The sequence below is a fragment of the Netta rufina genome (assembly GCF_964035555.1).
Source record: "Netta rufina genome assembly, chromosome: 6".
In the NCBI taxonomy this organism is placed as follows: domain Eukaryota; kingdom Metazoa; phylum Chordata; class Aves; order Anseriformes; family Anatidae; genus Netta; species Netta rufina.
The window spans coordinates 14,619,297-14,856,344 of record NC_140129.1 but is presented as its reverse complement, the minus strand read 5'-3'; the positions used below and the strand labels follow the sequence as shown (position 1 = coordinate 14,856,344).

At 41.0% G+C, this 237,048-nt stretch overlaps 3 protein-coding genes across 7 annotated transcripts; 2 read left to right on the top strand and 1 right to left on the bottom strand.

Annotated features, from left to right (window-relative positions):
- Nucleotides 1-4,079: 4,079 nt before the first annotated feature.
- On the top strand, nt 4,080-62,874 carry ABI2 (abl interactor 2). Of its 5 annotated transcripts, XM_084289123.1 has the most exons (11): nt 4,080-4,260; nt 26,734-26,901; nt 34,846-35,022; nt 45,572-45,669; nt 46,218-46,364; nt 47,392-47,516; nt 48,486-48,659; nt 51,348-51,506; nt 55,150-55,236; nt 55,559-55,732; nt 56,685-62,874. In XM_084289123.1, the coding sequence occupies exons 1-11, from the start codon at nt 4,144-4,146 to the stop codon at nt 56,858-56,860; spliced, it is 1,602 nt and encodes a 533-aa protein (XP_084145249.1). In that variant the 5' UTR covers nt 4,080-4,143; the 3' UTR covers nt 56,861-62,874. The 5 variants fall into 5 exon arrangements, with proteins under 5 accessions (XP_084145249.1, XP_084145250.1, XP_084145251.1 ...); XM_084289124.1 differs by lacking the exon at nt 48,486-48,659; XM_084289125.1 differs by lacking the exon at nt 55,150-55,236.
- Nucleotides 62,875-64,121: 1,247 nt separating this feature from the next.
- Nucleotides 64,122-150,473, bottom strand: RAPH1 (Ras association (RalGDS/AF-6) and pleckstrin homology domains 1). The gene is given in 16 exon segments (XM_084288742.1): nt 64,122-72,289; nt 72,291-72,568; nt 76,189-76,331; nt 77,637-77,757; nt 78,436-78,534; nt 82,025-82,135; nt 83,408-83,551; nt 84,935-85,000; nt 86,729-86,850; nt 89,407-89,566; nt 90,925-91,002; nt 100,388-100,462; nt 114,001-114,518; nt 115,328-115,433; nt 119,042-119,161; nt 150,248-150,473. Coding segments are annotated over 15 exon segments (3,840 nt in total). The 5' UTR covers nt 150,248-150,473; the 3' UTR covers nt 64,122-70,590.
- Nucleotides 150,474-202,380: 51,907 nt separating this feature from the next.
- Nucleotides 202,381-213,981, top strand: CD28 (CD28 molecule; the record flags this gene model as incomplete). The annotated part of the gene is made up of 4 exons (XM_084288795.1): nt 202,381-202,456; nt 209,507-209,860; nt 210,133-210,251; nt 213,841-213,981. Exons 1-4 carry the CDS (start codon nt 202,402-202,404, stop codon nt 213,979-213,981), a joined length of 669 nt encoding a protein of 222 aa, XP_084144921.1. The 5' UTR covers nt 202,381-202,401.
- Between the last annotated feature and the right edge of the window lie 23,067 nt (nt 213,982-237,048).

Genomic DNA, 237,048 nt, shown 5'->3' with positions numbered 1-237,048 from the left:
TAAAACATAATTACAAACAGGACAGGATTAAAAAAGCTCCAGCGGCCAAGTTCCTGGAGTTATGTGAGTACCTAAGAATCTGAGCTTTAATTAAAAACAGGAAGAAACCAAAACCTCAGAGAATGGTTCTAACCATTGTAGCTGCAGAGGAAACTTGCAAATGTGAGGAGAGCGTAAGTAGGCCAGTAACATCTGATGGAGTCTGAAGTGAGCCTGCAACAATAGTCGAGGATGATTTTTCCCATGTGCTGCAGTGGAGCATTAGCTCTATAACTGACCCTTTAGGCTCTGTCCCCTCAGCAGTCATATCAGACTTACCTGGGGGATGCCACAAGGGTCAGGGCAGGATGGGAAGGGTCCGACAGTTGGGTTTGGTTGGCATCTTTGGGAAGGAATACTGGCAGGAAAGTAAAACAAATTAGAGCAGTTCTTTCCTCCCCCCCTTCCGACTGCTTTGTTGTTTGAACTCTTGGAAGGGAATCTGATGATGAACTGTGCTTTGTGCTGCCTTCTCTTTGAGACCATTTGTTGCCTGTTTTCTTTTAAAGTCTGAAATGTTAGAAAGAGATCATTATTTTTCCTCTTTAGCTTGACCTCTTCCCCCCTTGGAGAGTTTCTTCCCTTGTACTGGCTCTGTCCTTCTCACACAATGCTATGTTGAAATAATGTTAAAGGGAAAACTTGAATTCCTAGAAAAAAAGCTTGGTATTTAGAATGAGACATGTCCTCGAACAGAAAGACTGAGGCTCTGCAACAATCACGGACTGCCTCTGGCTGAGGTGTTTCCGAAATAGCACTGTTAGGGCAAGCACTTCCATGAGATGTAAACTACCCCATAGGGGACAATTTCTACGCTTTGTGCAGCAAGCACTTTACCCAGCAGCAGTTTATCATAAGCAGAAAGGTTATCTGTGGTTACAATCTTGATTGCCCAGCAAATTGCTGAATGCCCGAGGAAGCAGGAGAATGTGCAGCTGCAGGGTGTGTGGGTTCTTCACTCTGTGTTACAGCAAGGGCTGGAGGTTGAGTGTTTAAGATGCCTTGGGATCCCGACACCATTTGTTGCAGGCACTGGATATGTATGAGCTGCATTCTGTGCCAGGCCACCCTGACGTGCTGGAATAGCCTTGGGAGTTAAATGTGCTGCTGCTATTCCCTTCATGCGCTTTGGATTATAAGGCTAGCAAAGATCTGCCATCCAGCCAGAGGCAGATCCAGACATTATCTAAAGTTAGTAGGATGGCACAACTCTGTTTTTGTTGAGGGAATGAAGGTACTTATTTCAGCTACAGATTTTCTTCAGTCCCCCAACTTTTCCCCCTTCCCCCACCCCTGCAATAAATATTACCTGCAGCTGAAGGGCATGGGCCTGTGTATACGGTCAGTACACATGACCATGTTTGGTGTCAGAGGTTTTGCCCTTTGTCCAGCTGCAAATCTGCCTGGCTTTGTGTGATGCAGCAGGTACAGGGATTTGAGGCTTTTGTTTCTACTGTTTACAAAATACATTTTTTTTGTTGTTGCTTTTAAGGAAAAAATACTGAGAAATGGAAACCTCATAAAACTAGAGCTGAGTTGTTTACACGAGCAAACTGAAAACCTGCAGCCCAGTCTGTCAGAGATCTGACCTGGTCATCTGTTTAAATGGGATTAGGGATCGTGCCATTCAGTCTCCCATACAGCAAAGAAAACAGAAGAGGTTTTTGATCGTGATGTCTTCCCATGGTGCTGAAAATGGTGGCCTTCAAGCTACCCCGTTATTACCTTTCTCCAATTAAGAACTAGTGATTCAAGCAGTGTTATGTAGGACACACAAAGTGCCCAGCTGTGAGATTGCACATGACCAAATGATTTGCTCGTCTGGGCAAGTTTTTGTGTGCAGGGGACTCCCTTGGGAGGTAAATAACTACTGTGCATGAGGGACCTTGAATTCAGACTCCTGCTAGATGCTTGCCTTTCTATTTTCTAGTGACGGTTTTCCCAGTGTGCTTAGGTGGAAAATACACACACTGCCAAGTCTCAAAGCTATTGTACCAAGGGAAAAAATATTGCACAAAAGTATATAAAAAAAAAAGAGTTGGAAAAGTTAAAGTGTGTAATACTGTAATTAGGGCTCAGAGAGTATAAAAACTTAAAATTAGTTTAGCACATCACTTGACAGATGGGCAGTCATTTATGTAAATTTGGGGAAGTGGTAGTTGGATTCAGTTGGGGTAATTTAAACGGTATTTCTAATCATTTTCAGTATGTGTACAGAGAATTATAGGATAACCATTATTCTGACAGGAGGGCTCTTCATATTTAAATTTAAATCCACAAAAGAGTACCCTATTAAAATGTAAACATGCTGTGATAACAAGCACCTAATTATGCAGACAGGTTAGTCCAGCCACTCTGGTGAGCAGCTGTGTGCACATATTTCAGACAAGGCTTTTTCTCCTACCCCACAAATCACTGGCGGGGCCACTGAGAGGTCAAGAGGTGCCTGAGCCACAGGTGGGAGCTCCCTGTAAGCCGGGCTGATGCTGAGCTCAGAGCTGGCAACAGATGAGCCCTCACAGGTTTCCACTGACAGCCAGGCCCTGGTGACCCAGAAGCACAGAGAGATAATGCAATTAAGTTCCCCCTCCCCACAGTCTGGTGCTACCAGTTGAAGTTAAAACTCCAAACAGCATCTTCGGAGAACATTCCTCTTCACATCTTGACAGCTTTCTCAATTTGCCAAGGGAAGGATCATGCAGGTTTATTGGGGAGCTGCCAAATGACAGCTTGACTTGACACCTGAGAAGTAAATGAAGGAAAAGGAAAGCCTCAGCCTGCCTCCAGCTTGGCACACATGCAAAGTCCTGGGAGTGTGGGTGTGAGCAGCCACTAGAACTGCAGCAGTAGATGTGTAGTAAGGGAGTCCAAGCTGAAGCTAGTGTGGAGGAGGGAGATGGGGTCTGTTATCGATATTCATCAGCTACCAGCCTGGCAATGGCCGATTCTTGGAGATGTGAGACAGGGCTGGGAGCATCATGCTACATAGCAGCACTTTGCAGATTCACGTTGGTTGGCTTTTCTTCCTGGAGCCCTTGCAGCAAAGGCTCAGATCTCTCAAAAAAGGTGTGCTAAAAATCAGCAGAGGAACTGACACAGAGGATTTATTCTTTAATTGCAGCAAAACCAGTATTTTTGGATGCATTCCTCACGGTTTATAAACCTGGGGGCAGCAACAGTTGGGCAGTTTTAGGGCAGTGAGTGCTGGGATCCAGGAGGCCGGACACCCCGCTAACCCAGCTGCGTGCTGGAGCGTGGGCACTGCGTCATGGGGTACAAGAGCCCCAAGAGGGGTACAAGTACAGGTACCCCTCTTCTTCCACACACATGGCGGTGACGGTCCCTAGCAGGGTGGTTTGTGGGTCCTGAACTTTTTTGGTTCAATTAAGACTACAACTGTAAAATACGAGTTACCCTTCCTGGCACCTCACCTCCCTGTAGGAAAAAGAGAGCACACAAAAATTAAAATAATCAAGTAGTTGAATGTAAATTTTAACCCACATATTAAAAATGAGAGAAAAACGCTTTGCACATGAGACTTTCCAAAGCAGCGTAACGAACACTGCGCCTGACCCAGCCTTCATTGGGGAAGAACTAAAAAGCTGAGGACGGTGTCTCCGGGCAAGCATCCCAGAGGGGCACGGATTTTTATGTCATTTTTGAGGGAAGAAACCTTTCCGAGAGGCTGCTGGCGGAAAGGAGCGCCTAGCCCCGGCCGCGCAGCCCGCCCGGCCCTCAGGGGGCTCCCGGCCCGGCCAAGCCCCTCAGCGCCGGGAGCCGGAAGTGGGCGCGGAGGGGCCCGGGGGAGGGAGGGAGGGAAGGAGAGAAGGGGGGGGGTGCCTGGCGCATGCGCAGCGGGGTTCGCCCGTCCGCGCCCCGCCCCCGCCGCGGTGGGGGTCCCGCGCGCGCTCCCTGCCCGCGGCGCGAGGCCGGGCCCGTGCGGCGGGTGGCGGCGGGGGCGCGCGCGGAGCGGAGCGGGCAGGGGACGGAGCGGGGTGGGGAGGGGAGGGGGGGGTGGGTGCGAGAGGAGAGGACGGGAGAGGACAGACAGACAGACGGCTGGACGGACGGACAGACGGACGGAGGGGGCGAGAGGATGTGAAGATGGCGGAGCTGCAGATGCTGCTGGAGGAGGAGATCCCGGGGGGGCGCCGGGCCCTGTTCGACAGCTACACGAACCTGGAGCGGGTGGCCGAGTACTGCGAGACCAACTACATCCAGGTGCGGGCCGGGCCGGGCCGGGGCGGGGCGGGGCGCGCGGCGCCTCAGCGGATCAACGGCCGCGTGCCGCCTAACGGTCGCCCAACGGCCGCCGCGCTGAGGGGATAACGGGCGGGCGGCCCGGGCGGGGGGGAGGCCGCTTCGCCTCCAGAATTAAGCGCCCCGGTGTGAAAGGTGTGACTGCTTGCTACGCGAAATCGCCTCCCCTCCGCGGGTGTGCTCGGTATTCGCTGCTGCTCGCCCCTCCGCTGACAGCAGCGCCGTGAGCCAGGGAGCTCCCCGGCTGCCCCCGACCCGGCGTTGTGCTGCACAGCCCCGCGCTGCCCGCGGTCTGCCCGTCCGTGATGTGTCTCCCCTGCCGAGCAGGGCTGCGGAGGTATCCAGAGCTCCCCAGCGGCAGGCGGCGGTGGCACGGAGCTGAGGAGGTGTAAGTTGGTACCGCAGTCTGTGCTTTCTGCCGTGACCGCTGAGGAGCCAGCTGGCCGGCTCCGATTGTTCCTTTCGTGCTGCTTTCACTAGGAAGTGAAATATGTTCCTTTGGTGATCGTGGGGTCAAATGGAAGAGTTTCCCCCCAAACGAAAGAAAACAGCCGTCAGTTGTCAGCCGTTCCCCCGAACGGTCTGAGCGTGTGGGAAGGGGAGAAGGGGGACATGGATTTGTGGTGTCAGTGCCGAGGAAAGCGCAAAGGCTCCTGGTTTTATTTTTGCTTTCAGTCCTCTAAGTGGAGAGTGCTTGTGTGTTTCCTGAGGGCGAGTGGGGCTGAGATCTGTGGCTAGATTGTTTTTGCAGTGACAACGGGAGAGCTTATTTAAACAGGCAAAGAATAATGAAGATTTCTCTGTAAAGAAGCTCAGGCTCTTTCTTTCAAATTGTTGAATGACAAACCATCTCGCAGAGAGAAGACTTTGAATATTTTGGGTCATTTGCCTAACATGACAATGCAATGAAATTCTACAGATGCACCTTGTTATGTAATTAATAACGTTTCATGTGCTGAATTAGTGTGACGTGCATTCTTTAAGGAAAATACAGTGAAATATTTTCTTTTAGCCATAAACTGATACGCTTGTATTTAAATCAATACTTTTTTGAAAACAGGGAAACTGATTTTTTTCTGAGAGAGGAGAGTGTCTTAGAAGGCAGATCTGGTAGGAAGAAGTGGATGTAGCTTTTTTGGTTGTTGTTCTGTGATCTTTTTTGTTTTCTTCCTGTAAATCAAAGAATATAAAATTTGTATTGAACAGCTCCACTTCTATTGTTTCAATAAAAACTACAGAGGAGGCCTCCATGCTGTTTCATACAAATAGAGAACGAAAAAAGAGGGTTATTGCCCCGGTTGGTGTACAGTCTGTAAGATAGCCTAGATAACAGGAGATGGGTACAGACAGATGGTGAGTGAAGGAAGAGAATGAGACACTTTTGGTCAGCCTGATGGGTTCTGGCCACTGCGCATCAATATCACCCCGACTGCTGGCAATTTGTCCAACCATCGTGACAACAGAGAGCTTTGAGAGGGAGGTGAGAGTGAGAGAACGGAATTGTGTTGTGAGTGCTGACTGAAGTGCAGTGTGGAGTCACTGCATGAAAAGGTTTAAATTTTTAAGTAGGGAATGGAGGACCTCGGCCAGGTGGTAGGCTTTGGCCTTTAGATTTGGCTGAGAGACTAGAGGGCAGGATTACTGTAGAGCAGACGTCCAACTGGAAGAGATCCTGGATTAGTAATGTGAGTGTCCTTATAGCAAATCTGCTAGGGAGTTCACCCCATGTTCACAGTGCCAAAACTACATAAACTCCTGGTTAGGATCCATACCCAAAGAGATATATATATATATATATATATATATATATATATATATATATATATATATTTTCCCCCTGCAAGAGTGGGAGTGAGTAATTGGATATAACTAACAGAATTGGGGATTTTGCTTCTAATAATAATTATTCCAAAAATCATTATGCACAATGAAGTCCAAATTATGTTTTAAAAAAATGCTTGGATTTTGTGACAAAGATGTGCTTGTAATTGCTCAGAAATATGTGGCAGAGTAATCTTCTAGAAAGTCAAAAAATATTCCAGAAGATGGACTAATTCTACCGTAATCCTTTAATGTTTCATTGTTGACAGAAGGTTTTATCATGGATATTCCTGAGATCTAGCAGGGGCTCAGTACACGACTGAGATCCGAGTTTGATCTGCTGGATGATAGGCATGACAGCGATAGGGGTGTTGAAGACATTTCATTGCCTTGTATCTGTCAGTCAACAAGCTGTCACCTCATCCCTCCCCCCCCCCCCCCCCCTTGACAGTTGGTGTTTTGAGGTGGTTTTATTGTCAACTACAGAAATTGTTGCAAAAGTCAGTGGAGGCATAGGTCAGTTTAATAGATGCTTAGGAGTTCAGCGAGAAGGTGAATGTTTTTCCTATTTGCAACATCTTTGCAACATCATAGCAGCTTCAAAAAAATTGAGCTCATTCTCTCTTAGGTGTGGGAATTGCTAGGTCATAGTCATAGAGCTGTGGTGGCTGTAGCTCATTAGACTTCTGCTTATGGAATTAAAAACGTTCTTTAAATTTTGACAGGGTTTGATTACCCAAATTACGATTGATATTACTGAGCTCAGTTACTTAACAACAGGGAATGTTAAATAAATCGTTACCCTTCCCCTGAGTCTGTGATACAGCAGTATATCAGAGCACATCAGCTTAAAATTTTGTGATAAATAACTAGGAAATACAGCAAATATATAATAAATGGAACTGAAGCAATGAAAGATGAAAAGCTACTATTTGGACAATAAAAAAAAAAAAAAAAGGCTTTTTCATTCACTGTTTTTCCACAATGGCTGTTCCTTTTAAATTTTCCCACCAGGAAAATTTGGTCTCCCAGCTCTCTAGCCAATCAATTAATCTAGTAAGGTGGTGTATTTTTCAAGAGGCACTACTCTTAAATAGGAAAATAAGTTGCTAGAATAAACATTTAAAAAATGATTTTCACTTGCATAGTACAACAATTAATACTTTTGCTGTGATTATGATTGTACCGTAGATTAGAATATATATATTTTTTTAATTTTAAACATAAGTGCATAAATTACACATTTAAATCTGCTTGTGTTACTACAGAAATCAGATCAGCTTTCTGTTAAGAAGCTGTCTTCTAATAACTTGGAGAAATCATAGAGTTACTGCTATGTATTGACACAATGTCAATCACGGGTTAAATTTTATGCTGCCTTGATATTATACTTGATATTATACAATATCGAGTAATATTATACTATTATATGTTATACTGTATTATACTTGATATTATAAAAACATTTTTGCAGTCCACATTGATTTATCTGAGTCTTTCATAAAAAGCAGAGAAAAGTTTTCTAGTTACAATGGTGTAAATAGAGCATAGAGCTTTCTAGAGTAACTGGATGCTTGTATCTGTTAACTTGCCATTTTCAAAGTGTCAAAAAAAAATATCAGATTGGTGGCTTTTCAGCCCGTACATATCTAGCAGGAACAGATACAGGGTGAAGTCCCTCCAGCAAAGTCAGCTCACACAATTGAGTGAAAAGCCAAGCCTCTGTGTCCTGTCCAGCATTCAGAAAGTGTGTGGGATTTCTGTGTGCTGTGTTCTCCAGATGCTTCTAACGGGCTCTGTATTTCTTGGTCTTTCAAGACTCTTATGCTTTGCTTGCCTTTTCTAGAGACTGAAAAGGAGGATCGAGCTTTTCTTTGGGTTTTCCTGTCTTCATAGTCTTCATGTTGCTGTGATTGTACTGAGTTTTATACACGGAAAAGCCCTTGTATTTGCAAGGGGAAGGGTTTTAGTCATTTAATGTGAAATTTCTGCTGAGTTGCTTGTAACGACTGGTATAAGTAGCTAACTTGCTTATAAACCATTAATTCCTTAGACACACAAGTTTGAGAAAGATCTCTGTTCTCTTTGCTGAAGATGAGATATGTATCACCTTAACAAAAACAACTGATTTATTTTTATTTTATTTTAATGATGAGAAAGTGGTTTTCACGGTTTTCAGTTCTCCTGTTCCTTAAATTTGTTTCCTTTTAAATCCAACTTTGGTGAAGAGTTGGTTAAGCTTAGTGTTGATAGAAGACTCATTTGGCAGGCGTTAAAGTGGGTGTTGATTAGATCCAGAGAATTTTTGTCCAGAATTTCAGGAAGATGCTGTCAGGTTAAAACTCTTTAAAAATACAAAGTAAATGGGTACCCTACTACTTTCTTCAGTGTTTCTGCTCTCATGCTGTCTCATGTTCAGACTGTAGATCACTTACAAGGTTTCCACGTTCCCTTAAAGTGGAGAAGTAACTGGATGGTGGGTAGTGATGCTGCTGTAACAGAACTAGTAATAATACTGATGATCTTCTTGGCTTCCTTTACTTTTTCATGTCCTCCTTCCCTTTTACTTATTGTATCTCCAACTGTCAGAGTTTTAAGGACTCGATAATTTAAAGGGAGGTTGACAGATGCTACTGGAAGTTGGATGGGGAGTTGGATAGCCTCCATATTGCGTTATTAGGGTATACAAATAGAAAAACCCTCTGAAGTGACACCACATGTTTTCAGTATTTATGACAAAATTAGGGGAAAAAAAAAGTGCTAGAAGATGCCATTTATGTTTATGGATCTTTGATTTGAATGTTCTGAAATAAAATCCCATGGCAGTAGTTCAGTCACAGTGTATGCTTCTCTCGGTTGCAACTGTATTAAACGGCTGTACAAATTGTTTCTGCATGGCTCTCTGCTGAAGATTTGCAGAGAGCTTGTTGGTAGGTTGGTGAGTTTTGTGGGGGTAATGGAGATACAGGCTCATCCTGTTTTCTTCAAAGAGAGTCAGAGTAGCTGGTAAAGTTGGTGAAGTATTTATCACTCAACCACTGTACTTCCTCTTGCATTAACTGTGCTGTGTTTTGCCAGGAAAGCAAATTTAATTCATTTAATAGTGTCACAAGTTCAAATGAGGGTTCAGGAAGAGTAGAATTGATTTCTGTTGAGTGGATATGGAAATAACATGAGACATTTTATCAGTGGGAGTTGCTGGTGGTAATACTTTATTTATAAACATGAAAATTGGTAAATACGCACATTGCCATTAGAAAGTAAGTCTTGTAATGCTGTTAGTTAGAAGTGGCATTCTTGTAGTTCCCTTCTATAGGTTATTTTCTGATTGTAGTTACTGAATAAGATGGATCAGGAATTGTAATTCAGTCTAGCAAGCTTCTGCATCTTGCAGTTGATAAGCTCTCTAAAATGTATTGTTTGTTGCCTGTGTTTTACCGGTGTTTGCAGCCATTCATCTTTGTGGCTTAGTGCTGTAGGTTTTAAGGCAGGAAGTGGTGCACCACAGTGGTACACCAAGTAAAACAAGACTTTCTCCAGTCAGTACTTGAACGAGTGAAATCTTACTCTGCTGTGTTCAGCAGAATATTTTATTTGAGAAGAAGACAGATTTGTGTTAACTGCCAAGTTTTGCAACAGATTTTGAGTGGAGTCTACATGCCAATCTTTGGCCTAATTTACTGGATTTTTTTTTTTTAATATACTGTATTTTCAACCTTAATTGTTCATCTGAAATTAATATCTTGCTTTGTAATCAAAATCCTGTAAATTTTGTTGAATACCATTATCTGGAATTTTAGTTATGTGGCTGCTTGCACTTCAACAGAGCAGGTAATGGCAGCACAATGAATTTAGGTGCATTTTCTCTTTCACGTTCTACATATGCTATTCACTTTTCTTATAGCTTATTTCCCAGTAGATGTCATTGTAATATCTGTTCTTAATGGTCTTTCAGCCTGAAATACAAGTAATTGCTTTATTATTATTGGCTTACTGTTACCGTAGTGAAGTTGTTTTACGTTCAGTGAATTGAAGGAGAGGGACAAACATTATTAGGTTTGGGTTTTGTTAGCCTCTATGTCTCAGTTATACACAGAGCCAAAGCTAGTTTTGTGCTGAACTCATAAATAAAGCATATAATATTTTCTTAGAGTTAAAAGCTGTGATACATAGATGTGAATGTTCTTATTAGGGTAATTTGTAACTTTGTTATGAATATATTGCTTGAATTTATATGAACTCTAACAGAATACTTGGGAATAACTTTTGGACTTTTTGTCTGTTTTTGAGCTGGTTGGTAGTTTACTGAAGTTGATTCTTACTACAGATCATACCAGGTTTTTAAAACTATACTTCTAGAAGATCAGATCAAGGCTGTTAGGTTGTGTTTTTTTTTTTCAGCAGATTTAAGGGAAGCCTGAGGTGGTTTTGTTTGAAGATGCTCATTTCAATCTGCATGCCGTGATTATCAAAATTATTTAAGTTTCAAACTGATATTTACATAAATACATAAGCTTCATAAGAACTGTTTCCTGTATTGTGAACTATTGTTCTTTTATATCTGGATGCCATCTGTCTTGTTAGGAGTTTTGTTGAAAGTAGCTGATAAACAAGCTGATGACACATATTTTTTGATGTGTTACAGGAAGAAAATTTTTAGGCAATTTATTTGGAGGTTGGTAAACTTCATTAGAAAGCAAATTTTATTTTCTTTTATTGTTTTTGGTCAATGTGGTCAAGGACTAAGATAAACCTTGCAAAAATTTCTGTAAGGTTTTGTTTTTTGGTGTTAGTATAAATAGGTTCACTGTGTTTGATGGAGAAAGTGGTTCAATTTGGATTTCATATCTGAAGGAAAAACATTCAATCATAGTTACCTAGAATTAAGTAAATTTTGCTTTGGAGTGGCTTATGAGAGGAAGGTTACTTACTTGTCTGCGTGAAATATTAAGTTCCACTGATGGGATTGAGGTTTTCAGGCAGGCTGCCCCAGTCTTTCAGCACTGGAGGGCAGATACTAACTTTCTCTGTCCAGTGCATTGCCAGCGGGTTATGGCTCTAAATTTTGTGCTGGGGGCAGGAACACTAAGAGTCATTGTGGCTGAGATTTATGAAGGCCTGCCCTAGGCATGTCCAGTTTTGAAGCACAGATATTGAATGGGTTGTCTGTTGGACCATCCTGAAAAATACTGTGTTTTGTAGATTTGAAAATTTGCCTTTAAAATAGCTGAGTGCATAAATTCTTCCTGTTACCCACCTAGAAGCCTACAGTAGTTAGAGCAGTGCCTCCCAAAGGATGCAAATCTTAGACTCTGCTGTTGTTTAGGAGCAAGATCCCTGAGTTCATCTAGCATCTTTTTGAATCCAGTTCTTTCTATATCCTAGTGCCAGGTCTGGTCCTTACCTGGTCATTGGTGAGCCTGTCTAGTTAGCATGCCATTATGAAAAGTTTACAGTCATTGTCATTTTTTATAAATACATCCATTAGGGGAACTAGTGAAAACAAAAGCCAACTTCTTATCACACCAGTAACAGCAAAATTGGAGACCGAGGTGGTTGACAGACATCAGATATATCGATTAATGCATGTATGAGTAGGACCTGGAAAATGGGGCAGTAGTTTTTGATAGATAATAAATTAAAGACTGTAATTAAAATAATATGCAAGTAATGTTGTGAAGAGTGTGAACAATGTACACTAGTTTTCCATTTTTCTTTTACCAAGGTACAAGGATTCTCAATTTAGTTTGATAATGCTACTTGAGTTTGGTAATACTTCTTAATGTAATCTTTGGAATTATTGCTATGAGTTCAGGCTCAGTGTTTAATGGGATTCCAAAAAGGCTAAAGAGATGTTTTGAAGAAATGATAAGGATATAAGCAGTTTTATTTTCTGTTTTTGTATGTTTTTGCCTTGCATTTGTTTTGAATTTGTCCATGATGGATTTTTTTGCCCATATATATTAAAGTATTTTGCACTGTCCACTCTAATCCATTCGTATCTGATGGGCATGCGTATAAATCAACAAGTCTGGATAACAGAAAAAGTTACCTGCGGACTGTGGATTTCTGTTACAATTATCTGGTGGTGATAAGTTACTTTAAACCATCTCCAGCTTGAGGACACTTCTGCAGTCACTAAGAGACTTGTTGATATGAGTTAACAGAACTACTTTAAATCCTTACCATATTGTGATTTGCTTAAAATTTAAATTTTGCTTATAGGATATACATATAGGATATTATACATATAGGATATTTACATTGATTTTAGTCATAATTTCAGAGGGACCTTGACAGGCTTGAGAGATGGGCTCATGCAAAGCTCACGAGGTTCAACAAGACCAAGTTCAAGGTCCTGCACGTGGGTTGGGGCAATCCCAAGCCCAAATACAGCCTGAGTAGAGAACAGGTTGAGAGCAACCCTAAGAAGAGAAGGCTGTAGGAAGACCTTACAGCTGCCTTCCAGTACCTAAAGGGAGCCTATGGGGAAAGCTGGAGAAGGGATCCTTTGTCAGCTAGTGGAGTGATAGGACAAGGGGGAATGGCTTTAAACTGGAAGAGGGTAGATTTAGATTAGACATTATGAAGAAATTATTCTCTCAGAGGGTGGTGAGGCGCTGGAACAGGTTGCCCAGAGAAGCTGTGAATGCCCCATTTCTGGAAGCATTCAAGGCCAGGTAGGATGGGGCTTTGAGCACCCATTTCAGATCTGAGGTTCTGGAATCAATTTGGAGGTGTACTGCACAGTTATTATATGTCTTACTGTGGTATTTCTTGAACCAATTTGGCATTAGCTTTAGGGCTTCTTGGCATTATTGCATAATAAATGCTATGTTGAGTGAAACTCCTAGGGCAGCTCTGAAAGGCCAAAATTCTCTAAGTGGCATTTGTCATTTAAGTTCTGCTAGAAATGCAGATGAAAGATAGATAGATTGTTAAGCTGTGGAGATGGAAATATGAGAATTTCTAAATTTTTTTTTTGGTTTGTTATGTATAGTATTAGTCTGTCAAAATGTCGTTCCCACCCCCCCTCCTTTTTTTGACTAAACACAGAGTCCTCCGGGATACCATTCTCTTAACTATGTGCCTCTTCACAAGCCAAATCACAACTTGAGCAGCCATAACTTGAGCAGTCAGCTTTTTTTTTACCTAATTCTTTCATTTTTAAGTAATACAGCTCTGATTAGACGCTTTTCCTCTTTAGACCTTATACTTTACTAATCTGGGTAAGTACCACATTTGTTTACAAACAGAGTGGAAGGAGCTTTTTTCATTTTTTTGGACTGGGTTTTATATGCACGTAAGCCTGTGTTTGGTCATAGTCCTTTAAGAATTGCTTTCATATGTTTCTTCTGGGGAACATAGGGGGGAAAAAGGATGGTATTTCCTGTGTTTTAGGGACAATCTTACAGAGGATTGGAAGATAGCGAGTGTTACAGAAAAGCCAATTGTCAGTGTCTGGGAGGTGCAGAATTAGAGGTTATGCAGTTGGCTGGGCATCCTGCAAAATGAATAAGAGAATTGCTTGACTACAAAGCAGCTTGGAAATTTCCTCTCCCTCTGTGCCTCTCTCTTAAAGTCTCCCTATCAATCATAACATGAAACTCTTCTTTCCAGGGTAGGTTTATTTATTGGCATAACTAGATGGGTAGAGAGATGATATTATTTAAACATATCTTGTCAAATGAAAAGGCCTTTTGTGCAGCAGTTTAATTCATTAGGGTATTGAGAAAAGCTCTTTTTTTTTTTTCTGATGGTCATAGAACTCGCTGAATCTACTGTTGTAACAACCTATTAGGACAACTTGAAAACAAATGAATTAACATCCAAAAAAATGAAAGAATGCAAGGCAAGAGAACCTTTTGTAAAATTAAAAGGTATTCAGCATTTGAAATGTTATTTCTTGTGTGGTTGCACTCCCTGACGTTTCTATTCTTGTGATAAGAGAGAGCTCAGAACTATCAGAACAATAATGTTGTTGAAATGGGTGAGTAAGCAACTTCAGAACTCTTTCTGTATGAGAATGATGGTGAAGGTAAAATCAAAGGTGGGGATTTCTCATTTCCTGTAACAAAACTGCTGAGAGGAGTACTGCGGTCTTTTACTAGTTTGCAGCATCATTTTCTATTTGTGTGCCATAAACTTTAATTTCTATAATTTCAATGTAGCATAACTATGCTAAGCATAATGATGTAACTGGTCACTACATTAAGATACACTGAAAAGAGCTTCACCATTTTGTGTTTTCTTTTAAACTGTGACATTGCTGGAAAACCCTGTATCAGTAATGAACAAAGTGGTGGTGATGCAGAGGACTGGTGTTTGGTATTTGAGCTTGGCTTGTTGCTCATGTCGGACTGGCTATGGCACAGAGCTGTCCAGCTGGGATGAGTACTTGGTTGCCTGGTGGCCATTGGATTTGGCTTGGAGGACATGAGCTATGCTGTCTCCAACATGGTAGCTCACTGTGTGGAGGTTTCCACTGGATTGCCCATGGGCATTTGTAGTGCTGCGGGTTACAGAGTAAAAGGTGTTGAGGGTGAAGACAAGGGGTTTTCCTTAAGCCCAAATTTATCCAAGCACAGAGATATGCTCTCAGTACTGCAGGAAAAAGATTCTGCTGACTGACTAAAAGTCTGTTCCATGTTATTGTGCTTTTGTGTTGAACTTCCTGTGTGTTGTTTCTTTATGTCTCCGGAGGTGTCAGGGCAGTCTAGCTTTTACTGTTTGTATCCTTCCTTTTAATGACTATTATTTCCTTAGTTCTACTGAAGCTAAGGAAACTCTTACGTGGGATTATTACAGGTATCTAAATCTAAGTGTTAACACTTCTGAATGCAATCTCCGAATTGGTTTACCATATTTGTCTTGGCTAGTTCCTGAGCCAGAGATGCTTCTTCGTTGGCTTTCAGCTGTGGGGAAAAAGGTCAAGAGACATGCTTGTAAGTTGCAGGCATGCTGTGGGTGCAGTTCAAGCAGGTTGGCTTCAATACTGCACATAATCCTTAGTGATGTGGTTTATGGTTGAGAGCTCTTGCCATTATGAGAGCTACCAGAATGAATAAAATTATATGGTATTGCTGGTACTGGATATGGTGAAATTTGGCGTATACAGGGAATAGGATAATAATTCTTATCTGTGGGATTAAAGTTGTTCTTTTACTGAAGTATTTGTGACCCGATTTAGATTGTATAGCAGGAAAGAATTGTTTCCCTTATTTGAGGCACCTATAGTCTGTATCTGGCTCTTCTTTGAAACCTGTTTGTAAAAACTGACTTTTAAGACTACTGTACCTGCAAGAATTCATTAGTAGGAATTTTGTTAGATGAGGATAATAAAAGATTGTTTTATTTCGTGGAAGTTCTGAGCTTAAGTTTAATTGGACTATGGATGTGGCTGTTGTAGGGGAAAAATAGCTGTACATTTTTAGCTTCTGCCAAGATGTGTGTGACAGATGGTGTCTTGTCTGTCCAATATGAATTCTTTCTGCTGTATAAATATTGATTGGAGAAAATAAATGGTGTTCCGTAGCTTTAAAAGATATATTCTTGTTGGTACAAGAGTGATTAATGCATATTTAAAAAGGTCTTGGACAGAATAGCACTGGTACATGCAAAACTTAGCACCTGGACAAATCTAAAAGGCCTGGTAGAAGTCTCTTCTCACATGTTTTGAGGAAATAAAATGGTCCCTGTGACTTCTTTTGTGGTAAAAAAAAAAAAAAAAACAAAAACATACTTTATTCAAAGTGGTTGTCTGGAACATAATCAGTAAATGTGCAAAGATGGTCAGCTGCTAATCTTTGGGCAGCGCAGGTGCTTGATGCTGTATTCAGAGGCCTTGTCTGCTCATTCATCTGTCCTTTTCTCAAGTACCCTTCCAATTTTTGGGATGACCAACTCTTTTTGTGACAGACTTGGTGGAACTTCAGGGCTTCAGAACTTTGTGCTGATCTCAAATGAGTTATTTGTCTGATTCTTTGTCAGGAATGTCAGGAACTATATTCTGTAGCTGTTGCCTCTACAAGGTCCTGCACAGAAATTTGCTTCCAGATGTTATCCGGGGTATTGTTGAAATTGTGTTTTTTCAAGGAACCTTATCATGCAATTCTCATGGGGTTAGACATAATAATTTTACTAACCTCCTGTGGTGTTGGTATTTGGTACATAATCAACTCTCTGTGCACATAAGTAAAAACAACCACGTAGAATTCATGGAAGTTCCACTGAGGCATCCATTTCTAGTATTTTGTCTACCAGTTAATACCAATACTGTGCTTTTCTTAAGCACTTTTTTATGTTGCTGTTGTTTTTTATTTTCCTTTGAATACAGGGTTGAATTTTACAACTTGAAGGTATTGTGTGCATCTTGTAACATAGAATTACTATCATCAATTATTGTAATTTAAGTACGAATAGCAGACTATGGAGATACAGAAGAATACCTATCTGGAGCATAAGCAATAGAGCAGTCAAACCTGTACCAATAAAAGCATACACTTCAGTGGCATATTCTTACGAAAAGCGCTAGCTTTAGGTCAGATATTCTTTCCTTCCTCCAAGTTTCTCCTTTTTCTTTCCATAGGTTTTCATTTATAGCTGTGATTTTATACAATTATTTTCTAAATTTCATTCAGAAAATACATCAGAATATTTTTCAGTAATTTTAATAATTACTGAAAATTCTTCAAGTGTGCAGAATTAACGTGACCAGTGAGTCACTTAGCACAGTCGTTCAAACAATAGTTTTGGGGTTCAGCCAAAGTAAACAGTCCTGATAAAGAAAAATTAAACAACTGTGGAGTGTTTAGACAGAACGGTAACTGAATGCTTTCTGTTGAACTAGTAGGTTATGCCAAACTGTTAAGACACAAAAAGCTGGAAAAATGTCCATTTCAGCCCTTTTGCTATACTTAGTCAACTCGCTGATCTGTCATTCACTGTTGTACTCAGAAAGTTTATTATTTCACCAAAATATTTTATCCTATGTTTTATATAATAGAATAAATAATAAAGAAATAAATAGAATAAATAAAGAAAGAAATAATAGAATTACCACAGTAGCAACTACATTGAAGTGTTGATGTGCTTCTTGCCCTTCAGTAGGCTTCCTGAAATCAAACTAACTCCTTGTAGAATTTATATGTCTTCATATTTTTGGTAGAAGTAAATTTGGCTAATGTATTTAATCTTAAAACCAATCTGAAGTGTTTTGTACACTCAAATGTAAGAATAGGTATGTGTGGGTCAGGGGTTTCTGAAGTTCATTAACGCTGAGTAACCATTATTAAATTTACAGCAGTCTTACACATTCACTGTATGAAATCCTTGGTATTGTTCTGAATGAATTTTCAGAAAAAATATTATCTCTTCATGCTCATCCAGAGTTAGCATTCGGAACCATGGTCTTTTATAGCTGAGCAGGAAGACCCTTACTGCTGCTAGGTTTACATCTTTCAAGTTCTAGCTTTTCTTTAGCAGCAAGAAATTTCTACATACATGTATTGCTAGAGAGGAATTCTGAAATGGCTCTGTGACCTGCAAGGGAATCACTGTGTTTTCTGAGCTGGGAAATGTAAAAATTACTGTATGTGGAGAAAAACTTTGCCCAAGCTAGATTTGTTTGTTAGGCATATTGCGTTTTCATACTTCGTTGTGATATTTGTTTATTCCTAAAATAAGTAATTGTGTAATTTGCAGAAGGAACTAGTATTTAAATTGTTTGGAGATGACTGTATTATGGTTTTACTATAGTTAACATGGGAGATTAAATGCACATTCTTTGATTGCATTTAATAGGTCATTATATTGCTTTAAAAAATGGAGTTACCGCTGACATAGAACAGTCTCTGGGCAAGAAGCGCTGTAATTAGTGTGAAAGTAGGTCATGCTTAGGAAAATCTGTGTCTAAAATACAGATTTCGGTGGAAAGAATTACAGAAAACTTGATGCTGTGGGGTTAAGTTATATGCAGCAGGTTGAACAGCACTTTCCGTGCTATTCTGGAGCTACATAGCAATTGACAGAAGGTTTACTTCTAATTTTGAAGTAAATGGACCAAAACTGCTAGTTAAATTGGAAGAAAGAGGATAACTGCTACTTACAGTGCCTGCATTTTTTTGTTCTGTTTTTCTCTGCTAATTTTTTATGATTCTTAAATTGTAGAAACATAGCAAAGTTTGAGTCTGATTAAAATGAAAACTCTACTGCAGCTCTCTGGTTCTTGTGTGCTGGCAACCCTTAAAAACATGAACAAATTGAAGAACTTTTGAAAAATGCTTATTTCTAGCAATTTACCTTTTGGGATTTAAGACTGGGGCTCCTCCTCTCTGGAGGAGATGACTTTCAGATTATCGGTTGTTCAGCAATTCCTCAAGGGCTGCAGAGCAGAGATCTAGAGCTCAGCTAACAAAGGTTGCTGCATAAGAGGCTGGAATCCCACTCTCCGCCAATATTGTGTTTTGTCCAGTGCTATGGTAACAGGAGCAAAAGGTTGGAAAAACATTCCATGCCAGAAAAGTGAGCAGATGCAGCTCTCAGGGCACACAAGAAACAAATCTGTTGAATAGGAAGGCTCCGGTTTTGTTCAGCAGTTCTTAGCGTGAACTTTTCCTGACTTCCTGCCACTTCTTTATGTTGGGAATGGTAGTTTGTGTAATTGGGCGCTCTGTCTGGTTCATTGATGCCTGTTTAGCACCGGGTGTCACCACCACCTTCAGCGGAGCGGTACAGCAGAGGTCACCTTTCAGCAGGCTGACTGTGGGCATCATGAACAAATTGACCTGTGCTCTGTGTGTTCTGCTGAAAGCAAGGGAAAAGGCCTGTGAGCTGTGGGGACTGCTGTGATTTTTCAGTCAGACAAAAGTATTTGTGTCTGGTCATGTAATGAGGTGCGAACGTGCATCTTGGGTGATAAGGCTCTGGCTTACTTGGTGATGTAGCGGTGGAGGAATTGGAGACTTTGGCGTTTAGCTAGTTCTACAGTAGGCAGTAAGGGCTGTCCCCTCTTCTCGAGAGAGAGAGGAGCATGGTTGGAGTGAGGGGAGAGATTGGGGAACCTTTCCTGGGCCGATGCAGGGAAACCTCTTCAGATTTCTCAGTTCCCATGTTTAGTGTTGATCAACTGCCACTGGATCTCTTTGAGGCTCTGCTTGTTTGAGCATAAATCTCTAGGTGTGGGAGGGTCAGTATGCTGCCAGGGGCTCTGTCACCTCACAGAAGTATGTTGTATGCTGCTACTGTTGTGTGAAGGTTTCTTTTTTTGAGGTTTCTTTTCTGATCTCTACGTTCTTATATGAAATAAAATATATATATTTTTTGTTCTGTCAGGTTATGTATCTGAACCTGTTCCTTTCAGTATGTCTGAATTGGCAGCAGCTTTAAAAAGCACCAAATAAGAATCATTTCAGATGATTTTCAAATGATTAACTGATTATTGTGAAGGGGGCTGTGTAAGCCAAGCAGGGTAATTTCCTAGAAAATGAAGATGATTATGCCAATCCCTGGCCCCTGGTTGGTTTAAGGGGCCTTCTTCTCTATCTCTGAATTGGCAGATTCCTGTTACTTGGTAGCTGCATGGCTATCAGTTATCAAAAGTAGCTAATTTAAAATACATTAACTTACAGAATGATAACATAGGGGGGGGCTGCCAGCGTGAGGAGGTTGGGACAGTGGAAGTCCACTGAGGGCCTTGCATTAGTTGTTTTGACAATGCAGGCAGAGTTTGGGGCATGGCACAGCCACGGTTGTTGGGGCAGACAGCAAAGGCTGCCCAGTGGCGTGTGTTCCTGGGGCCACGGGACTCCTTTCTGTGCTGCCCAAAGACATGGGACTGCAGAAAGAATAGGCCAATGGCAGGCTGATATAGCTGTGCTGAGTGATGTGGCTGGCATCTCCACCTGTTTGATTACCTCTCTTTTGGGAGCTGCTGGCTGAACAGGGTGCATATCATCCCCTTACATGCTGTAGTTACTCTTCGGCAATTACAGGCTGTCCTGCCATCGGACTAATTATGTTTGTATATAGGCTGTAAACTATGATGATGGATGATGCGGCTGTGTGTCCTACTTAGCTTTTCTTGCTATGAGGTTGCAGTGTCTGGCAGTGGACACTTGGAAGCAGAACCTTCTTCTATTGCCACAGCTAACTCTGCCTGTGATTTGAAATGAAAGCTGTTAGTTGGCCTCTGTCGTTGCTATGTACTGAAGTGATCTGAGAAGTTATACTTGGATGGAGAAACTGACAAAGTTGAGCAATAACTCAAATGTTGCATTTTGGGGGAGCTGAGATAGACATCCTTCGTAGGGTAGATTTTGTTAGATTTCTTGAGAGAAAAAAATAAATCTGTTCCTCTGATAGTGTTAAGGAGAAAACGGTGTGAATAATACTGTTTGTGTAGTGGAGTGTAATTATTGTATGATTGTAGCTTGTTCTGGCTTCTGAAGGCCACTTGGATTCTGAAAAGTGACTTTTGCAAATGGTGTAATGACGTTTAATTGTTATCAAGTAGCTGTAAAATCAAATATGAGTTGAAGTGCATCAATGATCCTTACTTGCACACTCAGTGAAAAGTAAAGCTTCCTCAGTGAGTGAAGAGCTGTAGAACAGCAGGTGCGTGAAACAGTAGCGATAAGTCTCTGGATCTTTGCTCTTTCTTTCTGAGGTCCTTCATTCAGCACATCTGTATTGGAGTAGTCTCTTATGGCCACAAATTTGATTAGCTTACTGATATTAAAGCTGAAGTTGGCCTTGTTTTTGGAACTCTAATAATTACATTGATGAATGAAATAGAAAATTATCCACTTCTTTCAGCTGCGTTATTGCCAAAGAGCTAACAGTGAGGTGAAGAATCCACTGATTAACAAAATAAACAGTGACAGCCTTAAATACACGTGGAGAATAGATTTCTGTCATTGCTGGTCACTTCTCAAGGAAGAGCTACATTTGATGCTGTAAACCAGTGATGAATTACTATTAATGTAACTTCATGTTAGCTACACTTCAGATGCAGATGTATTTGGATGCTAGCAGGCTGTTCAGTTTCTAGTGATAAATCATTTTAAACTATATTATTTATGTGTTGAACAACCTTTATTATAACCTTGTCTAGGGTGCTGGCTTTTTTTTTTTTTTTTTTTTTTTTTTGCATAAACAGGACTTTGGCTCTGTTTTCAAAGAATAGGAAGTTGCTAGTTTTGATGAGAGCAGGACATTTGCATGTGAAAAACGGTCTTCAGTGCTTGTATCTGTGGGAAAATAAAATCCTAAATTTGATCCTGGTGTTATTTAAGGGAAGCAGATGACAGATTTATTGCAATGATGCTGGCAGCATGAAAACAGTGGTGTAAGTGATTAGATGCTAGTCAGGCAAGTTGTGCTCGACCACTGCTATCATTTGTTACCTTTTTCTTCTGGGTGCAGTAGACTGATAGTCTTGTCATAAATTTCAGACCAGTAGGTTAGTTTTGCCCTTACTGGCAGCCTTGAATGCAGTATGCATTTAAAAAAAAAAAAAAGTTTTTCCATTTCAGAGGCTAGTTAGATTTGTGTATATTTTTTGAAAGGTAGTTTTCCTAGCTACTAATCAAACCTACATTTAGAGGGCCAGCACAGAAATGAAAATACCTAACGATTCAACTGCAGTAAAAAGATAAGACTAATTTAGTGAGAATGACCACCTGATATTGACTGCAAAGGTTTACTGATACTGAGTTTCAGCTGGCTTAAAGTTTCAGAAGTCACACTTATGATCTAGAAATTCCACTAACACTTAGTACATTGTTAGTATTTTAGTAATCTGAAAAACAGAACAGCCTGATGTTTCACAAGTATAAATAGGAGTATGTTCCTCAGCTAGCATGTTTTTTTTTTAATAGTATTCAGATAAGTTAAGCTAAATTGTCATCATAATTTACTCATAAAGGTGGAAATAACCTTATTTATATTTATATTCATATCTGTGGAATACGATGAATGCAAGTAACCTTGCATTTGAAAATGGCTTTTCTTTTTTAAGTTCATTGCTTCCTGTTTAAATTGTAGAATCTAATTATAGGGCTTATGCATTTTTAATTGTAAAACTGGTATCTTCTCTAATGGTTACGTTTAGCCTAAATGCCAAAAGTTCCCTATACAGCTTTTTAAATTGATGTGCTTACATTACTGTGTGATCTGAGCTCAAAAGGTGATGCGTTTGATTACATTTAGGATATTCAAAATTCACAATACTATGAGAGTAGTCCTAATTGCTTTTTTTTTTTTTTTTTTTTTTGACTTGTGGTCAGAAGAGCTGACTGCAGTAACTTCACATTTAAAGGTATTTCAATTGAAAAACGCATTGAATGAGCAGCAAGTTAAATGCTTTTGTTTAGGTGTCGATTAGAGAGGCTCTTCATGCAATTGTAAAGAAATACAGTTTTTGGTTAAACAGTTATTTACAATGTGGGATGGTTTAGATGCCTGCTACCTCTTTCAGTGTGTGGACAGTCCACTCATGGCTCAAGTTTAATTGTAGCATTGATTCTTGCACCGTTTCTTCTGCGAGTAGTTTGCTAATAAAAAAAGCAAATGAGTCGCTAGTAAACTAACATGTTCCATTTTTACTAGGTGGTACAAAGGCTGGTCAAGCAGGTTACTTTAACTAGAGCTATCTATCCATATAAGGGCATGTTAAAATATTGCAAAGTAAATACTGTCTCCAAATTCTGGAGGTCCCATTTCTTGTAAGTTGTATGCCAAGTAATCAGTAGGACTGATTACTTGGCATACAACTTACAAGAAATGGGACCTCCAGAATTATCAGTCCCACTGATTACTTGGCATACAACTTAAAAGAAATGGGACCCACTAGTCCCAGTGCATCTTGGTGCTTGTGGTTGCTGTTGAATACAGAAAGCTGTCAGTGGGTTTTCGGAAGCCTGTGTATGAGAAAGAGATTCCTATTCACATCTGAAATATGGCTTGGTTATGTTTCTTAACATTTGATTAATTCATAATGGTTAGGGTATAGAGTACATGTAAGTGAGTGAGATGACTACTACCTCTCCTTGTTCTTAAAACAAATATATAAACATTTAAATGGGGTCATGAAGAGGTCAAGCTAGGCCTTTTCCCTGCTGATATAATAACACCAATAATTGCACAAATGAGCAATATGTAGAGAAGACTGTTTACATGTAGAGATGAATTATTTAGAGATAACAGTATTCTAATTGACACAGAAGAAAAACTCCCCCCAAATCCAAGTACTTTGGAGCTCTGGTTATACTGAAAAATAGGTGAACTGGATTTCCTCCTGTATTCCTCCAGTATGCAGGATCCTCCTGCACATCTGAAAGGGAGATACTGGAGTTTTCTAATTGTTCTGTGGCATTATTTTTTTCAAGATCTCTGGAATACTAGGAATGAGCAGTTCTAGTAGTGAAGAAAGGAGTAAGGAATATTCTTGAGTAAGTACATATTTAATGAGGTAGTTTGTTTAAAACAAAGCTTTTTTTTTTTTTACTGTCAATTATGTAACTTTTTGGCTTGATTCTTGCATAATTATTAAATTAATGATGCCTAGCATTTTTCTCAATCATTTTTTCTAGCTTACCAAGGGTCCTTGGAAAGCACTTGGATAGGCTAAGCAAATACCATCTGTGCAGTTGAATAAATGTGTATAAAATATTTAATTATGGGTAAGGCACATTTTGTTCTGAATAGCGAAAGCTTGTTGAACTCTGTCATGCCGACCACTGAATTCCACATCCTTTCTACTGCGAGCAATTTGGGTTATACAATCTAGTATAAAAAAAATAGAAATATTTTCAGGTGAACATTTGTATTGAGTTCAATACATTCCTGAGTTTTGTTAGAGTTAGTGCCCCTCTAAGTCCATCTTTGGACTTGCATATAGAAGTGCAATTGTGTGGGGTACCACTTCCTGCTGCAGCAGAGGTGGCCATTCCCAGTAGTAGCAGGAACATCCTTAGCTGGCAGAAGCACCAGGTGAGCTCTTCGTGGTGTTAAGATGATGGTCTTACAGCTGAGAGCAACAGCAAAGCATGCTGCTTCGTGACTCAGTGGGAACCACCTGGTGTGGGCATTGTGTGGAGAAGAACGTTAATGCTGAGCTGCTGAAGAATGTGGGAACAGAAAACATCAATGATCCGAACTCCTTAAGGCTGTGCAGATGATCTACTTGTGATGTTCAACTATCTTCCTAACATTGCTTGAGAAGTCGAAGCTGGGAGTTCAAGAAAAAGCTTTCAAAGTTTGTTTCAGAGAATTTTCAGCTCTGTATAAAGGTATGCAGAGCAAATCATATTTGTTCAGGTTATCAGCCAAATACCCAGACTGGACCTCTCAATCAAAAGGGTTTTTATGCTAATAACAGTTCCCAGTGTGTTTGTAGGATTGCTGTTTTATGAGAAGCCAGTTCCTTGTTGAACTAGTGTAAATGGGGGTAACTTGAATTTAGCTGGTAGGTGAGTACATCAGTGAAAGACTAGCTCTGAATGTAGATTTATGTTTATATTTCTTTAAGCAGTAAAACTGGAGCAGAGGCTCCTAATTTCTAAAATGATAGATTGTCTTCCTTTTGTTCTCCAACTCTTTGGCTATTAATGAAACAAATTGTGCTTGTTGGCTTCTACTCAGCTATTCTGGATGTACAGTGTGCTAATGTAAATCAGCAGTTTCTGCTGCTATAAATAAACTTCAACAGCAGCTGCGGAGCAAAACTGACAAGCTTCTGGTCATTTTTATTATTGCCATTCAGAAAGTGTTTGAATAGCTGTGAAAGTGTCCTGTGGTGTGTATGCTTGCTGTAGCAATGATATTTGGAGACTGAGCTGAGGCTACGAAGAGAGCGAGAGTGCATTTAGATGCCAGTGGTGTGAGAGCTGAGACTGAGAGTTGTGTTCCTCCATTTGGAAGTCCTTAAGCTACGTTTGGAGCTTTTTTCTATAAAATGCATGTTACCCAGCTGGCTGAAAGTCAGGAGTTCTTAGATGGAGTCCGGACTCCATATTTTTCTGATGTCTTTATAGCTAGATATAAGCCTTTATAAGCATCCTTGACTGTGGGACATCAGCATATTGTGGCCTGAGAAGTTGTCCCCTAACATGTTTAGTTTCTTACTCTGCTGAGGCGTTTTCTTTTGTTGCATAGCTGGGCAAGAATGCTTGCCTTCTACAGTATCCTTTTCCTCCTGCACCACCTTAGGAGCTCTTGCATGATGAATAGCAACTGCTGCTATCCTCCCATCTAGGAAGCAGAATGGAAAGTGGCAGCTGCATGGCCTGCAAAAGTGGATGCTAGCAGGCCAATCATTGTTGTGGCTGGACACGGGAGATGCTGCCGGGACAGGAAAAGTACTGAATATTTTTCATATGGGCATTTAATGGAGTCCTATGCTTATGTTTACATGTTGTTGTTTTTTTCTCTTAAAATCCTGCTTTTGAGGATCTTGGTACAAGGTCTCAGGAAATATCTTTAGCTGCAAGAATGATTTTTTTGTAGTAAAGATACACTTAATTTCTGTGCTGCCCTGGAGTGCATGTGGTCAAACAGAAGGTAGAGTCAGCTTATGCTGAAAGAGAGGGAATTGCTTTATTTTCCCTCTCTAGTACAAACATGTTTCTTGAATCTCAATATGCACCCGTGTGAAAAATAGGAAGGTGGGAGCAGAACCTACTTGTCAGCTGTTACTTTAGAAACAGCACCATCAGCCTGTGAGGAGGCTAAAGATGACCTAAGTGACATTCAGAGTGTATTACAATGTCTAGCAAACTGGAAACTAAAGTCTCTTAGCATCTTAGTTGTGTGTTTTACCAGTGGTTTATGCTGTTTTCTTTATACTGAATTAGGCTCTAGTAATGTTTAACTATTTATGGGAGAAACACCTTAACAACTAGCCTCTTAATTTATTAATTCTAATGTTTTTTGAAGTAAACGTATGTTCTTCTAGTGTATATTTGCTGGCTTGGTAGCCTAAGTATTTTAAGTGCTCTACTACTAGAAAAATAGAAGAATACAGACTTGTTCTTTTTAACAGTGATTCTTCTGATCTTTTAATTCAGCAACCACTTTCAGGGAATAATTATAGTTCATTCACTGTGACTGAGTGCTTCCATTTTTAACGACTGTTTGTGGCAATAATGAGGTCTATATAATTGGAGAGGAATATGGTACTTGGCAGACCCTTGCAGGCTCTTTTGAGAGTACACATTGAAGTACAAAGTTTAGAAGGGAGTCTAAATCCTGTAACAGGAATTGGATGAACTACCAAATCATGAATATAAAATCATAAAGAGTATTAAGTATTTTGGAGTGCTTTTAAAGTTCATTGCAAAGGCACAGTATAAGAAGTTGCATTTCCAATATTTCTAGAAAAGATTAGCATGTTGTATACTAGTGTAATTCCTTTTTTAAAATACTGAAACTGTTAAAATACGAAGTTAATATATTTTGTGTAATGAAGAAATGTAAAGGAGGAGAAATGATAACTTATGTAGAATTAGTTGGACTCTATAATTCATTGTCCTTTAAAGACAGGCAAAGTGAGTTCATTCCAAGAATGTTTGTGTGATAGATTTTACTGAATAAACCTTTTATTTCTGCTTTCAGTCAGCAGATAAGCAGCGAGCCCTAGAAGAAACCAAAGCCTACACAACCCAGTCATTAGCAAGTGTAGCCTATCTGATCAACACTTTGGCCAACAATGTTCTCCAAATGCTGGATATCCAAGCATCCCAGCTTCGACGCATGGAATCTTCAATCAATCATATTTCACAAGTGAGACCTTTTTCCTGATTTCTTTTTCTCTATTCATGAAATTATACAGTAGATAAAACTCTCACTGCATGTGACTTACCTGATGTTCTGTGAATAAGAAAAATAGTTGCATTTAAAACAGAAGGATGCATTTCTCCTCATACTAAATCTAGGAATGGGTGTCTGTGTGATTTGGTATTTGTGGTAGTGTGAACACTTTACATAGGATAAGAGATTAAATGTAATCTTCAACAGTTTATTGTTTGGGGATGGGTCCATTTTGTGTATGAAGTAAAAAGCGCAGGTAGATGAAAAAACAAACCAACAGAAAATTATGTTAACAAATTGATTAGACTTTCCAGTTCCTATTTGTGACTTACTGTGTATGGTATTAAATAGCTACAGACACTCAAAATTTAAAAAGAAAAAAAAAAAGAGAGAAAAAAGCATGAAACAGAAGCTGGAAAACACTACTTGTCATCTGTCATCTTTTTACTTTAATTGTTGCTATCATACTGGCCTCTGATGGCAAAAGCATAGGTGTCTTTTCTTAATAAAATTCAATTAGCAATGATGTGAACAGAGTAAAACTAATGTTTCAAGTTTATGTATGGCTAGAGAATGCCTGCGATTGTTTGCATTTTTTTTGAGGAGCTAAAAATAAACTAAGCTACTGTTATAAAGAACCCATGTCCTACTCCTGATGAGGGAGTTTTGACTGCCAGAATAGGCTGAGGATGAAATGATAGATTTATTGGAGGCTTACATGCCCATGATGGGTTAAAAAGAGAAAGTAAGAGCAATGATACAGCACATTCTGTCCTTCTACTATAGGAGAATTGTTAGGTTTCCTGACTGAATATTCTGTCTTATTCAACCAGGACGTTTTGGCTGCTAGTGTTTCTTGATCTCCACATGATAATGTTAAATATGTAAATATATATGTATATATAAAAAAGTGTGTGTGTGTGTGTGTATGTGTGTATATATATTGTGGCATTCAGAAAGACATTTGAAAGTGGGAGCTGTATAAGGTACGAAATAGATAGTTAAACAGTATGTAGATCTGGAAGAGACTCTGGGGATGATGCAGTATTATGACAGAGGAAGCAACACGACAGCAGGACAGACAAGTAGTAAGATATATTTTCAGTTTTCATCAGTGGGTCAATGAGAGTGGATGGATGTATTTTATGATTGTTCAGAAAATGTTTTACCTGGGTGCCATGTTCTTGATGGCTACTTTTTCTTTTCTGTTGTGCGAATGATCATACAGTTCTCCAAAAGTTGAAGTTGTGTCCGCAGAATGGATTGAGATCTGTTAACTTGTTGATGCTGAAAGGGTTGCTAAGCTGGTAGAGATCTGGACCATCAAAAGAAGTGAATAATTTTTTGCTATCTTAATGAGCCAAACTGGCTTACTGAGCGGTAAGAGGAATTCCAAAACAGGTGCAAAGGAAGTGGCCGGGTGGATTTTCCCTTCTGGTGATAGTATGCTATTAGATTGCATCAGTTATCCCATGCAACTGCATCCTCAGAAATAAGCTGAGAAGTTTGATTTCTTCTGCTACATGCTTTTTGTTAATCCATGGACAACTCAGTGGTTTTTGTTTGTTTGTTTGATTTTCTCAGAAAATGTATTATGTTACTCTGTGTGTGTGTGCGTGCTGTATATATGCTGTGTATATGTATATATGCCTCTGTGTGTATGTGTGGTAAATGTGCTTGTGTGTGTATGTGTATGGTTCTTGAGTGGTTTGTACCAGTTGACAAGTATTTCAACTATTTAAGAGTCTAACACAGAATAAGGATATGGGTAGAAATTCTTTCACTCAGGCTTCACTGGATTTTCCATTTTTTACATGCATACAGTTTATTTGGCACACAGTTTTTCTAAAGCATGTTTTGGGGAGACTGTCAAGGCATTTTTAATTTTTTCTTTTGAGAAACTGAGTTTTATACAGACTGAGATGTTAGGCCAGATTATCTTTGGAATTTGAACAAAATGGACTAATACTTAAAGTGGGGTGCTAAATTACCATTACCAAATACATAACAGAGATGGAACAGCCAAAATTCTTAGGCTGCATTTGTACAACCAAGCAAAGTTAGAAGATATTTCTGAATTTGTTTATATTACGGTAAAATTGAAATTGAGGGTATATTTTGGTTGTGGTTTTTGTTACCATCCATATGTCAGATGTTCCCTTAATCTTCATGAAAGAGGTCATGTCAGAAGAGCAGACAGTATTTGAATTTTGGGTGTTACTTACATCAAGTGTACTGATCCAAGGAACTTAATGAAGTTGCATTCAATGCACTCAAAAGTGGGTTCATCCCATGATACTGATGTTCCAGATGATACATTCTCCCTATTAATTTTGGTGGTTACTTCTTAAAAAATCGATTTATTTTGTCACAGTTTATATGTAATGCACAATTTCTGTTCAGTAACTCTGATTGGGATAAGCCTAATCTGCAGAAGATTTCTTCAGTCTTTTTTACTTTGGGTGTCAACTGTAGTGGATTGTCTTTAGCACCACATTAAATACCTCATGGTATAATATCTCATGGCTAAATTAACATTTTGGTCAGTCTGACTTGAAATGATGACTTGACTTGATAACTTTGTATTAATACTTTGTTCAGTGGATATTGATATTTAAATGTAGAAAACACTAATGCAAATTACAGTATATAAATGTATAGCCCTGCTTTGAATTATGATTCAAAATTCCACATACTCTCCAAAGAGGGAAGCAAAATCATTTGGCTCTTAGTAAGAAAACTTTTTTCGAAAGTGCTTGTTTTGCTCAAGTGACATTCAAACTCGAAGACACATGATTAACTTCAGAATATAAAATATTCTAGTTCTCTGTTCATACACAGAATGCCAATTTATGTCACTTTCTGTTTCCTTCTAAATGCCAGATTAATCAAAGAACTGAAAAGGAAGCTGATAATCATTTGTGGGTTTTTAGATTATATTTAGGTCCTGAATAAGGAAATCATTACTATTGAAACTATTTTTATGCAACTGATTAAATCCTATTGGTTTAAAATTTATTATTACTTTGATTTGGTCTGAAGGCTGATGAATGTGTTCTTGCTTGCCTTCTTTATCTTTGTCCAGAAATAGATTGTATGCAGTGTTTCTTATTTGGCTGAAGATTACAACACTAAATACAGATCTTCTGTATAAATATTTATACTTATTTTAAAAAATTGTGTTAAAATTTTTTCAAGTTATGACATGTTGATCGTATCCAAATAGTTTAATCTGGCAGATTTTCAAGTTTTAATATTTGTTTGATGAGAAATATTTTGTCAGATTTAGTTACAAAATGGTCTTAGTGAGCAAGTTCAGCTTTAAAATTCTTCTCTGCTGCTTATTATATAAACAAGTATGCTATCACAAAGAGTTGAAATATAGTAAGAGCCATCAGTTATGTCCAGTGACGCAGTAGGATGGAGAAATCTGCTTCATCCCCTTATGGAATTTGTCTCCTATGAACTTGCCAGTCATAAGTAGTGAATTGACCGCAGACTGGAGCTCTTCTGTAGTCAGCACGTAACACTTAACTGAACTGTTACAGCATGGGTGAGCTTGCTGGTGTCTGCAGGGATGGTCACTCAGACCTTCGTTTGCTATATCAATAAAGGCTCCTAACCATGTTCCGTTGTCTTTTTCTTGCAAGTTAAAAGAATAACCAGACTTATTTAAAATCGGTAATCTAAGTCTAACTCTACACAGTAGATATTACTAGATTATGGAGCAGGTAGCTCTTTAGCATCTTAGTATGATTGTGACCTTTTAATGTATGAAATACGTAAAATTTAAGTTGTGGCAGCTAATATGTTACATTTCTGACATTTCAGTAACTCATTCTTACTATGAGTAACTACTCATTATTTATTATTAAAAGTAACTACTCCATTTTTCAAGGTAATTTGAAATAAGGTTGTTGAAATTCTAGTAAACTAATGTAAATAATAATAAAAAAAAAAGCTCACAACACTGTATTTAAGCAACCTTTTCTCTTAAGATTTTTTTTAAAATGAATTTTAAAAGCCTAAGCTAACAAAGTGACAATACATTGATAAAAGTAAATGGGAATCTTTTGAGCAGAGGAAAAAATGAAGGCTTATGGAGGCTTTTGTTTCTGAAATTTCACTGTAGATTGGACTTTCAAAGTGCTAACTTAATATTCTGAGAAATTTCACTTACAGGTAGAATGTCTTTCAAAACTCTCTGGGTTCAGTGATTTTGATGTGGAGAACAATGTTAATTTTGGAATCCCAGACATAGTTTAATATTTTTTATGCCTTAATCTTTAAAAGCATTGAAGCGTGTTTTTTTTTTTTTTTTTTTTTTTTTTTTTAACTCGATATGGAAACTTGATGATTCAAAATGGCCAGAAAATTTCTAATAGAAACGATGAAGTGTTTTATACGTGTTTCTCTTTAAGCCAGGCCTTGCCTTACTGTAGGCATCTTGGAAGGTGTATTTAACAATGGTACTAAAGAGCCTAACTTCTCACAAACTGTCTGTCACCTAAAAGCTTTTGCCAAAGGAGGTGAAGCAGTAGGGGAAAAAGGTGCATAACAGTACTGTCAGGAGCCTTACATTTCTTATTGGAGAATAGCGTAAGTTCTAGAAGAGCAGAGTGTATCCCCTCTGCTGTTCATGCTAGACTTTACGAGCTCAGTATTCTTTTAGTCCAGCTATATGCCCGAAAACTTAATTATACTTTTTTTGTGGTCTTCTTGGAGATTTTCTGAAGACAGTAATTTAAAAATGACATTTCTCCATAGATGTTTATAAATCACGGAATAAACATTCTGTTGGCATTCTTCTGTCTCACTTAAGGGATTTATGCTAGTTCTTGAGGCAATAATTACCTGTGCATTGAGGATAAATGTTTTCATTTTCTTTAGTAGCAGGTTAATCTTTGTTCCTTTTTCTACTAATCAAATAAGTCAACGTTCCTTTCTGCTATTTTATAAAAATAAAAGATCTTAAGATCTTTTGTCTCTAGTAATCTACTAATCAAGAAAATGAAGTTTTGGAAAAACCTTCCAACAGAGTGCTTTTCAATACAATTTTGAGAGTATTTACCAGAAGTGGGTGCTGTTTCAATACACTTAGTTATTCCATAGCTGTTGAAGATAAAGGAAATGTTCTGAATCATCATGAAAGAGAATTCCCGTTAGATGAGCTTCAGGATTTAATTAGATTTTATGCATTTTATTGTTTGTTACTGTAGTCATGCCTCACTGATCACTGAAGCCCTTAAGGAAACTGGATGTGCTTACAATTCCTTTTAATAATTAATAAAACTCTCTCATCATTCATGGAAACAAGTTTCCACTGTGCCAAGATACCATCACGGCAATAGCATGTGCATTAAATATCTTCACTCATCTTATGTTTGTAGATAGTTGCATAATAAAATACTGAAAGTGCATGGTTAAGTTCACAGAGGTCAAGCACTTCAAATGCAGAGAAAGGAGGAAATAATCTTACCAACACTGGACTAATTAATTTCTTTCTGATCTGTAGATCGAAGTCAAGGCACTGAAGTTGTACTGTGAAAGCCATAAAGCAGTTTTGAAAGTCCAGATTCAGATTCTTAAGATTTTGATGTTGCAGTACATTCAAAACATTGTATAGCACTTGAGATGCTGTTGCAGCTGGGATTGTTTAACAAATAGGATCAGAGGCTTATGAGGCAAAGCACATAAGATAGGCAGTATAATGTTTCTGCAGTTTTCTAGTGTCATGTCTAGACCACAGATAAAGTTTGAGATAGCAGAGATTGAATTCTTCAGTGATATTAAATATGAGAGCAAGTTGTTTCAGTCACATACAGTTATATAAAAAAGTTAAAAATAAAAAAAATGTTTGTGCTTTCTAACTCCCCAGCAGATGAGGTGAGGATTCTGTAGCCAGTCTCTTTGGTATGACAGCTTCTTGTTCCAAATTCCTTCCACTTTTCCTTCCGCTATGCTATAAAACAAAAGTCTGGTAGGGATTATAAAATGTGATGCAAGAGAAAATACTGAATCCTACCCTGACACAGAATGATACGTTTTTGGTAGAGTGGACTGGGACATGTTTATGTGCTGTTTGCACTGGTGTTTCCACAACCTGTATGAGCTGTATATAGACGTGGTCATCTCAGGTAAAATTGAATGAGGAGCAGATTAGTTATTAAACCAGAAGTCATTGAAATATATTTCTTTTTAGCTTGCATGAACTCTGAATTTCTGCAAAGGTATTGGACAAACTTGGCTGGCTTTTCGTGAGGGTGATGGAAAATATATCCCAGATTTTTTAACTACCCCTATTATGTTTCAAATCGTTACTCAACAAACTCAAGCTTTCCAAGGATAGGGTTGCCAACATATTTTTTCTATTTTTTCTGTGGCTTTGTTTTAGAGAGCTATGCAGCTCTGGTAGAATCTACAGTTCTGGGCAGGTGGTATTAGAGGTGGAAATATTAGAAGATATATTGAGTACTTAAGTTTAGCAAAGGTGTAAGATATTGAAAATACGTTTTTGGGAATTACTGGGTAATCTTGATAGGTAGTAATTTAAATTTGCATATAATGCCTCTGATATTTGTTGAAATTCTTCTCTGGAAGTAATGTGAAGAAACAGGTTCTTGGAAATGTTTTGTTTGTTTGTTTTTATATTTAAAAATATTTTAAATGTAATACATATATACAGGATCTTTTTTTACTGGTTTTGCTATCTGTGGCACAAACAAAAGGGTAACCAACCCTACTGCCCCAGTGCCTGCCCTGAGAAAAATAAAATTAAAAAACCTTTGTTTTGAAAATGAGTTCTTATTCGTACCTGTTCCTTGTTGCTACAAAACCTTTGTCTTAAGTATGAAAAGATGAAAAATCTTTCTGGTACCATTCATGGTCACTGAAGCGATGACAAGAAATGTTGTGAATGATTAGAAATCCTAATGATGACAATTCTGGGTGTTTTTTGCCTTTAACCTATAGCTTAAATGTTTGTTCACAACCAGCAAATTTTTTGTAAGGAAAGTTGTTTTGTCAACAAAGAATTATTATTTTTTAATGATGCAAGCAGTGTCATGCACCTTGATTTAAGAGTTGTGTTTTGTTTGTTTGTTTTCCTCCTGCAGGGTTTTTTTTTGGTAATAATTTATTTTTTTCTAGTCTTGCTACCAAACAAGATTCAAGTACATGTTTTCAGACACTGAATTTTCAGTTGGTCTTTGTCTTACACTAGAGATTCTCCTGTGGTACTCATTGTATTATGTGGAGGAATGGTTTTTCCATGCTGGCTTTACCCATTCCAAGTAAAGGCACTGGGCTTAACCACTGGCTTCATAGTGGATAGCTAAATTAGTACTGAGCACCTTCTAAAATCGAATTGTTACTTTGTGATGAGCAATTTGTAGTGACTGAAATACCTGGTCCAATTTGTCTGAGTGAAATTTTATTCTGTTGTATAGCTACCAGTCCTATTTTAGCAAACTGTTTTACACTGTGAGAAAACCACCTTATGGTTTGTTTTTCAGGTTGTAAAAGTTAAACTTTGGGAAAATACCCCTCTGCTTCATCTAGTTGGAGACTATTTCAAAGACCAGTTTAGAGAGCAGTTGTAGAATTAGAAAGAATAAAAGAATCATATAAATGAGTGTCAGTAACAGGAACTAAGAATGGAAAGAAGGTATTTTACTGAATTGTAAAGAATGAAAGTAGTAGAAAACCCAAAGAACCTGTGATTATCAGTGTGGGTTTAGAGGTGACAAGTTCAACAATAAATTTGACAAAGATGATGTAAGCAAGTATATATAGTAATATGTTCAGCACAGTATACAGAGATTTTCAAAACATTGGAACTGATTCAGTGTTTTCTTTTCTGCTGACTCTGTATTCAAATGCATACCACTGTTAGTAAATACACTGCGTCTTTTGTAGACGGTGGACATTCACAAAGAGAAAGTTGCTAGAAGAGAAATTGGTATCTTGACTACAAACAAAAACACCTCAAGAACTCACAAAATCATTGCACCAGCTAACCTGGAGCGACCAGTTCGCTACATCAGGAAACCTATTGATTATACAATTCTAGATGATATTGGACATGGAGTGAAGGTAGGTGATGTTGTTAAAACAGCCAAACTGCAAATACATTGTCTTTGTATATTTTCAAAATAATCTGATGCTTTTCATGATAATATACCAGTTTCTCCTTCCCTGGCCAGTATGTCTATACATGTAAGAGGAGTTCTGCCCAGATTGCAGTTGCTCTTTCCCTTGTCCTTTCCCCCATGTTTCTGAACCTTGCAAGCTCACTGAATCTTATTTCTGAGGATATTTGGGACTGTGGATCTCAGCTTTTAAAATGCTTCTAAACACCTTGTGTGATGCTGCAATTACTTGTCAAGTTAGTTGTTAGGATATACCTGAGTAATGAAAAGCTAATGACCAACTGTCAAATTTCTCTCTGAATTAGCAACACAAAGTATGTTCCAGCTTTAATTGCACTTGGTTTAGTTTGGAGCTCACCTGAAAAAAGGGTTTGCATAAGATTCTTTGTTCTCTTTAATTTCTGTCAGTCTGTTATATCCTGTAATGTGCTTTGCTAAAGTGAGCTCTCTGCAATTTCTGTGCCATACAGAGTTTAAGAATGAGAATATTGCTGCCAAGTTCAAAGCCAGCTGTTCCTCCCTTTTAAAAGTAGGAAAAAAGGAGGGATTTCAGGGCAAATATCAGAAGGAGACACAACTTCTGGCTGTTGTATGCAAGTGGTAGATAAGTGCACACAACGGCAGCAATGTCATGTGTGAGATTAGTTTTTATTTATTTATTTTTTAAAACATGTCCTGAATGTAAACATAGTCTTAGCAGGTGTGAGCTCACTGTTAACTTGTGCTGCCAGGAAAACAAATATGGAAATGAGAACACTGACAGTGTTAAAGTTCCAGGAGAAGAAAGGTAAATAATACAAAGCAGTGTCATTTTTACATGACAAACTAACAAATCAGTAAACCTGCTAAGTAGCAGTAAGGTAAGATGCTTCTTCCAGTCAAAATACACCAGAATTTCTTTTGCTTGACACCTAAATGCATTGAGTCATCAATGATATTCAATTTGAACTATCTACTTGGATAGTCGTAATGACAACAGGTTGTTTGGCCACTCTTCAAATTCTTAATAGTCCTGTTTAGGTATCTCTTCAGAGCAATTATATTTGAGTCTTCTTCACATCCTGTTAGTTAACAGAAAGTCTATTTTCCCCATTTTTTACCAAAAGAGTCAGCCTTAATTTGTAACCTTAAATCAGATTTCAAAACCACTCTTTAAGTTGGAGGGAACAACAGCAGCAACAACAAAAGAACGCACACACGTACACCATCATTAATAGCTACTGTTTTGGCCAGGAAATTGTTATAATTTATATGTTAAAATCTACTGCCAATTCAAAATTTGAACTTATGCACGTCAGCAGAACTCCTTCTGGGTATGGACGGAGCGTATTAACCTGTAGGATTACCATTGCTAATATTTTAATGAGCACTTTTGTTTTAATGAGATTGTTTTAGAACTCATAAAAGAATAGTTTTTAATCGTTCTACAACATGTTATTTAGCACTGGCTCTAAACCATTACAATTGTTATCCCAGTTACCTCAGTGTAGCAGAATCATACCCACTGTGGTGCAGTGAATTATGTTCTACTGAAAGGACGTAATTCATCACATGGCTGATGACTCAAATGTGTGTTTGCATCCATTTGTTATGCTTGTGATATGCTTGAAATAGCATCCAAATGATATTTATAATGTGCTATATTAATCTGGAAAATTAAGAAGCATTGTATACTTAGTGAAACAAGAAGGAGCACTTGTTGTCTTTAATCATGCTATCTTTAATCTATGGAATTTATCTTTGGATCAGTTAATCGGGTTAATCCAGCGTTCAGTGCATAGGAAAGAACCACTCTCTTGCTGATGGGGAGAAAGTGGTCAGTTGTGTTTGACAACCTGTTGTATTCATTCTGATCAAGTAAATACAGAATAATTTTTTAAATCTCTATCTGGAGGACAAAGAGAAAAAAAATAAAAGAAATAGGAACTTTAAATTTGTCTATCTATAGCTGTTTATTGCTTGAGCTGTGGCATTTTTCCCTTTAGATCAGTACTCAGCAAGAGTTATTGGATAAATAGCATTGAAGTTCCAGTTAGTATCACAGTATCTGTCTGCATTCTTAGTTCTCCATCTTCTTTTTTGGCTGTAGGGCTTTCCCTCTAGTACTGGGACACAGCATTGTTTATTGTCAGGGCAATCAAAGAGATAAAGTAGCAAGCGTTCATTGCAATCCCTGAGAAATCCCTGATGAACTGTACAGAGAGTAATATAGGGGAAGCACAGAACATTCTTGGCCATGAAATCCAGTATGCCATGTTGAGGTAAATAGTTTAACCTGCTATGGCCATGGGAAAAGGTGCTTTACAGTATGGTTTCATAATAGGGGAGAGTGAGTGTAAATGCCACTATTATTCTTGCACTCCCTCCTCATCTGCATTCCCTGAAGTCACAATGCTGCAAAAATCCCAAGAACTTATCTGAAAGAGATTTGCTCTTTTTTTTTGTTCTTTAAATATTCATGGGTTACAAAGTCTTCCAATCTACTTTTCCTTCCAAAAGGTTCTCTGGTCAGGAGAATGCGGGGGGAGGGGAGGGGAGAGTTTGATCCATTCGAAGTAGTGTGTAGTTGCATTAAGGTACTGTAATTATCAGGCAGTACTGCTGAGGGAAATGTCTCCCACTCATGGACCCTTTAATGCAGTTGGCCACTTTCTGGCCAGTACAGGGGCACCTGGCTTTGCTGTGTAACTGTGTGAAGCAGAGACCGTTTTGGTTAATATCTCCATGGAACTGAACTTGAAGACAGGATGTTTTCTAGTAAATTGGATTATGTTTTCTTTAATATGTTAGGGTCTCATTATGAGCTGTGTGGATGGACCAGAGTAGTCACTCTGGATGCTCTGCTGTTGAGATTGTGCCATACATAATCTTCAGTGTTACAAGAAGTCTAAGAAATGTAATGTGTTTAGATCAGCTGAGCTGAAAACAGATCAAAAATACTCAAATGGAAGGACTACTTTTTTTTATTATAGGGAAAGAAAATACATACGCTATATATATGCTATTGAGCCAGTAAGATGTCATGTGACTTCATGCCAGACAGCTAGCACTTAAGCTTTAAAATACTTCATTCTTGGCTAAGGTTTTAAAATATAGTTTAGAAAAAGGTTCAAGACGTAATAATTTACTCTTGATCTTTGTGCAAGAGGTTTCTCATCGCACCAGGTTAAGAATTAACTAGCAGCATTGTCTAGGAAAGAGCATGTGTTAGCTTAATATTCTAGAGGATTTTGTTCACCTAATTGTAAATACGCAAACACAATTAACAGAATTTAAATGATCTCAGGGTATTGATAAGTCTGTTCTTTGACAGCTCCAAAAATTAGTCTCTGAAGTTAATCCAACTAGATCTTATATTCCATTCTGAAAATTGGTGACTTTTTGTTAGCACTGTAAGAACTTCAGTAAACTGAGTACAAACATTTGAGCATTAATTTTCAGGTGTTAAATCTAAATCCTTTGTGATCAATGTGTGTTGAAACTTTCAGCCTGAAAATCTTTTACTCATGACACATTCTGCTTTAGCCACTCTTTTTATGATCTACTGATACATTATTTTGTTAATGCTGAATGCTTAACTTTTTTCTTTCTTTTTCCTTTCTCTTCATATCCTGAAGTTCCAACTAACCTTTCAATGCTTTTTTTCCTTACCTCTTTTATTTGCTCCATTTATGCATTAAGTGGTTGCTTAGATTTAAGGTAAGAAACCCCAGGGCTGGATTTCCATTCTTATTCTTCTGAGACTATTACACACGGGGAGATGGTTATGTGAATGTTATAGATTGTTTAACACAACACCTGCTCTCCTTCCTGTGTATCAGATATTCTGTTGAAAGACTTCATTGTGGATAAATGTTTGACGATAGAAATTGATTTATTTATGTAAGGAAACTAACACAATTCATTTTAAAAGCTTTCTGGCAAAATATTGACTAACTTAAGCGTATCTACCAGGTCATTTACAAGGGAGGAATGTTGCGCTTACCATGCCTAGATGAAAAGATATGTGAATACTTAGCAGCTGAATAGGAGCCTCCCCCTGTGTAATATTCTTTTTATCCTATATACGGTGTGAATTATGATTTGATTGGGATTAATGTTTCAGTGTAAGATTGCTCCAATAAGGAGCTCCAAAGGTATGTAAAAAATTCAAATCTGAACATTATTTTTTAAAGTTGCAGTATCCTTATTGTTGTCCAGAAGCTGCTAGCAGTATTTAAATACTGAGAGACACTCATATATGAATTTTTTTTCAAATTTGGTAGTTGTGTAAAATCCTTAATTTCCCATAAATAGCAAGCAAAATGGTTTATGTAGTAGAATATTAAATGAGTAATGCATCAAAAAATCAGACTGAAGTATGGCAAATTCTCATAAATCTTAGAGAAATTAAATCGTTATTAGTGTTAGTGGCTGCAGATGTTACAACAAAAAGCATAAAATCAATTGGACAATAAATTAATGAAGTTACATGATATTACATTGGAATTCATAGTACCTTAAAAAATAAATAGGTTGTACCTTTATTTAGTGTTTTGGTATCATCATCTTCCTGAAGTGCAACTGATTTGGTTATTTGGGGAAGGGGGAAATGAAGTTTTTTCAGTAGCAGCCATGGTTTCAAAGAGGGAACTGTATTTTAGAATGTAGAATACTGATATTTTATATGACAATATTAATTAAACGAAGTTCCAAGTGGATGTGGAGTTCTTTTTAAGTATTTTCCACAACTGGGAAAAGCTAAAATAAAATCCTGCACATTCCTGAAAAGATTGGCTTTTAAATAGCTACTGCTGGAGATATCCTAACAATGTCCCTGTTGAATTGGCCAGCTGGTAATTTTAATAAGGTATTTAAGTGTACGTAGCATATCTGATCGCAGTGAAAATTGTTAAATAAATGGAGATTTCTTGCACGTCATTTTAAATTTACTTTTACGTGAGTGCCTAAGGTACAGTATTTCTAGTCACATGGTGTTTAAATTGGTTATGTTTGAGAATTAAAAAGTTAATCTCCCTGTTTCTGCATAGCCCTATGAAGTGCATAGTTCTAATGCTGAATACCCCTTATTCTGCACACAGTCCATGCTAAGTGGTGCTTTTCACAGTGATTTGAAAAAAGGAATTGGCAATCTGTCAGTTTTCTTTGTTGCTCTCTGCAGTTAGAGTTATGAACCATCCTAATGACTATCCTAAACATGCATAATCTGTAATTGCACAATTTTTATATTTTATTTAACTGCCATATCTGCATCATCTGCAGTGGTGAAAAGAGTCTCTTCATCTTTTCAGAGAAAATTATTTTTCAGTTTATAGGTTTGGAATGAAAAATAACATTATTTGTTATAACAGCAGTTAAAATACATCTCCATTTTTAACTGGAGTGAACCTGGTTTGATTTGGAAGATAAAATATGTCAATCAACTTGTGATTGCCAAAAACATGAGGGTTTAAAAAAATAAGATTTAAAAAAAAAAAAAGGCAAAAACTGTACAGCTTCCCTCTTAGTGGACGTAAGAAGTCTCACCATAGTCACAGTGCATCAATCTGAAAGAAAAGTAAAAAAAAAAAAAAAAAAAAAAAAAAAAAAAAAAAAAAAAAAACAACATAGTTTCATGTGAATACTAATTTTACTTCACTTGAGAGGTTATATATGAAGTTCTTAGCCTGTATTTATTTTTCATGGCTGCAAAGAAACCGTAGCTTGGTGAGCAGTTATAAAATTAAACTGACTGATGGGACTAACTGTACTTGTGTGTAGGTAGCTTAAACTTAAATTTTAAACAAATTGTGAAGAAAATTCCAGCTGCAAGTCAGAGGAGTATCTGTACCACCTTCTGTCAGCAAATCAATTGAAAATTACATTGTTTAAGCCTTTTTCTATTTGCTGGACTTGGTTCTCCAATTATTTTACATAGGTGAGTGTGGTAAAAACAGGTAAACTTGCTTGCTGAAGCTTTTACTTACGGTTATTGGACAAGACAGTGAAATTTAGACATTTCACTTCTATATCAAACAGTTAATCAACTGGTGAAAATATGGTTTAATTAGACTTGCAAAGTAACTATTCAAGTGGCTGAGCACAGCCTGAAAAGGAGTTTACTCTGAGGTAGCAGATGACAGGCAAAAGATCTGTCAGCCTCTCTGTAGCTTTAACAAGATGAAGCAAGGCGTGGGAAGTTAGTTTTCATTCAGCATTGGGTTGTTTTTGCTGGCGTCAGATACAAAATCATTCAAGAAGGCTGGATAGCTGATTGATGTTTCTGAATGTCATCCATGCAACATTACTGCTGGGACGCTCTTTCTTAATAGATTTGCAAAATTGTTTGCTGACCTGAAAGGTCTAGAAAATCAGATTTGACAATAGAACAGCCCTTAAAACATTACTTTAGCTTTAGAAAGTAGTTCTTTGTGAGGTTTGATTGTGTAGAATATATGCTATTGAGGCTTTTTGGGGAAAAAGTTTAACTTGGTAATGAAACTGACAATGAGGTGTTACACTGAAAAGTAAAAATGTTGTAGGTTTAAATCTTTGCTGCTGTTAAGGCCTTAAAGCCGTGTAAATAAACTGTTCAGTGCCTTAAAGCTGTGTAAAAAAACTGCATTTGTGCAAGTACGTTTAGAGGGTCTGGTGACCAACTGTATCTGACCAACTATGTATTTCTGCACTTCAGGGAACAGTGCCTCTCTTAAACAGAATAATATGTAGTGATAACTTCAAGCCTTCTATTTCTTTAAAGTTCAGTTTACTGCTGTTACTGTGGAGGTGGATCCCAGAGCATCCTCTAGGATGTGTTACTTACCCAAGATCTGCTTGGTTTAGGTTGTTTATGCAATTCCTTCTGCAGCAAAGCTTCATATTCCAGCTCCAGCACTGCCAGAGTTATAGGTCTGATCTTTGGACCTTTTATTTTGTAGCCCTGTTGCATGCTACTTAATGTACAAAAAGCCTCTATAAGGTATCCAGTCAAAGAAATGCTTATCTGGGAGTGTCTGTCTTCTCTCTAGAACTATTTAGAACCCACCCCCCCCATGTAATTTCAGTGGGTGATGTTTTCTGCTTTTTTTTTTTTTTTTTTGCTTCAGGGGAAAGAAGCAAAAAAGTTGGAAAAATCTCTCCATCAATTCTGTGTGGACCATGTACAGTGCTTTTCTGGGTTTACTGGGTTGTCTTCTTTCTTGTAGAACACTCAGCTGTTTGTTTGTTTGTTTTTTTTTTCTTCTTCCTCTGAGCTTTGTGCCCAAATTGTTTTTGTCTCTCTTAATTTTTTATTTATTTTTTAGCACAATCGTTAGCTGTTTTGACAGTAGCAAGCAAGGACAGAAGTACTTCTTTGTATTTTTGTTTTGTTTTGTTTTGTTTGTTTTGTTGTTGCAGGCTCTATTTTACCATACAGTTTCCTAAAAAGAATTTGAAATTTCTGTGCTGCAAACTAACCACCGATCTGTGGAGTCCTGCAGCTAAGGAGAAATGTCATCAGAAACAGGGCAATTTCTAGCAAGGTCCAGCTTACTCAGAAATTCCAGCTTAATGAGAAAACTGATTTTTTCAAATTGGTGACAAACCCAAATGTAACCTTGAGTTCTAGTGATTGCTTTGGATTGTAAAAGTTTGTAAGAGGATTGTATATGGATGAGGATTTGGGTATGGAAACTCTTTCCAACTCTATGTCCAAAACAGGAAAAGCAGTAGGCAACAGAATAAAGTTTTGCAAGGGTTGGGGGAGTGTTAATAGCTTCCTTTTTCCTTTTTTTTTTTCCTTTTTTTTTTTCCTTTTTTTTTTCCTTTTTTTTTTTTCCCCTTTTTTTCCTTTTTCTTTTTTCCTTGACAAAAGGAGAAGGAAGTTGGAAATTTTGCAATGTTTGTATCAACTGAAGTTACAACTAGTATAGCTTTAAATTTTATTTTCATTTTCTTTCCTCAAGACAACCTGTAACCCTTTTAGTGTCTTGCATAATATTATTTCTACAGGTCTGTCTGCTTTGATTAGAACTGTTGGAATAAAAGTAAAAGGGGAAGTTATTCAGACAGAATTGTTTAACTTGCACTAGTTAGTCTTAAAGTCCTGTCAGATTTGAAGACAGTCCTGGTAAACTTTACTTGTTCTTTCAACATTTCAGTTTCGGTGTTGAAAAGTTATTTCAAAGAGCCTGAAACTAAGCATTCTGTCAGTGCACTTCCCCATCTTTCAGACTAGTCTTTCTGAACAGCTTCTTTGTGACTGAACTTTCTTGTTTAACAAAGGTTATTTTTATTTCAGCCACATTTTCTAAAGCTGTCTTACCATCCTATGTTGGGATGTTAGTTAGTGTTAATAAAAGAAACTGGCAGTAACTGGAGTTCTGCATTGGTCGGGCAAGTATTGCTTCCACATCTTACTGTATGCTGTGCTATGTCACTTCACCCTCCAGCTGCATTCCTCTCCTTTTCATGTGATTCTAGCACAGTGGAATCCTAAAAAGTCATTTTTCTTCTTGTAATTACTGTATGCACGTAATACCACTCTTGAAAGTAGGGTTAAGTAGGATGCTCTCTTAACTGTAGCACATTCTGTTAACTGTGAAGTGATAGCTAGTGCTGACATCATCTGGGGAGAAACCATAGTGTAGCTAGTTAAAACACCTGCCAGGACTGCTCAGGGACACACAGATTGGTCTAAGTTTGCTGTCCTCTAAAGACATCCAAAACCCCTGTCCTACTAGGCTTAACGGACTGTTTGAAATAACCTGTAGCAAATGTTGCTGTGAGTTTTTAATTAAATGGTGTTGGTTTGTTTTGTTTTGTTTGGGCAACTCAAATAGATGGATGAAACAGACATCTTTAATGAGATAAGAAATACAGGGGATGCTGCAACTTTAAAAAAAATAAAGGGGGGGGATTTTTTGCTATTTCTTGACGTTCCGTGTATAGAATAAAATACGATTCATTTTACATTTTCCCTTTTCCCTTCAAGTAGTTGTAGTTCAGTGCTTACCTCATCCCTCACTTGACTTAACTTTAGAATTATTGCTGCTTAGAGTTGGCTTAAAGGACTTTATAACGCTATTCAAAAGACTTTTCTTAAATTGACATTGCAAAGCACTTTTTGCACAACTGAATCCCAATGTTTGTCTTTGAATCTGACAAAAACAACAACAACAACAAAAACTTACAAGGCTTGGTCTTCTTTTCCTCCCAGGAAATTGAAAATGTTGTAACACGGGTTCTTGAGAGCTAAGGAATCAAGTTTCAGTGTCAGAATACTGAACATATTATGCTTTACACTGTCCTCAGTATTTACAAATTCACAAAAGTAAACATTTCCAGGATTTTAAGCAAGTTGTTATAGACAAATTATAAAGAAGTAATTTGCCTTTAACGATGTTTGCAAATATTATTAATGTGTTGACTACTGTGCCATTTTTTTATATGGGAGGTGGGGTCAGTAGACAAGATTTATACTTTGGAAATAAGAAACACTGAAATACAGCATGACAGGAACAACAGAAAAAGGGATGTAAGCATACTTATTTTGGTTTGTTGAATATTTTTGTGCCTAAGCAAGAATTTGAGCATTCATAAATCAAAAGCTATTTAATGGAGACTTTTAAGAAGACCACATACAGATTCCTGTAATGGTGCACGCATTGAGAGAATTATGCTTGGCTGGCAGTATGCAGGTAAACAAAATGCCTACATCAGTAATAATTGTTTACGATTTCTACATTGATCAGACAGTTAGGAATGCAGGTGACTTCTTGATTTTTAGAGGTTATAGTAAATTCTCTTATATAAAAGTTTCTTTGTAATTTAACCTGAAAGAATGCAAGGGGATGACTGTAGTCACATCACATCACTGCAAATAATTTTTCTCCCCATATGTTTATCAATTCTTAGAGGTCAGTTTGCTACGAATTTGGTGGGGAAAGAAATACATCTCTGTGTTTTTCTATATATAGCTTTATCTGTAATTTTGCATGTGTACTATTGATATTTATAACAAACAGTTTATTAAATTATTTTAATACTGTGAAAATATTAAAACATTAATGGAACATATTTGGACATTATGTTGGCTTCTCTGTATTTGTATTAATTACATTAAGTTGTGGCCTATTATATAAACCTAAATATTTTTAAAGAGTTCTTAAAAATATTCTTTGAAATTTACCATTTGGTAGGGCAATGTGAAATAACTTTTGTCTTAAAAAGTGACTGGGAGGTTTAACCAATTCACATACAATGCCTGCATTGTCACTGATTTAATGTTTGTGATAGCCCAAAGACAAATTCACTCTTTGTATATATAATTTTTGAAAATCCTATGTAATAAAGAGTCCTTTGAGCGCAACTCTTTGAGTTTTAGCAGAGTGGAAATTGCATATAGAATGCATGGCCTCTCAATTTATTTTTTGTTTAAACCTTCCCCTACTTAGAGTTCATTGATAGAGGCATCTCTCTCCTTAGACAGTGAGCTTAGTGAAGGCCATTTCTCTCCCCGTTCTTTCACGCAGGTCAGCACGCAGAATATGAAGATGGGTGGGTTGCCTCGTACAACACCACCCACCCAGAAGCCACCAAGTCCACCAATGTCAGGAAAAGGAACTATTGGGTAAGTGGAGTTACCAAGCATGTAAAGGGTTTAGGTGAACAAGGAGAGGAAAAAAAAAAAAAGATTCTTTCTTTTTGTGTGGTTTGTTTCGGTTGGTTGGTTTTGCTTTAACCATCTACAGGATGAGAAGTTGCATCAGCATCCTCTTATATTGATCATGTCTTATATACTGGATAACACATTTCTGTCACAAGATAAAGGGCATCATCAGCCCTCCTAACAGAAGCATTTTTTATCATTGCAGAACACTTAAAACTACATGCTTTAGCATAGAGAGTCATCAGCTGTGTGGTTTTGACAGGTGGTGCTAAACAACTGGAAAATTAGCATGTGGCGCTGTTGTACATGAAGTACATGAAAAATGCCCTTGACTGTTTTCTCATCCTCTGAAGTAGATATTGCAGACTTACAGGAAAACATTTTTAACTTCTGATGATGCTTAGTATGTAGCAAATGTTTCAAAGAATGAAAAATGTCTTTGTCTATACTATCTTAATTTGCTTCTTTGCTAATTTGCTTATTATCTTAATATGCTTGTCCTTGTGTAGGCGTCACTCTCCTTATCGTACTTTGGAGCCAGTACGTCCTCCGGTGGTACCAAATGACTACGTGCCTAGCCCAACACGCAATATGGCTCCCTCACAGCAGAGCCCTGTTAGAACGGCTTCTGTGAATCAGAGGAATCGCACATACAGGTATTCAGAGTAGTCCCACACAAAGTGTACTTAGTATTTTATAAGTGTATGGACAAAAATGCTATGATAAATGTGAAATCTATCTGCATCTTGACAGTGAAGCTTCAAGCAAGGATAACTGGAGATGGATGCCATTTAGCATGTCAACAATGTGCTGTAATAAAACTGGAATAGTGAATTGTGAATGGTTCGTTTAATCCTATGGTTGCATTAATTTTAGTACTATAACATAGTTATTGCACTTAATGCTGTACTAAAATTTTGTAATCTTCCAAGTGTTTAGACTGTGATATTTTGTGAAATGTTTACAAAACTGGGAAAAGACATTGTACACAACTTAAGTTTTGCATGTTGAAGGACTGCTTGGTGTGCTTACCATTCACATTTTTGTTTGAACCGTCTTTGTTTTTAGATTGAGAAGTTGAAAAAGAGCATTGTATTTTGAGGATATTGAAAACTTCAAACACAGAATAAAGCTGAGTTATATTACTAAAGGTTCTGTAGAGAGCTAGCCTTCTCTCTAGGATAATGAGAAGAGTTTCATGATATGACAGGTCTAAATACTTCCCTTGGAATCTTTACCTTTTAAACTTCATGAGTACTTGATGCTGGCTAAATAGATTGGCTTAATGTGACTTTTACTTGATTATCTTAAAATTTTCCTATTTCAGTAGTCTTACATGAAAGCACGTAAAGCAGAGTTTAAACAGTCGATACCTTTTTTAAGTTACAGCAAAAAGGTCTGTATTTGCTCAGCAGAGATTTTACAATATTGGAATGGCATGCTTTGGCATTAAGTTCAGACGTGTTTCATTTTGGAGGAAGTTCACTAGAACTAGGAGAAAAATTGTAACCAAAATGACAATGACTACTGAGAAAACTAAGCTTTGTATTGGTCTTTATCATTGTTTCTTTTCCCTTGTTCCCTGTTACTCCTCTGAATTAGTTAAGGTGCTGTCTGAGGGATCTTGTGTTTCAGCATGTAGAGCAGCATATTCATTTCCTGGGTTATTTTGGTTTCTTACAGCAGCAGTGGGAGTAGTGGAGGAAGCCACCCAAGTAGTCGGAGCAGCAGTCGAGAGAACAGTGGAAGTGGCAGTGTGGGTGTTCCTATTGCTGTTCCCACGCCATCTCCTCCCAGTGTCTATCCAGGTAAACAGAAACTGGCTTTTCCTCTTTCTGACCCAGCATTAGCTTCAGCATTTGCAGATCTCCTAAAAACCGTGATGAGTAAGCCCCAAGAGGAATCTCCAAATTCATCTTCCAGAAGCATGCAGTCCTTGAAATCGGTCCTAGCTATTGCTAGTATGAATCTGACTAAAGTAAAATGTTTTCTGGGAGTTTCTGATGTTCGTTAGTGTTTATTTTATATATTACTTGATTTATCAGAATTTTTTGCCTGGCTGCATGCATAGGACCAGATAGGACACAATTTTTTTGGTGGGCTGGGGAAACACCTCCCTTGTCCTTCTAAGCAAATTGATGCTTTTTCATTGGCTGTCCACGCAGGTCTATAGAAGCATGCTTTTAGAAAATTAGATTAAAAGAGAGGCAAGCAGAATGTAAATCTTCAGTACATTAATGCAAGCCTAGCTGAGTTGTCATGAAAAGGCATTTGTTCAGTGTAAACCGCCCCAGATTTCCCAGAAACAGGCAGTGTTTCTTTTTCCTTTGCTCAGCACTTTTGGTGAAGAAGAGTGTACAGTTGGCTTACAGTGTAATCTGAAATATATGATGCTTCTGAACCAAAGAATGGGAAAATTTTGGCTTTCCTCTTCTGTATGTTTTCTAATTAGTACAAAAGCTAAAGGCAACTGTGATAAAGATTGCAGTGTAAATAACAAGGAATAAAGACATTTTCCAAAATAATGACTTGCAGTGAAAAGTTCAGGGTTGTTACCTTCAGAGCTGGAAAGAAGCAGTGGATTTGCTTGACTGTCATGAGCTGCCTACATAAGAATGAGCCTTTCTTCAATAGCTTTATTTTTCTCCCATCTCCTTGTGCATTCCAAAATACTATGCATCTAGTAAGGTGCTAACACTGAATAGTCAAAGGCTTTCTCTAATCCTTGCTAACATATCTCCTTATTAACTCCACCTCTTCCTCCTTTCTTCATGTAGCCCCTGCTGGCTCAGCTGGCACTTCTCCCCTTCCTGCTACCTCTGCTCCTGCCCCCACCCCTCCTGCTCCTGCCCCTTCCTCCGCTGCCCCAGATGCTGCTGCAGGAGCCCAGCCCCTTGCTGATGGCTTCACCTCTCCAACTCCCCCTGCTGTTTCTTCCACACCCTCTACAGGTGAGTGTCTGCTCTGATGTGTGGGCAGATGAACCCAGATGTGATCACGGTCCAGGGCTTTTCCTCGAGTTCCTTGAGAAAAAGTTCCTTGAGAAGCACTGATTTTTTTTCCATTGGCTTTTCTTTTATTTTAAATATAGAAGAAGTATCTGCTAATACCCAGCTATAAGGTAATAGTTAGAGCAGACAATTCAAGGTGTGCTAGTTTTATAAACAGCAGCCATTACTTTATTATTTTTACTTTTTTACATTTACATAGCTATTTATTACATTATTATTTTATTGAAGTTTGGATACTGGGACTTTTACTGAGTTCCAGGTCTGATTATTCTCTTCCAGGATCGGATTAAAAATGGTGCAACTAGCAAAGTATAATTTATATGGTTTGTCTCTTCAGTGCTTTCAAATGACAAGTCTCCTTTCAATGAACTGTTAAGGAGAGCATTCTTTTTGTAGAAGTAAAGTAAAACACAAGTTTTTGCTATGGAGAATAGTACTAAAGCATTTTGGTTTGATGCTTTAGAGTCAGTACTTAAGGCATGTAATGCAACTTGCTTTGTTACTGCTTATGAAATTACCCCACATTTTTTATTTTTTCATGTGCTGAAGTTGCAGCATGTAGTACTTACTAACCATAGCACAGTTCTGTTTTAGCTTTTAATGAGGTGTTACACTGCATTGTAAAGCTCTGTCTTAGATAGCCAAATTCATACGTGGCTACATGTTTTCTTACTTTTCATTCTAGTGGAATCTGATTTACAAAGGCATCAGTTGATGTGTGTGTTTATTAGTGTTGGTCTCTCATAGAAAGAATTTCACCAGGTGCCAGAAGCATTCTTGAAATTGTATTTAATTTAAGGTGCAGTGGTTTATATAAAATTAGAAAATACTTATAGTAGAATCCGTGACTGTGACAGAAGTTTCTGAACTGTGATGAATTCTGGTATCCAGATGATACTGAAGTCTAAACTACTTTCGCATCTAGAAGATGAGGTATATGAGCACTTCAGTTTTCCATTTTTTATGCGCCGTCAGTATCCCAGTTCTTAACCATATCGCTTCTGTATTTCGGACAAGTCTAAATCAAGCAGAAATTAATATTTCAATGGCTACTAACTTACAATTTTGTGAGAGAAACTTTTTTTTTTTTTTTTTGCTATTTCATTTCCTTCCTTGTGTTATTAGTGAGGCTGCTTGCATAGCTTCTCTGAAATAATATACATGAAGAGACTGGATAGTTTACCATTTACAAGGTTGTAGTTTTTGGTCCTTAAGGACCTCTTATCCCCATTCCTTCTCTCCCCCTTCTTTGCAATCACCACCAATTTCACAGTCCTTTAAGTAATGGGGAGACATACTGAAAAGGCACGCTAGGAATAATGTGGAAAAGCTTTTTTTACTAGGTGGATTGCTTCTTAACTGCTCTTGTTCCTCACCTGTAAGAAGTGTGCTGTTTGAGACGCACATACCTGTACAAAGCAGGAGGAATGGGAATCTCTAGTTAATGCAATTGCTCTTAGAAGCAAGTAACGCAGAAAGCAACTTGCATTTTCTTTACTGACCTAGTATGCAGTTTTGCAAAGTAATCAAGCATAATGGAGAACCTCCTTACACCTTATGTAAAAGGAGAACAGTGCAGACTTTTAAAAATTGCTCATTCATGTGTTCTGTTTCCCTATTTACTTCACTGCATGCATGCCTCCTCAGCCACAATGGCCATCTGGCTTTCTTCCCTCGTTTTTCTGCAAACCCTGAAATTTACCTCTAGAACAAATGGTGGAAGCAGAATAGTTAGGGAAGTTAATAACCCATATGGGTGTAAGAAGTCTAGTTTACTGTGTGCTGTTGTGTACCATGTATAAGATGGAGAATTCTACGTGAGCACAAAGGCTGCCTTAATAGTCCTACTTCTTGATTAGTATTGGGTGGTGATGAGTGACATGCAAAGTCAATTGCCAGTTTCGTGTTCATATGTTTTATGGAAAGCATATATTGCTTAGTTAGATTCAGAATCAATTATTTTGATATAGGAAGTGATTAGAATGGAGAGCAAGTTTTAAGGAATTATTTCAATTGACAGCTCCTTGAAAATTAGGTCTTTGAGTGTGATTTCATTTATTCCATACTTCAAGCAGTTTCTAATATTCTCTTCTCCCCAGATGATTCTCTATATATTTCTTGAACAGCAATAAGACAGTTAGCATTGGGTTTTTCAGATGTAGAAGGTAACATCTCTGAATCTTAGAAATGGTATACATACAGTTTGTACATGTTGTGTTGCTTGATGGCTGGACTGTGAAGTGTTATGTTTCACAGGTTTATAAATGAGATGACTGAATTTGCAAGTTATTATAATACATTATATAAAATCTGCAACTGGGAATGACTGTCTTTCATTTTGAAACTTTGTAGCATAGATACCTTTGCATTTCCATTTTGGTTTTTGCAATTAGTACTAAGTACAGGCAGTTGGGAGAATTATTATATTGCTATTGAGACATCCAGTATTTGTCATCTGGTAGCTGAACTGGCTGAATGCACCTAGGATGCAGATTGCCTTTAAAGAACAGAAACCTTTCCAAGCCTTTGAATCTTGAATGTAGCTATTAAAAAAGAAAAAAGCAAAAAAGCAAAAAAAAAAAAAAGCTTCATTCTTCCCTTGGTAACACATTTCCCTTTCTAACCCAGGTCACCCAGTTCAGTTCTACAGCATGAACAGGCCTGCATCTCGACACACGCCCCCAACAATAGGGGGATCTTTGCCATATCGGCGTCCTCCTTCAATCACATCACAGACGAGCCTTCAGAACCAGATGAATGGAGGACCTTTTTATAACCAGAACCCAGGTAAGAAAGGTTTTCTGCTGTGCTGAATTCAATGCAGGGGTGAATTGCCTGGACTTCAGGTCTCTGAAATTCTGTCTCCACTGCAGATCTTGTGTTTTGTCTCAGGTTAACTTCCAGTAGAGTGCTGGTAGTTGTGCTGAAGCTGTGGTGCAAGTACAGATCATTCAGCTTGCACTATGGCAAGCAGCCCAGAACAATATGGGCTTTGTTGCCAGATGAATTACTTTCAATCTCACAGAGATCAAAGAGATGTGTGCATTTAACTTGAGAAGGAAGTGGATGGTCCTGCTGGGGACAATGAGGACGGAGGAGCTTATATGAGTAAACTGCAGCTCAGTTGCCTGAAATATGTGGTATTTGTTAAGCACATTACATGCATATTGAAATCTGAAGGAGAACGGACAGGAAGGAAAGGGAAATAGCTATAAGGGAAACCTTTCAATATTACCTTTTGCAGTAAAGAGGATTTTTGGTATATCCAGAGAGTTTCTGACAACTGCTGTGCATTTCTGTATTAGTAAAGGGATAATTCTCTGGAATTTACCACTGCATTGTTAAAGGTAATCATAAAGATGCCAAATAGACTTCAAATAAGTTACATAACCATGATTCAGTCTGTGGACCCAAAAAGAAAGTAATGATTATGGTGATTAGTCGCTTGAGCTGTAAGTCACAAACAAAATACTTCAGTTATACTGACATACATAAACAAGCTGTTGTAGTAAGAGCAGAATACAGAATTTATTAGCTTTGTGGTTAAACTAAACCATTTTTTTTGCACCTTGAGAGGAGAGGATGCTCAAATATGTGTAATTGATGAATATCCTACAAATAGAGGGACTGTTGTCTGTAAGGAACAGGGGTAATAGTGGCAGGATGGAGGCCACGGTTGCTTCTCAGCATTCCCAAAGAGGAGGAGAAAATACAAACTTATGGCTTGTTCTGCTTTGCAGGTTGTTTGGCAATAAAGCAATACTTTTTTTTTTAATTTAATTTTTTTTTTTTTTTAAGTATTGTGGCATAGTCATTTTTGTTTATTCAGTTCAATACTGCTACTAAGATAAGGTAATTTTTCTGCTTCATGGTGAGACCTTTTCAGCAACTGAAAAGAAAATAGTATGGAAATGCAAACCCCTAACTGATCTCGGCATAAATCTGTCCCAAAGACACCCTTGTCAGTTATGTCACCTAACAAGTGGTGCAACTTTGCTACGTTAGTTAAATATCAGTAGGAGTTGAGCTGCCAGCAGTATGGAGCTCAGTATAGGCTGAAAACCCTTGGGAAAAAGTGGGGGCATGTTGGGATGGTGGTATGCACTACACGCTGTTCGTATAGCTGAATTCTTATCAGGCTGAAGCTATCTTGTGAAAGGTGCTCTCAGGCATTTCTTAATGAATCCACAGCAAATGTGTTGATGAAGTTTTTATTCTACCAGTGGTCTATATGAAAGCAAGTTGAGTGGGAATGCTTAAGATGGTGTTTATCTCATCTTTTGAGATAGCAGGAATGCAATAGAGTTCTTCTGATGCACTTTATAAGAAGTCATTATTTTAAAATGTCATTACATGAAAATAAATAAATAAATAAATAACTGTATTGACCAAATACAGTAAAGGCCAAAACTAGAGTCATTATGTATTTTATAGAGACAATATAATGAGAGAGTGCCTGCACTGTGTGTAGACTGAAGTATAAAACTTCACAAAAGGTTAACATAAATAAGGAATGATGTCAGCTAGTGTTAGCCATCACCATTTGATTAAACTGTGCAACCCAAGCTAACAAAGGGATTTTTTTTGTGTTTGTCTAGAGTGCTTGTCTAGAGCGATCTATTTTACTACCTGGAAAGCCTCGTTATCTCCTTCAAAGAATTATATATAGCACACAAACGCAGCGTGCTGAAGGGATGTAGGAAACTGAAGCTAGTCTCATACGATAGATATGGATTGTATGTATTCATGTGACTTGAGTAGAGGAAACATTTTGAAACTAAGTATTTTCATAGCATATATAGTTAAAAAGGGGAGCACTTCATAGCTGAACAGGAATGCTGAATTCCTGAATGTTATTGCATTTGAATAGTACTTCAAGTTCCTTTTTCCCACTTTCATAAATGCAAGACCAAAACTTTTCCCAGCTACTGTGGTTATACTGAAAGAAGGAATATACTCGTTCTGGAGTCACTTCATTCAAGTCAAAGAGGTTGTAATTAGAAAAGTATTTCAAAGTTTCTCAAGAACTATAAGATAAGTGGTAAGATAATGGAGCTTGCTTTGTGTAGAAGTACAAGGTTGTTCTTGCAACAAAAAAAGGATGGTTGTTGCATTGTGCTTTTTATGTTTATTTTGCATGCTTTGTTTGGGGTGTGTGGTTGTGACAGGAAGGTGAACATGAGTGGCAGAAGAAATTGAAAGTGGTGGTTACTAAAATGAGCAAATAGGAAAATTTGAGACATTAATTTTGAATACCTTGGATTTTTTTTTCATTTGATGATGTGAAATAATTCTGAGAAATACTAAGTCATATGTAGCAGCTCTGGAATTAGCTTGAAATTTAATTAGCTCTGTTCTGTAAGCTAAATAAATGTACTGGTACATGAAGTGTAGACCCTTTTCCCTGGTGTTCTTTTGGACGTGATTAAAAGTCTTTGTACGCCACTACTAACAAGAAATAATTTAGTTGTGCTTTTCCTGAGGTGTGCTTTCCGAAAAATAATCCTGGAACTTGCTTAAAAAAAAGAATTGTACTGCATTAGCCTTACAAAGTGGGACTAAAACTAGATAAAATATTAAGTAATTTAGTTAAGTAATTTTTTTTACCCTAACTAGATAACTGAAACTTTCAGTTTCTGTCACTAGCTTAAACCACAGTTTAGTGGTATAACATCTGCAGATGGCTGAAAGCGTATTCTTTAAATGTGAATTCATGTGTATCATACAAAGACAGTTCTCCTGTTACCAGCAAAACAGCTGTTCAGAGTTTGGTGGTTTGCAAAATAAGATAGAAAGATAAGGTAGAAAGGCAGCCCATTTAGAGTAGCCTCTGTTGCTCTGCAGCAGCACAGTGTGCTTTAATCTGCCAACAAGGACCATGGTCAGAAGTCATTTGTTTCTCAAAGGCATCTTTGTCTGGTTCACCTAAAATAAGTTAAATGAGGCTTTTTTTGTTGTTGTTTTTGCCTAGATTTTGGAGAAAACTTGTTATATCCAGCATCAGTACTAAGGAATTATGGATGCTGTTACAGAAAAGGTGTTACCTTTATAATATTAAGTGGATCTAAAAGGTGGAGGATTGTAGGGAAATAAGCCTCTTGGCATATTTGTTTCTTAGGCCTATTCATAAAGTCCAGCAGTAATAGACATGTATTTGAGGGAATCTTGTAGTCAGATCGTACTACTACTTCAGCGTGGATTCTTGATCTTAAGAAAAAGAGCTGAGTTGGAAATACTAAAAATAGATAAATCTCCTTGAAGTAAGGATTGGAAACATAAACACCCTGAACCATTTTTCTTTGAATGCCATCGTTTTTATCGCAGCTTCTTGGCAGACTGCTATGTTGTCTGAGTGGTGATGATGTCTACTTTCCTGTTTGCTGCTTTGTTGTGTTTCTAACTGAATGCCTCTTTTTAATTTCTGTGGCAGCATCCCTTGCTCCTCCTCCCCCCTCCATCCTACAGGTAACTCCACAGTTACCGCTAATGGGATTTGTGGCCAGAGTTCAAGAAAACAGTAAGTTTGCTGCTTCCTTGTGCGATGATTTAGTACTGCATGTGGCTTTTGTTTCGAGTGGATGAAACAACTGTCTGTGTACAGCCAGAATTCTGCTTACTTTACTGTCTCTGCAAGTTTGTCAAAAGTTCCTAAGGGGGGCTAAAAAGGAAAATAATTTAATTGGAGGATCCTGATTCACTGAATTTTATTGTCTCTTGTGTATCTTCACAAGTTCCAAACATTGATGCCAGAGCCAATAATTGGGATAGGGAATCTTATTTAAACCTTTAGCTATAGCTCTCAAAGATACTTTCATGGTTACACTGCTGCTTATTTTCAGTTTCAGATACTCCTCCCCCACCACCGCCTGTGGATGAGCCAGTGTTCGATGAATCCCCCCCACCGCCCCCACCTCCAGAGGACTACGAGGAGGAGGAAGCAGCTGTGGTGGAGTACAGCGATCCTTACGCGGAGGAGGACCCTCCATGGGCACCACGGACCTACTTAGAAAAGGGTAGGTTTAAAGCTGCTAGAGATGGTGGGATTATTTTTGTAATAGTTTCTATATGCTCCTGGTATCCAGCCCTGTGCAAAGTCTCTCTTACAGGTGCACAAATCGTGCCAAGTGTCCCATGGTGTGACTCTAAAACATGGGTGGGTGCTCTTTGCACGCCCATAGGACTCTGTGAGGGCTTCACGTGCCCTTCATGAAGAGGCCGTGTGCCTGCACCTGTAAGACGCTGGGCGTGCTTTGTGCACCGCACCCCTTCTAAGGGGGCCGTGTATGGGGATCCTTGTAAGAGCCTTTTAAGGGATGTGCAAAGCACACCCAGTGTCCTAGAGGCATGTGTGCAGCCCTCTTCTAATGGCCTCATTGTAAGGGGCATGCAAAGCATGCCCAGTCTTAAGAGACTCAGGAGTCTTCCCTCTTAGTGGTGCATATGCTTAAGACACCTTTCTTGCATATTGCATATATATATATGTTATGTAGGTATCTCTGTACATAAATATGTATATTTTATTGTATGTATGTGTCTGTATATATTTCCCTGTAGAAATGCTTTTCTTAACAGCTATACTGTATGATTGTAGAGTTTTTTAAATGTATGTTTTCTAAATGTTATCTGGGTAATGATACATATCTTCTGTTTCATATTTGCCAGTGTTTTGTCATATTTCTTTGAGTTTCTGAAGCAGCTTTCATCTGTTTAGTATTTTCCACTATTATGTGGTTGTAGGAAAAAATCCTGATGATACAGTAGGCATACATTTTGTTTTAGAGAGGCACTGTGTTTCTTTCTCTATTTCTTAAGTGGATTTTATTTACTTTGGTATTATGTATGATGGGAGTGATTTCTTGATAATGGGACTGCACATGTGCATTTTATATATCTACATGTGGAGATAACTGAGGTACATGCTCGTACCTCTCCTAACAGTCCATACTCTGATTCTCTGTTCTTTAGTGGTGGCCATCTATGACTACACGAAGGACAAAGAAGATGAGCTGTCATTTCAGGAAGGTGCCATCATATATGTCATCAAGAAGAATGATGACGGTTGGTACGAAGGGGTCATGAATGGAGTGACGGGGCTCTTCCCAGGGAACTATGTAGAGTCCATCATGCATTACTCGGAGTGAAGACTCGAGGACAGAGCTCTGCATCTCCTGTTGCAGGAGCTGTCAGGGCTTCCCGGATCTCCACCAGCCTCTGGGGCCCCATCCAGAATAGCTGAATGAAGGATAATTGTAACAACCACTCTTTTTTTTTTTTTTTTTTTTTTTTCCTCCCTCATTATAAAACAATAGTGATTTGAGTTGTTTGAACAAATGGCTCTTCCGGCTGCCAGCAGAGAGGCTATCCTGAGCCATATGATGGTGAATTAAGCTGACCCATTCAGATGTAACGAACTCCTTGAGCAGCTGACCCTTCAGTCAAATTCTGACTTCCGACAGGCTCTGGGATCTATCTCAGGAATCCTGTGTGCCCTCATGGTACTACTTTTGGCAGCAGTGCCTGGCACTTGGGATGTCCTGGGATGCGTGTGGTGAAGGGTTGCTGGCCAGTGGACGTCCCTCCTGTTTCTACACTACACTCCTGTGCAGCTGGAAGAACGCTCGTGTGCTAGGGAACACTGGGATTTGTACACAAAGCCGTTCGCGTATCTGACTTCCTTACAGGTGGTTACATCTTAGCATAAACACTTTTGCAGCTGCTCTGCACATGTAGGCTGACACAGGGCACACAGAGCTGGCTTTGAATCACTCACCTTTTAGTTTAGACAATTAGGATGGCTGCAGCCCAGAGGACCCTCACCCACATTGCCTCATCTTTTGAATGCAACAGGTTTGGTTTTTGTTATGCACTGATGTAAATGTGCTGCTCCGCACCGAGCTACCTGCCACGGGTGCTGCTGGATTAAACGGAACTCACAGATGCCATTGATGGTGAAGGTGAAACGAAGTTTACAGGTCCTCCTGGGGTCTGAGGATAAACTCTAGGGGCTGTGATCTCTAAGGTTCAGATCTACTCACGCGTGCTTGCACTAGAGAAACTTACCCCCAACTTTAGTCTTATGCACAATATAATCTTGAAAATCCAATCAGGTATTGTAAATTGGCTTTTTGTACTTGATGACTAGATTTGCATATGTACTGTGAGAGCCCTGTGCAGAGGCAGGACAAACGGTAATCGTCGTCTTCATGTCTGTTGCCAAAATCTCTTCAATGGAAGTAAAAAGGGCTGTTGTGTGTACTGGTTTCCCATGGAAATCCAAGCAGTAACTAGTAGTAGTCCTAGCTCTCTTCCCAGTCCTTTCCATTGCTTATTTTGAAGAAACAGATATTTAGAGCTGTACTGGTGGATCTAGGGTGGAGTAATACCAAGTGAAGGCCCCTGGGTTAATAGTTTGCTTTTTAAGTTTCAGTTAAAATGCTGCTCAGTGTTCTGCTTTGCAGATCAGTGTACAATGATGGCTGTATTAGTCTGCCCTCAGGAAGGACTAAACACTGTCTTTGGGTGAATGTGATGCACTAACAGAATGAACCAATTAAACCTCCAGTTGCAGTCCTGTTGGCCCACAAATGACCCCTGCGTTGTGAGAGCCTCCTGGGCCAGGGCATCTTCCTAAACAACTTTTGACTGTCGCCTGACCAAGTTCCAGCTGGTACCAGCAGTAGCTTGTCAAAGGCAAGGTAACACTGCAGCTTTCTTCTGAGGCCTGTGCGTAAAACAGCAGTGCGGAGAGCAGTGCCAAGGGTGAGTCTGTGATAATATTGGCAGGGGGACTTGACACAATCCCCTTGCTTGGTAGCCAGTGCAGTATCAGGATGGAGGTACAGGTTTCATCCAAACTCGAGTGTGAAGGAGCCACAGCTGCTTAAGGGCGAAGAAAGAGGAAACAAACAGGTGAGGTGTGTGGGGGATACCGGTAAGTTTTATTGGTATCTGCGGTGAGCTTGCAGAAGAGGGCATTAACTCCTGTAACAGTGTGTAAAAGGAACTAGTTTGGTGGAAGCCTGCAAGAGGTACAGTTCTGAAGCAACCAGTGCAAAGATGGAAGTTACTTTCTCCCAGGCTTAGTCTGCAGCTGTGTAGCCAAGACGCTGTTGTCTTCTTTCTAGAAGCTGGCAGCATTAGTATTTGGAATAAACGTTAGCCAGAACAGATACCCTTCTACCTTCCTTCTGTCTTGCAGCAAGAGTAGCAGAAGCAGCCATGGTCAGTTCCCTCAGCCCATTTCTGTGGGACCATACCTAGAAACACTGGTGGTCCCGTACCTGGAATGTCTTTTTCCACTGCCACAGGGCAGGCCTACAGCTTCTGCATAGGGCAGTAGTGCTTGCATGGCTAGAGATCAGGGGGATTGCAGTGCAGTATTACACAGCCACCCCCTATGCACCAAAGAATTGCGTTTTCCAGGACTATTGGAGCTTTCCTGCCTTCTGTTTTGTTTCTGGTTTGTTTTTGGTGAAGACTGAGCACACAGTGCACAAACCTATTGAGTTTGGCAGCTTAAAACATTACTACAGGAGAGTGAATGCTCTCTCCTTGCACACCCATATTCCAGCTGGGAGGTCACGCATTAGTGCTATCATGTCTTTAACTCAGTATGTGTAAGAGCATGCGCTTGAATACTTCTGACTGATGGGTGGTGACTGTGTGTACTTCCATAGTGTGTGATACACACCCATGTCCTTAATTTTCATTCAGCTGGTTGTGTATCTTGTGAGTTTTCTGTTTTGAGAGCTACCAGAGTGGAGCAGTGTGTACTCTGGAAAGTACTGAATGCATGTCAGAGCTCAGGACAGAAGATGAGGCTGAAAAACCTTGAAGATGTGCCAAGCTCCTTCAAAGGCTGGTTTGGCTTAATGGGCCAAAGGTTAGTTGGGTTTCTGCAGATAGCATGTGGTATTGTTTGTCCTATAAGAGCTGCTCTGGATGGAATTTTGGGGTCACCTCCTGCTGGTTTTAAGCTTTATTATGCAGTACTAATGCAAATAAATGTGTTGAGTTTTATGCATACTTTTTATTTTGTATAGATTTTAATTCTGTGGCTTGTTTGGGGATGATGTGATGTTATGGTCATAGACCAGGCCAAGGTAAACAGGCTTTGTGTATTAATGTTACATGCATGCTAGTGAAGTCAGTGAGGGTTGCGTTTCCAGTTTTGTCCCTTGTATGTCTTCTCCAAAACCTTCACCCCATACCTCCTTATTTACATATGTTCCTAAAAGGGGGGTAGGGGAGAAGCGTGGAAAAAACCCTCAGTATTTCACATGGATGCACAACTTCTCTTCACTGAGTTCTGCTGCCATAGTAGGAGGTGTTCAGCATCACAAGCTGTTGATCAGAGCAGCAGGTGTGCATGAGAGGTAGGGGAAGGAGACCCTCCAGGATAGGCCAAAGAGTGCTGTATGGCCAAAATGAACGTTTCTCCCTTCATGAGAGCTGTGTTAGCCCAGCCAGATGTTTTCATTGTGCACGGGAATCTGTAGCTGTGGATTTTGCTTTGGTTTGCTGTAGCAGAGTTCTTCCTTGCTCTTGGCCCCCTTGGGACAAAGCTATTAACTACAGCTCTCCTTCAGCCACATGCCTGGGTGAAAGGAGGTCATACTGTCCCCAGCTAGTGTGGGTGCAAATTATTTTCATGCCTTTGTTCCTGAGTGGCTGGGGTTGCATGTGTCTCATGTTGTTGGTTTTTGCGTGTGTTTTTTTTTTTTCTTCCTTCAGATTGCTTTTCTTTGTTCCCCTCACTGGCTGTTGCAGCAGCTGGTTGAGAGTGGCAAGAAAACCAAGCTGCCTGTTTTATGCCTCTGCATCCTGACCGCACCTCCATGCCCAGTAGCTGGAGCAGGCACTAGAGGGCAGAGGCAGTGCCAGGGGACTTGCTAGCCTGACCTGTGAGAGCTGCACAGACACGGACATTGACAAGCTGCTGCTCTCACTGGAGGGCAAGAGGTGGAGCATGGCCCTTCTCTTGTAAGTGATAACAGGAACTTGAGTTGAGGTTTCCTGGAAGTGGGTGGAAATTGCTGCTGGTTTGCACCACAGCTCCCCCACCGTCCCTCTGGTCTCTGGCTGGGTGTTTTACCAGGGTGGCAGGAAGGCTGAGAACCAGCTAGCCCTTGCTAGAACAGGTTGTTCTCCTTTCACGCCTCCTGGGAACTTTTTCTTTGCCGTTTGAGGGCTCTCGCTGTGCATTGCTTTCTGGAGTAAGAGGATGTGCCTGTCTTCTGCTTATGCCAGCATGCCTGTCTCAGCAGACCCAGCGCCGTGTTTGCAAATGAGCAGAATGCTTGGTCCCCTGCTCTGCGTGATTCTTCAGCGCTCTTCGTGACAGCCAAGAATCAAAGGGTACAATGGCAGCAATGCAGCATCTGCCAAGCAGCACTTCTACCTTGGGCTTTTCAGCTGCCTTTGGGAAGGGAAGCAGCGACAGGACTGATGCTCCTTTTTGGACAGAGGGTGTGCTGCCCGCCTGCCGCGTACTTGTGAGTTGCTGACTGGTGGTGGAGGGTCATGCACTGGTGCAGCCTATTGTGCTTCTGGGGTGTCTCCTACCTGTGTCAGAGGGTGGCGAGTTGCTGCTGTGCTCTGCTCAGCAGCTTCCAGCAGTTCCCAGTGAACGCTGTAGCTGTGCCTCTCTTTACGAGGAATAAGCTCACTTTTAATTATGTCTCTGGCCATCAGGCATAGATCAAATACAAAAGTTTTACATTTTCATGTGGAAAGGACAGGACTTTTCTTTGGTTAGTAATCTGGTGGCATTTACAGGGCAACTTGTTTGAAGCTGCTAGAGGAGGCTGTTGGGGACTGGTGCTGTGGCTTCTGCTGGGTTTATTAGCATTGAGTGTAGTCACTGACTGAGGACTGCAGCATTTCAGTAAATTTTGCAAAACCCATACAGAGTATTTAGTCAGACAAGCCTTTGCTGGCAATAGTGGCAGTGGGAAATGTGCAGAACTGTTGTGGTCACTAAGGCAAATATTTAATCTTGAGAAAAGGCAGTGTTGTAAAACAGTATGAGCAGGTAGATGATGGTTTATAGCTTATAGGGACCCATGTTGAAGAATTTACTGTGCTTACGGATATATTTTCCACCTTCCTCATCCTTTGGCATCACTCAGTATTAGGCACAGCCATAGTTTGTGGCTAAAATGGTATTACACAGAGGTCAGAACAGTGCAAGAGGGGAACAGTTTTTCTTTTCAGTAGCTGAAGTCACGATGGAGCAACAGTCCTTTCAATTTTTTTTTTTTTTTTTGAAAGTACAAGAGTAGCGGGACCTTCTTCTCCTTTCTGTGGGAAGGTTGTTGAATGCTTGATGCGGCCAAGGTTTGCCAACTGCTGTTACAAATAATAATTCACAGACCACGGTGTTCTGCTGCTTTCATTCAAAGAAAAGAACCAATGTGTTTTGTACACCCTCCTGTGAATGCAGGAACTGTTTTTTTCTTTGGTACTCTGAACATACCCATTTTATTAATACCTTTGCTTATTCCAAGATGAGTTACAAAAAGGTAAAGTCAGCAGCCCGTTGGCCAGAGGTAAGCCTAGGCCCAGCATCCTGCTGAATACCTGTGTGGTGACTGCTGAAATACGTGCAGTGTAGTTGTTCCTATTTCTCTTAAAACCTCAGACAAATCCTACCACTATCTACTAATGAGGAAGAGCTTTGTACAAATTCATTTCCATTACAGCGCCTTGCTAAAGTGCTGACGTCTAGATTTTTTTTTTCTGTAAAGCCCAAGTGCTTCTTTTCACATTTGAAAAAGTGTCTTTTGCAACTTGCATGGACAAGTAGTTTCTATGAATTCTCTGGAAATGTTAGTGTCTAACATGGATCTTTTGTCCATGTACTTTTTTTTCTGAAAGCAGAACCCCCCCCACACACCGTTGGTTTGCAGTCAGAGGAGAAGCACCCTGTGCTTTTGATTTTGGCACTGCTGATGCAGTGGATGAGTGCAGAGCCCACTGTAAATGATCAAGCCTGCAGGACTCTGGGGAGCTGTGTGCCGCCGGTAACGTTTTATTGTGTGTGCCATTTGAACCACCTTCCAAGTGAGTGCAAAACCCAATTTTTAAATTTTTTTAATTGTACTTGGAATTAACTGTTGCTGTGTACTAAACCCTCTTGTTACGAGCCCTAAATAAAAAGAACAAAGCACACACCATGTGTTCTGTCACCTTGTGTTCTGTGAGTGTGCCACTGCTGCACCACATTCCTTGTCTTTTGCTACAGACTTTTCAACATGTCGAGGCTGGGATAAGTAGCTTGTGTATGCAGCCCTGTTCCAGAGGAGCTCTGAGGTCAGCACAGGTATGATGACTTGCGTCCAGCCCGCTGCCTTCAGCAGCTGCTCTCTCCACTTCTGTATGACTGCCTTTCCTGCAGTTACCACTACTGGGTAGCCAGCTCTTCTTCCAGCACAGGGCACCCATGCCATGTTCACGGCTCTCAGCTGCCATCCTGTTGTACCAGTTGTAGGCTCGGCTTCGTCTGAGCTGGCTGGAGAGCTGCTCTCCCTTGCTTTTCCCAAGTAACATTCTGCACTAACAGTGTTTAGGCAGAAGTCCCTTCCTCTGGGCCTGCAGGAACACAAGAGCTGTTCTTCTTTCAGCAGTGACATGTCTGCCCTGGGGCCGTGACACTTGCTCTATGTGCTGTGTCCTGGCCAGCTCTGAACTCCTTGTGGTATGCGCACAGCTGTGCTGCTTGTGAATTCCTTTCACTGAGCTGCATTCCCTCTCTGGTAGGTGAGAGCATGCACTGCAGCTGCTGCTTCCCAAGGATGGTGTTCCATCTCCTGGCTCAAGGCAGAGACTAGCTCAGTTACATGCAAGACCAAGTACCTCTGCGCCTCTAAGAATGACTGCCCCACACGAGCAGGAATTCCAGTTGGAGTTCCTATAACCCTGACTTTCAAATCCCTGCAGTAATAGCTCATGACTGCTGCACGGCTAGCCTATGGGCGACCCTGAGGGAGAGATGAACAGAGCTGAATTCCCTGCAGTGGACCCCAGAGAGGGGCTGCACCAGCACTTACCAGCCATCAGCTGTTCTTGGGTGAGCAGAGATGTACAGAGTACTGCCAGGACCCTGCACGTCTGGGGAAGCACGCAGATGGAAAAGGTGAGCCTTCGCTTTGGGTCCTCTTTAGACCTGTAGCTGGTGTGCACCTTGTTACTGGTACAGCCAGGTCTGACCCACTGGAAAGAACTGTGCAAAGGAACAATAAATAGCAATTTTATCAAGTGTGAGCACAGAAACTGTAACCTGTAGGCTGTCAGATATCTGATCTCTAAAGGGGAACCACCGGTGCCCTTAGAACACAATGTGGACTCTGAACTGAAAAAGAAAAAGGGCAAGACAGAGGATTAAAACAAATTATTAAATTTAACTACATCTTTATTGAATTGTGCATATTCCATTGTATAATGATCTATATTGGGTACTCTATAATGTAGTATTTCTTTTGTCCTCTCTCATGCTTAAAAAAGTATATTTATACATATATTTATATATATTTATAATATGGCAAAGCTCCCCCCAACCTGAAGCTATCATTCTAAAAGAGCTTTGATTTTTCTTTTTGGAAAGGGAAGAGGGGAGGCAATCCCACTGAAAGATAAAATGTGCAATTTTCTTTTTAAAGCAGTAAACATGAATGTATTTATAGCACTCAGCACAAGTTTGCTGTACAGAAAAATCATCATTGCAATGACACTTTTTTCTTACATTTGCATCCCCAGTATTATACAGGATATCACCAGTGGCCGCTAACAATTAGTGTAAGCCATAAAACAAACTGCTACTCCAGTTAATTTCTGGTCCACGGCAGTCCACTAGAAGGAGAACTAAGATTTCAGTTACAACTTGTGAAATAATTTAATTTTCCTTTTTTTAAGTACAAGCTTTATAGTGCTGCACTAAATCAGCAGTGAGGGAGCCTCTGGGCACAGGTTCCCTCGCTAAACTGCCCTTTGCCCCCACTCCTTGCAGATCTGTACCCACAGTTACCAAAGGCAAGAGATGCACAAGAGCTGGCAGCAGCAGCCCTGCTCTCTTACCAAACAGCAGCTGCAGCCCCTGTCCACTTGGCTGGTGCAAGAACATCTGTGTACCTGAAATTTAGCTCTGAATGCATCTTTGGCATCTTAGGAAAGGTGAGAGGAAACCATTTTCCACTGTAGGGAACAGTTGGTTCCATTCCTAAGTGTCCTCACAGATGAGTTGCCTTTAAGCGTTAAATAAGGGGGTTTCCAAAATCTCTTCCTCAAGTTCCTTCTCACACATTCCCCTCACAAAATCCCTGCTGTGGGGGACTGTGCATACATATAGCACCAGTTCCTGTTCCTCCAAATTCTTCTCTAGTTCACCTCACCAAGGATGTACAGTTCTCCTGAAAAGAGAGCTCACTGAATCTTTGCCCTACTCAGTGCCTCGGAGCACCAAACAGGCACCAGCCCAAATAACTACTTTTCCTATGTTAGTGGCAATTACTTTACTTACGAAAGCTAGGCATGTGTTGTCACCTCATTTGCAATTTAGTGTCTTAAACTTCTCAAAACTAGACAAAGCCTGTGACTCACGGTATCACAGTATTAGTGAGTGGTAACCCCTGCACTATAATGCTGGTTTTGTCACTCATATATGTATTTAATATATATATATATTAAATTGAAGGAGATAAATAATTCAGAAAGGAAAATTATTCAATTTCAGAGAAATGTATATTTCCAAACAAACTTTTAAATTCACCAGCATATTACAGGTTTTCCATAGATGTTTCTGTAGTATTAAATACTCTCTGGTTTGGAGCCTGTCCCGAGTAACCAAGGGTCTGCAAAGCTAAACACCAGAAGCCAGAAAATGGGGCTTGGGGAAGCTCCTCTCCAACACAGGTAAGAGTCCCCTCACCCCCCAAATTAGGAGCACTGTTTGAACAAGCACAAAATCTAAACCTTAATAAAAGAAAGGCCAAAAAAAAAAAAAAAAACACCACCCACAAAACAACCAAAAAACCCACAACAAACAAGCAAACAGCCCTCATACGTTCTGGCTGCACCGTCACTACCTTCTGTCAGGAGTTTATATTGCTTTTGTGTTTGGTCTGAGGCAAAACTCCAGAAAAGCATCTATGCTGACAAGGTGGAAGTCACATACGCATATACCAAACAGAAAATCCCTTTATAAACTTCTGCTGCTACGTTAAAATAAATGATAAAAACCAGGAAGAGCATCAAGTCTTGGAAATTCTATGTGACAAGTCAAACGGAAATGCCAATACAGCTCTAAGAAGAATTCGACTCTTCGTTAACAAGATTTTCAAACGGTAAATCTAATTCTCTACCACAGTAAGTGTTTCCCAGCTATAGTTAAAGCCAGTGAGCCATACAATGCCCCAGTTAATCAAGGAGATGCAACTGCTTGTAACATGACTCTGTATTAGACATAATACTCGTAATAAGACCCACTTACTTACTATCTTACTTTGAATAAGAAATTATTTTACCTGTAACGGCACCATTGAAGTATAACAATTTAGTTCTATGTGGTTTTCTGTAATAAGCAGAAAATTTCTCGCTTTTGCCCTTCTGTTGTTGAAACGGCACTTTTGGTTCCTTTAACTGTGGAAAAAAATAATTTTAACCCAGAGCAAAACTGGCCACGCTTTCTCTGAGCTGATTTGTGCTACCTGGTTGCTTAAGAGCACAGAGCAAAGGAATTAGAAAAAAACAGCAACAACAAAAAAACCTCTAAATGTGCAACTCCACAACAGTGAATTGTAAAATGCACTTGTTAAAATATTGCTCCCTCTCCCATCAGCCCTGAAACCAAAGTGATTCAGGTACCTTGACTATTTCCCTGATGTGTCTGTCAATCACTCCATGCTGCCCTACAGGAAATCACACAATAAGTTCAGGAGAGGAGCTCTTTGGCTTTGAGGTCATGCACTAAGTTAGAGCAAGCAGTGCTTTGCTGCAGGAGGAAGCAACTGCACAGGGGAAGCAGGAGCTTTCCTCTTCCATGTACAATAACTGTGGGTTTTTTTAAATTTATTTCTTTACTGTGAGACATGTGCCTAACCTTCTCCCCCAAACACAGATTTTGAAAGATAAAACAGAACCACTGGCATGTCTACCTCAACCACGTTACCAATGATTTCTTCAGAATGACGTGCTTAAAAGCTTTTCTTGTTACTAACATTTTCCCTCTACGATTAGTGCTGTTATGAGGGCCTAGTTTTTCCTTCCAAAGCAATTCCACAAGAGCTGAATTAAACTGGAGTGCCTGAGAAGCCCAGGTTCCTGCTTTCTACAGCTGTGCTGCATGTGCAGAGACCCTCCCCTCTCTGCTGGCTGAACAGATCCCTGCTACCTGCAAAGGTGGATGCTACAGCTGCTTGGCAGAGAGGAAACGAAGAACAAAGAATGCAGCTGTCAGCTCTCAGCTCCTTCCTCCTGCAGGAACAGGGTTTTCCCTGACATACACATTAAGTGCCAAAGGGTATACACACTTCATCATGCCACATAACTACAGCTCTACTCTCTCAGTATTTTAGGATAAAAGCATCTGCTATCTGTGGGTCCAGCGTATGAGAGCTCAGCTCTCACACACTCATTTTAGTAGTGCGAAAAGGATTACTGCCCCTGTTTGTAGCAAGAAGCATCTTGCTTTGTGTGAGCTTTGGCCCCTTTATTTTCTGATTTTACAAGATAAAATGGTACAATTCTGAGACCAGTGCACAAGGGGAAAAAATAACTTACTTGCAAATAAGGCATATTTGCTGTCATAAAACAGTAAATAAACTGGAAAAGCAAGTTACATTGACAGGATCCAATAAGCTAAAAAGACAACCAGGTTGTCTGAATCACTCTGTATCCAAATTTCAGCACACATCTGAGACAAAGCTGCAGCCACTCACATTTCTGTATCACTAGTGACTGATGAAGTACGTTCTACTAAGGATGCAATCTTGCAACCTTTGCCAACACTCACTCTTTTTGCTGCAAACCTTGAGTTAAACTTCTGTCTCCCAGCAAGCTGTTAAGCAGCCTGCGACGTTAAGCATGGATTCATTGTCCTAGGGGGAGATACTGGGTAAATGAAACTGGGCACAAGAACAAAGTTCAAACGCCTCTGAAAAAACTGCACTTAAAACATTGCTCTGCTAAGTGCAAATCCTAGAGGTACCCGCACTGAGTGAACAGGAGATAAAGGGCTGCAACCATCACCCACCAGTGGAGCTAGCTATCTTGTAGGGAAAGGAAAACGGAGGGAGCAAGAATTCCCTGACTGATTCTCATCGGGGAGCATGTGCTGTGTCAGCCCAGATGCACCCCATCAGGGAGTAGAGGATTTGTCCACTTACCTATCGTCAGTAACGGCTGGGAGTTACAACTGTATTTGCACACCTTCTGCACTGGTGGGTGTGAGCCCCAGGAACTGCATACAGTACAAAGCAGCAGGAGGACCAACGTAGAAAATTACAGCACCCATGAATTGCAGTATAGCTTAATCTTCCTGCGAAGTTACTTGCCAGCTATACTGAGCATGCTTAAAATCAACAATGCAAATGCTGTTAAGGACACTTGATAAGCACAAAAATAGTAGAAACAAAACTTTGTGAACAATTTGAAAGATACAAAAAAAGTGCCTTTCCATAGCAGTGCTTTAAAAATGCACACAATGGTATATTGTTATTGCTCAAAAAAACTAGTCAGAAATATTAAAACAATTTCCAGAGGTGCTGAAATAGATTTTATAAAATTATATGAAACAGGTCAACAGAGACAGCACCATTAATTTTTCTCTTTTCATGATGCACTTATTTAAAACTATATAGTTATAGATGTATCATTTTTCCCCTCTAATTGGCAAAACGTTTTTCCTATTCATAAATTATTCACAAATACATTAATTTTATTATTTGGATTTAAAAAAAAATAAATTAAAAAAGGAATAGGGGACACTCACAATATTTCTTATCAATCTGAGTTACTCTAATGAGAGATTAGTTTCCATCTTGTTTTTACACACTTGAAGATACTGTGAGGTTAAGCTACTTCCTTTGATTCACTTTTTGGGGGAGAAAAGCATATAGTATTTGCTTTTGAAATAAAGGTAAACAGTAGAATCCTTTGACATCTGAGCCTTGACAGTATCCCTGTAATGACCAGGGAAGTTAATGACTGCAGATGGCACAGTCCAAGTATTTTAGTTAATTTAAAAAGATTGTGTACCACTACCCTGTAATGAACATGCATAACACCCAAGACCACTTATCCTAATTACAATACCTTATTGTGTCCAATATGTAGGTAAGACTGTATAATCAAACTCCTGAAATACAAGATGAAGGACGCTAGTACTTGATACGGTGATTGTGACTCGGTAGCAATAAAAAAAAAGCAAATATGATAATCTATTTCCTACTCATACGGCTCCTTAAATTAAACTAATAGCAAATGTTATTGCCTCTCAAAGATTTTTTTTCCAGTCCTCTCCCTTGACTGCTAGAAGTGCAACTTCATAATTAACAGATTTATGCATTGGTCAGAGCCTCTGGCAGGTCAAAGAAAAGAGAATTCCAGCTGTGCTTAGCCTGAAATTACCATTCCCTTCTCTCTTTCTAGAAAGACAAGTTTCCTGACAGTTTCTAATGAATTACAAACAACACTGTTTCCAGACACTTGTTTTTTGTAAAGATAATACATCTTATCAGGCACAGACAATGTGAGACTGTACGCTGTGTGTGTCTGTGTGAGAACAGAGCGCTCTCTACAGAAACCTACCTGTTCATTCAGGGAAAGAATGACACGTACAAGTGATGGATCCACACGGGTCAGCCTTGTGAGTCGGCACTGATTGCAGGAGTCCTGGCAGCTTTCAGAAGGGGTTAACACAAATGGTCATCTTGTGCCATAAAAACAAATGATCGAGCCTATTATAAACTTAAAATGCATAATGGATTGGAATAATACATATTTATCCTAGTTACTTCATGGGCAAGTAATTTTGAATTAATTTGTAGCAGTGTATATTTTTAAACTATTTGGAAGGAAGGGGGAGGTTCTTTATAGTATAAATATATTTCACTCCAGCCCACTACATATAAAATCTATTTTCTTTGTCAGAACATACTCATTTTCAGTAGTATTATGACCAGAATGTTTTGGTATGTTGAGTCTGTATTTTTCAATCAATGACCAATGTACAATTACTAGCAGAACACCTCCACTTTACACCATTATTTACCCATCACAAACTGCCAAAAGGTTTGTGGTGCTTTTTTTTTTTCCCTACTTTTTCCTTCTTCTTCCTTTCTTTAAAGTGCCCTCTACATCTTCATCTTATACGGTAAGATTTGACTGGTTACAGAGTCTGATTCCCAATAATATAGTGACTGAAACAATAAATACGGCTCTACAAAAACATTCTGGTTATTTTCTATAATTGCGACGAAATATATCACAATATATTATATACCTACACTTATAATACATGCACAAACATGTCTCACATGGACAGACACTACAAAAATTATCTTCCCCTCAATGCAGAAAAAGTAAGAAAAAGGGATTTTGGTCCAATCCATATGAAGGGTAAAAGAAATCGAAAGGATTAAGTTGATGCCTCTTCTACCCACCTCCCCCAATAAAATATTGACAACCCCAAGCCCCCAACTTTTTTGGCCTAGCCATGAAAGGGGAATGTCTCTATCTTTAATCTTAGCTACAGTTTGAGATCACCTCTTTTGACGGGGCTATTGTCCACGTCCCCACATTCTCTCCAAGCGCACAACATCACAGGCTGCCTGACCACAGCGCAGCCCTCGAGTCAGAGAGCACTGGCCCCTGGGGACTACCAGTCCTGCGACAGCTTGGTGTTCTGATCCCTTTTGGGAGGTGCAGGCGGCGGCCCCCTCCGTAACGTTGCATAGCCAGATATATGACTGCCCTTGAAGCTGCTCGTCTTCTGCTGGTCAGCCAGAAGCTCCGGTGGGGGTGGCGGCAGGGCCATGTCGTCCATGGTGGCTGTGGGCTCTGCTCTGGACATCCGTGCAGAGGAGAGGGAGCCGTGCCGGGTGATGGATTTCCGCTGCAGCGTCCGGTTGAGGTCTGCCAAGAATCCCGGCTGAACGCTAAGGCTGGACTTGGGTGAGGTGGGCACTTGGGGGCCAGGAGTCACCGGTGGCTCTGCGACGTCTGCCTGTGTCAGCCGAGTGCTGTCGTTCCGCTTCGGACGCGTGGGCGGTGGGGCTTTTTTAATGGATGGTTTTGACCACGCCTGAGGCTGGGGATTGACAACAGCGACTTTCGGGGAGGTACTGCCTGAAAACACCGATGGGATCTCAACCGGTGGGACGGGAAGATCTATTTCGGGTGGCGGTGGTGGAAAGTCTGAATCCGACGGCGGTGAAGGGAATTCAACCACAGGTTCCTTCCCAGACACACCTGGCACAGGAGCCTTGGCCGGGATCCCTCCATGCGGAACGACGATGGGCAAGCTCACCCCAGAAAGGTTGAGCTTTCCAGGCTTTGGAGGGGCTGCAGGAGGCAACGACTCCTTCGAAGGAGACCCTGACGGCTCTGGTGGGTGTGCAAATTTGCTGACAAGGCGGTCCACTGAAGGTCTCTTGGACTCGTGGTACTCAGTGGAGCTGGTGGATTTGATGCTGGAGTTCCGCTGAGGTGTTGGAGGTGGTTTCTTCCCTCCAGGGCTTGATGTCTTGCTGGTCTTTTTGACTGGAGACCCTGATTTGTCAGGGGGGGGAGAACCTGCAGAGGTAGCTGGGGAAGGAGGTGGAGGAGGAAACACTAAGCTGCTCTCTGGTGGAGGAGGGGGGAAATCCGGAGAGGGAACAGAGGCGGGCTGCCACTTGGGCTTCGCCTTCACTGCTGGAGGTGACTGGGGAGCCACGCTCAGTGGCAGGGGTTTCAGAGGCTGGGGCTCAGCAGCAGGTGGGGTGGGAGGAGGTGGGAAGTGGCTGGCTATCTGCTTCACCACTGACGGCACTGGGGACTGAGGGGACGGAGGCGGCTTCACAGAGAAACTCTGCTGCTTTGGGAACGTTGGGGGAGGAGTGGGGCCTGGAGGGGCTGGGGGCAGCGGAGGCACCTGGGAAGAGGTGACACTCGGCTGTTTCTTAATTGCAAGGGGCAAGGGAACTGGCACAGGGGGGGTGACATGCGTGACCCCTGGTGACGCTGCCTTCCCGCTGGGCTGCGGAGGGAGAGCTGTCATGAGAGGCTTTGGGGGCGCTTGGGGCGGTGGGGGCGCAGGCACGGGGGGAGGAGGGGGTGGCAACGGGGGGGTGGCAGCGGCGGCAGCCTGGCTTATATTTGGTTGCACCTGATGGATTTTGGGGGGGGGTGGCGGAGGCGTGAACTGCGGCACAGACGGGGCGCAAGGTGCCGGCTTCAGCTGTGCCATGGCTGAGCCCGGAGTGGGAGGCGGCGGCGGAGGGGGGGGAGGCGGCATGACCCCGTTGGGGGGCACCAGGATCTGAGGCTTGCCCGAGGCTGGAGGGGGCGGGGGGGGGCTGCGGTGCAGCGGGGGCCTTGGCAAAAGGGCCGCCGTGCTGGGCTGCGTTCTGCAGGCGGGTGATGGTGCTGTACTTGACGAACATGGTGGCGGGGGAGGCAGCAGCCGGGGCGGCCTGGCTGGGGAGGGGGGGTGGAGGAGGAGGAGGGGGAGGTGGGGGTGGAGGAGGGGGGGGCGGCGGTGGGGGCAGCGGGGGGGACGGCTGTGAGGCTGCATAGGGGGTCGCCACTTTTGTCTGCGGGGACACAGGAGGTGCAACAGACATGAAGGGCCGACCTGCAGGCTCCATTCGGGCCTATTGGGAAGGGAATTTTAGTGAAAGTGGAAAGGGAGAAAAAGAGAGATAGGGAGGGAGGGAGGGAAGGAGACAAAGAGATTATAAAGTCAAGGTCTAAATGTGCCTGTCATTAAAAATTAAGTGGCAGATCACAGCATGCAGGAAGTATTAGGAAAACAATGCAGCAAGAGACAGTTGTTCACACATCAAGCCTGAACCGTGCAGTCTGGCCACACAAGCTGGCAGGAGAGCTGCCAAGAATCACCGGGGCCAGGTCTATTGCAAGCTATGCCGAAATTATGGGAGGCAGCTGTACCCAGGGAGACACATTGGTCCTCCTGCGGGCAAGCATCAGGAACCAAACAGGACACTCCCCAGTGTGCCAACGGCCACAACAAAGGACGCTGGGCAGAGCAGGAGACTGCAGGCATTGCTTCAGCTCTTAAAGACTGAAGTTAAACCATACACGACCTCCCAGAGTGTCTGACAAGCCTTTATGTTGTCAGCGCAGGCCTTAACACAGCTTAGTGTTGCACAGTGCAGAAATCCTGACCTGCTCTAAAACACAGAAGAGCAAGCTCTGCAAAGGAATATTTCTGAGGTCCTTCTCCACATGCTCTGACACCAAACACAAAAAAAGAGGGACAACTAAAGTTTCCTAGGAAAGTGTCCCCAGAAGGAAATGTTTGGAGACCTTCAACACAAGTTAGCTTGGAAAGGAAAAGCTAGGCATGCAGCTGTTATGTTATTCAGAAAAAGAAAGACAGGGAAAAAAATGTCTAAGGGAAGGAGCAATGGGAAAGCAGCAGGCAATGCTTTCATCTACTCATTGGGTTTTGCTCAGGTTAAATTGCTTCTCTAAAATTGTATACCTACATTCATGTTAAAATTTAAAAAGATGATTACATTACTCAAGTTTATCAACAACTTCCTAATACAAAGTGGTTTTGCTACAAGCAAAGTTGTGAACTTCACAGTGTGATCTTCGCAGCTTAGAAACATGCATTAGAAATGCAATACCAACACGCAACTAACTGCACTCAGTACCTACACTTCATTAGTAGATATTTTGCCACAAGTTAGCCCAATTATGCTCTTTTTCACTGTATAAGTATGTTTGCATATTGCTTTGTTTTAAACACAGGTGCACAGAATTTCTATATGCATAGGAACAACACCAAAAAGATTAGAGTAAGAAACAACAAAGGGCAATTTACAACAAACATGGGATGTGCCTCTACCTGTCACGTTAGGTCTGTGAGGCAAGAGTGTAACAAAGTTCTGGAGCTTCATCAACATGTTCACATACCAAAACAGGGAGAGATCTTGATCTCTTGCATATGTTAGTCTGCAATTACCATTCTCCCAGTCACCCAAGTTAATGAATTTATAAGTAACATCCCCTGACCTTAGTTCTGCCCTGTATAAGGCACCACGGGTGTGCTGACCTTCACTTTTGACACCTGAGACAGCAAAAGGCAACAGGAAAAAATAAAGCGGCATAAACAGCGAGAGAGAAAGACTGACGCATAAAAGAACAGCTATCCCTGAATGGCAAGACCTTAGAGAGTCTTGAGCAGGGAACTGTCCCTTATTCCTTGTCACGTAAAGCACACACAGTGAGCACGCATTCTGATACCTGTCGTATTATCCTATTTAAAAGAACATTTTTAAAATCTAACAAGAAAACAAGACATGATATTTTCACTGTCCAGCTGTGATGAACGTGAACAAGTGAATAAAATATTCTTTGGGCAAATGGCAGCATTTTGGGAAATTATATCAATAACACCAATATATATAATAATATACCAATTATATCAATAACGTTGTTTCTTTTCTTGCCACAGAGTTTAACATTTGCCCCTACCAGCCTAATTTATTGACCATTTAAGTTTCTTCAGCCAGACCTGTACAGTATAAAAAATCATGTACAGTAGTTTGGCTTAAGTTAAATTGGTGAACAATTTACTCAGAATTCTTTTTAGCATAGTTTCAAATCATAATTTTACATGGTTCATTTCATTTGGAGTCTTTGCAAGTTTCCATTCACCTGTGTTAACATGTGAGGTCATGTACCTTTTAATGGATTTGTGTATAGAAGGGAATTCAAATTGATGAAATCTTGAAACATGGATGGCCCTTAATAGGGAGAAGTCTGAATATTTTATTTGTAAAAATGCTTTAATCAGATAACATAAAAATTATGGGGGTTTATTTAAATGAGTAATTGCCAGCAGCACCATGGACTTGATGTGGTCCATAGTGCTAATCTCAAAATTTTCTCCAGAAGTTCACAGAGTGTAGTAGCAAAGAGTTCACATTAAAAACAAAACTTCAGAAAACAGTAACATGACAGTTCTCATAGCAGTACTCTTCCACCTCTGTTGGATACATGCTAGACAGACTTGAGTGCCCTATCTTTTCCATCAACCCAGTCCCTGTAGAAATGATGCACCCTGTACACATACACAAGCCATCTGCTGATGAACATGCAGCAGGTGTTGCACACATGCAGTAGAAAAATTTGAATCACAGTTTAGTAAGCTACGTTCCTGGGCCATCACTATTACAATTATATGATTTCCAAGCCAGCAGGCACTGCAGAAAAGTTACAAATCCCACAGAACAGAGCCAAGTCAGATTTCACATTGTGCCACCTGTGCTTTTTTACTTGAAAATGTGATGTTGTGTCTTATTTCTAGTTATTTATCTAATGCACCAATATGAGGTGTAGTGACCCATGGTTTTATTTTTAAAAAGCCTCCTTCTCTATCGACCTTGAACCTGCAGTTTGGGAAAGATTCGAGTCTGACAGGAGAGAAGATGGCTTCCCCCACAGCATCCTGCCAATACACCTCCACACATAAGTGCCGCCGTTAATACCTGTATCATGGCTGTCCAGGAGCCTGGACATTCTGTAAAGCCTGACAACCAACCAGCTGAAGTGGCGGTTCCGCTGCGTGTGCAGGTATTCTCCAGGAACTACACCAGCCAACTACCAGACATAGAACTAACCAAACCACCAAAGACTCTCGGAGTCAATGGGCTACTATCTTTTGTAACTCTCTACCAGCAACAGCAGATATCAAATCTGTCTCAATCCACAATTACTTTCAATTTTAGTACTTCTGCTTTAACCATGTCTATGTTTACTGCTTCCATTTCCACAGAATATAATAGCAACCATTGGAATAAAAATATTAGAGTGTGTCTTAAACAGGTGTACCTGCCTCCAGATCTCAGTCATTTACATCTTTACAATGGAAAAATGTGACTAGTTAACTGAAGAAACATCTTAGTAAATTAATTTAATTCATCAGCTTGTTAACAGCTGATCTTTTTATCTGGTCTTTACTCAACACTAATTAATAGGATTCATGGGAAGGACGGTCTCATGCCTTCAAAGAAAAGGGGGGTTCTGTGTACACTAATAAAAACAAGAGCAGAATGTTTCATGATTGAACTCCCTGAAAAAGCAATTCCTGAAAAAAAATGTATAATGTAGTGTATGCAAATAATATATAGTAATAAAGAGAAAAAAAATCCATCCCATTCCAGACAGAGGTGGAAGAGGTAACACTCTGTCTTGTGCGTTTTGTTGGGTGTTGGTTCTCAAACTAAAGTCTTCTTGTTACCTTGCTGGATTCCTCCAGTTGAGTGCCTCGCTTCCAGGCCTCAGAGAACATGGAGCTGACAATACTTTGGGAACGGACATGTCCAGTTGGCTGGGTGTCAGAAACTCCACTGTCAGACTGATTAGAATGATTTGATTGAGATTCTGTTTAAAAGAAAGCAAAAAAACTGTTTACATTTCTGAATGTAAGAGTAAAGCCAGTGTGCTCATAATGCAAGTCTGTGTGACCTTTCCCACCAAATAACAGTGTTCCCACTAACGACTGCACAAGCTCCAGCTCACAGCCAGCCCACTGAAGACTGCTGTCTAGACAACACAACAGAGCAACAAGACCATACTCATGCAGGGACACCAAATTTGACAAAGGAGCAGAACCACTATTTTCAAAGTTTCACAGAATCACAGAATCACAGAATATCTAGGTTGGAAGAGACCTCAAGGTCATCGAGTCCAACCTCCAACCTAACGCTAACAGCCCTCCACTAAACCATATCCCTAAGCTCTACATCTAAACGTCTTTTGAAGACTTCCAGGGATGGTGACTCCACCACTTCCCTGGGCAGCCTGTTCCAGTGCCTCACAACCCTTTCAGTGAAGAAGTTCTTCCTAACATCTAACCTAAAACTCCCCTGGCTCAACTTAAGCCCATTCCCCCTCGTCCTGTCACCAGGCACGTGGGAGAACAGGCCAACCCCCACCTCGCTACAGCCTCCCTTGAGGTACCTATAGAGAGCGATAAGGTCACCCCTGAGCCTCCTCTTCTCCAGGCTGAACAAGCCCAGCTCCCTCAGCCGCTCCTCGTAGGACTTGTTCTCCAGGCCCCTCACCAGCTTCGTCGCCCTTCTCTGCACCCGCTCAAGCACCTCGATGTCCTTCTTGTAGCGAGGGGCCCAAAACTGAACACAGTACTCGAGGTGCGGCCTCACCAGAGCTGAGTACAGGGGGACGATCACCTCCCTAGCCCTGCTGGTCACGCTGTTCCTGATACAAGCCAGGATGCCGTTGGCCTTCTTGGCCACCTGAGCACACTGCTGGCTCATATTCAGCTGACTATCCACCATCACTCCCAGGTCCTTCTCTGCCTGGCAGCTCTCCAACCATTCCTCTCCCAGTCTGTAGCTCTGTTTGTCTCTCAAGAGATTGTTTTGATCCTTGCCTACGGGCAGGGACTATTTCCTAATTGCCAATTTCACATATTTCAGTTAACAAAAGCAGTTTACATCGTTAAAACAGGGACCTTGATTTGTTTTTTTCTCAAATAGATGAAGATAGCGGCATCAGGAATTTGAAATGAAGTTCCTCTTCTGAAAACACACACCACTAGAAGTAATAAAGGTTTTTGGATTAATATAGTCCATTTCCTGGAATAGCCCCTCCTGCAGTCTCCAAATAACTGAGAATAAAAAAGGTAATTAAGTCTTTCCATTATGAGACAGATCACATTATTACCTGGCAAACTAGATGAGCTGGAGCCTGACTTGATACTGGAGCTAGACAAGGAAGTCCAGTCATACGCCGATTCTGTTCTCTTCAATGCTTCCTGATAATTCATGTACAGTTGCTTCCCATACTAAGCAAAACGACAAACAAATGTAACGACTATACAGGCTCTGTGCCCTTTTCAGACTGCTAATCTCCACCGCCAGCTTCTCTATTCCACCTTCTTTTTCCCAAGAGATAAAAAGCAGGCTCTATGTAAAGGAGCTCGCACAAAATTAAATCAGTGCAAATTTCATTTTCTTTCATTTAGCAGCAGTGGCAATTTCCTGCTCCCGATCTTTTGCCTTTTTATTAGTGAATTGCTAAAAGAAATAAGAACAGTTTCTTTATGCTAGAAGAGATTGCATCAAACCACCCAGATAAATGCAAGAAATGGGCCAACAAATAAACTAAGACAACATGGGCATCTTAGAAAACAAATCTGTCAAACCCAAAGTCTCATCTCTTCCCACAAGCCTTCCTTTTAATGTCTGTAAGAGAGCTGGCTGAAATCTAGCACACATGTCAGTCAGAATTATGTCACATGACAAAAAAAGTACAGCAGAAATGGAAGGAAAGGGTCCAGTTTTTCTAGGGAATGAAGGATTTCTAGGGATGTAAGAATAAACATTGTATAGTTCACATTCAGAATAGTTAAATAAAAGGAATTTGGATTTAGCGTGTATTTTGCCAAGTAACTATAAATGGTTTCAAACAGATAATGACAACAACTCATGACAACAGTGCAAGACTGGCTAGAGGAGGTTACCTTAGCAATGCGGATGCCATTGATCCATTGGTGTAGAGTTCTTACATCATCACAGCAAAGATACTTGATATACTGGGATTTCTTCTGGATCTGAGGATGCTGCAGAATAAAAATGTTAATCCCCACCGATAGTTTAATAGCTAGGAATGCAAGAAAAGCCATTAATCTGCTGAGTTTTATACAGACAAATTTATTGCTAGAAGCTCTTGGATGGCAGTGCATACTTGAGGCCCACTTACAAATGTTTGAGAGTATTTCAGGAGTTGGGGAGACTGCTTTACACACAAATTGGCAGCATGTCCAGCAAACACTGACTTCAGATTTGAAACACTAGGAAAGGGTGACTCTCGAGTATTTTAGTGCTGTACCTTCTACGTACCTACAGAGCTTTCTGCGTCCCCAAGGCCCTTTAGAAATATTTATACTCTCAAACCAAGCAGTCAGAACAGTGTCAGCTTGTAAAAACTGCAAGCAAGGGACAGTCAAAGTGTGAAGAGTTGGCTCCTTTAGCAGTCTATGGACTAAATCACCACTTGAGGGAGACAACTGTTTTAGCTACCTCTCACCAAAACACACTGGAGGAAAGCAAACATACTCTTCTCTGCTTTTGCATGGCTTGAGTGAGACACTCCACAAATGACACCCTGTTGAGCAGAATTCTGTTCTCAGCTTGTAGAGCCTTCTAGGTCCCTGTCCTACTGATACAGGGCTGTCATTTAAAATACTTGCTGTTCCCAATTGCATGTAGGAAAGGAAAAAATATTGTATTTATAAATACAGAAGTAAAGAAATACAATATATATATATATATTTAAATCAAACAATGGAAATCACTCTGGATGGATTACTCAGTTGTTTGCTGTCTGTGCTGCAGAAGTTACATGTCACAGAGCTGTCATGGCAGCTGTGAATACTCAACTTATTATTATCCTGTATTAGCTTATAGACGAGCAATAGAGTTTTGCTAGACGATCATAGGCATTTCAGTTTTACTGGAGACTGTCTTAAATATCTATCAAAGAACTTTTCATGTCTTTTCAGACTGTTTTATCTTGCTACATCTTCCAAACACAATTGTTTCAAAATGAACATGAACACATTTATCTTCATAACCAGAATATATGTAACTAACTTCACTATGATTTTAGATCTCTGTTTTTGTTTTTCATAACCGATCTCTTTCACGTACACATTGTGTAACAAAGAGGAATCTATGAAAGCATAAACAATTACTTCCCTAACAAGCCTATTTTTTCCGGACTTGTTCTAAAATTTGGCTATACATAAATTAAAGGAACTCTCAGAAATCTAACATTCAGGACCAAGGAGGTAATGTATACAGCATGCAACTGTCTTATTTAACAACAGCAACCATCTTGCACAGTAAGGTTCACGATAAACAAAGGAGACAATATGTAAAGACTAGTCCATTCCGCACTTTATTATGGATCAACCTTTTAGCATGCTTTTCCCATTCATCTCTTCCTCCCCCCCCCATTCATATTTTGGAGCTCTTTCTCAGCTTAGTGAGTCCACAAAATCAATTGTGTATACAAAAAAAATAAATAAATTATATGGCTTCTATGCTGTTGATACTAATATTAAACACTGATTTAACACGTTGAGAATTGAGGAAAGCAGAACTCAATGTAATTGGTGATTCGTCAGTTCCACACTGAAAATATAGCTTCATTTTGTATAAGTTAGCCAACTAACTTTACAACATGAATCTACTTAAATAATAAAGGAAAACTTAGATGTTAAATTTTGACTTCAACATTTCCATGAGTTCCCTTACACTGGCAATATATATATATTTTAAATCTACTGAGACATAGTCTGATTTACTCTGGGTGATCAACAAGTTTGAAAAAAATATCCATTTTAACCTGTCAAAATGACATAGGTCGAAAGTGACATGCAATCATAAGAAATCAATTTAGTTCAAATAACATAATACCTACAAACACGGGTATTTTTGCCTTTAATTGTGTTCAGTTAACTGTGCCAAGGACTTATAAGACCGGAGAATATACTTCCAATTTCAGTTTTATGCTTTCTCCCTTAATCTCATGTCCCATATTAGATATTCAATCTACTTGGGGTTATTTAACCTAAAGAAAAGGAGGTTCAGGGGAAACCTCAAGTTGCCACAGGAGGTTTAGGTTGGATATTAGGAAAAATTTCTTCACTGAAAGTGTGGTAAAGCATTTGAATAGGCTGTCCAGGGAATTGGTTGTGTCACCATCCTTAGATGTACATGTATTTAAAAGATGTGTAGATTTGATGCTTAGGAACATCAAACAGTGATAGACTTGGCAGTGCTAGGTTAATGGTTAGACTTGCTGATCTTAGAGATCTTTTCCAACCTAAATGATTCTATGATTCTACCTCTCAGTGGGCCCAAACAAGTTGCCCTGTCTGTTGAAAAATGAAATCCTTCTTTCATACCACACATAGGCAGTCACACGCTCCAGGCACATAAAACATTCTATCGTACTGCTATGCATAACACCGCAAGAGATGGGAATTAGGGAAGATAAAAATTCAAAGGAAAATTTTAAGCACAACTATCTCATTACTTGCACCGTTTTCAAATCCATGAAAATGCTTTATTTGCTATGAACAAACTGTGAAAATCTGTTTTTAAAAAGCTTTGTAGCTAGCTATCTTGCAAGAACTAACACCATTTTGAAAAACCTGTGAGAGTCAAGAGAGACCGGGAGATGAATTGATGCAATTTAAAATAACTGAAAGCACTCAAGTCCCGCCGTTTAAGATCAGGTCATTACTTTTGTAACATTTTTTCTACTTGTTCTTTCTATTTGTCCTTTATACACTGAAGTTTCTTCCTTTATAGCATCCCCTTTCCCTCAGATAGGGCAATTCAGGTAGCCGTGACACTCACAATATTGATTTCTGCACAACTCTGGACCTATGCTCTGAGAAGACAGGAACTCCCTGACATTAGTGCTTCAAGGAGCACTTCCACTGAATCTGAACTGTTGTAAAGCATAGTTTCCAAAGAAAGATTTTAGTGTCATATTTTATAGTAAAAAGCACACAAACAAACAATCACCACGCAAACAAAAACAACAACAACAAAATTAAATAGACCAGGACTCAGTATGGAAGTAAGGCAATTCAGGGCAATATGAAAATGTTTATGAAGTCACGAAGAGCATGGAGAACAAGCAACTGTTCACTTACTGTTCACTTACCAATACAAGAACTAGGGAAAATAAAATGGAAAGCAACTGATGGATCAGAAGTAAAAGAACATACAAGGTTTATGCTAAAAGTTTCTTGGGGTTCCAAAGCAGAACAGCTGAGATCCATTCCATGACTCCCTAAACTTCTAAAGGCTGAAAAAGTATTCTGTGAAGTATCTCTGCAAGACTGTTGTGTACTTCTAAGTTTTCCCTAAGCAGCTTATAAAGAAATGCCACTGTCAGAGAAGCCAAGAATGCTATATGAACCCAGTAACACCATTCTTTTGTTGTTAGAAACTAAGACTAGTGTGGAAATGTCTGAAGCTCTTGAATTGCTATTTTTAGTGTTAGGAGTTTTAAAACAATTAACAAGTTACCTTCAGCACTAAACAATAGTCTGTGGGTGCTTTGTATTTGTTCCGATAGTCTTGTCCATAGTAAACGTTGACATGATCTAGCTGTAGAAAGCATACAAGATCCCGCGAGACCTATTAAATACAAAAATACTCATTTACAAAACATCCTTTTAAGAAAACCACGCACACTGAAAAATCAGTCTAGTGTTAAGATTCAATACTAATATAAAGTTTAGTTACAGTCTAATGTTAGTTTCAATCTGATTTAAATACTAACAATACAAAGAGGGGATACAGCCATGTGTAAACTCTTGCATCAGGCATTTATTCTTTTAACAAGGTTATTCTTTTTCAAATTCAGTCCATTTTTACGCGTGTGTGTTATTTGTATTTTGCTTTCTGACCACATTGTACAGCAGACTGCTAATGTTTATTCAGAGTTGGTATCAGGAAAGAGTAAATAAGACTGATTTGATCAGAAACTTTTTAACAGCTGCTTGTTATATTTCATCTTAGTAATAAGCAAGGTCTCCAAATTCCAATCTGACTATAAGTATACTTTTTATGATGTTTGGCAGTGATTGTAGGGCACAGAATTTCAACAGGGTATCTTACATATAGATTGCTTTAATCAAGTAAAAGGCTACAGAGAGAACGTTTGAGATGTATTCAAGTCTAAAAGGGAGCTGATGCACTGGGAGAGCACAGGGATGATTTTCTCTTCATTGACAGCTGTGTGGGAAGCAAACTGCAGACTGCAAACTGCTGCAGATCAGTTCATGCTGTCAAGACCCACAGATCCATGGATGACTTGAACTTGCAGGAGTTCAGCCTTGAAGCTATAATGCATTTGTAGCAGCTTTCCATCTCCTTTTCATTATCGAAACATACAGAACAGTAGTAAATGAGACTGAAGAAACAGAACGATATTTACCAATTTCAAAAAATGTACCACAAATTGGTCCAAAAAAGAATCCCATTTATATGAAGTAATTAAACCCAATAAAGTTACGCATATTGATTGTGAAGTTGGGTCTTGAGATTTTATGACCAGAATTTGCAGCGCAACTTGGTCCTTCATCTGAATTCCACTTGAGAAAAGACAGTCTCTTAACTCCACCAATCCTTTTTCTTTGGTGTTTCTGACCACCTAAGCCTGAATTTACTCAAAGAGCAGACCCTTGTTGTCATGCAATTTGGGGTTAGACAATTTACATCAAATACCACCACAGTAATTTGAAGTAAATTTATAATTTAATTTTCTTCCATGATAAAGCTGCACTGTTAATTAAGGGACGTGGCTCTGGTCAGGGCATAGCTAAGCCAAACTCTGAGGCTGACACTTGCACACAAATGACTTACCAGCAATAAACAACTTGGAGAAATTACTTTACAGTAGCATACCTTTGCCTTCCCTTTAGGGACATAATAGATTCCAGAAGCTCGAAGAAGAAAGTAACGTTTCTTCCAAGACTTCTTACCATCCTCTTTCAGCCACAAAACTCCCTCAATTTCTGGCACAGTTACAGAGCTTCCACAGAAACATTCCTGCAGATGAACACACAGTGGTTTGTGAAGAGATAGAAAGAACATAGTGCATGCAGGGTTTTTTTTCAATGACTGAAATTCTGAAATTCTTTATCTAAGGAATACATACACAACACGTACTTTCTCCATGCAATAACATGACTCAGAGATTACATGCAGAAGGTCTAATGTAAATCAGAGAAATACTGTACAGGATCTTAGCATTTTCTCAACAGAAATATTAGTAGCTACTGTAAAGGTTTTCTCACCACTGCTTATCAGAAATATCCTCCCAACAGCTTTACTGGCCTTAAATCCATGAGGTCACCTTACAGATAAAGCCTCGTAGGTTTTGTGTATACGTAGACTTAACTACATATGCATCCATTACTTGAGTACCCTGTTGCTACTAATGCCAATACTGCATTTCCTGTTAAAGTTCTATTTATAAAAAGCTAACATCGGAAAGAAAAATGCATTAAATATACTCCAGACTAATATGCAGAACAGAGATTTATGAGGAATCCTAGAAGACAGGAAGAATTAGACAGCATTACAATCTTCTGCATGTTGTGGCTCCAAACAACTTTTTGATACACAGTATTCACATAACCACTTATTGGAATCTTTGGTAATAACAGACTAAAAGTCTGCAATATGCTACTCCTAAGAGTAATTGTATTATTAAGTATAATCAAAAATTAAATATTCAAAATATTTACTTTTGTGTAATGTCTGAAATCATACTCATTATTCTGGAAATAAAGTGGAAGCTATCACACTTCAGCATGGGTACGTCTCTAGAAAAACATCACAAAATCATTCTGGTTTGAGCTTATAGATACTATTTGTACTGCTTGCTTTATTTGCTACACACTTACTTTTTCTGTTGTCCTCAGTTCTGTAGACTATTTATGTGTTCAATATTAAATAACTTCTTTTCTGTCACTCATTTTTTAAATTTATTTTTTCGTGGTTTATTTTGAAATGTAAATGAAACTATTTTTAACTGCCTTGCTTACTAACAATATTTAAATATTAATATAGACTCTTCAGTGAAACAGTGCTATAGAATTTTGTAGAGAATAACAATGTGGAGAGAACCAGTTTTAAAAAAAAATATTTCTACCACCTCAGATAAATACAAGTTTTGACTGCGTTTAGCCACAGTTAGAAGTAACCTCACATTGGTTACCAAACAAAATAAGAACACACTTTTATTAACCAATTTTATATGAAACGGTAAGATTAAATTAGCCATTTATCTCAAATGCAACACATTCCATTCCATTTTCCCAGAACTACAATCAGCTCCATTCATGTATTTCAATAATCACAACCTTTTAGAGTTTAGCTTCAAACTCTGAAATGACTAGTATGTCCTTTTTATTTTGGAATTCTCACCTCTAGCAGCACCTCTTTATTTCTGTCTGCCATCTCAGAGGTTTCTTTTTTCCCCAGAAGATAGTTCTGTAAAAAGAAAAACTCAGTATTTCTATAGGCATCATGAAATGCAGCCAAATAATATTTCTCATGTCCCTTTCTGCAGCAGTAAGAAGAAACAGCTGTTATCTAAGAACATTATGTTATTTAAACAAAACTTTATAGTCCAATTGAGACTGTCAGACTGCTAAATATTACATGGACCTTAATTACTACTACCTTTTCCAGTAGCATGAATCAGTCTCTACTCCTGGCCTAACTAACAGCCTCATAACAACATTATCCTTGCTTTCTACACAATTAACAGCTGACTGGTACAATGTATCCAGAAATAAAAATACTGGGAACTTGAAAACCTCACAAAAAATAATACACGGGTATCTTCAAACTTGTTACATCCTGATTTTATTTATGTGTTGACAGAAGTACATACAGAAGAAATGTACTTCTTTCCATGTTGTGCTTACAGTTCTCTGAATATTTTTCATGAAGAATTACTAAATACTCTTTGTCTTCTTAAAAACAACCTAATTATGCATGGGTACTATATCTTATTTAGTAACATCCCTTGAACTCTTTTTCAGCTTGGAAAGGACTGGGACTACCAAAGTCTTCCTCTTCCTAGCCTCTAGCTCTTACTGGGGAGAGGAAGGGGGGGAACAAACAAACAAACAACAACAATCAAAAAGTATTCATGAAGTTTAGCTAGATCAAGACTTTAAATGAATGAGAAATGCATACATTAAAATATTGATTTTGTCCTGATAAAATATTCTTACAGACAGTACCTACCATATGTACTAGCAGTAACCATTTATCAACTACATGTTTTTAAAAAGAATTTTTTTTGCAGTTTTTCAGCTTTCTCACAAACCACTTGAAAAAGACTTGGTTTTCAATTTTTGCTCAGAAGTACACTGTCTGAAAGGATGGCCATGCAAAACTGACACTTAGCTTGCTAGATAAATAGGGATTTCAGATCCAAGCAATTACCACATACACGTCATACTGATATAAACATAATACATGACACCAGAAGGCAATAGTTTAGCTAGGAGTTATAAGAGAGCAAGTGATATTATATGTAGTTCTTTTTAATTCCAAATCTTCAAAGAGTCGCCTTCTGTTTTTCTGTTCCCTTTAACACTTTCCTCCACCCCCTTATGGTACTGAACTGCTACCGGATATCAAATCCGAAGCTATCATCTGGAAATCTCCATTATTGCCCGTTGACAATCAATGCACAAGAAAACAAGAGGACCCTTAGGTTTCCTAACCAGGGAGCAGGATAAAGGGCACGTTCTCTTCTCTTGTCATTCACTTGTGGAGTGGCTATCCTCTCTGATTCTCTGTCCACCTTCTTGCCAACAAAATAACAACGCACAGAGGAGGGGCATTATTCTGAGCAGTATCTGTCAATGCCTTTGTATTATCACGTATTTACATATGTGAAGAGCATGAAGTATTGGTGCAAATACCATAAAACTGCCTGCCTTTAACTCCATTAAAATTACCCATAAACACATTATAAAACAGATTGCTGCAGCTCATGTTTTTCTGTTAGGGACCTGGTTTTGTACCAATCACAACGTGAATGTACATGACACTGAGATGTGAAGCTGCATAGCATTTTTATACACATAAAAGTATCAAACTAAAAGTATTGAAATGAATACTACAAAAAGTAGTAAGAAACTGAAATCAGGCGTGCATGTGCACATAAATGCATACATTCACCACGAGCCTCGGGATTACCTGGGGATTCTTGAAAAGTGCGTATTTCTCTATGCGTTCCACAAACATTAGTTTGTTTTGACTGTCTCTTGTCCAGTTCAGAAGATTTTCAACTAAATTTTCATGATCTTCAAAGATCCTTTCTGCAGCAATAACAAAAGAGCAAATACATTTTAGTCTGTCACATTTTGCTAAAGAAGCTACGCTATAGTTGCATCTTGGAGACAAGGCATGTATAGAAAGAAAATACAGTTCAAGGTCTAACAAAATGAGGAAAAAGTTTAAAACACAGTAAGGAACTAAATGAGCTTAGTCAACTTTCAGAAATGCCTGGCTTAAATTTACACATACACACACTTAGTACACTCGCTTCCCTCTCTTCAGGCTTATGGTCTGTATATTAAGCCTTAACAACACATTTTTTGCTATGTCACAATGCTTACCATCCTACTTGGGCACAATGTACTCAAATAACAATATCTGAAATGTTATGAGTACAAATAAAAAAGCTATCACATTTATATGTACTCTGGTACGCAGAGCCCCTGAAGGAATTTATGAGGTGGCTTTTTCAGCACAAGATTTGATTCCATATACCTAGTCACTATCTCACTCTCATAAAGTATCCAAAAAAGTAATAGACAATGATCAGAGAGAAAATGAAATGTTTCTGAAATGCAGAATACCCATAGTTAGTGCGGGTATGGTAGAAGAATTCTGAAAACTGACACAGTATTTCTTACAACTAATCTGTCTGGGTGGATAAATGAACAGTGGCTTCTGAGAACACTCTCTGTTGAAACGGTCATCACCAGTAAAAGGTAAGGAATATAGGCAAAAAAGGAAGAGAGGAAGAAAAAAGAGAAATATTTACTGAAATGGCCAAGAAATGTCTTAAAATCCTTATTCTAAAATAAATAACAAATAATATATCTCTGAGAAACCACTGGACCAACTTTCTCCTCCTTTAAAAGACACTCAAGCAGAACCTTGCTTTCTTCATTTTGTTCCGTCTTCATATAGGCCATACAGAGGCACTTAAGCAAATTAGTTCTTTCAGAATCCTTGGGGACTTGCTTGACATTTCATTAGCATGTGGAATATGCTTCTCAACCCCAAAATCAATTACACCACATTTTTACAGAGGGCATATGGCTCTGATCACATTCAGACCTAGGGTCTATCACTAAGAAAGACTGAGATGACAGGTGGCACCTCAAAATCCTTAGTGATTAAGAATACGAAACAGGGTGAATGCAACAGAATGTCATCTGTAGGGAATGAGCGAAGGTTTAAGATGACATAGGCATAACACAGGACATTACTGAAGTCTCAGTGACATCTTTCTAAGGTGCTTTCAAATTATAACTCAAAAACAAACTCTATCAGCAACACAACAATGCTGTCTTCCAAGAACGTAAAGAAATGTTAAATAAAAGAAGAACAGAACAGAAAAATCATGAAGACTGTGATACACAAGCTTAAATCTCACCACAGCCTAATTAGGGAAACTGGATAGCTTTCCAAATGTATCAATTGCTATTAACAATAACTGAACTCAAACGTGAAACAAATTATTCACCGACTACGTATGTACCCCTAGTTTGCAAAACAGCAAGTAATGCAATGTTCCCATTATTGAACTTATTACATAGAATTAAAAAATTGTAACTCTTGGTTATTTCATATACCTACTCTGCTCTAACAATAAATGAAAATGAAAACAAAATGAAAACAATCTTTGTACAAACCAAAAGAAACCTTCCAGATTCATTTTTGTTTAAAACCTGCAGAGTACAACTGGGAAAAGCATTTCATTCTGTGTCCATATCTACATCTGTGAAACGGAAGTAAATATCACTACGTTTTTGGGCAAAGCACATATAAAGCTACTGGTTAAACCATTGCAGAGTGGCCTTGTGCTTCATGTGCATGTACCTAAACCAGACTCCTCAAAAATTAGTTAACCACACACATTTGAAGCAGACCACATAAAAAACAAAGACGAACAGGAACGCTACAGGCCACATGTCTTTCTTCACAGTTTGTTAGCTCAACACTTTTACTGCATTTCACTGCACTGTGCACACAATGAACAATCAACGAACAACAATAACATGAGAAACACAATGTGAAGGTAGATAGGTCTTCCATGCCTAGCTAAGGGAAAACATCATAAAAAAGGTGTTCCTTCCTCTTACATACATATTTCCAGAAATGTTTGGAAAGATCAACTGGTTGCAAAATAACACAATACAATATAAAAAGGTAAGAGGTAAGAGCTTAAGGTAAGAGCTTTGCCTTAACCATTTTTCATCCTTTTTTTACGTTCCGATATAAAATGCATGAGGTAAACTGTCTGCGTTTTGGATTGTATTTTTTAAAAATACATGCGATTTGGGTTTTCATAGAATTTGTGCATATTATTTCTGTTTTCAATACAGGACAATTTTAAGACTTATTTTCTTCAAACTTCTATGTTTTGAGCCTGCTAATATGGTATTTTTCATATGAAAAGTAGAAGAGGATAACTTCTCACCCAGTAATAGCCTTTTTTGTCTAACAATAAGTAACATTAACATCCTAGTGAGGCATGATAAACATTATAAAGATTAAAAATTTAAGTCACTCTGAGGACATAGATATGGTTAAGTATTACATCAAAAGATAAGAATTATAAATTTATAATGATTACTTACCCATTTGCAGTTCAGAGATGGTTTCCACCAATGACCAGTCTAAACTGTAACCACAATGTGATTTGTCCATCAGATTGTCTAATACTTGTCTCACTGTCTGCCTCTCATCTACCATCATTGTTTTTGAGCTGTCATCAGACATGTGGACTCTGATCACCAACTATTAAGCAGAAAATTAGGAAAACAAGAAGAGGATTAACTTCCCACATTTCCTTCATTTAAAATAAAAACCTATTTATTAAGATCTAGTTTCTTTTTCTAAGATTTTGTTAAATAACATAAAATATTAAGATCAATCAAAATTATCCCTCAAATGTGAAAAGCCATACATGATGATTAGATATTTTTCTTGTGTAAACTTAGCAGAATACTGTTTTCCTTTAGTATATGGGGGTAAATAAAGGTTTTCCCAATATAACAGAAATGTACTTTAGGTGTGTGTTAAGGAGGAAAAAATTCCATCCTGACAAAGTTCCCTGATCTGATAAACGTGACAATTTTTTTCATAGCTGTAGGTAGCACAAGCATAGATCAAGAGTTCTGCACAAACTTCCAAAGAATGACAATTTTTCAGATTTGCACCTCAAAATTTCTGCCTGTTTCCCATGTATTTTCTAAAAATGCTGATCATATAAACTGTGTACCTATACTAAATCTTCCTTTCCTAGGGAGTATGAAACATTAGCCTAGAGCAAATCTGCTTTTAAAACAGTAGCTTTTCATTGCCACTTTAAAGAGGTTGCTGCCTAGAATGAAACATGTAGCTGTTTTTTCATTCATCAGAAAACTGAAAACAATAGATTTGTCTTGCCAATTATTATGCTGTTTGCTTCCTTTTTACACCTTACTCAGCTGGAAAAGTTAAAGCATATTATCTGTAATGCACTGGTTGGTTTGTTAATTCTCTTCTTTCAGCCAGGACAGTTTTTCAGCTTTTGTTATAAATGCTAAATGTTAAAGACATCAACAGTTATGGAAGAACTTCTAAATTAAAACATGAAGGCTAAATCTGGAGGGAACACCTCCAGCTGTATTCTTTGTTAATACATCAGGTAATATCACTAGACTTCTCTATTTGGTAACCTCTGTCCATAATCTGGAATACCTACATTCCACTTACCACTAGAAAATCCTACTATGTGAAACGGGAAATGGGTATATAAAGAAAACAGACCCAAATTTTAAAGAAAAGACTGCTTAATACACAAAGACAATCTCAGGAGGCTGGATCTTTTTCAACTCTGGGTGGAAGTAGGCAGTCTTCTAATAGTGCACTAGCAGCATAATAAGCTATTCCTTAAGGAAAACATAATGTTATTCCATATGCTAATTTTTTTTTTGTTAAAGTCTAGATGACAATACATTATCACTCCAGATCAGAACATTACAGTGTTCTTATTTTCTTTAGGGGTTCTTAAGTGTAATAAGACATGAATGAGAAGAATTCTGCCCGCGTTTTCCAGGTGAACAAACCATATATTAAAAAAAAAAAATCATAAAAACGTGTAAATAATTTACCTTTTTCACTTGTGCCTCTTTGATCTTCTCTAACGCAACTCTGATCTTCTCAGCTTTCAGTTTAGCGGCCTGTTCCTCCTGGGGGGGACAAGATACACCGAATTCCAGTTATACAAACTTCATTTGTGTTTTAGAAGATTTAATTTGTGGCTATCACACTTGAAAACATGAACTGAAATGCAAATTTACCCCCTGATAATTCCGTAACTACTTGTTAGTGATGATGATTGTTATTTTCAAAACAAGAAATGTTACTATACACGTCTGACTCTTAGAAATACAACTACCTTTATCTCCAAAATAACACACCGGAGGTATATATTTTCTATAAATACACTTGGTTTATCTCTATTCTTTCACGTTGTAAATAGCCTTGCACAAGAATTTTAACATACGCATTTAAAGTCATAGTCTTGGACAAGATATATTTGGCAAGAGCTTACAATTAAGTGCACTGAACAGATTTATGGTTGATCGGCATAAGACTTACATTCTGATATTTCTCAATGTGTTATTTAACAACATAAAGAAACTATGTGAAACAAATCCTCTAAACAGGATTTCACACTATGTCCACTGATTTGGAAGACTTAGTCTGCATTATGTAAGTAGCCTGAACACTCCCTTTATCCTTACTAAATTCTGTATTTCTCCTCACTTGATGTGTTTTAAAACACATAAAGCAAACAGGCATTCTTTTCTTCAGTGCTCTTCTAAAATCATTAATCTGGTTTTGTTACAACCAGAAGAAATGCATTAAAAATCCATTGACATAAATCTATTCTATCTGCTGGTACTAAAGAAACCTACCCATTAGGACATTATCAATGCTATCAGGTTTTAATTTCTGGATTTTTTTTTTTGTCATTTGTATTTAAAATGAACTGGAAATGAGCGGCTAAACAAGTAACCACTATTTTCAACATGATTATATACGGGTTTCAGATTTTAAAAGTCTTAAAATGTTAATTTTCATTGTGTCTAATATCTAAAAGCACCATAATAATTTATAATCCCCCCCAATAAAAACAAATAAAATAAACAAATACATTAATAGGGAAAAAAAATCTGCTTTAAATTATTAAATCTTCTTATAAATGAAAAATTAAGATTTTTCTCAAGTAGTACAACCTATCTCAAGAACAGCACGCCATATAGATTTTTTTCTGCATTGCTTTCTTGTATTAATGTAACTTGTGGTTTGTTTATTACATTTAGATGACCACTTTCCTTGTAAATATCAAGATTCAGCTATCCTCAAAACCACAGAGTTTAATCTTTTTGCTTCTCAGTGAATTACTAATATTCCCATCAACTACTTAAAGGTTTTTCTGGTTGTATTCTTACTTAGCAGCTTTTGCTCCCTCACACCTGTGGCCGTACTATCACTGGGAAAAAACATGAACATCAGCTAGACAAGACAGGGTCTTGGGAGACACATAACCCTTGTCAAAAAAAAAAAAAAAGAAACAGTAAATTGGCACATGTAGAAAAATTTCGGCTTGAAACATTATCTAGGAATTCTATTACCAAGTAGCATTTTTCTTTTTATTAGTCTAGGAAACTAAAATTTTTTATTCATCATAAAAATGGTGTCACAGAACCCTGATAGGTTAAATCAGATTAGTATTCTATTAAAAACTAAAAGAAAAAAAGCACCGTGATACCTACAATCATTTAAATATAAAACATCCCCAGAGTTCTACAATTTTCTTCCTCTTTCTTAACTGTTTTCATCCACAGAAAAAAATTAGTACCAGAAAACCCAAGGATTTAAATACCTACAAGTTTCTAACAGTGATATTACAAACCCATGCATTATGAGATCAGCAAGCCTTCTTAAATTTTAAGACACATTTGGAGAAACTTTGTTTGCAGTTTTAAAAAGTTGCTCATTAACTCAACCATAAACCTTTATTCCTGTACAAAGGTTGACAGCAGGTTTGGTTTTGCTCTTCACTAAAGTCAAGCAGCACAATTTTCCAGCCCATTTCACTGTGCACCCATGCAATGCAGCTATCTATAGCAAATCCCAGCAGGAGCACTTTATAGCCACAGCACACAGGTACATGCAGCAACAGAGAGCAAGCAACAAGGAATCAGATGGGGACCTCTCATACACTTGTGCCAACACAACTAAAATATCATAGTTTATCTCAAAGTTCATAATCCCTTATCATTCCCTAAAACGTTTTTTAAAAAGTATAGACCAAAAAAGATTTCAAGGATTTACTATTCTGCCACTTATCAATTATCTTTCACTTCCCACTCAACTTTAATGAGATTCCAGATTTCAGAATTTCTTATACCATTATTAAATTTTAACAAAGTCAGTTTAAATTTAAACAAAAACCAGATTTACAATGCTAAAAATAATAATTGTTTTTAACCAGATACAAACGATAAAAAGAGGTCTGAATCTACTTACTAGAAACATAGGAAAAGGAAGCAAGAATTTGAATTTCTGAAAGCACAGAGTAGTCTAGGATTTTAAGTGTTGTTTTTTTTGTTTGTTTGTTTTTTACTTTATATATATATAATTAGTGTTAAGGCCATTGTTGCAGTTTATTGATTTGACAAACGTTTTTTTTCAGTGGAGCAGGAGGAAGAAATATCTATTTTGATACTTAAATAACCAAATAACTACCGAATTCTTCAATATTCAATGATTTATTCTATTCCTTTCATAACTGCCCAAGCAAAACCACCCATTCACATCTCCCCCACGAGATCCATCTCCAAGCCCGTCCCTTCGCTAGTAAATCCTTCTAGTACCGGCAATGTGAGCGAGGCTGCCAAGCGGTCATCAACACGCACATAAATGGCAGGACTGGCACCGAGGTCATGGTTCCACAAGCAGTATATAGCTGGTATGGCTGATACAACTGCCTCCCTTGCACAGCACTCCTTTTCAGTTGTATCAGACACAGATGCCGTGGGTGGGGAGTTGACCTGGTTGAAAATTAGCACAGCAGGAAGACTGCTTTTCAGCAGAATCTCCTCCTTCATAAGGCTGCCTTTACAGTCACATACATGCTATATAAAAGCATGAAGGAGTCACAGAGGACATAAACCCACAGAAGTGTTATCTCCACCTCTGATAGGAAATGAATATTCTCTTTTAGTAGCAGTACACATCACTAAAAGCGCTACATAAATTCTTTCTTTGAAGGGATAGCTCTGGGAGTGTAGTTATACTTGCATTATGAGAATTTGAGCCTTCATAGGCTTTTGACCTTGCTGAGATTACATTCAGTTATGGAAAACATTGCACCTGTTTTAAATAATGCTTGGCAACACACTTATCATGAGAACTTGTTCATCCTAACATATTGTGAACTAAAATTAAGAGCATAACTCTGCAACACAATGGTCTTCAAACTTACAACTTCTTTTCTTTTTATACCAGAACTCAGCTTCCAGTAATTTTACCCTATAGTGTAATATTGGTAAGAATAACCCCCAAAATCTGAAGTTAACATGTCCTTAGTATAATAATCAGCATTCTGCTCAGTTCCCAGTTAAATGTGCAGTTAAAGATATTCTGGTTGTGCTTCAGTGTTAAATATGCAACACATGTGCTATGACAGAGCTGACCTTGTTTAAACAACTTTGTATTTCTAGGTCAGGGTTTTATTTTTTGTTTCATTGTACACTTTATAGGGTCATTAACTGATTTCTTCTGCTTGCCAGACAGAACGTAGGCAGAATAGAAAGAAGTGGAAAAATATCATTGAAGTTCATAGTATTTAGGAAAGCAAGCAAACAAATTATAAGATGTAAGTAGCAAAGTCCACATTCCATTTAGGTTAGTGGGGAAGACACAGAGAACAAGAAGAAAGGTGTTTTATGTCTACTACTGGAAATTTTTCTATAAAGTCTTTTTTGAATAAAGATAATCAAACGCACATGAGCAGCAGTGACTTCTGAAGGATTAAAAGCAGGTATCCGGTGTTTGTATCAATCTGAGCATTAATTAAGTATTTTCTGTTTATTTTTTACGAAAGGAATACTAGAATACATGTACATGTGATTAGCACTGGAAGGGAAACACTGAATGAGCGCGTAAGTAATCAGGATAGTGTTCTTTTCCTCCACTCTAGGTGAATATTAACAGCAGTTCTGTATTTCCCAACAAATTCATTAGGACACGTAAAACACCGCGTAGCAAGAGTTGCACTGTCCATTTATGAACTGAAGCAGAATTAGTTTTTAACCATTCCCAAAGATTTGTTTTATTACATTTCTACCTCAGAATAACCAGGAACAACCTATATGTGAGGAAAGTAAGCAGGAAAACAAGAAACTCCTCTCTTCTAAAGCTCACTAAGCATGAAAGGGTACAGCATCTACTTCTGTTGCGAGAAGGCTGCACTCTCTAAGGTTGGCTTATGCCCTGCTGTCCCCTTCTCCCTTCCCAACTCAATATAGCATTTTCTGTACCTCCAGCAATCTTGACTTCATGTATTATATTAATACATTCAGAAATGTATGTGAAGCAGTAGTATGGTTTTGGAGTTTGTCTGAGACAACTTTTTCACATAGAATGTTTGAATTATGATGATACAACATACAAGCAAACAAAGAGACACAAACAGGAAACTGTAATTTTCACTTTCCTTTAATTGAAAAGGTAGAGGAAGTGAAACAGAGGAGGACTACTGATGCATCCATCAATCATTCAAAAAGCAGCCAACCCTCTTTTCTCAATCTCACCTAATAGCTCTCATGAACGCCATCTTGATTTCTCCCCCCCCCCCCCCCCCCCCCCCCCCATATCGGTGCACCATTTTTGCTAGTAGAAGCCTAACTCCAATAGGGGAGATGGCTTCTGACAGGAAAGTGGAAAGCAGTGACATTTTAAGTGTATCTCAGAGCCACACTAGGCCTTGTCAAGAGCTCCCACAGAAAGGCTCTCTCCCCTGTCTGCACTCTGTTAAGGCCAAGAAGGAAAGCAAAGGCATAGAGGGCAGTCGATCATGAACTTCAGTGAAAAATGGCATCTACAAATCCCTCCAGAGCCTCTGTTGTGTTTGATCAAAATTAACAAGTACTTCAGTGTTGTGGTGGTTAACACAGGTAAACAATTAAGTCCCATAGAGGTGCTTGCTCACTTCCCCCAAGTGAGATGCAGAAGGATAAAAGCATAAGAACTCATGATCTGTTATAAAGAGTTTAATAAGTAAAAGCAAAAGCTTTGGGTGCAAGCAAAGCAAAATAAGGAGTTCATTCATTACTTCCCATCCACGAGCAGACGTTTAGCTATTTCCAGGAAAGCAGGGCTTCCCCAGTAACTATTACACATGGTAAAGATAAACTTCAACTCAAAATGTCATCCTCCTCCTTCTTCCTTCTCCTTTTCCCTCGGCTTTTATTGCTGAGCAGGACATCATATGGCATGAAGCAGTTAATTTTGCCCACATCAAAAAACATGGCTGTCTCTATCCCTGAGAAATCTGCTTTTCCATTCTCACTGAATGGTTGAGGTCACCTTGACCAACACGCTGCTCAAGCAGGGTCACCTACAGCATGTTCCCCAGGACAATGTCCAGATGGCTGTTGAGTATTTCCAAGGAGGGGTTGCTACAACTTATGTGCAATCTGTTCCAGTGCTCAGTAACCCTCCCAGTAAAGAAGTGTTCCCTGATGTTCAGAGAAGCTCCTGTGTTTCAGTGTGCGCCCTGACTGTTGTCTTGTCACTGGGCACCACTGAAAAAAGCCTGGCTCCATCCCCTATTTGCACACTGCCTTCAAATATTTGTATGTATCTCTGCAATCGCTCCCCCGAGCCTTCTCCTCTCTAAGCTAGTTAGTCCCAGCTCTCCCAGCTTTTCCTCATAGGAGAGGAGCTCCAGTCACTTCATCTTTGTTGTCTTCTGCCGGACTCTATTCAGTATCTCTGTAACTCTCATGTACTGGGGAAGCCAGAAATGGGCACCATGCTCCAGATGTGGCCTCACAGTGCTGACTGAAGGGGGAAGTATCACGTTCCTTGACTTGCTGGCACTACTCCTAATGCAGCCCAGGATACTGTTAGCTTTCCTTGTAGCAAGGGCACATTGCTGGCTCATATTCAACACGGTGTCCACCAGGAACTCTGGGTCCTTTACTGCCAATCTATTTTCTAGCTGGGCAGTCCCCAGTATGTATTTGTGCCTGGGCTGGTTCCTCCCCGGGTGCACAACTTTGCACTTCCCCTTGCTGAATTACACAGGGTCCCTGTCAGCCTATTTCTCCAGCCTGTTGTCAGTCTCCAGATTTTGCATCATCAGCAGACTTGCCAATGGTACACTCCATCTCATCACCTGTATCATTAACAGAGATGTTCATCAGAATTGGACCAGTACTGACCCGTGGGGTACACCACTGGTTACTGTCCTCCAACTAGACTTTGTAAGGCATGCTTCAAGGCATGGCAGAGTACAGTCTTATGCAACAGGGACCTACGTTCTACTGTCTCCCTGACAGACTGCCTGAACAACATGCAGCAAAACCAGTAGTAATGAAGGAAAATGAAGAAAAAAAAAAAAACAAACAAAAAAAAAACAAGAATGAGCACATCTGAATCAGACTGGCCCAAGATGTATGAAGCCAACTTCACAGCTGATTTATTCTAAGGTTTGGAGAGATTTCATTGTGTAGTAACCAAAATATACAAAAAACAGGGGAAACAACATTTGTAAGAAGCATATTTGCCTTTTGGGTCTGCAAAAAAATAAAGTACTAAATATTTGTGAAATAAAGGCATAATGTGAAACTTTATCTTTTCTCCAGATGCTGACATTCATAGCTGAAGCATTACATCATTAAATCACCATCTGGCTTCCTGAATGTAGTCTAACTTTCACATGCATCAGAATGATAAAAGAACTGGTAACTTTGAAATTCCACATCACATTTCTATTTCCTACTTGCATGTCCTAAATTAAGATATATTTGAGCCCTGACTACTCTCTCAAAATTATTTGCATGTGCTCTGTATCTCACCATAAGAGATGAAATCAAAAAGCTTAGTTTTCAGTATTCATCTTAACTCCAAAAACAAGCTTGAAGCTTTAACATGTTGCTTTATTTTCAATATCCAGTAAGCTACTTCATGGATTTATATTCACTTCTTTTTCCAAAACAAAATGGGCAGGCGGGTGAATTCTGTGAACAATAAAGCACAGAACTACATTTAAAAATGAAGAGACCGCCACACTGAATAGGTCATTTTTTGTGCTGTGATCTGCCCTGTGCTGCAACAGGATCTGTGTCTGTGCATAGCTCTAATGCAACAGAAACCTAGTCCATGACTAGAATTTTTTATAAGGATTTACATCAGAGGACAAAACCGGTATTTATCATTCCCCCAAATTCTCTCTACACTGAATATAAGGGGTAGATCAAAGAAGAGGAAGCACACAAGAAACAATAAGACAGTAAGAAACACACTATTTGACAAGTGAGAGACACCAGCAATAGACTGCAGTATGAGTTACAGTTTTAACTCATCTAACACCTAACTACAAATGCAAGGAAAAGCCCAATTTCTTGGGACTGCTTCTCTCATTCTGGGGCTTATTTAACATTACAACAAGCTGAAGGGATCTAAGCCAGCAGCAACATGGACTTAATTGAGATGCATCTGGGGGTCCCAAGGGAACTGTCAGATGAAATCCCTAAACCACTATCCATCATGTTTGAGAAGTTGTGGCAGTCCAATGAAGTTTCCACTGACTAGAAGAGGAGAAATATAATCCTCATTTTTATCAAGGGAAAAAGGAGGACCTGGGGAACTACCGGCCAGTCAGTCTTACCAGCATACCTGGTAAAACTGTGGAGCAGATACTCCTGGAAATTACGCTAAGGCACATGGAAAACAGGTGATTAGTGACAGCTAGCCCAGCTTCACCAGGAGCAAATTATTCCTGACAAATCTGATGGCCTTCTATGATGGGGCTACAGCATTGGTGGATTAGGGAGCAACAACTGATAGTTGCCTGGACTTGTGCAAAGCACTTGATACTGTCCTGCACAACATCCTTCCCTGTAAGACTTAGGGATGCAGACTTGACAGATGGACCCCTCGATGGATAAAGAATTGGCTGGATACTTGCATTCAAAGAATTGCGGTCCATGGCTCAACGTCCATGTGGAGACCAGATGAGTGGTTTTCCTCAGGGGTCTGTATTGGAACCAGTATTATTTAACATCTTTGTCGGTGAGATGGGTATAACCATGTGGTAACCACCACTCATTCAGTATAACTAACTAGGAAAGGAAGATACGAAAATACATGGAGATGAAAGAGTATTATAGTTTGTGCCACAGCCATTGTTAATCTGTTAATCAATTTTCAACCAAGCAAGGCTTGCTGGTTTGGTGGCTATTTGCTTTGTTACTTGGGGTAAAGGGTGCTGACAGGTGGCAGGGAAAAGTGACAGACTTGAAATTCAGGAGAAACAGTCACAAAAGAAAAAAATTACTTGTTTTTCACTGTGGTTTATGTTCCTCTAGAAGAGAGCCTAAAAGTTTGCAGTCAAGATGCATGCCGAGCATTTTGAGAAAAATGTTGATGTATTTAAGAAAAATACAGACTATTTAAACATTATATTGTTTTGAAGTGACAAAACATACCTTGGCAAGTTCAGTCTTGCCTGAGGTTTTTCATCCATCATGTCTCTTTCAGAAAAATAACCAAGGAGTGGTTTGCAGTATGCAAGTAGCATCAGACTTATCTGACACCTCAGATATTAAACAGCTTTCTCACCAGTCTGAAGCTGCTTATATAAGTCTTTATCCCAGCACTTTTTTGTCTGTGTGTGTGTCTGGGAGATTTATAGCTTGCTCCATCTCTCCTACTCTATAAAGAAAGGGAAATATGCATGGAAATTACAATTTTTAAACTGAACCCGAGAAAGTGAATGGCAATTTATGGCCTCTTAGTCCGTTATTGACCTGTAAGGAAAATGTATCTATAATCAGGCTTCATCCATACCTGGCTCACTGTCTTACTACGATATTGTGCCCATGTTATATCAAGACAGTACTCAAAGAAGTCCCACTACTTGCTACAGTTTATCATCTTATAGCAAGTAAACTTATTTTAAGGATACTACTGCCTTTTAACAGCACTGAATGCTCCTACATATTTTTCACAGTTGTAGCTCTATTTTCTTAAAGCATTGAGTGGGAATAGTAACAGAAGAACCTTTAGGTCACTACTTTTCCTTTTTAGTTAATACATTTTTACCTGCTGACATAGCTATTAAGTACTTGTCAAGAACTTGAACACTGATAAATCTGCAAAAACAAACAACAAAATACAGTCTTTAAAAGCACGTTTGACAATCATGAAAATCACGTAAAAGTAAACGCAAAAGTTCCTGGGAAGGGCAGGGGTGGCAGGAGCATAGCATACAGCACAAGCATTTTTTCTACATAGAAATAGTCACATGCAGGTGGAAAGAAGAAGCATCACCTTGGTCAGCAAGTGAGAAGGCTTTCCTGCAATGTTTCGGAGAAGGAGGGAGGTTTCCCTGTCCAAATAGGAGTGCTTGTGCAGAAAGAAAGAGAAAGAACATAAGTCAAAAGAAGTCAGTAATTTTATAGTGTATTGACTGTAGAAGATAAGCAGAGTTTAAGGAAAAAACACCTGGCATCCTCAGTTTATTTCCCTCCCATAAAATATGTGAATATTCCCAAATACCGCAAGCCTAACACTCTAGTATAACAGCAGTTGTGCTAATAGAGGACATAAGTTTAACCTTCCCCTGTACAAAAGGTCACACAATAGAATTAAGAGGTTTCTTACCTGCTACCGGTTTCTTTTCTGCAAGAGACAACTTATTTTTAAAGACATTTACAACTATTACAGAAAACATCCACTTATTAACACTTAAAATCCCATCTAGTGTTCTAAAACTGAACATTCTGCTTCTTCTGTACAAACGAATCCACTAAATGACCATGGAGGCAAGGAACTGGTTTCATGTTTTCTGTACTGGCTGCTGCTTCCATAATTAACGAAAAAAAGATGTTACTATAATAATAGTAATCTAAACCTGGCTTACAATTAAGCTTTGTTTTCATAAAAACAAAACACACTTATGTTTCTCTCACCTTGCAGCTTCCAAGAAGTTGGGAGCAAATCCCCAAATTTCTCTCAGAAGAGAAATTAGCAGAAAATATTTAGTCTGTTCAAAAAGCAGGAGCAAAACTAGCAGCAACCCATAAGGATGATTCTCAAATAGTAAAAATCGATTAACAACAGAGTTGGAGCAATCTAGAGCATCTGCTACAGAGGAACAACAGAACTGTCATCCCACAGCAGTCTGCAGAACTGCCTAATCACAAATCTGCTAAGGAAGTTAGAGTAATACTATAGCACTAAACAAGAACACTGAGTGTGCCTTGTGTCCTACCACTATACTGCAAATTTCACCCCTTGTGGCTGCATCTGTCCCAGCTGTTCTGTTGATTAGTTTTACCCTATATAGAACAAGGCACAATGAACAGGCAGACTACCATATTCTTTTCTCAGTAATTAAAAGCCAAATGCTGCATAGCATTTCTTCAGAGCCACAACAGGCAATAATCTCCTGAAAAAGTTGGAGAGACTATGTCTATAACTTCATGCAAGGCAACATCAAATAGTTTGGTGTATGAAGTCCCTGCAAGGGGATTTTACTCGATATGAGTGCCACGTTCTGCGATGAGTAAGTAAGGGTCTGTAGCACACTTCAAAGGTTACAGCTCAGAAGAGACTCTACACAGCATCTGTAGTAAAACCTAGGCTCCAGCCCAAACTCCAGCTGGTACTTAGCCACTAGCATAGACTCAGTATGTGATGCAAACTGAACGAAGATTTTTCTGCCTGCAAATTAATTACCACGCGTTTCTACATCAAATGTTTCAGAAGCACAGCACTGCTGCCTAGTGACAAAATTTTCACACCTCACACACACAGAGCTTTGTGATGTAGGACCTGCCATGATTAAAAGACTTTGCACATTGATTACAGTAATTCAGAACTCTCAAAATAGGCTTTCTAACACACAATCATATCATTTCAACTTCAGCGTTTCTTAAGAAACACTGTATTTAAAGAACAACTCATTTACTTGGCCTGAGGAGACACTAACTTTAATGGTAGATAGATACAGTTTTGCTTAACTTGAAGGCAGACCTATCCTCTTTTTTTCCCCTTCTCTTTAAAATGATTTCTGCTACATGTATTTTCACTCTGAATAGTATTCCTTCCTACACAGAAGTTGTAACTTCATACATACTCTAGGATTGTCTCATTACAACATACTATTACAGAACTTCCAGAATGTTACCACAGACCTTCCAGAATAAATTGGTTGGCTCAATCTAAACCTCAAAAATATAGATTAAAAAAAAAAACAAGGACAAGTTCAAGGAATTATTTTAAAGAGCTTCTGGATAGATTTTGTCAGACTTTGTGGATTCCAATAAAGATACATCACTTTCTTGGTGAATGGAGCTCTGAGGGTAAAAAAAAATAAATAAATACAATGTACATTCATAGCCTCTTTATTAGGGGTTAGCCTAAGGAATCTCTCTTTAAAGGAAATACTATTCCCTAGAGAATATTTCTCTGAAAGAGAAGCTTAAGGGAGATCATTTAACCCTCTTCCTATCATTGCTCATTTTAGCTGCTGCCATATTGCATTGCAGTACAGTGGAACATTTCTCCACTAAGGAGCTTTTATTCTATGCTAACACTATTTGCCAGACTTACAGCAACACATGAAAACTGATAACCAGAAGAAAGTTACTTTGGAAATAAGAAAATAGCATTTCACGAGAACAGGTGTTGGCCAGTAAAATATCATCACAGCATTACTTCTCAAAATACCTATATGAATTTGAGCTGGAGAGACACGTCTAGAAGCAGGAAAGCAACAGTTCTTTGCCATATGTCTCTTGACTGTGGCTCCTTACTACTGTGCAAAACATCCTGCAGTACTGCAGATACCCAAAAGTTAGAATGAGCAGAAGTAGTAAAGCAACAAGAAAGCCCGAGTTCTCAAGAATTATAGCTCAGCTAAACAATTATGTGCACATAACTACAAATATGCATAAACCCAGAGAGAAAAAACAGTTCATGAAGTAACTGGGCACAAATTATTTTTAAAATTGCCTTTTTTTGAAGGCATAAATCTAGCATTCATTATCTTCAGGCCTAAATACTACAAGTTTATGAACCAGGTGTCGAATATTGCATTTCATTTTGTTTTGAGAAAACTCCACACAAAACTTCCCCTAAAATTAAGTAGTTGCTTAAACCAGAAACTTTTCCAATGCTGAAGTACTTTTTATCCTCAGCAGGGACTCTAGAAGCATGAATTAAGTGTGTTCACATGTAACTTTTTGCCTCTGCTTGTATTTCTGTATTAAACAAGGGAAAAAACACATTATTTTAATCAATTTAGCATAGGTTTCTCCCTATTCCACTCTCACATCTTACCTGAGAGCCAAGTTCCTTCTAAATACATGTAGTTTTACTTTCCACGTCGGTGAAACTATTGCCACTAAGCCTGTTAGTGGCAAAAAGCAGAAAGAGGACTAAAAAAAGGTGTTTGCTAGAACAGATGCACCACCAGGAAATGAATGTACTTTTCAGATTTTCAGAATATAATAACTTGAGCCATATAAGTAATGCTCTACATGGCCAAAGCTCATGATTTTTTCCCCAGTTATCCTTTTGATCCCTTTTTTGAAAAGTTCAGTTGGTTATTTTAATTCTTGAGGTTCTGAGGTCTCATAATGAAAGACAGTTTCAACAACAACAAAAAAATCCTTAACACTATATTTAGCGTATTAGAATTATTTCCTGCAGAGAGTAACTAATGGGTGGATTTTAAGAAATAAAGACATTTTTAGAAGCCGTGATAAACTGAGCTGTCCAGTTAGCTTCTGAAGGATGCAAGCTATACAGCCCATCTTGCAACTGCAGCAGGCCATCACTTTGTAAGTAATGTGCTATATATATTTACTCATTAGCTCATTTCTTCAATTCTTCTTGCAGATTTCTGCAAAAAGTTGACAAGCACATTCGCATCAAACACTAATCCATCTTTTTATTACACATCTGATCATCATTCAGTTCAGACAAATCTACAAAAAGACCACCTCATTTACGAGCCAGTGTTGTATCTAATTCCTCTAACTTTACAGTAGGAGCTCAGAATACATGTACACAGGGATTGATGACAGTAAAATACACTATGAAAGGTACTAAGTGTGTTTTTTACACTGTCACTTTTACAAGTAAGTGAACAAAAACTGTCAGGTCATCTTTTTCTTGCAATTCCCACCCAATCTTCCATGGTATCTTATCTTACTGTTCTAATGCTTTAAGTATGTTAAATAGAAAAACTCCTTCTTGGTTAAACATTACCTGTAGGTTCAGACATCATTCACTCAAGACCTATACAAAAGAATAACTTACCGCAGTACATAGAAAGACATCTACACAAGTTCTGAGTGTCTTGTTAAGTATCTTGCCACATTTCTTGCAAATCTAACAATTTAACATTAAATCATAACATGTAGTTAAACCAGCTGGTGGCACTCTTGTGCCATTATTTTGGAGTTAATTAATGACAGCTGAGAATCTCAAAAAACCTTTTTAAAAAGCCTATGTCTGTTCCCAAGAAAACTGTGGGAAATGCAGTAAGCAGTCTCTGATAGAAAACTATATGCTTTCAAAGGTTTCTTGAAAAGTTAATTACTATAGCTTTTGACTACAAGAGTACGTTGAATTCTTTAGTATATTCTAATTGTTTAAGCTGATGTCTTTTTTCAAAAGAGAACAAGAATTGATTATGTTTTTATTTATATATATATATATTTTAAACTTTGTCACAAAGGGGCCAAAGAGAGAAAAGAAGAACCAAAATTTTCCTTTGCGTCTCCCTTGAGATTATGTTTTCATGTATAACATATAAGAACGTAAAAAATAAAATGATGAACATCTGATTTGAAAGATTACATTTTCTGCCTTCCTTTGCAACAGACCGTCAAAAGCAATTACACTTCAAAAGTAATAAAAATTGTTACATGTATTAAGTGTATTTCAAGTAGGCTTCCACAATTAATAACTAGAAAACAGATAATTATCAACTTAAGACTGAGAAGCATAATTTTAACGATTTATATGTTTACCTTACTGCGCTGTTGGGATACCAATGGATTCAAATTGAAATCACATTAGTGACGTGAGTTTTCAGGCAAACGTATTCAACTACTGACAAACAGAAGCCATATATACACGTGATAGTAACTTACAGGAATCAGTTCAGCCTCCTCTTCTGTAAAATTAATGGGACGCTTGGACTGATTGATGAAATGTCCCATAAAAACAGAGTAAATATGCAGGAAAACACAAAGGAAAGGATGAAAAAGGGAAAGGAAAGAGGACAGAGAGGAAAGAAATGGTTTATTCTCAATCAGAAGGAAGAAAAAAGCATAATAATGACAATTAATGGAAGCAAAAGAAACAAAACAACATTTAAAAGTTGCAGTGTCCCTTATCCCAATTTTGTATGTATAAATGATCGATGACTTAAAGACAATAAGAGATTCAGGTTTTCTGCTCTATTGGAAGGGAAAGGAAATAGGATGTGATTATGTTCTCAACCACAATGAGAGCAGAACAGTCACTAACTTAAGTACTGAAGTAAAACATCTGTAGGCATACTCAGCAAAAAACAAACTCAGGTAGCATTCTCTTTGCACAGTCAATTGTTCACTAAGTCAACAACTGAGAGTTCAGTTCTCTAAATACTACCAAAAAAAAAAAAAAAACGAAACTGTCACTTCATACAAGTTCATATAATTTCCACATAAGTTCCTTCATACCAGTAAGTAACAAAAATACACTTTGGTGACATTTACTAAATATAACAAGAAAAAAGTGGATACAGATTAATCTTACTTTCAGCTGGACATACTATGCTAGAACTGAGCACTCTCATATTGCAAATTATTTTAAAATGAAATTCAGAGAAAGTATTTCTCTATTTCCCTAATCATTGATAAGAGAAGAAAGGAGAATAAAACAAATGCATGTCTCAGGACAAAATGTTCAGTCATGACACGGACATGCTTTTAAGTGTGAAGTATCAAAAACTGAACATTTTGAACATGCTGAAGTACCAAAAATTGAACTACTAAAAAGCAGTGCCTGAAGATTTCCCTTCAGCATGCCATCCAATGTTTGCTCCTTTTCCTCAAAGGTACTCAAGTATTTATTTTCAGGCATATTAATTTTGGTAACTGAGTTACACAGGTATTGACAGATGAAAAATGCAAAAGGTGTTATAGCTTATTCTTATCAAGACCTCAGAAAAGGAATACACCTATGCCACTTAGAAACTGAAGTGGCACCATTAGATAACAGCTGCCTGATACTTCCATATACAAGATGTATTTTCAGTTGCTTATAAAAAAAGTTTCTGAACTATAACCACTAGGAAATTTATAACAAATTTGTTATAGAATTATTACTAGTCATTTATTCAAAATAAAGGCAGTTTTAAGGCTTTAATACCTCTGTATGCCTGACCACCTAACAGTTTATTGACAGGGGCAGCCTCACGTACTGTCTCTTCTCTGCTGGTCCACTGGAAGTTAACCAAATTTGCCTGAGCAGGAGCTTTCAGAATTAAAACTGTAGTCCACAAAGCCTCATTGAAATCCAGACCACCACAACTAAAAACCTTAAGGCTGCATCTTCTCACACAGCACTGCCCAGCCTTTCAAATGGGCTGCAAACAACTATCCTTGAACAAAAGACTGGTCAAGTTCAAGAATGCTTGGGCCCATGGGAGGAGAACACAGCAGCTTTCTTACAACTGCAATGCCTGGCTACTGCACAGCATATTGGAGCCAGACACTGGAAGTGAGAATCCAGAGCTATTACTCTGTGCTCCCAAGAGACCAACCCTCCTGGAACTTGTGCAACTCTGTTTCACTGCAAGCAATTGGAATTTCCTAACTCCAAGCGTTCAGTTCTGCAACTTAAGAAAAACACCACACAACTATCAGGACTCACAAAATCCAATTTACAGCAAGTATTCATTAACTGCTATGGACCCTTATAACTTCATTCCAGTTTTGGCTGTTACAGTCCAAGCCTACTGAAACTTGATGCAGTTTAAGAAACAGGTCTGTGGACATTCCAAATTAAGAAACTGCTGCACCATGTGCATGAGATGCACTATTTGTTAGTCCACATGCCTCCCAGGTCAAGAGAAAGAGTAGACAGGTTGTGATAGTTCTACGTTGAACACAAGTTGCTTGGGACACAGAAATTTAAGGCAAAACTGCCACAGGAAAGAGTCAATCCTAATCCCAAGCCACGTGTTCACAGATACCTCTTGCATGGACAACAGGGAGGATTATTTTGCAGGAAGACCAGAAAATTATTGGAATCACTAGGCAGCTGCACAAACACTAGAGCCAGCACAAGGTGGGGCAAGACTGCTCAAATCAGCAGAAAAGACCTAAATTAGCATAAAACCAAACACAAAAATCACAAATAAAATTTGTCTGCAGGGGTGAAGTTTCAAGCAGTGGAGTTTTCCCAAAAGAAAACGCATAGCAGGAAAAAAGTAAAGCTGACTATTATTTCATGGAAAATAGTTGTCTGACCTGTCCAAAAAGAGATGCGTTAGTTAAGTTGGAAGACTAAAAGGAAAAAGAACAAAAAACAACAACAGGCTTGTAGATATCAAATCAAGAACTCCATCACTAGAAGAGAATGGGTATGCACAACTGTGGAGTTAAAGTCACAGATCCACCTTTTCAATTAGGAGTAGATAGGACATATGGAAAAAAAATTAAACCTTTATTCTTTAACAACAACAAAAAAAAACACACTGATACTGCTGGTCTAAAATCTACAACTTTTAAGAACATGAGGTTAAGCAAAATATCCAAAATAAGCAAATGTAGCCAAGGTTAAGAGTAAGTTTTGTTAACTATAACTGAAGATTTGTCTTTCTATTGACAGGCAACCGTTATTATGCTATTACAGCCTAACTGCTAACCAGGATGCGCAAAACTGACACAACCAGAAGGCCAGTTCTCAGTTGTTTGATCATAACATGAAGTCTTATTTTGTGGATTCAAATTCCTTTACAAACCTGTCAAACCCTAGCTTTCATCTTACATTACTTCAATTGCATATACTGTTATAAACTGCATAAATTCATTTCTCCTCTTAGATGTTGATGTCCCTTAATGGGCTGATTTGTTCTCAATTTTTGTCATCTGTTCCAAATTTCCTAAGGACGTCCTATCTCTTCTCTCGTCTCATTATATGTTTCAAAAAAAAAGTGAAAGAATTTATCTGTGTTTCAAGTAGACTGGTATATTTACAAGGAAATTCAGTTTTAAAAGCTCCACTAATTAATTGCAACTTGTACAGTGATACCTTCACTTTGAACTGCAACTGAAGTGAACAACTCCCCCCAGTACTTTGATAAAATTTGGTGAAATCATAATGCAAGCACTCTCATTTTCTTTGCAGATTCCATAAGTATATGAAAAAAATAGGTGCTAGTTTTGCAGATGTGGAGATAAGCATATTAACAATCATTGTGTTCTAGCATAACATAGGAAGAAAACTGTTTTACTGGCATGCATAAACTTCACAATTAATAGCTAAGCGTATTTAATTACCAGAACACAAAATATTGCTTACATTTCATAAACTCGTAAGTTTATCTCAGACGATATTTTGAAAGCCTCGAAAGAACTGGCAGATGAAGAGATGCTTTACATGTACTTCAACATTTGAAAACTGGACTGCTCACACTTCTTACGCCAAAAAAAATGGAAGCCAAAGTAACGCTTCAATGATAGATACACAATTTTCCTTTACCATTGACTTCTTAAAAAACACTTGGTGATTAATAACTATAAAAAAAAAAAAAAAGAAGAGAAAGAGATGGTCTAATTGATGTTTCAAATCAAGTCTTTCCATTGACTATTTTCAGCTCAGAAAAAGGCTAACTGTAAACACTCCAGAACACACTTTTTGTGTACAGAACTAACAACATAATAGAACTGGCAGATTTTTTTTTGTCTTTAAAAAAGAAAGAGACAAAACAACAAAACCAAACAAAATGCCAAAACAAACATCTACCCTTCCTTGTTTGTTGTGTATCAGTGACTATTCTCAGAGAGGCAAGCATCTTTCGTGTCTGCTAACCACACAAAACATGGAACATAAGGACGACCACTCAAACCTCAGGCTCCCAAATAGAGGAGCCAATAATGCCCTATTACTCCAAGAACTAAAACAGACCACAACTGTTCTTTAAATCAGCTACAAATTATACGTGAGGTTCAGCAATTCAACTCTATTTTAAGACACTGTTGCCTACCAAAGACTGTGTTGCCGACTTCCTTCTCTGCATACAAGAACAGTTATAATTGCATTTTCATGCACTGTAACATTTAGTAATCACACACAAAAGATGACCTACGATACTCTGCTATGGTTAGGAAAAGCTTCTGTACTCCTTCATGCAACAATCATTATCTTAGTGGCAACTAATATAAACTATATAAGGATAAAAGCAAAATTGTTGTGGAACTAATTTATTTTTTTTTCCTTGCACCCATTTTTAATTTCCCACTTTGTCCTACAGGAGCTTCTGGTCAATGCAGATCTATCTACGTATGCTCAGCTTGCATCACAACCATTACTAACTGTCAGGCCCCCAAAGCTCCCTTCATTTCCCAAAAGAAACATTACAGTTTACTCTACAGTTCCTTCTTTGCCAAGTGAAGCAAAAAATCCGTAGTTTTAATGAACTAGTAATCCCCCATCATAATTTTCAGTTCTCATACATAATGTATAAAGCTATAAAGCTACAATGAATTTAAGTAAAAAAAAAGAAAAGTATTTTTAAGATTACTACCCACTAAATTATGTATTATCTTTGCAAGTCAAGATCTCTCAGCTGCGTAAACTGGGTTACATACAAAAAGAACTCCATCGTGTTGGGAGGGGAGTGGGGGGACAGCGTACTGTGCCAGACCAGATGGCAGACTTCAAACTTATCTTCAACCTCTTCACTGAGCATATGCAGGACAGTAACAATGACTGTCCATGAATAGGCCCTTTCACCATCAGGCATAACTAGCTACACAAGCATGATCAGCACAGTTCTCTATTCTCTCCCTGCTACTTTCTCCTCCTTTTGCTCTAGCACAACTTGCTGAACACAAACAATTTCTGGATGGCAGAAACAAGGAAACAGTCTGGGTGGGTAAAGGGGACGAGTTAGTCATATGGTCATCACTTCCCTTCCTTTACTCACACTATTACAGCACTCGTTCAGCTGTCCATTCAAGTAATATCTGACAAGAAGAAGCTAAGATTTAAAGTGTATGCCTCTTGTTACACAATTAAACATAGAATGCATTAAGAAAGGGAGAAAATTAAATCATTAAGACAAATAATGATTTTAGGCAAGTCAGAGAATTCCAGCCAACTTTCCTGAAAACAGCACAGAGACAAATTCAAGAAGGATTGTCCTGGCAAACAGCACCACTAAGAGTAACTATCTGTCATGATACTCAAGCATCTTGCCCACCAGTAAGTTTCTACAGTGCAGACTTGCGAGGAGATACTCACTGAAATGCCTGCCCAGTTGCTCAGGCAAGACAATTTGAATAATACATTACTACTAGAGAGTGTAAGAGAGTGTATTCCCACTGTCCCTTTCAGTCTCCAGCTCTTGGCTACATATTTCCCGGCGGTACATCAGCACACAGCAGAACCCCCTGAGCCCATACAATTCACCCAACTAACACAGAATGAGCCCCAGAATAAAACTAGGAAATTCTGGTCTAAGTACCAGTAAGCACCAAAGGTGGGGCGAAGGAGATGAAATCATGTAGGACTGTGGGTGGGGAAGGGAGACAGGAAAGGGAAGGCATACCCTTCCATTCTGGGGAGGGGCTATGAATTGCAGCCTCTTTCCATTAAGTCTGTCTCTAGTATTAGTCAAAGCATACCAGGCTACACATACCTTCAGTGTGCCAACTGCACGGCTGTTCTTTTACAGCATTTCCCTACATTTCCAGGTAAGGGGGCTCAAACACACGGCAGAATTACTTTCTAAGGTACAATACTGAAGTTATTAACTGCTAAACTTAATTTCCCTTTTCAGGCAAGCATTTCCTCCTATTGGAACAGCCTTCCATCTTACTTTATGTCATTTTCTTCCTCTAGTGATTCCAATAAAACTAAGTTGCAGAAGAAAAGATGACTTCTTTAAGTCCCTATAATGCCTGGAGAGGACAGAGGATCACTCAAAAGGGCAGAGCTGCCAAATCACTGACCTCTTTGATAACAGCCATAGCAGAAAAGAAAAAAAATTAAAGGTCAGCTCAAGTACAGACAGCCACCAGGAAGACAGGCAAAAAGAAAAGGGCTAACTTAAAACACTACATGGGAAAAACAAATTCAAAACACATCTGTTGAGGCCATGAAGTAATAGCCTCTCCCAGTTTCTAAATTTAAAAAGAAGTCTTTGCTGTTTTTTTCCCCCCACTACATTGGCAGTAGGTCTTCTCCAAATACTGCTCTCTCAGGCAGAGTGATGTCCTCCACTAGAAACAGAACCACAGAGACAACTGCCTGGGTGGGAGGGCAGAATTCAGCCCTACCAGGGAAAGGTGTTTTGGTTCACAACCCAGACATGAAGGTGAATAGAACCCTTCACAACAGCTTTTCATGCACTAAATGAAATAGGAAACGTCTCCTTTTTTGAGCCCAGCGATTCTACCAAGGAATCCTTGGATTTCTGCCCATTTTTAAGATGAATTTGATTGAGCAACCTCCACCACCATCTCTGTCAAAACTCCAGACCAATTTGATTTTGCCCTTTTACCAGTATTGAGAAAAAAAAAAACAAACAACTCACAGTAAGAAGTCCCATCAAGTAACAGATTTAATATTGAGTAGTTAAACATCATTCCTGTAAACCTGGGTAGAATTTCTCAGAGATGAACACTTTCCCCAGGCTACTGAAAATAAAGAGACCAGACAGTAAAACAAAGCAGCACTATTAATGACTGCAAAGGTTTCTGCTCTCAAGAAAAAAAAAAAAAAAGGGCAGAATTTGGCTCTCAAGTTACCAACACTTTTTGATTACCTCCTTTAAAGGAGTCACTCTTATCAATTTATCTGGGCAGGGAAACAATAGCCACATTCTTATGAGAAGCAATCACTGGGTTTACAAAGCCAGCTCTCAAATGTCTGTGAGAAACACTTTGGGGGGCAGTTCTTAACCTCACAGTCAATGGTTAATTGCTCAGAAAGCAACTGTAACTCTTGCAGCAACGTGGATTAGCCTCTTGTGAAGACAAAGCAACTTCTTGACTTCTTCCTGTTGGCTCAACACCACCAAGACACTTAGGTGAAGCTGGTGGTTTGTTGATTACCCATGCCATGCAAAGAACTGAAAAATGTGAGACTACAGGGATAATCTTACTGATGCCTCAGCATATCACTCCTGAAGTAAGAGACTGAGATCTGGAGTGATACCTGCAAAATCAACTGCCACATCTTACGTTTTTAAGAAGTGAGTAAGTTTCAAATTTTCCTTATGCCATGCAAATTGCAGAAGAGAGTAATTCAAGTAAAAAATAATTTCTTCCTGAGGAGAGATAAAAATGCATTACTGTAGAATATTAAGCATTAAAAAAGACATCCACATGACTAATAGTCACGGATCAAGAAGAAAAGTAAGTTTTATCACAGAAAGCGACTGAAAAATGAACAGCAATATAAAACCTATAACAGTCATGGATTGGGCTCCAGCTCTTATACTTACAGCAATAATGCAAAGGTTTGCATTTTAACTTTCTAAAGAGAAAAGGACACATTTCTATCTACTGTTGTTTTGCTTCACTCAATACAAATCTCCAATTTAAAAAAAAAAAATTGATCACCAGCTTTTAAGAAAAAAATACCTAGGCTGTAAGTGTAAATCACTTATTTCTCACTATTTCAAATAAAGATTTGAATTTTAAAACGTGACCTTGATGTGTTGATCATTAAACTGACATTCACTCTTTAGATCAGATGAACTTTTGCTACAGATGGGTAGAGGCACACTTTCAGCACAGCTCACTCAAACTAGTGTTAATTATTGACTAGAATATTATTGACTAGAATAAACTCAGCTTGTTCCAGTTTTCTCTTTGGTGGAGAGAAAACTGAAAGAGAACATTCACATTAGTACAGCTGACTTCTGAATAACAGGTCAGGTTTCTGTTTCAGAGTATTCCTCCTAGATAGCTTCTAGTTTACTTCCTGTGTAAGTTCTTAAATTCTGTGGTACATTTTTCTTATTTCCTCACACAACTCACCAGCACTTTCAGTGTTCCTCAAACTCTTTTTTTTTTTTTTTTTTTTTTAAACACTGAAAAATTTGCTCTCATTATTAACCAATACAGGGGCACCAAAATCTCAGGCGAACACCTGCTATTCCTGTATCACAGAGCAATTTTTTCTGCATTGGGCATTGCTTTGAAGTGTTCTCTCAGCCATATATTAAATAAGAGTATTAAGAAGTGACACACTGCTGGTATAGTTTCAGATACTGGAAGCGCCTATCTGGAACATACGCAGTAAGTTAAGTGTACTGTAACAGGCACATAGACTTCTTGTTCAACTTATTATTCCTTTTTTCCAAACTGTAAACTGCTCATATTTAAATTAAAAACAGTACGTAAGATTTACTCAGAAGAAAAACATTAAATATTGAACATTAAAATCCCTGAGTAGCTTTGGAAGAGGAAGAGAGATTGGAAGTCTTAACCTCCACTCTCCCCCCCCAAATTCTTTAATAAGATTCCTTGCAGACAGATAAAACAAAGAAGTAGCCAGACTACATGTAGCCCATACAAAAAGCAATCCTGATCTCTAATCAACCCCATTGTAACTGAACATGTTTAGCACGGAGTATCACCATAAGAGGAAATAAAAGGAAAACTACTGAAGAAAACAAAAAATGATTGAATTAATGACACTACCTCAGTGATTGGTTGCCCTTGTGATGTCAAGTCCAATTCCTGAGGCCTTGTCACCTTATCGATATCCAAGGAGTCCATGCTGGAAGCTGCAGAAGTTATGCTGGAACGGGAGGAGTTACTGATTGAGCGCACCTCAGCATCACTCACTGTGCCAGCAGATGCTGTCCTCCTGTGCTGAGCAGTAACTACTGGTTTGGTGTCTTCTTCAACTGACTGCTGGGCTGCCTCATCCATGCTCAAAGAGGCTTTCTCTAACTGTGCAGTGATGTCATCCAAAGAAACGTTGGCATGTGACGGTTTAGTCACCTTACCAGATGAAGAGGATAATCCTTTCATACTGCTGTGCTTAGTAGAGGGTCGGCTAGCAGGTGGTTTCTGAGCTTTGGGTTCTGTGGCAAGGCGTTTCACTGCAGTATTATTTGCTGAATGAGACCCAATGCTGCTGAGCTCCTGCTCTATGGAACAGAGATCAGCCATGAGGGCATCTAGATCCACAGTCTCCCCCTGATTCAGGGCTTCTGCAATTGAGAAGAGTTTTTAGTATGCACAGGTTTGTTACACGTGTGTTTGGAGTAAGAGGGCAGAGGAAACTATTTTCATTCCCCATCTATACTGCAAAATCTCTCCTCACTGCTAAACACAAATTTATTTGCACTAACACTCTTGAGTGGTCTAAGAGCAATTAAATGACTGTTTAGGTTAAATACATTTACTGATAAGCGAAACCTGTGAATTATTAGATTACATCTGAAAGGCCCAAACTGCTGTCACACAAACAGAATCTAAAAATGTACTTGTATATACCATGCTCTAGCTTTTTTAAATGTGTACTTTGCTAAGCACATCTGACATTGCTTTAAAAAAAAAAAAACCTGCAAAATACTATATGAATAATCAAACTTTTAAATTAAAGCTTCCCATGTTACAACCACAGGAAGTTATTTTAAGACAAGGAAAAATGCGCTTTTAGTTTAATGTGAAAACATTCTGTAGCTATATTCCTGCATTCTGTCCCATGAAGCAAGACGCTCTTTCTTTCTGTTTAACATATACGTGTTAATTCTTTCATGAGACCAGATCCCAGAACAAGTATTTCTTTAGAAATGCTAGACTACAGTTCCTAGATATTAGGTGCTGTAAAAGTTAGAGTTTGGGGATATTTCAAATTCTATGCCACAAGAAAGCAAGGCCTTTAAAGCAAGCATTTTCATTTCAGCTACAAGTGTATTTGAATGCTCTATTAAACTATTTTATGATGACCTTATTTATGGCTGAAATAGTTATTTCCCTAAAATATTATTTGAAAGAGTTAAATAGTTCAACAAACCATTTAGATTGTACATGGAGAAACGATATGAGAAGTTGGCAAGATTAGTTTCCTGATGGAGAGGTGATCTCTTCACTGGTGCCACAGGTTTGTCTGTATCCAAACTCTGAAAAGGACAAGAAAAAGAGCAGAATTAACTTTGACAACGAACCAGACATAGAAATGTTCAAAATTAAATTGATTTTCTTTAAGATCACATTTTCAAAATCTTCTGACACATCAAAAACTGTTTTGTTTTGTTTTTTTTCAGGCTTTAGATTGAAACTGTCACTGTATCACAGAGGTTTAGTTAGTCAATGAAAAGATACTCAACAAGTTCTGTTGTTATAGAATTACATGAAAACATAATCCAAATGCATTTTTCAGTGTTTACATACCAGCTCGTTTTGAAACACAGCTGACTCACCTATAACAACAACCCTGCAGAGAATTCAACACGGATCTAAACAAGTTCAAACTCTGGCACCCTAAGAAACTTGGCATATAAGCATGCCCATGGTATAAGCACAAAAAAGCCATTTGTGGAGGATTCTGTTTTATTAAAAGGGATTTTAGTATCTTTATATTAAGATATATATCTTTAATATATTTTTAAATCTTATTATTATTTTATTATTATTATTAAATTCAGACATTTCTCTCAGTAAGTCTTTCCTGTGAAAAATGATGAACTGTGAAGGCAACTTCAAGCTAAACGTATGACACTTTTTTTTGAAAAACTACTACGGGGGAAAAAAAAGACAAGACCTCTTTCCACCTGATATATCTAATTGTTATATTATTAAGGCTGATACGAACACAGAACTTTACAATAAACACCAGCATTTTTGTATATAACAAACAGTAGGGCAACATGATCCAGCTGGTGACCAAAGAAGTACATAATGCCCCAGAAGTGAGAAGTGTTACATGGGGAATTATCTCCTACAGTTGCTTGACAGAGCAGCAGTGTGTGAATTAAAGCAAAATTTATATTAATAAAGCTTTCCTGACAACATGTTTGTCTGAAAGAAAAAAGCATCTTCTAGCTCCAAAAGAATTAAGTTTCTCACCTATGTTTTTTATTTCCATTTTCCACATCTTTACTCACGCCTTTGTTAAAATAAAATGCACTAATCTTTTTGTTGTTGTTTGAGCATTTATCTTTGCTGAACCCCTTTCCTTCTCACCTCAGGTTGGCTTGAACTTCAAAAAATAATTTTATCAGGAAGTTAATCATCACTTAATGAGCAGAAGCCAGTAGTGCAGCACTGTTTTCCATCATGTGGAAAAAACACCTGTGGTACCTCTGATGGAGCTTACATATGGCCCCACACAGAATGGTTGAAATATATCAATTAGAACCCTAGAGGCAGCAATGAAACTTGAGATAAAGGAAGCAAGTTAGGGCTCATTCCTTCCAACTAAACCCACAGACTGACTCAAAACATCTCCTGAAAAGCAAATAAATTCGGGTTAAAAGCATTCTTAAATTCAGTAAAACATTTTAGATAATTATGTTAGAGCACGTCCTTGGAAATAATTGGGATATGCCCTTACTAATTATGAGAGCACATTCTCCATCATGCATTATGATATTAAAATACCAGTTCAGACCACTGCTGAAAACTGAAACAGCGCTAAAAGATTAGTTCTGAAAAATGAGAAGCAAGGTAAGACTTCATTTATCCTGCACCATATAGCAGGATAATCTTACATCAACTGCTAACGCACTCTGTGACAGACACTGCTCACATGTGCTGCAAATTTTGTGGTTGTTTTATACTGCTTTTATTAAGCAAAGGGCTAAAACAGGAAAAGTGAATTGAAATGATCTTAAGACATCTCAACGATTGCCCATCTTTTGAAAAACATTGCCATCTGGAAAGGAATCTGGGTCTTACTTTCAATCCCTCCTAACACACACTTAGGAAATGTAAAAAGGAAGTTAAAGTTCAAGGAACTTGGGGACAAAAAGCTTTTTCACCCATTGCTCTCACAGTGCAGCTGATAAATAGCAACAAATGATGAAACTATACCAGAATGTACTTTGGAGCTCATGAGCTGGAATTGTGCCCCTTTACTGGGACTTCAGCTGCATCAAGACACAACCATTTTCCAAACAAACTAACTGAGACTGTATTCATTTGTTTATACAAAACCATATGAGGTCATTAAAAGTTTGGGGGGAAATGTCACTTCTAAGTAGTAGCAAAAGGCAGAATTGCAACCGTAGGGCTATGTTGCAAACTATGTTGCATGGTGATACCGATGTGCGAAACAAATGCGTGTCCTTCCCTTAATTACCTGTTAGTATGTTTTAAGCATTTTAAATGGATCAGCACACAAACCTAGAAAAACTACATTAATAGTAAAGCTGAAAGTCCAAAGTAAAGCACACTTATATTTCTAGGCTGCTCATAGCTGCTAAAACGGAGCAAAGAACTAAAAGTCTAAAACCAATTACCCATTGTGCTTATCTGTGATGATCCTCGTTTGAGATAATTTACAGAGCCCATGCCTTCAAAAGGGCTCTCATTTACCGTTAAAAATCCTTTGCAGGAAATTAAAGACAAAAAGAAATATGATATACAGATTTCTTTCACACCATCTTCCATTCATCTGAAGAGGAAGATTCTTTACTGACCTGTACACACTGGTTCAGAAAAAAATAAATACGTTCCCCTGTTTTAAAAGTGTTACCTGCATACAGAACTTGCAGGCAGAGCCTTTACACAGATGATAGCAGACATGAGTATGAATGTGAAGCACTGCTGTATGATTTTCCTTCAGCCTCTGCAAAACACGATTCCTCCTTTTTCCCCACACTTAGAGCAAACAAGTGATCAAAAAAGCCCCTTCTGTGGCTTATTGAAACTAAGGGTATCACACCTTTGCTTAAGTCTAAGTGACAAAGAAAATGATGAAATACACTATTCAGGAGGACAGCTCACGTGACTGAAAAAAGAAAAAAAGCATAGCAGTTGGTCACAGAAATAGATAATCACCTTAGGAGTATGGCATCTAATTCTAAATGCAAGGTGTTTTTTGTGTTTTTTTTTTTTTTTTTTTTTTCCCCCTCTCCTAAAAGCCCTAGAAAGAACAAAATGCAAAGAGAAGGTGCATCAGCTGCCTATCTGATGCCAGAAGAGTACTGTGGGTGTATCACATTATCTTTGCGTATCAGTGACACCATTCACACTTTTTCTTATTGCTGTTCAGGTACAACAAATAAATTCAATGCTGCTGTAGCTGGACAATGTCTAACTACGCATTTGGAGATAAAGCCCAGCTTTAGTCAGCTAAAGTCAGTGTTTCTCTACATACATGTACATGACAAATGACTGATTCCATAGCTTTCAGAAGGGATCACACCCTTTGGGAAATGTTGAACTACCAGATTGTGAAAAATTAATTTAAGAACGTTGAGATAGGGAAAATAACCTAATTTAGGAATCTTTACAGAGTACTAAGTTGGTCACATGCTGCAGCGTGTCTTGCTGCAAGTGGCAGTGCCAAATAACTGAGGAAGAAAGGCATCTTTTGCCCTTGCACAATAAAACTGGGGATGCAGGCTTAGCCCTAACAAAATGCCATAGCTGAAAAAGCCTTAATTCCTATTCATCTGAAATGTTCGATAGGATCCTTGTCAAAGCTAAAGTAATTAGTATCCAATGAAAAACATGTAATACTTCTAAAGAATTAATTATGTGAGATGACTGAAACCTTCCTAACCTGTGTGAGTTTGTCTAGTTCTCCCAGCCAGGCCCCAAACATCTTGTCCAGATCCTGATCTTCCTTATCACTATCTTCTTCCGCACCATGGTCAAGCTCTTCATCTGATAATTGCTCCATCTGGAAAAAAACAAAAACATTGATTTTTCAGGAGTCTAGTAGTTTACACCAGTTTTCTTTCCATAAGCTTCATAAAAATTGCACATTCAATAAGTTTATTACAATGCTTACACCTAAAGACTAAGTATGAAAGCTGCAATGGCTAATTGCAAAGCCAGGCTTACAGCCCAGTTTTGTCCGAATCATGCAGGAAAAGATGAAGAACAAAGTCCACAATACTTAATACACCATCAGAAGTTACTTCATGCTAGCCTTGAATATGCACTCATTGCCAGCTATTGTTGGCAAAGTTAACTGACTTGACGTTAAAAAATCCATCTCTGTACAAGGAATTCAGCTGACCACAGTTGAGCAACACCATTCAACGCACAGGAAGTGCAGTCTCACTACATTACAAATAGCTGACTCCACACATCTGTAAACAGAAATGCTTAAACAAGCCACAGAGAATGCCAGCAATGAGGCAGTTTAAATTCTGGACGCTCTCCAGATCATTTCAGTGATACTGCACAGTTTTTACCTGACAAAGAAATCCCTCCCTGCACACAAAGGAACACCATTACATCTAGGTGACCCTCCTTCAGTTGAGAGTCTGAGTGACCAAGATAAAGACATAACATTCTCCAAATGTTACCTGTTATGAATTCAAAAGAAGTTAACTTTTTTTTTAAACAAGTCTCACTTCCCCAAACATGTCCTCCAAGCCCCTTCTATAGCACTAAGACTCAACATGCCTTCTTGGGTATACCCATGCTGTAAAACCCAGGATTTGTTCAGAAGGAAAATTTACAGAGATTTAAACATATCTTGGGGAAAATGACGTAGGTAGCAATTTGGGAGTGACTGGGCACTACAAAAGAGTAAGTGCTAATGCTACAGAACATCATCAAGAGCTACACAAACAAATCATGGTGTGCAGTAGAGCTTGATTTGGTCAACCCATGGATTACATAGCAATTTACTACACAGCTTTCAAAAGCATTTGTTTACGTTTTTTAGATTTGAAAATAAACTTCGTAAACATTACTCTTCAGGAAGAAGAACCTTGGTCTGAAAAACTTCACAGTGCTGCAGAGTTGATCTGATGAGAGAGATTACTAAAAGTGATAAAGGTGGTCTCAGAGAAAAACTGTTCAATCAGTTTTAGGCTATTTATGATGATAGATCGTGCAAAGAAAAAGACCTCTATGATCTAAAACAGCCTTTATTTCTATTCTTACATTGCTTACATTTCACTTTACATTGATAAAATAACCAGGAAACAGGAGATTTCAGAAGTGATCTACCATTCTGAGGTCAGCAGAAGCCAATAACTCCCACAGATGCAAGATACTGCCATCCAGTTGCTCTAGGCAAAGCAGCCTCTGCCTCCTACTGAGGCATTGCTTTTGTGTGAGAACAGAATGCAGCTGCTTATCTTAAAGGGGCAATAATATTAAAGCTGACATGGCATACTGCAGCATAGATGCAAAACAGATTAAATTCACCTTCTAAATCTCATTTCGTCCGACACCTGCTCTGAGACCTTTAAGTACTTCTGAGACTCCAGGGAACACAAGAAAGCTCCTCTAAACATCTACAAGCAGCACTGAAATCTCCCCCCAAAAAAACAACAATATGCTCATGTAATAGAGCAGCAGCTTTTCACCAAGACTACACCAGATTTTATGTTTCTTAAGGCAGGCATACCTACTATTTCTCCCCCATTCCCCAAAATTCCCCATCTTTTCCGTGATGTCACCCCAAAAACAAAAAAGTAGAGACAGCAGGGCAACAGCAACTCATGTTCTACCTAACCTTCCACAAATCAAACAAAAGCTAGATTCCATTTTCATGCTCCTTCAAAAGCTTTGCCTTATTAGTTCTTAGGTTTTTATGTGGACCAGAAACATCATAAATTCAAGCCAAAACACATTATACCTAAGGCGACATGGCAAACAAACTACAGTAACTGTTCTCATTTGAGTACATAGCATTTCTCACTGTCTAGATATGCCTGATGTTTAGAGCTTTCATTTGAAGGCTAAGGGAAGTTATTAAACGTGTGCCTTAGGAAACATGACTATAAACGGGTGAATCAAACGGAAACTGTGATATAAAACAGAGCGAGCTCTATTTACAGAGATTCTACGTGGCTAACCTTTCCCTCTTTCAGCTGTTTTCACCCCTGACTTTACAGTTCGATTAGACTATTTCTGCAGCGCATTCATTCTACGGCACTGTTCATAACTAATCTGTTCAGTAAGAGAGAAGTTCCTTATTACTAAATTTTTCTGAAGATCTGAGCTGTGGAAAGAAACCAGCATTCTCAATTTCCCATAAATTGTTGCTTTAGCTTTTTTAACTTGGCAGCAGAGACACTGCTTCAGTTCCAGTTACTCTGAAGACAGAATTAGCAGCCTAAAGAAAACTTTTACAAGTAAAGTACTGTGTCAGCAAGCCTGGCACTAAACCCAGTAGTATTTGCCAGCTCCTTGTAGTCCCCACCCAAGCTTTCTAACGTCAGCTGCATTTCCTATAAGCCTGTCAATGTTTGCTTGCAGAAGGCACACAGAGGATAGTGTCTCACTTAAGAAACAGCTAATATTAACTTGCTAGCTCTGTAAAATGGATCTCTTAGCACAAGCCCTGCTACTGGACTGAAATCAATGAAATAAGGCAGTAACAAAATGTTCAACTAACAGTTTATGAACTTCCCATCAACAGAAATCAAAATAGTAACAACTCAAAAAGAGTGCATGTTACCATTCAAAAGTGACTTTTTTTTCCTTTTTACAGAAGTTTTCTCACTGCAGTTCAACACAGCATACACCATACTTCAGCAAATTAGGACCTAACTGGCAGCTATCACACCTTTCTAAGGCTATAACACTTCTATTCATAACAAGAAAGGAAAATGACAGAAGCTTAAAAGTTTTTCTTTCTGTTTTTTAAAGGTATCATTTAGAATGAAACTCAATCTAACAAATGAAAAAAGTAAGCCACTTACATATCTAAAGCATTTGCAGGTTAGCAGAATTAAAGCAGCTCATGCTTTTGTTTAGTTCATACCAGGTGAAGTGACAAAGTAACAAATTCAAGCCATCTTTCAGCACTTCACGTCCATTCAAGTGTATCTCAAAACAGTATTTAATGAAAATGAGCAGCTTTCAGATTTTATTGAGCCTTCTACAATTGAGAATAATATTTTTAAATGTGCCCACTTAAATTCCCAGCTAAAGATGCTCATCTGTTCTTGACTAGTCCAGGGCAGCTCATCAGTAAGACAAGCTGAACGGACTCAGCAGGACAAAGCAAGCAAGTCAGAGAAAACAATAAAGACTCACTGCCAATTTATCATATGTACAGCAAGGCTGTGACCTGTCCTCCCATGTAATACACACCAAGTTAAATGTCTTCCAGGAGCGTGACCACAATCCTAGTTGCATCCCATGTATGGCATAACAAGGCTCTCTACTGAGGTTTTGTTGCTCAAAGCTGCTGGCCATTCCTTCCCCTGAACATCGTCAGTAACTAAATCTTATATTCAAACACCTGCATAACTACAGACACTGGAAGTTTTAAAAAACCTCAATCAATTTAACTCTGGCACTTGATGTCAGTGACAATCCAACTCAATTCTACTTTTAAAGTGATATAGCACTGACAACTTACCAGATAAGACTGTTTAAAGATCTGAATATTGCTCCTCAGTGAATGCCTGCCAAGCAATGATTAAAGAATCTAAAGGTTTATGCTAATTCTTATCTTAACCATTTTCCTATTTGTATCTTAGCAAGATTAATCTCAGCAAGTTACAGTAAATATGATTCTTAATTTTTTATTTCTTTTCAGTGTTAATGCTCTGGCCACCTTTTTTGCTTTTCTCCCAAAACAAAGAAGATAGGGCTGGCATGAATAACTGATACACTAATAAGATGATGGATGTTAAGCTGTAAAAACTGGCCAGACCAGATGACCTTGGAGGGCTTTTCCAACCTAAATGATTCTATGATTGTGTTTTAGGTGCCCTCTACATTAACATTTTTCATAGCAGCATTTTGCCTCTCATTTTTCCAGAAAATCAACAATAACATATAAAAACAACCTATGAAAATAATTTGATTTTGGCCTTTTTTTCTCCCTATGTAAGGACTTTACTTCTTAGCATCTGTCATTCTGGGACACCCAAATAAAGGTCCAACGTGGTGTAGTCTTCTCTATGCAAGTAAGACCACACTTCTGCACAGGAAGCCTATGTACCATCTTTTATCCACTATGGTGTATATCAGACAGTTTTAACTGTTTAAAATGTTATTTTAATAGGCAGACCCATAATCTCCTGAGTGTCTGCTAGTTTTCTATCTGTTCATGAGGATTGTTCACCTTTAAATGCATGTAGCCCAGTATTCTAGAATTATTTTATGAAAAAGTAATGAGGCTTTCATTAGAAATCAACCGTTAGAATATTTAATCATAATCTATTTTAATTACACAGACAAAAACTGTATCCATCATTAGGAAAAAAGGAAACATTTACTCTTTCAAGCTGGTTCTTATGCAATCTGTTGAAGCTTTTAGTATGCTAGTATGAGCATGAGATGATTTACTATCATGAAAATATAAGGAAAGATGAAAAGCCCAAGATTTTTCAAGTCTACCTTTCTGACATTTTCAAAAAGGGACAGCACAGCAGAATTCTGAAGCTAACAAATCTTAGTCATCAGAAAGCAACAGCTGATCTTTGGGACAGCAGGAAGTTGTAATTCAAAGTGTTTCTAGTGTCTTTCACTGAGATCCCATTCTACTGACTTGGGCTTTGAGATGCTAGTTCCTACCTTCAATCAATCCAGTTCAAGGCAATAGGAAGTTTCATTATAATAATATTTCCTTATAGTAAGGACATGCAGCACTGAAATAAAACCTTGTAAAAAACACATACTATGGGATTTGTCTGTGCCACACTTTGTTAACGATAGAAAGATTTTCAAAGAAACAACAGAATTCCGACTCTGAGTGGACCCATGTGCTTAAAGGGTCAAGAATGTGCTTATTCACTATAATTTCAGAAGTACTGGAATACGCATTTTGAGCTAACAATGCTTAAGTATTTTCAAAGACAACTGACAGCATAAAACCCTAGAAGTAAAACAAACCATCTCTTTCAGGCAACTGATGTTTTCACCCACACCCAACCTTATTATTTAAACAACCTTGTACAAGCTCATGCCTGTTACTCAACTAAGGATTTGCTTCTTCAAAACAATTATGGAATTTTTTAGAACTCTACTCTAGGGTAGAGTGAACAGTACAATAATGCTCAAAACACCATCTGAACAAGTAACTGAACTTCTGCATTTTAAAAACCCAGCCTCATGAACCTAAAGGAACTACGTAGCACACTCAAGATGTTTTTAGAAATCAGAGCTCTGCTTCCATTTGTGATTGTGCCAGCAGCCGTTTCTGTTCAAGAAGTTGGACATGACAACACACTACTGTAATGCACCAAACAAGTGCATAAGCATGGCATGCTAGAATCTCACTCCTGTTTGTACGCATGTTTTTTATGTACTTTATATGCTTCTGAAATTGCCCAGGGAGTAATTTCAATAGTTAAAATTCTGTATTTATTCATTACACAAATATAGCATCTGTTACCACATTTTAAAAATTATGCATCTGTGCACTCCTTTGTCCCAGTTAAACAAGCAAATTATTTATGCAATGCAGCTTTAAATTGGAAAAGTAAGAGTCTATGCCTTGCATACAAGAAGACGCTCACATAATCAGAAGTACTGTGGGTGACATATTGAGGTCTTTGACAGCCATCTTTACCTGCCTCAATATAAGATCCAAGAAAGAAACAGTAGCATTAAATCACACCTCAATGGTAAGATTTATAAAACATTTGTAGCTACTAATAATGTCTCAATACTTGGTCACTGGATTATTAAGCAATGTGACAACCTTTGACCCAAGTCTACTATCTGTTTCCTGCTCATCTTTCTGCAGAAATCCAGCAAAGATGAAAACCAGGCATCCTCACTCTAAGGCCTTATTCTCAGCTTTAGCTGTGACGTGCAAAAACAGACCGCCTGTAATCTTCCCTACTTCAACCACTTATCTATGAAACATGCAAGAATGTCTCTTTGAAACCATGGAAAATAAATCTTTATGTCTAAAAACATACGTTTTGAATTGCAGACAGGTCAGAGTTTCAATAAAAGATCAATTAAAAGCTGCTGAAAGTACAATTAGTCAGCCAAATGCATATAGCATGATTTCTAACACTCCTCCTAAAATTAAGCACATGCCTGTACAGGAACTTGCCTTTGCCCCCAGCTGTTTGTGTTTAAACCCTATCAAACAACTACATTTTCTGTAAGTATTTACAAATATTTTTCTTTATTTACAAACTATCAGTTGGGAATATTTCCCAATTATGGAACTATTTCAAAACTATCAGTTTGGAATATAAATATTTGTAGCGACATAACACAACTTATATTAGTTTTAGAAACTCTTAATAAAACAATTATCTGAATAAGCAACTGGAAGAAGAAAAAAGCCTTCATCAGGTATCAGACATCAAAGCAAACTGTCTCAGTTTTCTTGGAATCCCCCCCAAATACATCAGTGCTGTATACAGTAAACACAGGCTGTCTAAAACTCAGTAGTGTTCACGCAAGAGCTGTTACACCTTTCCGATTATAACTACCACCCCAGGGATTCTAACCAGGAAAATCAAACATACCACAGTCGCTCCTTAGTTCTTCTCAGATTCGGTACCAAATCTTTGTATTGAGGCAGACAGTCAGTTAAGCAAGAATAAGAAAACACTGCACTCTTCGCAGACAAAACAAATATGAAAGAAAAAAAATATTTTCGACTAGCAGCATCAAGAAATAGAAAAACATAATTCCCTGTATTCACATCCACTGCAACTACTGATTCCCTTGGTACCTAATCAAGGCTGGTACATTCCCCTTCTAACTTTAGGGTACTTAATCACCCACCTATCTCCTGAAATAAACAACCTGAAGATACTGGAATGTTTACTTCATGATCTTGATTTCAAATTAACAACAAATTCCTCTGATGTGCCACAGCAAGAACATCCACAAGATACCCGCCCACCTTTTCTTTGCTTGAAAGCTTGAAGAGAAAAGTAAAACACAAAGTGGATCAAGGAGAAGTCTACCTTACATTCCACATGGGTAGTTTCTTATTAACACTCCAGTACTTTTTTATTATTATTTGTATATAAATTGACTATACAGAATGAAATTTTAAATTTGCCTTCATAAGGTGACATCAAAACACATTTAAGATCTTTCTTCCTGGAAGGAGACATACCAAAATTACTGAAACATCTACTGAAGGATCTATGTAATTATAACATCTAATTGCACTTGAAGTTTATACTCTGCTGAGAAAGCACACGGTAAAACCTTTATTCCCCCCAATATATTCTAGTGCCTACCTTGCATCTAGCCAAACAGATGTTGCTTTGAAAAGACTGGGCTTTATCCATTATCGTGCCTAATTTCCTGAACCAAGATTTCAGCCAGAGAACCCAAATAGTACTAAATTAAGTCCTGTATAAAGAGCATGCTAGCTCCGTGTCTCACATGTAGCACCATGTCTCACAGCAGATTCTTTTTGAAGACAACATGAATACAGCTCTAAAAAAAAAAAAAAAAAACCAAACAACTGCTTAGTCAGGGATCATAAAGTTAGTTAAAATGCCTTAGTTAAAACTATAGCTCTAAGTAGAGAGAAGAAATATAGATGTTCTCTCAAAGAAAGTCAGTCATCAGCTAGAGGAGCCATAATCTTAGTCTGGCCAGTTTCTGAGAATTTTCAGCATGAAAAGAAAATGAGGTTATGTAAGCAAGGAAAGTGCATAGCGTTGAGACAATGTTAAAGTATAGTCTGCCTTCAAGAGGCAGAGAGTTGTATTTAAAAACACACATTAGCCCCTACTTTCCAGAATCTTCATTACATATTTATTGTAACACAAACACTAACGTAGCATCTCTTCCTATAGAGTTCTAACTTTGGAATCTGACGTTCAAGAAAACCCCACTAAATATTAACAAGTTGATGCAGAAAGAGAAAAGCAGTATTAACACAAAAATTTCAAGGTGTTTTTTTTTTTTTTTTTTTTTGTAAACACACAATTTCAGGAGGCTGTGATCTGTAAATAAGATGTATAAATAACCTTTTAAAAATATTAGTAGGTAGCAGACAAAATGCATTTTGTATTGTAAGTGAAACAAAAATATCTTAGAGTAGCTGCAACCTTAACAAAAGACAGACGTCAAAACAAGTTCCACAGTCAAGCTAAGCTTTATGACACAATTTGAAAATGTGCAATTCAAGGTGTAGAGTAAAGGGGAGGTTACTTATGTACTTGACTCCAACCAATTGTAGTTTGAACATGCTTGTAACAGTATTTGAAGATACAAATAAACAAGTCAACCTATCTTAGAGGTTGCTATATAAATTATATAAATGGCCAAAAAAAAGATTTAGTAAGAAATCATTAAAAATAATCTCTTGTTTACCATAAAAAAACAAAACAAAACACTTAAGTAACTTATGACAAGTTCTACTCTTTCAGCCCTGAGTTCCTCCTTCAGAAGCTTCCTACAAATCAAGACTAACCTTCCTGTATGTTGCAGGCCATTAAACTTCCCCCAGCTATACTGGGGGAATACCACAATACTTTCTAACAGGAAAAATGCAGACTGTACAGTAAATGAGAAATTAATTGAGAAATGAGTTTCAGATGCCTCTAAGAGGTGATTCTTCGTTCATATGAGATGCAGGCACCTCAGGATGAGGACTTACTATCCTAGCTCAAAGCACTAAGCTCCTTGCTCTGCCATCCCAGTTCTAGCTATAGCCTCGTATGTCAGGAAAACACAATGCTCCCAAGTATTTTGGCGTGAGGCAGGCAGGAAGAAGGACGAGGAAGATGTGCAGTAGCACAACGAGAAGATGAACATTCCAGACTTGAAACATAATGTTCAGTTACAGTTACTATCCTAATACACAGCTGTAAATGATAGCAGAACACTAAGGGCAACGCAGGCAATCCTTTTGTCCCCAGGGTACACAAGAGAGCTAGATAAACAAAAACCCAGAAATATACATATCCTAACGTCACTGTGGACATGCATACACTGGTCAGTCAGCCCGAAGCTCCATTAAAAATTTATATAAAACATTTAGTAAAGGAAATAGAGAAGTTAGATGTCTCAACTTTTACTAAAAATTCCAAAGACTGAAATAAAAACACAGGCCTGTAAATCTTTTTATACATTTATCAGCAAGTCTATAGCAGACAAGTTGAAAGAAGGAAAATTTTCACCTTCCATTTTACAGGTAAGAGCCACTGCAAAGAACACAATGTGAAGTGCTCACTGTTTGGGAAGACAAAACAAGGATAACTGTCTACACCTATAACCGCATCTTCAGCAACACTCTGTATGTAACAACAGAACATGAAATGTGACATGCACAGAATTTTGCATAACCAGTTTAAGGATTCTGTTTTGCAAGACAAAAATGAAGACAACATTTTCAGAAATACTATTTGCAACTATCCAAACAATGATCCAAACGACCTAACACATGTTGCAAATAAAAGAGCAAGTAATATGCCTAATGTGTCTTCTCTTTTCCCAGTAGCTGAAGATGTTGAGTGAATTATAAAAGAACAAAAAATTGTATCAGAATCACCAAGAAACAACAAAAGCAAGGCTGTCTTATTCTGTAGGTATACCACACAATGGCCTTCAAAAGTAAAATTCAACTGAAACATTAGCAAAGCATTTCTGTGATGTATGAAACTGCAAGAACAGATGTATGTTTGGTTGGGGAAATGTTTTACTATGTTTAATTATAAATTGCAATGCAGGTGAGCACATTTCCTCATAAGACCCTCAGCTAACCCATGTTACTTATATGTGAACAGTAACACAATACTTGGATTCAGTACATTTTTGCTCAAGGGACCCTCTCTAAGATTAAAACCAGTAATTGTGCCAACATTCACTTAAGATACCACACCAGGCACTCACAACTTGTGTGATGTGGGTACTATCTAGCGGGACTCAGAACAAGTTGCCAAATCCCCTTCAATTAGGGCTGTGTGTTAGCAGAGGAACCATGCTTCAAAAAATTAAAGAGCAGTGTTTTAGCAATGATAAAGAAATAACATTCTTCACAGGTTGCTTATACAGAGTTGTGTATCAGGTTGTGTTTTCTTTACACTCAGCTCAGCTGCAAGAGGCTGCAAGTTGATTTAGTCTTTCTGGTAAGAATTAAGACTACCTATGAACAGCTGCATTTCAGTGCAGTAGCTTGAACTACCATCTCCAGAAAATGCCCTGTATATTATTTTGGAAAACCCACAAACGAATTTGTTTCATTCACCAGCGTTTCATTCTTAGCTTTTATGAGTAAGCACATTTTTATGATAGTTTCATAGTTTAGCCATTAATCATAGTTAGCCACTAGGAGCCAATACTGGAAAGAAAGGGTGGATGTTAATAGGAATGGGGCAGTGTTACAGGATATGAAAGGGCAGGGGATCACTTGGCAGTAAACAGGATTAGACAAGAGTTCATTATCACAATAAACCTCATGTGTGATACAAAACAGAAGACCAACTTCCTCATCCATTATCTAGAACTCACCTTTTTCCTCATCAATATGGAAGAATCCAAGCTATTTATCGACAACCCCACCAAGCAAAAAAAAATAATATCCCTCTTGAATTCCTACACTGTAAAAAACTCCTCTCAGCACTTGCTCTCTCTCCTCAAAAATAAAAACCCATTCCAGGATTTCGAACCCCAAAGCAATTTCTCCAAGACGTCTGGTTAAGCAAGGCACCAAAACCTGTAACAATTCCACCGCTATTCTCTAGTTAAGCCTGTCTGAATTGCTGAAGAAAGTCTGAGCTAACAGAAGAAAGGATATGATAAAGGCTAAAAATACAACTTCACTCTTTAACTTCCCATTTGAGCAGAGTATCACTGAAGAATTCTCCCCAGAGTTCCTCAAACCAAAGGCTGATAAAATATTTCTCCCTGCATGATTACAAAAAAAAAAGAACCCCCCCCCCCACACACACACCTTTCTTCACATGAGGTTTTGCTCCTACTGTCAATTATATATCTTTCCTCTGTAAGGATGGTTTAATTATCTTAATCTAAATCCACATGATAAATCAAAGCAGCATCAGCAACTGGAAGTACAAAGCAGTCAGTGACAAATTTCATAGCTTACAGGCACCTAAGCATTGCTGAGCACTGCTCTTAACTTCCAGTTTATAAACCTCATAAAACTCCAAATTCATTTAAAATATTTTAAGAAAGTCATTTTGTGTACTTAAGATTTACTCTAAAGATATACATTCACCCTGAAAAGCTGCATTACTTCAGTTTCTAAATAAACCTTGGCAGCAGAGGCTGAGGATGAGAAGGGGGAAGAGCACTAGTAGTGGATTCAACTCCCTGGAAAGAAAAGCACTTAAAGCAAGAAAGCAACCTCAACATTAGAAAGGTTTTGTTATGTCAAAGGTTGGAGAAGTCTAAAAGCCAGTAAAGCGGCACACAGATGCATATCAAAAGCACTTTATCTAGAATTTAATCATAGAGATTAAGACCAAATGTAAATATTTAACGCCAAATCACTGCTTTAAAGCACACATTCCTGACAACATGAGAACATCAGCTTCCATAGCGAAAAGGAAAAAGGAAAGTACAAGTCATCCACCAAGGAAGCAAACATGAAATTCCTAGACCATAGGGAAACCATGGAGGACAGGGCTGACAGCTGGATCTTGTTAAAGAAGGACTCGAAACAGAAAGATTTAAATTCATTGGACTGGGCCAGGATTCCAAAAAAACACTGTTCAGATCCTAAGATGCAGAGACCTTGTCTAAACAGCTCAGCACCTGAGTCACAGAAACAACTACTGTCTGAAAAGCCTGCTGCCACCACACATAGTAGTTCTGTGAATGGAACTTTTCTTGCACATAAAAACTAAGCCAATAGCGTGCTTTGGTACAGCAACTGTGGAGGGAAAAAAACAAGTGAGTCGGTCAATGGGCTTCAAACTGCCACTCATAAACACAAGTTTCAGGAATTTTTCTAAAAAGTTTTTTGACTAAGACTAATTCTACCTACAACTTTTTTTTTTTTTTTTTAAAGAACTAATGAGTTTTTTTATTCAGTGAAGGAACACAACCCTAAAGCAGGTGGTTGATCACAGCTTTATACTCACAGCCATATGTATATTGTACATTATATTTTACATTACAGTTTGCTTGTAAGCATGCTTTTAAGTTCTATCATCCGTATTCAGTTATTCTTGTCTCTCATCTGTTTAGTGCTGTGGTAAAGTGAAAAACCAAGGTCAAACAGATTTAGATGCCAATGACAAAACGAATGCCAATGGTTTACTAAAATAAGCTTAAAGTTTTTAGGTAAACTGAGACCTTTAACTTTTTTTCCACCACGCATATGATTTATTGCTACTTTTAAAGCCACCATCTGAAAGTAACATGCAACCTCTTGGTGGTGGTGTTTTTTTGTTTGTTTTTGTATTTTAAATCCAGAAGATGCATGAGCCTTTTCAAACACCAGGACTTCTTAGCAAGGATCACACTGACAGAAATTCAATCACTGTACAGCAATCTCATTTCCACACCAAAAAACATGAGCTTGCAGGGACGAAAATGAGACACTCTCAATGCCAGAGAGCTTTCAAGTTAGGGACTAAATACAGAAAAGGTATTTTTTTTCTCTACTGTACTTTCTCATTTGATACCTACACATTTCTCATACGCTTCTGGAAACCAAAAACTTATTCACAAGCAACAACCTAGCATATAATCTGTAGAATTGGTTGCCTCAGTACCAGCCCAGAAGCTACACACGTAAGCACTTCAATTTGTCCACTCTTGCCTCAAAACAGTAAAAATACACAAAATACAAAGTAACAGAGAAACAATATACAAAGAAACAAAATACAAACACACAAAGAAACAAAGAAGTACACACAGAAGAGTAAGGCACTTGGACAAACACATGGGCACACCCGAGTATCTCAAAAAACGACAAAATAATATCACTCACTTCCAAGCAAATGATGCTAAGGGCTCACAAAATTCTATGTAATGAATAGATATCAACAGTGCCAAAGTAATTTTGGAGTAACTCCGGCAAAGTAAGAATATTGATTCTTACTTCATTCAAATACTGATTTTTCATTGTTGTTTACCCTCAGTAGAAACCTTTCAGCACAGTTTTTAGTAAGGGAACACCTTCCATACCTAGCTGTAAAGATGATCTCACAAAAGATATACACCATGTTTTTCATGATTTTGTCAAATAATTGAGAGTCAAACCCATCAACTTTCAGAAACTTTGAGTAAGCAACAGTTTGTCAAGAAACAAATGTTTCTCCCTTTTTGCCATCACAGCTTAATATCAAAGGCTCATTCTCTCCTGAATTCAATCAAAAAATGGAAAATATTCCAAGACTGATTTATAGACTACTCCTCTCAACTACTCAGATACTTCTGTAAATTCCTTCCTATCTCCCTGCCTTCCTACAAATGAAATTATGCTACCGGAATAGTTTAAACAAACAACAAACGAACAAAAAACACCACCAAGCAAACTAAAAAAAATCCACCTTTTAGAGATGTACTATTTTGATGCTATTGCCCTGTTGTTAAAAGAACCTCTATAGAAGTATTGCTGTATTAGCAACACACACTACCTCAGCTTTTTTTCTCCACAGATTATAAATAGCCATGTCCTCACACAGAAACAATTACATGTGACTTCTAAGCATTAAAAATGCGTTAGAAAATCAGGGGTAAAAGTGGGCTTATAGGGTAATGCATACTGAATCTGCATCATGCTCAAAGAACCATGCCCTTCCTAAGTCAAAGTAGTACCTCAGTTTACAGTATCACTGCAGCCAATCTCAGTTCCTTTCCAAAATACGTAAGCCTGTGTCCATAAGGTTGATCACCAGTGCTGTCATTTCCTCCAGCATAATTCTGGGAGCAGCAGGAAACACCGCTCACAACAAATGCAGGAATACCTGATGTATACAAACGAAACAGAACCTGCTATCCACTTTGAGCCTATTTCTGAAGTCTAAGTGGGATCTATTGCAACTACAGCACAGCAAACACCGTCCCAGGATTAAGGGTATTCTGTTCAACACTTCTCACAGATGAGTGTTTTTCTGTGATATAAGACCAGGACAAACTCTTATTCTTGACACACATTCTTTTAGTGGTACTTAGGGAGGAGGTTATATCTAGTTGACAGAAAATTAGGTCACCTATTTCATAACCAAATATAAACTGCATGTGTAATTTGTAAGTATTTTATAGATATTCTCCCTCAACAGATATTTGGAAGAGATTTATCACAAGTTCTGCATGCAGCCAGATTAATTATAAATGCAGAAGGAAGGAAGTTCATATTTACAACCTTAGTCAAACAAAAACGCCATTATATCATCTTAACAGCTGTGCAACATTTTGGCAAGCTTCAGAGTAAAGAGTTTTCTTCTCAACATCCCAAAAGAACAATTATTTTTGTTCCTTCAAAAATATCTTCTTTGGTATAAAGACCTCCTTAAGAATTGAGCCAGATGAATCAACTACAGAATAAAACACAACTGGAATGTGTACTACAATGAGTATTTTTACTGCTGAAAGCAGCTGTATTGAGTTGACCACGCTGCATAAGGAATGTCATTTATGACACCAGAAATGGTAATTACTTGGAACACATTCACATCTTGTTAAGGACAAGGGTTGGCAGGACAGAACTTATCTGCATTGATTTGCTGTAGCTGAGCAAGCCACAAAACAGTAACAGTTACTATTCAAAATGTAGATGCAAAGACAAGTTTAAAAGCCACATTATAATATGCCTTTTAATTCATTAACACCTTGATATTTAAAAGGCAAAAGTTCCAAATTGTTTGTCTAGTGCACTGTGTCCAACTTCAATGAAAAAGCTTACACAGAAGTCTGTGGAACATTCCATTAATACACAGTCTTACTACCCTGGATTGCTAACAGGAAGAAAGATTTATTTTTTGTAGAAGAGGCTATTCCACTTGAATCTGAGCTGTCTACCTGAGAATTAAATTGAATTAAATCAGAAAAACAGCACCAAGAAAGGACTTACAAAGAAAACACAAGAGTTTAATTTCCTTTACTGGTTTGCTATGTACTTTGCACCTCTGAACACACATTCAGGTCTAACACTTGCTGGCAACTTCTTCCTGTTACCTTTCCAAAGGATTTACAAAATTTTGCTGATAGGAGCTATCGCCTAGCTTACCTTTAAGGGCCAGCTTCCGACAAATCAAGTAGTTTTTGTAGAGTTACAAATTTCATTCCATTTCACTGGGAGCTTTCTGCACACTCTCCCTATATCCCAACACATCTCCACAATAAACGCAGCATATAATTCTATTCATTATGTACGCTTATTTATGAATAACTTCTGCCATGGACCACGTTCAGACCATAAAGGAATGCTGCATTTGCTTGTGCCATAAATGTCTGTTTCCATGAGCAGGAAGAGAACAATGAAAAGAAACAAACCCACTTTGGAGGTCCTCAAATCTACACGGCTGCATACTTCATCTACCTTCGCACTTCAGAATTAAAGATGTCATTCCATCTAAAGAATGATGTACTTACTACAGCTCTTGCTATTAACCACCATTCATCCAGCTGAAAGTACCTCACCTTGTTCGCTTACATCACAGCAGGCAGTTCTCTTGACTAACACCAGAGGATGCAGAGAGGTGGCTGGAGAGCACAGCTCTGCACCTAGAAATGCAGCTCTTTCAGAAGAGAACCCTTGAGATTAACTTCCCCTCCCAATAGTAAAATTAGACGTAAAACAAAGAACTTCTTAAAAGAAGGAAAATTAGAACGAGGTAGAACTTCAGCTTTTCAAATAATGACACATCAGTAAAACCAATAAACATAATGAGATCTAGTATTAAAATGAGTATTCTAACTCAAATTACTTCCAGAACATGATCAGTACTTTTTGATTTTAAGCCGAACAACCAAGAACAATTTCATTGTTGCTTTTTAGAAAGACTTTTAGCATGTCACAAGCACTGGTATATAGCTGGACTTTGGATGGAAATGTTTCATGAGGAAAATGGATTTTTCACATGACATCCTGATAAAACACAACTTGATTGGTTCAAAGTATAAATGAGGGAAGTTCATTTTAGAGCTTCAGAATAAATTAATAAAGGAAATAACAGGCCGCTTGACAACATACAATTCATAGCATGTGAATTTTCATAGTACATAACTGTATCAAGAGAAGAATGAGAAATTGAATTACATTATTTGTCACTCAGTGGCTGAAAGGATTTTACATAATTCATAACAACAGTTTTTAAACAGGTCAAGTTTAACAATTACAGAAAAAAAGAAAATACCCACCAACACCTGAGTTATATATGTAGGTTTAATAACCTCTGAACAGCTCTGACTCATCTTCTCTCTATATACTTTTGTATAAAAATGGAACATAATACCAAACAGATTTTGCAGTCTGGGGTGGGACAAAACTAAACAGACTTAAATCATGTCAAGGACAATGGAAACGTAATAAAGTACAAATGAAAAGTTTAGAAAAATACCCTATGCCTGTTGATACCACTGTGTATTTCAGATGCCACGTACAAACTAACCGCAGTACATAATTTTTTTAAAAAGCCTAATTGACAGTGTCATGCCTAAAAACAGAGATCATCAGTTTCTAGGTCATGCAATATAAGAATTAGATGAAAGATAAGAATAATGCATTTAAAGATTATGCTTTTATTACTAATGAAATTATTTTTCTTAAACTTTAGAACTTGAAATGGGAAAAATAAAGTATTCAAAACTGTAGAAGTGACTAATCCCAACCACTTCATTTTGACATGAGAGATTTATCATGCAAGGCTCCCATTAATTATGGGCACGTCACCATATCTGTGCTGGGTTTTGCTAGGATAGAGTTAATTTTCCCTGCAGTGGCCCACAGCGTGCTGTGCTCTGCACTCACAGCTACAACAGCCCTGGTGTCACACCAGTGCTGTGCCTATTGCTGAGCAGTGCTGGCACAGCACCAGCACTCCCTCCAAAACTCCACAGCCAGCAGGCTGGGGGTGGGCAAGAGCTGGGGAGAGAACCTCACTGGGGCAGCTGACCTAAAGCAACCAGAGGGATATTTCGTACTGTGTGGTGTCGCATTCTGCAATAAAAGGTTGGGAAGGGGAAAGAGAGCAGGGGACTCTCGTTATGAAGACGTCTGTCCTCCCAAACAGTTGCTATGCATATCAAGGCCCTGCTTCCTGGGGTATGGCTGATCACTTTTTGATGGGAAGTAGAGACTAGTTTTTCCCCCTCTCTCTTTGTGCTTGTGCACAGCCTTTGCTTGTTTCCCCCTTCCCCAACTTTCTTTTCTCTTTAATTAATTATCCTTACCTCAACCTGCAAGCCTTTTTTTTTTTCTCTTTCTATTCCAGCATACTTTCTTTCCCCCCCCCTCTTCTTCTGAGGAGTGGGAGCGGGAGCATGGTTTTGGTGCAGTTCAGCTGCCCAGCAGTGTAAAACCACCATGTGCCTCTCATAGTCAACTACTGAAAGGAGCCAGAAGACTTCTGCTTCCATCATAAGAAAAAGGTTAAGACAGAACTATCTGCAGGGTGCAGCAGACAATCCAAGAAATTTGTATGTGCACTGTCAGAAAATCTACATCTCTCTATGTAGACCTTTTGATTCATGTAAAGTTAGGTCTTCGTTTTCCAAGAGGAAGTGACAGCAGAAGGAAGAAAAACAGTATTAAAAAATTAAGAAACATTATAATAGTTTACTCTGGATTGGATGACATTACACACATTCAAAGGACAGCATGACATTTAATTTCACTAGTCAAAGACTGGAAGGAAAACCTCAAAAAATATATTTTTACGGAAAATGAGAAAACAAAAATAACTTGAGACTCCCTGTTCTTTCAAGTAAATTAAAACAAGTGAGAAAAAGTCACCTTCTGTAGGAAAAAGAAAAACAAGACCAGAAGTCAGTGGAATAAAGTTTGGAAAGATTTCGACACACTGGTGTTGTTGCAGTGCTAAACACAGCTGGTTACATGCACCAAGGATGGATTCCTAGTATTCACTGCTATCACTTTTTAGCAGCATCTGTATTAGAAGGGTCAGAAAGGAGAACAAGAGAATACAATTTTCCTTATAAAAGGAGAATTACATTTTCTTCACTACAAATCATAGTGGAATGCACTCACACTAGTGTACTTTTGGCGTATCTGACAATAAAAAGCACCAGACAAAAGATATGTACGTAGTAGTATCAACATAAACCATTTCTAATAGTCCTCAAATATTTCAGTCTCAAAAGTCCTAAGAATGTTTCCACAGAACATTAGTTAAAAAAGGAAGAAAGATTACTTGTACACAAAGTAGGTTTTAAATTGGCTGGGTGAGTCCTAAGCAACTTCTGTTCTCATACAGAGGGATTTGGCATTCTGTTCAAAGTGCTCTCGTGCATTTGACAAAATGCTGCTACACAAGCCAAAGGACGATACCTCAAATAGAATAAATAAGTAAGAAACTACATAGGCATTTATCCCATCATATCAGAAGTCTCACAATCAATTAGGTTTTACTGAACAGAAAGGTGAAGATACAAATCCTGTTACTTTGCTCTCTTTTCATTGTTCATCAGTATTATAAAATCTTAACCTCACATTCTGGTATTGTCTTAGCATACAGCAGTGTAGCACATACAGCAGTGCAGCAGCTTGACAAAACTGTCATCAGCGCAAGTCAGTATAACCACTCCTTCAATGACTGGTCATCAAGTATACAAAAACACTTTAGTCAAGAAGCTAGCCAAAACTCACGATTTACTGGAGGTAGCTAGAACTAGCAGCAAAGAATGACTCAATGCCTAGGTGCAGTAAGCTGGCAGCACCAGTGCAACTCACGCAACGCAACTCCCGAGCTGCCAGCAGACCTCAGGTACTAAGGGAACTGACTGGCTATGGTCCCATGGCAGCACTGCTGAGAACTACCAGGAATCCACGCCTGGCAGCACTATTTCTGTATCACTGTTGCTACCCATTCAGTACAACCATTTACGGGATATCTGCAGATGACACAGCTCAATCACAAGACAGAGAGCACCCCACAACAAGTTGCACCAGTTCTACTAAGAAGAAAAGCAAAAAGGCAGAACCTAGCAGCTGCAGCTGAGAACATCAGACTCTAGTATTTGAGAAACAGGTCTAAAATTAAGATCTGTTTCATATGTATACTAAAACAACAACTAGGTCCATCATTCTGCAGCCTAAGGCTGCAAGTTTCTAGCTCAAGAAGACTCTGTGCCCAAATCAATATTCTTTAGAATACTTTCTGCATCACCAAGGGAAAATAAAGGATTAGACAGAACATTTCGTAAAGCATTTACAGCTTAATGCTACTGGTAGGAAATGCTCATCACACAATCCAAAGTTTAGTACAGAAGATACTTGCCCCTTTCACAGGCAAAAGTTTCCACAAAGGAAAACTACAGATGCAGTTCAAAATCTGGTTTCATATTCTTAACTTGGGGCGTTACTATTAAACAATACTACCTATCTTAGTGTCAAACTCAATGACAGCAGCTACTTAACAGTAAACGTGGGTAAACCAGCAAAGAATTGTCAGCCAATTATTAACTGCATGCACATCACAAAAAGTACTCCTATTTCAGACAATGTATCATATCCATTGAGGGAAGGTTTTCAACCCACATAGTAATGCATAACCTTAATGTTTTAAAGGTTGAACGCTTCAAAGAAAACCTGATATGCCTCATCTCAAGCAAGGTACCTGTGATTTCATCTTTCATAAAGAAATGCCGGTTAAAAGAAAAAAAAAAAAGGAATGTATCCTAAGGGCTTGTTTATTTCTGGTTTGTACTCTTCATCTGAAGTCACAACCTTCTCTCAGAGGAAAACAACTAAAAGAACAATACATTTGTGGAATCATTCACAGCTTTCCATGCTAAACAGTATGGTTACTTTCAACATTATATCCTTCCAGCTCCATTAATATTGAGCTTATATTTTAAAACATGCAAGCAAGTCACAGGAAGCAAGTTCTCAGACCTTCTTCAATTCTTGTGCATCGTCTGAAGAATTTCTTCTGAGAACACACACACAAAACACAGAACTAACAGCTAATAACTATTCAACCCCCCTTACGTGCATTTTGGTTGCATGCAAACATCAGCCCAAATGCAAAAAGGAGCTGTGAACAGAAAGAAAAGTATTTTTCCACCTATCCAGTTTCAAATCGAGGAGCGTTACAGAAGCAAACATCCTAAGACTGATGCCCAAGAAGACCAGAGCTACACACAGAACACTGGAAACCAAATGCTGTCTACAACTCAGAAAACTGGAAAATTGTATAAAGAAAAAAGTATGGATGTAATGAGAGACAACAGAGAGAGTGTGGTTCAAAGATGACAAGGACAGCATTTAATCCATAATATAATGCTTCCTCTGTGGCAGACCTAACTTCCTCTTTTTAAATAATGCCCTGTTCCTCAAGACACTAAAAAAGATCAGCAATACATATAAGGCACAAATCAATTATTTACAGAATGCACGGTCATAGGTATCATTTCACTGCATAGCTTACTCATTTTTGAAGGAAAAAGATCAGAGTTAGCTGCAAACAGATTCTCTGAACATGACCTATAAGAACGCATTAAGCATAGTGGCAAAAAAAATATGAAGACTATACAGCTCTCTATCTGTATCCATTGAATTCTCAATTCATTAAGTATCAGGCTACTGCATGCACAGCTAGTGACAAGAGAATTGTCATTATTTACTACTGTTAATACACAAGCCTCAAACCAAACGTTCAAACTAGTTCCACGTACACAGACAATTGTGAATGCGCACAGGACCAGACTACTGCTACTCTCCCTGCTCCCCACCCCAGGGAAAGGTTGCTACTAACATTATAGAGGGAAGCAGAACTTCTAAAGTTATGAAAGAAATGCCAAATAAACTAAGGGCTTCTTTTACTGGACCTTAAATTCCCCCTTGAGCTGTCTTCTTTAGCTGAATAGATGATTCCATCACAGCACTAAAAGCCATAATGAGTAGTGTCAGGCAAAATTTTTCATTTGCTTTCCAAAAAGTGAACTAATCATTTAACTTTTTAACTGGTTAACCACCTACATATTCCAAATTTTATATGTACTTAATCATACTTTAAAAACAAAGCAAAAAAGGAAACAAGAAGCCTTGTTTTTTGAATATATGTTAATTCCATGTTACTGTCAATCATACCACCTGAACCTTGCTTAAATACCAACATTTTAAGGAAAGCAACCCTGCAGAAGTCATTTTAGGAATGAAGAAGCAGCTGCCAAATCTGCTAGCAGGCTATGCCTTCTCAACTCCTATGGCACAGCACAGCACAGCGAAAGCATGTTCAGTTGTAAAATCAAGTATTTAAATCCATACTGGAAGGCAAAAAGAATGCAGACAACATAAGGTCAGCTGTAATTTTTAACATTTTCATGAGAGCACAACTGGCCATTTATCTTGCCTTCTAACTCACTCAAAGCAGCAAAAATAAAGATTTAGGCAGCATCAACTGGAATGATGGTCTACACGAGACATACCAAGGTCTCCTAACGTTGTATCATGTTTAATCAGATCGTGTATGTAGAAATACTGTTGTCAAATGCTCACAGCCTGTCAACAGCTGTATCCAAGAGAATTCCAGACTAAATGGATCTTAGGAAGTTAATAATGAGCAAACATACAGAAAGTGCATGCGTGTCTGTGTGTTCTGGTCTTCTAGTATCAAGTAGAGTACATTTAAAAACAAACAAACAAACAAACAAAAAAAACACAACAAGATTGTGCACCTCCAAGAAGGAGGAAATCAAGCAGATGGAGACCAAGCTTAGAAGGCAGGGATTTTATTCTCTGCATCAAGAAACGGAAGAGAAAAAAACAAAACAAAACAACAAAAAAAGCACTGTTGGTAAGACACCTCTTTAAAGCTCACTTTCTTTGGTTCTACAAACACATAGGACACACCAACCTAATATTTATTTGAAAGATCTAGGCACAGAAGAAAAAGAGACAAATAAAATCACTCCCCAGTCTTCGGAGACTGACAGTCTATCCAAGCTAACTTCCTATATGACAGTGGTAAATATTGCCCAGTACTTCAGGAGAATGAAAACTGAATGACCCACCTTTTCAAAAAGAGATGCCCAAGTCATCACATTTCAGAAATGAAACACACCACTGAAGTTGAAAGTGCACCATCTGAAAAAAAAAATTGTTTGCTCTATACTGGACTTTCAACCCTACAACGAGCACTAGTCATTCCAGGAATATTCCATTTCAGCTGATAAAAGATAATTTAGGGAGCTCTTATTACAAAGCAGTAATAAATCATTCCAAGGGGGTGTTTGTTCGTTTTTGAGAAGCTTTCTGACTTTTTGCACAGATTAAAACTAAACATGGATAATATCACAATAGATTTCATTTAAGCCAATCAGAAGCATTTGAATGGATTTTTATTGTTTATTTCAATTTTAGCAATAAACTCTGATTTTCACTAACTAGGATAGCAAGCACAAAAGCTTAAGCTAAATGATGCACTATCAATAGCAGTTTAGGTAATAAAGAGCAGTCTTCACAAAGACACTGCATGTTTCACTTTAAGAACTGCAATGTGAATATGTGGTTCCTCCTAAGAATTTCATTCATTTCCCCATTGCTTTGATTTTCCGCTCTGCCAGCTGCTATAGAAGGAAAGACAACATTCATACTTCTTTCTCTGTGGCCCTCTTTCTCCTTCCATGTCACTGCTGAAAATGAGACTTCACTTCTCTTACGCACCTTCTAGAGAATTAGTGAGCTCTCTAACCCACAACAACAACACATTTCATTAGGAAAACAATTTCTTTCCTCCCTACCTAAACAGGAATTTATCGTTGGTACTCACATGAATCTGGCAAATAGCCTTTCAGTTTCACGGAACTTATAAGATATCACTAAGTTACTTATTGATAGACAAACCTGAGTAAAGGTGAAACAAAAAGTGATCCTTCTGTTCCCCAGCTACAGACAGCTGTTTTCCTTACCTATGACATGCTCAGAGACAGCCAAAGCAACTGACAAGTTTAAGTCAGTATTAGTACTTTGCAAAGTTACTACTGAGTGAAAACTACTAGTCTTTTTTTGCTGTTACCTAAACAAAACACCACTAATTAATAATAGCTAAAATTGCTTTTCTTAAGCCATCAGAAACAACTATTGCAATCCAAACCACTAAAAAAAAAAAAAAATGTTCTATTAAACACATTTGTGTAAGTCTTTAGTCACCTGTAAACAACGATTGTAGGCACCTGGGAAGTCCAAACCCACGTTAGTATACTAAAAGTAAAGATTCCAACAACTGTTAACTCAACTTTAGAGGGTGCAACAAGATCACAGCGATCTTTCTGCTAGTAAGCAAGACAGCAAGAAACAAAATGGCTAAACGATAAATAAAAAGAGCTTGGAATGCTTGGCTTCTGGCACAGAATCAAAAATCCCATGCAAGATGCCTCATCACTATATAGGCATGAGCTAAGCAAGTCAGTATGAAGTCCAAAACAACCATACATGAACAGGAAACTGCCTAGGAATAGCCAACAGCATAATACCAAATACTGAGGCTTTATTTTAGAGGCGCAGCCCATCAGCAATGTGCCTTACAGAGAACAACCGGGAGGAACCGCCCTGAGCAGTGAACCCTGCCCTTGCTTCTGAAGGAAGCTAGAATCGATACGCCAATTATGTCACATACAGCATCTTGTCCTTTAACCACTGGTAGGATGTCTTAACAAGCTTCCCATGACAATTTCACCTTTGAAAGGTTATTGCTAAACTGCAAATATTAGCTTAATTCATGAGATGTTTGAAAACAGCCTGAAAATTTATTGTTTCCAATATTCATTTAGAATCCCCCTCAGTTTTGTAAATCAGCTTTCACAAAACAAGCATAGGTAACATGTCACCTGGATGTGCAAATGAACTCATTTATGAAATCATGGTGCATTAATATTTTCTACAAATGATTCTGAAGCTCTAGACAGATGCCCTTTAATGCTCTTAAGATGCGAACAGCAGCCTGGAAAGGAGTTTGTCACTATTTTTAAAAATGTGTTTACATCCCAGGCTTAAGAGAACCACTCGGTTTGCTGAAGTATATAAACACTGTCTAGAAAGATATATACAAAGTTGCAGCTTCTCTTCCTCTCTCAACAGCTCCCCTGTCAATTTCTACCTTTTACTACAGCTGATCACCCCTCCAATTGTACCAGTCTGGCATGTTGCGTATCACCTTGTAAAGCGGGTTACAGAACTTCTGTGGAATTCATCTCCCCAGTCTCATTTTATGAGGATACTTCGAATGCATAACAGTTTAGTGGACACTAAGGCTAGGTAATATCTAAATACATTTCAGCTAGGAAAAGCAGAAGGAAAAAAATGATCTCTAATTTTAACTGCTTCTCTTAAGCTCTATTAATACCATTTCATTATGTGACCTGCTAAAGAAACAATGAGCGGAAGATAAAATTCTCACGACTGGGTCAGCACCATCAGGGGCGCAGACAGGGAGAAGTGCAATGCTGAGGCTATCCCTGGTATAACAAATTCACCTGTATAAAGATTAACGTTTGGAAATTTTTGAATACTGGACGAAGCAACATCCCTTCCTCTCCAAACAATATGTAGATTTGTTTTGCTAACGCTATCTTCTTCAGCCCCTATAATGAAACCTATCAGTGACATCTCATCATGAAAAGAGGGACTGACAGAAAGCCCACAAGCATGCACCCAAGTTATTCCTTCTGAACGTTTGTCTTTTTACTAATGGTATATTGTAAAGATCAATTCAGCTACTTCACAGAGCTAAGGATAAAAGTAACACTACAAGTCTAAAAGCTCTGAGGAAAATCTGTCAAACGGTTTCAGTATGTTTTATCAACAGTTAAACTAATCAAGCAGGCATTTTGAACAATGGGTTATTTTATCGTAACAGTCAATGGAAAGACTGAAAAGAAATACAGAAACATTAACGAAAACTTAAAGAACGTTTTCAGCACTGATTAAAACAACATGATTGGGGCAAAACTGTCTTACCACCATCTGAATGTTCCAAAAGAACAGAATTCCATAACAGAAAATAAGAAGGGAAAAAAAAAAGTGAGTTCTATTTTTCTAAAGGTAGCATATTTCACAGTATGGAGTAACTCACTCAGCTTTTAATGTTGCACTTACACTCAGCAAGCAATTTCATAATACATATTGAAGAGATTTAACTGTGTCAATGATAACAGAGTAAGGATTCAACTGTTTGAGACAGGATTATTTTATTATCAACCCTTAACATACTTTATTTGCACTTCTACCACTATTTAGCAACACAACCTTCACAATTCAGTCTTACAAGCAGATGATGCAAATTTACCAGTTACAGTTTCAAAAGAATAGCAATTAAGTCTTTGAGACATTTCCAAAAAGATTTTTTTTTTTTTAATCATGAAAATAGACACTCCTTCAGAAAATGAAGAAAAAATCTGCAGTAGTTATTGAAGGTTCTGCAGAACTTCCTGGAGGAACCTAAAGTTTTTCACAAATCACTGAGAAACACTGGCAGGATAGTAGAAACACAAATTTTTGGCTTGACAACAGTTTCCAGCTTAAGGGAGCACTCTTACCAGCACTCTGTAACCAAGTTCAGACATTAAGACTGGGATGACATTGAATTAACTACTACTTCTATGCTAAAAACAGCTGTTCTTAAAGCATCAAGATTAAGTCTACTCGTGTCATTGGAAAACAACAAGCTCCACTAGGAGCCTTTTCTTAAGGAGCAAACTATTACACTGTTCCTTCCTACTGGCAAAGTCACTAAGGCAACAACTAAAAAACACTACCAGAAACAGAGGTATTGCACACCTCACCTCTGAGCACAGAGCAGATACACTTGTTGGTTTTTAACCAACTACTAAGGACAGAAAGATATGCCAAGAACACTACAGATCCTATAAAGCATAGCAAGTTGCTAAGTCTTTGGGGAGTGGGAGGGACGACATGAGACAACCAAGCACTGGCAGTGGGAGAGGACCCTGTGCCATCCGCTGCCTTCAGCTCTCGCTAGCCTGGGACAGCTCTTTCTGTCAGTCCCAATGCAACTGCTCCCAAAGCTGTCTAAAGGGGAAGTTGTCAGACAGTAGTAAGGATACAGGAGGCTGGGGGCAGATAAATCTGTACTTGTTTTATTTCACGCATTTTCCCACTCTGTACGTACTTTGTTTCTTTGAGAGAAACAACAAGGTTCTGTTTAAGCTTTCCAATGACTTCTTAAATAAAAGTGCAGTACTGACACAATAAACTGATCAGAGCTGTAAAAATTAGAGAGCATTGTCACCCTTCACACTTTTTGTTTCTTTCTAATCCTTATCCAACAGAAATCAGCTTTTGTACTGTAATAAACTGTAGGAAGCAATAAGGTGACTTGGATCTATGTTAACACAGCTCAAGCAAAACAGCTCTCATCTAACACATGAACACAACTTGCTGTTCCCAGCACCTACACTCCCAGAGTACTGGCCTCCTTGCAACAGCTCTGGAAGATTTCAGCAGAGTTCATATGTGGTAGTTAGAACAATCTAATACTGACATTTCAGCAACAGATGATGCTTAAAAGTTTTTAAAAGACAAGAATGATCCTTATACAATTAACCATTTGCCCTATTCAACATTAGTGCACTTTTAGCAGCAACTTGAGCTCTTCAACAAATTAAAATATTTACTCAAAAAAATAGGTATCATAACAATTTGTTACTGTATACAGTAATCCCCCCACTGAACTCTAAAAAACATTTTCATATAAAAACTTACATTTTACAGCCTGCTTTCCTAAAAAAGAAACACCAGAATCAACGAAGACTCAATCATCTTTCTGACTACAGCAGTTTAAATGCACATGGTAAGACTAGTAATACAGTAACGGGTAAAAAAAAATCTCTTCTATGGTTAAAAATTTTTCAAAAGTATTTCTTTTTAGTAGCTCTAGAATTCCCAACCTTCCCTCTGCCCCTCCTTTCTCTCTCTCTCTCCCCACCTCTAGCATTCAGCCAATTCATTATTTAATTAAGTGGCAAGAAATAACTTCCCTGATATTTAACCTCAGGCCAATCTCACGCACATGGTCTTCTTCCATTTAGTTCCTAACAAATTGAGTGACAGTGCACAGAACAAGACATTTCAAGTGCTCACTCTTAATTAGCAAATTAAAGAAAAAAATAACCAAACTCAAGAAAAGTATTATTTATGTAACACCTGATATGAAAGATTTTAACTAAAGACTGTCCTACCACATAAATAAAATTATTACTTAGGACAAAATTGAGAATTGACTAACTCTTTGAAAATTCAAAAACTATCAGTGAATACACTTTGGTGCAGTTGCATAAAAAGTATGCTGAGGATACATGTCTTATTCGTTATAAGATTTTTCAACTATGAGAATGATTACTTGCAACTTGAGTCAAAGAATTTTACGTCTTCCTCAGAGGAGGTATGCTGAGCTAAGTATTTATTACTACTTCCAAGCGCTCAGCTTTTGAGACTAGTATGCCATTTCCAATGAACACAGTTTTTAAGTAACAATAATGTTTGCAGAGGAAAAAGGAGAAAATTTAATTCCTTGTTACTCAGATTAGCAATTATAACAGGTAATTACAGTGCAAGTTTCTCCACTGGCATTCCCTAACCTTGTAGACATTCCTAGAGATGGAAAACATTCAAAGTACATACTCATCATCTGTGATAGCCAGTTGTGATAGAAAAATATTTTGAATACTTAAAGACTTAAAGGAACTGCTCGATAATACGATGTTATTTTTGTAACAGCTACATTTTCTTAAACAAAATTAACAGGAGAGTTAGTTACACTCCATACAAAAAGAGCGTAGATTTGACTACTCACCAGTTTGCTGACTTGTCTATGTAATCTTAAACCTTAGTCAGCAATAAAATACCTCGGTTGGCCCCCCCTTTTAATAAAACTCGTTTATCTAATATTGCCTGATTCAGCCAAAAACCAACATGTTTGCTTCTAGACGCTGCACAGAAAGGGTGTGAAACATCATGAAGCACGCACCCAGTGCTTGGTTTATTGTGGGCTGAAATACAAGTTGGACATTTTTTGCTCTCTTAAGTGCCCGTAACAAGTTCTAGATTTTATCAGCAGATCTCTCAATGTGAACAGATGTTAACGGGAAGCTGTGAAGCACATTATTTCAACTCTCTTCTACTTGAAAATTCAGTAATAAAATTCTTGCGGAACATACCAGAAAAGGCAGTGCAATTATTTTGCAACCTTTGGCTTCCTTTACCACAAGAGATTTGGATTTTTCTATTATTAAGACAGCCTACTATTAAGATTATTTAAGGACTAGGATCTTCAGTGCTATTCTTCACACTATTTGGCTAACTGGCTGCGTGACTCGGATTTAACTCTGTCCCAGTTTGATAGATTCTGTTTTTTCCCCTCCAGTTGCTGAAAGACATTTTAAGAAGGAACATAAGTTGTACAAGCAGTAAAGATAAGACTAATACAGAATAAAGATGGTAAATTTAGAGCACAAATTACATTTTTCCTGGAAAAAAAAAAAAGCTAGCTGATTTTTATTAAAAATCCTGATGCTGAAGGAAGAGACAAAGGAACACATGTTAACATTATATGAAAAATCAAATAGAGAAACAACACAATAGCTTCACAGCTGAAAAAAATCAGCAGCTTGGGGAGAGGAAGGAATGAGGAGATGCTCGCATATGCTGATACTCAAAAGACTATTAGATTCCCTCTTGAAAAATAAAGCCTCTTAAAATCAATCATACTGAACATTACCTATAAAAGTCAACAAAGCTATCTCGTACAGTCCTGTAAATCAACAGGACTTCTCTGTACCATGGTTTACCTTATTAAGAATAGAGCAGGATATAATACACAGGAGGTTCAAAACAATTTACATCAATGCATTATTCCCCTGGGAAAAAAAAATTTAAAAAAATTCAAATCTGAAAGCAATAGTCTCATGATATCATGCAAAGAGGGCTGATTCAAAATTATAAAAAAGAAGTCAGTGTCTCTTTTCACATTATTTTTAATAACCTTTTGAGGGATTAACAGCTGGTAAACTGCATTGCTTCCTTGAATTGCTGCTTCTCGCTTAGCAATACCTTTCTCTCTGTCATCCCATGCTGAGTCAGAGAAACACTGGCAGCAGGATCCTTCACTGCATGTCATATGAGTCTAAAACCCAAGTCATATTATGGAATTATCTGAGAATAACATTTCTAGTAGGGCAATAAAAGAATTCCTTAGGCCACTTACCTCTCTGTTCTACAAAAGAGAAAAAATCCTCCCTAATGCAGAGCTCTGTAAAGTAACTGGAGTTTCACCCACTGCGATGAAAAACCACATGTCAACTTAGGCACAGAGAAACAGCTCTGTATTCCACTAACCACCACACCCACTCAAGAAGAATATAAGCACGTTATATGAAGATGTAGACATATCCGTATTTCTTACTGTTTAAAATACTTCCAGAACTGGAATTTGTAATTTTTTTTTCCCTTCAAGATGATTTAGGAATTGATTTTTCTATTCCTCTCTTTTTATAGAGAAACTTCTTACCAGGGAAAAGCTGATTAAGCAGACAGTAAAACATGGAGGTTTGCTGTTTTAGATGCTGTGTTATCAGTAAGCATCTAAACTCATTTTTCTGCTCAGTGTTGTTTTACAAGCTAATGTGTCCCTGTCTGGAGGATAAAGGAGTGAGGGGGAACAGATGAAAAGAGGCATTTATGTTTAGAATGGAGCTACACATAGGTATGATTTTTCAGTCCCATGAAACAGTAGTTCTCCATTTCTCCACAATGTGGATGGCAACCTAGAGGTAACAGCCATATGAGACACTGCACTTGTTCCAAATTGAGTGCACCTGTACCCTCCGGTAGAAATGACACCACACATACTGCTGCTTTTTCCCTTCTGAACACCTGTGACTAGGTAGAAAACCATAAAACAACTGAAATACAGGTAAAAATGGCAAAATGCAGAGACAGCACCTGAACACACAGGGAACTATTTTCTGTCACATGAGAAAACAAACCCCAAAGAAAGCAAATCTTCTAAAATAGACTGGTTAGTCATTGGCTTCTTAAAACAGCGTTAACGTAAGAGAAAAACGAGCATACCTGTAGCAATTTTACACAGGTCACGTGACACACGTGTACACAGACACTCCTTCCCCTCCCACCGTCACTGACTTTCCAGGTACAATTAGATGTGTGCACATACATGTACACACACACACACACCCCTCTGCTCATCGTGAAAACCCACGCAGACACAGCCTTGCCTTGGCGCCTCCACAACCCCTCCACAACCCAGCCTGCCCTCACCACGCTGCAGAGCTAAAAGGCCTTAAAGGCTCGGGTTTTAAGCAAACCAACAACCCGCACCCCCAACAAAAAAAAAAAAAAAAGATACACCACAAAACCTAAACCACGGCGCCCACAAGCCCACGGGGCTGCAGCCCAGCCCGAGCGGCTCCAGACGCGAGCTGAGCGCGGTGCGAACCGGCGGCTGCCAGCACGGCGGTGGCGGTGCCGGTGGCGGGGAGCCGCCTGCCTGCGGCTGCACAGGGCGGGGACTCCCCGCGCTGACATTGTCTGGGTGCCGCACGCCGCAGCCCCGGTTCGCTCCCCAGCCCGTTCCGAGGGTCGCTCCGTGCGGGGGGGCGCCCCCGTACACCCACCCACCCCCCGGCATCTCGCCGCCTTGTTTCGCCCCCCACCCGCCGGGCAGGAAGCAGCCCCCCACACACACACACACACCCCCCAAGGCGTCTCCCCGCTCACCTCGCCCCGGCTGCGGGGAGCCCCCGACGGGCAGCGGCGGTGTCCGTGAGGCGCAGGGGCGAGGCGGCGGCACCGCGCTCCGCCCGCAGCCCCCCGCGGCTGCTGCTGCTGCTGCTGCTCCTCCCGCCGCTAATGGTGGCCGCGGCTCCCGGCTCCCGCCGCTCCCTTCCTTCCCCGCTGCTCGTTTCCGCCGCACCGCCTCCGCCCGGCAGCCGCAGCACGTCCGCGCCGGGATCGGGCAGCGCCGCTCCCTCCCTCCCCGCCCTGCCCTGCCCAGCCCTGCCCAGCCCCGCTCTCCGCTCCCGGCTGGCCGCTCCCCGCCGCCGCTCCGCGCTCCCCCCCTTCGCCGCCCGACTTCCGGCGCGCGGAGGCCGCGCCTCGCCTCGCCCCGCCTCGCCGCCAGCGCCCGGGGGGCGACCGAGGCCCTCCCTGAGGCGGCGGGCGCGGGAGTGACCGTTGGGCGCGCGGGGGTGACCGTTGAGGCGGCCGTTGGGCGGTTGGCGCGCGGGGGACCGTTGGGCGGTTGGCGCGGGCAGCGCGTGCCGTGCCCCGGCCGTGGCAGACCCGCAGCTGACAGCGGGACGGGGCTGGGCGCGGCAGCGCGGACCTGCCCGAAATGCCGGGCACGGCTTCCAGAGTAGCACGGGGGATTCGGACCCCATCCATCAAATCCATACGTGCATGTACGTGCGTGCACGGGTACACCCACACACACGTTGCTGCCCCATCACACAATGCCTTGTGCCTGTGACCCCTGCCAGTTCTAAGGAGGAGAAAAAGTGTTTGACTGTTTCCATCTGTTCTTAGATTTTTGCCAGCTAAAGCGTTCAAGGTACAAAATCATTAAAAACCTTTCTTGTGCATCAATAACTTGCCTGACCTATGCTATATTTCTTGCTGCTCAGCTAGCTGTAGTGGTGTTTCCAAACAGGAGTTATGATGAAGTATTGTGGTATTTCTTAGCAACAGGTGTAGCTCCCGTAGCCTTGAACATAAATAATTCAGGTGGTTCAGCCAGTACTTGAGAAATGTCTTCTCTCAGCTGTTACCTGTTGTTCAGAGTAAACACCTGAAGAGAACTGGACATTGAAGCAACATGTGCAATGGCAACAGAAGTCAGCAATGAGAGTGAAGACTTGGACAGGAGCTTCTGGGGCCTCAAGCCTGCCATCGTGATACATAGTCTGTTGTAGAAACTGCTCCTGTTCTAGACTACGGCCACGAGACTTTCTCAGGGCTACTGTCCTTTGTAGGACAGGCTGCTGCTGTTTGTGTGGGAGCAAGTTCAAGCAGGAGCTCCACAAACAAGGGAATGTGAAAACACCATCTTTTGAACTCATTTCATCAGAATAAATCAGGAAAAATCTTGACTGGCTAAAATACTCCTGATTTACAGTGGGATGGCAGGTCTGAATCCAAAGCACAGAATGGGTGAGTGAAAAGACAACCATCTCTTACGTACTTCCCCCTCATTGTATTCCTGATAACTAGAGAAGTACGCTCTTCCCATTTCCCAGGTGATGATTTAGAGCACAGAGAGTAAGCTACCTAAAGCCAGAGAGGAAGCCTCTTTCAGAGCCAAGGTCAGCAATCAAATTCATTATGGACTCATCGGCTGAGATTCTTTTTATGGGAATACCATGGTTGCTGTAACACAGACTAGCATCATAGCATCAACACAGCATTCATCACCGCGAGCGCTCCTTGGTGAAAAGTCAAACCATCCCATCACACGTCTCAATGAACCAGCAGGGCTAACACATGGCAAGAAAACATTTCTTCTTGACCCTCAAAGCAATCAGCTTATGCTGCTGAAGCAGGAAGCTTGTTTGCCCCCTGCACTGTTTTAATCTAGCGCATGCAGCTGCAAATGTTGTTTTTGCTCACAAAGCTTCCTAAATCCTTTTTTTAATTCTACTTAACTCTTTGTCTTGATGACTGCCTATGGCAATTGGATTCCATAAATAGAAAATACACTGCACAAAATAATATTGAAAATGTATTCTGGAAGGTTTTGCTTTGTCATTTGGGATACAAAGGCTGCAATTAACTGACTGCACCAGGCACCTGATGAAGTTTCATCTTACATGAAGTTCCCTTTTCCTCCATGATTTCTATTACCCTCCGCTGCTCTTTATTCCACACAGCTGACTTACTGGTTCCTTTTTAGGTCCTCTGAGGAAAATCCTGGCCCTCACAGATGTATTTGAACACCTGTGCAGCCACGCATGTAAATCTAGGGAAGCAACAGCACACACAAAGGTTAGGATCCTCCAACACACAGAGCACCACAGGGACTCTCCGGAGTCTGCTCCCATGCTGAAATCAGTGAATGACTTTAATGGGAGCAGGGCTGAGCTAATGCTGGCACTTTGGAAAATCCCACCCAAGGGATTCCATGATACTGAAAGTGCTTGAGGCGGGTTAACTGGAGGGCATTTCCACTAATGAGGAACAGCACAATTATCTTTATTAGTTTTCCTTCTCTAAAGTGCAATTAGATTGTATATTTTTTATATCTTTAGGAAAAAAATAGTGTAAAATACCTTTATATTTAGAGTTCCTTACTGAGAGGCAGATCAATGAGTAGCTTTCTGCAGCACAGCTACAAGACTTAAGATCTACCATGCCCCCAAACTCTATTAATACTCTAGATGCCTCTCTTTTTCCTTCATCTGACTTAGTATGACTGCAAGGGGAAATAACGTGGTTATGGGTCCCAACCACAGCAGTTGTGCTACTTATTCATAAAACAAGCTTTTTCATAATATTTTTGGGGGTGGGAGGAGCCAGTACTTTTCTATCTGTCAGTACCTTTAAAACCAAGAGGAAAAAAAATCTCAGTAAAAAGGTCACTACATGTAGGGGTGGTCAGTCTAAAACAAAATGCCAATGCTATGGCAGCACCTAACTCTGCTAGTAAATACACCTTGGAATATCTTTACTTTCTTTGAGCAATGCCTCTGAAAAGTATGATGTTATTTATTCATAATAATTATGAGGATCTGGTCCATTTAAAATACAGTGATTCTTTTCCATAAATGCACTCTAACAACACCAGAGCTTTCAGGATAGGAGCAGACATCACACATACCTTCATAAGCATTAAATCATACAATCTGCTGTGGTGTAATGGCAAAGGTTTGGCCATTTACACCACAGTGGAATGCCAGAAGTTCTGCAGTCACAAAAACTATTACTTTACATTAAAAAAAAAAAGTCCACAATATGTTTAAAATACTAAATGAGGTGAATGGCAGGGTGGGATGGGAAAAGAAATTGGGTTTGTTTCTCCTTTCTATTTCTACTTTGCAGCTCAGTTTGTCTTTTAGTTTTGAAGAAAAGTTCTTCTCTTCCTGCAATGACTTTTTTGCTATGGCCTTACTGACCCCTAAGGCACAGGGGCTCAAACTGGAAGAGCCCCAGGATAATGCAGGTCTGCATTAGGCATTTCTCGGGGATGGGCTGGAAAGCACTTCTCAGAAGGGCTAGGGAGAGTTCATGTTGGCCATGTTACCAGTGCAGAGTAAGGCATAAAAGAAGCAACAAGTAGTCGTTTGCCTTGTCACTTTTAACCATTTGTTTTTGTTTCCTCCATGATGACGTTTTGCATTTTATGCCGAAAAGGTTCTATTTAATCTCACCTCAAAAGGGAAGCCTATTGTTCAGTGGGCTAGAAAAAGAGCAATGATTTCAATGTAAGTGTTGGAAGTGTCTTTCCTTCAAGACCTTCTATCTTAGAAAATCACAGAAGCATAGAATATCATGAGTTGGAACGGACCCACAAAGGTCATCAAGTCCAGCTCCTGGCTCCACACAGGACCACCCAAAAACCAGACCATGGGTCTGAGAGCGTTGTCCAAACGCTCCTTGAACTTCAGCAGCTTGGTGCTATGACTGCTGCCCTGAGGAGCCCGTCCCAGTGCCCGACCACCCTCTGGGTGCAGACCCTTTCCTTAACCCCCAGCCGGACCCTCCCCTGTCCCAGCTCCATGCCATCCCCTCGGGTCCTGTCGCTGTCCCCAGAGAGCAGAGCTCAGCGCCTGCCCCTCCGCTCCCCTCGTGAGGGAGCTGCAGGCCGCCATGAGGCCTCCCCTCAGCCGGCTCTGCTCGGGGCTGAGCACACCAAGGGACCTCAGCCACTCCTCATATGTCTTGCCTTCTAGACCCTTCACTATCTTTGTAGCCCTCCTTTGGACACTCTGTAGTAATTTTATGTCCTTTTTACGCTGTGGTGCGCAGAGCCACACACAATGCCTGAGGCGAGGCGCATGAGCTCAGAGCAGAGCAGGGCAGTCCCTTCCCTCAAGCAGCTCGCAGTGCTGCGCTGGGTGCACCCAGTTGTGCACTGGCCGTAAGCGCAAGGGGATGCTTTGTTTGTATGCACTGCAGCGATGTAGTACAGCTGCTGGAGCTGCAGAGACAACTACACAACTCTGTTACAGTGCTGGCACAACTTCTGTTTTTCTAGTTACCATTAAATGTTCTTTCCCAGTGATCTTCAGCCATGCCTTGCACCCAGACCCCATTCTGAACAGTGCCGTGCTCAAGTGGACCTTTTCCTTTTCTGGAGCCAGCTGGCACCAACTTGCAAGACTGGGTAGAAAGTACGGCTTTCTACAGAAGTTCTGTGTTATTTAACTTTATCAAATGTTTATATAGCAGTACTGTTTTTTTTTTTTTTTTTTTTTTTTTTTTTTTTTTTTCCATGTCATTTTTGTGCATTTGTGAATTATTTGACATATGCCTTGTAAATCATATATTAGGATTTACTGGAATTTCTGCCTTGACCACTTGAAGTGACATTGGCTGGACTTGTCACATTATTTAAAGAAATAGTTTAAACTACTGCAGTTGTTTTTAACTACCAAGTGACTGAAAATAGTCATGGGACATTTCTGATTCTTTTTGAACAGCTGGAGATGAATGGACAGTAGATTTTTGAACAGTAAATTTCAGTTGTTTTCTCATATTTTGAAACTTCTACAGTTTAGTGAACAACTGAAGTTTTGAAATGAGAAGTGAACAATAAACATTTCAGCATGTTTAACATGTCCCATCCATTGTTTCTAGACTTGTAAGAGGGCCATCATGATGTTAGGAATAATTTCAGTGTTGAGATAGGAAGAACTAAATGCCACTTCAGAATAACTTTCAAGATTTTTACTCAAGATTTGCTGGGCAAAAATCCAAGCAATCTTCATTAAAATCCTTCTTGAATCTCAACGTATATTTCTGATGTAGACTACTTGGGAGTGTCTGCTTCAGGAAAACTCAACTGCCTTAAGTATCAGTATGATTTCTCTACAAGTCTAACTGCACACATGTGTAATGCTACATATGGGGACACACACACAATACAAGTATGCTTATAATTTATACTGAAGCAGTCAGGGATTACCTCTAACTAAATGAAGAGTGGGATTAAGTGAACATATGGTGTTAAGAAAGCTGGAAGTAAAATCCCCCTCCATCTTACTTTGCCACGCTTATATTGCTTATTAGAGGATTACTTCTGAGTCAGTGTGCCCAAGCTTTCTGAAAAAGGATCGACAGGCAAGTTTCAAGTTATGAGGGAATTCCTGCAAAATGATGCTGTCCAGGTGAAAGGTACTTTGTCTCCTATTAGCATCTTAAAACTGTTTTCCCTTGCATTAAATAGGCACTGGAAAGCTCATAAGCATATACTAAACTGACATTTTTTCAGCCCTAAGATCTACAAATGTACTTCAATAAGTTATTTGTGATGTTAGATTTAAAATTAATGATTTTCTTGATTACTTACCTGACACCTAGGCCTAAAAAGCATGCAACATTTATTGTATATACTGACCAGTAGCAAACTAGAGATCACAGAGTGAAAACAGCTTCAAAGGACAGTCCCCATTGTTTCCCACTAACTGTACCCCTGTGCATTTGCTCATGTAGCCAGTTCATATTGCCCAATAGACCCTCTTCACTTAAGTCCTCTTCAACTGAACAGTCGCCTTCCCCTAGAAATACAACCTCTCTCCTCCTCTATATTCTAAAATAAACTGCCTGGACAAAAATATGAAACCACAGCATGGTCCACAAGAAACTTCTTCCATATGCACTCACTCCATTCTGACATCTGTAACCACCACCACTGGAACCAGTAGGAATACAAATGTCTCAAAAATAGCAATCTGGCAATGCTTACGGCGCATAAAATCAATGCATGTAACTGCCTGTTTTTATCCTTGCTATTCTCGTCCTTCCTTTCCCACTTCCTCCATGGGACATTGTTCCCCTTTTTCTATTGTGTCAAAAACGACTGTCAGCTCTTTAGTAAGATGTAGGTCCCCTGTTACGATATGTGTGAATATCTGGCATTAAAGAGCACTGACGGCAAAGGCAGGATCTGGGCCACCACACCCATACCACTGTCTGGGATGGCAGTACTGACTCACGCAGCAGGCAGTAAAGCCCTCGTGTCCAGCCGGGCTGCACCAGCTGTGCTACAGACCCACTGCCCCAAAGGGCAGGTTGTGCTGTGCTGGTGCTGTGGGTCACGGCTCCCCAGGCTGGGCAGCGTGTGTGCAGCTACAGGCAGGCATCTGTCCTGCACTGCCTGCTCCTCTGCTAGGACTGGGGAGCAGGACGGGGAGCGCCAGGCCCTTGGTGGCTGCAGGAGGATGTGGCAAGGCTCTTACTGCTTCCTGCAGCTCTCCTCAGTCATGGCTGAAAAATGGTGCTGGGCACTGCGCAGCTGGGCCGGGCCGGGGGAGCGGTGATGCCTACAGCCGTGTTGCCTTTACATGAGCAGTGCTCGTTTTTTTGTTGTTTTACAACCAACCAGAAATCAGCCCCAGCAGCACCCTGTATGCTCTTAGTCTTTTGTCTGCTTGGATATGTTTATTACACAGGTTTATTTAGGATCCAGCTATGACTGTGTCATGGGTTTGTCGCATACACTGTCAAAGACATAAACTGAGCCCAGCACCCGTGTTTAAAACATTATGGTTGTGTCTGGAAAGTCAGAGAAGTGGGCGTATGATTTGTTCTGAGCTATTCTTACATCACTGTAAACACATTTAACTAGCTAAACAGAAATCCTGCCACTAAATGTCAAGCTGCAACCAGATCCCCAGCATGCCAAGACCACATCTCTATGGTTCCAGATTTCCCTTTCAGTGAGTAACTCAGCAGTGCCTCACGTTAAGCAGCTGATAGCAGGACTTCTGTTACCTACATCCTGCTCATCTGACCCTATGCACAGATCCGCCTCTCGCCACGTCACCAGGGTCTCTGAGGGAAGACACGTAACTTCTCCAGAAGAGGACGTAACCAGAGCCTGAATTACTGCTGGTCGGAATGTTGATGCAAGATGGTGTAAGATGCACTGAAGCTTACTCCCATTCCCCAGAAAGATATTTTCTTCTTTTTCCAAAAGACATACAAAAGTTTCAAAGAGACAAATTCACCCTTTGCTACATCCGTAGGCCTCCAAAATCTTCCCCAACCCTGTCTGCTGCCTCACCATCTTACTTTTGCTAACTGGAAGGTAATTCTGATTAATTTTCTGTTGCTGTTGATCCTATGTTGAGACCCCTTAGTCTGCAATATCCAGTCCTGCATGTGTGTTCAGGCTACCTGCAACCTCCCATAAATGCTTCCTGCTTCAAGATTTCAAGATCCAAATCACTCCCTAGGTGTTGATATATTTGTTGCCTCCTTTGAAACTAAAGACTCCATGGATAGCAAGGAGACGTATACAGACAACACATGCTGCTAATTCTCTTTGAAAGTCTAGGATTAAAGCTAAGACCTCTAAAAGCCTGTGCTGTTATATATGTATCTATATATATAAATACATCAATCACAGAAAGGAAAATTTGGCAGCATTTATAACTCTAACATACATGAGAGAGTCCTGAGTAGAAAGTATTTTGGTCACTGTAACTAATGCTGAGCTAGTATAAACTACATGGGTTACATCTTTTTTTTTTCCCTCTCTCTCTGTTAGCTGCCCCTCCAGCAGGAGGACTGTTTGAACAGTTGGCACATTCAGTCTAGCATTGACCTGGCACATTGTTTCCTGCTACTCGCATTACTGTTCCTCTCTTAGCAAGCATCACGTGGGATGAGCACCATAAAGCTCGATTAGAGTTGAGAGGCAGCACTCATTTTTAATTTTCTAGGGTTCTTTAGTTTGTGATACAGTCCAAACATGGCTGGAACCCACTGTGTGTATTTAACTTGCTGTGTATTTAACTTTGCCTTTCCCACTGAAATGTGTCATCTGTACTAACGAGAGGAGTTGAGTTCTGCAGCACAAATTCCCTTCTGTCTAAGTAGTAATTGCTGTGCAAAAATGAGGTCATTGTCTGAGAGGAACATTTTTTTAAAATGTTTGTGAAATGATTTATTTTGCTTAAAAAAAGAAGGAATATTTCAAATTGATGTGGTTTTGTTGTTTGCTGCTACAAAATCAGCCTTAAATGAATACTCACAACATGCAGAATAGGGCTGGGAGGGAGCAGGCCAAGGATATTTCTTAATGGAAGTGATTTTCTGCTAATGCAGAACTGCGTGAAGCAAGAAAAGGTCTCAAACCTGGCTGCTTAAACTTGTGAGCCTGTGTGTTGATGACTAAATAAAATGGCTTGTTTTTCCAAAATGTTTGGCAGGCACTCACATTTCAGTGAAATCAACAGGCATTGCATATGTTTAACACCCTGGAAAATCAGGCCACTTATATTTAGGAGTTTAAATATGACATTTGGAACTTAAAGTTCATCTCCTAGAGTTAAAATATTATGCTAGAGCATCCAAAGCCTATTTGGAAGTAGTAAGTCTGATCTAATGGTTGAGGTTACAGTTAAGTAATATAAGCAATTGTTACGCTGACCTCCCCGCCCTGCCGTGAAAACATTACCTGTATAGTTCTGGGAGTCCCACCCTTCTGGGAACAATGTTCTTCATGGATATGAGCCCCAGCAGTCAGCATTTTCCTAAGAAAAATCATGTTTGAATGCAGCTTATCAAAATAAGGATTTTGTGGCTTGGTCTATTCGATTTTAAATTATTGCACAAGCACTAGCTGTGCAGATTTTGTCCAGGGCAGAGGTACCACTGCCCTCTGAGAAGAGCTGGATGCCTGGAGCCTTGGTGATCTGCTGCCTTGTTGCCTGGACTTCCAGACCAGCAAGGCTGAGGATCTGGGGGAAAGCACCTCTCACAGGCAGTGCTGAAGTGGCATGGTCATTCAGTCACACTGCCCAGGTCCTTTCCCAGTAAATACCTAGTCAAAATTAAGCATGGGTAAAAGAGTTTATCTAATTCATGGAACAGGAACTTTATTTGCTTCTCACTGCTTAGCCTGGGATGCCGAACAGGTGAGGCGATCTGCTTTTCCGAGTAACCACTGCTGTGCTGACTGGCTCTTCTTGAGGGACCAGAGGGAGACGTGCTGGGTCTGTGGTGCCAGCTCTGCTCTGAGAAGGGATCAAGGACCACTGCCCTTCAGTTTAGGAGATCCTTGTGCCTGCACTGGTACCAGAAGATGTCATTATGATGGATTCCAGGTGGAACCTGGCCTCATCTCTCTGTCACATGGTGCATTAAAAGACAGTCCTGGAAGCCAGGGCCCTACTTTGCCAGTCACCATGGATGTTAGGTCCATCCTTTCATCATTATGAAAGAACAATGGTTTATTGCTTCAAACGTTAATCAGAGCATCATACACAGCTCTGCCCAGGGCTGCCAGCCACCATGGATGCAGAGTCCCACTCTCTGCTTGATACTTTGGCCTGTGCTCAGGTGTTGTGAGTAGTGGCACAGACACAGGCAAGGCTCTGCAGTGCTGTGTAGCCAGCTCAGCCCAGCAGCAGCGGCGGTGCAGCTGTAGGCATGTGCAGTTTATCCCCAGTAGCTCGTTTAAAGCAGTGGCAGTGTTTCTCAGTGATGCTCCTGTATCTGCACAGCTATCTTTAGTACGAACTTCCGACATGTAGCTCATTTATTTTGCATGTCAGAAAAGAAAAAGCTCCTTAAATAAATTCAAGTGCTTTCAAAGAATTTGTTATCTCATCATCACTATTTCTAAATATCTTGGCAAATGTAGGATTCCTACGAATAGCATTTTCCATTTCCACTTACTTCCCCCAGCCATAAGACACGGTGGTCACAGCCCCCCTCCCTGGTTTATCTGCTGGAAGAGAATCGAAGAAAATCACTACAATGCACGCTCTATTTCTGTGTGGTTTGAAAAAGGATTTAAAGGGCAAGTACTGCAGAGAGACTGCAAGAGCCTGAATGTTGTTTGTTAAACATCATTTGGACAGTGCCCATGGTGGAAAGTCCTTTATCTTCTCGAGGCTAAGACTTCCCCAGTTGTGTAAACATGTTCTCAGAAGGCAGCTGTGGGTTAGATCACCACTGTGCTATCCACAGGAGGGGAAGGCTGGGGTTCATGTGTCCTCCAAAGCTCTGACCCCAACTCAATTAAATTAGGAAAGACTCTTGGTGACTTTAATGGGCTTTGGACCAGATCTCACCCGTCAGCAGTACTGAATGGGTGTGCGACCCGGATTCCAGAACAAGGACTGCTGGATATGTCCTCCAGATACAGACCGAGTCCTGGTGGGGACCATGAGGACAATGCAGGCTCCTCAGAGCCAGCTCTGAGCACTGTGCCTGACTACAGCCTGCCTCATGCCGTGCCTCAAGCACCTCCAGAGATCCTTCTGCCATTGTTTAGGCTTTCAACACAGCTGTGACTCTGTAACTAGCTTACAGCAAAAGAAGTGGACAGAGAAGCAGGGCTGCGTTTGCAGGTGCTGAATGTGTGCAACACCTGAAGATTTCGAAAAAAAGGTAAGGCTGTAGCTTCTCTGGGAAAGAACCCAGGCTTCTACTTACTTAGCCACAAAAGGGTTTTGTCTGAAAGCCAAAATTAAAACTCAAAAGTTCCTGTCTTAGGCCAAAAACCCTCTGTGGGATAGTGTTTCATTATAGAAGTTATTTATCTACCGAAACTATTTAAAGACAGGAAGTGTTATCTGTGGCTAGGATTAATCATCTCTGTCACATAGCCTGTCTCCTGAATGAGAGATTAATGTGGAGTATAGCTTCCTGACAGGCAAGAAGCAATAGTATGGATTTCGTTAATTTCTGTGGTAAGAAACAAAGCCAAGTAAATTGCACAATGCATGGCATGTTGGGACACGGTCAGCCAAAAATATCTCAGTTGAGACTGCTTGTTGTGCCAGACTTGATAGATGGAAAAGGGCAAGGAAACCTCTGTCACACTTCAACATCCAAGCCTACCATGTCTAAAAGGAGAATGACCAAGATGTTGGACATATGGCACAGAGGAGGCAGCTCCCGTCTTTCCTGCCAAACTTCTTCTTTTCTCCCTCAAGAAAAAATGGGAGTGAAAGAAAAGTAGGAGACCACAGGGGGATGGAGCCAACACATGGAACAGCAACACCGAAGATGCTGCCAGAGGAGCAGAGACAGAATAGCAGAAAACGTGGCAGCCTAAGTTGGCATTTGCTGCCTTGTGTGCTCAGCCAGCCCCTGGCACCTCGACTACACACAGCACGCATACAGGCAGGATGTGGGGAGACCTGACCTCAGAACATCCTTCCGAGGCTCCTGTCACGCTGCCAAGTTGCAGATATAATGCCTTGCCCTTTGTGCACATTCACGGAGGAGGGGAACTTGGGCCAGTGAGCTGGAGTAAGGTTTTAGTTGTTTAACTTGATGGAAGGAGGTCATCACACATATCTTTTGTCTCCCTAGATGAGGCTGCCTTGTCTGCTCTGCTATTTGTGTAGCCGTCTACACAGCTGAAATGTTTGCATTATTTTTCTCAGGCCCTGCAGCCAGTGCACCACTATTTGAGCTGGTAAAATGCCAGACTCTTACTCAGTTCTGAGAGTGAGATGGTGATCTAGTCGGCTTTGTTATGTTACTGTCGGCCACAGCAGCAAGATAGCAGACACCACCACCACCACGATCATCAAAGAGAACATTCACTTGCAGGAAAAAAAAAAAAAAAAAAAAAAAAAAAAAAAAAAAAGCCAGGACATAAATTACACTACAGATCTATTTCTAGCCAAAAATAGTATCTATCATTATCAGAGCATGTATGCTAGAAAAAGGTCAGGGCTTGACCTGCTCTTGTTGGATGGTATGATGGGCTGCTGTTAGTAATGGTATGATTGGAGCCATATGGGATCTCCAGAAAATTATGTGCTAATTACGCGTTAATGTGATCAGCTCATATGTGCCTAATGACTGGGGCTCTAGTGCTGCTGTACAGTTTATTCCCCAGCAGACCGACGACGTGTGATAATTTCAGTAGTGAACCCAGGAATCTGTTATTTGAAAAGAAAAAGGGATCCGTGGCCCGACTCACTTTTTTCACCTTACGTTTATGATGGGGTTGTTCATTTCCAATGAGAATTGTTTCTGTTCTGATGGGGGAGAAGAGGGTCTTTGAAGCATAATACAATAGGGCACTGCCTGGTGTGCTACAGCCTGAGAGTAACAGAACAGGATCAAACCAGTTCAAACATCCCCTGTTTATCTTAGCAGGGCATCCGAAGACTATTTTTAATCCTCTGAGTGCTTTATACCTTTAAGACGGTAATTCTGAAACCCAGAAGCGCTCACGGTAACATTAAGTATTGATTAGTTACAACCCAGCTTGCACTCCAAGTGTTTTTGTGGTGTAGTACTGAACTAACACGGTCTGTAGTTTCACTCCACTCTTCCTTAAAGGTCTCAAGTTTCAATGAACTGAGGGGCAGCTTAGAGCTACGACACACTTCTTTTCCTCAGCCATCCTTATGTACCATTTGGAAAGGCTGGGCGGTAGCTAACATCCCATCCGGTCCCTGGTGACACAGGCTCAGACATTAGAGCCATATTGGAGAAGGCAATAAAATGACAGGGTGCTCACCCTGCATGCTTTGAAGGGCTGCACCATTCGAGGAGAGCTGCTTAATGTGTTCGTTACACATTACACAAGGAGAGAGAGTGCACTCAGGATCCAAAGGCACCAGCTGGCAGCTCAGCTTCACTTCGTCCTCAGCATGACTAACAAAAATAAGGTGTATCTTCCACACTACAGCAGACGTGACGACTGAAACTGTGCCTCAAGACACAGCTGGCCTTCTCTGTGTTATTTTTTCCCCCTGTGCTACTTGAGTCTTTGCACCCAGCTTCTGATGGGCAGCAGGCTGTATGTGTTTCTCTGCAGATAGCATTGTTTCTTGTCTTTGCAGTGCCTGCATGTTGTCGTTTGCCCTTTTCTTCCCTCCTCCCCATGTAACGAGAGGGGCAGATGCTTTCTAGATATAGACTGGAACATGGTCGAATGCGTATCTCTGTGAAATACAGAGAATGAAGGCTGGGCCTGACCCTTGAAACTTCACTGCAAACAAACATTCTTACACATGCAAGTGGCTCAGTTGACTTCAGAGAGGCTGCTAGTGTTCATAAAGGGTATCTGTGTGGATGAGACAGCAAGATGGACACTTGGGTTATTGTTATGATAATGTAACTTGCTTGAGGCTGCTATGAGATAATGATAAGGATGTCTCAGAAAGATAGCAAGTTCATAAAGTGTTTCATTTTAAGACATATGGAGAACTATTAGCAGAGCAGCTGCAGTTTTTTATATCATTTCGTAATGCGAGTGATGTGGCATTTTGAAATTAAAACCCTCTTTGGGCTGATGTTTTGTCACGTACATCGTGACCAACAGCCCACCTTTTCCAGAGCATTCTCAGACTGGGCCTGTACAAAGGCTCTGTTCCCTTTGGAGGGTAAGGACCTTTAAAGTGCAAAACAACTGTTTTCCAAGAAGAAAGTTAGGTGAGCCTGCCAGATTGAACTAACCTGCTCTGTGGAAGAAACAGGCTGTGTTTCTGCATCCCTGCAGCGGAAGAGTTGAGACATTCCCAGGCGTGGCCCTGGCAAAGCCCGGTGCCCCTGTATTTCTGGAATGAATGCCAGCTGCCTTCACGTCTTCTCACTTGCGCATTGCAATGCTGTACAGCCAAAGCCACCGGGACTCGCAGACAGCTCCGAAAATGATCCCAGGGAAAAGTCATGTAGGACCTTTTGCTCCTTAAAAAAGTGAGCCCTGAAACTGCAGTCACGTCACCAGAGGAGAAAGGAGTCTTTTGACTGAAGAACAGAACCTGTGCACTCTTTATACTTCCGCCCCACCAGGAACAACCAGGCATTTCCCCTCAGCATTTCATTCCTGCTAACACCATCACTGTAAATTTAGAACTCATCCTCATCACTTTAAACAAAAAGATGGGCACATGCAAGCACGTAACTGTAACATAACTCCTTCTAGGTCACAGGCAGGGTGAAGACTCAGACCTAAGGACTCCTGCCACTAGCTTCACCCACAAAACCTGCCTTCTTCCATCAGAGACATGACCTTGGTTCCAAATCATTGTGTGAACTTAGGAAAACCACTGAATCATTTCTTGTTTTTGTTTCCTCATCTCTGAACAAGGAAACTTTTTTTTTTTTTGCAGGGAGGGGATTAGCTTAAAGATCCATGGAAAGCTCTTCCCACTCTGATGGAAAATGTGACGAGCACATTACAGTGCTGTCAGACACACGAAGAAAGCTAAGCCCAGCTCCCTATATGGGATTTTAAATAACCAGCAACTCCCAGTGAAGGTACCAAAATCAGTGACATCTTAACACATTCAAGAAGGCCTTTTTGAGGCTCAGCCACCAAACACGACCTTGTGAAAAATTTACGTTCCTATGAAAAACATGTTTGGACACTGATGAGCACTGCTGGAAAATTATACTTCATCAGGCGGCCTGAGAAGTACAAGGCTGTTAACCTCTCATCCCTTCAAAGGCCTCTTCCACTGAGAAGTGAAAATCTGCTGTTACGACGGCTGGCCGTGAATCCACCTTTTCAGTGGATTAACTGCTGGCTACCTAATGTCTTTTGTTCATGTGCCAAAGCCCATGCAGGATAGTGTCCTCTGTTCTCCTTCCCAAAATACTGCTGAAGATAAAGCAAGCGACTGCTTTCTGACAGCTTCTCCTGCCCGCAGGGCATCCGTTGCCTGAGCCACCTGTGAAACCAGTCGTTTCACCTCTTCCTGTGCTTCCTGCAGCAGAAGGCATGTTGGTACAGGCTCCCCCCCATCTGCCCCTGCACTTCCCTCTCTCCCCTGCAGTGAGACCCGAGGCTGGTATTTTTGTTCGGCTGGTTGCAAACCATCACGCACCCAGCCCAGGGCTGCAGGGCAGGGGTTCGAGCCCTGCCACCACATTGCTCCCTGTTCTGGTGCTTGTCTGTTTAGCTCAGGGACACCACTGGCCCCTTCCCTCACCTTTCCTAGGCTCATTCCAATCCCCACCCACACCTTAATCTGGTATCTGGCATTTAGATTTGACTGACTTTCGAAGTAAATGGGTCAGGTTAGTTAGCAGAGGCTGCTGGGTTGTGATTGCAGCTCTTTGCATGCTGAGTCACCTCGGCAGCAGATGTCATCTGCTTCTTGTTTGAGGGAGAGGCACACGGGGAATTAAAAATGCAATATGCACTGCTGAAGTCTTACACAGCTGTATTCAGCAGGGATGAGGAGGAGTAACGAGGCAGTCAAATTACAGGGGGTTCTACTATGAAGGCAGAAATTCAGGAGAAAAGCTTTTGTATGAATTCTTATTTCATTTTTCCATGCGTGCTTCAGTGCACTGGCCAAATATAGAACACCCAAACCACTGGAGAAGGAAAGGAAATGAAGACCCAGGAAAAATAAGCCACTGGTGGTGATGCAGGAAATACTTCTGAATCAAGCCCATTCTGCTGGAGCCATCGCTACGCTCCCAGAAGACCACAGTTGTAAAAAATGAGTCACTCCTGGCCTTGAGTGCAACATTGGCTTTACGCTGTTGACAAGGGATAGGAATGGATCTGTGTGGCAGTCGGGTAAACCGTGTTTGTTTTTACAGTCATGTATAAAAATACACATCACTAGAAAATCAAAGCAACAGCCACAACAGACCAAAGACTTTCCTCAGGAGACAGAAAGCCTAATTCTCTGAGAGCCAGTGACCCCAGCTGCTCTCGGGGCTGAGAACGTCGCTCTCTTCTGAGCTTTGACTCAGAAGAAAGGAAATCAGGGCTGTGTTTCGTTATTTCAGCACAACAGGCTTCAGCAACTGCAGCTTGGTTTAACGAACTGCAAGTCAACTTGCAGAGAAGCAAAATACATCAACCCTCCCTCAGAATCAGGCACGTTTGTTTCCCAGAAAATCCATCAAACCCTCTGCAAACACAAGGTCCTCTGTGTGGTTCAGGCTGCTGAAGTGGAAGAGCCACCCTGAGTAAACACAGGTCAAACGAGGCTAAGCGTTTTTTCTTCAAAGAGTTATCTGGAAAGGATTATGAGTCCAGCAGCAGCACTGGCCACCAAATGTGCTCAGACATCTTAGCTGAACTCAGGGTATCTTCCAATAAAAAGCCTGGGGTTTGTTCCTCTAGATGCGTTTGTTCTGGGAGGTGTTTATGGCATCTACTGGCAGCTGACATTGGAAAAATACACACGTCTAGGCTTGTGTTGGTTGAAAAGAGGGAAGTTTTTGCTGAAACATTTGCTTCTATTTTTCAATAGAGAAATAAAGAAATCAATAGTTTGCTGCTGGACTGAAACTTGTGTCAGTGCACCCAGTTGGCGGGCCAGCTGGGTTCATGGTTACATCCCTGCCCCACTTCTCCTACATGGCACTGCAAGCTCTGACAGCAGAAGCTTTTAACCTTAGGACAGCCTTGGCCGCCACTGTAAAAATCCCGCCTCGCTCCCTGCCCCTTTAAATCACCTTCAGCATGGTTCCTCGCTCCCATTTACGTCAATAGGATTTCAGTTCAGGGAGGCTGAGCACTGTTTTGTTTTTTATGACCTTTAAGTCGAAGACTTTAAATGTTTTTGTAAGATTAAGGGAAAAGATTTGTAGAGCTAAACTAGGGGATTTGGAAGACCCAGTTCCAATGACCTTCCAGTAGGATTTGAGGCAGCACTTTCCCAGAAGGTGGCTTGGCAATGCCCGCGGTGCCAGGCAGCAGAGCCAGCCCCCAGCACTGGCAGACAGCCGGAGGCAGCCGCTCGGTGCAGCCCCGGCACAAGCCCGGCTCTCTGGGCTTCCCACACTCTGCTGGGAGGCACACTTCACACAGTGGAGCTGGAAAGCACTTCAGATCACACCATGGGTTTAGGATTATTTTAATTTTGCTTTTTTTTTTTTTTTTTTTTTTTTTTCCCTACTGAGATCTATTAGTTAGGCCATTTGACTAGACAGGAGAAAAAAATCCTAGCAAAATAGACTCCAGGGAGCTATCTCATCTGAGCTGGGCAAAAAAGCACATTACCTCATGGGTGACTTCTGTCTCCTTTTGCAGTGATATTTGCTCCTTCAAGGCTTGGGAATCTGTTTTATGTTTATCAAAATAAAAGCTACAGTATTATTGAAACCAAAGTTCTTGTACAACATTTAAGAAGGTATGCCACAGTCTTCCTCTTTAAATAGTCATGGATTATATGGTCCTGCCTGTGAAATTTCTCTGGAAAGAATGCCCTCTCCTCTAAATTTGCCCTAAATTTCCAGCATTTTATGCTGCCCAGGGTAGGCACAAGATTAGCTACAGCCCCCCCTCCTGCCTGAGGGGTGCAGTTGCTCTCACCCTTTCGGCATGGGAGAGTCAATGCCGTAGAGTCCCTTGCTCTAAAGTGACCCTAAATAAAACCCAGCGTGGCATACAGGTGTTCACAGCCAGCATTTTGCTTTGGGGCCCATTCTGAACACCAAGTCTTTTCTTTAAAACATGATGCTTGCATTTAGTAATGAGCAGCACACATTAAAAATTACTAGGCCAGTTTCCAATGCACTCCCTCCCGGTGAGATGTACTGCATGTGGTGGTGTTAAATAGCTTGATTACCGTAGCACAGATGAGTCCTATGGCATTATCTGTATTATTAGGGAAGAAGTGCCCAGGAAACAAAAGCTTGTGCCATATTCAGTCTTGGCGTAAGTGCCTGCATCTTCATTTTCTTTGATAATTTATTCTGCAGCCCAGGGCTGGAGCTTTCATCAGAACTGCCTATCCTTGTTCCTTACATAACAACTTTCTCCACTCCCCCTCTCCTTCTGTAGGCTTTACTTTTGCAAAAAAAAGAGGATGCAAATACTCTCCTAAAAATGCAAGTTGCTTATGCCTTGCTACCTGTTAAAGGATATGGGGCAGTGGGAGACTGCAGGTTGAGCAATCATGGCAAGCATAGAGAACCTGAAGAAATCTGGGTTCTGTCTGATGGCACTAAGTTTGACTTTGGGCACAGTTAAATCAACATACAATGTGTTTGGCACATTTTTTGTTCCAATTTTCTCTTCTCTCTTTCTTGCCATTTGGACTCCACGCATCTGAGTGTTTTGAAACAGCCAGTGGGTGATTTTCCACATTCTTTCAGCTCTCAAAGTTAGATCACTGAAGCTATTTTCCTTGGATGGGTTTCATCCATATGGACTTTTGACTACCTTCTTGATCTGGTTTCCTGCCAGTGTGAACATTTTTGTCAAGGGAGCTCCCTCCTGTTGTGGTGTAAGTGTTGTAGGTGGGTGCTGGGAGGTGTCTAATTAAGCATCTCCTGTGAAGTAATCAGAGGTGTCAAAGAAAAGAAATTCAGGCTACTCTGAAAACAGCCTGCACTGTCAGTAAAATGTGAAACAAACTGCAAGCTCAAATGTCTGATTTCTTGTGAGAAGGCTCAGTAAGAACATAGAGCTTCAGTCAAGCAGGAGATGAGAAATCCCTTGGTGCCAGGAAACTGGGAAAGTTTATACAATGTGGCTCGACTGCACTCACTCACTTGCATTAGAGATACTGAGCTTACAGTTTTGCAAGTGTCCTAGGAGATTACGTGGTTCTCAAGAAATAAAAGCATCCAGTAAAAAGTAAATTGGCCCTAACTACTATTTTCAGAAAGTGTTTTCCTCTCCTCCCTTTTTTTCTCCATCTTAAAAAAACAATGTGGCCAAATTTCTGATTAGTCGTGAGAGGCCCTAGGTTAAATTTAGAGCCATAGGAAGCCCTCTAAACCTTCAGCACAAGAAAAACTGGCTGACACAGTCATGACGGGTTTATAAGGCAGCACCAAAGCTAGCACACAAAGTATCTAGCGTTTCAAATAGCTCATTCACAAAATCTGTGTACTACATTCTGGAGTTGAATCCTGTTTGCCTTTTGGGAGTTGTCACATTGAAGCCAATTGGATTACTCATTTGTTTGAGGCAAGCAGGATTTAACCCTCCAAGAAACAAAATGGATTTGCTAAATGAAAAGGATTAGTTTTTTCTATAAAATACCATGTTAGGAAAAAAAAAAAAAGACAAAAGGCATCTCTCCTCCTTCGCTTTGTTTGGTGCAATATGAGTGGGAAGCTGAACAGGATTCTTCTGTGTCTTTTGCACTTTGCATCTTTTTTTTTTTTTATTATTATTATTACTTTAGTTACCATCTTCTTTGCCTTTCCATGTTTAAATCAGCATGCAAATGCTGATGGCTGCTTTTCAGCATGCAGGTCATACTGCATTGTTTTGATAGCACAGAAACACTCTCTTGTTTTGGTGTTTGAGAAAGGGTATAAATACCGTGTGGTCTCAGATCCAGACTAATTTGCGGTGGATTTAAGGCTGGGCATGGTTTCTGATTTGGCAGTGCTACAGGCTGATGAGCCAGATGCACTTTTTTGCCATCCTTGCAATGTGCTGATACTGGGAAGTAGGCTGCTTCTGGTGATGTCTCACAAGATCAAGTGCTTGACCCTTTCTTGAAATGAAGCTTGCATTCCAGGTCTTAGTCTGAACTAGCGCTACACTTGGTTTCTTTCATCACTGAATGAACCCCTCTGGCAAAATAGATAGTTAGGCAACAGGTCCTGCTGAACTGAAAGAAACTTCATCCCCTGAGTCAGCATGTCGAGGGAGGAATGGTGCCCTTCTGCGGATGGATGGCTTCTGCATGGCTGGAGTCAAAGAAATTACAGCCACATTGCACCACTTCTCTCACTTATCATCATCCTTTCTGAGCACCCAGGAAAAAAGTCAGTGAGCAGTCCTAGACTTCCATGATCTTCATCTGGAGATCAGCAACATCAGATTTATGCTTCTTCTCAAGATGGGACAATATTCAAATGAGTGAGATGAGAGTCTGGCAAAATTATAAGGACCCTTGTTTGGAAGATCCGACGCACATACAGAAGTGTTCTCTTCTGTCAGTATATCTAACAGGAATTTCATAGAGAGAGGAACAGTCTGCAGATTTTCAGCATGAATGTTTCTGAATCTGATCTGCATGAATGTGTTACCGACTGTAATGCTATCACTGATTTAGATTTAATTCCTTCCCCAATTCAGAGACCCACCATAGTGGCTTCACAGTGGATAGTCTCTTCTATCAATACTAAAAAGTTTTGGATGTTCTGACAGCTCTTACCAAGGCCAAGATTCAACACAGGAGGTGGCAACATCTATGGGGAGAAGATTTACATGCACATTAGTTCTCTGCATAAATCTGTCTGCCTCCTGAAAAACAGCTGTGAGCTCCACAGGCCCAGGATAGCTGTAAGACACAGAGGGTGGAAGATTTATTATTTCTTTTAATACTTTAGCAATGATGTTATTTATCTGCCAAGTGACAGACCTCTCGGTGGGAACAATTTTGTGTTCCACCAGACTGCCATTTGAGGTAGCCTAAAAGGTTTGCAGTCAGCTACACAAATAAGAAAAGGATGGAAAAGTCTGCTCAGGAACAGCTGTAACCTATGAGGAGCAAAACAAAATCCACTCTGGCAAGCTGCCTCTCTGAGTCCAGATACTGCAGTCTGCACAGCAGATTGATAACCTGCTTCCCCTTCCAGAAGGGGAAAATTCAGGTTCGTGCAATAGATCCCTGGGACTACACCGCCCTTTCACATTGCTGCTCAGGCAGCCAAAGTCCAAGGCCTCTCTCTGTTGCTGAGGTACAGACAGTGCAGGATTGCTTACACCTCTCTTGCACTAATTATTTTTCCCCAGCTGCTGCAGAAACCATCTGCCCTGTGATGACAGTCCAGGTTGTCACATCATCAGAGTAAGTATCAGGAGAAGGCAGCTTTCCTCCCATGAATCTCAAAACGCCCCAGATGGAGGTAAAGAAGTTCAGTCAGCAGAAACGTTCCCATCTTGTCACGACGCGTGTTGCAGTGTGGGCCGGTGGATTTTCCACCATTAGTGAGAGGAGGAGGAGGAGGCAGCAGGAGAGGCTTGTCCTTGCCTCGGAGGCACAAGGAGAGCACTGTGTGTGAGGGGCTGCAGCAGCTGGTGGCAGCGAGAACAGAGGCTCTGTCAAACACAGGAGATGCTCTGCCCGGCTGGGCGCTGCAGCCAGCCTGCAGTGGGGTGCCCCAGGAGAGCCGGGGCCCCACAGCCAGCACGGGGGGCTCTCCTTGGAAGGGACGGGCTCCTGCTCAGCTGAGCAGTGAGCTGTCTGCAGCCCGGGCAGGGCTCAGCCCTGCAGCCTCCCGCAGGGTTTCCCTACTCAGCTCCGCTGCCCCAAGGCACAGAGGCAGCAGCGGCTGCACAGGGAAAGCCGACTTCAAGATTGGCCTCATCTGCATTCAAAGCCAGGCGTGGGCGATGCTGCCTGGGGATTGCATTAAACTGTTTACTTTTTCTTCTAATCTATCAGCAGACTTTGCCAAGGTATCTTCGAATGCAGCAGAAATGCCTGTTATTCTTGGACCTTAGCAGTGTCCTCAGCTCCTGTGAATTACAGGAAGGGTGAGTGACACAGGGTGTGCATTATCTTCTAAAGAGGCTTTTTATTATGGTGGTGCCAAGCTGGAGAAGAGCATGAAAAGAGCAAAGCAGGCAGCGACGATTATTTGAGTCGTTGTGCTGCTCAAGGCTGGAAAAGGGTTGCTCCGAGCCATTCTCAAATGACTCCTGCTGTCAGCGTGGCCGGGTGGGTATTCCCTAGAGCAGGGCTGCTGGGCTGAATCCAGCCCTAAATCTCTGAGAATGGGGCTGCTGTGAAGAGTGGCACCGCTTTGTTCTGTACGGGAATATCAAGACAGGAGTAGCTTAAAAAAAATAGGTCAGAGTATTTCTATTTTAAGTTCTCGTCAAGGAATCCAGGGGTGCAGCGCGGTGTGCAGGAGGCGCTGGCGGCTCAACCCCAGGGCACCCTCTGGGGGGAGCAGCTCAGAGCTCCGTGCACAGGCACAGCAGCGCGCCCAGGAAAACGCTAGCAAGGAGTAAGAAAGAAATGCTCCTACAGTTTAGATTTTGTGGACGCTGAGCATCTGCCAGGCTGCTCTGGAATGAAGTTCAGTATCAGACTGAATCCACTAATAACAAAATCCTATTAACTCTGCGTTTTCTCACCATACAAAGGCTAGTCATGGGATCCTCGGTAACAGTAGCCTCATTCTGCAGAGCAGATCTTATTTTACATTCCTGGGGCCAGACACTCAGCTGATGCCAGTAAGTACGTTTCCGAGTTGCAGTAACCCCACTTTGTACTAGCCGTGACACCGACTCGCTGCTAATTGCAGACGTTACAGTTCTCTGGAACTTCTCTTGCCACAGACTCCAATAAAAAAGCATTTTCTGGTGGTAAGAGGTCAGTAAACACATCTGAGATGAAACAATCTCTTTGTGATTATGGCTATGCTTTAAGAATAATTTTGTCCTTCCATGAACGTAATATATATGGTCTGCCTGGGAGCTCTGAACAAGCAAAAATGCTTATTTACAAGGACTACAAACAAAACAATAAAGAGATTTGTTTCCATTTTCAAGCACGATTGTTATTTATGGCTTTAAATCTGTCTATCTATGTATATCATCTTCCTAGGAGCTGCTGCTGATTACTTGCCTATTTCCTTCACTCACGGCTTATAAAACCCTCCCCAGGGCAATCCCTGCTAATTTCTCATTTAGCCCAGTTTCACCAGCCCGGCTGTTCAGCAACCCTCAGACAGGCAGCACTAGATTTCTAGACTTGCTTTTACTCGAGTCGGCTGCGATCAGGCTGAAGGTGATGAGACTGCAATCATTTAAGTGCAATATCAATTTTCAGGCCTGCATCCTTCCTGCAGCTGGGCGGTTTGGTGGTGGAAGACGTGTCCCTGGTGGCAGGGCAGGGGCAAAGAGCCGCTGTGGCCTGCACGAAACAGCTCATCTCCCTAGCCCAAATGGCTCTACTTTTTCACAGCCCGCTGTCATGGTTTCAGCCTCTTCTCCTGTTCCCGTGAGAAGTGCTGAACTGCCAGCCTGCGACCTGCAGACCCGTGTCTCCCCACAGGCTGTTCGCAGCCAGGCAGCAGCAGGAGGAGCACCCCTGGCCCCCCGAGCCCCGAGGCCCGCCAGCATGGGCAGCCGGCCCCTCTGCTCCTGAGGCATCACACGCTGCCGGTGGCAGACAGGCAGCCCAGGAGGAGACGGGCAGCACATCTGAGCTGCTCTGAGTGTCTGCATCCTCTGTGCTCTCGGCATCTCCTCGCCTGCCAGGATGCTCCCTTCTGATTGCGAACCCTTCTCCCAGGGACTTCTGCCGGAGACACTCAGCCAGCGAGTGCACTGACCCCTCCGACTGCCAGACAGTCCATCCACACCTGTGTCTGCCCCACCAAGCAAACAGTTCCGATGCAATTAATATTCCCTCTGCCCTTCTTGCCCCCTGTTCAAGCACCAGTGCCTTTTACACCGATCAGAGCCTGCTTCAGACCTGTGGAAGCCATGCGTGCAAGTGCCTGACAGGCAGCTTGCTAGGCAATGATCTCAGGCTTTGGAGTAGGGCTGGCTTTTATGTGACTGGAGACTGGTTCCCTTACCCTGACCCTACCAGCGAGCATTTCCAAAAACGCCTCGTAGCATTACTGAGAGGGCAGCAGAAGCAGACCTTTTGTGAGGAATACACACACGCATTCATTAGTCTTCAGAAAGAAATGAGACCTGAAATCAGCAGCAGACGTTAGTACTTAAAATTTCTTCCCTGGACTTCTAACTTGATGGTGCATAATGAAAAGAGACTTTGTAAACACAAGGAAAATAATTAGATCCCTTAAGTTATTGCATCTAAATTGATGCAGATGCTATAAACAGGCATTAGTCTCAAAACTCCACAGGTATCTGCCATTTCAGAGCCACTTCAGATTTCACAAATCACAGAATCTGCTCTGGATTTTCATCAGAAGCATTAGCACTGATTTCTTACTAAACCTCTCTCCAGTTGCATAGGAGGAAAAAAATCATATTCTGTTTCTCTCTTTTGCTTTCCAGTCCTTCCGTCATGCTGTAAGGTGCTATAATTTATTTGCCCTTTTAAGAAGTGGGAATTAATGTACAGATTGATTACATAATGTCTACCAGAGCTGCAGATCCTATGCATTGCGAGTCATCTTTGAAGCTAGGGCATATGACACAGCTGAGACCGCATATGGTTTAGTCTTATATGGTAGGAACTCACAGGATATACTTGGAAGCAGAATTCAGATTAAAAGAGAGAATTACTATTTTTTGCTTGCCTAAATGTGAATATAAATAAGGCTCTACACAGATTTTCTGCATTAGTCGAGGAAAAGGATTATGCACACTTCCACTGGGTGATGGCACTATTAAACGTGCACTTGGCCTTTGAAAAATTTTGTTCTCCAATTCAAAAAACAATGGCGTAATTACTAGGCCAGACTGACATGCCTTACTTTAAATGCTTGCCACATGCTTGGAAAACAATTAGAACATAATTTAATATTGTGCATGAAATTCAACTAGGAGTGTTTTTGAATTCCTTCTTTGGGATAAAGTTTAAAAAAAATACCAAAGGCTGTAATCAGTTTGACAGCAGGGCTAACCCGTCAATAAAGCAGAGAATGTATTCGTTCAGGTGCTGCAAACACATTTGAATACGGAAACGCATTTCAGCCTCAGGCTTCCAAGAAATGCTGACATAAGATGGGGAGAAAATGACTGTAAAACGGCAACTACCTAGACAGCCTTTTTATTAAGCAAGGAAGTAAGCTGAATCTGTTTTGCCTGCAGATCTGGATTTACCTATGTCATAAGAAATGATGGAAAACCTTAGCTGGGAGTTATTCCAAAAAAACACAGAGGCTGAAGTCAGAGTTTTTCCTGTCCAACACTTGCTGCGACTTTATTAGCCAGCATTGTTCACATCTGCTTATAGGTAGCACACCAGAGGAGCATGTGATCCAGCTGTTGCTATGGTATCTAGTGGGATTTTAAGAAAACAACAGAAGACACAGTGGCAAAAACCCCTGCAGCTGACACCTGAGTTAAAGAGACATTGCCAAAAATGATGGGCTGAGCATACCTAACCTTTATTTGTCAGATTTCTTCTGAAGGAACTGAGCATTTAGAACCCCGGGGAGAATTATGAGTACCTGGAGCCTCTCGCACAGAAAGAACAATACCAATAATAACACCATCCTGCCATTTCCTTTTAAACGCCTCCTTGATTTAGCAGAACGACATCTGCTTTAAGCTGAGCTCTGAAATCGCTCAGTAAGCCTATCTCATCACCAACGCAAGAGGATAGAGACCTCATTCATGACAGAAATCTACAAATCAGCACAGGGACAACAGCTAGCACCTTGAACCAACCTTTCCTTGCCTCCCCCTCATTCCTGCCAGGCTACAGATAACAGAAATACACAGAAACCTTGTTCCCCAGATGCCTCCTAAAGCAAGGTTTCTCACCCTTGTGTCCTGCTGCAGCAATACATATACAGCCTAACAGAAAAACAGACAGAATGAGGCGCACACAAAAACCTCTTTGGGGGACAGTTTTTCCTTCTTCTTCTTCAGACGAAAGTTTTCTGAGAGCTGTCATCTAATAAGTAAAGAAATTTCAATGAGTGTTTGGCTGAGCGCAATACTCAGCCTTTTGTGAGTCAGCCAGCAATTTGGAGCCTGCAAAGCCTCGGGAGACTGGGCTTTCCCCTCGTTTCTGCTGGTACTTCCCTTCAGTGGGTCGGTGAGAAATACTGGGATTACTGTTCTGGCTCTGTTGCATGCCTGCGAGAGTCTGCTTTGTGCCACTGAAACAATGTGCTACACATCCAGCACCCCTTGCTCCAGGCCCTGGAAGGCATCCCTGAATTAAGAGAGTACCTGCCTGAGACGGTGTTATCTTTGGTCGCAAAGTGACTGTGAAGCAGCTGTCCTTTCTCCTGGAGGAAGTTTCTGCTTCTGCAGAATTTGCCTCTGCACAGTGCCCAGCTGGCTCTTGGGAATCCGGCATCCCATCCAGTGCCAGCACCCCCCAGCTGGGAAGAGCCACGGTCCGGGATTTCATCTAGTTGTGGACGAAGCTTCAAGTGAGGCTGGTTTTATCCTGATGGTTCCTCCATTTCGAGTACTAGCCCTGATACTGATCACCTCTGAGAGACAGCACCACATCCACCGCGTCACTGCAAAACTACTGTGGGCTACCGACAGACAGGCGTGATGCTAATGCAAGAACAACAGGGTTTGTGTTGAAGGGAAACCGTCAAGGAATCTGCTTTCCTGCCTTGAACAGATAGCCTGCTCTGCCACGGCTAGTAGAGGGCTTAAAATGCATTTCTTCTCCCTGGTTCCTCTTGAATATTATAGACTTCATGAATTAATCAGGAGAATGCTTGGTGCAGTAGGTGGAGATATGAGAGGCTGTTTATGTTCAGCACGAACACAAAATGCTTTTTAAAACTCATCCATAAAACCAGGACTTGCAAGAAGTGTATGCAGTTTAATAGCTTATACAACCTGATAATAAAAAATGCTTAATCCAACATTATATGGCTTTTTTTTTTTTTTCCTTCCCCTGACAGAGAATGAATAATTTAAGATTTTTTTTCAACCACAAACCTCTTGCCATGACCCAGTCAAATCTTATCATCCTGGGATGTATTATCCCACAAACCAAACCTGGGGACGTCCCACTCTGCACAAGCAGTCCCACTACATTACACATGAGACAGGACAGCAGGGCAAGGCTAAGAGCCTGGATAAGAAAAAGTGGCTCCGAGATATTTCTTATAATTGACCTGTGAAAGCTCATCTGCTAAGCCCACAGTAGAGGAAGGCTACAACCTCTCGCACATCGGAAGAGGCACTTCACCCCAGCACTCCTCAGCTCAGGAGTGCCAACAAGCCAACTTATCAAATGCTGATAAAGAAGCAAGAGAAAAGAAGTTTGGGAACTTCTGCTGAAAAGCTTTTCAGAGCACTGGAGAAGGGAGTGAGCAAGAGGCAGGAAACTGCAGTTTGTGAAGCTGCTGCCTAGGTTGTGTCTGCCCCTTGCTCTGCCCCGTGCCATTTAACCTCTTTTCCACTGTGCCTGGCTCTAAACCTTTCTCTGTTTGCAAGCCTCTTCCTGTTGATTCCCACAGAATACCAAAGTCTGTCTTCTTCCTTCTTTTGATTAATTTTGGTCAGGCAGAATGAAATCAAGGCCTTCCTTCCGAAAGGGAGATGTTTCCTAGGGACACTACTGGAGGTAGGATTTTGTCCCTGACCGCCAGTTCTAATCCTCCTTTTTTGCACAGAAGCAACATAATTGCACTCTCTTGGCACCACAACTGACTACTTCCAGTCTATTTTTTTCTTTGACAATGTACTTTGACATCTTTGCCTCAGCTTTGCCTGCAACTTTCAATAAACAGAAGTGCTTTTCAATAAAAAAGCTGTTTAAGCCTTAAGCATCTGCCTGCTGCTTCTGTACATCCCGTGAAATTCCCCTCTTCCCACATCCTCTACACCTTTGTATTTGCCTCTCTGTGTGTCTGCCTGTGGACTGGTGTGATCTCACCTCTGCTACACTTCTTAGTCATTTCCCCTGGCCCGCTGCAATCCTGTTTCCCTTCATTCCCCAGCTGCCAGCTCTCTATAGCCGTGCATATGCAGGAGGCTCCTATTGCCATTTCCACATACGCAGGGGGAGGTTACAAAATAGATTTATTGATCCGATCAGCTCTGGAGTGGCTGGTCAGCTGCAGAGATCCCAGTCCCTCACTGTTCCAGCGGCCACATGGAATAGCTACCTTTTGACACAGGAGAGTATGAAGGGTTAGACAGGTACGGGCAAACTAACCCAAGGTGACACCATGTGTGCCCTGTAGGCACCCAAATAAATTCACGCTTTTATTTATGATTTTAAATTCCCGCTCATTTAGAGACCAAGGATATTGCTCTCAATAAATAATGTGTTTGGAAAATATCCTTTGTACTCCTGCTGGTTTAGTGAACATTGCTCAGTTGCCCTAAATTAATTCCTTAGTTACTTTTTTATTAAGATGCCCAGAGTGTCTTGAACATGGGGTAGGCTCCCAGGAATTAAAAATTAACACCACCGGGATCTCCCTGGAGACTGCCGAACATGCAAGGGCAAATTGCTGGTGTACAGAATGCAAATTCCTGTTATGGCAGCGTGTTCACAGCTGTTATGAAAGGAGGCAAAGCCTTGCAAAGTGAGGTCAATAAACCAGGCAATAAATCAAGTTTATGAAAGTCATGACTGGTGGGACTACATTTAAACATTATCTGGGAAATGTATGACAGCCACGGATGAAATAACTTTTGTCTCAGGAAGTCGGGTGGGAGCAGATTGATTTCATCTGCTGAGAAGCAAGGAAGAAGCACTGCATATTGATACTTTGGGAACTGTCCATGGAGTACATGACGGTGAGACTCAGAGGCATAACGATGTGTAGAGGGAACACACAGAAGGCTCTGTTTAAAAGTTCTGATGTGACATAAATGGAAATGAAGCGTTGCAAAGAGGATAGGTCTTCTGGAGAATCTCAATCTCTTTTTTCCTGCACTGTGTCGTTGCTAGAGCTCATAGTGTGTTTTGCTTGCTGAGTTTACCTAGCTACTGCCCACTAAGATTTTTTTTTTTTCTTTTTTTTTTTTTTTTTTCCCCAAAACAGACAGCAGGCAATATTAAGAAAGGATTCTGAGTCTGCTGGCAAGGAAGTTAAATTTGTTGAATCTTGGTACCATCTTTCACATATGGCTTACAGAATTAGCTCCAGTGAACATACAGTTCTGTTTGGAACCTCAGTTTCAGTTCAGTCAGTTTACAATAACTAACAGTTAAAAAGATAAATAATAAAGTTAGTAAGTCCAATTACGCTGTTTATTCTAAACAAGACTGAAATCTGGAAAGTGAGGGTGGTGTTTTACTTGAAAACTAAATGGGCAGCTTGTTGAGTTTACCAGTAAAGAACAATCCTTCCCCAGTACTCACTAACTTCCTCTGAAAGCTGTCACTGGTTCTGTTTTGCAGGCAGCTACCCTGAATACAAAGAAGAAAGTGTTAAATGGCTGTGCTCCAAGCACACATGGTAGTGGCTTTGTTATGACCTAACTGCACTGTATGCAAGGCAGTGTTTTTAAGGCGTGGTAATGACTTTTATTAGACCGATATAATTGGAAAAACAGGCAAGCTTTCTTTTCAAGTGTGGGATATAAGCAGTTATCCTCAAACATAAATACAGGCTGAGAACAATCATTTTGAATTTAATTTTCAAACTTCTATAAGACTATTTGTTTGAAGTTGCATTAAGATTTGCAGCTCCCTAATAGCAAATTAATTAATTAATGCTCTAAATTTGAGCTTCTCCCTGATTTTTCTGCATGCAAAGGTTTTGCTGCCTGGCAGCTGTTTTAATCTGCAGGTATTAGCAGTACATGTGATACGCTGTGTCATAAAGACTGCTTATTGTACAGCATTTAAGGTATACAATGTACTTAGCTGACACGAGAGTACTGCGGTTCCACCCCCAAGGAACTCAGACATCTTTAAAACTTATTCCTTACAGCCTATGGCTATGGGTAAACTGTCTTTGCTAGCTAGGTTTGAGTTCAGGCTTGTTCCCAAAGCGGAGCGCTCTAGAAGGCTACAGAGGCCTATGGAAACAAGACCAAACTGGAAGAAGCATAAATTAGAAGAGAAAAATGAGGGATGTGCCAATGAGCTTTGTAACCTGTTTCTTTTCCTGGAGGGTGTCTGAAGTGCACTACCATGGAGAGTTCACTGCTCTGTAAATACAGAAATTTCAGAGATGTTAAGTGTTGCCCTCGGTTATTGGAAACCTCTTCTAAAGCAAAGGAGTCATCCATCCTAAAAGCATTAACACCAGCAGATCCAGTCCAAGTTCTTTGATCAAATAGTGACAGTCCAAAATATTACTCTGAGTGGTGCCAATTCTACCCTGTGCTTCAGGGGAACAGCAAAGCACCATTATTTGAATTACACATATGGTCCCCAGGCTGCATTAAGCCCTTAAAAAAGGCTCTCAAACTTCATATCCATAAAAGTAGTAGATGAAATAAAGAGCAACATGAAAGACGGGGGAAAGAAAAGAGCTCTACCAAATGAAAAAAGACATTAGAATTTGCTTCTCCCGAGAATGGTGTCTGCCAGGTTGGTATAAAATGCTGGTGTTCACAGATCTGCTCGTTTAGAGCTCAAGCTGTACAGGCGCCTTAGCTAACAGATGTTTCTAAATGTAAAAGGACACTATTGTCTGCAGAACTTGCATTCTCCAGTGGTATCCAGCCATTAAAATCAAATTATGGAATCAGGAAGAACCAAATCTCATGTAGCAACATCTGTAGGATCCTGAAGTGAGGCAAGAGCCATTTATAATCATCCTGCTTGTACTAAGTGCTATATCATCTTACACCAAGGTTTTCCGTAGAAGTTCCCAGCACAACAAGGAAACAACAAAGGAGAAATGAGGCAGCAGAACTTGAAAAACTGTTCAGCAACATCTGCTCTTTACAACAGTCACTCTTACATTCATCTTCTCTGCTTCTTCCGAGTCAAAGACTAAATCAGAATCAGCCAGAAGGTGGCCTAATTAGATTGCTTTTATATTCAAGGTAACACCACCTGGAGTCATTAACACTAGAAATTATAGGAGTTCAGTCATGACAGAGCACTACAGTGCCTGATGAATGGGAGGAGGCAGAGTTGAGAGGCTTTAGAAATCAAGACAGAAGGAATTAAAAGTGTACGGCAGACTTCTGAGGCTGCATCTCAGTGGGTTTTATGCAACAACATTTTATATTAAGAACAAAAGGATGGCTTAAACAATGGAAGGCTTCATGGACTGTGTTTATGCATAACAGATTCAGCAAAAATTTTTAGCCTCTAACTGTGCATTAATTTTCAAAACAGAGTGGTGGAAAAAGGGAAAAGTTTCCAGGATACACAATACTGTTAACACCAAACAACACTGCTATATGGATATCTTATCAAAGGCCAGGGCCACATGCAGTTCCTGGTTCCTTGTTTCTCTGGGAAAGTTCCCGTGTGGCACAGGAGCAGAGCAAAGAGTCTGCCTGCTACTGCTGCTCTTCAGAGGTATGGAAGCACTATGATATCACATAGCGAAGCCCTCAGCAGGGACTGGTGATTTGGCACGATCAACTTTAAACACTTTGTATGTCTGATTTAAAAAGGCCCTGGCAGTTAACGCTCTGTGAAAGTAAGGCCTGGTTTTGATGCATCTACTTGGACTCACAGAAATCAAGCCACTGTTCAAAAGTACACCAGGAGCTTTATACACAAACAGCTCACGCAAAGCACAACTGTCAGAAGTCTGACATTTAGAAGAGCACAATGGCAGCGGACTGACATGCAGTTTAGCTCCTTCCATACATGAGGACCATGAAAACTAGAAAATTGAGGCAGACACAGGACAGTGTTTGGAAGAAAAGGAGAGGCACAAATCTAGGAGTGTGTCTGAGAATGGAGTACAAAACACCTAGCCAAATTATTTTAAGTGGTATTTTCTGCTTAGAAAGCAAACACAGGTATATATCAGAGAACTGAAATTCCGTTTACAAGAATTATTTACATAACTGAAATTTCCAAATGATGGAAGTATGGGATCTTTTTTAAGATTCACAAAAACTGTGTGATGCTGACACACCTTCCATCATGCGGCAGATGAACATCCATCATCCTGGGCAAGAACAGAGTTCTGTTTTTTGCAGTGCGGGAGCAGTTGATTTTGATGCCTGAGAATAAAAATTACATAATGCTTGGGGAAGCACTTTCAACGTGAAGTTACCTTTCTTTCACAGAACAGTAATCGTCATGGATTTGACACTGAAGGCCATGGATTTGACACTCTGCAGCCTGCCTGTACCAAGACACGGTGGTGAGGCACAGAACAAGTCCATCAGAGGAGGATTTTGAGAAAAATGATGCATTTTCAAGATGAACACGTTTCCCATACAGTGAAGGACATGGTCATTTTGAATCTTTAAAGAAAATGGTGCAAATTAGCTTTTTTTTTTTTTATAAAAAAAAAGATTTTGATTCCATTTCCCTTTGCATATCTAGTGCTAAGTGTCATATAGTTTGAAACAAACAGCAGTTCTACCATGTTCACCAAAGGTATTACAAAGCACAGATGGGTTGTCATGGAGACAGAAATTCATAAGAGAAGCGACCAAATCCCAAAAATATTTAAGCAACACTTACTTTGCAGGACAAACATTAGTATGATATTTGTGATGAGAAGCTAGGCTGGAATTTGTCATGTTGAAATTGAAAAAGAAAATAAACCAAAGCCCATCTTATGAAATAAAACCAAGTGGCTGCTAGATATGTTTAAATAAGAAAAAAATATGCACAGCCACTTTCTTGTCTACACAAGGACACGTAAATTCATCATAGAAAAAGAAATAAGCATACCTACATCTGTGACTTTCACCTGCTTCCTAGCTGAAATGGTATGATGTGTCCTTATGATGAGGAAAGCAGGTTTCTCCAGGTGGTTCAAACCATCAAGAAGAAAGAACTATATTTTCATTTTGCCTGTCATTTTTTTTTGAGAGACTGCTTAACTTACCGAGTTGATGCAGTCAGCTGGTACTGACATGCCAAGGCACAGATGACTTCGGAGAGGACACTAAAGAGGTAGCTCAGACCTACAAAAATCTAATTCCTAACTAGTGTTGTTTAAATATCCTTCTCAGATCTGGAGTAATAAAAGGGGCAGTTGCCAAAGGCAATCAAAAGATTGTCTTTTCCATTGCACTCAATTAAGTTAGCTTTGGCCTGGTAATTACATATACAAGCAAAAGGGATGTGTTTTGTGAATCAAAAATTGGATAGCTGAACTCTAGTTATAGCACAGTCACCCAGCTCACTGTGTCCAGTGTTGCTGAGAGGCATTAGGAAACAAATTTTGATCAGGTTTCCAGTCTTTCCTATTACTCCTGGTCCCTATTATTCCTTTCTGTCCAGTTTCTTTCTCCTCCCTTTTGTATCATCTAGTCATTTCCTCTCCTCACTTGGCACTAAGCAGCAGTGCGAGAATAAGGAATAGCCAGTGGAGAGGAGCAAAACACTGGATGAAAAGAAGCAAGTAGAAATGGAAATGAGAACAGATATCTCAAGGAAAACTCCCAAGAACCTCCCCTGGGATATATGCCCAAGTAAGGGAGCATGGGGAGGGCAGGAAATGGCCTGAAGAGATCTTTAAAATACTGCAGAAGTTAATTCAGATCAAGTGTTCCTGGGGACAGTTTGTGGTAATGAGGAGAATGCACTGAAGGTGTAGGAGGGACACACAGTTTTTGCAATATCACTGCTTTCCCAGGCTTTCCAGACTCTGTCATTGTGAGAGCTCCATGCTTTAGCCCTAAGGAGAACTCCAACCAGGAACTGAAAAGGTTCTGTGTGAAAAAATTTATGGCAGGCCAAATACCATGAATTTATCCATTTGGCCTTACAATAAACCCCCCATCGCTTAATGCAACTTCCTGAAGTTACTGATAAAGGAGCCCTACACTCCCTGACAACACTGAGTGATTGGAGGGCGGCAGCCCTGCCAGCTAATATCCACAGCAGGCACCATCCAAGTGCCTCACCCCCTCTGGTTGTTAAGTAACAGGGAAACGGAGGAGATGGGCAGCAAGTAAAGGTTCCCCACTCGGTAACTGGCCTACCCCAATGTGGCAGCTGATGCTTGTCACACAGGGGATAATGGGACCCTGAGCCTGGAACACCTTGGCACCCCCCCAGCAAGCTTGTGTCCTCCCTTAATCCTGGCTTCTTGTGTCCTCGCCCTTCTGCAGCCAGATCCTTGGAGTTGATGGCTCTGAGTGTTTCAAACTGGCTTCTTAAAGCACTGCCCTCAGGACATGTGCAGACGAAACAGAAGCCATGTACACTGGGGCTCGGGGGGAACAAGCATGCAATTACATAGGGACTACTTCAGCATTTCCTTCACTGTCACGGGGCCTCTGGGCTGCACAAGTAATCCAGAGTAATCGGGGTGCCCTGTGCCCTGGTACAAAGGCCTTCCCCTCCCTCATACTGCCGATATTGCTGGTTTTGGGCAAGGTCACACTTTGCCTGAGCTGGCCTTAGCATAAAGACAGCACTAGTTATATGAATAATAAAAACTTTTGGTTAGTTATCAAGCCCAGACAACACATCCAGCTCCCACACAGCATTCTTGTCTCATCCACATATGAAAACAGTGTAATTTTTGTATATTGCCAATGCCGTAGTGGTTCATTCAGTAATCATTCATTAACTGAAACACTCATGTCAAACAGCAGCATAGCATCTCAGCTCTGCACCTCCAGAAACCCTCAAGAGATTATTAAAAAGCCCCGAGTCCTCAGAAATGTCAGAGTCTGGAAATCCCTTTGTTTTAAACAAAAGTAAGGGCTGATCCTTTCCCTGAAATGCTCAGCTTGTTCCGAATGCCTGTTTAAATCAAACACAGATATGCTCTGGGCTTTCTGCAGATCCTTCTGGCTGCTTATAGACAGAGAAAAGAACATTGCAACATAAAGTGCATGCACATCTCCACATAAAACAAACCCCACAGCCAGGTCAGTGACCAGCTGGGTATCCCAGGGGATGAGGAGGTATTTAACAGCGCAGCAGCTTGCTGGAAGAGGAGGAAGTGAAGAAGGCATGGGGGACAGAAAAGGAGAACAGATTTTTCATTATAAGGATGACATTTACAAATACCATTCCCTTTGGGTGAGGTTACATTTAAGCTAGACGGCTCAGACAATATTAAAACTGAGATGAGGCTTTATTACTGAAGTGCTTTTCTTCTGAGGAACCTGAAACACTTTCAGAGAAGCATGAATTAAGCCTCACAGCAGCAGCGTGTATGAAGCAACTATTATTCCCCATTTAGTAGATGGTGTATAAAAACGCAAAGAGGTCACGTGAGTGGTTCAAGGGCGTACAGGAAGTCTGTGGCACAGCACAGAAATAGAATCCAGACCTCTTGACTCCTAGGCTTGTGCTTTAACCACAAACTCATTCTTCTTCCCTTAAACATTCAAGAAGTTGAAAGCCACGCAGCATCAACAAGTCAAAGATCTGAGCGATGCTTGCCTTAGATTTTGTAAGTATATACCTAAAATAGCATATACATAGACAGGAAAAGATAATTACCTGGGGCAACACATAGTAATAGTAACTGTAGTATAAACGGCAAATTTGTTTTCTCCTTGCTGCTGCTGGAGTAGGGCTGCAAATTCATTCTTGTTCCCAGCTGGGAAAGGATTTTGGACATGGAGTGCAGGTTTCAGGATGCTGTTAGTGCATGTTTGTTGACCTGGACCTTTCTTACTTCAATCAATATTTACAAGAAAATAAATATATATGCAGGATTGCTTTGCTGTCTGATAATGATGAGGCTACAGTGAGAATGCAGGAGCTAAGGATGATTTATTTTTATCTGTAGCAAAAGCTTCTACAGGGTTTCAAAAAACGTTAAATTATAACAGAAGGAAAAAACAAATAAGGCCAGAAAGACTGCAGTTTATTACTGTGTTTGAATGGAGGCATGGCTGCAACGATCACCTACTTTTGAAGTGCAAATCTTCAGTGTTAAATAGGAAATGCTGCTCTCAAGACCGATTTCTAAAATTAAAAGTTGTCTTTTCACTGGTTAATGCTTAAAATCTGTCATCTGGGTTCAACTCACTAATTCAGAGAATCATACAAAGGAGGCAATTTATACAAGTTTAATTTTCTTTCTTGACTAGGCTTTAAAAAATCCAGTCACGTTTTCCAGTGTTTGATCACTGTGCAGGTTTGTGTACTTTTGGTCCGAAATGAGGCCCTTCAGAGACTGGTATGTGCTCTTTCCTGAGATATCTTTGAATATCAGTACACGGATGCATCTCCAGTACTGTTAGTATGGTCAGATGGCATTACGCTCAAAACCAAGGAGAGGCAGAAAACATTTGCCTCCCTTAAGTGGTCAGTCTCTAGTGAGGACTAGTAAAAGAAAATTAAAAGGAGATGAAAAAGTGGAGACCCCTTGCCTTGCCTTGCCTTGCCTTCCTTTCCCTTTCTGCTTTCCAGCTCTGGTATTTAGGTCCTGATTTCTAGCCTCACTGCTTTCCAGTGGTACTTTATAAAACACATAATAGATTCCTTTTAATTGCCCATCTCTCTTAGTGAGCAGCCTATTGCGCTCAGTAATTGAAACACCAAATTAAACAAGACACTTTAAAAGCAGTGCTCCAGCTCAGCGACTTGCAGAAAGCAGCTAATTTCTGCAGAGATCCTTGGACCTGGAAGAACCGCCCCTCATGCAGGGGTAAAGACAGACTGCTTTTTGGCCTCATTCCCAAGGAAAGGAGAGCTGTGTCCGGGCTGGAGTGGGCCTCCAGTCTGAGCAGATGATCTGGATGCCAGCCTCCTTCCCTAGTCTGCAGCAGCTCCTGCTTTTGACAGATGTGTTTGTGACAAGATATGGACCAAAAAATGTGAAGGGAAGATAATCAGCATGAGAGAAAGCTACAAGAATGACCACATCCATTAGTCACATCCCCAGAGCAGAATTGCCACCCTTCATTAAGCCATGGCCATTACTTGTTAGTATTGCTGGGTTTATATGGCTCCGTTGGGATTTTCCAGTTGGACAGGAACACTGAGCCTGAGGATTTGCTGGGGGCTGGGTTAGATCCATTTTCAAATCAAAACTATCTATGTCGAGCAGACTAACTGTTGAGTCTAGTTTCTATTAAAGGAAAAATGCACAGTCAGAACATTCAGGTAGCACCCAACAAAATTAAGACTCAGGCATCACTTCTGAAGTTTTGGCCTTTTTCCAAAGCCGCTGCAGCATGATACCACCCTGTGCATATGAGATGTGAGCTGTGCTTGCTCTGGGAGCAGCAAACGGTGCTTTTTTGCTGCTCCAAGTCGTTCATACCTTCAAGCTTGATGCTCATTATAGTTCTGCAAGCAGGTGAACCTGTAAGCTAGGATCCCTTGCAGTCTGATGGCAACATGAGTTGCTGGGTTTACTAATGAGATCTTACAGGAAACTGATAGTGGTAATTTGTACAGCGAAGTAATCTGCCCAGATAAAATAAACACAGGGTTTAATCTTTGTACAGAACTCACTGCAAACGTGAAACGAGCTTTTTGTCATATGTTATCTTTTTAATTAGGGAAAATACACGCCAGGACAGGTTTTCTAAACAGATTGTATTCGTCTCTGTCTTACAGTTAAAGTTTTGTGGTTCCAAAATGGACTAGAATTTCACAGACCTGAACTGACAATAAGGAGACTAAAGACACACAAAGCATGGCCTGTGTTCACAGCATTAAAGGACATGTTCTTTGCTGCTGTGGGGCTGTGACTCAAATCACTAAGGTGCTGGAAACCCAGTGAGACTCTCTTGTTGCACAGGTCTGCTCTTGCACCAAGACAATAATGGTACTGGAGTGTGACACATCAGTGTACTCAGAGGTACATCGAGTAGCAAGAAAAGGTCACACTGTATCTGATTCAAAACTGGTAAAAATAGTACCTTGAAGATCCCCACTGCTCTCAGCAGAGGAGGGCTGAGCGAGCCCATGGAACGCACGCAGCAGAGCCCTGAGGAGCATTAATTCTGCAGTTAGGTACTGCTGTTGGTTGGTGCTGCACCAAACAGATGGGAAGCGCAGGGATCCTTTCCTGTGGGACTTTTTTCACTTTAGTAACACAATCACATCCTTTTTAAAGACATTTGATTAATTAACTTTTTTAGGTAAAAGGCAGAGAAAAATATTAAATTTATGCCTTGCAGATCTAACCATCATTTTCATTGCGTTAGTCATCCATAAAAATCTGCCTGGATATTGCCATTCGGCAGTATCGTTTACATACTGCTTCCAGAAGCTGCAGAATAGCAAAAATGCTTCTGCTGCCTACGATTATCTTGCTGTGCCCTACCACTTGTGTTGCAGTCATGCCCAGGTGAGCTGGCACAGCTCTCATTCCTTTGGGCTGGCTTGCTCCTGACGCTGGCACATCCCTGCCTGAAGGGCCGTGAGAAATGGAAGAAGACGGACTGGAGAAGACCGCGGAGACGCTGAGGCTTTCAGGCCCATCTTGTCAGCCTGTTCCTTACCACGAAATGACACAGCAGTGTTTTGCTCTGTTGCCATGGCGTTCTGCAAACGACTCCAGCACACTAGCTAGAAATTAAATGGGCAAACCTCTGAAAGTTTGGCAGTTTCAGTAAACATCTGCAGGGATCTGGCTGGCCTTGGGGACAGGCTGTCCTTTGCAAAAGAAACCACAGAAATTGGTAGAGACGCACCCCTCTTCTAAGGGCCTCTGCTGATTTTGGAGGAAAGGGTGTGAAACAAGTGAGATCTATACCCAGAAAATGTGAGAGATGGGGGAGTGGCTGAGAAAAGCATCCCATGGGGGAGTCCTGTACAGTGCAGAAAGGCCAAAGTGATTAGAAGACAAAGAGATGAATGGAGGAGATCAGAGAGAGATGTGCTCTCAATCCTACAGAGAAGAGAAGGATGCACGTTAGACTGCAGGTAACAACTGCAGTGCCTTATGTATCATGCGTGGTCATGTAATCATGGGCATCCCCACAGGGAACCTCTTGAAGGACTCCTGGGTTGGGATGGGCATTTTTTTCTGATTAAGCACTGCCTATAAAGAGGACATACATTGCTTCCAGGGGGCAGTGCTGTTCAGAAGGGACACCTGGTGATCACAGCGACTGTGGGGCGACCGCCAGCCACCTATCCTGGGTGACGTGGTTAGGATCAAGTTCCCTTTCCCTGCAGCACTCTGTGGGAGTGCTGTGCTCTGCTCTCACAGCTACAACAGCCCTGGTGTCACACCAGTGCTGTGCCTGTTGCTGAGCAGTGCTGGCACAGCACCAGGACCCCTCCAAAACCCCAAAGCCAGCAGGCTGGGGGTGGGCAAGAGCTGGGGAGGGAACCTCACTGGGGCAGCTGACCTAAAGCAACCAGAGGGATATTTCATACCGTATGGTGTCACACCCAGCAATAAGAGGTGGGGAAAGGGAAAGGGGGGGGGCTCTCATTATGAAGATGTCTGTCCTCCCAAACAAATGCTCTGTGTATTGGGGCCCTGCTTCCCAGGATGTGGCTGAACATTGCTTGTTGATGGGAAGTAGCGATTGATTTCTTTTCTCTCTCTTTGTGCTTCTGCATGGCCTTTGCTTTCTTTTTTCTTCTTCTTCTTTTTTTTTTTTCCACTTCCTTTTCTCTTTAATTAAATTATCCTTATCTTAACCTATGAGTTGTTTTTTTTTTTTTTTGTTTTGTTTTGTTTTTGTTTTTTTCTTTCCAGCGTGCTTTCTACTTCCCCTCTTCCTTACTGGAGCTCAGCTGCCCAGCACCAGGGTAAAGCCACTGTACGTGGCCGAATGCGGCAGGACACAACCCGCTGCCAGATGCCTTGCATCTGCGCGTTCCTGTTCTTGTGCTGTTGTGCAAACATCCCAGTCTCAGCTGGGGCTTCAAGCAGGAATAGCCCCAAATACCACAACAACAGCTGTTTTGTTGGATTTTATGGAACCGAAACCCAGGAGTACTGGAAATCTTCAAATAAAGCTTTTTCTCATAAAAGAAACTTCCAGATGCGTTAGGCTGAGTGTCTGTGAACATGTAATGTTTGGCTAGTAAGCTGGTCTGTTTGATGTCTCCCCCTTGCCATTTCATTTATAATAAATATGCAACAACTCGCTGAATACCACAGTAACTCCTGAGAACATTACTGCATGACGTGGTGGTAAAAGCGCACATAATGTCATTGGAGGCTGTGATCAACTTGACTCCATGCATTCCAGCAGTGTTCCCTTCCCTGGGTAGATCGTCTTTGAATACAAAAATCCATAACTGGGAGCAGTCCTTAGTAAAAGCTTTCACAGGTTTGATAAGGCAGTGATACGATGCTGAGAGCTGCATGTGATGTGTAACTTGTCAAGTTTACCAGGCTGTGAAGGAACCTCCTTCTACGTGAGGCATTTCAAAGAAAAACCAGGTCATTTGTTCCACAGGCAGCAGGATGCTGTGCGCAAATACGCACCCCACATTTATCATCTTACAGTAAGGCTAAGAGAGTTCACGTACCAAAGCTTCACAAGGCTTTACAATACAGTATCTGTTCATCGTGACGGGTTACACACTTTCCCGTGGCTATAAAAAAGGTGGCATGAAGGGATCCTAAACTTTTCTAGATGGATGACTAACCAGCTCCTAAAGCCTCCAGTGACGGAGACAGGAGCCTGTGGTCAATCTGCTGCCTTGCTCAGGGCAAGCTTTCCCTAATGACACAGTCTCAGTTGCTGCCATGCAATCCCCTCACTACTTGCCTTGCCTGCCCCAGACGTGGGGAACATGTGATTCCTTCCCCTCTGCACCTGCCTTCTCTGTATTCAAGAACTGCTGCTTTACACTTGGTCTCCTCCTCTGAGTGAGCACACACCTCTCATCCTTTGCAGGCTTCTCACTGATTTTACTCCTCGTGTCTCACCTCCTTCTAGATGGGCCCAGCTTTTTGGCTTTTTTTGGGGCCCTAACCACTGCTACTCTAGCCAAGGCACTGCTGATGTTGAACCAAGCTGAAGGATAACATTATAAAGCTTTCAGTCCACTCTCCCAGTTTGTGCAGTGTGGTGTTTGCCTTTTTCATGATATTAGCAATTCATGTTTAGCCTGTGATCCATGACTGGATCCTCACCGATCTTTTTTTTTTTTTTTTTTTTTTTTTTTTTTTTTTTTTTAATTTTGCGGAGCTGCCACCTAACAAGGTGTTCCTCGCTGCACGCCTGTGCTGCAGCCTGTTCCTGTGTGGGTACTGAACCTCACACTTCATGGTTTTCTGTGTAAAACCAGTTCTCCAGTTTGTTCAGAATTTTTACAGTCCTAATCCTCTCCTCCAACATGCCTGCAGTCCGTCCCACCCAGGGCTGTGTGGAGATGTAAAAAGCAGGCTCTGTTCATGACCTGTGTTACTAATGAAGGTAATAAACAGTGCCAGGCCAGACCAGACTCCCGGGGAGCTCGGTAACCAAGGAGCTCAGCTGATCTTTCTATTTTGACAGCAAACTGTCCGTAACTACTGAGCACAGTTTCCAATCAGTTTGAAACCCACTTTTTAGTAGTTTCATCTGGCCATATTTCTCTGCCTTGCTTACATAAAATTCTGCCAAAAGCCTCATGAAAATCAAGATATCCGGCATTTGCTGCTTCTTCCTGTCAGCATGGTAAGGATTACCTCATCAAATGATGAAACGAGATGGTTTGATATATCTGTTCTTCACAAAGCCATGTTGTTTTCCTCTAGGTATGAATAATGGCTTGAGTACTTTTTCCAGTATTTTTGCAGGAACTGAAATTCAGCAGATCTCTCTACAATGCTCTGACTCTCCTTTCTCCCTCCCTTTTTAAAAGAAGAGCATTATATTTGCCCTCTTCCCTTCTCTGATATCTCACCCTTCTCCTTGACAGAACCACAGACGGGTCTGGAATTTTATCAGGTAACTCTCCAAGTGTTCTGGGCTATAATTCATTTAAATATAGGTAACCTTTTTATGCCCTTTCTAACCCATCCTCTCCCCTTCCTTCTCCTAGGTGCAGACCATTCTGCTTCACTGGTGTCATTTCTCTTGGTTGCCCACCTACAGCTCACTCCTGAAGCCTTCCCGAGACAAAAATGGCATACGGCTTTCTCAGTAACATTTTCCTTTTCTCTTCAGTAATAAGACATTTCCCTGGCATTTTTTTCACTCTGAGCATATCTGCAGAAGGGTTCTGTGTTACCCTTTAGGGACTTAGCTTATGTTACCTCGTTTGGTGCCCTTGCTGTTGTGTCTCAATCCTACATGCCATACCATGGTTTTATATTCATGCTCAGTAATCTGCCAGTTTATTGATAACTATTGATAACTCTTTATAAGCAGCTATTTTCTTTACATCCACCCACAGCTGGATCTTCCCAACCAATTCTCCGAATGCTTTGAAATATGTCTTCTTAAGGTCCATGGTCTTTATTTTGCAGTTCTTTCTTCTCTTCTTATTAACAACAGTCAAGTCCACCTCCATGGCCACTTCTGCCTACATTCTCATTTCTCCCCTAACTTCTAACCATGATGATCAACCTACAACCTGCCATATATAGAGGATTACCAAGGGGGAAAATATAAAAGAAGGCAAGATTGCAATGGAGGAGAAAAACCTCTTCTGTTGACAGTGATTCACAGCCTGATCAGTGAAATAAACACTTTATAGTCTGAGTAGACTCCCCCCCTCCATAATCAACATCTACTGGGGTGCACAAAGAAGATTATATGTTCAGACTTTCTGGGAAACATACAACTGTCTCCATGGGTTTTTAGCTACACACATTAAAGTGCATTTACCCAAGTATAAATTACAAACACCAACGGCCCACTATACGGCACAACCATATCCGTCTGAAATTGTACTCCACTTGAACATATCTGACACCTAATAGCAAAGATGGCTTTGAATATGTAGATGACAAACTAGAGGAGACTTCTGTATGTGCTTCTGTGGTGGGAGTGCGCCCTTGGAACGCTTTAGGCCTTACTGATTTTAAGAACCAAACCTAGCATATTTTTCCATTTCTAAAATGTTTGGATTAGAGACTGATCTCACGCCTTGCAGCTGGTCCCTACGCTCAAGATGTGTGAGATGGTAAGGCTTGAAGTCATCAAAATGCAGCCTCTATCTTTCTTGAACAATAGAGATGCTGATGGAGCAACCACAAATGAAATAACAAATCAACAAGTTAATCTACATCCTTCCAGCATCGCTTCCTAAAATGTGATGTAACCACATAAACACACCACAGCCTATAGCTTATATGTCTCACACAAACCTGAGCACCTGCAAGCGTTAGGGAGCGTAGACCTGAAGTTAAAGGTTGCGGCTTCACATTAACCGAAAAACACATACATCTATTGCCTTGCTTTCTGCCTAGGACTAGAAGCAAGATCAGCTAGATATTAGCAGGCAGAAGCAGGCAAGTAGGGTGCTCTGTGAAGCTATGGATTTTGGTATGAGAGCCCATGACTCTCTAAGAGTCAGGAGAGTTATGCTAATCTCAGCACGCTGCGAGGAGCTCCGACACCACTTGGGGAGAGAAGAGGCTCCGTTGTGCAGATTCGCAGAGGCTGGCTCTGTCTGGAAGGCATGAGGGAGAGCTGGCTTTTCTGGGACTCACACATACCCAGCCATAGCACCAGGGGCCTCATGTGGTTTGCCCTCTCCCAGCTGCTTAGCCCACCATGACTGCTCCCTGCAGTGGACGGGACAGTAACAAACGCGCATTCCCAGCACGGCTGCAGCCTGGGTCTTGACTGTGGAGTCGCTCCTTCTGCTTCGAAATGTATGCTAGTGTCTTAAACTAATACCTGACCTCTTCAGCTGGTGGCAGCTGAATAACACACCCCACCTCAGACTGCCTGCTCATGCCTGCCGGGTGCTCACTTCCTGCCGCTGTTTACAGCCACGCTGCAGCAGGAACCCGAGTGCTCCTGCGCTGCCTCCTGCTCTCGACATCTCTGCAGGCTTCCGCCTGTCCAGAACTGCTGCTGGCTCCAGTGCACTGGTATTAGCTTAGGTTCAACACTTTTTTTCAGGTTAATGAAACAAATGAGAAGTAGCATAACCTATCCCCAGGGATGAAAGGAAGAGCAGACGTTGAAATATCAAAGCGATGATGTCAGTTAAACCTCTGTACAAAACAGTCGAGTGGAAAGACTGAAAAGGAGGGTTGCGTTTTTCCTCTGCTACAGGTCAAATGAAGAGCTAAACACTCCTCCTTCCCATCACTGCAGGACTTTTTTCAAACAGTTTTCCTGATATAACCAAAGATATTTAGCTTCTTTCTGCAGGTTTGCTTCCCCCTCACTGTCAATCCCCTCAGGCATTCAGGAAAGGAGGAATCTATTTCTACTCGTTTTATTAGTACCATGCAACTTTCCCAGACCTGGAGCTGGATTGTTTATGGTAGTAAGTGATCCGTTTAATTCAGTCCATTTTTCCTACTTGTGACTCAACCGGACCATCAGCCTGACTTCGATGTTTGTAGAATTAATTGCAAACATTCACCAAACAGATTATACAAATACATTGCAATTGATGAGTTGTTTGCAGACAAATGTCTTTGAAAATACTCAATTTATTTTTTCTCCTCAAGGGTATGTGGCTGGTTGCCTAATTCACATGTCATCATTTCTGACAGTGAAACTGAAACTTTCAAAACGGGAATGATGCTGAAAGCATATCAGTTACTGAACAGATAACAATGCCTCTGTATGATGAACTTCCAGATTAATACTATTCTCTGTTTAAAGTTGTTTACAAAATGTTTAGGACTCACAAATAAACTGCTAAACTAACAGTTTAAATAAACATGACCCCTGGAAACCAAGAGTGAGATCTAATCATGAGAATGGCCACAAATCACTTCCTTCTAATTCCACCGGCTCTGCTGCTTACTGATTTGTCTTTTACCCCATTATCAGGCATTATATACAATACAAAACCCACACGCAACTAATCATGAAAATTTGACTAAATAGCCAAAATGCTATACAGAATAAGTTGTTTTGTAAAAAAACATTTACAAAATTACTTCCAGTTATTAGAGGAGGTTATTAACGATAGTCTTTTTGATATGCCATATGGACACTTGGGAGACCTGCGAAGATATTTCTTATAAAAAGTACTATCTTAAGAGGGAGGAATGGGGTTAATGAAGTCATCAACAATAATCTGCTGAAGCCAAGGAAAAATATCACCAGAAAACTTTATGTATCCAAGGCATAAAAGCTGAGAAATTTAATCATGAATTTCAATTTTATCATAAAACCTTCATAGATATCTGCTATGAAAAGGTACTTCAGTTTTTATAAACTCTCAGACTGCCCTGAAATCAGCAAAACCAGAGTTTTGCCACTACTTTTAATAACATCCAAAGCTTAGTGAAATATTAAAATTTGATTTGATTTTAATATCATCTGGAAGATTATTCAGCCAGCTGCAATAAGCAATATGTAGCAAGACCTCCTCAGGGTCACAACTGTGTCTACAGAAAAAGATGGGATTATTGTGGTCTTTTTATAAAGGAATCCAAACATACATGAGACAGCAGCACCGTGAAGTGGAAGCCTGGATAGCTGGCTGGCTGATATCAAGAGCTGTCCACTGGCTTACAGGAATGTTTCCTAGGCAGTTCTAGCACGTGGTGTCTGGTTATCATTTAGTTTTGGGAAAATCTCTGGTTTATGGGCCAAACTTAGGCTGTCAAAACAATGTACTCAATCTCATGCCATTACGTGTCATCAGCATGTCTGGGGGACCAGTACTTGTAGCTCCACGTCCCCACATATGGCAGGGGAGACACCTAAACAGCCAGCACCCAGGTGGCTCCCTAAAGGACTTTATCACTTGCACCAGCAGACAGGGTGGACATCTCTGGCATAAAGCTGCATGGAAATTTCTTCTTTTGCTTGTGTGGATGTGATTTTAAAATTGTCATATGATTTTTTCTTTCTCCTTCTCTTTAAACCAGTATGGATTCCTACACTCTGAGCCCACACAGATCTCTGTAAACAGCACAATGGTTATTTTCAAATCCCTGTTCAAAGAAATTGTTTAAAAGAATGCCGAAACATTGAAAAAAGCAGGGTTTCTTTTCTAAGAGAAATCCATTATAAAATTATTAAGTATTTGTCAAAACTCACATGCATATCCAAATGAGTAAGCAGATGCTTTCTGCTATGATTAGAAAAGGGCTTTCTCCTGCTTTAGGTACGTTTCATGCTTAAGAATCAAGAATGTTGGTCCCTAGTTCCTATGTGGAAATATTTAATACTCTTTCTAACATATTTAGGGTGTTTTCATATGCAGTCCAGTACAAACATTTCCAATGTGCTATGACTCAGTACTTTTTTTTTGACACGGCAGAAACACAATGAAAAGCCTGTTTCTCATAGCATTTTGGCAGAAAACAACTCTGTGGGCTGGTGTTGGCAACACCACAGTCTAAGAATAGGGCATTTTTGAGGCAGAAAGCTGTTGAATTTGGACATAAGCTAGGTTTGGCTAGGCGAAAAGAAGTCACTGTCTGCAGGGAAAGGAGCAATTTGGAAATGCTTATCCTACAAGTTAGAGTTTGTTAGTATCTAACAAAATAATTATTTCCTGTGAGGGCTACTCAGAATGAAGTAATCCCAAAGAATATATTCCATTGTACGAGCAAGGTCGCTGGGCAGCCCCTGCGACACTTCCGTAAAGGGGCTCTCATTGTACGAAGCGCTCTGTTCCAGTTTCAATTGTTCATAAACATGAGTAATGCTTCCTTCCAACTTTGGGTAAATGGGAAAACTGTAAGTGGATGGTGCTTCCCCATACATGTGATATGCTGACAGCACTAATGCCATCTTTATAAAATGTAGCATTTGGGTGAAAAAAAAAAGAAATACAACAGGAGGAAGTGAAGGAGTTAAAGCTTTTAAAAATGTATCTGGTTACGGGAGCCTTAAAAGCTAATATTCAGAGCTGAGCCTGGGCTGTCCTGATTCTGCTGAACCCAGTGGAGGTGGGAGTGTTTTCTCTTGCTGAGGCTTTAACCATAAATATAGGCTATGTAGATTGTTCTCTGCAAATAAATGCAGCGCAGACAATTCCCTTGAAACCCTGGCTACAGCATTCCCTTACTACGCATAACATTTGCCAAGTGACTCAAGTGTCTACACAGCCAGCTTGATTTCCTTCTTATTTCACCCTAGGACTCTTGTTTCCTGATTATCCATACTGCTCACGTGCTGCTTTTGGCAGACATGATTTTGGTCATTTATTTCTCTCCGAGAGGAGATGCTGGCATAGTTGGCAGGCCAGCCTACTCCGTGCCAATCATACTGGATGTGTACCCCCAGGCTCGGCCTGCTCTCTGTGACAGCCTTTCAGCACAATCCCAGAAAGCCCAGAAATGAGGAGCAGGCAGTGCAGCTACCAGAAATGCTTTGTCACTTGGCAGAACAGAAATTACCTTCCCTCAAACCTTAATCTTAAAAACTTTTACCTGGGAACACTCAGCATGTATGTACTCATCCGCATGCTTTGTTTCAGGTGTTCCTACCTGAACATGCGACCCCTAATGAAGCAGCAGCAGTATGTCGTATTACAGGCAGGTGACAGATGCAGTTAATCATGCAGCTTTGAGCTATTCCCTTTCTATCCATTAAATCCACTGCCTTTGATACTTGTCCTAACAGTCCAAGCCAGGAATAGGTACAGCCAGAAGAAACAGTTACAACTTTGAAACTTGGATGAGATTTTTGACTTAAAAAGAGCCAGGAATGTACACGTGTGAACTCCTGCCCTTCTCCATCTTTTCCCCAACAAACACTAATGAACAGCTTCCAGCTATTGGCATTAAAAAATAATCAGACTGTCAAAGAAATGTTTCCTTCCCCAAATATGGAAGGCTTCCCTCAAGCTCTCTTAAAATTACATGTGTTTGATTGTAGATCTTAGTCCTAGATTAGTGACACATTTATGGGCTACTCTCTTTAGGGCTGGAAACAAACATTTCACATCTTTCCAAAAAGAAATCTCCCTTCCTGCGTGACATGTGACAGTAAAGTCTGGCTGCTATGTATCAGACATTACTTGTAACATTTTAAGGTACAGAAAACCAACCTAAAATTCCTTTTGAAGGAGTATATTGATTCATACTCATGGTATGAAGGCATCTGGATTCACAAAAAGAAAAAAAAAGAAAAAAGAAAAGAAAAGACTCACAACACAGTGAAAATTCATGAGTGCACAAGGGAATGATACAGAATGGATGCCATCAGAAAGCCAATTCAGCCTTGGTAGCTAAAGAGCATGGGGCTCCTCACTGAGATGTTTAGCTCTGGCACTAACCTGAGGTATGTCTTCAGCCAAGTGTCTTGGTCTTACTGTGATTGCTCATCTGTAAAGTGAAAATAACAACAGGTAACTATGAAGTACTTCAGATGTCAAATGCTGCACAGTTCCCTAGAGTTACTTACTCCCTACACTTAGCCTGGGACACTGCCGGGCATGAATAACATAGATCATACATGGTCTCTATAGTTAGGAATAATATTGACTGTTTTTTAAATGCTGTCAACCCACTTCTGCATCTCTACAGCAGCCAGGTAAGAGCACATTCTCCCTGTAATAAAGATTTGAAAGTATCAACCTTCCATTTTATTCATATGATATTCATAACAAACCATCACTTGCAGCAGCAGTGGAAGAATAAACATGTTTTAAGACTCGTAGTTGTGCAAATGAAGACATTTGCTCTAGCAGTTGACAACATACAAGCACACAGAGTAAGCCTACCTAGGCTGCTTTCTAAATATCTGTGCTATTATTCTTCATGGTGGGGAAGAGAGGCAGCTGTTAAATATAGCCTTTGTACAGAGCTGTAGGACAGCCCAGTGATGGGAAAGTTTATCGTCTACATTATTTAAATGGGAATTTTAGTGACCTACTGATGTCCCATTAGACCGGAGTCCTCAGGAATAAGCAAATGGCAGTATGCTGCTGCAATTACTTTTCTAGCATGCATGTACATTTCTATTTGCCTAAAAACAGGAGTACTTGCTGGGAGCAATTGTGGTACTGGCAGCCTGCTTAGGATTTCTTGAGACTCCTTTAAATATACCCAAATAATACTCTGAGAAACCATACTAGATCTCACCAGCTTTCTCTAATGCTCAGGTCATAGTTCTTGTCAGAGCTTGGTTTTCGAACAGTAGGCATGAAAAGCTACAATCAAATACCTGGACTGCTATTATATGTACATCCTGTGATGGGTAAACCCCAAGCCCATAGTTCAGATTCCTGTGTACCTTAGAAATCCATTTACAAACCCCTCATTCACTTCTTTTGGACTGCGATGTCAGCCATTTGGTGATGGGATGAAAACCTGCTTCCCAAACTCAGGCAAATTACATTTTTAGCTTGTTCAGTACTCTCAGAGTTCTAGCTCCACCTCAGTTATCATGTTAGCCTGGATTTCCATCGCTGTGACAGCAAGCAGAGCCTGTCTGCCAGAGCACTGACAGACTCAACAGACTGAAGTCTGAATGAAAAATGGGGTAAGGATAGGAGTGAATGGTGCCTGAATGAACGCTGCAGCAGAACACCCTCTGGTAACACTCACGGTATAGAAGGACAGATGCTCCTCAGGAGAATAATGAAAAAATCCGTATGAGGGTATACTGGGGGGCATTTTCAGTTTCTTTTCCCAGATAAGTTTTACTGTGGTTTCTTCTAAGTGCACAACTGCTTGCTGAAAGCTATAATATCTTCTTCAGCTAACCTCATGAAAACTTTAGGAATAGGAAAAGATCATACATATGAAGTGACAAAGTCAAGTATCTAAGTGATTGGAAATGAACTGTTTAAATTAGAGCAAGAGCTGCAATTTGGATAAGGAAAGAAGCCATACTCTTGAGAACACAATGATGTTTTGTGCCCTTTTAAAATCCTAGAAAACAAAGAAATGCAGATGAGTCGGGAGCTATTTGAAAAGAAGAAGAAAAAAAAAAGGAAGAAAAATAAAAAAATAATAATAAGAAGAAATAAAGCCCTTCTATACTCCAAGGATCAAAAGGAAACCATTAGGCAAAACTAAAAGCAAGACTGAGGGACCGGAGGCTCTGGGGAGGGCAATACTGATACAGCTGTTCATCAGCACAAGGAGAACTGACACACCATGGCTTGGTCTCTAGGGCTACCTGCAGTGGATAATTTCTCAGTGGTCCTGCTTCCCTCTCCTCTATTCCACCAGTCCAGTCTCTGTTTGCAATTGGTGCTTTGGTCTGTCCTCACTGTGGGAGAGGCACATGAGGAGGGATAAGGGGTAGAACAGGTCCATGGCCACGCTGAAGGGAGCCCATGCTGATGCCTCTTGGTTTTTGTTAGCGGTATTCCTAGGGCAGAGTCTCTTCATACATAGCTGCAGAGACACTAAAATGTTTCCACAGTTAGGACTCCTCTGCTTATCCTTTTCCAATATATGCCAGTGCAATGAATGGCTCTAGCTGCTCTCCTCTTTTGTTGCTGCCCAATGCAATATATATTCTGCTAACCCTGTAACGAGCGGACAGCGTACTCCGTGCATTTTAAGTCTGTGTCCTAAATCCAGAAAGGATCTGACAGCCAGGGTGCAGAAGCACGCAGCAGGCATTATAAACATCGTGCAGTTACCTGAGCCAGAAGACATGACAGCAGCATTTTTCATCTCCAGGAGAGGGCAACTCAGCAAAAAGATAATGAATTTTCTAATTGTGTTGGGGGATTCTCCCTTCAGTTTAAGCTGGGACATTTCCACTGATAACTGCAGGTACACTCACAGAATTCAAATAAGGCATCAGGATATTTATCAAGAAACCACAAAGGTGGGCTAAGAGGGAATCTGACTTCTCTCTCTCTCTCTCTCTCAAAGCACAAGGGAATTTCAAAACTTTCAATATTGCAAGAAATTTACATCAATTACAAACCTTAAGAATCTTGTTAAAATTCCTAGACTGTAAATGGGTATACCAGGTAAGGCTGCTCCTAGATTACATAGATAATTTTAAATAAAACACAGCTTAAAAACCTCAGAGGCTAAGGGAAAAGGAAGAACAGTTCATCCTTTTTACAACAGCCCAGTTTTCTTTAAAGTCTTCCTGCTAAGCACCTCCCATTTTCTCTCAAATAAATCACAGATAGCTACAGGCATTGATAGTTGAATATTTCTACTTTGTTGGACAGAAGTAAATAGTTATTAGCCAGAGCTCTCCAGTTACAAAAGCCATTAATGCACTCTCACGATCCGGCTGTTTCAAAGGGAGAGATGACATCAGGTCTGCAGGGCAAAGAAGAGTGAGCATTTATCAGGTGAGGCCAAGAGAAAAACTTTAAATAGTAAGAGTTTAGTAAAAGCATCAGTTGAGCAGTGTGCTTTGCTGCATGCTGCCTCTATTTAGATGTCAATTGGACTACAGTCATACTCATTTATAACTCAGGATGTTTTTCCAGAAGGGAAGGTATAACAGATCAGCTCCTTCTTGCACTGTTTGGACTGCATTTAGATGGTAAGCTGATGTAGCACAATGCAAATGGACAAACCTAGATCACTGCTCTTAAAATATATTGGCATTCCTGGTGGCTGGGAAGGCAGGTAGGAGCGAGGCAGCAGGCCAAGGGAGGAAGGTTTCTGCTCCTGGGAGCGAGGAGAGCTGGGCTTCTTGAGCACACAGCTTCCCGAGGGGCCAGGTTTGGCCACCAGGAACTTGGAAACTGCCGTTCCCTTCTACCGTGGCGATGGGAACGGAGTGGTATGTATATGCTCTCGGTAAAGGAAGAGCACTGCACCTCTGGGGGATCCACTTCTCCCCCGGTAGGGGCAACCCTGCAAAGCCCCAGGCAGGAGCACACATCCTGCAGCACAGCGACTGCACTGCGCAGGGTGGGCTGCGCTGCTGGCAGGCGCTACTAGGTCTTGCAGAGGCACAGGGGAGAGTTCCTAAGGGTAAAGCCACCAAACGAGTGAACTTCCTGTTCGAACACTTCCATTGCAGTGGTTTCACTTGGCTGTGCATCATGTGCCGCGGAGGGAGGAGGAGAGAAGCTGTGTGAGCAAGCGAGGGTGCAGCCTGGCCCCACAGGGACGGGACGGCTGGTGGCGCGGGGCCCGGGGAGACCTGGAGTGCCTGCAGGGGGTGGGGACAAGGCCGCGGGCCCACCATCAGCACCATGCTCCTGGGGATCCTCGTGGTGCTCTGCTTCATCCCCGCTGCCGATGTAACAGGTAACAAAAGCAGGGCGCCGACCCTTTCCGCCAGTTTTCAACATTTGCACCATTGGAGGGGGGAGAAGGTCTAGCACGGCTCTGAGTCAATTTTGCAGAAATTGGTCTGTTTGGATGTACAGGGGGAGACAGAGCATGCTGCTAGGACTGCATATGGATCAGCTTGCTGTAAAAGAGCCTGATTTTTCTTCTTCCACAAGCATCCCTCCAGGACCCAAGAGCTTTCTTTTTCATCCGCCATCTCTTGAGATGCATTTGGAAACTGCATGTGTATTTACAGGGGGGTTATTTCACCTTCCCCCAGCCCGTACAGATTTTGCTCACACAAGTGCTTCGTGGCTTTTTAGCCTCTGCTGGGGGGATCTGGGCTGAGCTGGTGCCAGTGCCCCCCTTGGGGCAGCCTCTCGGCCACCTGCAAGCCTGCTGTGTGCAGCTCCATGGCCCAGCTCGGTGCCCACCTGCATCCCCCCAAAGCTAACACACAAAAGGAACAACAGCAGAGCAGCTTACGGAGCTCAAAGGTGGGAGCGTGGGAATTGCTGGGTTTCTGAGTTTTGCACTGTTTAGTAGTTTACTGGTACTAACGAGATACCCAGCTTCTTTCTGGAAATACCTGCAACACCACAAATGTCTATTTGTGATTTAGGAGCCTGGAGTCTTGGTGAATCTTTCTGAATCTTCAGTTGTTGTGGCTGAGGGTGTTTTGTCTGGGTGTTGTCTCTCACTTAAGCAGTATGTTCAGAGTTAACGTCTTTTCAAGGGATACATCAAAATGCAAAGCAAGGCGAGGGATGATGGTTTCTGTAAGGATAATCTTGAGACAGACAATTTTTCAAGTCACTGGTCTGTGAACTGTTGTTATTTGCTCTTCTCCAAATATCAGCGTTTTGTATTTGATGGAGAATTTACAGGTAAGAACAAAAATCTGACTTCCAGTACAAAAACTTTCACATATAGAACATCTTTAAAGAGTTGCTTTTCCTAATACAAGAGATACAATTGATCACATTTTGCCTAACTTGTGTTATTTTTCTGCAACGCTTTTCCTCAGTGAAGGCATTGTGATTTGCATGAAGCAATGGTATGTCTTTGAGAGATGATAGTCTTTGCCTTCCTTGTCCTTCTACCATGTTTATCGTTCTGTGCTTGCAATGTCATAATGATTTCCACAGACGGCCACTGGGTTGTCAGAGAAGACATTAATTCCAGAAGGGGATAAGTAGCAGCAATGGGTTAACAGTTTTAAAAACATTTCCATGAGGTGTGAACAACTTTTATGCAACTCTTTTAAATTGCAACAAAATAAAGCGTGTGGTTATCAGACACTGGGGTTATGCCGTGATTCTCTAGACATCTGCACACTTGCTTTACATTGAGAGCTTGAATTTCTCCAACAGCTTCACTGAGACTGTACAACTGCTTAAAGAGAAGCACACAAGTTAGCTTGCTTCTCAGGGCTCTCAGCTTTATTTCATATCTCTTTTCTACCTCTTCTTTTCATTTTGATCCTGAGATTAATGATCCTTACTGCATGGAAAACACTAAGGCAGGTCAAGACCCTACAGGACTTCCTCGAGCCACAAAATGTATTATAGGCCTCAGATACTTTGTTCTAGTGAAGACAAACAAATTTGTCCCATTCTGCTGCTGTTAGACTGCCAGGGAGTACAGCAAGTTGAGCTTGAATGGTAGAACTCTAAAGCTGGGAAGAGACGTGAACGATCAGATTGCTCATTCCCCTTTTGCAGTAACACCGATGTTTACACAGCTTGTCCCTCCCCATCCCCATCACCCCCTCTCTGTTGACTAAATAATTATGTTGCTGCAGTCTGCCAGAGAGGCAGGCAGAGCACGTTGGCTACCTGTGTGTTTTATGAAATAAAGTAATGTACGTGGGTTCCCACTGCAGTGGACCACAAACGATCTCATCTTTTCAGTACTTGCCTCACATTCTGGCTGGTGTTAAAAACAGACTCAGGGTGTAAAAGTTAACCTCGAACCCACCGAGGTTACCAGAATGCAGAAGAAGTACACGGTGTTTAGCTGTGATTAGGATGACATCAACAAATGCTGGTTTAAAAAAAAAAATCACAAATGGACAAGAAGAAATCCTGTGCTCCAACTGGGCTTGGTTACAGCAGGAATTACCTGTGCTTTGTGCAGCACTGTGCTTCCTGCAGTATTCGCCCCAAAGGAGGAAAGTTTAGCAAACCCCAAATTTATCACGGTTAGAAGGGGCAGATCCCTCCAGCTGCACGCTACACCCACTGCTGGGTCACCTGGAACCAAAGTATCAGACAAAGACTCTTGTACCTGGGGAAGCAGAGTAAAAAGGTAATTGAACAACAAAACAGCAGCAGCAAAAAAAATGGGATGGCTTGGTGTGTAACATAGCTGTGTATCTTTCCATTTGTGGATTAAGCAAGTTCCTTGCAGAATCCAGTGCCTATAGAAATCCCAACTTATCCCAGACTCCTTGCCTGGCAAATAGCTCCCTGGAATCAATTGGCATGGGAAAGAAAGGAGAGTAGAAAATATTTTTAGCAGAATGTTTTTTTTCCAATAGTTGATAATGATTCATGGAAACTTCTGGAAAAAAAAAATCAAAATAGTTAGTTTCCATACTCTGTCATCTTTATTTCACTTTCTTGGCAAAGAAAGAAAGAAAGAAACTTCAGTGAAGTTTTGCCTGCACCGGGGTCCATGATGAGGGAGTCTGTGTATTACAGATACGGATGGCCAACATTTTGTCATGATACAAAAAAACCTCACGTGTGATTATAAGATATGTCAAGCATGACAAATAACATACAAAAAAGCTCAACAGTGCACTGTTGCTTATACAACCTATGATCCCGAGAAAGCCCGCAGCATGCGCACTCTGATTTAAATGATTTTACTTCTCTAGACCTTACTGATTTTTGAAACTGTAGACAAAGATTTTTCGTAACTGACATTTTCTGGTTAAGGCCAAGACACAGATATTTATTACTATGCAGCATGACTGAACACAGCTTTGGAAATAGCAATCATGAACCTATTTAGGGGAAAACATATGCTATTGGAAACACATATGAGATGTTTCGGAGTTTCACCATTTTAACAAACCCAAAGAGACACGAGAAGAACTTCCTTTGTGAAGGCAAAAGCAACTTCAGCTCAAGTTTGCTCAGACTGGTCCAGATCCTACAAAGAATATACTCAAATCCTATTCAGAACAGAAATGAAAAAAGGGATGTTTTGCCTTACTTTCTCTTCACCGCAAAATTAGAACACATCTTGGCATGACTGATGCTCTTCGATTTGAAAAAAACGCGAGCCTGGAGGAGCAGGATGCCAGCAGGGCCTGTCTAACTTGCCTGTGGGGTAAGCCTGCCCTGCCCCAGCCCTGCTGGCATTGCAACCCAACCAATTCATGTGGTGCTCATTAGTTCCCATAAATGAAAAACAAAAGACCTCCCTCAACCAGTTCAGATTTGACATAGCAGAGCCACTTTCTGAAAGCAGATTCAGTTTAAGCTTGGCGTAAACAAATCACTTAGGCACAGTCTTTGTTTAATGCTCCGCAAGTAAGCTTTTTGCAACTGGTCAGCCACCTCAACATCATGAGGCTGGGTTATCATCACCCAGCCTGCACGGCAAGACTGGGCCAAAAGTCCAAGAAATAAGTTGAAGGAAATTATTTTCTTCACTGGCTGCATCTAAAATGTCCGGTTGACAATTAGCAAAATATCATGGCAGGGACAGAAATAGTTCAAAGCTGTAATGAAATAGTGGAGCTTGAGGCATGAAGCTATGTCCTGCTGTACATCAGGAATCCGGACTAGCTCACAGCAGCAAAAGGTGGGGGGAGGTCACTGGGCTCTGCAGAAGAGTGTAAACAGCACTTGAAGGTGGTCCCCCAGTGATGAGATTTTCGGTGTTCTTTGTCTTTCCTCTGGACATAGTGAAAATCTGCTCAGGCTAAGCAATAAACATCCACCTGTTTTTCTGTAAGTACTTGCACTGAAAAACAGGTGTTGGTAAGCACTTGCAGTGAAAAACAGGCAAGCATTTTTTCGGAGGTGTAGTGCTTCTGCAAGCGTCTCTTCCAGGATGCCTGTTTTGGTTGTAAGCTCTGAAACAAAAAAATCCCTTCTGAAGGTGTATTCGGTTCCTGTGACAGTCAGGGTTGTAGTGGTGGGCACTACTGGGGTGAAAATCAGAACGAGTGTCTCAAGTGAGATGTGCAGAATTCTGCTATGCTAAAAGCAGAACAACTCCGCTGGGGTCTTGCACATTCCCACCTGGGCCAAAGACCAGTTTTCTGGCCAAGAAAAATATGATCAAACACTTTGTCTAAAGGGGTGGAATGCAAACCTCACTCCTTGCTTAGAATGCCTTATAAGCCTATGTGAGAACCTTTGTCGGAAAGTGCTGATTCGATGAAACTGAAATGTTTTGCTGAAATGTCTTCATTTCGATGAAAATTCACCACAGGCAACACCTCCGATAGAAACCTGCCTTGTCTGCTGTTATTCGGCCTCCCTGTGCTGGGATTCCAAGACGTGTGGCTCTTTGTGCTGGAAAGCATGGAAATGCTCACTCTTCATCAAAATACAAAGTTTCATGGTGTTTGGGTTCCCTGCTAACATGAGATTTGTGAGCTGTGACGAGCTCTGCTCCAACCTCCTAGCTAGCTGTGCTGAACGGAGAGACACAAGGAGGATGGACTGCGAAATCTTTCTTTGCTAAAGACAAGGCACTAGAGCATTCCTTGTCTCATGTCTTTCTGCTCTCATGAGAAGAAAGGGCTGTAAACAAGGCTTTCCGTGAGAAAATGAACAACTTCAGCAGTTTCATGGGCTGGGCTGGTAACTGGAGAACCTGCTGGCCGTGGGTTGTTTTTACTGCCCACATCCTACCACTAGTCCTGGCAAAATCATGTATCTCTTCATGTTTACTTCACTCCCTGTTCCAGTCTTGTTCCCTTCGTGGCTTACAATTGGTATGCCAGGGTATACCTAGCAGAGGGTTTCTGGCTCAGCTTCTTAACTTCCTCATAGATCAGCAGTGGCTGATGAAAGAAATCTAGCACGAACTTCTCTCAAGCCTCTGGGGAGCTGGAGAGCAACAGCCTTACAGACCCTTTTACCAGCTTACAGCAAAGTTGAGCTGCTTGGAAGTTTTCAGATGCAAAGTGGTAGGAGAATGGGAGCTGGCAGGGAAATAGCAATTTATTAGGAAAATGTCTAGCAACCACAAAAATTAATAAGAATGGGAGCCAGAGCCTAGGATAATCAGATGGAGAAAGGTTTTCACTCCGAATTTGGAAGACCCACACTCAAGTCCATCTTCTGTTTTGATTCTGAGCAGGGGTTACACCTGAATCTCTCATGTCCCTGATACCCGTGACCACCATGTATGTTCACTGTCTTCACTCACAGCTCTCATAATGAAAGTTGAGCAAAGCGAGATAGTTTCAACATGAAAAAAGTGCCTTCATAACACCTGTGGATACACTGTGTGGTATTTGGAGCAGATGTTCTTTGGACCTGTGTAAATAATGTGTCAATTGTACTAACAGATCTGTTTTCTCTGCCTTTTGTCCTATGTCTGACTGAAAGCGGAGCACTAGACAGGATGACTTCAGTGGTCTGTTCCAGCCTAACATTTGTGCAGCTCCCAAGAAGCCCAGTCTCTCACCAAGCTTGAGGGAGGCAGGTGTAGGTCTCTCACCAAGCCAGAGCACAGAACTGAACTTGGGCCCCCTACACCCCAAAGGAGTGTCCTACTCAAGAGGCTGGGGTGGTCCCTCTTCCCGTGCCTGTGTGAGCACACTGCATGTAGCCATTTAGTCCTAAATATTGAACACATTGAAACACGTATATTCCGGGCATTCTGGATCTGGCCCCCATCCCACTCCATTTCCCTAACCAGCCTTTTCAAGTATCCTCATGTGGATGAAGCAGAATGAAGGTAAGTTTTGCAGCAGACTTTGGAGGAGACACAATTGCCATTCTCTCAACCACAGCAATTCTCAGTGATCCATCAAAGGTTACTGAGACCTCCTATGAATTGCACTTGCATGTGGTTATATACACACACAAAAGGGCTTTCCTTGCTTCTGGCAAGTTCCTAGCTTAAGAACCCAAACCTCCTTCCTCTTACAGGTCACAATTTGAGAAGTAAGGCCCCATTGGCACAGGATGAATTGTCTTGGAAGAAGCTGTCTCTCTGCACAGCCTATGCAGTGTTTCATTGTTCAGCTAATCATAGCACGGAGTTCTACATGTCAGAAAACATTTCCTGTTTATCTATCAGTCCAGTCAATCCAAATTGAATTATACCTTCATATGACATGCTTTTTTTGCAGGCCATTCAAGTGCTAAGTGCCAACAGTGTCAGATTAGTCAGATCCCAACTCCTCTGAGAGATTAAGAATCTGCTGCAGCTGCTAGCTAGTGAAATGAATTATTTAAAAATTAAAATGATAGCAGTTCATGCTTTTAGTGCTCTTTGTCCAAGGCCCAAACCCTTGAAACGGTTAAACAAATTCCACCTGCAAACTCTTCAAGACTGTCCTTGGATTACAAAGCAATTGTATCAATAATACTCTCTTACCTGACTACTTAAGTAAGCATTAAATTCATAGTATTTTGACTCTATAGTGTTCCCTGGGAATCTGCTTGCTAAGGAAAGGGTAAAAAGGTGGCCTTAAATACACACAAACAAACAAATAAAGAAACAAGGCAGCCTTTTGGGCCTTGATGCTCAATCTTTATCACATGAGCCACTTTCTGTCCTAGTGTCCTGACTCTAAAGAAAAACACCCTCGACCTCACATGCTCCCCTAGTGACTTTGTAGTTATTTATAAAGAGGGGGATTGCTGCAATAAGCTCCTGTGAGAAACTGCTTCTGCAGCTTGGTGGTTATGTGCTCCCCTGTAGGGAGCATCAGCAGAGGAGAGGAGACACGGAGAAGAGCTGCAGAGGAGGATGTGTGGTTCTGAAGCCTCATGGTGTACCTTGCAAACAAATGTTTTTCTCTCTTTCTGCCCTCCCTTCCAGAAAACAAGATTTTAGTGGCTCAGCATCCTCTGCTCATCGTAGCCAACAAAACGGCAAACCTAGTCTGCAACTACTCATACAATGGAACAGGGAAGGAATTTCGAGCTTCGCTGCACAAAGGAACAAACAGTGCAGTTGAAGTCTGCTTTATTTCATGGAACAAGACCAAATCTAGCAGTAATTCCAACAAAGAATTCAACTGCCAGGGGACATTTTATGAAGACAAAGTAATCTTCAATCTTTGGAACATGAATGCCAACCAAACTGACATCTACTTCTGCAAAATTGAGGCCATGTATCCACCTCCGTACGTCTACAATGAGAAGAGCAACGGGACCGTCATTCATGTGAAAGGTAAGCTGAGGGATCTCTGTAGGCCAGTATCCTCCCTATAGACACTCCTTATACGATGGCTTGAGGCAGTTTGTTCCCTTATAAAGAAAAAAAAAAATAGTTGGGTTGCCTCCTAAAATGACATTCCTGCTGCTGATATCTCAAGAAAGATGTCTTAAACAGGTGTATGATACGGTTAATATAAATGGCATGTTGGAACAAAGAACAAGTAAGTGGAGACGGAGGTTTTTGCTTTTAAGTGCTTAAAGTTCTTTTTGTTCTTTTCTTTAAAGAGACACCCGTCCAAACACAAGAGCCTCAGTCTGCAATTTCTTACTGGGTTATGGTGGCAGTGACGGGACTTCTTGCTTTCTACAGTATCCTAATAACTGCAGTCTTTATTAGCTACTGGGTAAGAAACCATTTTCCTTTGCTCTATATGCTCTTTGTTCTTAGTTCATCTCTCCGGCTATTCCTGCCTTATTTACCACAAGCTCACTGGTATCCCTCACTTCAGGATCGCAGCGCTTCTTTACCCCAGCTACACGTGCACACCTGTGCTGTGCCCCCAGACAGCTGGAACATCAGATGCTCAGGTGGGCAGTCAGCCTCTGTAGTAGAGTCCTAAAGCAAACAGTAATGCCATAACGTTTGCCATGCCCAGCACACCAGCCAAACTGGGACACGGTCTCCAGCTCCAGTCAGCTGTCCCTGTCGGGGAAATCTACCTCTCGAGCACTCCTGGCAAACTCCCTTAAGGCTAATCTGACAGAAGGTGCTCACCTACAGTAAAACAATCTTTAGGGAGCCCTCAGCTGGCTCAAGACCATCCGCACTGATGTGTCGTGCTTATCCAGCAATTCCTTCTCGTGCTCACTCTTTTTGGCAGCTTGACTGCAAGAGAACAGGGGCACAAGGGTCTCAATAGTGTATTTACCCTAAGAAAGCAGAGACAGCCTTGTGGCTCATATTCATATATTCACCAGTGTGCTCAGGTGGCCAAGAAGGCCAACGGCATCCTGGCTTGTATCAGGAACAGTGTGACCAGCAGGGCTAGGGAGGTGATCGTCCCCCTGTACTCGGCTCTGGTGAGGCCGCACCTCGAGTACTGTGTTCAGTTTTGGGCCCCTCGCTACAAGAAGGACATCGAGGTGCTTGAGCGGGTGCAGAGAAGGGCGACGAAGCTGGTGAGGGGCCTGGAGAACAAGTCCTACGAGGAGCGGCTGAGGGAGCTGGGCTTGTTCAGCCTGGAGAAGAGGAGGCTCAGGGGTGACCTTATCGCTCTCTATAGGTACCTCAAGGGAGGCTGTAGCGAGGTGGGGGTTGGTCTGTTCTCCCACGTGCCTGGTGACAGGACGAGGGGGAATGGGCTTAAGTTGAGCCAGGGGAGTTTTAGGTTAGATGTTAGGAAGAACTTCTTCACTGAAAGGGTTGTTAGACATTGGAATAGGCTGCCCAGGGAAGTGGTGGAGTCACCATCCCTGGAAGTCTTCAAAAGACCTTTAGATGTAGAGCTTAGGGATATGGTTTAGTGGAGGGCTGTTAGCGTTAGGGCAGAGGTTGGACTCGATGACCTTGAGGTCTCTTCCAACCTAGAAAATTCTGTGATTCTGTGATTCATTATTTTTGCTTTCTAATCTATCTGAACATTTGCCTGGCCCACATCACATTCAGTTCTGCCTGGTTCAACAAGCAGCCCTGTTGGAGTAAAGAGAGTGTGGGGTGTGAGGCAGGGGCAGCAGAATGCCACCTCCCAGGACAAGTCCTGGGATCCCAATTTCCCAGAGGTGATTTTACTCTTCTTACTCCATGTGGGAAAGACTTGAGCAACGACCGTGAAGAGTTCTGTTCCTTGCACTCCTCTCCCCTCTATCTTTGCCATTAAATAGCTTCTTATGGTTATGATGTAGCCTGTATAAAAAAGGTCCCAGGGTCCCTGACAGGCTAAATGCTGCACGTGCACAGAAAACCACTCTCAGTGCTAGCTGAAGCTTGAGCTCTGCTAGCTGTTTCACAAAAATACACTTGCTCAGTATATACATATTTCTAATGCAAAACAGTTGAACCAGACATTGTCAAAGCAAGCTGCAAAGGCAGGTTACGTGGTCCCTCTTTGTGCCTTATGTAGAGACTGAGAGGAGAGCCAAGAGGATTACAGCAAACAGCTGCTGGTGTTACCGTGCTGTGTGACGGTGGCTGATGAGATATTATAGCTTCAAATCCATCGTTCACAATCTGAACCATTTTCTCTCTGCTATTTTCTTTCGATACCCAATGGCTACGCGCTGTGCTACTAAGATGTCTGCTCCCAGCAAGAGTGACAAGGCTGCACTGTGATGCGTGCTGTTTGCTGCATCAGTTTGTACCTGCTGTTATCGCTGCTGGTGGTATTCTCCTGATAACGCACGCCGTGAGCGTGGATGTACTTGGAGTGCTGTTGAATGTAAATAAAGCTGCCTACATGACATTGTAGACGTTAAAATGAGGTTCTAAAAATGATACCTGACAGCCATAGCAAGCCTGTTTCACTCGAGTTCCTGAAAGCAGCTAAAGATTTGTCTAATTCCTCACAGTTCTGCCTGCCTTGGAGGAAAACTGCTTTTCTCTCCAGAAGCAGCCATACTTTATCCTAGAACAATCCAGCACTCACTCACGCTAGCAAAATGTATTTCTCTAATGAGAAATTACCTCTTCAATTTCAACAGATTTTTAATATATATTTTTTTTAATATTACGGAGATAAAGAAAGACAGATAAAACTTTTGTACCTAATGATTAAATGCACCATCTGCATTGCATAGCTTCAGCAGCATGTAATTTCCATTCAACACCTTGCATATATATAACATTAACATCAAAAAGCTTGAAGTGTCTCATAGCAATTAACTGCCTCACGCTGCAGGTAGAGCATAATTCAGCCATTAGATTTGCTAAGGCAGACCTCCTCCAATTCCACAGCATCACACATACACTGCAGCATATGTGTGTGTGTATGTATGTAGAAAGGAGATTTCAGTAAAAAGGAGATTGTAAAAATGTATAATCAGTCTTAAAGAAAAAGAATGGAAGCACTTTCCCCAGTCCCTGTAGGAAGGCCTTGAGCTATGCAAGAACACTAACCTTATGCACAGCCTGCAGGAGCCACAGGTGTAAATTCTGCTGTAGCCACAAACTTCCTCTATCATTACAGGCAAACCATTTCACCTGTCTTCTGCTACTCTTAGTTCTGAAAGAGATGCCTTCCCTGTCTCACAGGGGCCCTATAAGGCAGAAATTCAACATTGGAAATGAGATTTTTAGGGCCCGGATAAAACATTAACATGAGCTCTGGCTCTTTTTCCTCTTGAAACAGTGCTCAGCACCACGTATACATTACGTGTTCCTGCTGTAAATGGTAGGCAAGTCATGATATATATAGCCTAGGCTGATTTTTCCTGCTTATTCTGCTTCAGTTAAGCCAATTTCTTTTCCTTCCTAATAAATGAGGACAGCCTTCACTGCTCAGGCTGCATCGCTTCTGCTGAGTCATTCTGTAGCTGAGAAACGGTGGTGAGAGAAATCAGTTTGTCTCCTTGGTCTGCAGCATTCCTTCACCTGGAGAACTGACGCTCCGCATCCCTCAGCAGATGAGCTGTAGACTTGTAGTAGGGTTTGGCAAATTCCATGGATTATATTATGAGAACATGTGTTCTAATTCTTCTGTAAACGTATTTAAACCTGAGGCTTTCTTATGAATACACCTGCTTCCTTGAACCAGGACCCAGAGCCAGGACCATCAGCAGTTAATGTATCTGACAGTCAGATGAGACTATTTGTTAACTCAAAAAATGAAAAAATAAAATGTATCGCTCATGTTTCTCACATCTTATTAATGCTCAAAAGCTCTCTGCTCAAAGGATCCCTCTTCCCTTTCTTTTCTTCCCCTTTTTGAATGTTCACCCCAGGTGGGACAGGCTACTTGCAGAAATGGTTTCACACTTTTCTTGCCCCTTCTCCCACAGCAAAAGTCCAAGAAGAACAGGTACCACCAGAGTGACTACATGAACATGACTCCCCGGCACCCACCCTACCAGAAGAACAAGGGCTACCCATCCTATGCACCAACACGAGACTACACTGCGTATCGCTCCTGGCAGCCGTGAGAGCCACCAGCCGAGCCACCACCGTCCTCTTGTGCTTCTAGGCAGTCACTTGCTCCTGGACAGCGAAGGACAGCCTGTTTTTTTCTCATCATGTTTGTTATTAATGACCATGGATACCTACACCAAAGCAAGGATTGGCTAAACTTCAGTGTTATGCAAAAAGAAAAGGAAAGGGAAAAAAAAAAAAAAAGCAAACATAAAAATGGGGGAAAAGTAAAAAAGGATTGTTTTCCATGATGGCTGACAAGGAGATGCAACTTGTGTTGAGGGATGTCAGTGGGTAAGAGAGAAGGATGGCATCAGGTCTCGGAGCTGGTCTCCTCTTAACACTGGTGGTTTTGCCCAGCTGTTGGGGGAACCAGCACCAGAACATCTGACCTTTCCCAATAACTGCTCCCTTAGATTTAGCCTGTAATTTCTTTTCCTGAATGTCTAATCCTCAGAAACCATTGTTGCTGTTAAATATGGAAAAATGGGGAAAAAACAAGCTGTCTTCCCTCTAAGAGCAGGGCACAGTTTGAAAGTCAAGACACATGCTTGAAAGAGATGGAAAAGTCAGCCAGAAGGCACCAAATAATTAGGCTACAGTGCAAATGGGCCATCGGGACAAACCAGGACCAAAAGAAAATGACTCAACATTCAACATGTGAGTCCTTAGGTTGGACACTTTGTAAATGTTCATAAAGGCCATCTGAAGTCATAAGCAAGCAACTCCACAGAGCATGAAACCAACGCATCTGAAGAAAAAATCAAATGGGAGAGGAAGAAAGGTCTGCTGTCATCATGAAAAGCCCCGTTTGTTTGCCTACAGCAAGGGAACACAAAGCAACATGGGAAGCATTAGAAGATGTGGAAGTCAGATTTGGAGGAGATCTTTACCCTCATTTTTGAATTTTTGTTTCTATCCAAAAGGCATTCTGCTGAGTCCTCCTGAAAAATCATCACTTTTTCTGGTACCAAGGCTGTACCAGAGCTCTCTTGAAAATCAGCATCCACTAAGGAGTGACTAAAGATCACTTGAATTTTTTCCTAGTAAGCAACCAACGTTTTGGGTGCAAGAGGGTCCTCAGGTCCTACCATTGTGAACAGAGACTGCTCCAGGCACTTTGAACTTTGTGCTGACTGAAGGTTGCCTTTTTATCTAAAGATGTTCTTTAGGGATGCTCCGTGCTGGAGTGGAATGAAGTCTTCAACAAAAACCTGCTTCATACCTTTAATTAAGTATGTTTACATTAACAAGGCATCCTAAACTGTAATTGGGGTTGTCTTAGCGTAAGGTCCCTTTTCATACTGAGGAGATTAGATTTATTTTATAGAGACTACTGAGTAAACAAACAAAAAAATAAAAATAAATCCATACTCCCACTTTGAAATAAAATTGGGATTGTTCAAAATTTATTTTCCTTCAAATCAGGATGAGAAGATTCTTTTTCTTTTTGAGGGGACATGACAAAAACAGAGACACAGAAGTGTGGAAGTGTGGCAACAACCTGCTTTGACATCTTAACCCGAGTACAACTCTTGCTACTTCCAACTTGGAAGTTTTATTTGAATTTGTAGACCAGGCCCCAAACTATTCACTCTGGGTCCTACGCTTTACACTTTTCCACATACATTTTTGACTCTCTTCCTAAAATGCCCCTTACTGTGCCTTTGTACTACAGCCGTGACAGTGAGAAGCATGTGGAGGGGCTTAGGGAAAGGGGCCAGGCAGGTCCCTGCACGGTCCCAGCTGGGCCCTGCTTGCTGGCACTGACCATTGGGATGCTCCCACCCTGCTCCTCCCTCCTTGCCTGGCCCCGTCAGCATGCTGGCCTTGTGTCGGGGCCTCCAGCCACTCTTTGCACAGCATCAGTCTGGTCGACTCTGTCTCACCCAGCTCCACACCATCCACCAGCGTTGTCATTGTGTAATGCAACATTAACAAGTGCTTTGATCTCAATGTGGTGTGAAAAATCACATCTTCTAGTGCAAATGTGAGGTGAGATGGCAAATGTGTACTGAAAGCATAAAACAGGGTCAACTTCTTCACTTCAACTGCTTGTGTACATTTTTACGTGTAGATGCATCTGTTTCACATCTATATTCTTTATAGTTTTATTATACTTTTTGCAATCTCCTCTTAAAATTATTAAATAGATACAGTAAATTAAATCTTGAATAAATGCGTTGGGCCTGAGGCTAGTCAGGGGAAAGTATTACTTTCTAAAGCAAATGTTGGTATAATTTGTTTTCCTTCCCCTAACACTTTTGCAATTTCCATATTTTAAATGTACCGATGGCTCCCAGGACATGATACTGGAAAGTCAGACCTGGAACAGCTGGAATAACTATTAAATATGTTGGCTGACCAAAAAGAAAGGGAGATACAGGGAAACATCCTAAACAAATAATGAAAAAAATAATGAGGAGAACCAGGACAGGAAGAGCCTAAGCCCTGTGTTAGAATGGACACTGCCATTAAAGCACTTTAGTGACACGAATTACAGACTGCTGGAGACGAGATACCAGTATAAATACCTTTTATCCACCACTGTAAGGGACTAAAAGAAAGTGTTTGCAGAGAAGCAAGCCAGTTAAGCCTCAGGTCTGGCTCTGCATATGTGGATTAGCATAGATGACAAACAGAGCAATCCTAATTTATTCCATCTGGTCTCAGGCAACGCGTAACATGCCAGGACAGTCCTGGCCCACCCTGCCCCTGCCTTTGGGGTCTATATGCTTTTTATAGATGATGTAAAGAGAATCCTCCCTCTGCTGCTGCTCTCAACTTGGAAACTGGCCCTCATGGAGGGTGGTGAGAGATCAGTAGAGTTTTCTGCTTTGCAGACAGGGTTAATTCAAATGCAACTATCATCCCAATGAACAGTGATTTAATTTTTCATCCTCCTGTCTTCCATGTTTGGATCTCTGTGTCAAATGAGCATCTGAACTGCAGTCATCATATCTGAACAGCAATCAGCACGTGTTGCAAGGGGTCAAGCAAGGGTTGTGCAGCTCCAGCCCCTGCGTGTGATCCCTGTTCTGCACATCTCCAGCACAGCACAAACCGAGGGTCTGGCTGTTCTGCACTTCCAGGAACCAAGCTCCTGGGAGACAGATGCTGAGGAGGTAGCCTGTGCTGTGCTTGCAAGTATCTCGAACCTTCACTGTAGGGGTTGTCAGGTTTACTGAAGCCAAAAGCCTTGGGCATCCCTTCAGGTTTGAATTCCCCAACTTCCCAAATCTCCTGTAGCAGATTTTTCAGAATGCTCCTTCTTTCTTCTCTGGCTATAAACACGAACCCTGCATGTCTGTCGAACAATATCACATCTTCCCCCTTTGCATATTATCACTTTTACTTTCATTTCTGTGCCAGACTCAGCAGTTCAGGAACCCATCCAACTTGTTAATCCCCAGCACCATTGTGCAACCTTCCACACGCAGCCATGAGCAGCTCCTTGCTTCACAGGCTGTGTTGTATGCCACGTTCCTCTTCACTGCTGGGTAGGGAGTTGCCATAGGAGATTGGAGCCATGTGGGGATTTGATATGCACTCGTCTTCTATTTGAAGGATTTGGGGTCTTTCATCCCTTTGATTTTCCCATCATCTTTCCCATTGCCAAACAGCCATGTGGGAATCCCACACACCACGTGCTCCCCACAGTGCGTTTAACTTCTGTGCGTTTCGTTTCCTGTGCATAGCAGGCTTCTGACTCCTGCCAAGCTCATTATGCCTGTATACATGCCCTGACAGCAGAAGCAACTTTGGCTACTGATGGTATGTTTGATACCGATAACGTGGTACAAACTGCTTGAGTTTTAGGAGCACAAAAGCAAATGCTAAAGATCAAATCTTTCCGCTTTCAGCAAGGCTTTTGCTGTGTGACTGGAAAATAGTTTATTCAAGATGAATCACAGACCAAGACAATTTTGTTAGTCACTCGCACTAACCAGAAAACAGGTTAGGGTAATGAGTACAATACCAGCTTTGTCTGGTGAAGAATGGGGAAGCATTGAAAACAGTACTAGGCAGTAATTTGTAGCCAGTGGTGTCTGCAAGTGGCTGTGAGAGGGAAGCATTACTAGCTGCTTATCTTGATGCAAATGGATTGTTCTTCACAATTAGGCGCTTTTGTTAGAGCATCACATTACAGTATGTTACTATTCCAGCCTCAAGGGCATGCAGATAGTCTGATGTGGCCAATTTGGCTGACAAAGTATTATGAGGCTGCCAGTTTCATACAAACCCTTTTGCAAAGAGACAAAAAGTTGAATGGTCACAAATTCATGATTTTTCTTTTTTCTTTTCTTTTTTCTTTCTTTCTTTCTTTCTTTCTTTCTTTCTTTCTTTCTTTCTTTCTTTCTTTCTTTCTTTCTTTCTCTTTCTTTCTTTCTTTCTTTCTTTCTTTCTTTCTTTCTTTCTTTCTTTCTTTCTTTCTTTCTTTCTTTCTTTCTTTCTTTCTTTCTCTTTTCCTTCCTTCCTTCCTTCCTTCCTTCCTTCCTTCCTTCTTTCCTTCCTTCCTTCCTTCCTTCCTTCCTTCCTTCCTTCCTTCCTTCCTTCCTTCCTTCCTTCCTTCCTTCCTTCCTTCCTTCCTTCCTTCCTTCCTTCCTTCCTTCCTTCCTTCCTTCCTTCTTTTTTCCCTGCATCTCCAGGAGATTAGGGCAGTGGTTCTCACTTTTTTCTCCTGTTTGTTAATAAAAGCGTAACAAAATCTTTTTTTCAGGGCTCATAAACTCACCAGGAGCACCTCAGGTTTTGGGAGTTGGCTCTGTCTGATTTATGTGACTGTTGACATGACCAGGAGTTTTCAAACGTCACCGTTTTCCTAGCCATTATATCATTCTGTAGCCACATAATTCCTTTCCCTCACTGGGTTTTTTGTTCCTTCAGGGGAACTATTCTGGATCAGGCTGAAATGTTCTCATGGACTGGAACAACTCCTCTTTTTCAGTCCAGAAGGATCACTCTCTAACCAGCAAAAATGAAGGTGCAAACAAGCAACGTGTAACAGTGAGGTGGTGTGGAAATCAACGTAGTGGTTTCAGTCTGGTAGGAGGATTAAATGGCCTTTTTGCAAAATCCTTTTGCTCTCAAATAAAGAAGCTACAGAAGCTACAACAGACTGAAGGACCTTAACAGAAGAGGTCAGGTTGCCAAATTCAGCAATCCAAGGCAGAACAGCCAGCAGGAAGCTTTCCCACCCAGCCTCACTTCTGCCCCCTGCTGCGAGCGAAGCGGCTCCATCACCCCGAGGGCATTTTGTGCTGCCCGCAGGAGCCGTGCCCTCTGCTCCCAGCACAGACACACAAAGAGACTCCCCTCTCGCACAGATGCTGCAGGTCCAGAGCGCGAGTGAGCCCAAGCCCCTTGGACAGCGGGCAGCAGCAGGATACGGCCGTGGCCCTAACTCTGCCCTCAGGCGCCTGTGGCCAGCTGAGCCCACGCTGGCCTGGCCGGCACGTGTGGCCACACGGGGCGAGGGAGGGCAACGTGGCTGCAAATTGCATCCAGCCACAGCCACAGGGGGAAGGGGGTGAAGGCTTGGACAATGCACCCAGGCCAGCCGGAGGAGGATAATAGCTAACTTAATGCCCGACAGCCTTGTCAGTGCCCCGTTAAATTAGATCACTCTGTTGTGAGTCAGAATGAACTCATTTTCCTGCTATGCTTGCTGCCTGTGACAGCCCTCGGGCTACTTTAATCTTCAAACACCAGTGGTCAAGATGAGAGCTGATTTTTTGTTGTTTTTTTTTTTTTTGGCTTGTGAAAACGATGAAGTAGGCTGCTCGCATTTCTTCGTGGGCTTCTCAGCCTTTCCCAGCCAAGTCAAAACTGGCTGGAGAATTGAAATCATTGCTCTCTTTGCACAGCTCATCCGCTGCTGATGCACAGGGACAGAGGCTGAAGTCCAGGGCAGAATGTCAGCTTTGGGAGCACTATCCCAGCTAGGTCTTTTTCTCATTAGCAGCATGCTGAGGTGATGCCAATGTTTTCTCTTAACAACAAGAATTAAGGATGACGCTGCGAAGATACAGCCACGGACAGAAGGGAATAACCACTGTCCCTGCTGCAGACACACACAGTTGACACTAATTTCAAGTCCAGCCTTGTGATGGAGCAACCCACCACTAAAGGTGGGAGAAGCAAGAAGGGGTTAATGGAGAAATCACCCTAAAACCACTTCAGTGCAACTCTGGAAGAGTCCCGCAGGGATCAGCAATGAACAAACCAGCTGCAGGATGCACTACGCAAAGCAGACTTCTGCCTCTCCCTGGCCACACACTAGAAATAACAGCATTAAAAACACCCTGGTCCTTCTTGCCTCAAAAAGTACTTCTTAGTGCACAGGCTGCTCTGCACCAATGAGGAACTAACCGCACTGTTTGGGTCCTGTGAGCAGGCTTGGGCACACATTTGAATCCCAGGAAGCTTTCGAGACAAAGGCAGCAAATTATATTCATAGGGCAGGCAGTGGCCAAATAAACCACAGCAGGCTGGGAAGGCAGGACAGCTGAATGGCAGACTGCAGGAAAAGTGAAGCTAAGTGACTCCAGGGCTTGTCTCCAGCAGCTAGAGAAATGCATTAGTTTGGACTGAAGCTCCAGTGAATTTCCAATAAAAGCAGTCCTTGGAAGGATGGAGAATCTGTGGTTATTTCCTGAGATTATTAAAATCAAACTAACTATGCATATACGCTTAACTAAAAAAGGATTTTTTTAATACATTTATTTCTGCCTTTTCTTCTTTCTTAACTAAAAGATCTGTTACTTACAAATCCCACATTCCACTTGCAGTATAAGGTTTTAAAATCAGAATATTCCCTTCTTGTTACTCTTTTTTTTTTTTTTTTCCTTGTTATGAAGGCATTTCTGTTGTAGTTCTGCAATCTGATTTCAAACCACTGAGGCAGAGAGGCAAACTGAGAACCAGGATATAAGCACAGGATATATCTACTGCAGCTCTGCGCTGCACGGCAGTGCCAACACACCGTGAAAGGTAGCAAGCACAAGATGGAGTTCAAAGAGTCCACAGGTTACATGAGCGACTTGGTCTGTGAGGAAATGTCAGTTAGAAGCGAGCAGCACAAAACAGCTCTGTTTTCCTATTGCTGTGGCTTTGCTTGGTGACGATGACACACAAAGATTAAGTCTAACTGCACGAGCTCCAGTTGTTTATCTCCTTTATTATCATCGCCAGTAAGTGAAGGAGATGTGTGGGTGTCACCTGCAAAAAAAGAAGTTGCATTTCTGAGAGAAAAAACATCTGCAGATCAGAGAAGGCACATGGTCTTGTTTAATTCATGCATATCCAATTTCCTTCCTGTCACTAATCTGCAGCACTGAATTTAGTCTCCTGGATTTCCTTAGCTTTGCTATGCTGAGAGAGTTCAAGAGAGTGGGAGACGGAGGGACTTGAGCAACATCAAGAGCCCAGAAAGCCTGCAGAGCATCGAGGTCATTTGCAAATCACTAAGATAGCCTGGCTCCCACGGCACGGAATTTGATTTTCCCTCCCTCACTTCCCATCTGCTGAACTATGGGGATTTATCTGCTGTGCAATCAGTTTACAGAAGAACATTTTGTTCAGGATGCTATCAAGGGCTGCTAGCAGAAACTGGAAGCCCTGGGTCACCACCTATGGCACGAGTGTTAGCATCTGTGTAGAGTATGTGGAACATGTGGTTCCTCTGTGCTTGCACGCTTGTGGCTGTGACAGAGCGAATTCCTACACACAGTTAAATGCTGCTTGCTGCATACACCGCATGAGAAATTACTATTTTAAGAAAGAAAGGTTTTAAGAAAAGACATCTACATTGGAACTACTAAGGGATACCTTATGTAAGAACATGCAACCAGCTATACAAACACAGATACAAGCTTCTGTCTTTTCTCCCCATCATTATATAACTAAAAAAATAACAATAATAACCCAGAGTGAGTAACAATGCCTTAGACATCAAGCACAATACGCTCATTGGGTCTAAGACATCTCTACATTAATGACGTTTACCTTGGCTGTGTGCTGACTTGCCTGGATCAACTCACCATCCTCTGAGACATAAGAAGTACCAGAAAACTGAACAAAAATAAATTCAGAGGATCTGTATTTAAAAAAGATTTTTTTCCCACCTCCAAACTTGCTATAATTTGTTCTAGCCCTGGATGTGAGATATATTGAGAAGACTCTCCCTTTTAGCACTAAGCTCAGTGAAAACTCTGACAACCTACCCTTTCCAACTGCAGATGAGGGAGTGGATTCTCTCTGGCTCTGCTACAGCTTTTCAGCAAGCAAGAGGGCATTTTGCACTCTTGTTGTGCCCCAGCCACAGCTCAAGCAAACCAAGGACCTGACTAGTTCTTCTTGCCCAGGTGCAAAATGTGACATTCACCTGCCCCACTAAACAGACCTCTTTACAAAAATTAAACTCACTTGTTCTTGATAGCTGCCATAATGAATGCTTGGTCAACAATTATTCATTCCTTGTTCTTGCAAATGACAAGTTGTTGTGCCCATTATACCGAGGGGAGGAATCCAATTGCTGTCAGCATGATAAGTTGGCTGAGAAAGTCACACAACTGTGCAACCTGCTGTGGGAGTGTCTTCTTCCCTCACATAAATGCTGGTTGCAGTCTGCGTCAACAAACTGATGTTTAGCACTTTTGGCTAGAGAATGGCACAAGAAAAATATCAGAAGCAAAGACCCATGCAATGTGGGGCACTGCTTAGACCAGTGCCTCTGGCTGAACGGCATGAGCACTAGCAACTGAGTACCATTTTGGGATTGGTGAGGAGTGAGCTCTGGCTGAAATCACTCTGGGTTTGGATCTCAGATGCACGCAGACTGCAAAGACACGGCAAAATGCTAAAGGATCCAAGGCAGGGGGGAAAGCACGGGGGAGCAACAGGCTTAACTTGCTGAAGGCAAACGGCACTTGCACTGGGAACAGGAAGCTGAGAGACTGTGCGAGGGATGTCGCAGGTGTCGGAAAGGCCGCCCCCGCAGTTGCTGTGCACACGTGGGTGACTGCCAGCTGGCACTCCGGGGTCCCTCCTCTCCCAGCTGGAGCCAGGGGGCTCATCCTGCCTGGCCTCTCCACGCATCACCTCCGGTACGGTACCGTCTGGAAAGCAGTGGGGCTAGAAGCAGTACGTGGGACATGTTCAAACACACAGGAGTGATGTGCCAAGCGATGTGCTTGAGGTGCTTAAAAATGAAAAAAAAAAAAATCAAGAAAATAAGAGGGAAGCAGAGGCAGGGTGGTCTTCATGCAGAGGTATGAAGCTCAGCGCTGTGAGGGCAGGAAGCAGATCTGGGTCTCCGGTACTTACTGCACCACACCAAGCTGGAACACACGACATGTGCGTGGGCATCCTTGCCCCCCCTGCCCTGCAGGAACACGAGGAACTTGTGGTCTGAGCCAGGAAATGTCCACTCTGGTCACAGCTGCAGTTTCATTTCTACTCTTCTACCACAGCTCAGACCTCCCAGCTGGGCTTCCCAGACACCAGCTGCAGAGCACAACGATGCTTTTACAGGCCCTGCATTTCTCCTCTCCTCCCCTACCTTCTTGCACCACAAGAAATGGTCAGTTTGTGTTTGCATGCCCTGCACGGATCCGCCTGCTTCTCAGCAACAAAACCTAACCCCTGTCTCATCACTTGCAGGGTTGTTTTGTTTTGCCTTCATAGTGAGTTCTTCTGTGGTCACAAAGTTGCTCATCTGTCACAGACTGTCCATAATCCAAGCTGTCCCCTAACACTCATGGACAGAGGATCACAACATTTCATTACCAGAAAATGAAGCTGGGAAGGAGATGACTTGTATGCTGCTGTGGGATTGAAGGTGTAAAGGGCCATGGCAGTACACTGTGGTATGGAAGTGTGGCAAACTGAAGGCAGCAGAAAGCCCAAGATCTGTGTCAGAATGTTTTTGCACCAGCAGGCTGGCTGTTGTGAAGGTCATCTGTCCACATTGCTTTTCAGGAAAGATCAGGAACGTACCTCATCTTGCAGGAAGGAGGCAAGTGAAGGTGATGAGTCTGGCTTGGGAACAGGTTCAGACACACAGCTTTCTTCCTCACGAAGACTGCCAGGGTATGGACAGAGCAGTCTAGCCATACATTCCCCTGTAAACCATGGAACTTGCATTGTCTACCAAGATTACATTGCTCTACAATTTATTCTTGCACAAATAGTGAGCATATTCATGCATAGCAAGAATAAAGATATGTATGATACAAACAAAAAATACATTCTGCTATGCCTACTAACCTACAATGTATTTGCTACTCACTAGAACAGACTGGACTCTATTCCTCCATCTATTGCTGCAGATGCCGAAGCTCTTTGAATCTCTGGGTAGGTACAAAGCCAGTCTAAGACACCTTCTGTCCCTGCAACTTCACAATTTGGTGGAAAGATCAACTGGGCTGAGTGGTCATCAGAAAGATTCGGCAGACACAGTGTAATGCTAGAGATGACACAGGAAAGTAGAGACAGATAAGCTTTGCCCTCAGTACTACCTCTGAGCTTCTGGCCCTTTCATTGACACTTCTCTTCCCATTCACCTTTCTTACCGACACAGCAAGCTCTTTGGGCTATGTGTTACTAGTCATTATGTCTTTGTACAGCATCTGGGACCCCAAGGCTTGGGCAAGACCTTCATATTGTAGCACAAACAGCTGTGCTAACTTTAGCAGGTGTTACATCAGATCCTAGGTCCATTCCTCAGCAAATGTCAGGACTGAATGCTATGGAAGGGAAAGCATTACTGAAAAAAATGTCAAACTGGAGGGACTGGGAGAGAAACAAGTCTGTGTTCTCATTTTCTATCCTCCACACATTTCACTTCCTTCCTTATGGGTCTCTTATTTACCACTTGGAACATATCTGGCTGTCACAGCTTTGGTCCTATCAGTGTTTATTCTTCACTTTATCAGTTACTTATATGGCTACACAAGACACCATCAAAGAGAAGGCAAGAAAGCATTATCAGCAGAGAGCTCTGCAAGAGATCTCTCTCATTTCACAACCTAGAAACCACAGGTAATCCCCTCACACTGTATTTGAGCACTGTGCTGCTCTGAAGCAGTTCCACAGAGAGGGAGGATTGCTGATGCTTGACTCAACAACTTTGCAGCATCACAGTGCTGGGGATGATACAAGGAGGAACAGAGTGCATTTCAAGCACACATACACAAGCAAGAAGACAAATGAACATATCCCAAAGACCAGAAGGAAGATCTTTTACGGATCTCCAAAAGCCTCTTCCCAAAAGTAGCACACATAAAAATGTTTTTCCCCATGGGGAAGGTGTGTTTATGGTCGGGAAGGTGTTAACATATACACATACAGGCAGTTCTGTGAATATCATGTTTCTTTTACAGTCACGCCAGCATCATTTTGCTATTTCCCCACTTTGCTCAATGTAAGGCCCCTTTGCACAGCTAGCCCGTGCTGCTCTCAGTGACTGCCGATTGCCCTGCTCTCTGGCTGGCAAAGCACGGCCCTTTCTAATGGGAAAAAACATGCGTGGGGAAACTTGCTATTTGAATGCATCCATCAGCTTTCTTACAAACTGCATCTTATTAGCTGTCTTGCCTCATCCAGGCATCCCAGAACTCTTGAGGCTTTTCACAAGCATTTTGCACCACGACATAAGCACACAGACCCATGCTCCATCTGGCAGTGGTATCTTGTTTCCAGCAAACCTGGCTGCTCCAAATGAAGACATACAGCCTTCGTGACCCGCTAGCTTGCCCTGAAAGAAATATGTTTCTCTCATTAGCTAGCAATCATCTCATGGCCTTTAACAGGAGCTTTGAGAAATAATCTTTATGATTTCCATTTTTCTGCAACTGCAATCATTGTGATCACAAATATGCACTTACATTACAGTAATAGTCAAAGATGTCTTTTCTTCACACCGTACAAGCTGAAAAGTAATATTCCATGCCCTGAAGAGTTTAAAGGTCAAAAGAAAAACAGGTGAGAGCTGATGGATTTGGAAATAGAATATAAGAAAATTGTAATGTCATTGGCATGTGTGGCTGTTTGCTTTGACACTGCGTGTATAACCAAGGGAAAAGGAAAGAAAGGAAAGGAATATATATTGTGAGCACCTTGTGGGCTTATCTAGCTTTCTGGTCAGTCGGGCACCAGATTAATGCTTGAGAAGAGGAAACATTCTGCCTCTCAGCTACACAGCACTGAACTGTCAGTGGTGACTGTACGGGCTTTATGCTGGTGCATGAGCATGAAACTTGGAACTGGACCCATCTTTTTTTTTTTTCTTTTTCTCTTTTTGTAACAGCATAACCTGCCATAGCAAGGAATCTGCAAAGGACTGTCTCAAATTTCTGGCTATGTGATACAACAGCCTCTCTTTTCTTGGGTACTGACACTTTCATTAACTTCCTCTCTTCTCCCATGTATCATTCCCAAAGACTTTTGGTAGGAAGCTGCCAGATGCACTTGTGAAGAAAAGATTTCTTCGCACTGAAAGGGAGAGGGAGGTGATCCCATTTTCCTTTCCTCACAAGCTATGGTGCCTCTTCCTGCCAGCACGTGACTGAGGTACAGAACTGGGCTCTGTATTTTATGCCTCATCCTGGCCTTGATTGCAGCATTGCATCCACTTCATTCATTAATTACAAGTCTTCTTTATTGCAAGCTGTAAAACGGGAGTAATAAACCTAATGGCATTATGCACTGTAGTCTCCAAGTCACGTTATTATTCACTCAGAGCTGACACTGTGCAGAAGAAGGGACTGCTGCTTAATTAACCTCTTTCTGTAGTGAAGAAGCCTTGGCAATTGCATCAGGTTAATTTAGATTTCAGCAGTGATGCCCTGTTATCAGCAACCTTTTATTTCAAAGGAACACTCCCTTCCCTGGGTCTAAACAAATTTGTCATCTACAGCGCATTGGCCTGCAGGTTGCAGCTGTGCTTGCAAATATTGACGTAGAGGACAGGCAGGTTGGCTACTGTGATGCTGAATGAAAGCTAAAGCACTGTGTCCTCTTGTCAACATCAGCATGAGCTGATTTTGTCCAGCATGAGCTGATTTTGTCCATCACACATTGAATCTCCCTGAGGACACTAACTGCGGGAAGGGATGCCCTCCGTGTTGCAGCAGGAATCTCATTCCCCAAGGAAATAGTATGGCACCTTTTAAGTTAGTTTGTTCCTAAAGCAAAGCCCTCTCGATGTGGTTGGTGAGTCCTGTGTGTGGATAGGACAGTCACGTGAAGAAGAGTTCCTTCAAAACCTCAGAAGAAATTCAGCCATCTGCTTGGCAGCACCCTGGGTCCAGAGAATATGGGAAGTCTTGCTGTGAAGAGTGAGATGCACAAAGAACAGCTGCACCTTCAAAGCAACCTTCTGTTGCAAAACAAACAAACAAACAAAAAACACAAGAAGGACAAGAAGCTCTTCAAGGAATCAGACTGAAGCAACAAAAACACAAATCAATATGAGATTCCTATTCCAGACAGAAAAGTACCTGAAAGTGATTTAAATAAATCAGGATGTACCAGCAGAGACCAATTCAGGCACTATAAGGCTGGACTATGCATGCCAACTAAATAATCCATTAAGTTTTCAGGACGTGAATTCTTTTAAAAGCCTTTGAATTTTCCATATACTTTGAGGGAGCCCCATATGAGACCAAAATGTTGGATCATCTTATCTTTTCCCTACTGAATAAAGGAAATCATTTTGCAAAACGTTTGCAGATGCTCTTACTTGAAACGTATTTCAGGAGACAGCTTGAATCTTTCATCTAAATGGAGAGCCTGACTGTCAACTTTTTATTTCTTTCACATGGCAAAGAGGATGGAGAGAAGGGATGCTCATTTGATCAGAAGGAAGTGGAAGTTTCTCCACTATGTCAAAGCTAAAATGTTATTCCATACCTGTGCAAAATCTGTTTCCTTTTCTAGGGAGTTGTTTTAGGTTCTGAAGGGCTAAATTACCAGTATGCAGCAACTCCAAACAGTGCAGAAAAAAAAGGCCATGGGATCTTTTCAGTGGTGTGCATGTGCATGCAGTGTGATGTATCTGCAAACCATACTGAGTTATGTGATCAGAAAGTGTGAAGAAACAAAGGCAGCCCGCAGTGAGTAAACGAGATCCCGTGCAGAATCCATCTGCCAGCAAAGCAATTAAAAAGATGGACTTAGGACAGCGGTGATTGTCATTTTTGCATGACACTCAGTGGGCTATCGTTTCCTCAGACAATACTCATGCATTGCAGCACCTGGTGAAGGCTATGTGATGATCATTATGTAGGCTACTACATTTTCAATAGTCAGTGTTAGTTTAGTCCTGAGCTAAGTTATTTACTGGGTGAGAAAGAGAGTAAGGACTTGCTCTCCACACAGAGACAGTGTGGCAGAAAGATGCTTGTGTGGTTTTTATTTCCTGTAAATGTGTTTCTCAGAAGGTTTGTGGGCATGTATCTCCCTCCTCTGGTGCACAATAAAGTAACACCCTGGTGGAAGAAATGAGAGACTTGTAGCAAAAAATGAAAACTGGGAAAGAGCAGTGCTCAGTGAAGGAGCTCAATACTTAAATCTACATGGGAGACAGGGTATTCTCTTTGCTTCTCCTTTTCATTTGCTATCATCATGTAACTATTACAGCTGTCTTCTACACCTGGACACCTTACACTCATGAACATTTTGCCCTAGAAATAGGTTAGCTTGGCTAATGACTTGATGTCAAATCTCCATGGATTTGAGTCCATTATTTTGCTCCTGTCAAATTGATTCCAGGATCTATTTGCATACAAGGATTATGCAGAGATCCTTTCCCCCGTTTTCCTAGTTGCTTTGTTTACTCACGAAAAATAGTATTGTTGTAAGTTGTCAGTTCATGTGGTTTAAACTGCCTGTATTTCAGATATTTTAGGTAGTTCTATAATTAACAGTACAGGGAGTTCATAGTTATGGCCTATGACAGAGAGCCTAAAGAAATGGGGTTCATCTCATCTAAGTTAGACATCTCCAATAAACAGATTATTTCTCTCTGCTGATTTGAAAGGGGCTCCGGAAAATGACCTTAGATGAAGACATCTGCATTGGCTAGCAGCCTGCCTCAGGCAGCTCCAAGGGAAAAGGCTATCCATCACTTGTGTTTCACTCTACCTTCTCTTTGGTTCATTTTCTGAGCTGGCTATTCTGCCAGAAATCCTCGGTGAATTATCCGCTTGCATGGCTGTCAGTGGCCTAGTCTGCAACATCAGCTGGAAAGGAAGAGTGATCTGGACAGGGAGCAACAAGTCATCACACTGACATGCATATGTTGAAGAACAAGTATGTCCTCACAGGTGGGTAGAAAAGTGGTTGCTGCTCCTCCAAGCGCTGTGGTGACCTCCAAGCCCCACTGACGAGAGCAGTGGGACCTTTTCTCTAAGGGAACATTCCTGTCTGCTGTCACCCACACCTGCATATTCAGACTCAGATGCTTCAAATGTGGAGTGACTCTTGCCTAAGCTGGACTAGTCACGATGGTACAGAAAAATCATTTTAGAGGAGAATTTTTTTCCAGTGCAGACTTCTTTGTCACGGTTGAAGGAACCATCTTCAAAGGAGGCAGTGTTTCCTGCCTGTCCTCCTCCCCCCTCCCCCGGATAAATCCATCTTGTTCAACAGCTTCAAAAGAAACTGCTATTTTGAGAACAGAAATGTCTCACCCCCTTTTGCAACTTGATTTTTAAACGTTTCTGATGCTGTTTTGTCCATTTGCCAGACTAAATAGAAAAAATAAAGAATAAAAAACTAACACTATATCACTGAGAGAAAATATTAAACATACTTTAAACCAGAATTGAAGCTGACTTGAAGCTAGTCAGTACCTCAATTATGATTTCCTACTGGATGCTCCATCGTGCAACCACAGCAGCACTTCTCATCCATTATAAGGGTTGTGTTTGTTCAACACAACTCTACTACACCCAGCAGCCACTTCTATGAGCATTTACACAACAGAAAATAGGCAAGCATTTTAAAATGTTGATGCATTAGAATGATGTTTCTAGAGAGACAGTTTCTGTCCTCATCATTCACTGCCATCTAATCAAACAAGAACTGCAGCCAGATCTGTGCTGTCAGTGATGATGTTCGGATACTCACCAGCATCAGATGCTGTGCCCCGATTCACACTACTGCCGGGAATGGGGCTCTGTCTGCTGGCTCTGATCTGCTGGAACATGCTGATTAATAACAGCACAACCTCATCCACCACTCTTAAGTCCTGCCTAGCTAACTCCAAGAGTTTTCTCAGACCAGCTGAAGAGAAGTTGTGGAAAGCACGTTGGTTCTGCAGTCCTTGAAGGCCATCTGCTTCTGGCTGGAGCGAAGCTACGCTGTGAACCCACAGCAAGAAGATCCTCAGCCAGCTCCTCACGCAGCCTGCTGCTGTTGGGCTCAAGACTCTCAAAGATTTCACAGAGGAAGAGAGACACAAGCTAAGGGAAGCCCTCGGGGAAGAACAACTCTGTAGGCTTAAGTGATCACTATGAGAAAATGAATGAAAAGGCTTTATTGTGTCCAGAGCTTCGCAGAAGCAGCTGCCAAAGAGCTATTTTGCTCAAATAGCCTCACAAAAACTCCCTGTCTCTGTATCATGGCTGCTCAGATAACCGTATCAGTTGTACAGTAACTCATGTAGGGTTATCCTGGGGGGACGAGGAGGCACACTGCTCGTCTATCTGGACACCCAGACATCCTCTAATTGCTACAACAGTCACAGGAGTCTGAGGTGTTGCCTGAAGTAACCAGGTCTCACAGGGGAAAAGGCATAAGCAACAGCTCAGCTCTGTTTACTTTTTCAGTTTTTATTCGGCTTTCCAGCAATTCAGCTTTTCCCTTGAAAACGGGGAATCTAAACCTCACAGCTTCCATCACCTCAGGTGGGAATGTTACCCACCCAGCATTCAGGGGTCATTTGGACTCATGGTCTGACTGATCGTGTTGGAAAGCCAGAATATTTGGATGGTGACTCAGCAGTGCTCTGAGAGGGGATTTTTCTTTGGTCAGTTGCTAATTATGGTAGAGAGGATGTGTGCTAAAGAGTCAGACAGTGGGTTTTTGCAGTACACCAGTGAGCTTTTGCATGCAAAGGTTGAGTAACATGGTAAATGACAGCTAGCAATTGATAAAGGGTAGATATGGTTTTGGTTAAAAATATACATATATATATATAGCTTCATGCCAAGCCCTCAAAATAATAAAGCAAACTAAGCTTCTGCACGTGGGTAGCCTTTAAGCTATACAAAGATAAAGAAAACAGGAGATAAATGAATCAAGAATTAAAAGGAACATCTAATGATAAGAGAAGAAATAATGAAATACAGAGTATGATCCCGAAACATAACGCTCACCAATGCCTTTCTTGCTCTCAGAATAGAACAGGAACCACCTTTTAAATAAATCACTGTATGTGCCCTATACCTAGAAATTCATTTGCTTTGCTAACTGTGACACAAGTGTGTAAGGCAGAGTGATTTTAAAGGACTGAAATTTCATTAAGAAATAAAATCTGCAAGTCATTTCCCTGCCTTTAACCTTGCAGTGTTTGTACAGTGTGTCAGCGCCGTCCCCAGACTAAAAAAAGAATTCATTCTTTCACAGGAGCTTTTGAGTCACGGATATTAAGCAAGAAATGCTCCAGTGGGGTTGAAGAGGCCACGTTTTTCTTCTCCAGGCTCTCCAGCCAGGGGATTCATCTTGCTCTGTAAGCTGCAGGGATGGAAAAGCACTGGGCTTCAGCAGCATCCAGAATCTGCAGAAAGCTGTGCTCACGCTTCCATCTCCTTTCCCCACACCGTGGCCTCAGATCTGGCGAGGCAGGCTGCACCCGCACTGCCTGGAGCCTGCGATGCTGCCGGCGCTGTGCTGTGCGGGAAGGTGGGGAGTGCCCCAACGCCCTCGCACCAGGTCTTTGCAACCCCCAGCAGGCACCTTCCTCTTGTGCACACCTCCCCTCTTGTGTGCACCTTCCCTGAAGGGCAATGCACGGCCCAGGGCCGCATCCTGACTCCCCTCAGCCTCTCACTGACCCGCAGCCCTTCTGCCACAAGTGCCTGGGAGCAGCGGGGTGCAGCTGGCAGGGGTGACTGATCCCAGGGCCTGAGTGAGCGGTGTTTCCCCACCTGCTAATCCTTACGGATCGAAATGCTCCTTCTGCCCTTAAAGGCACACGTGGAAGAAGGAGCTAGCAGCTCCCTACAGATTTTGGGACACGGTTTGCCTCAGTTCTGGGCCATGCACCTTGTCGTGCTGCTGCAAGAAGAGGAAGTCATGTAGCTGGAAGCTGCGCATCCCTCCTGGCAAACCCTCTACTCCGGCGTGCTGCTAAGCACAAGGGGCTGCAATCCTCTCAGCACTGTGGGCAGTTTGTAACCGAGCCTAGGAAAACAGTACGTGGGAAAAGGTGCCTCTTCTGCTGAGATCGCGGCCGGCCTCTCCCCAGGGTCCCCGGGAATGTGGTGCATTTCCGAGAGCAGCAAATGCTCTTGCAAGCAGTGACTTCCCGGGCTGAGTAGCAGAGGTCTCCCAGGCCTGGCCTGGCCAGTTCCCACACAAGAGGGTGTGGGGAGGGAGAGGAGGATCGGGGGTCTGTTAGCTGATTCCTTCTTTCTGTGAACACAGAGTGAGTGCCCAGGTGGCTCCAGGAGGTTCTCCACAGCTCTCGCAATCTTTCATTCTATAGTGCTCTCTTGGCTCCAACACCAAAGCCAAATGGTGCAAAACCCAGGAACACATTTTGCTTCATCTAGTCAACAGCTCCTGGTTTAGCCTTGTGCCTCCTGGCTCAGATGTGTGCAGGCTGAATGTGAGCCCACCCCAGGAGAGCAGGAGATACTCCCCACATTCCCCTCAAGCTCCCAAACTACTGACAAACCGCGGGGTTCTCCCCTCGCACCACTTTGCACCGACGCTCCTTCAGCCCCACAACAGCTCGGAGTCACAACCGCAGCAGCACCGAGCACCGCGTGGTGCTGATGAAATGCTCCCTGGCAGGAGGTTCGGCTCTGCACAAACACGGCCATGCAAGCAGTCCTGGGCTGGTGCGCACACCGCTCTGACAGCCCACCCTGAGGCTGAGGGGCCCTGGCCCGGCATGCTGGCAGCCTGAACGCTGTGCTGATTGCTGGGGTAAGGCCACAGCACCTCGAGGGCTTTTCTACACAGAGCTTCCACCTGAATGGCTGCGAGGATGCTACGCCCGCAGCGCCTTCCCTGCTGACAGGAGCTTGGCGCTGCGTTGCCTGAGCAGGGAGGAAGCAACGTGGAGGGCTGGATGTGCACCAGCTCTGGGCTGGTCCCCGTGACAGTGACAGCATGTTTCCCTGTCCCTCGTACGTGGTCACACGAGTCTCTGCAGCCGGACATGGTGACAATGGGTCTGTCACCAACAGAAGGGCAGCGAGCTCTGAGCTGTGGTCAGCCCGGCAGGGCTGTGAGCAAGATGGAGCAGAGAACAGAGGGTGCACATTCCCTTCTTGACAACACATGACAGGGGGACCCAGCTGTGCTGCACGTTCACTCAGCGTTCAGGCAAGAAGCAGCAGCGCTGAGGAGGCTGTGCAGGGAAAGGCAGGGCTCACGCGTGTTTCGGTCACCCTCGGTGTGTCGTCATCCGTGCCCAGGGCACAGCGCTGCTGCTTCTGAGAACGCAGTGTGCCAAGTGACATTTGGCTGTGGCGGAGCTGTTTGACAATGACGCCTTGAACAAACCCACAACTCTCACGCAGAGAAGGGGGAGGGCTTGCGAGAAATGAATTCTTCAGGAAGGAATGGCAGATGCTTTTCTAAGAATACATTGCATGATAACTTCGAACGCTCTGGCCAAAGGGGAAAGGCGTAAGGATCTGTGTGGAGCCATCTACTGAGGAGGTCTGATAAAACCAGCAGTGTGCACTCAACTCAATTTTCCTTGCTTTTAAGTTAGTTTTTCTTTGTTGTCCATTTATAGCAGAGTTTTTACCTAATCGACTATAGTTAAATATTTTAGGGGAAAGCTGAATTCAGAGAAATTCAACCGAGATTCACCCCCACACACTAATTTATCTTTCCTCATCTGCTGGGCAGACAAGCTACTGCGGTCAGCAACCGTCTCTTCTTGTGACAGCAGCAATCACAGCCCTGTTTACAAATACTAGATTCAGAGATTACGAAACCTGGCTGGAAGGCGATGGTGAGGATGACCAGACTATCAATGTGAAGCATGAATATGTGGGTGTATTTAAGGGGGAGGGAGGGGAAAAGCTAGTGATGCTTCTAAGATCTGAGGCCCACTCTTTAATGTAAGAGCTATGTTCTTCCTAGAAGGGGAGAATCTCATGACTTATTTATAAAGCCTCAGGGTGCCAAACCCGAGTTACAGGAACATCTGCTCAGGAAGCTTGTAAAAAAAGCTCCCTCTGCACCATTTCCCTGTGGCTAAATCTCATTTTGGACTGTATGACTTGTGTCTGTTAGTAAATGAAATAGGTCCAGGAACAGCCCTGGGAAAAGCCTGCAGCCTCCCAAACTGTGTGGCTGCATCCAAGCTGCTTGCTTGGAGCTGGTGCTGGAATGGCCTCGCTCAGGACGCGTGGGTCCCTTGGTGAGGGCACCCACTGGCTCCCCGCAGCCGCTGGGACGATGGCCCATGCCTGGGCTGGGTGGCTGACCCCCTCCTGCCATCGCTTCTGGCTGAGCTTCGGTGCTGCTCTTACCACGGACAGCAAACTGGTAGCGAACACCCCACTGCTGAGTGTAAATGCCGCTCAGGCACAGCTGCTGGACAACACGGCTGGGTGCAGCCAGAGCATTCCTCAAGGCCAGAGCTGTTCGTTCCACAGCAAGCGTCTGATGGCAAACACCCAGAGCACTGCCTGCTGCTCACACAGGCACGTAGCTGGGTTCCTCACATCTCCCTCATTCCTATGGCTGTTAATGATCCAGCAGGATCTACCTTATAAGCACAGAAAGCTGCAGTGAAATCCTGGGCACCCAGAAGTCCCTTTCCCTGAGCTTCCTCTCTTGATGAGGAAGATACTCAAGAGTTGCCCGATCCTTTGGGGAGCTCAGCCCAGCTTTAATCCAGTCCATTTGCTTGCCATGCCTGTCTCTCTGGAATGACCTGTGCGGATCTGTCTCTAGAAGACATTCCCCTGCCCAAATTCAGTATCGCTGATAGTGACACAGCAATCGCTCAACCAGCCCCACCTTCAGCCCCTTCTATCACAGCAAATGTGGCATCTTCTCAGACTTTACTACTGCAGTCATTACTTGAGGCCTTTGGTGTCACAGCTGAGTAAATCTCCAGTGCCTCATCAAGCAACTGCAGAAATACATTTCTATTTTAAAGATTCATTCCATTGATTTACTCACTGAGCTGTCACTGCTCACACAGCCCAGCCGTATCACAGATCACATGTTTAGGATTTAATTACCTTCACTATGCATTAAATATACTGTATATGGTGCACTGGAGAGTCAAGACTCAGAAAGATTTAAACACAAATGAAATGCATATGGTTGAAGTGAAAGCCTTGAGGAATACTCGAGCTCTGCCTTGACTGTCAGAAGAGTTTTGCTCCTTGTAATCTTTTAGTCCGTGCTTTCATGATCCGCTTTACCTGCTCTCAGTCAGCACTGCCAAGAAAAGGCAGTGCCATCCAGCCGGCCCCTGCCCTCCAATTAATGCTGACGCTGACATTAATTTGGGTGTGGGATGAACTACAGCAGGAAAATGATTTAGCTTGCACAGCTGCACAAGGGCTGGTTCTTCTCTGAGGGAGGCAGAGGAATGGGGCTAAGGCCTTTGGGGGCAGGGAATGAATGACCCTGCCCATTTTGGTAGCGGTTGCTCTTTCCCGGGGTCAGTCTGATGGTGAAAGATATCACAGGACAGGGGCCCCTCCTTCTTTTTTGGGCTATCAGAAGATTGGGGCATTGTGCAGTGTCTTCACATTCTGATCGCACTAATGAATACAGTAAAACCCCACCAGTTTGATAGGTTAGAAGATGGCAGTTTTGGCCTGAGAGAAATGCTGAGGTGGGAGGGCAACAGGCACGCTCCCTGCCAGGTACCAGCTGATCCCTGGCAGCCGCACGCCCAACAGCTGGACTCGCGGCACGCCAGTCCTCCCCTTGGCAGGGAACACCTCACACTGCTGTGTGCGAGGCTGCTCTCACAACAGGAACCTTTTAACAGCTCTACAGCAGCACAGCAATGCCTACAACAAACACGTGCCTGCAGTGTAACGGGAGAGGTGGCCCTGTGCTGGCACGCAGTGCTGCTCCCTGGGGAGCATTTCAGCTCGGAGGCTCCTGATTGCCAATGCAAATAGGAGCTGCCTGCAGCCTGCAGCTAAAGAGCACGAGGACAAACTCTGCCGTGTCTCACCAGAAGCCAAGCCACATGGAATGTGATTTCCCACTGCAATATGTTAATTGACCATGTTGATTATCCCTGAAATGAGCACAAACAGCTTAGAAGATAAGATGCCATCAGTAAGCCTTCCTCTTGTGTGCTCCGTGCGAGGACTGGAGCTCTCAGCAGCACTGGGATTAAATAACAGATGTGTCCTTGATAAAAAAATACCTTGGTATCTGCTCTCCCTTTCCTGTTCAGTGGGTGGTGGTCCCGTTAGGCACCCACTCTTGTAGAAAACATCCAGCTATCGAGGTGGAAAAATGGCCAACAATTATGTAGACAACCATGACAGGCATTTACGGAGTTTGGTGTGCACAAACACCAGCTGAGGCCTTTAGGCCTTTATGCCATCTGCTGTTAAACCATGTCGCTGGGCAAAAAAACTCCTGAAGGAACTACGGGCACTTGATAGCAAAGAGATAGCAAAGATCCCATCAACAGCACATGCAGGTTAGCTAAAAATGTAGTAAGCCCCTGAAAGTGTGGCACATACATGTACGGAGTGCAGTGTGCACTGTACAGACGTGGCTCTGTGTTTCAGTGCAAAGCAAAGGACAGGAATGCTGCGGGGAGCACCTGTGCTCGGCTGGGGCAGCCGGGACAGCACACGTGGGAGCTGCTGGCCCTGCGCATGAGCTAGAGGAGCAGG

Coding starts and splice junctions, on each gene's coding strand:
- ABI2 (XM_084289123.1), top strand. CDS start 4,144: ATGGCGGAGCTGCAGATGCTGCTGGAGGAGGAGATCCCGGGGGGGCGC. Junction 4,261..26,733: donor GCGAGACCAACTACATCCAG/GTGCGGGCCGGG, acceptor TTCTGCTTTCAG/TCAGCAGATAAGCAGCGAGC. Junction 55,237..55,558: donor GGCCAGAGTTCAAGAAAACA/GTAAGTTTGCTG, acceptor GCTTATTTTCAG/TTTCAGATACTCCTCCCCCA.